This window comes from Drosophila arizonae, chromosome X, assembly GCF_054131065.1.
Source record: "Drosophila arizonae isolate 15081-1271.41 chromosome X, UAZ_ARI_1.0, whole genome shotgun sequence".
Classification (NCBI taxonomy): Eukaryota; Metazoa; Arthropoda; class Insecta; order Diptera; family Drosophilidae; genus Drosophila; species Drosophila arizonae.
The window spans coordinates 21087370-21374181 of record NC_142927.1 but is presented as its reverse complement, the minus strand read 5'-3'; the positions used below and the strand labels follow the sequence as shown (position 1 = coordinate 21374181).

At 39.7% G+C, this 286812-nt stretch overlaps 31 protein-coding genes and 1 pseudogene across 77 annotated transcripts in view; 15 read left to right on the top strand and 17 right to left on the bottom strand.

Moving 5' to 3' along the window:
* Nucleotides 1-42676, bottom strand: part of shakB (Innexin family member shaking B) — a 202736-nt gene extending 160060 nt beyond the window's left edge. For 5 of the 27 annotated variants that reach the window (XM_089475081.1, XM_089475082.1, XM_089475083.1 and 2 more), the window contains exons 1-3: nt 42404-42672; nt 38997-39218; nt 29738-30616 (exon numbers count right to left, since the gene is read on the bottom strand). The gene's annotated coding sequence lies outside the window, so the exon portion shown is untranslated. The other 22 variants (XM_089475059.1, XM_089475073.1, XM_089475060.1 and 19 more) reach the window with 22 other exon arrangements.
* Nucleotides 42677-44623: 1947 nt separating this feature from the next.
* LOC108620251 (uncharacterized) lies at nt 44624-47674 on the bottom strand. 2 transcript variants are annotated; one of them, XM_018017160.2, is made up of 2 exons: nt 47367-47674; nt 44624-47290 (listed from the first exon to the last, which is right to left on the bottom strand). In XM_018017160.2, exons 1-2 carry the CDS (start codon nt 47578-47580, stop codon nt 44931-44933), a joined length of 2574 nt encoding a protein of 857 aa, XP_017872649.2. In that variant the 5' UTR covers nt 47581-47674; the 3' UTR covers nt 44624-44930. The 2 variants fall into 2 exon arrangements, with proteins under 2 accessions (XP_017872649.2, XP_089330521.1); XM_089474395.1 differs by having other exon boundaries at nt 44624-47304; nt 47367-47508.
* A 3387-nt stretch (nt 47675-51061) lies between these two features.
* Npc1b (Niemann-Pick type C-1b) lies at nt 51062-57594 on the top strand. The gene is made up of 6 exons (XM_018016980.2): nt 51062-52432; nt 52529-52830; nt 53255-54184; nt 54269-54678; nt 54749-54903; nt 55846-57594. Exons 1-6 carry the CDS (start codon nt 51251-51253, stop codon nt 56572-56574), a joined length of 3708 nt encoding a protein of 1235 aa, XP_017872469.1. The 5' UTR covers nt 51062-51250; the 3' UTR covers nt 56575-57594.
* Nucleotides 57595-81649: 24055 nt separating this feature from the next.
* LOC108618426 (serine protease SP24D pseudogene) lies at nt 81650-82585 on the top strand (annotated as a pseudogene).
* A 74256-nt stretch (nt 82586-156841) lies between these two features.
* r-cup (ryder cup) lies at nt 156842-160311 on the bottom strand. Its single transcript, XM_018016555.2, has 3 exons — nt 159109-160311; nt 157649-157947; nt 156842-157586 (listed from the first exon to the last, which is right to left on the bottom strand). Exons 1-3 carry the CDS (start codon nt 160108-160110, stop codon nt 157154-157156), a joined length of 1734 nt encoding a protein of 577 aa, XP_017872044.1. The 5' UTR covers nt 160111-160311; the 3' UTR covers nt 156842-157153.
* A 2160-nt stretch (nt 160312-162471) lies between these two features.
* Nucleotides 162472-164086, bottom strand: LOC108619788 (glyoxalase domain-containing protein 4). Its single transcript, XM_018016557.2, has 4 exons — nt 163789-164086; nt 163497-163546; nt 163321-163427; nt 162472-163250 (listed from the first exon to the last, which is right to left on the bottom strand). Exons 1-4 carry the CDS (start codon nt 163882-163884, stop codon nt 162646-162648), a joined length of 858 nt encoding a protein of 285 aa, XP_017872046.1. The 5' UTR covers nt 163885-164086; the 3' UTR covers nt 162472-162645.
* Nucleotides 164087-164227: 141 nt separating this feature from the next.
* NdufA3 (NADH:ubiquinone oxidoreductase subunit A3) lies at nt 164228-164823 on the top strand. Its single transcript, XM_018016560.2, has 2 exons — nt 164228-164383; nt 164443-164823. The coding sequence occupies exon 2, from the start codon at nt 164452-164454 to the stop codon at nt 164683-164685; it is 234 nt and encodes a 77-aa protein (XP_017872049.1). The 5' UTR covers nt 164228-164383; nt 164443-164451; the 3' UTR covers nt 164686-164823.
* Nucleotides 164773-165732, bottom strand: Dlip1 (Dorsal interacting protein 1). The gene is made up of 2 exons (XM_018016559.2): nt 165101-165732; nt 164773-165037 (listed from the first exon to the last, which is right to left on the bottom strand). The coding sequence occupies exons 1-2, from the start codon at nt 165549-165551 to the stop codon at nt 164838-164840; spliced, it is 651 nt and encodes a 216-aa protein (XP_017872048.1). The 5' UTR covers nt 165552-165732; the 3' UTR covers nt 164773-164837.
* A 74-nt stretch (nt 165733-165806) lies between these two features.
* Nucleotides 165807-166584, top strand: amrt (TM2 domain-containing protein 2 amaretto). Its single transcript, XM_018016558.2, has one exon. The coding sequence runs from the start codon at nt 165807-165809 to the stop codon at nt 166518-166520; it is 714 nt and encodes a 237-aa protein (XP_017872047.2). The 3' UTR covers nt 166521-166584.
* A 255-nt stretch (nt 166585-166839) lies between these two features.
* Nucleotides 166840-168669, top strand: CtsB (Cathepsin B). Its single transcript, XM_018016556.2, has 4 exons — nt 166840-167241; nt 167306-167566; nt 167803-167970; nt 168034-168669. Exons 1-4 carry the CDS (start codon nt 167113-167115, stop codon nt 168502-168504), a joined length of 1029 nt encoding a protein of 342 aa, XP_017872045.1. The 5' UTR covers nt 166840-167112; the 3' UTR covers nt 168505-168669.
* A 743-nt stretch (nt 168670-169412) lies between these two features.
* rdgB (retinal degeneration B) lies at nt 169413-187457 on the bottom strand. 17 transcript variants are annotated; one of them, XM_089475860.1, is made up of 15 exons: nt 187133-187454; nt 186896-187022; nt 180577-180959; nt 179791-179935; nt 179235-179426; nt 178741-179151; nt 178346-178665; nt 177691-177729; nt 177492-177567; nt 176212-177420; nt 175947-176087; nt 174913-175880; nt 174667-174839; nt 172101-174091; nt 169413-171435 (listed from the first exon to the last, which is right to left on the bottom strand). In XM_089475860.1, the coding sequence occupies exons 3-14, from the start codon at nt 180652-180654 to the stop codon at nt 173974-173976; spliced, it is 3870 nt and encodes a 1289-aa protein (XP_089331986.1). In that variant the 5' UTR covers nt 180655-180959; nt 186896-187022; nt 187133-187454; the 3' UTR covers nt 169413-171435; nt 172101-173973. The 17 variants fall into 17 exon arrangements, with proteins under 17 accessions (XP_089331986.1, XP_089331987.1, XP_089331993.1 ...); XM_089475861.1 differs by having other exon boundaries at nt 186983-187022; XM_089475867.1 differs by lacking the exon at nt 186896-187022 and having other exon boundaries at nt 169413-169671; nt 170992-171435.
* Nucleotides 187458-189667: 2210 nt separating this feature from the next.
* ttm50 (tiny tim 50) lies at nt 189668-191775 on the bottom strand. Its single transcript, XM_018017042.2, has 5 exons — nt 191402-191775; nt 191159-191324; nt 190560-191088; nt 190372-190495; nt 189668-190297 (listed from the first exon to the last, which is right to left on the bottom strand). The coding sequence occupies exons 1-5, from the start codon at nt 191631-191633 to the stop codon at nt 190107-190109; spliced, it is 1242 nt and encodes a 413-aa protein (XP_017872531.1). The 5' UTR covers nt 191634-191775; the 3' UTR covers nt 189668-190106.
* A 48-nt stretch (nt 191776-191823) lies between these two features.
* LOC108620248 (uncharacterized) lies at nt 191824-193358 on the top strand. Its single transcript, XM_018017156.2, has 2 exons — nt 191824-192651; nt 192732-193358. The coding sequence occupies exons 1-2, from the start codon at nt 191962-191964 to the stop codon at nt 193197-193199; spliced, it is 1158 nt and encodes a 385-aa protein (XP_017872645.1). The 5' UTR covers nt 191824-191961; the 3' UTR covers nt 193200-193358.
* Nucleotides 193359-193920: 562 nt separating this feature from the next.
* dwg (deformed wings) lies at nt 193921-196483 on the bottom strand. Of its 2 annotated transcripts, XM_018016741.2 has the most exons (3): nt 195774-196483; nt 195489-195671; nt 193921-195433 (listed from the first exon to the last, which is right to left on the bottom strand). In XM_018016741.2, exons 1-3 carry the CDS (start codon nt 196257-196259, stop codon nt 194519-194521), a joined length of 1584 nt encoding a protein of 527 aa, XP_017872230.1. In that variant the 5' UTR covers nt 196260-196483; the 3' UTR covers nt 193921-194518. The 2 variants fall into 2 exon arrangements, with proteins under 2 accessions (XP_017872230.1, XP_017872229.1); XM_018016740.2 differs by having other exon boundaries at nt 195489-196483.
* Nucleotides 196484-196605: 122 nt separating this feature from the next.
* Nucleotides 196606-197601, bottom strand: vilya (Ring finger protein vilya). The gene is made up of 3 exons (XM_018016743.2): nt 197079-197601; nt 196843-197012; nt 196606-196765 (listed from the first exon to the last, which is right to left on the bottom strand). Exons 1-3 carry the CDS (start codon nt 197451-197453, stop codon nt 196633-196635), a joined length of 678 nt encoding a protein of 225 aa, XP_017872232.1. The 5' UTR covers nt 197454-197601; the 3' UTR covers nt 196606-196632.
* A 285-nt stretch (nt 197602-197886) lies between these two features.
* LOC108619912 (neuferricin homolog) lies at nt 197887-198925 on the top strand. The gene has a single exon (XM_018016742.2). The coding sequence runs from the start codon at nt 197887-197889 to the stop codon at nt 198718-198720; it is 834 nt and encodes a 277-aa protein (XP_017872231.1). The 3' UTR covers nt 198721-198925.
* A 551-nt stretch (nt 198926-199476) lies between these two features.
* On the top strand, nt 199477-200869 carry LOC108619915 (cobalamin trafficking protein CblD). Its single transcript, XM_018016745.2, has 3 exons — nt 199477-199696; nt 199761-200089; nt 200164-200869. Exons 1-3 carry the CDS (start codon nt 199477-199479, stop codon nt 200479-200481), a joined length of 867 nt encoding a protein of 288 aa, XP_017872234.1. The 3' UTR covers nt 200482-200869.
* LOC108619916 (COMM domain-containing protein 3) lies at nt 200741-201654 on the bottom strand. The gene is made up of 2 exons (XM_018016748.2): nt 201392-201654; nt 200741-201329 (listed from the first exon to the last, which is right to left on the bottom strand). Exons 1-2 carry the CDS (start codon nt 201564-201566, stop codon nt 200866-200868), a joined length of 639 nt encoding a protein of 212 aa, XP_017872237.1. The 5' UTR covers nt 201567-201654; the 3' UTR covers nt 200741-200865.
* Nucleotides 201655-202292: 638 nt separating this feature from the next.
* su(r) (dihydropyrimidine dehydrogenase su(r)) lies at nt 202293-209951 on the bottom strand. Of its 2 annotated transcripts, none has more exons than XM_089476115.1 (6): nt 209856-209951; nt 207023-207128; nt 206201-206956; nt 202811-204865; nt 202586-202743; nt 202293-202508 (listed from the first exon to the last, which is right to left on the bottom strand). In XM_089476115.1, the coding sequence occupies exons 2-6, from the start codon at nt 207065-207067 to the stop codon at nt 202415-202417; spliced, it is 3108 nt and encodes a 1035-aa protein (XP_089332241.1). In that variant the 5' UTR covers nt 207068-207128; nt 209856-209951; the 3' UTR covers nt 202293-202414. The 2 variants fall into 2 exon arrangements, with proteins under 2 accessions (XP_089332241.1, XP_017872233.1); XM_018016744.2 differs by lacking the exon at nt 209856-209951 and adding an exon at nt 208660-208981.
* A 4150-nt stretch (nt 209952-214101) lies between these two features.
* Nucleotides 214102-223332, bottom strand: SmydA-9 (SET and MYND domain containing, arthropod-specific, member 9). Its single transcript, XM_018016205.2, has 2 exons — nt 222140-223332; nt 214102-214958 (listed from the first exon to the last, which is right to left on the bottom strand). The coding sequence occupies exons 1-2, from the start codon at nt 222989-222991 to the stop codon at nt 214332-214334; spliced, it is 1479 nt and encodes a 492-aa protein (XP_017871694.1). The 5' UTR covers nt 222992-223332; the 3' UTR covers nt 214102-214331.
* Nucleotides 223333-226440: 3108 nt separating this feature from the next.
* Nucleotides 226441-226974, top strand: LOC108619566 (sarcocystatin-A-like). Its single transcript, XM_018016218.2, has 2 exons — nt 226441-226660; nt 226732-226974. The coding sequence occupies exons 1-2, from the start codon at nt 226491-226493 to the stop codon at nt 226928-226930; spliced, it is 369 nt and encodes a 122-aa protein (XP_017871707.1). The 5' UTR covers nt 226441-226490; the 3' UTR covers nt 226931-226974.
* A 1762-nt stretch (nt 226975-228736) lies between these two features.
* Pvf1 (PDGF- and VEGF-related factor 1) lies at nt 228737-253707 on the bottom strand. 2 transcript variants are annotated; one of them, XM_089475132.1, is made up of 7 exons: nt 253375-253707; nt 248356-248419; nt 248238-248264; nt 247660-248165; nt 245739-246599; nt 245383-245680; nt 228737-230832 (listed from the first exon to the last, which is right to left on the bottom strand). In XM_089475132.1, the coding sequence occupies exons 1-5, from the start codon at nt 253705-253707 to the stop codon at nt 246504-246506; spliced, it is 1026 nt and encodes a 341-aa protein (XP_089331258.1). In that variant the 3' UTR covers nt 228737-230832; nt 245383-245680; nt 245739-246503. The 2 variants fall into 2 exon arrangements, with proteins under 2 accessions (XP_089331258.1, XP_089331259.1); XM_089475133.1 differs by lacking the exons at nt 228737-230832; nt 245383-245680 and adding an exon at nt 246841-247312 and having other exon boundaries at nt 245978-246599.
* Nucleotides 228757-229251, top strand: LOC108619565 (sarcocystatin-A-like). Its single transcript, XM_018016217.2, has 2 exons — nt 228757-228926; nt 229000-229251. The coding sequence occupies exons 1-2, from the start codon at nt 228757-228759 to the stop codon at nt 229196-229198; spliced, it is 369 nt and encodes a 122-aa protein (XP_017871706.1). The 3' UTR covers nt 229199-229251.
* Obp8a (Odorant-binding protein 8a) lies at nt 238229-239517 on the top strand. Its single transcript, XM_018016214.2, has 2 exons — nt 238229-238400; nt 238951-239517. Exons 1-2 carry the CDS (start codon nt 238362-238364, stop codon nt 239410-239412), a joined length of 501 nt encoding a protein of 166 aa, XP_017871703.1. The 5' UTR covers nt 238229-238361; the 3' UTR covers nt 239413-239517.
* Nucleotides 239703-240799, top strand: LOC108619561 (uncharacterized). The gene has a single exon (XM_018016213.2). It carries the CDS (start codon nt 239704-239706, stop codon nt 240328-240330), a length of 627 nt encoding a protein of 208 aa, XP_017871702.1. The 5' UTR covers nt 239703; the 3' UTR covers nt 240331-240799.
* Nucleotides 241027-245794, top strand: Flacc (Fl(2)d-associated complex component). Its single transcript, XM_018016201.2, has 3 exons — nt 241027-242613; nt 242794-244346; nt 244471-245794. Exons 1-3 carry the CDS (start codon nt 241253-241255, stop codon nt 245055-245057), a joined length of 3501 nt encoding a protein of 1166 aa, XP_017871690.1. The 5' UTR covers nt 241027-241252; the 3' UTR covers nt 245058-245794.
* A 6501-nt stretch (nt 253708-260208) lies between the features above and the next one.
* On the bottom strand, nt 260209-261370 carry LOC108619556 (uncharacterized). The gene has a single exon (XM_018016206.2). The coding sequence runs from the start codon at nt 261268-261270 to the stop codon at nt 260209-260211; it is 1062 nt and encodes a 353-aa protein (XP_017871695.1). The 5' UTR covers nt 261271-261370.
* A 221-nt stretch (nt 261371-261591) lies between these two features.
* Nucleotides 261592-264544, top strand: LOC108619553 (ubiquitin carboxyl-terminal hydrolase MINDY-3 homolog). Its single transcript, XM_018016203.2, has 6 exons — nt 261592-262232; nt 262390-262523; nt 262629-263337; nt 263409-263568; nt 263642-263801; nt 264270-264544. The coding sequence occupies exons 1-6, from the start codon at nt 261854-261856 to the stop codon at nt 264414-264416; spliced, it is 1689 nt and encodes a 562-aa protein (XP_017871692.1). The 5' UTR covers nt 261592-261853; the 3' UTR covers nt 264417-264544.
* Nucleotides 264545-266191: 1647 nt separating this feature from the next.
* Nucleotides 266192-267874, bottom strand: LOC108619563 (S-phase kinase-associated protein 1-like). Its single transcript, XM_018016216.2, has 2 exons — nt 267646-267874; nt 266192-267282 (listed from the first exon to the last, which is right to left on the bottom strand). Exon 2 carries the CDS (start codon nt 267274-267276, stop codon nt 266788-266790), a length of 489 nt encoding a protein of 162 aa, XP_017871705.1. The 5' UTR covers nt 267277-267282; nt 267646-267874; the 3' UTR covers nt 266192-266787.
* A 5181-nt stretch (nt 267875-273055) lies between these two features.
* Ppt1 (Palmitoyl-protein thioesterase 1) lies at nt 273056-276290 on the bottom strand. The gene is made up of 5 exons (XM_018016210.2): nt 275754-276290; nt 275535-275693; nt 275329-275478; nt 275143-275269; nt 273056-275082 (listed from the first exon to the last, which is right to left on the bottom strand). Exons 1-5 carry the CDS (start codon nt 276125-276127, stop codon nt 274957-274959), a joined length of 936 nt encoding a protein of 311 aa, XP_017871699.1. The 5' UTR covers nt 276128-276290; the 3' UTR covers nt 273056-274956.
* CAH3 (Carbonic anhydrase 3) lies at nt 273414-275693 on the top strand. The gene is made up of 3 exons (XM_018016212.2): nt 273414-273888; nt 273963-274099; nt 274167-275693. Exons 1-3 carry the CDS (start codon nt 273414-273416, stop codon nt 274305-274307), a joined length of 753 nt encoding a protein of 250 aa, XP_017871701.1. The 3' UTR covers nt 274308-275693.
* Nucleotides 276291-276521: 231 nt separating the features above from the next.
* On the bottom strand, nt 276522-279379 carry Hexo2 (beta-hexosaminidase 2). Its single transcript, XM_018016202.2, has 3 exons — nt 279111-279379; nt 276823-278372; nt 276522-276770 (listed from the first exon to the last, which is right to left on the bottom strand). The coding sequence occupies exons 1-3, from the start codon at nt 279221-279223 to the stop codon at nt 276589-276591; spliced, it is 1845 nt and encodes a 614-aa protein (XP_017871691.1). The 5' UTR covers nt 279224-279379; the 3' UTR covers nt 276522-276588.
* Between the last annotated feature and the right edge of the window lie 7433 nt (nt 279380-286812).

Sequence of the window (286812 nt, the reverse complement as noted above, 5' to 3'; positions counted from 1 at the left end):
CTATAGGGCCGCTGTACTAGGATAACGCATTGCGATAGAGTCGGCCGGGTCTCTTGTCGCAAGCTGCAACGTGATGTAATTAATAAATCCACTTGACAACGTTCACTTATTAATTCTTTAGGGCTAAATCAAAAGCCAAAAGTGCAAGAGGCAACTTTTGCCAGGCGTACGTGACCAATAACAAGAAATTTCTTATTTACAAGGCTGCACGAGCTGCGCTGGCGCTGGAGCTGGCTTACTGTCTGACTGTCTGTCTGTCTCACTGGCTGCCTGCATGTCTCTCTCTCTCTCTCTCTCTCTCTCTTATATATATGCAGCCTAGCTGCCTTTGTCCGTCGTCATATGCGAGTGAGTCCTTGCCTGCCGCCACGTCGCCATCTCAGTCATTGTAAAGTCAGTGGCCTAAAAAAAAATTATGAAGTTGCTCACTTGATCGTGCAACGTACCTTTTGATTTTGTTGCCCAGCACTTGGCACGTTTCAGGCAACAGGAATTTCGGAGAATGGGAAAGTCCAACTCCCTCTCGCCGCACTCTCTCCCACTCACTCGCACTCTCTCCCACTCACTCTCTGGAATTAGCACAGCTGCTGACTAAATCAAGAAATGGGCAACGCCTGTCTACGGATTCATCTGTCTGTCAGTCCTTCAGCATGTGCGTCTGTCTGTCTGTCTGTCTGTCTGTCTGTCTGTCTGACTGTCTGTCTGTCTAACTGTCTGCCTTGCGGCCGTATCTGCGCTCAAATGGCATTGATTGTTTCTCCTGATGATGTGTGAAAAGTTTATTTGGCCAGTAAACATCATGAAATGCTAGACAAATACACAAAGCCAAATGCGAAATTGTTGCAACAGCAACAAACGTATTTATATATATGTACATCTATTTGGACATGGCATCCACCAGTCGAGAGTGATATGGTGGCAACTGCATTAAGACCAGACACCAGCCAACAGCCAACAGCCATCAGCCATCAACCATCAACCATCAGAGATCAGCCGCATCAAAACAACACCAACTGGGGCAGTGCATCCGATGCAGAGGCCATTAAATGCCCAGATGCATTGGCACATTGGCAGCCGCAACAGCAGAATGCATTTAGCAAATGCAAATCAAATTTATAGACACAGTTCGAGGCGAAACTAACAAATCGCACAGCAAATAAGTGAGAGTTCACTGGGCCGAATATGAACTATCAAATACCCTGGGACAGCATGAAAAAAAAAAATAAAATCTTGTTTAATTAAAACTTTGACTGAGTACATAAATTGAGATTCCTAAATCTTAATAATTTTTATTTAATAATTTTAGTTTAAATATTTTTTTTAAATAATTTTTTTAATACAATTTTTTAATCATTTTTAAAAAATTTAAATTTTAAATAAATCTTAATAATTTTTATTTAATAATTTTAGTTTAAATAATTTTTTTTAATAATTTTTTTAATACAATTTTTAATCATTTTTACAAAATTTTAATTTTAAATAATTTTTTTTTAAATAATTTCTTTTTTTTAATAATTTTTTAAAATAATAAATAAAATAATTTGTTTAAATAATTTAAAAAAAATTGTTTTTAGATAATTTTTAACGGTGATATCACTTTTAAATATTCAAAAATTTTATTTGAATTGCTTTTGTAATTACTAAATTTAATTATATTATTTTTTAACCTTATGCAACTAAAAATTATAAATCGGGCTAAAATGGCTTTGATAAAATGTATACAACGGGCAGCAGGAGGCGTGGCAGACACCGTAAAGTATGTATGTATAACGCATTGTATATGCCTGATAGATGCAACGAGCTGAGTCGATTTAGCTCTCCGTCCGTCTGTCTGTCTCAGAAGCTAGAGACTTGCGGCGTGGACTTTATTTTATTTTATTTATTTCTTTTCAAAAACTTTTTATTTAATGGGTAATATTACTACATTAAGGCAAGAACCCCAGTTACCACTGCTTAAGCTTTAAGCTTGTTTCAATAATTATTAATTATTAATTAATTATTAATTTTAAATTCTAGTAATTTCATCAATTTTAACTAACACAAATATTTCAACTATTTTTATTTTAATTCCTAGAAATATAAGTAACTTAAATATTTGCATTACTTTAATTGCTGTGACTATATAAATTATTGAAATTATAGTTTTAATTATTCAAAATAATTTCATTAGTTTTATTACTTGAATAATTTGACGCATTTGCATTTGCACATTCAGCAAATGCTTATGAATAATTAGCTTTAAGGTTCAATGACCTCCGGCTGGCAGTAAATTTCAACACTTTGCTGTGTTTGCTTCAGCAGCAAGTCACCCACACACACCCACACACACACGCTGGCAAACAAAATGGCGGCCCAGCTGTGGGAAAGTTGGCGCGTTCCTAATTTATTTACATTTTGTGTGCGCGCCGCTGCAAAGCCATTTCCGCTGCACAACATAATAATATTAATTAAGCTACAAATAATAATACAAAAAAAAAAAAAAACATGGAAATAAAAATAAATACCAATTTAAAATTAATTTATGAATTTCCAGCACTCGCTAGACTCCTTTTGCATTCACTCACTCGATCCCTAAGCCTCGCCCAGGGCCTGGCCTAAGGAGACCAATTTTTGGCTGTCAGCATTTAATTTTGACCTGCTGTAATCCCAGCTTTGAGCAGTTGCCCGTTGCCCGTTTCCCGCCTTCCGCCTCCCGCCTCCTGACTCCTGCCAATGGCTAGTCTAGCATTCCATGGGCGCCGGCGGCATTTTTGAGATTGTCTCAGTTTCTATTCATTCAGAAATTTGATTTATTTTGATTTAGTTACATTTTTATTTGCTTTCTCTCTCTCTCTCTCTCTTTCTCTCTGACTGGACTTGCTCTTTCTCTCTTTATTGCCATTTTTCTTTTACTTGTTGGGCAACAAGTTTAATTAACTTTGCAGCGTGAGTGCGTGTGTGTGTGTGTATGTGTGTGGGATCATGTATGTATGTATTCATGTATATTGCAATTCGGCTTGCTCGGCTATTTATTTATTTATTAAATTTTATACAATTTCACGAGCACGCTTAGCCATCATATTCTTTTTCGCTTTGGTATTTTTTGAAGGCATTTTTAATTATTTATTTTGTGTAAATAAATCCAGCTGTGTGCGTGTGTGTGCGTGTGTGTGTGTGTGTGTGTGGGCGCAGCCATAAAAATGGCGCACATAATAATGAAAGCTTCAACACACACAGCACAAGATACCGAAACACTCACAAACTTATTAAATATAAATAGCATTATGTCGGCACTTCTCTTTACGCCACCCCGTCTCCCCTTCCCTGCTCTACCGTCATCACCTCCGTTGTCTAAACCGCAAGCAGCACACCATTAGCAACATTTAAAACCGTTAGCGCCCTCCACAGACCATCGACTGCCCACAAATTTGCCACACAAATTTCCACTCCATATGACACAATTTTTTATACAAATTATCTTAAAAAAAAAAAAAAAAAAAAAAAAAAAAAAAAACATTTTTTTTGCTAAACTGAAACAATTTGAAATAATTTTTAATGTAAAACAAAATTAATTTGTTATATGAAATTAAAATATTTAAATACGTATTAACTGTCAAAATCTCTTATTTGCGGAGCTTCATAGCAAATTTTTTACTAAAAAAAATTAATTCCATTTAAAATTTAATTAACAGTCGAACAGCAAGCAAACAAACAAAAAAAAAAAAAAAAAAAAAAAAAGAATAAAAATTTACAAATATTAATATTAATAAATCAATAACAATAACAATGGACAAAAGAGCCTTTGCTTCATAAAACTCCACCAAAAGTTCTGGAAGGAAAGAAACAAGAAAATGTTTCTGTCCAATCATAAAGTCGTTGAAGAACCGACGCAATTAGTTGCTCTCTAATTTTCATCAAGAACACATCGAAGACTTGTATAATAAGGACATGAGCAAAGCCCACAGAGAGATTAGAGGGAGACAGAGTAAAAGAGGGAGAAAGATGGAAGCAACATTCACAATATTTCACTCACCTCCCAGAGTGTCGATTCTATCACTTGATCACATTATCAATATGAATTGCACACATTTATTCCAACAAATATTTATGTTTTTTATTTTATTTTATATCAAGTTGTATTACAAATCATCCAAGTTTGAAATTCATGTCTCCATTGAAATGCTAAGCTGGTTGCAGCGAAGAACCAGATCTCTTTTACCGCGAGTCGAAACCGTGATCGACCTAAAATCCACGCCCCATTGCCGCCCAAGCAGGCGGATAAAAAGGCACCCATTGCCATGGGAATGCATTGGAAGACCTTCTCTTCCGCTAATTTTTTCCAAATGTAAGTCTAAATTAGTAAATTAGTATATAATCTAGATCTGGCTATGGTAATAAGACACTAAGGAGATTAAAGGGCATAGAAAATATTTAATGCTGTCTAACAAATAAATAAGTAAATAAATTTTTAAATAAAAAATTTTAAAACACAAAAAACAAAATATAAAAAAAAAATAAATAAATACACAAAAAATATTCCTATAAATCAAAATGAGTTGTGCAATCCCTAAAATCCCAAATTCCTATGCATAATATAAATAAATGATCTTCAAGCTTTCATTACGATCTTAATGAAAATGCAGAGGTTTTAATGACATCGTCTTAATGTTTGAGCCATAGAAACAGTTGAATACCAGCTGGAAGAGGCTTGAGTCTGGCTGTAAACTCGGGATTTTTTTTCCTTTTTTTTTTTATAACTATTTCTTTTATGCTACGGCATTCCTCTTCTTACTTTTTTATTTAATTTTTTTTTTTTTTTTTCGTTTTTTTTGTATTCTGGCTGGGTTGGAAACCTTTGTCAAATTGAATGAGCTATCCGCAAGCATAATCGTGGACCCACAGTGCTGCGAGTCCAAATGGATTTTGGTTACTGGGGCATTTCACTAAAAAGACAGCTTCTGTCTGACAGGTGGAAAAAGGTCGCGCGTACACGACACGGCACAGCCGTTGCCACTGCTGCTTGTGTGTGTGTCTGTGTGTGTGTGTGTGTGTGTCACTGTGTCCATCCGTGTCCTGTTCACACCCGCACCGCCCCTCCCTCCCCCCACCCATGGCCACATACTTTAGGCCAGGCGGTTTGCTGGGTGAGTGCGGCGCGTTTGTCCATGTTCATTACTGCGGTTAATTTGTTTGCTCTGTCCGCTGCTCTGTTTGGGGTTCACTTGAAAAGCTGTACCTAACAATTTTTGCGCTCGCTTGAGTTGTTGTTGTTGTTGTTGCTTTTTTTTCACTTGGATTTTGCTATAGCTGTTGTTGTTGTTGTTGTTGTGTTATGTTTTTTAATAAGCTTCGTTGTGGACAGGTGCAAAAATAAAGTAAAAAGTGTTGGACGAGCGCGAGAGCTGACATCGAAGGCGGAAGAGGAGGTGGAGTAGCAATAGGAGGTGGGTGGAGGAGGCAGAGGCGGGCGGCACAGGCAATCATCTGGCTGGCACGTTGTTGACATCAAAATAATGACTGTCGGTCTGGGGATTGGGGCTGCTGTCAGCAAGAGGCGGGGCTGGTTGAGCAGGGCAGGGGGGGTACGTCGATGCGGATGTGGCTGGAGCTGAGGATTGTGCCGGGCAGCGCGGCCCAAAATGCCACAGTAGCAACAAGAAGCGCGTTTATGGTGGCGCCAAAGCAAACATATGCACAAGATATATATAATACACACACACACACACACACTAGCACACCCGCATAGCAACACACACACACACACACAAGTACAAGTGGCACATAAAACAGAAGCCAAGCAGTTTGCCCCACTCATCAGTCGGCTTCATCTTGCTAAAGCATATAATGCGCCCAACAGCCACCTCCAACAGCCTCTCGCTCCCTCTCTCTCCTGATGTCTCTCTCTCTCTCTCATTCGCGCTTGGGATCATCATCATTACACGCTCATGTTTCTGTACTCGTTGTTGTTGTTGCTGTTGTTGTTAATTACAAAAAAAATGCAAAAGCACGAAAATGTTGCTGTTTACCAAATTAAATGCTACTAATTGGACGAGTTTAGCGGCGCTCAAGTATATGGTCTGCGACTGTTGAGCTGCTTAGGCCCCGTTCTAAGGGGTTGTGGTTGGAGAGACTGTCTCTCTCTCTCTCTCTGTGTTTGTGTATGTGTGGTGGATAATGATGGGTGTGTTTGTATGTGTGTGTGTGTATAATGCGATGCGCGGCAAAGCGTGGCTAAGTATACTGATGCCATGGAATTTTTAATGAAAGAAGTTATTAGCATGTATCTGCATCGTTAGCATCAAAAATGAAGTCGCATCCAAGCAGTTGAATATTTAAAGATCTGCTCGCTACTCGCTACTCGCTTGACAGCCCGTTAAACTCGAACATTTCCTATGGCACCAACAACCAACACTAAAGTGCAAGAGCCAGACATCGATTGAGATAATGTGCATAGTGACAGCTGAATCTAATGGAAAGCAAAGGGCAGGAAATCCATAGTTGAGACTTCGACTAAAACTAATAAGTGATAGAAAGTGAGTTAACAGTGAAGACTCAAGAGTTAACATCAGAAGCGTATATAAAGGATTCAATCAGCTGTAAACACAATTTTACAATTCAAACTCTGATAAGCAGTCTCAGTTAACATTATTTAGAAATCTCATAAGATTTACTAATCAGAATGTATTCTAAATTGATGATGTACAAGATGACCACCGGGTATTCGCATTTTTAAAGAGAATATTTGCCAAGCTGTCGACAAAAAAATATCCGCATTAGGCGAAAGACAGTTTGTCTCGCTTTATGCTCAAGAAAACGAAGTGAGGAAGACAATGCAAGAGAGAGAGATAGAGCGAACAAGCTTATAATATGAGAGCATAGCTCGCAAATAACTGTTAACCGCTTTTATACTGACGCTCTGTTCGCACATATAAGCAAAAAGTCATACTCTCTCGCTCTAGCTCAGAGCAGAAGACTTTCGTTCTTTTCGTTTTTGCTTTGTGTTGAGCGCATTGAGTGAAACTATTCGTGTGACGCTCTTTCAACAAACTGCGTTTAGGTAGCGACAAGATTGACGTTCGCATAATGAGGCTCAGTGGGTGAGCAAATACAACAATAACTCAAAGAGACTATGCAATCGGTCTTCACAGGCACATACACATGCATACACACTCAACACATCTACGCAACTGCTATGTTTAGTCAGCCCTTGCACGCATACCAATGCATACACACAATGAGCTTTTGCTGCATTCCACTCAACCAGAGCGAAACAGATAAATAACAAAGCACGATTTCTTGCCGATCGCTAACAAACTCATTGAAGAGCTGAGGCAATCGGACAATCTGAGTGTTTTTTCTTAGAGTGTGAGTGTAAGCTGAGTGTTTGCGAAGAGACTTAAACTATCGCTCAAATGTAGGAGAAGCCCCTTCCATACAATCTGCAAACATCGAGAGTTACGTTCGAGCTTTGTATGATTGTGTAATAATAATTAACAAGTAAGAAGGCTCCAGTCGAGACTGCTCGACTAGGAGATACCCTGAACCCTCTAAGCTGATATTCTAATTATTCTGCACCTCTTTTATGCACACATACATACACATGCATCCACACGCACGCATAAGCCTGCGCTCTGCTAACTGCGCAGTAAGCAGCGACTGCGCTTGGGCTGCACTGCAGTGTGGGCAATAATTTGAGAATTTATTTGTCAAATAATTTCTTTCGTAGACGTACGATCTTCATAAAACTTTCAGAGTGTAATCATATGGTGAATATGTGTGTACATTCCAAAGCACAAGTCTCTAGTATTTGAAATGCGTTTTTTACAAATTGGGGAAGAAGGGGGCGTGGCATCCCAAATCTGTAAATTACAAAATCTTTATATCGATTAACTTTATATACAACACATATTTGAAGACTCCAGGTCTAAAAATGCTCAAATTAGGCTAAAAAAACAAAATCAATTTTTCGATTATTCTCGATAAAAAAGTTATCGGACAATTTATCGAAAAAATAAAGCAAACTCGTACTGCGTATGGTACACACGAGTATGCATGCCAAATTTCACCTCTCTAGCTCTTATAACTTCTGAGATCGACGCACTCATACGGACGGACGGACGGACGGACGGACGGACGGACGGACGGACGGACGGACGGACGGACGGACGGACGGACGGACGGACGGACAGACGGACAGGGCTATATCGACTCAGCTCGTCACGCTGATCAAGAATATATATACTTTGTGGGGTCTGCCACGCCTCCTTCTGCCCGTTACATACTTTTTCACAAAACCATTATACCCTGATTTCCCATTTTCAATGGGTTCAGGGTATAAAAAGGTCATTTTAAATTTGTAATTTCAGTTTGTTGATAAGAACTCTTTCTCTCTCCCTCTCTCTATCTTCATTGTAAATCGATTCAATTCAGCTGTAAAACTGTCATAAATTTGTTTAAAATAATTTATAAAAATATAAACCTTTTACAAGACTTTTTCTGGCATTCAAATAAAAGGTATTCCATGGCCGTATTACAATGGAAATAATGTGCAATTACAACGCACTAAACGCACAGATGAATGTGCCGTATCATGTTTTTTTATGAGCAAACACTTTAAAATTGTGCGAAAATGATGTGGCAAAAAGCTGGCTTAGATAACGTTTAATCAATAGCATTTAGCGGCGGCATCGAGTGCCGGCCGACAAGAGCTGCAAAAGCGCATTGCATACTTTGTGGCGCAGCGAAGGCAAACCAAAGCGAATTGATTGGGGAGCGTACGTATATAGTGTGTACGATATACATATATAAATATATAATTAGATATATATATATACACATATATAGGTAGCACTAAGGCAGAAACCGCTTTGCGGTTAGTCAAAGCCAATGCAGCCTTAAGTCCACGGCAAAGACTAGACTAGCTGGAGAGGCGCTCGCTTCATCTCCCTCTCTCTCGCTCACTATCTATCTCTCTCTCTTTTCCCCGCTGGTCAACTGCGGCTATTGTGACTCTCGCAACTCTGGCAAAATGGCGAGCGTATGTAAACATTTAAATCTGTTTGCAAATTATGCGCGACGGCTACAAAGGCGAATGGGTCAAAAGCAAAGCAATATGTGAATAGCAAAAAAAAAAAAAAAAAAAAAAAAAACAGTGGAAAAAAGCGACACAAAAAACAAAAGCAGAAAAGAGCAGAGCAGAGCGAAAAAAAACGTGTGAGTCAAGCAAACAAGCAACTCGACCAGGCAGTTGCAGCCACACACACATACGCACACAGACAGAAAAGTCGGGCGTTACCAACCGCAGAATGCTCATTAGCAGCCCAGAGGCTGCCATATGCATTTACCGATGCATTTACGTCCACAATTGCAATAATTTATAGGGGCAGCCCTATATATATATTTAATGAACCCATCTGGTAGCTCTATAAGGTTTGCCCAAATTCGAGGAACTCGTGTTTTTTTTTTTTTTTTTTAATCAAAGCAAAACATAAATTCATGTTGACATTATATTATAATATCATATATCATAATATCATATATCATATATATATATTATAATATCATATATCATTATATTATAATATATATATCATATTATAATATCATGTTGACATTAATTTTGTTCATTCAATCAATTTCTTTGCTTCAAGTAGATTTGTTGACATCAATCTTTGAATCTATCTATCCCTTAAATGCCCGCCTTGAGCCTGTACGGCATCTCTATCAAGAGATATAGGGTTTCCAGATGGTTCCGCCCTATAGTCGTTCAGTTTGGAGTTCCTAGCTCTAAGACTGCAAAAGATATAGCTGTAGCCGAATGACCATGCCCCCAATGGGCGTAGATATATGCGCCATATCTAATTAATTCCTTAGATACTGACTGTGAGATACTCCAAAATGGATTTCGGCACTCGCCACGCCCCTTGGAAATGCATCGGGAGCAACTCGACCCTTCATATTTTCAGGAGAATATAAATTTCTCTAGTTTCAATGGAGACGGACAGAAGAACGTTGTTGCACAAAACCAATATACCCATTTCACTTCACGTGAATGAGTATAGCGGGTGGCAAGAAGCAGCGTATAGAGCAAAGCCAGCGACAGCAAACGGTCGTAGATGAAAGGCAAAAGCGTTCCGGCCACGTCAACGCAACGTTCCGGCCCCAACTGGACTGAGGCGGTGGTGGTGGTGGTGCCACATTTTGCGGACACGTCGAGCGACGCCGATTAATAAACTCAACTTGCTGGCATAAAAATATCCATGCAAATTAATTAAATATTTACAGTTTGGCAAAGAAAAAAAGAGGAAACGCTGAAGATTTGCAGAGAAAAAAATGAGAGAGAGAGTGAGAGAGAGGAAGAGAGAGAAACGTGCTGCACGCTTGCAAAAGCAAAGCCAAAGGCAAAGGCAAAGGCAAAGTCAAGTAAGCTTTGCGCTAAATTGCAAAAATATGCAAAGGTAAGCGCCAGCAGCCGGAAAAGCGTATGGTTGACTGACTGACGGACTGACGGACTGTCGGACTAACTGAGTGGCTGGCCAGTGTGGCTGGGTGGTTAGTGTAAGGCCGTTACGGTGGTTTACCTAGGCTACCCCGGCTGAGCCGTGCGAAGCTCACCAAACAGATGAGATTGGCCGCAGCAGAGACAGCAGGAGGCGCAGCAGGAGGCGTGGCCCAGCTAGCCAGCAGCTTGTCTGATTGAAGTGCCACAAAAACAGCTCGAGAGTGCGCCCAACTACAGCCAGAACGTGAGCCAGAGCCAGAACCAACTCCATTTGGATGCGTTCGGTGTGCTAACTAAGCCCATAGTTGCCACGGCCAGGAAATGAAATTAGTGCTAAGCTGGCCGGGACAGACAGAGACTCTGACTCTGACTCTGACTCGGACTCGGACTGAACAAACAAAATACAAATAAACTTTTATGTCGGTAATCATATTTGCGCCACTTTTGCTGACTCGACGTCGAGCGTAATAAATTTAAATCAATTTAAAGGCATAAATTACGCCACTGTCAAAGCCAAAGCCAAAAATTGCACTCGGCGTCAAGCTGGGCGGGCAGCGGCAGGAGGCGGCAGATTAAGTGCGAAGCTCAAGGATGAAAAAACTTATTGTCTAATTAACTTATTTAGTTTGGCCTTCTAATGAGCAGTTAATTCAATAATGAAACTTTAATGAAATTTACTTAATTTGTTCTTATTTCTGTTATATAACATTATTATTTTTAATTTAAAATTTTTTTGGTATACAAATTTTTGAATTACATTTTTTTTTAGTTCTATTATATAATATTTGTTTATTTAAAATCTATTCAATATACATATATTTCATTAGATTTTTTTAATTTATTAATTTTTATAAATTTTTTGTTTTAGGTACATGCATTTTTTTTTAATTTAAAATTTATTATATATTGCTGTAATTTGATTGATTTTATTATTATTATTTTTTTTTTTTTTTGTAAATTTCTTTTTATTATATTTTTTTATTTAAAAATGTTTATTAAATAAATAAAAATTTAAGAATAGTAATAATAATATGTAATCTAAGTATAGATATAAGATTTTTTGTTATTAGTTTTTTAATGTAGAGCTCGATTAAGCTACCACGAAAAGTAACCGTATGTTGTTAATAAAATATAAAAAAAAATAAATAAATAAATAAATAAATAAATATTATATGCTGCATTTGTTTGTTTGTTTGTTTTTTTTTTTACATATTTGTTTATTGTTTTAAATTTTATTTATTTTACAAATGTTCTTTTTTAATTTAGATGTTATACATTATATTTAATTTATTTTTTTTTCTAATTTTTTTTTTTTTTTTTTTTTTTTTTAATGTCAAAATAATAAATTTATTATATGTATAAACATTTTTTGGGCTAAGAATTTGTATTATATATATTTTTTTTTTATTTATTTTGTTTTTTTTTTATAGATAATTCTATTTATATTTTATTTCTGTTGTATATGAATTATCAATTTAAAGTTTATTTACTATATGTTTGATTAAATTTTTATTTTTATTTATTAAATATTTTTAATTTTAATAATATATATATATATATATATATATATATATTTTGTTTAAGCCGTATGTACTATATTTTTTATTATATACTTGAGTTATTATTATAGTGTTTATTTATTTTTTATTTTATTTTTATGATTTATTTATTTTGTATATTATTTCTATGATTTATTATATTTTATATTATTATATTTTTTATAATTTGTTCATTTCAAAGTTTATTATTTATTATTTACAGGTATTTAGATATATTATTTTCATATTCATTTGCATTTTACTTAAAACAAATACTGACTGACAATTAACCCATTGAGTAACTAATTTAAAAAAAAAAAAAAAAAAGGAAAGAGACTTACTTTGCTTCTCGCGTTTGCCGGGCCTCTGCATATTTCACTTAGAGCAAACGAAACGAACTGCATTAAAAAGTTCCCCGAGAAATATGGAAATGTGTGTTAAAAGCACAATAAAAATGACTTTAATATAACCGTCGTAACTTTTCAGTTCGAAATATTGCCAGCGCTATGCAAATTCTTTGACAATGGCAAAGAAGAAAATAAATTTTAAAAAAGAAAAAAAAAACGAAGAAGAAGGAGACGAGGAGATAGAAGAAAAAGCGGAAGATCTTAACTTTAAATTGCGCCATAATATATTATCCATTTGGAACCGCAAACAATTTGGAAACTCTTTTGACACACACACACAGAGAGAGAGAGAGAGAGAGAGAGAGAGAGAGAGAGAGAGAGAGAGGGGAGATTCCCCCTATCCCTTGTGGTGCATAAGTGTGATCGCCTATCGACTATTACACACACATTATTCACATGCTGTCCCCAGCTGGCAGCCCCAACTGCCGGCCCCCGGGGCCCTCGGGGGAGTAGCTAAATTGTTGCACTTGTGAATGCCGAAAAATAAATAAAAAGCGTAACGAAATGAAACCAAACTCGAAATGCCAAAGTAAAATACCAACTGCAAAAGTACTGAACAAGAGCTCGGGCACAATGAATGGGCCTCCACAGATACCGACAGAGATAGACATAGAGAAAGAGAGCGAGAGACTGAGAGAGTAAGCGAGGGCGAGCCCTAAAGGTCCAACTTTTAATGGCAAGAGCAAAGAGACAAGCGAATGTGCATGGAACACATGTCGTGGCTGCGGGCCATACGGAAGCGAGGGAACAGCAAAGGGTGCACTGTGCGCCGGAGTCGGCGTGGACTGGGGGGCGGCAGGGGCGTGGCAGCACAGTTAAGTGCATGTTACCCAACAATTTAGCAGCGTAAGTTGGGAAAATTTCAAATGGCCGCCGCAGCAGCAGCAGCAGCACAGAGAAGCCAAAAGACGCCCAAATGAAAAGTGCTAGAAAATAAATAAGAAGAAGAAGAAGAAGCAGCAGCAGCAGGAGTGGGAGTAGGAGCAGGAGCAGGAAAATGAGATGAAATGCTAAAAGCGAATGCAGCATGCAGCCTGCAGAAGGTACGAGCAAACTTAAAGACAGCCCGCAAAAAGTTGAAATGAAGATTTATTTGCCTATTTGTTTATTTATCTTTAGCCAAACTAGCTAAAAGAAGAAGAAGCAGAAAAAGCAGAAGCAGAGGAGAAGAACAGAGGCAGAGCGCGCCATTTGATGAGCTGCTTGAGCAACTTGCAGCAACTTGAAACAGCTGAAATGCGGCCAGTGTCGGCGTCGGCGTCGACGTCAGCGTCGCGGCGCCCCTGATGAGCTGCAATGCATTTAGTGTCTTTGCATTGCGTATCTGGCGCCCTGTTGCGGGTAAATTATTGTAGGTAGTTAGCACGAGTCTTATATGGCACTCACAGAGTGTGTGTGAGAGAGAGAGAGAGGGGGAGAGAGAGAGAGTGAGAGCGTGTAAGATATATAGCCAGCCACACTCTTTATATCCGTCCAAGTGCAAAACTTTGTGTTTAGTTATCCTTCCATTTCTTTTTATTTTTTATTTTCTTTTTTTTTTTTTTTTTTTTGTCACTTCCGGCTTGGGTTGAGCCAAATAGCAACTACAGCCAGCTAATGGGCCATTTAATTATACGGAAATCATACAAAATGCATCTAATTAGTTTAGCTTTTTAATTGCCAGGACACTTGAGCCGGCTCAGCCGACAGCTCAGCCATGAGGCAGCGCCGAGTGAAGCTTACCCTAATTTCTGTCAACCAGAGACACACACACACACAAATATATATACATACACATACACATACACATATATTTTTAAAGAAATGTATATATACATATATATAAAGTAGATCTGTAGCAACTGTTCCTTTGCCTTTTATATCGGTTGCCATGCAGTTTACCTTGTAAATACTTCAATTTTCGCTCTCTGTCTCTCTGTCTCTCTCTCCCTCCCTCTCTCTTGCTCTGCCTTTGTCATGACAGCTGCAATTGCTTCTGCATTGCTTGTGCTGGTGCAACAGAAACAATCGCCGACAATTGTCACGCGAATTGACTCTCGAGCCGCTGAGTCGCGTCCTTTGCCTTTATCCACGATAATTGGTCCGTGCATAAAGCATTGAGCATGGCCACATGGAAGAGTCCACGTGACTCGCAGATACCCTCGACACGAGCAGCAGCATTTAAATGAGCGATGCCTCGAGAGCGAGAGAGAGAGTGTCACGCCTACTTTTGCCCATTGCAGGCACTCAAGTCTCTTGGTACAGGGCATAAGGAGAGCAATGGCTCGTGATAAGCCCAATATGGCGAGAAAAATCATTAAAACGAGTCCAATTATTAACGAACTCAGGAAATGAAACTCCCAAGGAGAGGCAATCCGGCTATATATATACATATATATATATATATATATATATATATATATATATATATATATATATATATATATATATATATATATATATATGTATATAGCAGACGAGCTGCACAGGCTCAGCGACTTTGTGAGTCTACCCAAGGGCGAGTTAACTCTATAGGACTTGGAGCACATGTAGTGCAACTTCAAAGAGAACTTTACACAAAGCTGAAGAGAATTGCGTATAAAAAATAAATAGATATAAAAACAGCTGTGCGACTGTACTCGAAATTTACTGTACTTTAAATTTTATATATCTTTAATTTTTATAAAAAAAAAAAAAAACAAAAACAAAAACGAAAAATAATAATAATAATATTAATAATAAGTAATACAAAATATATATATTTTTTTTAAGCTGAACCATTTAGAAAAGGTCTAAGTTGATGAAGTATGATTATTAAAAAGTGATAAAAAAAAAAAAAAAAAAAAAAAAAAACAAGTAATTTTTAAATTTGATGTAGTGTGATTATTAAAAATAAAATATGTCTGCAAAAGTGAAAAAAAAAAATAAAATAAAAAATAATAAATCCAATTTAATAATGCATATAAAAGTCTATTTTCGAAGCGTTCGAAGCCCCTCGTTTTATATTTATTTTATTTTATTTTTTTTTTTTTAATTATCCTGTAAATTTGTTTTTTTTTTATATTTTCAAAAATTCAAACCTATTCAAATAAGCGGCACTGTGTATCATTAATTTATATTCTGATTTATACACAAACAATTTTATATTGGTATATTACAATATATGTAATATTAAAAACAATTAAGCTGAAATAATTGTTTGAGCTTTCTATAAATTTCTAAAATATTTTCTAAGCCTTAAAAACTAAAAAAAAAAAAAAAAAAAAAAATCAAAATCAAAAACAATGCCTTAACTTTCTTTTTGAGAAGCAAGAAAAGCCAGTTTAGTACCAAAGATTCAAAGGATATTTTCCTAATGGGCTCGCCCACATATTTCAGTCAACCTATGCACTCCATAGTAATAAATCCATTGCTATCGCTATGCAGATTTGCTCACATATCGATAAGAATTTGAACGTTTCGGCAGAGCTTTCATAATTCATAATATACATATATGTGTATAACTCTCTATGTAATAGGTACTCAGATATGTTTATATGCCTGTACATATACATATGTGTATGCACTACACAGTTTTATGTGCTGAGGGCATAAAGGCAGCGCCATCAAATTGGGATACGACGCGACGTTAAAGGCCAAAGTGAAGCAGCGAACGCACAAAAGCACGCAGCGATGGGAGTTGAGCATTTTTCCATTTGATGTGTGTTAAGTAAAAGGTGCTTTTAATATTTTAGGCGCCCACATAGGTGGAGAGAGAGAAGGGTAGAGTGAGAGAGCGAAAGAGAAAGAGCGATGATAGTGAGTGAATCGAGTGTGAAGAATGGAAGGATGTAGCCACTTGAAAGTGCTGATGCCCAGCCAAGGTTAGTTAAAAGTTAGGCATTCGCCACTTGACGTGCCAAATTTCACGCCACTTGAAGCGCTGTGGAGTAAGCAGCAAGCAGGAGGCGAATAACAGGAGGCGAATAACAGGAGGCGGCAAGAAGCAAGCAGCAAGCAGCATGCAGCAGCAGCAGCAGCAGCAGCAACATCCGTTTCAGCCATCAGACGAAGCACCTGGAAAGTTTTGTAGCTGCCATCTGGCACCTGCCAGCTGCCACCTGCCACCTGCCAGCTGCCATCAGGCGAAGGAACGTTACGTTTTAATCCTTTTGCATATCGCATGCAGCGTAAAAAGCATCGTTAAATAAACATAAGAATATGAATGCAGGATTGCGCGCTGCGAGTGCTGCTAACCGCTTTCAAACTCTCATCCCCAACATAAATTGGCCATAAACTTGATGGCTAAAACCAGCAGCTGACTCCATGTCTCAGCCTCATTCATATTCGAACATTTCTCCTCTTTGGATTCGCGATTTCGAAGTGAACCAGAAAACTTTCAATTAATTAAAATCACATTGGCCTATACATTTTTTCTCTTTGCATTTTAATTTGTGTTTTTCTCTTATTCTGCTTCTTCTTCTTCTTCTTCTTGTGGAAAAATTGATTTATAGCTGAGCCACTCGCCGCCCATTCCCAAACGCCGTCCGAGTGAAACGAATGGCACAGCGATCAAATTAACATATTTTTACAATAATTCCTAGTGGCTGCTCCCAATTTATGCTCTTTGCATTTCCGTTTATAACTCGGATGCGGCACAAAACATATCGAATCCCTTTGTAGCACCATCGATAAGGGTTAGAGCCAGCAAATTTATGTGCCCAGAGAGAAAAATCGTTAAACAAATATCAGCAATCACTTTTTAGGCGGAACAAAGAGAAAAAGAAGGAGATAAGCTTAAAAGTTGAAACTTAAATAAAAAAACAGTTGAGAGTGAAGTTTCAAGAAAAATTCAGAATTACGGAAAAGAAAGAAATTAGAATTGCAGAATTAACTAATGTCATCAATGTAAAACGATCCCAAAAAAAAAAAAAAAAAAAAAAAAAAAACAGAAAACAGAAAACAAATTCTTTTTTTTTGTCTAAAAAAAAAAAAAAAAAAAAAAAAAAAAAACAATCCCCGAACAACCAGAAATTATAAAATCATATATATATAAATATTAAAAATTCATTTAAATCAAAAGCGTTATATGATTTAAAATATAAAAAATATTTAAAAAAAACAATAAGAAATAAAAAATATTAAAAACAATTTTTAAAAATTGATAAATTATATATGATAACTAACAACAATGAACAAAAATCCAGCTGATTAAAAATATACAGAAAAATGATAATAGTAATAATAATTAAAAAAATACAAAATATTAGAGACAATAAAAAAAATCATAAATTATATATGATAATTATAATCAAAAAAAATCTCTCAAGTTTATGATCCATGTAAAATGTTCTGAATTCAAAATCTTATAGAAATCAAATAAAAATAAAATAAATATAAATAAATAAATTCTATATGATAACCAACAATAATTAGAAAAGATATCTATAATTTATCATTTATGATATATATATGTAAGATATATATATATATATAAATATATATTTAAAAAAAAAATAAATAAATAAAATAAAAAAAATAAAAAACTCATTAAATTCAAAGTCCTGTCGAAAGATAATTCAAATTGCAAATTATAAATATATTAAAATCTAAATAAACATAAATTATTTATGATAACTAAGAATATATTAATAACAAAAAATATCATTCTAATTTATAATTTATGATCTATATAAAATATTCCTAGTCCCCTAGAGCTCTAAGACAAATGCCATGCGAAATCTGAAGCGGCGCTGCTCAACTAGAGTTTCTCTGCACTCCATTTGCAGTGTATTAAGCAAATTGAGGCAAGCAGAAGATAAGAAGAAGAAGAAAAAGAGGAAGAAGAAGCAGCGGCAGCAGGAACTGTGTGGCAGCTACACATATTCCTATATGCGCCGCAGCTTCCATATGCGTTGCGCCGCTTAAATGTCCCATCAATGTTGCCCAACTACTTTGTCTTTGTCTCTGTCTCTGTCTCTGTCTTTGTCTCTGTCTTGGTCTTTGTTTTTGCAGTTCCCAGTCTCAATTTTTTGTATTTTTTATTTTACTACAGCAACACCACTCAAGTTGGTGCGAGTCTAAGTGTGCTTGTGTGTGTGTTATTTATGGTCTAAGACTTTGAAGCTAAAATTTCGCAGCTCCATTCACTGTTCAGCTGCGGCTGCTATATTAAATCGCAGGCCATAGTTTTCAATAAGATGCCATCGCTCCGGCTAGAAACTCTGGAACGACGCCTTCCATTTATTTTGCCAGCTCCTGCTCCTGCTTCTGCTCCTGCTCCTACTTCTGCTTCTGCACTTTTCTAGTTTTTCTCTTTTATTTTCTGCTTTTTTTTTTTTTTTTTGAGTGCGAGGGGCGTGCCTCTAATTTATGTACTTGGGGGTAAGTTCGCAATAGTTTTGAACATGAATGAGAACGAAGAAAAAAAATCGGAATTCGGCGAATACCTTCGCCTAAGCCGAGGCCCACAATTAGCGGCGCGGGACGAGCGGAGCGGGGCGCTTAGCCATGTCTGGCGTCTAGGCGGCGGCTAGCACGAGTCGAGTCATTTACTATGTGTACTGTTGTTGTTGTTGTTGTTGTAGGCGCGACAATTTCAAACCATTTGCCAAGCAATGCCTTTTCCATGTCCTTGTCGACTGCCAGCTGCCGGCTGAAGCTGCGGCTGCGGCTGCGGCTGCGGCTGCGACTGCGGCGGCGACTGCGGCTGTAACTCGAGCCATCGCAATGTCTTATATTATTTTGTGCGGCCCTGCGGTGTCTAGCAATGTCGCTGCGACGTCTCTGCGATGTCTCTGTGTGTTGGCCTCCTTGGGCCGCCTGCTGGCCGATATTTTATTTTTATTTTTATTTTTATTTGCAAAAATCAATTTATGGCTTCTTTGGCAATAAACGATTTCTCTTTTAGTTGCCTTTTTCTTTTCTTTATGGCCGCATATCTTAGTAATATTTTCTATCATTGTCATCGCTTGAGTTGTGCCCTACACAATTCCCAACTCGCTCGCTCTACCCATCCTCCCTATCTCTCTCTCTCTCTCTCTCCCTCTCTCCCTCTCTCTCTCTGTGTGTGTGTGGCGACGTCATCTCCCTTGTGCTTCTTCCTTATTTTTATTGTATTGTTAGCAGTTCGTTGTCGCACCGCCCCCACCCAGCCCCAATTTGACCAACCGCACGCCCATTATTCATTGTACACTTTGGACCTGCTTCCCTTTTGGCCTCACAATGTGTCTGTGCCTGCGTGTGTAAGTGTGTGTGTGTGTGCGTGTGATTGTGTCTTGGCTCAATAATGCTGCGATAATAATGCTCGCCAAGAATTTCAGCCAAACACCAGGCCATTGCAGGCGCCACTCGAACGAAAGGATGCACGTATGTATATGGCCATGCCCATATATGGCCATGGAGTCAACTCAAGTCCAAGTCAAGTCGGAGTTAAGTCATTTCCTTGAGCGGCAAATGAGCGTTGCTCACGCATTGCATTCAAGTTGTGCAACAGGGCGTATGATGGACGTGAAAGTCGTGAATGGGCAGCTTAAGTGCTTGAATGCAGTCAAAATGATCTTCAGAGAGCGAGAGAGAGAGAGAGAGAGAGAGAGAGAGAAAGAAAGAGAGAGAGAATAGGCCAAATAACTGAAAAAGTTATTTAAATCTAGTTGCACAACTATCGATTGTGATGATAGTGATATGAGTGCAATCGATAGTCGATAATAGTGCAGTAGAGGATAGTCTGATGCGTAAAACGCACGTAATGATACAACAAATCGTTGCTATTCTATCTTTTTTAAATTACTAGAAATTGAACATTTGATAGAACTTTTTACTTGAATAATATTTAATAAAAAGCTGCTCATATTATATATGATTCATAATAAATAATATTCAAGTAAAAAGTTCTATCAAATGTTCAATTTCTGATCGCAGATCACTGAAGTTTTAGACTAGAAAAGAAGGAGTAAGAGACAGAGAGAGAAGGAGAAAGGGAGTCAGAGAGAGAGAGATAGAGAAAGGGAGAGATATATACAGAGACAGAGAGAGAGTGAGAGAGAGAGAGAGAGAGAGAGCGACAGCGAGATAGAGACAGGCAAAGAGAGGACAGAAAGAAAGGTAGAAAGACAGAGAGAGACAACAAGAGAGAGAGAGAGGGACAAAGAGACAGACATGGAGAGAGATAGACATAGAGAGAGACAGACATAGAGAGAGGGACAAAAGGCAGAAATAGGCAGAGAGAGAGAGAGAGAGAGAGCCAGAAAGACAGAGAAAGAGCGAGATAGAGAGAGGGATATGGTGAAAGCAGATATGGAACAAATGAGTCGCAAAGCAGAAAATATATGAAAAACAAACAAGCGATACTTGAATTCAGTTTTATGCCACGCCCCTATGGGCTTGTTCCCTATATTATTTTCATCAAGAGCTGTCCACATCAATATACTGTATATATTCAAAATTTCAAGAGTTCATAGTTTAAAGTCTCACATTAATTTTTTCATTATACACCAAAACCTTATACAAACACAAAAAAATAAATAAATAAATTTTAAATACAACAAGACGAGCATTGCGCAACCAATATACTCTTTTTCAGTTGGTGAACGAGCATAATCAAAGGGAAAATCGAATGGCGGCAGCTGAAAGCGGATGCAAAGCGAAACGTTTTAAACGAATGTCAATTGCAAAATAATATTATAAATAAAAAGCAATTTTAATAGTTTTTCTTTTGACACACACACACACACTCACACATTTTATGCAATTCAATTGAAATGAGCAGCAAAGCATAAAAAAAATTGCAATTTCGACTCAGATTGCGGCTGCAGCCTGCTGATTGCAAATATTTGCTGCAGCTGGAAATCGGAATTCCAATTGGAATCCGAATTGGATACGAAATCGGTCAGCTATAATGCTTCATATTAACCTTTTGGCGGAGCAATAAAAATGCAAAATTAATTAAGCGGCCATTGATGACAAATCAAACATGCACACACACACACGCACAGTCTTTATGGCAGATAGGTTGGCTTTTCCTTTGACCAATATGTAGCAAACGAGTTTTTTTTTTTTCAACTTTTCTGCCACACACACACACACACACATAAATACTTGCTCTTTTTTTATAAATAACAAATAGAAAGAGCATGCGTTGTGCAGCAGGGCGTGAGGGAATGAGGGGGTGTGGCACGCCTTTGTGGAGCTCGTTCGTCCCGCCATCCATAAAGTTCAGTTTTTTGCAGTTGATTCAGTTTTTTTTTTTTTTTTTGCTGTTCATACAATAAATAAAGCTGTTTTATTATTGTATTTTGCTGCAACGACGCATGAATAAATTTCGTCTGGCCAAATAAAAGATGCGCACATGGTCGAGCGACGCATTTGACAAGTTTATAAATTATCGACTCGGAAAGCCAAAGAAAAACGTGAAATGTGAATGTGCAACTGATTGTTAAATCACATTGAATGCCAAAAAAAAAAAAAATATATATATATATATATATATATATAAAGGAATGACAGATGGTCAAGCTTTAGAAATATTAGATAGTTGGGGATGTATGGGTAAATTCTAGAAGAGAAGATGATGAAAGATACTCAAAGATCTTGGCAGAGTTAATATCTTAAAAGAGCTGGAATGAAAAGGTCCAATCTCTCAATTCTACTGATAATTCATTCGGGTTGAAAAAATTCAGATTCAATGAGTGAGACAACATAATATTCATTAATATAATTTTATTACCAAGTCCCTAATGCACAGCACGATGTCAAGATTGAGGCGACATGCTAAAGGTCTTAAGAGACAATCGCTATAAAATTATTATGAATATCATTTTATTACCAAATGTCTAATGCATAAGAACTATCTTGGATCGTAAAGTGTTTTCGTTTTTTATTGCTGCTCAAACATAACATGAACATGAACATGATCATGAAATTTACGACCATCCCCAAGGACACAACGATCGAGAGACAAACACTTGTGCACTCATTCATTCAGAATGCATGACGTGAAAAGTCATGTCAATGGGACATATAATAAAGCATAATAATATAAGTCTTATACTATGAATATAACAATGTAAGTAATGTGATAATATAATTTTTATACTATAAATATAATAATGTAAGTACGACGATCAGTTTAGAACAGTTCGCATGGATCGCTGTAGCTTCTCTTATAGAGTTACCCTCAAGCTGGCAAAGCTGCCTCTCTCTACAATTACATTGAAACACACTTTGAGTTTGAAGCAACAGAGCAGAGCAGCTGCAAGTTCGATTCAAAAAAGATTGCTCAAACAGACAGTTCAAGTTGCTTCTGTTCCACAGATCAATATAAGCTAAGCTGATATTAGTTTTGTGCTATAGCATCTTCAGCTCTGCTGCTGTATTCTCTTTTTTCGTCTACATTTTGCCCTAACTCGACTCAAATAAATCAAACTGAATCAAAGAGCTCAGAAGGGATTAGCTGTAGTTGATACAAAGTAAACTATTTATTTAATTTTTTATTAATATTGCCATTTATATAATTAAAAGTTTTATATTAATATAACAAATATGCGTATCAAAATATTTATTTTTTGTTATTTACATAATTTAAATATTTTCTTTGTTATTAAAAATATATATTATAATATATAATAAATATATAAATATATAATATAATAAAACAAATACTTTTAATAAAACATTTATAATTTTGTTATTCATCTAATTCAAATATTTAGAAAAAGATTTTTTTTAACTTTATTGTTGCTCTAAATAATATTTAAAGTGTATAATATACATTAAAACACAAAAAGTGATATAAATAACTTTTTTTTCCTTAAATTAAGTAAAAAATAAAAAAACAAAACTTTAGAATTTTATATTTTGTATATGGTGATAATTTATATATAATAATATATAAAAATATAAATATAATAATATATAAAATTTATATAAAATATTTATATCTATATATATTTTTAAATATTATTGTAGCTTTTTATGCAATTAAAAATATAATTACAATATATAACAAAAGATATGTACACATAAATATATACTTTTAAAGCAATAGTTATTTTCATGTACTTGTACATAATAAAAAAAAAAAGTTATATTATATATATTTTTTTAAATTGTATATATTATTTTTTCAACAATAATAAAACAAAAACTGTTTTATTTTAAATTTTTACTGTTTTTAAATACCTCTCAAATAATATTTAATGGAACAACAATTGAGTTTTTGAGAACACAATTTTGAGTGAGAGCAATTCTTTTTAAAACTTCTGCGTATAATTGAAAACTGTATCTCTAAATACCCTAAGCCAAGGCAAGGCAACAGCAAGACCTGGCCTGATATTTAATTCATGTATTTCATATATTATTAGAGCTCCATTCAATTATCAGCCATAAATACATGAGAATTCCAATCATATTTGATTCACAGATATTTACTTTATAATTAATATTAAATATAATATTTATGTGCGATGCCTTCATGCACTTCAATTTCCAGCTTTGCCCACAAATTCTAATTAACTAAATCTCAGCTTGACTAATCTGAAGGGCGTTCAACTGATTGCAAATAAATATAAATATATATACATAAATATATATATATTATATATGCGCTACCTAAGATCCACATGAACCATGTAACAAATTTCTTTGGCTGTTTCCCCCAGAGCTCATGCTCATGCTTATCTCTCAGCAGGCAATCTTTATACAAATCTATTTTGCCTACACATCCGGTCAATCCCTTGTTTCACGCTGCTTTGATCTGCAATTATTTATTATATTCCCCAGTGTTTCAGTTTCAGCGAGAACTAGCTGCTGCCGCTGATTCTCTTTAGTTTTGCAGTTTGGTTCAGGCTAAGCTGGCGCCCATGGCAACAATGAAAAGGCAATTCTATCAACGCCCGGGCCGGTTGGACGGCATTTTATTGGCATTTATGCATCCAGGCATTCATTCATCAATCAATCCAGCATTCATTATGCCAGCTACCAAATTAGCAGAAAGCAGCCACAGTGCCTGGACCAAGTCAAATAACAAGCCCATTGGGCCTATTGTTCGATTCGTGCAGCCGCCATGCCACAGTCGCAGCCGCAGCCGCAATTCGAATTAAAATTAATTGGTAAAATAATACACTCGGCACACACACACACCCACACACACACCCACACACACTCACACGCACACGCCCAGGCATATGAATAACAATGGCCACATTGTATAATGGGCACCCAAAATGCGTAACATGAGAAATATGTTATGCATACGCCCGATAGCCAAAGGTCTATGGGGCGTATACGCAATGGCCAGCCAGAGCTGAATTTTGACTCTTTGGCCTATTGTCATTAAACATGTATAGAGATATGCTGTTTGTGTGGCAGATAAATATCTGTGAATGAATATGAATCAGATATACACACACATATGTATATGTGTATATATATTTGTATGTGTAAGAAATATCTCTCATTTCAAACACCTCAAAGATCTCTTCGTCTCTCTCTCTCTCTCTGCAAAATAAATTTCAACAATTCATGTCTAAATTCTAGCTGTGATATGTTATATTATTTGATTTGTTTCATTTCGTTTCGTGCCGTTCCGTTCCGTTTCGTCTCGATTTGATTTCATTTGGCTTGATTTGATTTGATTTGATTTCAGTTTTACTTGGCCCATTCATGGTTTCTGTGGCCATAAGTAACTACATATTTTCGCAACGCAAACGCTTGTTGGAGCCGACATGGCGCTGACTGACATCCAGCAACAATAACAATAATACAAAAATAAGAAGAACAACCAGCCAACCAACCAACCAACAACAACAACAACAACAACAGCACACGTGTATATATAAATAAGAGCCAACAACACATCTCTAGACATGTTTGCTTGTTTATAAACGAACTTTTTATTGCTACAAAGTGGCAGGCGACAAGCCAGAAATGTTCGACGCACGCACACACACACACACACACACTCACAGCGATTGCCGGGTGGGTGGATGATCTATATATATATATATATATATTGCTGTTGTGGTGGCTGAAAGTTTTATGTGCGGCACGACCGAAATTCGAATGCATTTCTTGTGCTCCCAAACAAATTCAATTGACAAGTTAAAAACTTCGATTCACTTCAAGTGCAGTGGCAAATATTTTACTTTAGCTCTTCCACTCACCTTCGTCTCTCTCGCTCTTTCTATTAAAAATTGTTTTCATAATATCTCTAATTCGTATTGAGGCATATGAGTTTACTAGATTTCTTATTTATGCAAATTAAACAGTTTTATCTGATTTTTACTGATTGATTGGACTTGAAGTTAGATTTCTAGCTGAACATCAAAATATAGCTCTGGAAACTTGAAACTGAACATATACAACTTTAAGGAAACAAATATATCAATACATTCACATACTCGCATTATATGAAGTCTTGGCTTATCTAGAAGTCAGGACAAACTAATCTGCAGCTCAAATCTAACAAGAATTTTTCGTAATATGACCCATCTCTAGCCATCTCTCTTTCTGTAAGTCTAACTGTATGCATGATCAATCCAGCTTATTCAACAACAAACCTCAGTTCTCTGTGCTATTGCTCAACTTCTTCAACCAATTCAAATTGATAAAAATCCGTTCCAATAATTTCCGTCTTCACTGTTCTCTTTTGAACTAGCTACCTTAAAACCAACCTATAACTATCCTAAAGCTCTATGTATATTTTACTTAAGCTTTTTTTCTTTCCCTCTCTTTAGCTACCTTCTACCAGAAGCTAAAAAAATCAATTCAAATCTACAACATTTCTATATTCTCTCTTAAGCTGACAGAAATCGATTCAAATCTATAGCTAACTTCAACTTTCCATACTCTCTCCTAAGCTACCTTCTACTCATATTTCAAACCAATTTTAATCGACTTTAATCAATGAAAGACTTCAGTCTAATTAGTCTGCCAACTTTTCCGAACTTGATTTTCAAGTGCTTCTCTTGATGAACTGATTCAAAACTTCAGTCTACTGTGATCTAGTCTAAAATATATTCATTCAAATCGATAAAAATCGAAGCTTTTCTGTGCTCTCTTTTATACTATATTCTAGATTTGCTTATTACTTTTTTTTAAATGTGAAGTTTTTTTATTGAAATGAAAGCCCAAAATTAAAAGTTTATGTCGAAAAAAGTGAAGTCGATAAAAATCGATAACTAATTTAGATTTTTTATAGAGCATACCCAACATCAAACTATCGAACCAAAAAAAAAAAAGTTACTTATTCAGCAATTCACTCAAAGAGTTTGACAAGGAAAAGAGGCATATGCCTAAAGATATCAATTACTTAGGGTCTTGAAACAGCTAGATCCAAACACAACTTCTAAATAACGCCAAAAATAACTCAGAGCTTACTAAGCCAGGATTTCAGATAGTTCACAAGTTAGAAAAAGAGATTTGATTTAATTATTAAATACTTTCAACAAATTCAATAGACTTTCTAGTTGATTTAATATAATCAAAATTTTAATATTTGCTTAGGCTTATCAGTTTTTCCTTTCCAATAAAAACTAAAGTTCGCTATCTTGTCAACAATTCAGTGCTTAAATAGCTCCAAGATTCTGAGATATGACTAAGAACTTGGATAGAAATCAATAAATTTGACGTGTTTGTTGTTGTTATTCAGTTTGGCTGATTTAAGAGCTAATTACCTAAAAAGAAAAATGAATTTGGAAATGGAAATAGAAACAAGTCGATGGCATTGTGTTTTCTTAAAATTAGATACGGGCAATGCCGGGTAATTTCTGTTACTGTGTAAATAAACATGCTTCTGTTTCTGTCTCTCTCTCTCTCTCTCTCTCTCTCTTTCTCCCTCTCTCACTCACGATGTGTGTGCGTGTTGTTTACACAATTTATGTATAATTAATTTAATTTTGAAACTGTTTGGCAATGGCCACGCCCATGCCATCCGACGCCCTCGCCTGACCAATCGTCAGCATTTCCGGCTGACAGTCCGTAGTTCGTTTGCCCTGTTTCGGTTAACATATTGAAGCGGAAGTGTTTGTGACTTTTATGATTTGGCAAGTCTTTGATTTGATTAAGCCTCAAAGTGACACACATACACACACACAGAGCCAATCATATGTGTGTGTGTGTGTGACTGATTGGCTTTGCCCGGGACTAGCTGCTCGATTGCTCAATGAATGAATCCCATGAATGGCCAATGAATTTTCCCCTTCCCGATTTTCACACAGCTCCATAATGTCTTTGGGTTTTTCCCCTTCCCTTTCCCTTTCCCTTTCCCTTTCCCTTCTGTTTTCCTATTTTTTTTCTTCTTCTTCTTTTTTATTTCGTTCTTCATTTCAATGCAATTGATTTGCTTTAGCATGAAATGATACTTGCTTAGAAATTAACTCTCGTTTTCAGATGGGCAAAATAATGTTTTTCATTCTATTTGATGTGGCTCCATTTGATTTAAGTCGACTTAACTAATCAATATGCCGCCTCCGGGTGCAAAGGACTCTCACAACTCTCAAAGTAAACATGCGTGATATGAGGCATACGATGACAGGGGATCGACTTGGCGGCGAGCAAATCAGGAAGTTCATTATCGTGAATCGATTTCACTTCTGTATTTCGCGATGTCCTTCATGAGTCATAAAGCTATTTAGGAAACTGTATTCTGAATTGAATATTCATAATTGAAGTTTTGTTTTTCTGTATATGAATTTCAATAGTTCAAACTATTTTATGTCTATTATGCAAATTCTGTTCTATTATTATAAAAAAAAAAAAACCTATAAAAAAAAAAATAAATGTATTTTGCGAAAATGTGCACAGCTCAGTTGTATGATAAAGTGAATATGAATATTAATATGAATACTGAACATGTATAATAAAATTATGAATATAGAATATAAATACTGAACATAAATACAGAGTATGAAATTCAGTATTCATATTCATTATCTATATTCAATATTCATATTCAGTATTCATATTTAATATTCATATGCAGCATTCATATTCTACTGCATATGTATATGAATATGATAAAGTAAAGTGAAATGAAAAATTGAATACTCAGTACAAATATTGAATATGAATACTGAATATACATACAGAGTATGAAAACTTCATTTAATATTCATATTCAATATTTACAATCCATATTTATATTCATTATTTATATTCGATATTCATGCTCATTATTCATATGCAGTATTCATATTCAATATTCATATTCACTATTCATTTGCAGAATATATATTCTACTGTATATGAATATGATAAAGTGAATATAAATATTGAATACGAATGATGAAAATGAATAATTAAATCGAGTACTAGGTAAAAATATTGAACATGAATACTGAATATACATAGAGAGCATGAAAACTTTATTCAATCTTCATATGTAGTATTCATACTGCAGTATTCATAAACAATATTCATATTCAGTATTCATATGCAGTATTCATATTCTACCGCATGTGAATAGTGGGTATTCATACTCCACTGCATTTGAATACTGGGTATTGATATTCCACTGCATGTGAATACTGAGTATTCATATTCTACTGCATGTGAATACTGAGTATTCATATTCTACTGCATGTGAATACTGAGTATTCATATTCTAATGCATGTGAATACTGAGTATTCATATTCTACTGCATTTGAATACTGGGTATTCATATTCCACTGCATGTGAATACTGAGTATTCATATTCTACTGCATGTGAATACTGAGTATTCATATTCTATTGCATGTGAATACTGAGTATTCATATTCTACTGCATGTGAATACTGAGTATTCATATTCTACTACATTTGAATTCTGAATATCATATTTTGAATATCATAATAATGATTATTAGTATTGAATATGAAATCGGAAGATGAATATTAAATATGATTAATCATACTCATTAATACCAAATACTGAGTACTGAGTACTCAGTGGTGAAAAGTTCAATGATAATGAGCATATGCATTATATATCATCTATATATGTATATGAATTGCGATTCACACAATTTGTGTTCTCGAGAAAATTACATGAATATTAAATGAGTATTTTATGAGATTCCAATTGATGGAAGGAATAGCTCAAATGCTTTAGCTGCAATACAATTTCCTCTCACACAGAACCGAGCCACCCAAGCGCCCAACCACTCAACCACCCAAGCACCCACCCACTCACTCACACAGACAAGTTCCCTTGCTGTCGATGAGCGTGAAAAAAAGATTTTTTTTTTTTTTTTTTTTTTTTTGAAGGCACATTTTTTGCTTTTTTCTCTCTTTTTTTTCTTGTTCAGCTCTCAAATATTGTAGAATATCAATCAACGGCAGTTTGTTGCCTTTTCCCCCTCACTCCCACCACACTTACCTGGCTGATGTTTGCTTTGATTTCTTCTTGTTGTTCTTTAAATTATTATTGTCGTCGTTGTTGTTGTTGTTGCTGCTACTGCTGGCGCATTTGTTGTTGTTGTTGTTGTTGTTGTAAAGTTTTGTTTTGCATTTTCTTGAACGAATCAAATATTGTTTGCTTGGCGCCGCATTTCGCCTGCCTAATGCTGCATTGTTGTTGTTGTTGTTGTTGTAAACATATTTTAATTGTTGTTTTAGTGGAGTCACATGACGCCCGTGCGCCACTGGTAACAGTAAAAACAAACTCCGTTATTTTCTTTTCGCACTTTTCTTATGTCACTTTTGTGTATCGCGTGTTGTTGCAGTTGCTGTTTTTTGTTGTTGTTGTTTGTTGCAGTTGCAATTGGCTTTTGGCTATTGGATTTGCTTGGTTTTGTTATTGTTGTTGTTGTTGTTGTTGTTGTTTGCTATTTGTTTATATTAAATAACTTAAATGCAATTGCTAATTATTTTATGATATGTATAATTAATTGCATTTACTTTCGTAATATATTTGGACTCTATTTCAGTCTATTTGAGCTTCATGTATTTATTATGTATTTAATTAAATAATTTAATAATTTTATTTATTTATTTATTGATTTTTTTTATGAATTTAGTTTATGTTAAATAAGTTAATGATTAAATATTTCGAGTACTTAATGCATTCTGTTTATTTAATTTAATTTCATGTAATTTTTATTTTTTGTATATTTAGTTTTGTTTATTTTATGTTTGTTTCTTGTCTGTTTTGTCTTTGATCTGTTTATATCTTTTCTTGCAAGTCTTTAACTGTTCTTGTTTGTTTTATTTAATACTTCATCTTTTCATATTCGCTTCACTCCGACATCTTTGCGTGCTACAATGAGAGAAGAATTTGAAAATCTTTTAGAATCGTGCATGGAAAAATTTCAATTTATTAAAAAATTAGATTTTCTTATATTTTATATTGCATATATATTTATTTATTTATCAATTTATTTTTTATGATATTCGTATAAGGTTTTATATTCGATTTCTATTTATTATATATTTTTATATATATTTATTTTTTACATTATATTTTACACATTCTTTAAAGCATTTAATTACATTTTCAAGCCTAATCAGCTTTCTCTTATTATAGTATAAGTTCTCATTTAACAACTTTTGCAACATGTCGACCCGGAAACACTAAAAACTTTACCCCAAGACTGAGGAGTGCAGACAGAAAGTGTGAGAGAGACAGAGACAGAGAGACAGAAAGAGAGAGAGAGGCGAATGGAGAAGGGAGCCCAGGCAGTGAGAGACGTACAGAGTTATGCTGCAATAAATTTCACCTCATAAGCCAATAATAACGAAACTTTTGTGTTGCACATTTTATGCCCCAAACTGTGGCACAGCAAATTGCCTACCTGCAGCAGAGTGTCCTACTTTGGCAACAAATACAAGTGCAGCAATAAGAATGCTATTTAACAGCAACACACACACACACACACAGCGATACACAGACAATGAAAATGAGAAAATTGCATACGAAAATGTAACGAAAAGAAGAAGCCGAAAAAATTGATTGAGTCTTGGCAAGAGCGAGGCGAACGGGCGAATGAGCGAGGGGGCGTTGGGGGCGAGGGGGCGAGGGGGCGAGCCAACGAGCGAAATGAGGTAACAAATGGAAAACACTTTAATGAGGCAACGGCCACGAGGTGAAACTCTCAGACAAACCTAGTTACAGCACATACACACACACACACACACACACCTTTGTGGATTCAGTTGGGGCCAAAGAGCTTATATGCATAATGAGGCACACCTCGCGCTCATAGAAACCGAGCCATACCAATATGGGGCAATACACGGAGCCAGCATTTCCGGGCTGCTTTCGTTTTCGCGACAAACACAAAGACGATGGATGGCTGATGGGGCTGGAGAAGGGGCTGGGGCTGGCGATGGGCATGGTGAGGACGATGACGAAGTTGTAGTCAATGGAAATGTCGGTCAGCATGCTGTTGGCCCCGACTCGACTTTGGCTATAGCAAATTCATGTCTTTCTATGAAAAACTTATATAAAGCACATCAGGCACCGAGGAGAGCCGAGCAGAACTTCGATTTCTCATTAGGCGCCCGACTTGGCAGCCATCGAACTGAGGAGACTATAAGCTAGAAAATGGGATTTTTGCATCTTGATGGGAGTTGGATATGTTTTTTACTCAAAAGGAAATGTTAATCAAAAACATGCAATTAAAAATCTCATTAATTTCGCAATTTAATAGTAATCATAATTCTAAAAAAAAAAAAAAAAAAAAAAAAAAAATGAAAAAAAAAATTAATAAAAAAATAAAATTAATTTTTTATTTTTGAGCACTAATACTGTAAAAAATACAGATAATAATAATTCTAATATTTATAATTCTACTAAAAAAAAAAAAATAATAAAATAATAATTGTAAATAAAAAAAAACTAAAAAATATAATAAGGCTTCTGTTGGTCATTTTCAATGGCATAATACTCATTCAAAGCTCAAGCGTTGCCAGATCCATTTACCGAATTGACACACCCCGAATTGAAGTTTATATTATTCATTCTTGAGTTTCGAGCTCCAAAACTATAGAAAATACAGGTGAAAAACTGCCATGGCATGCCTCCGATGGGCGTAGAGCGATGAGCATTATAATGGTTTCTGAGATACCATTTTACGATTTGCCACGCCCCTAGTGGCCAGAAATGGTTTTGATTTATACGTATAGACAAAGGTAGGAAAGCCAATATACTCATTTTGCATTTGTAAATGAGTATTTAAAAGCAAAAAAAAAAAAAAAAAAAATTAAATAATGAAATAAAGTTTTTCTATTTGCCTTTAGCACAGTCTCATTAAAGTTTTCTTTCTTCACCTTCGCTCGATATCAAAACAGCTAACGATAATTTCAGTTCACAGTGGACAGGCCCAGCGCCTTCGAGTCAAGCGCATTGTGAACCCAAGCGGCACAAATTATTATTATTGCGTGTTGCGCCATTGGGGCAACGCCTCTAAGCGAGAGAGAGAGAGAGTGTGAGTGATAGAGAGAGAGAGAGAGAGGGTGGGGGAGCGGGAGCGGGAGTTGGAGCAAGAGTCGCAGGGGCACAGACTCCGCCACATTCATGTTGCAACATGCCACGGCTCGGCGCAACATCTGCAACATGGCTGCGACAAACAAACGGCAAACGGCAAACGGCAATCGCCTGTTCCCATTGGCCTCGTGACTAGACAACTTTTGTTTGCTTGTGCTCCACCAAGCCCCAGCTCCGGCCCCGGCCCCTGTCTCCGCTCCGCGAACTGCTCGTACGCCCCTCGCACGCGCTGCCAATGCCTTGCCATGCTCCAAGTGCATAGAATGCATTTTAAGTAAGTTCACGCGGCGCTATTAAGCACAGTCGAACACGCCCCACCGCCCCGCTGCCCCGCTGCTCCTAGCCAAACGCCTCCTGCTCCGTGTCACTCGCCTCCTGCTCTGTGCAACCAGCAGATTTTCGCAGCACACTCGCAAGCGCATCTTGTTTGTTTGTTTGTCTCTTGTTGTTGTAGTTGTTGTTGTTGTCCTGCATCTTTTATTTTATCATAATTTTTTTATAGACCATTCTTTTTTCTTTAGTTTTTGTTTTTGGTTCATTTCCGATGCGCTGGCAAAGGCGACGCTTCTTAATCACACACATGACAAGAGCAGGAGAGAGAGAGAGAGAGAGAGAGAGACGCACACAGACTGAGCTAGAGCGAGACAGAGCATGTGTAATTGCTATTTAGACTGGCTGCATGCAATATTGTTTGTGTGCGAGCGTGAAAGAGAGGCAGAGAGGGAGAGAGGGAGAGAGGGAGAATGCCTGAATGAGTGAGCGAACGGCACGTCTCTGTCTGATTTAATGGCAATAGCTGCGGCAAGCAAGCAAAGCCTCGCTAACAAACACAAACACAAGCACACATGCACAACAATGCAAATAACGAAGTGAGTGAGCGAGAGAGTGGATATAGGCATAGGCATAGGCATAGGCTGGCGGCATGCATGAAGTGCAAGTGTATTAAAGAGAGTTTAATGCGTGCGCTCTCCTTGCCTGGGGCGACCCAAAGACCATTTAAAGTAGGACAACGGGGCCAAACAAACAGCGAAACAACCGAAACAGCGAAACAACCGAAATACCAACACAATGAAAGGATGTGTCGCAGATAATAAAGGAAGCCGTGTCACTTTTGTTTTAAGCCCGCATTATATGCCGACTAGGCCGGGCCTACATACAGCAACTACAACAACAGCAGCAGCAGCAGCTGCAGCCATGCTATGTGATTGCACACACACACACATGTATATATACATATATAAACTATAGCATACATATTAGGTCAAAAAATGTACGTATATATGCAGATATACATACATATATACATATACACATACATATATGTATTTGCATAATAATTTATGCTCGTATAGAAGTGAAAGTGGGAGTGGCCGCAGCTAATATACCCTTGTTCTTCACACCCTGAACCTATGGAGAATGAGAAATTAGGCTAAAATATAGAAGAAATGCTTCTAACATGCAGCAGGATGCAGCAGGCCTCAGGGACTCAGCTCGAGTCGATTTATGAACGCGTCGATCTCATAACCTACAAGAGCTAAAGAATCGAAAGTTTTTTTAGGTTACGCAGAACGCGCCTATCTCTATCATTAGAAATTTCTTATATCAGGCTTATCGATTTAAAGCCTAAATTATATCTCCTATTTCATTCGACTTAGAATCAGTGCTAATTTGATATATATAGCAATACCCAAAATTATATATCCTATATATTTGGACGTAGAGCTAGAGCAAATTTGGGAATATCTTGTAAGAATTCCTAGAAAAGACTAACAGAACTTATAGAACTCTCCCGTTCTTCAGGTATAAATATACATATCTTTATATATGTATACCTATAACTATGTTCCATGCTCTCAGCCACACCCCATCCCTTTGGCTACATCAATTTCATCTGGAACTTTATACGCTCAGTTCTCATTTCCAATTTGTTCAGGGTATTAATTGAAAATAAAAAAAGAGGGAAACAAAACCGTTTGCAGCTGTTGTCCGCTCGGAATATGAGATATCAATTTAATGTCACGTTTTATAATTTATTTTTGTTGTAATTGCAATTTTTTTCACTCTCCATTTTTTGCGCACACAGAAAATATTCAGTTTATGGTTATGATTTCCTCTCATCTATCGCTATCGCTATCTCTGCCCACACTCTATCTATATCTATATATATCTGTCTCTGTCTATATATATATATATATCTGTCTCTCACTCCACCTATACACAAATTAAAATAAAATTGAAATTAAATTTCATATGTCATGTTATTTATTTTATGTTTTTTTTTTTAAATTTATTTTTTATTACATGGTGTTAAAATGGAGCTAAAATACTCGAGGATATGTATATATATATATGTAAATAAAGTATATATAAAATATATATGTATATGTGCATGTTAATGTCAGCAATTGCCACTTTTTCATTTAAGCGCATAAAACAGAATATTTAAAACCTGAAAGGTTTCACATTTTCAATTCTTTTTCAGCTTCATCGACATTCAAATGAAAAAAAAATCCTTTAAATAAATAAATATAATAAAAAAAGCACTACTAATATATCATGTTAAATATATCAAACAGATGCTCAAATAATATTATATCAAAGAAGTAAAAACGTTGCAGTCGGGCGTTACCCACTGCAGAATACACATTCTTTCATTTGACACGCCTCCCAAGCAATGTACAGCACCACTATACTCATTTTACTGAGTATAAAGACATGATTTCATAACACTGAGAGATTAATGAACACATTAAAAAAATACTAAAAAATACTAAGTGATGCACTTTACTCTGAAATAATTTAAGTTAATTTTGTTATATATAAAGAAATAATAGAAGAAATATTATTTAAATTGATCTTAATACCAAATCTTTTTACTGGACAAAGGAAAAGTATTAGTTTTTTTCTGATTTTATATGGGACTAAGTAAAAGCCGACTTCTCATATTATCTTTATAGAAACATCAGTTAAAACTACTAAAAATTTGATGTATCGACAGCCCTTTTAAAAGGACAAGAATAAGTCGAAACAGTTTTATATTCTGCTCTTTTAAATGAGTAATAATATATGAATAATATGAATAATGTGAATTTAGAATGAATCAGTCTTAAATATGAATACCCAAAAATACTTTCAACAAAATATAGCTCTAAAGTAGAGCCGAAAATATATTGCATTTTATTGCTATTTCTTGGAGCTCATATTTTGTTTATTTCGGAGAAAATTTTCAGTTTCGTGAATTGTTTTGAATTAGGATGGAAATCTGAAGTTGACTCATTTATTAACTATGCTTAACATATCAACTACAATATTTAGTTTAACTAATTTTCGTGCTTCAACTATCATATAGATTTATATCGAAAGCATACAAAAATGGGCTAAAATATAGGAAAACAAAAGAAGAACTTAAAATTTACTTGCAAAATGTTTTATATTCAAAACTGAGAGCTTTATGTGAGAAACTGAGATACTGAAACGCAAGGTCATGTCTATATGGATATATATCGCAGCATTCACACTCAATCACGCTGAGAAACAAAACACATAAGCTTTCACCTAATTCTATATAATCTCTCATCAACTAAAATTCGTCAAATAGGTTAAGGTTTACACGGATTATTCAGATTATTTAGCCCCATTTGGAATGTGAATGTGAATTTGAATTTGTCTAAAGCGATTCGAGAGAGTTTGTCAGAAGATGAAAGAGATTTCTAATTAGCTCGAAGATGGCACACTAAACACAAATGAGAACTCATATGGGCCGTTTATTCAATGAACAAAGACACCGACCACACTGACCGGAGATGACGATGAGGGCAATGCATCAAATTATTAATAGATCCATGTGAAAGCCAAAACGAATCCCCCCCAGATGCTGTGAGCAATGGAATGGCCGGAATTTCAAATACCAAAAAAAAAAAAAACTAAAAACAAAAAACAAAGTACAAGCGGAAGTATACGACTCGAAGATACTCATGCGATATTTTCAAATAAATTAGGGGTATTCAAGAGAGAGATAAAGATAATATTTATGGTTCGTGTGTATTTAGAAGAAAATTAATGAGTAAAGTTTTGCTTAAGAGTATATCAATTAGAAATCGATAAATGGCTATCGATTATTCGCAAAAAACTTCAGTTGCAAAAAGTCCAGAGACTCTATAAGTCGAACTCTCTAGGTAAACAGGCAGACGGAAATTTCTAGATGGACTCCAATGCCCTACACATTTGATATACCCCACATCTATTTGATATACCCCATTTAAAAACACCTTGCGTGGTATTTAAATACAATAGAACGTGAAGCAAATCGAAATGCTTGCCGGGAGAGACGTGAAAAATCATTTCAAACTCAAGATTTATTTGATTTCGACAAGTTGAGCGAAATGAGCGCAAGAGCAACAATAATTATAGAGAAAAGTAGTTTCACTCTCTTTATCTCTCCCTCTCCGCCTCTCTTTCTCTCTCTCTGTCTGTCTTTTTAGTTGTTCTAATTTTTTCGCCTATTTTCATTGTTTATAATTTGCAGCGCAGCTGACGCCATAATTTTTGTCCAAAACGTGTTTAAATAAATAACAGGAAGAAGAATGCAATCGACTACGTAATACTCGCTCGCACAGCACAAATAATAGGGCATATATATATATATATATATATATATATATATATATATATATATATATATATATTTACATAAATTTATGTAGATATATAGACATATATCTAGATGCGAGTACTCGAGTTCTTTAACTTTGGCATATTTAGTTTTTCACACATTGTCTAAACACCTGCAATACACCTGGCTAAACACGTGGCTATAAATGCTCAAATATATTCTCAAACAAAATGATATACTCTTCTTTCACTTTGTGAGCGGGCATTAAAACCAAAAACACAAAAATCTAGCACAATTATTTATTTTGATTAATAATATTTTCGTCGCCTTTGGTTGCCCTTTGAAGTGTGCAGAAATTAAATGGGTTTATTCTATCGAATCATTGCGGGAATCTGAATGTTTATTTGAGAAATCAGATTGAATGAATCTATATAAATTCAATTGATTTATTCTGCAAATATTTCTTTTTACATTTGTATACATTAATTTAGTTGTTGAATTTTGTGTTTCTAGCTCTAAAACTGTAGAGAATACATTTTTTTTTTTTTTTCTGATTGGTGCTCCCTATGGGAATAGATATAGCCGCCATATCATATCAACTGGAATATATATAATCCAAATTTCAACTCTCTAGCACTTCAACTATGTTGGTTTCTGAGAGATTGGAAAATGTGGCTGGATCGGAAAAATCTGGACTAAATCCCAATAATATATGGTATATGTTCCAAATTTTACATCTCTAACTTCAATAGAGTCTGTCCTTTCAGACCAACAAATGGACGGCCGCACGGATGGACGGCGAGACGGACATTGCACAAATCCAATTTCACACTAAACATTTCATTTTCGTGAATAAGTATATAAATTATTATTAATTTTGTTCCTAGCAGATTTTCAAATTTGCAGTTAAAAAATTCACATTAAATATTTTCTAGTAATTACTCAACAAAATTTAAGAAGAGATATTAAAACTGTAAAAAACAGTTATTTTTTACACATTTCTTTCAATTATCAGCATAAAATTATATTAAATATTTTAGTACACTTCAATTGAAATTGAATTTTAAGATTTGTAATACAAAAAAAATATATATATCTTTTTAATAAATTGTATATATAAAAGTATGAGAAATATATCTCTTACTCAAAATATTATATATATGTATTTTTTATGCAAATATATATTTTTAACATTTTCAGCTATATTTACAAAAAGTTCCAAATATTTTGTTAATAATATTAAATATAGTAAATAGTTCACTTCAAAAAAAGTTTGCCACGTTTTTGTTGCTGATCGCAAAAACACATACACGCACATATACACAGAGAGGAGTAGAGATATATATATGTTTAGACAGAGAGAAACTGAGAGAGAGAGAGAGAGAGAGAGAGAGAGAGAGAGAGAAGCAAACACAAACATTTCATAGACTAAATATTCTGTTCAATTTATGCTTAAACAAACAATTGTGAATCGCATTATTGTTTTTGTTATTCGATTTGCTTGTTCTTTTTCGTTTGTTTCTTAGTTGGATTAATTACACTTTTTTACAGCTTGAGAGTTGTTGTTGTTGTTGCTGTGGCTGCAGTTGTTGTTGTGGCCATTGCGGCGCATTGTCGTTGTTGTTGTTGTTGTTATAGCTGCCTCTGCTGCTGGCATTGTTGTATTGCTTGTATTTCATTTGTTTTAAACACTGCATTTTTGTTTCAACATTTTTTCGAACGTTTGCTAGCTGGACAACATCGCGAATTGTTGCAGCTGCTCTTTGATTTCAGTGTGGATCACATGAAAAAAAATTGTGAAAAAAAATTGTACGAGATTGAAAAATCAAAACGATACAAGAGGAAAAAAATGCCAGAAAGTAAAGTCGTACAAGTATTGTGTGTGTGTGTGTGTGTGTGTAAATTTGGTGTTCAGTCAAGTCCTGCGTCTGTGCGTTTGCGCACAGCTGTTCCTAATTTACTAAGCATCGATGGACGACTGTGCGTATGGAAAGCAGTGTGTGTGCTTGTTAACAGTTCTTTGAGCTTCCGTTTCCGCAGCCGCTTTTAACACTGCACTTCCGCGCGGGACTCCGATCTCGACACGACTCACGACGCGCTGTCCATGGCGCTCAGCGTTAAGCTGCAACTCCACCTTCGCTGCTGACGGCAGCTTCGGCCGCACGAGCGCACGAGCACGGCCAGCCGAAGCCGAGCTGCAGCAGTCGAACTTCAAATCAAAAAAAAAAAAAAAAAATAAATAAATAAATAAAAATAAAAATAACAGAAAAACATAATTCGAAATCAAAAATGAAAACAAAAATAAATATTAACTAAAGTTTTTGAATAACTTGTTTAGATACACATATAAATATATCTATATAGACGGCAGAAATGGGGCTCTGAATGGGGCTTACTGGTTGTCGTGGTGTTGCCGTTAGCTGATCTAATGCAAATGTGGCTCTGGCTGTTGCAGTTGCAGTTGCAGCGAACGGACCAGGCCACTAACTGGAGCAAGCTCGAGTGCTTTTAGTTCGGCCATGCAACTCCGGTCAGTCTGTGGCAACTCCGGGTCGGCACTCCGGTCACACAAACACGGACACACATATGTATATATCAAATATATATTTATATATACATATATTTATGTTTATATATATATATATGTATATGTATTTACAAAAAAAAACACTCACACACACACAGACAGACAGACAGACAGACAAAGCTCGCTCGCTGAGTCGCAGACCGTGTCAGTCAACGTGTGCGAGCACGCGGAAAAACAAATGTAAACTGTTTTTGCTGCATGGCCTGCGAACGTTTGGAAGCAGCCGCAGCAGCAGCAGCAGCAAGCATTAGCAGCCGCTACCGCAGCAGCAGCAGCAGCAGAGGCAGCCAACAGCAGCAGCGACGACCCCAAACGAATCGTACGAAACGAACGAGCGTGCGAACGAACGAATTGCCGAACAATAACGACGCGCACGAGCACGAGCAAGCCGAAGGCAACCAAAACGATACTCAGACGCAGACACACACACGCACGCACACACACACACACACAGAGTCAGTCAGTCTGGCACACATACATACGCTTTGTATAGACGTCGTGAAGCAGCAGCAGTGTAGGCAGCGAAATATATTTCAGACGTCGCTTAGCGGTGAAGCGCCGCACACGAATAAGACCGAGATGCGACTGCGACTGCGATGAGACCCAACTACACTTTTAGTCAAACAACAAGAACAAGAACAACAGTAACAGCAACATCAGCAGCGAGCTCTGCTAACGCTAACGCCGACGCCGGCTGTTGCGCTGCTCTTTGTCGTCGGTGTTTGTGCTTTTGTCTTTTGGCCATTGCCAATTTGGCAGGCCAAACAACATTTGCATTCGGCTGGCGTTGGCTCCTGCTCTCAGCCAACTGTTAACAGGGCCAGAGAACTAAGAGCCGAAAGCTTTTGTGCACTTCGTGCAACTTCCGGCAACTAACGGAAGCAGCAAGCGCAAGCAACAACCACAACAACTACAACAACAATAACACTTTATTTTTTATTGCAAGTGAGCTGAGAACAGAGGCACAGCCGGAGCCGGAGCCGGCGTTGCCGGCCAAAGAGAACAGAAACATTTTACAGTTGCAGTTGCAATTGTTGTTCCATGTTGTTTGTTGTTGTTGTTGTTGTTATTGCATGTTGTGTGCTGTCTGTTGGTTTTCATATTTTGTTTGTTTCCATGCAGTTGCTATGCATAAACTCAAGAAAATTGTGAAAAATAAAGTGGGGTAATAGAACTACAAAAAGTTATGCCTGGCGTATGAGTAATATTTACTAAAAATTAAAAAAAAAAAATTAATTGATTATTGTTTTCTCTAAGTAAAACTCAATACATTCTTTCATAGAGAAATTACTCTATGAGATAATGTATGATAATTTAACATTTCCAAAATAAAACCTTCATGTATAAAATATAGCTAAATCATTTTCGCATCATTACTCAGCGCTGCGCAGCGATCTCACATAACAGTTTTTCGATTGTGCCTCAGCATATGCAACAAAAACAAAAATGCGCTTACAGTGCGGCGGCTGTTAGCTAACAGCGACGCGCCATTGAACTGTTAGCGGGCATCTGTGCAGCTGTTAGAAACTGCTTAACAGTTACGAGCGCGAATCGAAATTGCAACAATCAAAAGAGGAATAACAAAAAGACAACAAGAAAAAAAATAGAAACGCAGCAGCGTTAGCGCTGACGCCGACTACGACTGCGACGGCGACGTCAACTGCAACGCTGACAGCCGAAAAACCACGTTTTTGTGCAGAAGGCATTCACACCGAAAAAGTTCTTGTTGTCGCCTGCGCCCGTTCGTCTGCATGCTGCACGTGTGCACGTTTTTCGAGTTCGGCATTTGTCGCTTCGGCAATCGGCGGGATTCGGCAGCGACTGCGTCAGCGGCATCCGCATCGCTCTCCCTATCCCACACACACACACACACGCAGCGTAAGCTGACCTGCTCGCTCTCCTGAGTTTGTTTGTGTGTGTGTGTTTATGTGTGTGTAGCCGGTTTAGTCGGTTTTTAGGTTTTTCGGCTGTTTTTGCCGCAACCAAATGAGAAACGCGAATTGCGAATTGCGAAATGAAACGCAACGGAACATCAATGGGGATCTACTACGTCATTCGTTTGCTCATTTTAAGGCTGCAAAATGCAAAAAATTGATGACACACACACACACACACATAGCAAAAACACGCACGCACACACACACAGTCGCCCACAAGCGACGTCATAGATGACGTCGAAGTCACGTCGCTGCTTGTGCCTAATCCGTTAGGTTAAAAGTTAAGACTGCAGCTGACTATTTTGGTGATGCAATCGGAGGGAGTTGCGCGAATTCAAAAACCAAGTCACACACACACATACACATATATATATACATCTATATATTTATATATAATAATAATGCAATAAAAAAATACACACTTAGGACTCGCGCACTTTTCGTTAAACTTCTCCTGAATTGATTCGTTTTTGTTTTTATTTCTTTTGTTTTATTTTTATTTTTATTTTATTCTTTTTTTTAAATATTTATTGCCAATTTTTGTTGTTATTGTTACTATTATTATTATCAATTTGAATGACGCGCTCTTTTGGGGCCCGGGCCAGTTGAAGTTTTGGGCGACGTCGTCGTCATCAGCTGCGGTGCGTGTTAATGCACCACTTCCTGTTACGCTACTGTACCGGAGCGATATACCTTTGCCGTTATTAGTGCAACGCCAGCTTACGATGCCAGCTTATTTGGACGCTCTCGCACTCGCACTCTCTCTTGCTCTCTGTCTGTCTGTCTTTCTGTTTTGGGCTGTCTGTCCCTCTGCCATGCATCGCGCTCGCGCTCGCATTCACACACACATACACACACACACACTCTCTCTCTCTCTCTCACTCTGGCGCTCTTGCTCTCTTCATACTCTTACTCTGTTTCTTCTTCTCGTTTTCTTCTTTTTTTGTTGTTATTGTTTTTGGGAAGCCAACTGCAACTCCGGGCATGCGATTTGAAAATTGTGTCGTCAGCTTGACACAATTTTCCAGAATGCGCCTGGAACGCACGAAGCTAGTTCTCTGGAACGGGAACGGGAACAGATTTTCGGGAACATTGCGTTGCTGGGCTTAAGGGGGCCGCTTTGCAGATGCGTTCAAACTGCTGCTGCCGCTGCCTCTGCCACTGCCTCTGCTTCTGTCTCTGCCTCGGCCACTGCCGCTGCATCGGATTGTTCATGTAGGTCTGGATTTTCGGAACACGTGTCTTACACTTTGCACTTTGAATGCATTTATTCAGGGTTTCGCAATTAAATAATCTGACAGTGTATCACTTAGCCACTCGCTGTTAACTGTCGATGTTGGCATTTGATTTATTTTCTGTATTTGATTTGCATTCACATTTTATGTTTTCCTAAGATGACAGCCAACTGAAGCTAATCAAATTAGCTGCCTCCCGAATGCCGGCAACAATTTCATGCATTATGCATTTTGCAGCAACAGCAGCAGTTGCCAAAATGCTAAGCACTCGCCGCTAACACATATACGTATGTATATATGTTTGTATGTGTGTGTGTGCGTGTGTGTGTGTGTGTGTGCGAGTTCAATAGCATTCTGCCCGGCATTAAAAAATAAATAAAGCCGCCGCTTGCTGCATTTCGCTGTTGAGAGCGACAGCAGCGACGCTAGCAGCAGCCACAGCAGAGAGCCAGCCAAAGAGAACACAAGCTTAACATTCTCTTAACAGTAAGCGTTTAGCAGTAACCGAACGAAAGCTTTTGCACTGTTAACGTGCAGTCCACAACAAAGTCCAGAGAGATAGCAGCTGAAAGTGTTTGCAGCAAGATCACCTTTTAAGTAGGCAGTGCTTAATTTTTATTCTTTTAAATAGTTTTATTATTTATACTAATTATTAATTTAAAGGAAAATGACATTGATTATGATTTAGGTGGGAAGAGAATAATATATAAATAAAAATAAATACTATATATAAATATGAGAAGACTATAATATATAATATATACACCAAACTCAAATGAGTTAGTTAATTGTTTCATATATAATTTTAGATGACGATTTATATTGATATAAATTCATATTTATATTCCTTGTACATTCCTTGCACTATATTTAAAATCTTCATTTTGGACCCAACTAAGTAATATTTTTTGTTCTATTTACCAACTTTAAGCTTCATCTAAAATATCGAATCGAATCGAATCAACAGGAGTTTTACCTATCTATAACAAATTAAGATTTTGTGAGCCCCTGGTCGGTCGGACCAAAGAGCCGACGAAGGGATAAGAAAAGATCAGTACGGGGGATGGTTAAAGAATGAATGGAAGAGTGAAAGCAGAAAAGTACTAAAAGACGATCGGGAAAAATGAAAGAGGGTTTGGTACAAGTACTTGAGGAATGATGGCAAAAGAAATGTCCGGCAGAGCAGATGAAAAAAATAGAGGATTCTAAAGGCGGAAAAAAGAATAGACGAGCGAAAGAACGAAGGGATGGACTCTGCATAGGAAGTCTGACAAAATGGAGAGGAGAATGGATGAACAAGTGAACGGTGACGACAAATGGGCGGATCAATAGGAACTCAAAACAGACTCAATTTTCCGCTGGTTTTCCTTTCTCTCGAAAAAAAATATGCAAATAAAAAAAAATCGATTACAAAATTAAACAGAAATTTATCGATCATTTTATTCCAATTGAAATAATTTTGATTTGTTTTTTTTTTTTTTTTTTTTTTTTCTTATTGTTGTTTGCCATGGACCAAACCGCTTGTTGGTCGGAAATTTTGTGTGTCGTATCTCTTGAAAACTCACTTAAGCGTAATTTTACGTAAGCTCGATCATAATTGACTCTCGGTGATTGCCAAACATGAGTAAAAGCATTGCAGTAGCTAAATATTCAATTAAAATTTGGTAAAAGAAAACTTCGGACATGGATCAGAACGAAAGCGTCAAATCTCGGGCTATGGCATGTAGGAGCGGCGCAGTTTCATCAGTCGTTCGAGAGCAGCGGGATGGGCATAGTCCTGCACGGAGATCTCCATGTAGACGGGCTCCGTATAGTTGTTGGTCAGCACGCGCAGGTCCTGTGAGGTGAGACGCAAATAGTTTTTGCTTTTGGCCATGAACTTGTCGCAGTCGTGGCACTTGTTCAGGCCGCGCACCTGCATGATCGAGCTGCGGCTGATGTCGACGCGACGATTGAAGACGGTCATTTGCACATGGATGGGCCGTGTCAGCTCGACGCTGACCAGCCAGAGGGCCATCACGCTCTCGCCCACGCACTGCCTGTCCGGCAGCGAGAGACTCGAGCTGGATGAGTCACAGCCCAGGGACTGTTTCTCCGTGCTGCGCTCCCTGAAGCGTCGACGGGTGCGACAGGCCATCACAAAGATGGGCATGTGGCCGGTGAACTTGCTGTATCGGCCGGGCAGGCCGACGTTGTAGTCGGGCATGTAGTGCGTGATGGGCAGAGCGTTGGACTTGTCCTTGGCGCCGGCATAGACGATCATCGAGAGGCAGACGTTGTGGGCGCGCTTGAAGGAGCGCGGCTTGAACATGATCAGCACCTGGTCGCGCTCGAACAGCTCGTTGAGGGCCAGGCCGGGCTCACTGAAGTGCACGTGCAGGAAGTGGGCCAGCATCGATTCGTTGAGCAGCCGCACACAGTTCGGCTTGTTCAGTGGACAGTCGAAGAGGCGTGGGATCGTTTGGTTGTAGCTGTGACGATGGCCATCGCGCGACTCGTTCGCGTGGATGCAGCAGACGTAGTCCCAGCTGGCCTTCTCCTGGAAGTGGCGCAGCTGCTGCAGCCGCAGGGCGATGTCCTTTGTGCGCTGCTCTCGGCTGAGGCTGTCGAACTCACGGGACAGATACGCGCACTTCTCGAGAGCCGCACGGGCCGCCTGCTCGCCGAGCACCGGGGCGCCCAAATAGCCAACGGTGAGGGCATCGACGGTCAGCTGCTTCCGGCGCTCTCGCAGGCTCTGGGGCACCGGTGGCGTACGGGCGGCCAGAAAGATGCCCGGATCACACCACACCTCGTTGAGGGTGTCCGTGGAGCCGTGCCGCAAGTCGCCCGCCTCGAAGGACAGTCGAGCCGCATTCGCAATGCCCAGCATCGAGTCCACCTGAGACGAGCTCTCCGTGAGCGTAATGCTCTTCGACTGCATCATGCCGGACATCTCCGTTTCGTTGAGCACCAGTCGGGGCGTGTCCGGTGCCAGCAGCACCTCCACCTTGCTCGACTCGTTCGAGGCGCGCTCATCGTAGGACTCGTCCTCGACGCTTGGCTCCGCCCCCATCTGCATGGGCAGGTGGAGGTTCTTCGGCGAGCGACGCAGCAGATAGCTCAGCTCGGCTTTATCCTTGAGATCCACGCACTGGGCGCGCTGCTTGACCTGCTCCTTGGGCTTATTCTTGTACTTAACGGGAAACTGATAGGTGCCCCTTTGCGAGGACTGCATCTTGGACTCCTCGTCCCGCCTCTTGCGCCAGCGGCGCAGCTCCCGGCTCTTGCGATGCTCCAAGTGAGTGGAGCGCAGCGGCGGCAGCGGCGATGGGGGCAGCAGTATGCGCACCGAGGTGGGTCGAGCCGGTGCACCTGCCGCAGCCGGCTGGGGCTTACGATGCCGCTTGTGCAGGCGCATGGCCTGACAGCCACAGCAGACGTAGCCGGGCGGCTCCGCTCGCGTTAGATAGATGTTTCGCATGCGCTCGTCCGCGCCAATGGGCTGGCACGAGACCGCCTCAAAGTACTGACTCGACACCGTCAGCAGATGCTCGTTCATATTGCCCGGCATACCCAGTCCCCTGGTCTCGCGCAGCTCCGAGTTCAGCATGGATTTTCCCGGCTCGACCTCGATGAAGCCGCAAATGCAGCCATTGCCGCCATGCAAGCGATGAGCCCGGCGGCCCAGCATTTTGCTATCTGTTTGGGTACCGCTGTTGCGGCACCGGCGCTCGCGGTAGCGATGCTGCTCCTGCCCCTGCCCCTGCTGCTGCTGATGCTGCTGCTGCTGCTGCCGGTACTCCCGCTCTCGCCTACGGTGCTGCCGCAGCCACTCACGCTCACTGTCACCCATGTAGAGTAGCTCGAGTGATGTCAACGGAATGCCAAGTCGGTCGTAGTGCATGCGCTGACGAAACAGCTCCACAAACCCGATCCGGTAGCTCTTAGGCTCCTCCTGCCAGTACTCCGGCACGTCGGACTGCAATGGACACCTTCTATGCTCCGACAAATGCAACTGGATGTCTTGCACCAGTTCTTGGTAGTTGCCGGCTAGGGCGTGGCCGTTGGGAATGCAGCGTCCTTCGTTGTCAGCTAGAAGGAGGGATCTATTGATAATTAAGCCGCTTCGCATCTACATCTACCGTCTCGACGCTGCTGAGCTACTCACTTGGGGATTTTGGCGCTGAGCTGCGGATTATTAGATTGGGCGGTATGAGCTCAAATTCGTCCGGCGTATAAAAGCGTTCCGAGTCGGTTTCTGTCGTGTCCTCCTGCTGTTTGTTTGTTGTGCTTGTTCGCTCATGCCACACTGCCGATGCTTTTGTTGTTGCTGCCACGTGTATAAAATGTTTTTCTTCCGAGTGGTTGAACTTATTTTCCATATCTTACTGAACTATTTGATTTACTATACTTTCGTCACCTTAGATGACGTGAGCCTCACTTGAGTTGTGACTTGAAATCCAGCACCTGCTGCGACTAACGAAAATATCAATAGAAAATATCGAAGTAGGGTTCTAAGTACCTTTAGATTTAAATTTTAATGAAATAGTTTATTCAATATCTCGATTAGTGAAAGTTGTCATTTGAAGTGTAAGTACAAGTAGGAAAGGTATGGATTAACTAAAAGTTTATAAATAAATTGGATTGTTCTATCCTCCTTACCTTTTCTGTTTTAAGCAATAGAGACGTTAGAAGATAGAAGAAAATGAAATGCTCAATACTTTTAGATAGTTCGCAAAGATACCAAGGAAGATCAGTTGAAAGACACGGGAAATAAATTTTCCGTAAAGTATCGCCAGTAACTATTGTAACCCACTGAAAATGGAAGATCTGTTGTTCATAATAACTATAAAAAAATAAATTTAAAAAAAAAAAAAAAAAAAAAAAAAAAACATTTTACCCCGATTTTATAAATTTTGATATAAAGTACTTAAAAGAGCAAAAGTCTTGAATTGACTTGACTGTTTTGTAGGTTCCACACGCAGATGGAATTTGTTTTTTGAAAAATCGATAACTATTCCCGATTTCAAGCTATCGATGAGCAATCATATATCGTTCATCTTGAGAGCGAGAGCCTTAAAATTTGGCAATTCGCTAAATCTAAATCTTAAGCTACATCTAATCAAATCAAAACTTTTTTTTCTATTTTGACAAGCCCTGCCCAGCAATACACATATGGATGTCATCATCGTATGCTGAAAGTCTGATACAGAAAGTCCATCCACAAGAGAATTTACTGAAGCTCTCATAATGTAGTGTATGCAGAACTATGGGAATATCAAATGAAATTAAAATTGATATTTAATAAATATTGAGCTATTTATTATTAAAGGCCGATAAGGTATGATAAGGTGGCAGCTGGGGGAGCCATAATGCGATTAACATCGACAGTGTAAAGCACCTTGCACGAAATTTAGATAAGAACTTGCTTAGATATAATCATTTCGCTCTTGAGCTTCCGCTGGTAATGCTGGTAAATGGTTAATTTTCGTGGAATATTTGGGATTGGGATATCGAGAGCTTATCGGCGAGCTTCGGACACACACCTGGTAGACGGTATTGAGGTATGCATCGGCAGCGATCTGTCGATGAGTGGGTTAGCAGCTGCTTGCGATAAGTGCAAATCGCTATAAAATGATTTGGCTTTCAGCTGAAACGTCGTTAGCTGTCGATTTCTCAAGTGAACACCTGTTCGACCCATTGCCGATAAGCCAGCGACAGTGGCCAGAGTCTTAAAGCTATTGAAACACTTGCCCATCATAAAAACTATAAAGCGCCCAGAGGCAGCTCGACAAGGTAACAAAAGGCCGTCTAAACATGAATAAAAAAAAATGTAAAAAAAAAAAATAAAAAAAAAAAAATTGAACAGATAAAAACTAAACCAAGTGACTCACACAACAAACACCAAATGGAAGCATTTAATGCCTGAACCTCGTCTATTGATCTATTGCATAGCATATAGAAGTACCCAAGCTGTCTGACTGCCTGACTGGGAGCCAAATGCTCCATTGTGGCTGCCCATTGTAATTGGCAGTTGAGCAACGACTTTATGATACATTCGCAGAATGAATGGAAGTTCCCATCTATGATTTATTTATTTGCCCATATCAACTAAATATAGTATATATAAATAGCATAAATTACGCGCAAATCGACACAAATCAAGCACAAATTGTGCTGGCTTCCCGTCTAATGAAAGCCTCTTCGAATTGGCGATTCTTCTGATTCACGTATTTTAAATGATTCCCTTCTATGCGATTCTCACGAGTTCAAGTGGGACTCACATCTCTAATCATCTTACATCCCTAGCTCAATTTTGGTAATTTCTCTTTTCGTCCTCCTCCACCTCGCATTTTCATATCTCTCCCTCCCTCCCACCCTCTCTCTCTCTCTCTCTCTCTCTCTCATGTCATATTATATTTTTCTATCTCTCTATCCTGATTTCTTTCTCTCTTTCCTCAAGACTTTATGGCTATATGCCTCTAACTCTCTCTCTCTCTTTCTCTCTCTCACTCGCTCTATCTCTCTCTCTCTCTCTCTGCCCCATTACACCTCTATCTACCCCTTTACTTCCATCTCAGCCACTATCTGTTTTCCTCGCTCTCTCTCTCTCTCTCGCTCGCTTTCACTTCTCCGTCTTTCTTTGTTTCTCTCTCTCTATCAAAAACCCTCCTCTATTTCTATTTCCATTTCTATTTCTAGTTCTATTTCTATTTCTATTTCTATTTCTATTTCTATTTCTATTTCTAGTTCTATTTCTCTCTATCTCTATCTCTATCTCTATCTCTATCTCTATCTCTATCTCTATCTCTATCTCTATCTCTATCTCTATCTCTATCTCTATCTCTATCTCTATCTCTATCTCTATCTCTATCTCTATCTCTATCTCTATCTCTATCTCTATCTCTATCTCTATCTCTATCTCTATCTCTATCTCTATCTCTATCTCTATCTCTATCTCTATCTCTATCTCTATCTCTATCTCTATCTCTATCTCTATCTCTATCTCTATCTCTATCTCTATCTCTATCTCTATCTCTATCTCTCTCTCTCTCTATCTCTATCTCTATCTCTATCTCTATCTCTATCTCTATCTCTATCTCTATCTCTATCTCTATCTCTATCTCTATGTCTATCGCTATCTCTACCTCTACCTCTACCTCTATCTCTATCTCTCTCTATTTCTTTCACTATCTCTCTCTTTCTATCTGTCTTCCTTCTCGCTCTCTCCCTCGCACTCTTTTCCCCTCTCTTTCTTCATCCTTTCCCTTTTTTATTTGTTCACATATTATTCTTTCGATCTCATCTCATTTTTTCGATCGCACTTTTTTTTCTGTTTCTTCTTCTTTCCCTTTCTCGATCTCCGCCACTACTCGATTCATTCATGTTTTCTTTTTCTCACTTAACCTTTATCTTCATCTAAATATAGCTTCGTCACTTCCCTTTCTCACTCATTCTCTCTCCCCATCATCTACTATATGTTTATTCCAAATCCATTTCAATATTTGCTAAGGGTTCAACAATAAAATTAAATATTTATGCATGATTATTTTTAATCCCATCCAATTCTCGCAATTACCATAATTGGCATTGTTGCTAATCCAATAAAAATAGTGTATATATCTATATATATTTATATATGTATGTATATGGGCCCCACACAATAGCTGTGGAACTGGAATCGATTGGCAACGGAATGGTTTATCTGCCGCTGGGCAGATAAGCCGCGGCTAGTTGTTAATGGAGCTCGGTGTTCGGGGCTAATCGCCAAATCGGTCCCCAAAATCTTATCAACGGCACGCCGAGAGCACTTTAGTCTGATAATGGTAATGCCCACACACACGCTGGCTTCAATTTCAATTTCAATTTCAATTGATTAAACAGTTGTTAACGAGCTAACGAGCTGGTCGGCTGGAGCGCTTCAAGTGGCTCCTGGTCAACTGTGTGTGGCGAATCAAATTATTAAGCCTTTACGCTTTTCGCATTGTTTGGGCTCTTTTCTCTTCAATCTTTTTTTTTTCTGTTCTGTGTGTGTGTTGTGTGTTTGCTGAAATGGAAATGAAATTTCAGTTGGTTGCCCTGCTATTGTTGAGGGCTGTGCAGCAAATGGTGGCAGAGCCCCATTGCATTTGGTATGGCGAAAGCCATAGGATTGGAGAGCACTGGCTGAACAAGGAGTACCATGGACCGGCACTGCCGCTGAATGATCCAGAGGCTGAGGCCATCTTCGCCAGGCGCTGTCCCGTCCTCTATGCGGAATACAAGGGGCCCAATGGCGATAACGAGCTGGAGCTCTGCTGCGATGGCAATCAACTGTTGAGCATGGACGCGGGCTTGAATCAAGCGGACGGTGTGTTCAGCCGCTGTCCCACATGCACGCTGAACATGGCCCAAACCGTCTGCTTGATGACCTGCGCCAAAAATCATTCGCTCTTCCTGACGCCCTACATCGAAACGAATTCCGATAATGTGGACTTTGTGGAGCACATCGACTATTACATAGACGACGAGTCCGTGCAGAAGATCTACAACAGCTGCAGCGGCATCCAGCATCCGCAGACCGGCCGGCCGGCCATGGATCTCGGCTGCGGTGCTTACAATGCCAAAACGTGCAACTATCGCCGTTGGTATTTCTTCATGGGCGATGGCGACAACAACGACTATGTGCCGTTCGTCATCAACTATACGTGGAGTGAGGATGCTGCGCCGGGCTCTACGGATGTCTATTTGAGCGTATTTCCACTGGAGTGCGGCGAGAGCTATGAGGGCAACTATGCCTGCGCCTGCATCGATTGCGAAGACTCCTGTCCGCTCACCGATCCGCCGGCTGGCTACGAGGATCCCTGGCAGATAGCCGGACTGTACGGCATTACCTTCATAGTTGCCCTGGTGATCGCCCTGCTGATCGCTTGCCTCATTTGCTATGGCGCCATCAGCGACCGTCCGGGTCCCAACATCCGCATGCCGACAGTGTACGGGGAATTTCTGTATCAGGGCTGCCGCATCTGGGGCACCTTCTGTGCCAAGCATCCGGTGCTCGTGCTGGCCATCTGCTCCTGGGTGATTGGGGGGCTGGCCTATGGCATACGCTACATGAACGTGACCACCGATCCCGTCGAGCTCTGGGCCAGTGAGGAGAGCAACACGCGCATCGAGAAGAACTATTTCGATCAGCACTTCGGACCCTTCTATCGCACCAATCAGCTGTTCGTGAAGCCGGTGAAGAAAGACACTGTAAGCATTCGCCGATGGCCTTCATGGATAACCCTTGCTCTACTCCACTCTCTCTCTCTCTCTCTCTCTTCCTCTCTCTCTCTCTCTCCCCCTCAGTTTACTCACGAGGCCCCCAGCGGAACTCTCACCTTCGGCCCAGCCTATGAGCAAAAGTTCGTGCAGGAGGTTTTCGAGCTGCAGGAGCAAATCATGAAGCTGGGCGTGTCGGAGGGCGTAAGCTTGGAAGAAATTTGCTATGCACCCGTCTTATATCCCGGCCGCACGCCCACCGTGAACGACTGTCTCATCCAGTCCATCTTCGGCTACTTCCAGAATGACATGGACAAATTCCAGAGCTCCTATGTGGACAGCAACAACTTTACTATCAACTATCTCAACCAGCTGGAGGATTGCTTGCGGTAAGTCCAAGATGGAATTATGACAGCAATGTGACAAGTCGAAGAGTGGCGTAGGGAAAACCCACTATATAGCTCTACTTTATAGCAATAAGTGAATCACTGCATAAACTTTCATAATCTCTTATATCACGATAAGAGCAACGGAATATATGTATGTATATATATAGAGCTGCCCATATTCGCTGAACCCATCTGGCAGCCCCACGAGGTTGCCCACATTCGACCGACCCAAAGATCAACACAATTTATTAGATGTTGTCTTCCTCGCTCTTTGAATATAATATCTCTCGAATGATCGTCTTAACCCTGTACGGCGTATTGTGCACGCCGTACAGAGTTGCCAGATAGGTTGCCCTATATATAACTGTTATGTTATACTTGATATACCACAACTAAAAACATTTACCAATTTCTCATGAAATAGCGTTCCGATGATGGAGGACTGCTTCAGCAGTTACGGCGGACCCATCGAGCCGGGCATCGCTGTGGGCGGCTTGCCGCCAACCGAGAATGGCGAAGATCCCGACTATATGCTGGCCACGGCCTTGGTGTTCACATTTCTGGGCAAGAATCATCTGGACGAATCGAAGGTGGAGATCAGCCGGAAGTGGGAGAAACTGTTCGTGGACTTTTTGAAGGACTACAAGAGCGAATATCTGGACATTGCCTTCTCGGCGGAGCGCTCCATACAGGACGCCATTGTCGAGCTGTCCGAGGGCGAGGTCAGCACCGTCGTCATCAGCTACGTGGTGATGTTCATCTACGTGGCGATCTCGCTCGGACGCATACGCAGCTGTGTGGGCTTTTTGCGTGAGTCACGCATCATGCTGGCTGTGAGCGGAATTCTGATCGTGATGGCCTCGGTGGTGTGCAGCTTGGGCTTTTGGGGCTATGTGGGCGTGACAACCACCATGCTGGCCATTGAGGTAATACCGTTCCTGGTGCTGGCCGTGGGCGTGGACAACATCTTCATCATGGTGCACACCTATGAGCGGCTCGATCACACTCAATTTGCCAGCACCCATGAGGCGATCGGCGAGGCCATCGGCCAGGTGGGGCCCTCCATTCTCCAGACGGCCTGCAGCGAGTTCGCCTGCTTCGCGATTGGCGCCATCTCCGAGATGCCGGCGGTGAAGACGTTCGCCATGTACGCAGCGATCGCCATTCTGCTCGACTTCCTGCTGCAGATCACAGCGTTCGTCGCACTGATGGCCATCGATGAGAAGCGCCGCAAGAGCGGACGCCTTGATCTGTTCTGCTGTGTGCGCAGCAAGGTGAAGCCGGGCGCCACACATGACATTGGCGTGCTCGAGAAGCTCTTCACCAACTTCTATGCGCCGTTCCTGCTCTCCAAGTGAGTCGCAACGCTCGGCCAGAGATCGTCCAGAGATCGTCCAGTCCATTTCAATGCATTCATTCCATTCGCTTTGCGTTTCAGGTCCGTCAAGATAATTGTGATGCTGGTGTTCACTGTGGTCACGGCGCTCTCGCTGATGGTCATGCCCTCGATCGAGCCGGGCCTGGACCAGGAGACGTCCATGCCGCAGGACTCGCACGTGGTCAAGTACTTCCGCTACATGGACGAGCTGCTGTCCATGGGCGCGCCCGTCTATTGGGTGCTCAAGCCGGGCCTCAACTACAGCAATCCGACGCATCAGAACTTCATTTGCGGCGGCGTTGAGTGCAACGACGACTCGCTCTCCGTCCAGCTGTACATACAGTCACGCTATCCGCAGATCACATCGCTGGCACGACCGGCCTCGTCGTGGATCGACGATTACATCGATTGGCTCAACATTCCTGATTGCTGCAAGATCAATGCCACGACGGGAAGCTTCTGTCCGAGCAGTAAGTCCCAGAAGTACGCCCGAGATATGCAAATACTCTAATAGCTCTTTCCACTCCCTCCCACCCCCAGACTCCAAGAGCGACGATTGCTATCCATGCGAGCGGGAGTTCACCGAAGATGGTCTCCGACCCACGCCCGGGACCTTCGACAAGTATGTGCCGCTGTTTCTCTCCGATCTGCCCGATGCTGAGTGCGCGAAGGCGGGTCGACCTTCCTATGCGGACGTAAGTAGAGCCCGATCAACCAAAGTTTATCCCTATATACTCCAAACCCATTGAAAATGACAGATCAGGATATAAGTATTTAGCTTAAATGTAGGCAGCGGAGAGCAGGCGACGATAAGTATTTATAGGGTTGATAAGGCTAACGAGTTGAGTCGATAGAGCATGGTACGACCAGCTGTTCGTACATCTGTTGTTGCGAACTCAACGATCTCAGAATCTCCAAGAGCTAGAAACTGGAATTTTCATTATATTTTGTTTCCTGTATGGGATCTATATAATATTTACCCAAAAAATTCTTAGCTATATCCATTTGAATTATATCGATTAATATCGTTTTCATAAGTCAGTGACTTAATTACGTTCCTATATAGTACATTTGTTTCCTATATGGGATCTATATAATATTTACCCAACAAATTCTAAGCTATATCCGTTTTAATGCTATCGATTAATATCGTTTCATAAGTCTGTGACTAAATTAGGTTCCTATACAGTACATTTGCATTGGTGTTTCCTATATGGGATCTGCATCATATTTACCCAAAAAATTCTTAGCTATATCCATTTTAATGATATCGATTAATATCGTTTTAAAAGTCGGTATATTCGGACTTTAACGTATAGTTAAATTCTTCATTTTTTAGTTTTCAATGGAATTTTTCTTCTTGTAATACTTTGAAACAAGCTCCACAAAATATCGAAAATTTACATCGATTTTCGAACTTAAGAGACTTAAAACCTCATATGCAGAAGAGAGAGAAAGAAAACAAAGTATTTTAATTGAGATGTGGAATACCCAATTTCCCCTTCTCTCCTCTAAAATATTAGAGATTATTGATTTGGCTAATGAGCTCATATAGAAATGTCGGCTAGAGCACTCATACTACAAAAGTTCTTATAGAGGTATCTAAAATTTCTCTTCTTCTTCTACTCTGTTTGCAGGCCGTCATTTATACGCTGAATGACGAGGGTATGGCTACCATTCTGGACACGCACTTCATGCAGTACTCGACGACGTCGACCACATCGAACAAGTTTGTGGCGGCGCTGCGTGAGGCGCGTCGCGTTCAGTCCGACATCAATGGGATGTTCGCCAGCAACGGCATCGACACGGAGGTCTTTCCCTACTGTGTGTTCTTCATATTTTACGAACAGTATTTAACCATTTGGGATGACGCCCTCCTCTCTCTGGGCGTCTCGCTGGCGGCGATATTCGTGGTGACGCTGCTGCTGACCGGGCTGGACATCACGTCGGCTCTCATCGTGCTGTTCATGGTGCTGTGCATTGTGATTAATATGGGCGGAATGATGTGGGCCTGGGACATATCGCTCAACGCCATCTCGCTGGTCAATCTGGTCGTCTGTGTGGGCATCGGCGTGGAGTTCGTATCGCACATTGTGCGCTCGTTCAAGCAGGCCAACGGCAATGCCCAGCAGCGCTCGCTCCACGCGCTCAGCGTCACCGGCAGCAGTGTCCTGTCCGGCATTACGCTAACCAAATTCGCCGGCATCGTGGTGCTGGCCTTCTCCAAGTCGCAGGTCTTTCAGATCTTCTATTTTCGCATGTACCTGGGCATCGTGCTCATCGGTGCGGCCCATGGCCTGATTCTGTTGCCGGTGCTGCTCAGTCTGCTCGGTCCGCTCAAAAGCCTCAGCCGGGACTCCAGCTGAGAGTCGCTAACGATTCTAAATAGTCACTAAGACCCTAGCTGTTGTTACCTACCCCCCCCCCCCTCTTCCCACCCCTCTCCTCATCCAGTAAGACTGTGTGCTAAATGCTATATATGTATATTTATATTCTGTTTCGTTTATTATGTATATAGATGTTTTTATTTGGCTTCAAGTGCAAAACACTTGCTATTTTACACTAATAATAAAATACATATAAAAACCAAAAAATTAAATAAAATAAAGAAAAAAATTTGTGTTTAAGCCATAAATTTGCATAAAATGTTTGGCAGCGACCCCCATCTGTATCCTCTTTATTGTTTATCGCCATGGCACCTTTGTTTTTTATGGCATTAAGCGGCCAACTGCCGCGCACCGCCAAAACAATAAATAAGAAGCTCGCAGTGGCGACCCCAACTTTCAACCAAAGCCCCCGGCCCCAGCCCCAGCCCCAGCCCCAGCCCCAGCCGCGACCCCCTTCAACTCGCCCAACGATCCCTCGCCTTGAGCTGTTAGTCATCAGCCGTTGTGCCGTGGCCAGCCGAATGAAGCTCAACCCACACCTCAATCCTCCCCTAAACGTCTTACGCCTTTTCAGCGAAAACTTTGGCCAGATTTTTCTGTTGCAGCTTCTTCATTATGATACACTAATTAATCGGGGCATGCCACATGCCATAGCTAAACATGGCCAACATACGAAAAAGAAATATCAATTGTATATATATTTAATTTTTTAATTTTTGCATAAAAATAAAGCTATGAAAAAAGCTTTAAATAAGTATAAATAAAATAAAATTAAATATTATGAATTTTAGTTCAGATGTTCCTACATTTTATGCCCACATTCCAAGCCATCGACATGAACAATAAGGCGACATGACAGACATCTGACAGATCGGATGAAAACTAGCTTGCTGAATTTTAAATGAAATCTGAAGGCAAATTATTGGGCTTCAAAACGGGTTTAAGCACACTTAATTAAGAGCTTGGTAATATAATTTTTAAGCTTTCAATAAATATATTCATAAAAATTTTAAATAAAATAAATGTATAATATATATTACAATAAAACAAAAAAAAATATAAACGTACTATTAAATAAAAATATTTAGAGCTCTGGCAATTTTTTTAATAGATAAAAATATTTTAATACTTAAGTATATTAAACAAAATAAATTTATTTAAAAAAAATAAAATAAATTAAATTATGAAAAATATGAAAGTGAAAAATTATTAAAATTTTTTAATAAATAAAATAATTGGTGTAATAATTAGTAAAATTGAAAAACAATTTTAAATCAAATAATTTATAATCACAAAATTAAACAAAAAAATATTAATAGAATAAAATAATAATGAAAAATATTTTTTTAAAATTAAAATTAAAAAATAATTTAAAGCCATATGCTATATAAACATATCATTTTTTTATAATGTATAATTCATGAATAATCTCAATTGTTCATTGAGTCCAGACAGATGCTAATATGACTTTATAAAATGCTAATAAATATGTAAATATTTTTTTTTAACTAGCAACAAAATCAATAAATAAGCAAGTCAGCATTTATTTTAAAAAAATTCATAAATACAAAAAAATTCTTGTACATATAATTTGTATTTTAATTTTTTGTGCTTATATAATTTATGATCAATTTGAAGTGTTCTCAGTTCAAGCAACTTTTAATAGTTTTATTTATACTATATATTATGTTTAATATGCATAATGTTAAGATCAATTTCAAAAATGCTCCCCGTGTATAGCAGGTCTTCCGTCCGTACTCTAATTAATGCCAGCGGACGAGAGCATTCAAAGTTCATCTGGCTGCACGCAGGCATTTAAGAGGGGGGCTTTCCTGTTTTTAACTGCTCACCGCCTGCTGGCCAAAGGACGCGTTCTGCGGCTTACAACACGCAGCGCGACGCCAGCAGCAAGGAAAACAACAAAACAGCAAAGCAACCAACAAAAACAAAAAAAACAAAAAAATGCGCAGAGCAGTGAACAGTGAACAGAAACATTACCCAATGGTCACGCACACAGGCAAGAGATGTGCACGGGAATTTAACTCTCAGAATGAGTGTAGTGTTTTTAATTAAAATTAATAAAGTTTATAGTGGTTTTTATGTGCCTTCTTCTCGCCGTCGCCGTCGTCGTCGTCGTCGTTGTAGCTCGCAGCTACTTGAGTGCCTCGTGCGGCTTGTCTGTGTGGCAGCAACGCTTATTTTCGGTGCTTAGCTGCTTGGCTGCTGTTGCTGCTGTTGTTGTTGTTGGTGGTGGTGCGTTAAGCGTCTTGACGCTAACACAACTCAAACAGCCAACCCACCCACAGTTGGCAAAACAGATTCTCTTCTTGGCCAATTTCTGACTGGGCCGCAATTGAAAAGCATAATTATAAATGTATCAACTAATGCATATGGCCAAATCAATTTCCAATTAACAGCTGCCTGTGTGTGTGCGTGTGTGTGTGTGTGTGTGTGTTTGTGTGCGTAGTGCCCACCACAAACAGATGAAGTGAAAAGTGAAGTGGCCGTTTATCGAGTGGCTGCGTTTTTGTGGCCCAAATGTTTTTCCAGCCAACACTTAATTGCCATTTCCAAGTACTTAGCTCTGACAGTGCCAAGTGCTAATGTTATATATCTAAAAAATTTTAATTAAAAAAAAAAAAAAAAACGAAACGAAAGAGATGATGATGATGAAGCAGCAGCAGACAAAGCAAAACAAAGCCGACATTTGCATACACTTCAAGAAATTGCGGGGCAAAAATTCACAAAAAAGAAAAAAAAATAACTGAAGAGCATTCATATTGAGCATATACCGTATATAAAACTCTGCTGACATCCATTGAGTAACAATACACTCTTGGATATCTATTCATAATCAGGTTGAGTAACCGCTCAGTCCACTCGTAAATCTCTCCTTCGCTCATTAATGTGGAATATTTTCGTTTCATTTCGTGAATTAAAACAATTTCATTTGGCCTGTGTCATATTTAAATTTCAATTAAATCTGACAGCCCATTTGGCATGGTGTCGGAGGCATATAAAGATAAAAAAAGTTTTAAAAATAGAGGAATAGAGAGAAAAGAAGCAAAAAATAGTTTGAGAACTGGATAAAGGGCAGCAATGAACTACTCCATGCGTAACTGAGGTAAAAATTGAATGGAAATTGAAGAGGAATAAAAGAAACTCATTGAAGACTCCTTGCCTGAAAAGCGACGACGAGGGATTAGGGGAAGCGATAGAGCTGAGTAATACCTTAAGGCCAAATACTTAGGCAAATTCTTGGGCTTCAGAGCGGTTTTCAGCACACTTAATTAAGAACTTGGTAATATAATTTTTAAACACTCAATAATTATATACATAAAATTTTAAATTAAATAAATATATATTATAATATAATAGATATTATAATTAAACATAAAAATAAATGTACTTTTAAATAAAAATGTATGGAACTCAAGATATTTTAAAATATTTAAAAATATTTTAATTAATTAAACAAAAATAAAATTATTTAAAAATAATAATTAAATTATTTAAAAATATGAAGGAGTAGAATTATTAAAACTATTGAATAAATAAAATAATTAGTCCAATAATTATAAAACTTGAAAAACAATTGCAAATGAAATATAATCACAAAAATTAAAAAAATAATACTGAAAAATATTTTTTTAAATGTAATCATATTTATTAAAATTTAAAAAGTATTTTAAATCATATGATATATAATCGTAACATTTTTTAGTATATAGTGAGGCCAGACAGATGTTATTATGATTCAAGAAAAAGGTCATTTTAAATGATATGCATATATAATGTTAAGATCAATTTCAAATATGGGGAGCATAGCTAGAGCAGGTCTTCCGTCCGTACTCTGATTAATACTAGCGGTTACTTAGGTTTGTCAAAAGGAAAAAAAGACTGAGTGTATATAAATAGCCTCATTCACTTAGTAGTTAAAGTAAGTTAAGTTGATGATTACGATAGAAATACCTATAGAGCAATCTAGAGAAATCTAATCATCCATCCAATAATCTCACCTTATAAGACATTCGAATTCACAGAGTAAACATTTAAATATGCTACTCAATTACTTAGACAATTCTATTTTAAATAAAACAAAGACTCAGCCGCAAGAACTCTAAAAGCAACAACAACAACAACAACAAGTATTTATGAAATATTGCGTGAATGAGCAATAAATATAGAAATTAATTGCGAAAATTTCAGCATAGAAATTTAAGTGAAATTAAGAAGTGTGTGTAGCACAAGGTATTTGTGCTTCTTCTTATCATTTTTGTTTTTGCTTTTTGTATACCCATTCACAAGAGTGCAGTGGGTATATAGGCTTTGAGCAATATCCGTCCGTCTTGCTGCTTGTCCGTATTAACTTCGTAGCCATTGAAGGCAGGCAACATATAGTCAAATTATAACGCGCCAAGATTTTCCCGAACCACCCACAGGAGGCGTGGCAAATCGAAAAAAACTTTTTCTGATAGCTCCGAAATTTTGGCTAGAGAGTTGAAAATGGAAATATATTTGGAATATTTACTTCACAAGCACACATGGCGTATAATGTGCCAAGATTTTCCCGAACCGCCCATAGGGGGGGTGGCAGCTCAGAAATTTTGGTAATGAACGTTCTAGAGAGTTGAAAACGGAAATATATTTTCAACATTGACTACACAAGCTCAAAAACATATGGAATATATAATATATTTACGCCCATAGGGGGCGTGGCAAATCGGGAAAAACAGCATATTGTACAGTTATTGATCCAGATTAACATACAAGTAATGCATATATACCTGTTAGTATATACATATACCTATACCAAATCGGATCAAATGGATTTAGATTATGAATGGGTATTCGGCAGTCGATAATGCTTGACTTCAGCATTAATTTTTTTTTTTTTTTTTTTTTTTTCATTTTGGCAATTTCGCGCACGATTTGTGGCCAATTTCGCACACTCGCCGCGCGGCCATAAAAGATTCTGGACGGAATTACCCGGTAATACATGGCGCTTATAGCGCATAGACCGGCATTTAAATTATATGTTAAGTGTCTATATATAGCATATACATATGTGTGCTCATATGTATGTATTCTATATGTATATGTGTGTATTTATTAATCGGTTATTCGGTTTGCCCAAATGCCCATTTACAATACACAACTGTCTCTGTCTCTGTGTGTTTGTATCTTTATCTGCTTGTCTGCTATAGCCATAAATGCATCTCTTCCTCTGCCTCCCTCTCTCTTGCGGGCTACCTCTCTATCTATGTATATCGCTCTCTGTCTCTCTTAAATCGCCATTGCTATTTAATTTCATTTCCATTTTATGCCAGTTTTAATTTGAAAATGTTATGATTTCTCATTTAAATTTGCATTAAAATCATTTTTGCATACCCTGCATGCATTGCCGATAGCCAATGGGGTATATTAATTAGAGTAGGTGCTCAATAGTTATTATTGTTGTATAGAGAAAGAGATTCTCTCTTTCACTCTTGTCATTCTCTCTCTCTCCCCTATCATTCTCTCTTTCTATATAGCACACAAATGCTCTTATAATTTCACTTATTTTTCAGGGCTCTCTTTCATTTATTTTACATATCATATACATATATAGTCATATATATTAAAACTCCAGCAAACAGTTGCCTTTGAGTTCATTAAGCACTCTCAAATGGTAATGCAGGGTATACAGCCACACGAAACTATCTAATGGGTATTTAATAAAGCTGCAAATTCTATATATTTTAATGGATGAACTTCCTACACTCTTTGAATATTCCATATCGCATATCCCTTTCTCTTGCCAACTCTATTACAGGGTATCCCTTGACTGATTATCTACATATGGATTTCCAACCTGCTTTACCAAATACTTTCACGCTCATCTATATACATATGTATGTCCATTTTCCTGCATATACTACATGTTTTTAATCACCAACATATACCCTGTATTAGGTATACCATTTACAGCAAGTGCATGCTCTAGATATCCTCTATATTTTGATATACTCTTCTGATTCATCTCTCAATTCAGATTTTTATAGAATTTCAATCCACATCCACAGCCACATCCAAGCCATATTTAAGCCGAGCCACTGCCATTTCAGCCATGTTGAACAAGTTCGCCAATAACATGCACTAAGCCGCCATAATAAGCTCTGCTTGATCAACTGAATTGGCCAATTGGTCAATTGCTTGTTGTTTCTGTTGTTGGCGGCCAATTGGCCAATTGGTCAGTTGGTCAGTTGGTTAGTTGGTCAAGGGCGCCAAATTACACTACTTAATTCACTTAATGCAACTCATTAAAGCGCCACCAAATTGTATTGACAACAATTTGTAGACCCGCACTCTTCTACCCTTGAGCTGATAAACAAATATTTTTAAACAGGTTGAATTTAATAAGTTAATAAAAACAATATCCGACATATATACATATATAAACGGGCTATTAGCACTAGGACTACTCGAAAATACCGCTAAAGATCTGGAAATATTCCATACTCTGGAACTATCAAATAGTTAGTAGAGTACAGGATTCGATGGAACTATCTGGCGGCTCTATATACATATATCTTTTGCCAGAGACGCGCTCAGTACAGGCTCAAGGCGGCCATTTCAGAGATAATCTATTCAAAATGTAAGGTCAACAAATCTTTAAAAGAAAAAATTAAATAAATAAATAAAAATAAAACATCGGTTTATTCATCAGCTACTTCGTATATATTTCAACTTCGTGCATTAGTAAATTTAAAAAAAAAAAAAAAAAAAAAAAAAAAAAAGCAAGGAAAGGCCAAGCATAGAGTTTATTATACCTGGCAGCAGCTTTCTCTCTCACTCTCACTCTATCTCTACCCCCTCTACCTCTCTCGCAGCGAGAATTTATGTTTTAATTAATTTATTTACCCACGAAACTCGTCGCGTACAGTTGTGACCATGGACCAGAAATGAATCAGTTATTTATAAATGTGCTTAGAAACCGTAAATCCAAAATTACAATTTCAAAACATTTTCGCTGTGCAATTTTCAGCTAACTGCCAAACGGACGGACAGGGGAGAGTCTGACGGACGGACAAGTTGGCAGACGGACAAGTTGACGCACGGACAAGTTGACGGACGGACAGGTAGGCGAGCGACCAGAGTACACTTTGGTAGTTGGCCCGCAACGTTATTAGATCCAACGCTTGGGAATTTTGCAACGAGCTCTCAAATTGGATGTCTATACAAAAATAAGTTAAACAACCAAAAAGGAAGCTAGAGACCAGGCGAAAGCGCGTAAGCGAATTTATATGGTCTATGCAATAAAAACATAATTGAGAACGTACATATGTATATGGCTTTTAACCCGTCGAGGCTCATATGGTCTGAGCATAGCAACTCAACTGGCTTGAGTTAACATTAACATTATGCCGTTAACACTGCTGTTTTCATCTGATAGTTAACAGCTGTTAAATGTTTAAACTGTTTATATCACCTTTTTAGGTGAAATTAATTTGTTTTACATTTTTGATCCACTTAGATTAGATTTGTGAGTATGGAAAACAAAAAATTTATTTGAATATATTTTCAAATGCCGAATGATTTTCAATTGCATATTTATTCCTACATTTTTGTTTTGGCTATAATAAAATATATTACTTTACATGTATATATGGTAATAAAAATAATAATAACAATATTATTAATTAAAAATTAAGATAAATTAATTCGATTGCTTCAAGGTTAAATCTCAATTAATTTGTTTAGTATTAGTAATTTATACATTATTATTAGATCTATAGTACATATGTATAAGATAATATAGACATAAGCATATGTACATAAATATGTAATACAATCATAGCTCACAATTATCTCTTAACAGTTTCGGACCTTAACAGAATAGACAAACACTCATACTTACTCTCTATATCTCTCACTCAGGCTCACAGCAAGAGATTACGGTTCTTATCGTTTATGCTTTCTGCTGAGCGCCTTGAGTGAAACTATTAGCGTGACGCTCTTTCAGTGAACTTCGTTGACGTTCAAAAATGGCTCAAAATTTCAATGCAATCGGGCTTCACATTCACATACGCACGCACACACTCAATTCACCTACTCAATTGATATGCTCAGCGAGCACAGCTCTCGCATACATACCAATACATGCACAAAAAACTTTTTGCTTCTCTTCACTCACTGCTTCACTTCACTGCGCTGTCCGTTTACAGCGCAACAACCAGAGCGAGACAAACGACAGCCGATCGCGAACGAAGCTGTTAACGAACCGATGCATTCGGCTGCTCTCTGAGTTTTTTTGTTTACTCAGAGTGTGAGTGTAAACTGAGTGTTCGTTAACAGACTCAGAATATCACTCGATTGTGTTACAAGACATTGCTTATGTACATATGTATGTGCATACATATGTGCAAAGGAGAGAGCAAATTAATTTTTAAAAAACTATATTATTTATTATTTATATTTAGTTACTATTGTAAATATGCTACTAATATAAATATATGCTTTTTGCATTAATAATATTAGCTTGCAAGCTTGCGATAAGTGTTGGAGCATATAGGGCATATAGAGTTGGACATTCAATGCCAATGGGTTAATTGGCTCAACGATGCGATATCCCCATTTCCTGTATGCATTGGTAGGTGTGCGCGTGAGTGTGTGCGTGAGTGCGTGGGTGCATGCAACAACAATTTTCAACTAAATTATAACAGCAACCTCAACGAATGTACACACACACACACACACACACACACGTACAATTTAGAGGAATGTCATGCAAAATACAAATGCAAAAGCCAGCCACCGCAGAGTCGCAGTAGCCCCAAACAACAACAACAACAACAACAGTAGCAGCAGCAGCAGCAGCAAAAATAGCTGAAGTATTAAATGGCGCACGTATCCTAGGCGCAAAAACATATAACGAAAATGTCAAACACACATTTGACCAGGCAGCATAGGCGAGTCCAGCGTGAAATGAACAGTGCTAACCAAAATTGTGTGTACGTCAGTGCAGTGCGTGTCCGTCCATCTGTCTGGCTATTGTCCATTCATTTGTCCATACAAATGCATTTGGACTGTTTTTGCAGAAGGCGTGAGCGCATAATGTGACTAGCGGTGGGCGTGGCGCTGCACTGTAAACTATTGCGTAGAAGCAGCCAAGATGTCGGACATTGATCGATGGACGGCCTGATTGATGCTCGCTCACAATTTTAAATTATTCATTAATGCGTTTTTCCATTTACATTTACGTGTTGCTGCTCCTTTACCCGCACCGCCAGCCGCACCACCACCGCCACCCACATCATCATCATTGGCAATAACAGCAACAGCAGCAGCTGCATTTAGTCATGCAACAGCACCTGCAACAGCGAAAATGAACTAAGTGCACATAAGCCATTGAAAAGTTGCCTCACGAGCAGACACCCTAGAATTTATTTTATCTCATATTTATTTGTTATTTAGTTAGTATATATAGCGCAAGTTAATGATGTTCGAATAGTTCTTAGTCTTGATTAATGTCAGCTATCGGGCGAGGCCTCAAGAAAGGGCGAGAAGGAGAGGGAGAGAATCGAATTTTATCTAGGTTTTTTTGGAGATTTTTATTCTTATGACTTTTTTGCTCGAATCATAATACAATATGCTATTCATATAAAAATAAATATATATATATTTTTAAAAAATTCTTATTTATATTTATTTATTTAAAGCATATGTTTATTTATATATACAAAAAATACACCTTATATTATTATTTAAATTTCTTCTCAAACACATTTCGAAATACTGTCAATTCTCAATATTTTGTACCCTGCTAAATTAAAAATCGCGCTAAATTAAAAAAAAAAAAAAATGGTATGCCCTTGAACAAAATTCATTCTTGAAAATTTGAATTTCTATGTAAATCGTAAGAAAGCTCTAGTCGAGACTGCACGACTACGAGATCCCCTGCATGTATTTGCCAAAGCATAAGTCTCTAGTATCTGAAATACTCTTTTTACAAACATAGGGGTGAAGGGGTGGATATAGACTTGGAAGTAAATTTTAACAAAATTAACAAAATTGTATGAATTGCATATAAGCATACATAAGAGAGAGATGGAGACTCTAGATTTAAAGTTGTGAGATACAATTTTATAACTGATTTTCGATAAGGTTTTTATCGATAAAAATAAAGGGATGAGTTATCGATTTTTAGTGTTAAACTCGTTATCCGCGCTATGTATACGGACATTTAAAAAGTGAAGTCTCTAGCTCTTATATCTTCTGAAATCGACGCGTTCATACATACATACGGACGGACGGACGGACAGACGGACAGGACCAAATCGACTCAGCTCGTCGCCCTGATCAAGAATATATATATACTTTGTGGGGTCTGCCACGCCTCCTTCTGCCTGTTACATACATTTATACTCTGATATCCCATTTTCTATGGGCTCAGGGTATAAAAATAAGTGCAGTCATCATAAGCTGTCAAGTCACATTCAAGTCACATTCATACGAGTATACTACTACACAATATATCTGGTTATATCGCCGCTCAAGGCACAGTCGTTATACCCGTAAGACGCTACACCAATATAATTTTGTCTGGAATTTTCGTCGCTATAAACGTACAGATGCTTTAAACGAATTCATCATAGCCGGAATCTACTGTATTATAAAATTGATCTGGATTTGATTAAGTTTTTTCATTGGAGTCTAGTCGATATAATCTTCACCTAAAACTGATTTCCTAGTAATAACTATGCTAGACTTGACTCTTATATTTTAACTATTTTATCTAGTACATCTCAGTTATATTGAATCTCCCAAGGACTGCTTAGCAGTCATTAAAGTCTCCCTCTCATTGAATCCCATACACTGTGTACATATTATAGTTATTTTATTTTTTTGTATTTTTTTTTTAGATTTTTCATTCTTTTCTTTTCTTTGCTATGTTAGTTATAGGATATTTAACTCTGACATTCGTTTCTCCCTCATCTCAGTTCATCTACACTCCTCTGAGCAGTCTATGATACCCACTCAAGTCACATTTCACAGAGTATATTTTATTATGATTATATTTCTTTCATTTTTTTTTTTTTTCGCTGTCGCTGCTGCAGAGCTGTATTCATAAAATATTATTTTCAGTGTACTGATTACTAGATAATCCAATTAATGGCTCGGTCAACACGCAATACACTCGCGCGCGCCCACGTGCATAAATTGTGGATGCGAATAATAATAGTGAAAATAATAGCAATAATAATAATAACAATAATGAGCGAAGCGAAATGTAAGCAAACATCGCTCAAAATACACTGCACTGGATGGACAGCGCCTATTGATTGCGGGCCAAAGAGATTGAGTTTATATAAATTGCATTTAATTTCATCATATTTAACTCAAGCTGAGATGAATTATTATATTTAAACATGTGTGGCAACTGCGTTATTTACCCACATTTTTTCTTTGGTTTTATTCTTATTTATTTTGTATTATTTATTCTGCTGTTGTTGTTGTTGTTGTTGTTGTTTGTCCGCCTGTCGCTTGGTCACTTTAATAGCGCAATTGTGTTGGATTGGGTTTTGTGGAACACATGCGTTAATTGTGCTGGTTTATTACCAGCCCGAGTTTAATTTAAACAATGCGCCAGCAATATTAATTAAAATCGCAGCATCCTGATTGATCCAGCCCACTGGCATGACCAAACCCAGTTCCAGCTCCAACCCGAGCTCCAACTCAACCCATACGCAATACTCTGTTTGCGCTCTCTTTTGCTCGTTCTCATAACATTCCGATTTATTTGCCGAGTGGCAGCTGCAACCGCAGCTTGAGTCGACTATCCAATGCACTTGAAAGTTGAGTGGAGATGACTTAAGTTGGCCACTATGATAGGCTATTCTATGATCCTCAAAGTGAGTGAGTGAGGCAAGTGGCTAATGGAAGCGGCTATGTGAGTCTATGCCTGTTTGTATACCTGCAGCCTGCTGCTGCCACGAGCATTCATTATGGTCTACTTAATATGCGTTTATAGCTAGCATGCAGCATGCCTTAAATTACAGACAGAGAGGGCGAGATAGACAGAGAGAGAGAGAGAGAGCGAGAGGCAGAGGAGACTAACATGGACGTACTTTGAAAAACAGCATTTCGCATCTAATGTAATCAGAGGCAACGCACACACACAACACACACACACAGACACACACATTCGCACACATATAAAAAATCTTAAAACTGTTGGTAGAATCCCAAAGCTCAAGGCTTATCACGAGCGAGAGCCAAAAGCCTTAATAACTTTCTGTTGCATACTTTGCGGCGCATCACAGCGCATTGATAGCTCTGCTCCTGCTGCCGCTCCAGCTGCTGCTCCTGCTGCTGCTGTTGATGTTACTGTTGATGTTGATACTGCTGCTGATGCTGCTGCTGATGATGTTGTCAGAGCAACATAGCTGGAAATTTTCATTTCACAATTTTGCAACTAATATAAGCAGAACTGCACAAAGACAGCTGCCGGACTGGAAGATAGTGCATAGTGCAGGAGCACATACTATATATAGAGAAGAATAATATAATAATACCAACATCAATGGGCTCAACACATTCTCTATATTAGTTCAATGTTATTCCCAGCATTATAATTTCAAGCAATCAGAGTTCAAAAAGTGTGAAAAACAAACTGAACTAGCGAGTCCAAATGGAAGCCGAAATATACAACAAAGAAAGATAATGATGATGATGAGAATGAAGAAGGGCAACAACAGCTGCATAAAATGCTTGCCTGCTTAAGAGTGTGAGGTGTGTGGGTGTGTGTGTTGGCTGAAGCAAGCGTCTATGACAATTTAGAGACAGGCACAGCAAAACTTAGAGTGAAGCACTTTTAATGTAATTTTTTATTTATTTTTTTTTTTTTTTTGCCTTCTCTGCGCTTCTCATAATTAATTTTTAATCAGTCTTATTTTTCCCTATTTGGATATTTTCACTTATTATATAGCTCATTTAGTTTAAGTTGACAGTTTCTCTATATATACATATGTATATCACTCTCTGCTCTTATTAGTTTTCTGTCACACTCTCTGTCTCTCTTTCCATAACTCTATATCTCACTCTCTATCTATCTCTCTTACCCTCAATCCTTCTCCGTCTCCCTTCCGTCTCTCGCTCTCTCCAGCTCTGTGTCTGCTGTCATTTCATCTCTCTCTCTCTCTCTCTCTCTCTCTCTCTCTTTCTTTCTCTTTATATATCAATCTGTCTGTCTCCTTTTCCATCCCTTTGCATCCCTCGCACACACACTCTTGCTCTGGTTATTTTCATTTCTCTCTCTTTCCTTCTCTCTCTCTCTCTCTCTCTTTCTCTCTCTCTCTCTCTCTCTCTGTTCTTATTAACTTTCTGTCACACTCTCTTGCTCTTTCCCTTGCTCTCTCTTTCTCTCTAGCACTCTATCTGTCTCTCTGGCTCTCTCTCTTTCTGTCTCTCAAGCGCCTCTATCTTTCCTCCATTCTCTCTCCCAACTGCCCTATCTTCTCTGTCCTCCTTCTGCCTCTCCCTTTCCCTATTTCTGTGCTATTGTCTCTTTCCCCATCTCTGTGGCGCTTACTCGCCCCCTCAATCAATTTCTCGTTTTCTCACTATCTGCCTGTGCCTCTTCTATCTCCTTTTCCTTTCTTCGTCTCTATATACTCCTTCTATCTTTATTTTTCGCACTAATGGATATTTTACTGCAAATGCCCATTAGCACTTCAGTCAGCAGTCATACCCACAAATCATGTACATATATTACAGGGTATATAGCACACTATTCCACCTCAGACTCTTAAGTCCACAATGCAACACACTCTCATTATCTTTTCAGCCTAACTCTCAACTCATCAACATTTTACGACTTTAAGTCGCAGCTGCCTCTCTGGCCATGGCCCAGAATGCTATCAAGAGAGTGAGCGAGAGAGGTAGAGGGAGAGGGAGAGGGAGTCGACTGACAGCTTGTCTCTGTGATGGTTATCGCCGTAATGAAGTTTCGTGCAACATATTTACGCAGCGAGATACCAAGCGATGTTATCGCCGATCGTCAACGGCAAAGGAATTTTGTGCCAAACTTCGCGCTGCCCGCCTGCCGCCCACCACCCACCGCCCCCCCAGCTGTGCAGCGTAGGCGACAAGCTGTTATGGTAGGTATTTGCGGCGCTATTGATGCGCGCCTCTTCACTCTATTACTATCAGCACTTTTTTACACTTTTCACTTTGGCACATTTTGCTTTCAGTTTTTCTTTATATTTTTATTTTGATTTTCCATATATTCTGTCGTTGTTGTCATTTTCAGTTAACAGTTTATTGACTCTCAACACAACTTGTCGCCGTTATAATGTCAGCAAATTGTTAAAATGCTTTGTTTGGAATTTCAAACAATTTTTTGGCGGCTGCGATGCAGCGCATAAAATCCATCTACAGCTCTAGCTAGGCGACTTCTGGGGCGAATAGCGGAATGGAGCGAGAGCAACAACTGCAGGCGCTGAGCTACTACGATAGATATATGTGTAAGTTGGTGTTGTGCGTGTGTGTGTGTGTGTTTGCTGTTGCTCACAAAATAGTTGGCTGCTCGCTTCCTTTGGCTTGTGGGTAATTTACCAGTAAAAATAACAACAGCATCAACAACAACAACAACAACAACAACAGTAGCAGCATGTTTGGGTCACATTTGAGCGCTTGAACTACATCGTCATAAAATATTTGTTAAACATTTTGCACTCGGTTCGCCCTTTTTAACCATTTTGGCTAGAGGTCCCGAGCTGCTCAGCTCCGTCTTCGCCCCCCTTGCACTCACTTGCTCCAGATATTATAAGCAATTCGAAAACGCACGATAAATTTGCAACAGCAACAGTCGAGGGCATTTTGCAGCCACATTTTTCGGGCTGAGCTGTGCTCGGCTCTAATCAGGATGACCAACTAAGAGCCATATACATACATATACGTATATACAGTCGAGTCTCGATAATTTGAAAATCTCGATAAATCGAAAATCGCGATAAATCGAAAAATACAATAGTTCTATAAATAGTTTGCTCTCAATATTTCTCGATAATTTGAATTTCTGAGTAAATCGAAAAAACAAAACTGATCCCTTTGCCATTTCGAATTATCGAAATTCTACTGTATATATACATAGCTATACAGATATATCACATTATTTCAGTCTATATTTTGGGAATGCATTCATAAGAGTTTGTATGGCATATGAAATCATTCAAATAAACAACTCAGCTTTATTATTTATTTATTATATCATTATTTTATATTTACAGTCGAGTGCCGATAATTCGAAATCGCAAAGAGATCAGTTTTTTTATTTATTTATTTTATTATTGTTTATTCTATTTTATTTTATTTTTATTTATTTACACAGTAGTTCAATTTATCGAGAAAGCATTTTTTTTCAAGGAGATAAAATTTTTGTTACAAATTATCGATGCTCGACTGTAATTTTAAATTTTCAGCAAACTTTGGATAACTGTAATCATTATTTTATATTTACATTCGAGTGCCGATAATTCGAAATTGCAAGGGGATCAGTTTTTTTTTATTTATTTATTTTATTTTTATTATTTTTTAATTTTATTTTTTTAATTATTTATTTTTTTTTTTTTTATTATTTACACAATAGTTCAATTTATCGAGAATGAATTTCTTTAAGGAGAAACAATTTTTTCGATTTATCGTGATTTTTGTTTTAGTGGTATACAAATTATCAAGGCTCGACTGTAATTTGAAATTTTTAGCAAGCTTTGGATAACTTTTATTTAAATGAGAAATCTTATAAAATATTTAAAGCTCCTGTTGCAATCGATTACTTAAATGAAAGTTAAAAGAGAGATATCTAAAATAGTTTTATTCAATTTGGCTCACGCTATTCTATATTTATTTATTTATTATTTTTTTTTTTTTTTACTCTGTTTTACCCCATACAAAAGTCCATTTTATTTTTATCTAATGCCAATTGACAATGAAAATTTGTATAAAATTTAGTTTCGGATATTCTTGAATTTGAAATTTTTAAAGTACATCAAGTTTTTAAATACTCTAGACTCTTGATTGCATAAATATTTGAGCTTGTGTTTTTTTCTTCTCTCTCAATTCAATTTTGCTGTTGTTGTTGTTTTTGTTGTTGTTGTTGTTCTTGTTGTTTCACCACAAATGACAAGCAAACCAATTATGTTTTTGTTTGCTTAGCGTCGGTTCAGCCAAAACAACAATAACAACAACAACAATAACATCAATAGCAACATCAAGAGCAACAGCATCAGCTCGAAGCTGCTTGGCAAATGTTTGTCGCCAAACACCTAGCCAGGTGTTTTTGGTGACAAACCATCTTATAATAAACACGCCGCAGCTAACATTTCCATTGAAAGCAATTCGAGTCCAGCTGCCAAGAGAGTTTTAAGCAGAGCACTAGACTAAGGAATTAGATTCAAAATTTAATTGCTTTGTTGGGAAAACGATTTTTGTGCACTATTTATGGAATGAAAACATTTTTAGCTATGCCAAAAGAAAACGGGTAAAACATTTATTTTAGTTTGAAGACAGTTAGATGCTTTTAAAAAATTTTGTTTTCACTGAATTTTTGCATTGATATAAATATTTTAAGTAACAAGTTAAGGCTCGAGTCAAGATTGTTCGACCAGGTGAACCCTTGAACCCTGCAAAGAGCTGAAATACGTTTTTCGAACTACTGGCGAAAGGGGCGTGGCATTCAAAATTTGTAAGCTATAAAATTTTTGAGTTCATCAAATGTCTATACACAGTAAATCTGAAGTCTCTAGGTCTAATAATATTCAAATAACGTTTAAAAAGCGAAATACATTTATCGATTATTCTTGATAAAAAAAAAAAGAGTTATCGAAAAATTATGATAAGCTTGTGCTGCTTATGGTATACACGAGTGTACGTGTTAAATTTCAAGTTTCTAGCTCTGATAACTTTCGAGATCTCAGCGTGTATACGGACTGCCGGACGGACGGGCGGATAGGGGGACAGGCTTAAATCGACTTATCTCGTCGTCCTAGATCAAGAACATATATACTTTATAGGTTCTGCCACGCCTCCTTCTGCCTGTTATACCTTGATTTCTCATTTGGGCTCACATGGGCTCTAGGTATAATAATATCATAATGATATTATCTACTCAATTCACTCTTAACTTTTTATTTTGTAATTTAACGAAAGTTATGGAAACTTTTTCCATTTGTTTCATATCGTTCAATTGATATATATCTGCATATATACTTATTTCCTTCCTAGGAATAAAAATACTGTAGATCCTGGTTATAATGACTCCTCTACGTACGTTTATTGCGACAAAAAAAAATGCTGGTCCCCGGATAAACTTTTATGAGCTAACTTATATGACTATAGCGTTTTCCGAGTACAAATCGTATTCTACTGTTTATGATATATGAGAATTATTGAAGTACTTTAGCTCAGTTCTTAGCGGGTGCTTTCAGAGCTCTAAGTAAAAAATATAATTGACTAGAGTCGCTTGGAGATCCTTCTGTTTCAATTGAATTATGTATGATAAAAAAAATCTACAAATATATTTCACTACAATTGCTTAGTCTATATCTTCTCCCACTTTGTTAGCAATTTTTTTGTTAAGTGAATAAATTGTGATGCCTGTGTGGGGGTGTGTGAGTGTGTCTTTGTGTTTGTGGGTGGGTGGGGCAGGTCTCAATGCCTATTTGCAGCTCAAGCTCAACTCCAAAGGCGATAAAGATCTCCAACTCAACAGTCAACAAGGCTGCTGCTACTATATATATATATATATAGTATGTATGTATAATATATATGTATTATATATATATATATGTATATATATATTCGTATTGCTTATCTGACCGCAGCAAGCGTCGCTGTTGCGTTGGCTGTTAAGTTGTTTGGTTTTTGCTTTAGTTTACTTTCGAGCCTGCCAAAATGGAAACGGCAAAAAACTGACAGAGTGGCAAAAAAGGCAGCAGAGGCAGCAACAGCAACGGCAGCAGCAGCAGCAGCAGCAGCAACAACAAAGTTTTAGCTGAAAACCAAACAAAAAGTAAACAATGCAAAGTTGCAAAAGCAGCGGCGGCGACACCGCAATGCAAATATGCCAACAACAACAACAACAGCAACAACTACAACAATAACAATCCGAGGAGCGCTGAAACAAAACGTGGATAACGCAAAGTGACAAGCCGCATACAGCGCCAACGCCTGAGGCACTTCCTAGAAAGATGGGACGTTGCGAACGGCAGCTGGACGCTTCATCCAGGACAACACACAGAACAACATAGGACAGACGGTGAGACGGACAGCTGGACAGAGGGACAGAGGGACAGGGGGACAGGGTGATAGGGGGACATGGGGCGTACGGGATTTGCACAGAAGTTGCTGCCAGGGCATGCCCGGCCAGTGCCAGGCGGCTGCCACAGAGGCCACCGAGCCGCGCCCATTTACGTGTGACCCAAAAAATGGCAGCCATAACAAATTAAGAAGGTTACCTTTATAGACATGGCCAGCATAGACAGGCATTGTGGCTGCTGCAGCAGCACACAGAGGCGGGATAGAAGTTCGTGTATTTTAATGAAGCATTTTATGCACCTTCACATCCTGTTGGCTCCGCAGTTAATTAAACATGCCAAACATAGGGACTCAAGTCTACAGATAATATCTGATCAGCAGATCTCTACGGTAGACCATCAACTAGGGGCAGTTAAAACAGTTAAGAGTGTAATCGATTACGGTTCTATATTGCAATATATAATTTCATCTATGTCTGTCCATCGACAGGGTATCGCGCAATCGTGCACACCTGACTGCAATCATTTAATTACTAATGACTATAACACTTTTTAGACTTCTCGCAAGCCACTGTTGCACATAGTTTAATAAGTCTGCAAAGAAGGAGCAACTTTTTAGATGAAGTTTGAAACTAACTGGGCTAGGAAGAGAGCTCGAGCTGGGAGCGCATGGCTTGAAGATGTACGAGCCGAGCGAAGAGCTGCTATTCCAATTATCCTTTGCTGCTTATGTGCAAGTAGGCAACAGCTCATTCAATGTCCTTGTTATCGATAATAATCGAAATTTTAGTTTGAATACCAGGAAAAATTCAAATCGAAATATCGATTATTACTTGAGTGCCACAAAGACTCAAATTAAATATCGATTATTATTGATAGCAAGGAAATTGGAAGAGCTATCGAAAAGAATGATACGATTCATGGATTGACTCTCCCCCTAGCAAAATATCGATTATTACTTAAGTGCCACAAAGACTTAAATTAAATATCGATTATTATTGATAGCAAGGAAATTGGAAGAGCCATCGAAAGAATGATACGATTTATGGATTGACTCTCCCCTAGCAATGGCAATACAAGCATTGCTAAATATCGATATATGTCATTATCCTTTACTGCTTATAATTACAATTGAGTAACACAGCAACTCAAAAAAATATCGATTATTATCGAGTACTGCAAAAGCTCAACGGAAAATGTCGATTATTATTGAGAGCAGAAAATTTGATTAGATATTGAAAAATGGTACGACTTGTGGATTAGCTCTTTGCCTTGCGATTGTAACACAAGCAGTGCCGATTATCGATATATACCAATTATACTATGCTGATTATTTATAAATATGGCTACAGCTCATCCAATTTCCTTGTTATCGATAATAATCGATATGTTTATTTGTGTACTCCAATATCAAAACATCCATTATTATTTGAGTACTAGGAAAATTCAAATCAAAATCTCGATTATAATCGATAGCAAGGAAATTGGAGAAGTTATCGAAATAGCTTATACCGAGCTAGGTGTATAGAAATATTAACCCAAGATTCTTCTAAGGTCTTATGGCTGACAGACAAACGGATAAATGTCTAGACCATCTTTTGTTTTATGGATTGACTCCCTGTCTGGGAGCGAGCGATGCTTACTATCGATATACTTTTTTGAAGCAGAAGAGAATAATAGAATAGAAATATTAATAAAATATACAATTTTTTTAAATTATATATTATCTAACGTGCACAGAAATTCTCTATAAACTATGATTTTAGTCGTACCTTTCTCACTAGATCATTCATTAAAGCTATTCTCTGTCAATAGCTTAAGTATAATATATAAAACACACACACACACACACACACACATATACACACACACAGCTTTAATTGATTATAATTTATAGAAATATCAGTTTTGCAATTCAAGAAAACTGTCTACAGCTCACAGTTATCAAATATTTGAGAGTAATTTGAAATAATTCATAATTCAATTGTGAATCGAAAAGTGCAACGATAAATATGCCAGCTGAATGCTAGCCTAGCCGACACAAGCATAAAGAAACATGATGGGGCGGCACTGCCGGGGGGGAGGAGGAGGTGCTCTGAGGGTCAGGTGCTTTAAGCTATTCCAATTGCATTGGCTACTTGGGGGCGGGGCAGGGATTGGTCATGGCATTGCCGCTTGTTTAATTTGTAGCCGCAACGGCTCTGTGGGTACGGGTTACGGCTACGGCTACGGCTACGGGTGTGGGTGCGGGTGCGTGTGCGGGTGTGTTTCGGTTGCACTCGACAGCAGGGAAAACATTGTCTGAGCCACGCCCACAGCATGCCAGACATTTATTGAATTTTTGACTTGAAGCATTTAAAATTTAAACGTAAAAGTGTCGCACGCATCCGTAATAATACCCGTTAGCTGCAAAACCGTAGACTGCGTAGTAGCTGCGTGCCCATGGCTACGGATACGGCTACGGCTATGGCTACGGCTCTGACTACGGCGACTGCAACGCATCTTCCGCTGCCCCCGACTTGTCGCCCCTTTCGATATTTTCGGCACATAAATTGCCGGGATGCCCCAGGCCTGCTGTTTGTTGTTATAGTTCTGCTTGTTTTATATGCGTTGTCGTTGTTGTTGTTGTCGTTGTTGTTGGTGTTGTTGCTACCGCTGTTGTCTTCCATTTAGGCGCAGACTGTTGTTTTTTTTTTTTTTTTTGTATTCATGCACATACATACACACCGATATATATCTCTATACATATCTATATTTGACATGTGTATATATACATCTACATACATGCTTATATATACATATATATAATAGCATGTTGGTGCGTGCGTGTGTGCTGTAAAGTGTTGGTTGGAGGCGAGTGCGTATGCACAACGGAAATGAATTGAAATTTTAAAACCCACAGCTGCGACCGCTTCCTGCGGCAAAAGTAGCATCCCACACTTCAGTGCGAGTGCGAATGTGAATGCGAGTACGCTCATGCATACGTATGAGTAAGTGAATATACATGCCAATCTGCACATGTGTGAGTGTGCGTGTCCATGTGCGTGTGTCCGATTGTGATTGCTCTAGCTGCATGTTCTCCAAAAAAAATTCAACGGCGAAATAATAAATACGACAAATTGAAAGCTAGACAAATGTATAAAGTCGAAAGCAAGCCATTTACCTTTTTCCCCTCCTCTTTCTCTCTCTCTCTCTCTCTTTTAGCCAGACGAACATAACTTGTTTAACATATTACATAGTTCGAGCATTTTAGAGAGCAAAAATTGGAGGAAACTCCATAGAGTGGCTTTGGCTCAAATGGGAAAGAAAATATAGCTCGAAATTGCTTTAATTTGGTTAAACTCAATTTTTGATCGTTCTTATATGGATGTACCTGCATAAGATCACAAACAATTCTCTGTTAAGGGCGCACTGTTAAATTTAACATGCTAATAATTTATTGCTGCTGTTAGCTAATGATGTACTGTACTGTTCATTTACAGCAACTGTAGCTTTATCACGTTCCACCATTCAGTTTATCACGTTAATCAATAACAGCAGCTGTTAACCATATGTAATTGATACTGTATGCTAATTCATGTTTATTGACTCAACTAAACTGTTTAATTTCTCATGTTCTTCATTTACATCAACTTTTATACTTATATTGAATTTTGCTAATTTTGTCCTGTTGCAGCTGTAATCCTATATACATACTGATATTTTTTCATTCATTCAGTTCATGTGATCGAATTATTTGCATCGCTCTGTTAAAAACGCACTGTTAATGCTCTCCTGTTACTGCTATTGTTGGCTGCAATGTTGTTGCATGAAGTATGTATGAAGCTTGAATTAAGATGTCATTCTGTCTCAATTATTGGCAAGACTCTAGCGGGCACTTCTAATGGCAGACTGTTAATAGCTTACAGCTACTGTTAACTATGCATAATTTATGTTATATCTGCATAATTTATGTTATATCTATACAATATCATTGCACCCATTGAAATTGGAAAATCAAAGTATAATGGCTTTGTAAAATGTAACAGGCAAATAAAGGCGTGGCCGATACCATACAGTTTACAGGTTCTGAGTCGATTTAGCCCTGTACGACTGTCTGAACACGTCGATCTCAGAAAGTATATATATTAAAATTGATACCAATTGTATAAAGTTTCATAGTAGAACAAAATTGTAATTAATAATAAGAGAAATTGATTTGTGGAATGTCCCACAGATGGTTTGATATACAGAAGTGAAAATTTCGAGCGTATTTATTTATGTGTATTTACATCTACATACAGAACGAGAGTTAATATCATCTATACACTTGGACGCATTCTTTTGCTGCGTGTGTGTGTGTATGTGTGTGCTTCTGTGTAAACAGACACGCTCAACTTTATTTAACATATATGTGTGATCCTTCAAATTGTAAACACCTTATCTCAACAACTGAAAAATGTTTGCTAAATGTTTGTTATTTAAACTAGCCAAGTTTAATTGGAAATTGTTCAGCAAAAAATTGAGGAATAACTTTTGATGGACACTAAAAATAAAACTTTAATTTGAAATTGGTTTATTTAAAACATCAACTATATATTCAGTTCGTGCCTCAAATTAATTTGCCATATCCCAGCAAGCATTTTTGCGTTTAACAGAGCATAAGTTAGTCTTAAAAGACTCGCGCGATGATTGAAAACAGTCATATGTGCGCTCATTTTCTGATCATAAAAGACTGTTCTGTCGGGAGAAAATGGTACCCTACCCGCGACTCTTCTTGATGAGTCGCTTATGACTCTTGTTTTTAATCATAAAAGAGTCTTCCACGAGTCAACTTTTAATCATAAAAGTGTCTTCCACGAATCATCTTTTAATCATAAAAGAGTCATAATTTAATCATTTTTTGACTCATATTCGATTGAAATTTTCAATAATTTGCAATGAAAAGAATTTTTTTCTTGATATCAATTTCATTTAATATATATATATATATATTTTCTTAAAAAATAATAGCAAAAAAAAGTAAATTGATACAAAACAAAATATAGAAATTCAAAACAAAAAATAACAAAAATAGTAACAGAAATAGAAAGTATGTTTTATATTATTCTAAGCGCCTACGCTTTGCCAGCCTGTCATTGGCATGGACAAAATGCTTTTGTAGCACCGTATTTAAATCCTTATCCGTGCATGTAAATTTTTCATTAGCAATATCTAAAAGGGCAAATATTAATTAATAAAAAATATTATAAATATTTTCCTAAATAATACATACTTTTTATTACGGCTATAATGTAACACCTTTCTGCTGATGGTTTATTTTTTGTCCCCTTTTTATTTGTATTTGATATAATTGATATAATTTATTTGTATGCACTTCGCACTTGCACTTCACTTGCACTTTCACGCTCGAATGACAAAATTTGCACATCTCGGCTTGTGCTTAAGAAAAAGTACCGTTTAACTTAGATAAGAATAGCTTTTCGATCAGCCAAGCGAGCAGAATATGATTGCATAGGAACAAAGCAAAACCAAGCAATGATCATATATTAATCACCTGCATGCTCATTTGGCGATTGCTTTGCATTTCGTTTTTGTATTTTAAAGTAATCATACTTTGAGCATATGGAAGGGTCATTTATGAGTCTTCTTTCGATCGCCCGGGAGATTCGTCGTTTTTTAATCGTCAAGGGGACTCAAAGAAGACTCATCAAGACGATTTCTGTTAAAACAGTCTTCCAAATGCTTGCTGGGATGACAGCCAAGCCAACCAGACATGACGGGACGTGCACTTTATCAAATTATATAATATGTTATACTACGAATATCAATAATATAAATGAGTGTATAAATTATTGATAATGTAAGTAAAGAGCGATATCAAGAAACGCTGCTGTGATTAGAGGCAAAGTAACTGATAAGATAGCATTGAGAAAGATATTACCTTTTCAGGCTATTTGATTTCTAAGAGGTGCCTTGAATTCTAGTTTTGAATTTTAGCTTTTAATCAAATAAAAGCATATGCGTAGAGTACCTTAAAATCTCGTCTGTGCATTAACAGCAGCAGAATTATTGCTCTGCACAATTCTAATTGGAAATTGCAATGAGTTTTTCATATGGGCTCTGAGTGTACCAAATACTCAGAGCTAATAGCAGAGCTAATAGCTCTGTCAATTCGTCATTGGTTGCTACTTTTTTACTTGTATTAGTGCGAGGCTGAGGGTTGGTGTATAAATATTATCCGAGTGAGTTTGCGCCTTGGCTAAACGCTGCTTATTTCTGATTCCTTCTCAGCGAGAGCGAGCGAGACACAAATAGCTGTTGCTGAGTGAAGTGCCGGGCGCTACCTAGTGAGAGCGAAACAGCTATTGTGTCCAGCTTGTTATGATCATCAATGGACGAAGCGAAGCCAACTGAAAATTGACATTGAAAGTTTTTGGTGGAAAGTGAGAAATTTGACATAGCTGTGACAGACTTATATGTATATACATAGTTGTTTACATTAAGTACCTGCACGTTAATTGCTTGGAATTCGCTTGTAAGATACTTTAGTTATAATGAAAAACAAACAAAAATCTGCAATTACTATCAATGCCATTACTTGGAAAAGACAACTAACGATTTTATGAACAGATAATGATAAGAAGAACATTCGACAATCGATCATCGTAAATCTTGTAGTTGTAGCAGATAGCTTATCTACGCGAAATACTGATAAGCTCTGGCGTAATTATAAATAATCATGGCTTACAGATGTTGGCCACAACTATAAATGGCTTGTGTTGGCTTTCGCAGCGACTCAGTTGTGCTTTAAGATGTTTACCCATTTGCTGCACGTTGTTGGCTCAGTGCTGCTGTTGGCTGCCGCGTGTCAGGCGGCCGCAGTGCCCGACGGACGTGTGGTAGGCGGCCAGGATGCGGCCAAGGGACAATTTCCGTATCAGGTGTCGCTGCGTCTTCGCGGCTCCCATAACTGCGGCGGCTCGATTATCTCACGCAACTATGTGCTTACGGCGACTCACTGCGTCGTCTACTTGGATAGCAACGGGGAGCAACAGGTGTATCCGGCCAGCCAGATTACCGTACGCGTTGGCACCAACGATCGCTTTAGCGGCGGTGCCCTGCACCACATCGCTCAGATCATAGTGCACGAGAACTATGGCGATTTCTTGAACGATGTGGCTCTGTTGCGTGTCGAGTCGCCGTTCATCTACTCGGAGAACGTGCAGCCCATTCCGCTGGCCAGCAAGGATACGCCTGGAGGCGTCGATGTCGTCATCTCGGGCTGGGGTCGTCTCTGGCATCAGGGTGATCTTCCCCGCTACTTGCAATGGAACACGCTCCGAACTCTGACGGTGGACGAATGCGAGAAGTCGATAGCCTGGGGTGTGCCGGCTGGCCTCTGTCTGATTCACGAAGCGAACAATGGCGCCTGCAACGGCGACTCTGGCGGCCCGGCGATCTACAATGGCGAGGTGGTGGGCGTGGCTGGTTTCGTTGTGGGCGGCTGTGGCAACATCTATGCAGATGGCTATGCCCGTGTCTACTATCACGTGGATTGGATCAAGAACCATACGGATGTGGAGTAGACTCGAAATATTCAGTTCGCATTTAATTGTTTTAAAAACAATTTTTTTTTTTTTCATCTTTATTTTTTACCCTTTTTTTATTTTCAATAAAATTGTATAAAACATGTATTTAATTTTCAGTTTAAATATTATTTGTTTTATTTATTATGTAAGTGCTTATATTGATGCGCCAATATCTGCGGGCTATTGAAGGGGTTTTTTATTGGAGGGATGCTAGTGGAGTGTGAGCTACGCCAGGGTCTCGCCTCGTATTTTGCATATTTATCAGGCAATTTCACTCTAAATTTGCCAATTATGCGCATTTTTTTTAACAGCATGACCCGAATAGACACCAATACATATTCACACACATACGTAGGCATGTGTATGTGTATGCAGAATTGCTTTTTATGGATTCGCTACATTGTCTCATAGCCATTATTGTTGTGTTTATGTTTATCAAATGGCGAGAGTTGTTCATAGCTTCAATATATTAAAACTATACAATTTTATTTTAGGCATACAAATTATGAATATAAATATTGTATTTGGTTTTAATGTATTTATTAATTTTTTTTTTAATCAATAAATTGATTAACATTATTTATTTAAATGTAATAATGGGCAATGAATGATTTTCAATTTATTTATTTATTTATTTAAATATTGTATATTTAATATATTGCCTTTATGATTTATAATATATAAATATATTAATAATGTTTAAATTGATTTTTCTGTATATTTTACTTAATTTGTATGTTATTTATTCATTTATTTTTATTTTTTTTAATATGATTGGAGAATTATTAATATTAAATTTTTAATTTATAATATATAATTTATATTTGTATAATATATAAATATATTAATAATTTTTCAATTTATTTTTTAATTTCTGTTTATTTTATTAAATTTGTATTTTATTTATTTTTTTAATATGATTGGAAAACTATTCAATATTATTTAATATTTAATATATTTTTTTTAAATCTTATTATTAGCCAACATTAAATTTTATTGAATTCCACTGTTGTTTTATTTTCTTATTAATTTATTTGTATTTTGTCAGCCTTTTCAAATGTTTTCTTCGCAGCAACCCTCGCTGTCTGTCCATGATTTTTTCTGTGTTTCGGCTTTTCATATTGGCATAATTTATACTTTAGCAGCATTTTTATCGCTGCGCTCGGCACGAAAAATACAAAATACAAAATACAAAAAAAAAAAAAAACAATGAGCCCTGAACAACAATCGAGCACACAGCACAGTTGAGTTCAATGTTAGTCAACAACACGCCCTTACCAGCACCCTCCCCTTCCCTATCGGTCTCACCACAGCAAACCCTAACGCCGCACAGTCCGTCCACATGCCAGGGATGGGCCTCTGCCTGGCTTCATTGCATTTCTGTGTCGCACTTTGTGTCACTTTTCGGCTCTGCATTATTTTATATATACATACATATATATTTTTTTTCTTTTTTTTTTATTGTTTTTTTTCCTTATTTCGTTGAGTGCGCTGCGTATTTTTTATGATTTAATTTTTATTTCTATTTTTTATTTATCCATATATAATAATGCAAAGCGGCAGCCGCGGCGTATACATAATGCCAATTGCATGAGCTGCTGCTGCTGCTGCGCTTGATCTTTGCCTGGCGTTGAGTAGGTTTTGCTCTTCTTTTTTTGTTTTTTCTGTTTGTTTTTTTTTTTTTTTTTTTTTTTTTTTTTTTTTTTTTTTTTTTGTTTTTTTGCTCTAGATGACGGGTAATACGACCGCTCGTCCGCTCGCCGCACCTTCGACCCTGTGTTCAGCTCGCCAATGTCATCATTCATTTTCAGACACATTGTTCATTGTCAGCGAGTAATTAAAATAGAAAGTAATCATCGGCAATGATTTTTATCGCCATTTGATGCAGCATTTTTAGCTTGCTTCAAATATGGCAAAAAAAAAAATTAAATAGTTCTCAAATTTTGCTGCATTTTAATTTATATATATACATATATATATATATATATTTTTTTTTTTTTAATTTTTTTTTTTTTAGTTTTTTTTTTTTTTGCAGCTCTATGCCTCTGTCTGTTCAACTGTTAAATTTACTTTACTTTAATATTATATTGTTATTGTCAATGAACATTTTCAGTTTTATAATGGTATAGCTTGATTTTTAACCTTATTTAAATTGATTCGACTATAAATTTTCTGAGCTAGTTTAGTCTTGTACGCATTATGCAATTTCAGGACTGACATAGATCACTATGATTCTATTGAGCTAAGCAGCTGGCACTCATAAGAAACTAAACTAACTCAGCTGATCTATATGTATCGTTCATATTTGGAGAGTTATTTTGTGAACGTGTTTATGACTGGAACTAGTTCATGCAGTTATGCAGCTCTTTTGACTACAATTTATAGGTTCGCAAATATTATTATTATTATTATTATTATTTTTTTTTTTTTTATGTGCGCAAATCAAATGATATTCATTTTATTATATTGCCAAAAACATTACCTTTCTATGCGATTCTCATTACTTACGCTTCTTTACGACAAATACACTATTATTTATTTTCATAAGCCTTAGCGAGGAAATAAAGTTTATTTATTTTTTTTATTTTTTTATTTTTTTACTTTCTTAAATGTTTGCAGCACATAAAAAAAAATGTCAAAAATATTTGCGCAACTTGAAGAAAATTTCGCATGCAAGCGTTCCTCGGGTTAAACGCTTTTAAATTTCGTTAGACTTAAAGTTTTTATTTGTTTGTGTGAGATGAATGTGTATACATGCATATGCATGTTAACGCATCTGTATGTGTGTAGCTGTAGTAGTACATGCAAAAATGGCGCCTGACGTGAACGTGAACGTGGACGTCTCCATTGCTGCCGTTGCCGTTGCCGTTGCCGTTGCCTGTGTGGTTTATCTTTCATCTTTGGCAAAGTGTTTCACAACTATTTCAGTGCACTTGAGTGCGGTCCGTTGGCCGGAGTGGGAGTGGGAGTGGAGTGGGTTCGATGCGGGAGACGGCGAGGCGGGCGGGTGGGCGTGGCTGCGATTCACTCGCGTAGCAAAAATCTTGGAGAGCAACGCTTACCCGTTGCCCCCGTATCGAATTAAATACAAATAGGATGTAATGTAGAAGCGTATACCGATGCCGATGCCGATGCCGATGACGATGACGTTGGAGTTGGTGTTGGTGTTGGCGCTGGCGTTGCTTTTGCCATTGCCATTGCCGATCCCGAGAACATGGCGACCCGGTCGCCCGCCTCCACCTGCTGCTAGCTGAGGACGAGGGCGACTCAATGTGCAAATTTATGAAGCGGACGACGACCGGCCGAGCCGACTGGAGGCTGCCAACAATTTTGGCAGCCAAGCACGTGAATTGAGTCCAAAATTTTGCGCACTTGTGCAATGATAGCGGCACAGAGCTCCAGCTCGAAATCAGCCAGCCAGCCAGCCAGGTATCTATGTACACACACACACACACACACACACACATATTGCATATATGTCGTACTATATGCATTGGGATTACACATAAATATGTGCATAAATATGTGTGTGTGTGTGTGTGTGCATAAAGTGGCCAGAGAAGGAGCTGAGGAAGGCTAACGGATGCAGCAGTCGGGGGCGTTGGCCATTTGGCACCGGTGATAGCCAAAAATATTAGTCATTGCCTTTAAGTTTGACTTTTGATGCATGTGCCCAGAATTTGCTCAAGCTTCAAGTCTATTGAACTCTTTAAAGTGCAGCATCCACATAAACCATACATATGTATATATATATACAGTTTGCCTAAATGTTCATTCATGATGCACATCTTGAGCGAGTCGCTTCTGGGTAGACTTTAATTTTTGATTAACTTACATTCGATCTGCTGACTGTAGAGTTTTGTATCTTTATAGATGTACGATATATGTATACATATATACGATGTATCGAATAGCCGTATACACAGCAGAAATAAATAATATATATATATGAATGTAGCTAGTATTGATTTGCATACATATGTAAATATTTCAATTTTTTTATTAAAAATTTGTATACTAATTCACAAAAGTCAAATGAGTATATTGGTTTTGCCTGTGTATATTTTTTTGTCTGTTCGTTCCGTGTATATGAATGCTAGCCATTTCAAATATAATAATAAAAATTTAGCTTATATACTCGTGTATACCCTCGAATTATAAAGGATCAAGATTTTCCCAATCCGCTCACTAGATGCATGGTAAATTGGATAATTCAGTTTCCTGTATCTCAGAGACCAAGAATTCAAATTTCAAATATTAAATCACGTTGACAAGTTCATAAACATATGGCGACTATATCTATGTATATTGAGAACGTAATAAATTCGGTAAAACTGTATTTTTGATAGGTTTGTTCTCTATTGCTTTAATTATTGATATATACTAATTGGGGGCGTTGTAAATCGAAATTTAAAACTGACAGCATTTGGGCCCCGAATGAGTATGCTGCAGTCGGTGACGCCCGATTACAACGATCTGGCTTGTTTTTCCCCGCACCTCCTATGATTTAGTATAAGTATTAATTGAATAACTAACATAGACACAGCATCTAGCGATAGTTAAATTCATCGTCGCCGCTAATTGATTCGAATTGATTCAAATTGATTCATTTGTACTAATTAATAAATAAAAAAATCGAAATTAAATTTTTGACCTGCCCGGAGGGTGCTTTTATTTGTTGCCTTATTAACAGAGCTTAGTGCATTAGTATTAAAATACCGACTTTGACACCCTTTCCCACAGATAGCTCTTAATTGAGTAATTAACTTACTTTGTAAAAGTAGAGAATAATATTTTGTATACTACCGTTTTTCTCTCGATAATTAGATTTAGTATAAGGCATACATAGTCAAATCAAAATGAATTTCAATTGAACAAATAGATTCAGTTCAATTCAAGTAATTAGCTAGTGATATCATGCTCATCCAGTTCTCTTAGCGAACATCGTATCGGGAGAGCTTGGTAGGACGAGTGGCGTTTAATTGAGCCAACATCGCATTGTGTGTACTTGGCGTGGTTCTAATAATTATATTTCGATCTCACATAGATAAGGAGCAGGCATCAAGAATCGCCTGAATAGCAATGCCAAAAAGTTATTGAACTGTTGCCCATTACGCTTCAATTGGCCAAAGTTGGTTGACTCTGCCAGGCCAATTACGAGCGGAGCAGAGCCGAGACGTACGGGGCAACGAGGCAACGGGCGGGGCTAGGCAGAGTAAAGGAGCGTAAAGCGAAGCGGAGAGCATGCCATTGCCGCCGCACTCTCTTATCGCCATTGCACATTGCTCACGTCCATGTCATGCCCAAAGTGCGATAGCGAAGGAGCAACCGCCAGACTGGGCCGAGACGGAGCGCATCTGCCACGTGCAGCGCCTGATTTAGTCGCGCGACAGCCGGCAACCGACAGTCGACAGTCGACAGTCGACAGTCGAGTGGAGTCAACGACCAGGCCAGCACAGCTAGTCAGCTAGCCACCGCGCTGGCCACCGAGAATTGAAATTAACATCGTTGGGGGAGTCAACTCGACCGGACTCGGGCTCTGCTTCTGGCTCTGCTTCAGGCTCTGACTGAGTCCGAGGCTGAGGCTGAGGCTGAGGCTGGCCAGGCCACTGACACAGATGTCACTCGTCAGCCGTTGACAAACAGCTCATTTCACTTTCTCAAACTGATCGAATGCACACACACACACACACACACCCACACACACACACTCGCAGACACACACTAATGAAGTGAGAGAACTGGCCACGTCTGGCATTTTGCGTCCAATTGGGATTTCCTGTTTGCAGTTTGTCCAAAAATTAATTTCCATTTCGTAAGTTTAATGGATTTAACTTGTAGCGCATCAAGGAGCAGCACTCTGCAATTGTCCTGCCAAAAACAGGACTCGCGATGTCAATCAACGGCCATGTTGGCGCGAATACAGTGAGCACTGCGCTTTTTACAACAAACTATCAAAGTGCACTTAAAGCCCAACTAGCAGATACACATATATCTCTTATATATATGTATATATGTTTATATATGACCCATAAACGCAAACAGTATGCGCGGAGGAAAGCCAATTTAGGCTGTTACTTCTGACTTCCCTAATGAAGAAAAGGTTAAGAGCGGAAGTGAAAGGAATCTAGAAAGTGAGTAAAGGAATTATACATAACTCTTGAAGTCTATGTGAAATCTATGTGAACTCAATCTTACTTTGTTGTGCTGAATACATGTACAATCTAAGCAGTCCATGTAGAGTCTATGTAGAGTCTTTATAGAACCAATGTAAAGTCTGTGTAGAGTATATGTAGAGTCTGTGTAGAGTCTATGTAGAGTCTATGTAGAGTCTATGCAGAGTCTATGCCGAGTCTATGTAGAGTCTGTGTAGAGTCTATGTAGAGTCTGTGTAGAGTCTATGCAGAGTCTATGTAGAGTCTATGTAGAGTCTGTGTAGAGTCTATGTAGAGTCTGTGTAGAGTCTATGTAGAGTCTGTGTAGAGTCTATGTAGAGTCTGTGTAGAGTCTATGTAGAGTCTGTGTAGAGTCTATGTAGAGTCTATGTAGAGTCTATGCAGAGTCTATGCCGAGTCTATGTAGAGTCTGTGTAGAGTCTATGTAGAGTCTGTGTAGAGTCTATGCAGAGTCTATGTAGAGTCTATGTAGAGTCTATGTAGAGTCTGTGTAGAGTCTATGTAGAGTCTGTGTAGAGTCTATGTAGAGTCTGTGTAGAGTCTATGTAGAGTCTGTGTAGAGTCTATGTAGAGTCTGTGTAGAGTCTATGTAGAGTCTGTGTAGAGTCTATGTAGAGTCTGTGTAGAGTCTATGTAGAGTCTGTGTAGAGTCTATGTAGAGTCTGTGTAGAGTCTATGTAGAGTCTGTGTAGAGTCTATTCTGGTGTAGAGTCTATGTAGAGTCTATGTAGAGTCTATGCAGAGTCTATGTAGAGTCTATGCTGAGTCTATGTAGAGTCCATGCAGAGTCTACGTAGAGTCCATGCAGAGTCTACGTAGAGTCTATGCAGAGTCTATATTGTAGAGTCTATGTAGAGTCTCTATAGAGCCAATGTAGAGTCTATGTAGAGTCTGTGACAAATAGACAGACAGAGTCTATGTTGTAGAGTCTATGTAGAGTCTTTATAGAGCCAATGTCGAGTCTATGCAGAGTCTATGTAGAGTCTGTGACAAATAGACAGACAGACGGACGAGCAGACAGACAGAGAGAGAGAAGTAGAAATGAAGAAGTATAAATGAAGGATAAAAGAGATAAGCAGATAGACAGAAAGTTGGATACACGAATGGACAAATAGACAGTTAGACGAATGAGCAGACAAATAGACGAAACATACAAATAGACTGGCAGACGAACGGACAGACAGTCAGATGAATCAAGCGGAATATACCATTAAATATGATTTAAAAAAAAAATAAATAAATAAAATAAAATCATATGATTCGCTTTAAAGAAAACTCCAATTGCCAATGCTTAATTCTTAACTCATAATTTTATAATAATTCGAATCTCTATCAAATAAATAAATAAATAAATTCTAAAAACAATTAAGACATATATATAAGCCGAACAAGCCGATATTGTGCGCTGTCGATGGCATTTTATAAGTTATTAAATGGCTCACTTCCGAAAGTATTTGAATATCCCCTGAGTAAACTGCAGGACTAAATGAAGCATTGGCCTTAGCAAGCAGCTAAGATCTCACAGTTCTAAAATGGAATTGAATTAATTCAGCAAAAAAATAAATACACAATTTATGGGCGCAATAAATTTTATTTGCTGGACACACACGCACAGGGAGTGCGGGTGAGAAAGCGAGAGGGAGAGACAGAGGGAGAAAGAAGTACGCACAGCCAAAGTGCTCACAAAACTTCAAATTCAGATTGTGTATACGCCTCCTACTCTCTCTCTCTTTCTCTCTCGCTCTCTCTCTCTCTCTCTCGCTCTGTCTCTCTCTTTCAAGTGCACAATCGACTTGCACATATGCCCATGCATAATTTATGTTTTACTTTTTAATAAATATGCTCAAGTTTTGTGCTCGTGCAACTGAGCTTCTTCATAAATTAGCATCCGATGCCACATGCGTTGTGCGTTGAAAGCCTTTTGTCTGCCATTGTGTATGTAAATGTGTGTGTGAGTGTTTTTTTTTTTTTTTTTTTTTTTTTTTTTTTTTTTTTTTTTTTTTTTTTATATTCATTTATTGACAAAATTATACAAATTGCAAGATGCGTGGTGGCTAGGATAGCGCGCGGTGCTTGCGGGACGGCCGTAAAGCATTGCTTCGCAAGCACTATGCGCTACCTTAGCCTGGGACAGCTCGTCTTCTCGATCGCTCGACTCTGCGGAGCTCCATCATCACCGTGGCCGCGAAGGTGCTTGTTAGTTCCCAAGCTTCCTCCGATTCCAGCATGGCGTTGACTAAGTTGTCCGCTCTGATGGAGCGGCCCACTGCCTCTTCCAGACGACGCCTCTCCTCCAGAAACCGTCCACATTCGAAAAGAATGTGGTTGGCGTCTTCCACATGCCCTCGCTCGCACCAGGGGCACTCGTCAGATTCCTCGTGGCCAAAGCGCTTCAAATAGCTCCGAAAGCATCCATGACCCGAGAGGATCTGCGTAAGGTAGAAGTTAACCTCGCCATGTTTGCGGTTAACCCATGGTTCAAGCTCCGGGATGAGCTTGTGCGTCCACCGCCCTTTAGCTGAGCTATTCCACCTTCTTTGCCATCGTGCGATGCTGTTCGCCCTGACAGCGTTGAGTCGCGTAGGCCCGTGCGAATTCCGCTCCACGGCTTCGGCGACCAAATACTCCAGTGGCACCATACCGGCTATGACGAGCGCCGCGTCATCGGAGATAGTCCTGAAAGCGCAGCTGACTCTGATTGCGCTCAGCCTGTAGATCGCGCAAATGCCTCGGCTGTAGCTCGGCGTTGCCATCGCTCTTGCCCATATTGGCGCAGCATAGAGGATGACAGACCTAATGACGCTCATTAGGAGGAGACGTCGTTGCTGTTTAGGTCCCCGCGTGTTAAGCATGATTCTCGAGAGAGCTCTACAAGAATCAGCTGCCTTTTTATGCACATATTCTAAGTGCTCGCGGAAAGTTAATCTTGTGTCTATCATGACACCAAGATATTTTATCGCCCTCTTTGACGCAATGGTGACGCTGCCGATCTTTATATTGGCAGTTTCCACTCTTTTGCGACTGCTGACTAGTACAACTTCGGTCTTGTGTGCCGCAAGCTCGAGCCCAGCTCCTGTCAACCAGCTTCGTATGCGATTGATACTTTCGCTGCACATATCCTCTGTATCTTTGAGCTCCTTTCCTATGGCTACGACAGCTACATCATCAGCAAAGCCAATGGTGTGCGCGCCTGCTGGTAGTTCCAAGCGCAGTACGCCGTCGTACATGATGTTCCATAGGAGAGGCCCCAGCACTGAGCCTTGGGGTACTCCAGCTGACACTGTATGAGTTTGGGGACCCTCACTCGTGTTGTATACCAGTGTTCTTCCTCTGAAGTAGCTCTTTATTATCTCTCTTAGATATTTAGGGATATTATATTGTGACAGCGCATTCAGTATCATATCCCAACTAGCTGTGTTGAAGGCATTCCTTACATCCAGGGTCGCGATGATACAGTATTCCTTCGTCCCGTGCCTCCATCTGGTGCCTTGAATAGCGGAAGTGGCCAGACCAACAACTTTGTTAAGCGCGTCCGTTGTTGACCGGGCCTTCCGGAATCCAAATTGGTTTGGTGACAGGCCTCCGGCGCTTGCAATCGCAGTCTCCAGCCTAGAGCAGATCAGTTTCTCAAACACCTTTCCCATGGTGTCTAAGAGACAGATCGGTCTGTACGAAGATGGCTCATCTGGTGGTTTGCCAGCCTTGGGTAGCAATACCAGATTCTGGGCTTTCCATTTTGCCGGGAACGTCTCTTGGATCAGGCATTCGTTAAATAATTCGGCGAACTTACTTGGGTGCAAGGCGAGGGCTAGCTTTAGCGCACGATTTGGGATCCCGTCCGGCCCTGGAGCTGTGTTGGTTCTAAGACCTCGGAGAACTACTGATATTTCTTCCTCTGTAACTAAAACAATTTCAGTGCTCGTTGAGCCCTGATCAGCAGACTCGGACTCAGGGGCGTGAATGGAGCTTAAACTTTCTGGAAAGAGTGTTTCCACAATCGATTTAAGCTCCAGACGATCCGTAGGCTGCACCTGTCTACCTGCGTATAGTCTTTTAACTACTATCTTATATGCCCTGCCCCAAGGGTCATATTCGGCTGAGTCGCACAACTGTAAAAAACATTCTCTTTTGCTTGCCCGAATGGCCTTCTTCAGCTGTCTTCTAGCTGCCTGGTAAGCTAACTGTTTCTCAAAAAACGTTGACCTACCGCGAGCCCGTTGGTAGCTTCTTCTCGCCTGGATGCATTTGCGACGAATGTCACCTATTTGCGTATTCCACCAATACGTAGGATCATGTTGTCGCGTGAACTGCTTGCGACGTAACATGCTGCTATTGCAGGCACACTGTATTTGGGCTACCATTTGGCATGCTCTGGCTTCAGCATTACCAATTGTACCTAGAGACTGAATGGCCTCTGAAAAGACCGCGGGATCAAAAGTATCTAGCCGATACGACTCCCTCCACAATGTTGACGCCCTGGCAGGTGGCTCACCTATTGTGAACAAAAGTGCCGTATGATCGCTGCCTGTATAGCTATCGCAATGGCTCCATGTTGCTCCCCGAAAGAGGGATGAAGTGACAAAAGTAATGTCGATAACAGACCCGTATCCCGCCCGACTGAAGGTGTACTCATGGCCAGTGTTGAGCAGTGCAACATCTAGTGTCGCGAAGATCTCCAGTAGGATACGACCTCTGGCATTTGTTGTTGGGCTACCCCATTCTAGCGCCCAGGAGTTAAAATCTCCAGCTATAATGGCCTTCCGACCCCTGGCATCCTCGGCAAGCTCGTCGAGCACCGTCGTGAATTCACTGAGCTGCATGCTGGGGGCCAGATAGCAACTGTAAAGCCACAAGCTACCATATCGGCCACGTACGAACCCATTGAATGACTTAACATTCGAAAGTACGTTCGTTGAGTTGCCGCATACCCACAACGCAGCTTTGCCATTAACGTCTGTTGACCATGTCCTAGGGCAGCTGGTTCTACAGTGGTGAGGCTCACTGAGAAAAGCTACATCTATACATTTTTCCCTAATGGTCTGCTCTAGAAGATCTTGGGCAGCAACACAATGATTTAAGTTAAGCTGCAAAAACCTTAACATTTCATTTTACGAGCAGCTTCACGGTAAGATGGGCACTTGAAGCTGCCTGCTGAATGGTCCGTCTGCTTTTCACCTTTCCGGATGCAGAGGCTACATTTTGGTGGCTTGGTGCATGCTTTGGCACTGTGACCCATCTCTCCACACCTGAAACAGGCGCCCTTTAAGTCACAGTCGCTGCCGCAGTTTGCTGCCATATGACCGTAATCGAGGCACTTGAAACAGCGTTTAGGCTGCTCCACGGCTCGGATACGGCAAACTACCCATCCTATTCTAATTTTGGACAGCTCGAGCAGAGTTTTAGCTTTCCCAATTGGAAGAGCAACCGTAGCTCTTTGCTGTCCACCGAAAGCTGGCCGAAGCGATTTGATAGCCTCAATGGGGAGTGAGCTATCCTTCAACTCCACCCTAACTGCCTCCAAGATCTCCTCTTTGGTCGCTAACTCATCTAGATCGCGAATCTCAACTTGCGCCGATTCGGTAAGTGTTTTAACTACCGCTCGGTCTCCCAAGGCCTTGCCTACAGCTTCGTGCAGAGCCTCAGCGCTATGCTCCGGCTTCCTACTCAGTTGCAGTAAAAGGTCCCCCTTAGCTGTCTTCCTAATGCCTTGAACGTCGTTGCTCAGATGCTTCAAATTTGGGTCGTTTTTAACTACACGAAGCATGTCCGCATAGCTGCAACCCCCTACGCCTGAAATCGCAATCGCGTCAGTCCTGGGACGTTTTTGCATAGGCTTTCGCCCTTTGACGACTGTCCAGCTGCTCTGGTTTGTCTGTCGGGCGGCCTGGTTTGAAGTTTTAGATTCAGCTGTAGCCCGTAGAGCCATTGGTTCTTTTGGGTTCGCTGCACTTCTATTGGGCCTCGGCTTTTTTTGTGTGAGTGTGTGTGTGTGTGTGTGTGTGTGCCTATTGAGTGTGGACAATTTTACTACTATCTGCACAGTTAAATACTTAGTTTTTCAAGCACAAATACAACGAATAGATATTCATATACATATACATATACATATACATATACATATACATATATATATTTACATTGCTATATACATACATTGAAATGAAATTTGTGTAAACGAATGTATAGAGAGCTAGAGAGCAATTGGCAATTTATTTAGCATTGTTGTTCATTAATATATGAATGACATCTGACAAACTGAAACTAGTCAGACTTGAATAATCAGCGTCGCACAAGAGTCTTGCATATCGTTAGCAACTGTCAGACCCGTTGGGGATTTGAGCTGCACTCGCTCAGCTGCAGTTGGCTAATTGGCTGGCGTCGCCTGGACAACGGCTCAGACGAGCCGAGTCAATTAACATAATTTGTTTAACCTGCAGCCGTCTCTCACTCACTCTCTCCCTCTCTCTCTGTCTCTCTCTCTGTCTCTATTATTTTGTCATATTCTCTAATAAGAACTAGGCGAGATTTTAAGCAGCTTTCGAAAATGCATGGCATGGCATTGCTGCGGCTCTGGCTGCCATCGTCGCCTGGCGACCCGAATCCAATTCAACTTTTCAATTCAATTTGGCTCTGGTGTTGGGCGAGGATCAGGCTTAATGGGGGCGTTGGGTGTGGCGGCTGTGGCAACTGTGGCGACTGTGGCGGTGTTGTGCCACACACTTCGAGCAATATGTACGCGCGGAATGTAACTACAATGCATGCCGTGGAGTGGCATACAAAAAAAAAGGAATACAAATATTTACTCCAATACACTAAACAAAATTGTGGCCACTAACCGAAATTGCATTGCGTGGAGGTGAATGCTGGAGCTGCAGCTGTGCATAGGTGGTGCTGCGGATGCTGTTGGTGCTCTGGCTGCTCCAATTCCAGCTGGCGGCGATGGCAAGCACTTTAATGCTACATAGTAGCATAGTAGCTGTAGCTCGTCGGGCTGCCGCTCTGGCCGGGCATCTTCATTGCTGCTGTTATTGTTGAACGTCATAAATGATGTTGCTAAAAGACTCGGCCATAATCCGCTTTTGTGCGCATATTACAATCAACTGCCGCCGCTGCTGCTGCTGCCGCTGCTGCTGCCGCCGCTGCTGCTGCTGCTGCTGCGGTGGCTTCATTCACAGCCCACTTCCCAGTTCCTACGCGACACCAAACATCTAATGGCAACCAAGCAACTGCAGCAGCAGCACCTGCCACAACAATCCACAATCCACAATGCCCAGCAACAACAACAACAACCACAACAACAGCAACAAAATGTTAATCTGGACATGAAAGTTTTGCTCGGAATATATTCCGAGCCCACTCAAACAGTTCTCTCGCTTTTTTCAGAAGATATATTTTAATTGTTAATGCATTTTTTATGACAGTCGCAAGAAAATCCAGCAGCTGAACAGGGCGAATTAACAAAATAAATGCAAATAACTAAAAAATAACAAAGTCAGCCGTCAACGACTGCACAATACTCGCTCCTGGCATACCTCAAGAGCGAGATCTGCTATAAGATTTCGTTTTATCCAAGTCGCCCAAATAACATGGATATTATCCAGCAGATGTTTATGATCTTGGATAAGCATGGTGAGTATATACATACATTCGTATTGCATATTAAAATTTTTCTCCAAATAATGACTTTTCGGCATGGGGAATACTTGAGAGGACGAGGATATCTTAGCTTCTATTCCATATATCAAGTTTCTACAAGTCTCTTGAGCTGCACTTGTGGCGCAATACAAAGAAAGACAAGTCAATATACCCCTTTCCACTTCATGAACGTGCGTTTAACTATATATATGGATTATGAAGTACTTTATTTGAGAATATAAGTACTGAGACGAATATACTTATAAGCGATTATATATCCATATGCTCTATACAGTATCAATATCAATATACTGTATATCTATCGGTATATCTATATACTATACATCTATTTATAAATCTAAAACTATATTCATACAATATATGCATTACTATACCAAAGAATATTGTTTCCATTTAACAAATTTCAAATCTTTAGCTTTAGTGCATGTTCATAAACGAGTTTAAGAATTGATACGCAATTAATTGGTAATTAGTTAAGATATATAATTACCAACCCTCGACTTCAAGTATATAAATCGATAGACAGACAAACCAATATACCCTTTTCACCTCATTAACGAGTACTCACTGAACTCCATAATGAATTGTAAATTTCTCTGCTGGCGAATATAATCTTTAGCTTCGAAATTGATGGACAGACAAACTAATATACCCCTTCTCATCTGTTGCACAGGCATTAACCCTACTCCATAATGAATTACAAAGTACTTTACTTGCGAATATAATCTTTAGCAACTGATTTTCAAGCACTTAGCTGCAATAACTTCGAAATTGATGGCCAGATAAACCCATATACCCTGCCCCACTTCATGTATAATGTGCTTTCCCTTGGACTATAATCTATAATTCTCTTACGCCACTCTCTAAGCATTATTGTTAAGCTTAAAGTCAGCTTGGAAAGTTTTGTGTTTTTCTGAAACAAATAATGGATTTGCATATTTTCTTTTTTTATTTTGTGGCTAAAGCTAAGTACACGTGGCAGAGATTGACTTTCATATTTTCACATTATCCATTTTTCGTGTTTCAATTTTTTTTTTATTATTATTATAATTTTTGTAGTTTTGTTTTGTTAGCCAATCGATAAGTTTGCTGCTTTGGCTCAATCATTTGGCTGTTCGTTCAGCTTTAACAACAACGAAAGCTGAGAGCTCCGAGCTCCGAGCTCTGAGCTCCGAGGACTCTTTGATTGCAGCCCGTTGCCTGAGTATGTCTTGGCTGGAGTGCACCTCGTTTGTATCAAGCACAAGGGATTAGGCATTTACGGCTTCCAGCAGCAGCTGCAGAGTCGAATTCAAATCTCTCACACAACTTGGGGCGAAACAAAAACAACGAACGCCATTAAAGGGTTGACTAACTTCTAACTAAAGCCTTCAATAGACGCAGCTATGCATATGTGTGTGTGTGTGTGTGTATGTTTGTGTATGCATGCTTGCCTGCTTCCTCATTTGGCCAATAGGCGTTGCTGTGTCGTTATTGAGCTGCAGCTATGCCAATAAGAAACATGAAAATCACCTTAAGGACATTGAAGACAAAACTAAATATTCCGAATCCGTATCAGATTTTTAATTTCAGCTCTACAATGTTGCATGCGTCTGTACGCACACCTATGCAGCAGGCAGCAAAAAAAAAAAAAAAAAAAAAAAAAGATGAAGAAGAAGATGGAGAAAAACAGAAATAAAATTTTAAATGCAGAATTATATTGCAAAGAGCTGGAAATGTTGGAGCTGCTGCTGCTGCTGCTGCTGTGATTACTCCTGCTGCTCCAGCAGTTGCTGCTGCTGCTGTTGTTGTTTGTGTTGCTGTTGCTGTTGCTGTTGCCATTGTAACCGCTGCTGCAATAGTCATAATCCTCGTGCTCGTCATCGTCATCGTTATTGCCGCTGCCAGCTCACATACGTCTCCAACTGTTACTGATCTTTTTCTTTTCAGAAATGCCATCAAAATTGCAGAGAAAAAGCAGCAGCAGCAACAGCAGCAGCAGCAGCAGCAAACAGTCTGTAAAATATTGTAGCCAGCAGCTGCACAGCAGTTGACACACAGGAGCTAGGTGCTGGGTCTGTGGAGGCGGCAGGAATAGGGCCGGTGTAGTGGGTGGTGGGTGGTAGGAGGGAGGGGGGGGAGTGTAGGCATTCAAGTGGTTTGTGCGTAACATGATATTGGGGCATGTACGCCCTGTACGGCCTGGCAGGGAGGCTGGTAAATAAGTGAGCCTCATAGAACAATGAAAACATCGTCGTCACAATCATCGCCATGCGGCATATTCTTGCCATTTGTTTCTCTGCCCGAAAAAAACAACAGCAACAGCAACAACAACAACAACAACAGCAAAATATGAAAACAGAGCACAAAACAACTCCCCAGCATGCATAAAGCACAAGAAATGTCCCTAGCTTCAGCAGCAACAGCTACAGCCACAATAACAACACCAACACTAAAAACGTGGCCAACAAAACAAAATAATAGAAAAAAAAAAACAACTAAAAAGGACTCCAGTTGAGCGTGCCCGACTAGCCTGTATCCTGCAGGCGTTGATTGTTCACTTCTTGCTAAAACAACTCTATGATAAGTATAATATGAAGATGATCTCTTGGTATGATCTCATAGTGTGACCTACAGCAACAGCCACGTCTGATCATCAAGAGTTATCTTAAAGTGTGCATGAATATGATCTCTTAGTATGATCTCTTTGTATGATCTCTTTGTATGATCTCTTTGTATGATCTCTTTGTATGATCACTTTGTATGATGATGATCAAGTATGATCAAAAGGGAAATTCTGATCAAGTATAAACAGAAGGGAACTTACGATCGTCATGTATTGGATGATCATACTCCTGATCTAGACTTCTGATCTTAAAGTATGATCTGAATCTTGATCAAGTATGATCGTCAAGTATGAACTTTGCAACTCTGATCGTCAAGTATGATCTCTACGTATGATAGCCATGTATGATCTCTTTATGCGAATTCCACTTCTGATCATCAAGTATGATCTTGACTTCTGATTGTCAAGTTTGATTCACAAAAAGGGAGGTAAGCAGTGAATACGATCTCCAGGTATGATGTTGAAGTACAATCTCCAAGTTTGAGTTTCGAGTATGCTTTTCATATAAATCTTAAAGGCATTAAGATCATACTTGATGCGTATGAATAGGTGATATTTTGGTATTCAGGAATATATGAGCCCCAAGCATGATGTAATGTATGATCATTTAGTTGGATTTTCAAGTATGATCTCCTAGGATGTTTTACAAGTATGGCCTGAATAAGAATGTTGCTCGAGCAATGCTTCAAGCTTAATCAAAATAAAAAACTGTTATCATTATTAACAACAGAGTGTAGATTATAAAAAAAATATATCATATATGTATGAATATTTAGGTATAGATATACATACATACATCTACATAAAGACATTTACAAATATATATAAACATACCCATATGTGAAATACTATTTACAGGGAACCTATATACCCAGATAACATTCAATGCTCAGTTCCAGTGCATAAAAAGCAAGGAGACAAACAACAAACTCGCAGACAAATAGCACACATAGGACCAGCCCTAAAGACTCTGCATGCCCTGCTCGAAACCATTTCAGTTAGAGTATATTGAAAATTCTTTTGCTTTTCGCTTGACAAGGCAGCTAAGCAGAGCTGCAGATATAGAATACCATGAATACCAATAAATTCCATATTGAAATCAATCAAAAGCTTACTTGAATTTGTGTAAAATTCAGTTTTAATCATGTCAAAAATTAATGAAATTAATTTTGATATTAAAGTAAAAGTAGCAATTAGGCCGAAATAGATTATTTAATATATTTATTGAATAGCATTATATATTTTATTTAAAAAAAAATCTAAATTTAATTTAATAAATGTTGTTATTTGGTATTTTCCATTTCTTTATTCCACATGAACTTCATATAGAAGTATAAAATATCCAATTTGTTGACAATCCAAAATGCCGATACGTGAGCTTTGTCTGCAGATTCGAGTCTCTGCAGTTGCCTGCCCGTTGACATGCATCTTACGGACTCAGGCCGCACATGTGTATTGTCTTTGATGTTGTTGTTGCAGTTGTTGTTGGTGTAGCACATCTTTTGGCATGTAGCAAGTGAAATGTTTCAGGCGTCAGCGGCAGCCGCTACATCCTGCTCGGATCCATCTACCGTTCAGCGATGCACAGTGTAAACACAAAAGCGTTGGCCAGACAATTAACCAACCATCAGTCATTTGATGCCCTGGAATACACACACATACAGTCAGACACACACACACACACCAGGCGGGCATCATTCTCATGCTCGACTCTGCCCTATTGTTCCCCTTTTGGGGTCACAAATAATTGTTAGGCCTCCCGCCAGGCAACGCTGCCACATACAGAGAAAGAGCTAGAGAGAGAGAGAGAGTCAAAGAAGGAGACAGAGTTGGAGACAGCGACAGAGAGACAAAGACACATGAGCAGCGCTCCAGTTGGACGCCATTTCGCTGCAAGAAAACCAAACTAATTATAAAACAAAGTTGTCTAGGCAACGGTGCAGCAATTGATACCTAAGCAGCCCATGCGATGCAGTGCAGATAATTCTAATTAATTGTATTGATTAACTAATTATGTAATTAGCTGGCAATTAGGTAGCCAATCGGCTGCCCCAGAGCATTCGTGGTTCGCTTCGACAGCCCTGGTTGCAGCTACATTTAAGGGTCTTTCAGTGGGTGTGAGAGAGACAGGGGAGGAGAGGGTGTGAGTGTCTGTGTGTGTGTGGCTGTAATTAACTTTACTTTGTAGAATAAAGTAGCAAAATTTAAGTTATTTACATGCGACAAATAGCTAAAGAGCTGAGAATTCAATTTGCTAAAATTTCGATATTAAATATTATTGATAGTTTATTTATTGAATTATTATATACATTACATTTTTAAAAAATCATTTTAAAATTTTGTATATACGTATATTAATAAGTGATTTAATAATTTAAATTTAAATTTTGATTATTGCGCAAATATTAATTGTTTTTTTTTGTTTATATTCAAATTTTATTTAAAATATTAAATTTGAATTATTTTATTGTTTTGTCTTTTTTTTTATTTAAATTTGTTTACAAAATTTATTAATACTTATAGAAACAGATTTTTTTCTTTGCTTAAATTTCAATATTAATATACATAATAATTATTATTACATTTTTAAATTATTAGTTATACTATTTGTCAATTTTTATATTTTATAAATTGTGCAAAGAGCGTCAAGAAAAATGAAAAGAAAATTTATTCAAAAAAGGTTGACAAACTGTTTATACCTTTTTCGCACATTCCAATGTAGGCCTATTCTATATGTGTTTGCGTATGCTCATAGATATTTGGGCAAGTGTTGAGGCCAGCTGCAACGTCATCGTCATCGTCGTCGTCATCGTTGTTGTCGTTGTCGTTGTCGTCATCTGTGTCAGCAGCATCGTTAAGGCGTATCCATCATATAATCTATCAAGCAGGCAGTGCCACTAGAATAATTCATTTATATTAATACTACATCCTGCGTAAGAGAGAGAGAGAAAGAGGGAGAGAGAGAGAGAAGAACAAGCGAGATACTTATATCTAACTATATAAATTTGCAAGTATCTCTAGCTGTGTCTGCATCTTAAGCCCTGTATCTGGTATCTGTATCTTGATACTGTGCATCTGCAACTGTTAGTGCAACTGTAGCCGTTCGCCGTTGCAGCTTTCGACATGAGCAACGACAGCTTAAAGTTTGAATTGCTCTACAGTCATCAGAGGCGCAGCAGCGGGCAGGAGGCGGCAGGCAGGAGGCAGGGGACAGGAGGCTCTCAGCATCGGAAAGAATGGCAGGCAGCAAGTGGAGCGCACCTTTGGCTTCTGCAGCTGCTTTCATGTGTTCATGGCGCAAATAATCGCCGTCATCAACAACACAACACAACGACACGGAGACAGACACAGAGGCAGAGACAGAGACAGAGGCAGAGACAGACACACACACATACACGCACACACATACGCACACAGGACACACACAGGACACAGAGACGGCCATGATGAGTCGACGCTGACGCCATTAGCACTGAGTTTTGCAGCATCCGCGACAAACTTTAAATTGTTGTGTCATTACAATCCGAGTTGGGAGCAGAGCTCCGCAGCGCTGCGTCGCAGCATAGCGCACAAAGCGGCCCGCCTTTACGGGGTGCAGAGGTCCTGCCACAGCCAAAAGAAAAGGCCACATGTGCACATTTCAGTCCGGCCCAACAGCAACTGAAACAGCAACAGCAACAGCAGCAGCAGCAGCAGAAGCAGCAGCATCAGCTCCAGCTTCAGCTTCCAGCATCAGCGTCAGCGTCTTGTCCTCGTTACTGTCATGATTGATGTTGACTTCAAAGTAATGCCGGCCAAGCCTTGCCAGTCATTTTTAGTCACAGCAAAAACACACACACACACATGAACACACATACACACACTCGCACACATGTGCACAGAGAACGAGTGAGCAGCGTAAATTCATGTACCTGCACTTAAAAAATATAAAAAGAACAACATCAAGAACTGAGCTGTGAAGTCAAAACTGGAGAGCCATACGACACGCCCACTTAAAACTATCTGCCATCGAAGTTAAAGCCAATGCTAGACAGGTGACAGGTAACTAGTATGGCAAAAAAATCAAACTGAAGGAAAATTTAAGTTTTTTAATAATATATATGCATTATGCTCTGTGAACACCATGTACAGCATTTTCTTATTAGATGTCCAATTAGTCTTATAATGTTAAATGAATTTACTAACAGTTTACTTACTGTACGAGTAGAAGAGCATAAAGCTTACTCTTATTCTCTTTTACAGATATTCCCCAGGCGGCGAAATGCCATGCAAAAATGGATGAAATTCTCTTAATCGTGGGGAATTTATTTGGGAACAGTTTGTGCTGGACGAACTGCTGAAGAGGTATATTTTGCTTTCTGTAACTAATTTTAGAGTCTAATTAGACAACTCAGGTAATCTTATATAGATCTAAAATAAAATTGCGAGCAGTTAACTGGCTCAGTCTAAAAGCAAAAAATTCCCTCTTTATTACGTTTGGTTGATCCTCCCCAGGAGACGAAAAGCCGAAACAAGCAAGGAAGGGCAGAAAGTCTCTTAAGGGATTTTTTGGCTGCCGAATAGGTATATTTTCTCTACGCATAAAAGCCGATTATTTGAGCTATGAGCTTCAGATGAGCTTCATTAAAAGAGATTTATTAAACGATTTTTTTTAAATTGTTTGATTCTGTTCATTAATAATGTCTTGACATTAAACTTTAACCATATACATAGCTTTAATTATTTATTATTAATTCTCGTATTAGAATCACAATTTAAGTCACGCTTCTAATTTAGATCACTTCACTTTTTAGTAGTAGTAGGAACTCAACGAGCTCAAGTCATAAATTCAGTGAAAAAAGTCCAAATGGTGAGTAATGTTTGCTTTCGTGGGATTTATTATATCTCTCTTTCTTTCTCTCTCTGCTGCTTCTAGTTTGCCAAGAAACGAGTTTAAATTCGGTATCAAATTGAGAGAAATGTGTCTGTTGCGAAATTTTTTTTTTTCGTTCTTGAATGGTTCTATTGTCTTTGCTTGTATGGACTCCATTGCTGTTTAGGATTTTGGCTGTTTTTAGCTCTAACAGATATCTTGCTTTAAATTTTTGTTTGCTTTGCATGCATATTTCTTGCCGTTGTTAACTTTTCCAAAAATCGAGCGAAAAAGTTCCGAATGAACAGGCATATATGTATGTATGTATGAACTTTAAAAAATTCTTTCTTTTTATTTTTCTTTTTTTAATGTTTAGCCCGTGTCCGCTAGAATTAAGTATGAAATTTAGAAAACTATTTTCCTATTTTACTACATTTTTGTATTTATTTGACTGAATATTAATTGAGTATTTCCACCTCTCATTGTTTGCTAGATAATAGATTCAGCAGCTGTTAATTTTTTGCTTCCTTTACCCAAAAGCGAGTGTAAATAAATCCCACATTTCAAGAAATATACCTTTTGCGGGACTTTATTTGTATATATTTCCCCTTCTCTCTACTTCGCTAATGAGTGAATCGCATTGCAGTTAAAAATATTGTCCCTCGCGCCAATACAGGGGCAGAGCAACTGTATGTGTGTGTGTGTGTGGACAATGAGCAAGAGCGATATGTGTTAAGGGCATTGGTGGTCGCTAACTGGAACTCGAATGCCTTGCACTGTTTTACTTTGGCCGTACTTTGTGGCTTTTTGCAATTAGGCAAAAAATTCAAATCAATAGCCCAGAAAAGTTTTGCTGCAGCACGTTACGATGATGCTGCAGCAGCAGGAGCAGGAGCACGAGCAGGAGCTGAAGCAGAGGACAGTTGGTGGGGTCGTTGGTTGAGGTCGATGGCAACAGCCAAATTGGCCAATGCCAGCGGCTGAGTACGTGTTCGGCCAAATAAGCCAGCAGCCGGGATCTTTGGTCCGTGTCGCAATCGGGGACAGCCGGGGCAGCCGGGCGGCCGCTGCAACAAGCGAAGATGTTGCACAATGAGTGAGGTCAAAATGAGCCAAGACTGCGGCCGGCGCAGGGGGAGCAGCATGGGACTGCAGCTGAAGTCGAAGCTGGAACTGAGGCTGGGCCTGGAGCTGGGGCTAATGTGATTTCGTACGTTCAATTTGTGAATTGCCTGTGCACACACGTACGCAGGGGTCGCACACCCAGCGCACAACGACATATGCATAAATACGTGGCATCTGAATTTCCCCACTCCCATTGCCATTCACATTCCCAGTGCCAATCCCGATTCCAATGCATTTTTTGGCAGCCACTCATTGTCGTGCAACAATTTAGCATACAACGCGACACGACTGTAACTGAGGCAACAATGCTGTCAACAACATGATTACTTGCGCAAGAAGACAGACGGCAAAAGAAAGAGAGGGACGCGGAAAGGGCACACACACACATACACGTAGAAAAGAGCGAGAGCGAGAGCGAGTTACTTTATCTCTATGAAAACGCGACTTGCACTTGCTCCAGCTCCAGCTCCAGCTCCAGCTCCAACTCCAACTCCAACTCCAGTAGCTCCCAGCATAAGCCAGTTGAGGCAGATGGACGACGGCGATGACGACGACGGCTGTGTGGATAATGTGTGTGCATTATATGTAAGGCACTGTGCCAGAGACAGGCACAATACACATGCACACACATACAGAGACACATAGCCAGCGCTTGGCGACAGAATATTTTGAATTAATATTAAGGAAATTTATAATGAACCGAAATTGTCGCTCGTTCCGATGCAAGCAACGTATTGTATGCTACACACACACACACTAGCGCACACATATGCATAAGTACATAATGTATCTATTAAATATATGCATGCACATATTTCATATACATATATATACTATTTACCCACACACACACACACACACACACACACACATCTATATGTATATATGCACGTGCACAATGGCATCCATGGCTACAGATTCCCGGCAGCTTGTCCAGCCTCTGCCACGCAGCCCCATTATGGGTAATTTATAATTTGTACATTTCAATGATTACAATGCGAGGCAGTCAACTGTCGACAACATGCTCTTAAGAGCTGTGCATACCATCTCCAACATATCGTTCAACTATCGTACACTCAGCCCAGCCTCCATACAGTGAGCGAATTAACCAACAACAACAGCAACAACAATAATACAATACAAATAAAAATGAAATAAATAAAACATTTGTATTGAAAGCCAATTAACTGAAATGGAATTTAAGAGCCAACCAGCAAATGCTTAAAGTTTATGAGAATGGCAGAGAGAAGTAGCTCAGCTAATGTGAATGTGATAATGTGAAAGCAAAACTAAAATAAAATCCATTATAGGGAATAAGTTAACAGAGCTCAACTGTGAAACACTAAGAGCTTAAAGAGTAAGTAATACAGGGAAATTTGTATACGCAGTGAAGTTCTATTAGGTTTTACTTAAGCATAGTGCACAAGAGCAGCATCAGGAGGCAGCTTGGGCATAACATAGACAATTGTCTGTACCTATGAGAATTTCCTTCGTTTTCTCTAACACGAATACAGTGCCCAAAACACAGTAAATGTCCCAAATTAAGTGGAACAGAAACTTCCAATTTGAAACACACATTCCATTGCACACATTCCAAATACGATGCTTTAGTCCCTATACATACGAGCCATATGTACGTGTATGTGTTTCATGGGATTATCTATCAGCGAATAGAATATGTTTAGCGAATCTCACTCAACTGCACTCTGAGACGTAAAAATCGGTCACTTTGAGCGGTTATTCTTTCCATTTGTTGATCTATTTATTTTTTATCTATTTATTTGTATTTATTTACTTATTTGTTCATTTATTTATTTAATTAATTACTTTTTTATTTATTTATTTGTTTATATATTTACTCTCTTAGTTATTTACTAGACATTTGAGTTAGTAGAAAATTAAAACTCATTTAAAAATCGTTCTTAAATTTCGTTTCTTATACGAACGTCAATCGTGCATAATTATTTACGCTTACTTTCTGCTCTCTTTTCTCTCAAATGAATATACATATATATATACCTATGCATATGTGTGCTGTCTTGCAAGTTTCTGCAGATGACTTATTGACAGAAAATAAAAGCTCCAAAAGGAGAAAAATATCCCACCTCTAGGCCAACAGTCTGGAGGACACACGACTTTTGATCAGGCATAAAAAGTAAAATTCCAAGTTCTCAAGCTTTTGAGCAAAAGTCCCGAAATGAGTGAGCAAAAATGTACCAAATTGAAATGGAACGCAGGAAATTATGTGTCTGCATCTCCAGTTCCAGCTACAGCTACAGTTGAGGCCATTGGCTTAACATTGGCTCAACAGACTCCAATAAGATTTTTCTTGGCTCTCTAACTATATATATCTATATTTTAATTAAAGTTCTTACTGTGTAAATAATATACCAAATTGTGAGAATCGTTTCAAATTAAATTAAAGATATTAGATCATGAGACACCAAAAGTGTTATGCTACAGATTTCCAACAAGAATAAGTAAAATGTCCTTCATTGAGTGTATACAACAATAAAAATAAAAAATTAAAATACCGCAAATGGTTACAAAAGGCCCATAGACAGAGTGACTCCCAGTTAGCAGCTACAGCTCCAGCTTAGACATAGATTGGATATACTATGTGGCCAAGACAGCTTAAACTCCAATCAGAACTTGACTCACACTCAGAATTAAAATCAATATATTATTGAAAGATATACCAAATGGAGAGAGAGAAATATCAAATGCTAATTGAACATGGGAAATTAATTTCTGAAAATTATTTTTAAAAATTTATATTTTAAAATATTTTTAGCTTAATTTCAATTTTAATATTTGTTTTTTTTTTTTTATTTATTATTTTTAGTCAATCACATCACATTGGCTTTAATTAAGTTAAAATTTATATTTTTGATGAATCAAATAATAATTCATTCAGCTAGCAGAAATTTTTTGCAAATTCAGCTTGGACAGTTGTAATAACTAGATATATACAAATATATATGTATATGTGCATATGCATGTATGTATGCATGTATATAAAGCACAAATAAATTCGATAAATTGGAAAGCCTTTAGCTTGGCCTAAAATGAATATTTGCAATTATATTATTTTTGTTTTGTCTTTTATTTTAGAAACAACTAACGGCAAATGGGTATACAAAGCGTTTCAAATTGGGCCTAAATAGAAAAGCCAAACTCTCTCATTTTGTGAACAGTAAAAATACGTTCAGCTCAGCTCAGCCTTTTTACCAGGATATTTGTTAGTCGTGAGCCATTGACAATTTTCAACTGTTATCTGCTCTCCATGTGCGATAATTGCGAATGAGTTTTCTCATTTTTATTTTCATATATTTTTGTTATTCATTTTGTATATTTATTTGGGACAAACATTTGATATTGTTTCCAAATGTTTTTGTGCTCATTTTTGTTTCGAATTTGCATTGAAAATATTTGCAATTGTTATTGCTCTGGTTGCGGCCGAGATGGCCGTGCGATATGGCCAAATGTTCGATTGTTTGCATTTTGTTGCCCTGTGTCCATTAGTCGAGCATCGAGCATGGAGCATGGAGCATTTAGCATGGAGCACGCATTATGCAATGCACTCGTCTAATAAGAATGAAATGATGAAATATGTCAACACAAATTGTATTTCACCTCGGCTCAAATAGTTTTCAAATTGATTTTACAAGTGGTTGCCAAACAACCAGCAGCTGTCGGCTAACTGGGTGTCTGAATGGGATGGCGTGGGTTGGCATGGGTTGGCGGGGGTTGGCGTGGGTTGGTGGGGGTTGGCGGGAGTGCCGGGTGCAATAGGTTCAGCTAGCTGCAACTTTATTGAAATGCTGCCGATGTTGATGATAACAGACAGATAGAGAGCGAGAAAGAGAGAGAGAGACTGACGAACAGACAGACAGACAGACAGACGAAGGCAAGCGTTGGCTGAGCTGCGTTCAAGCCGACGCAACAAGGTAATCAAATGCAATTGAAAAGCAGCACAGAAAGTTGATCCTTGCATTTGACGACGCTGCTTGCTGCATGCTGCATGCTGCACGTTGCCAGCGCTGCCACGTTGCACACTGCCTGCTGCATGCTGCACGCCGTCCGATTTGCTGTTGCCATTGCAACGAATTTAATCAAAAGTTACAATTCCAATTGTCCGCAAGCGGGTCACTCGTGTTGCGTATTAAAAAAGTTGCGCTGCGGTAGATGGAGCTAGAGATGGAGATGGAGACGGAGACGGAGATGGGGTGGGGCACGGCTGCAGTGCGATTCGGTACGATGCCACTTGGCATGCCTCGACTATGTGGGTCATCAACTTTCTCTATTTCGAGAATGTAACGAGCTTAAAGTAAAGATACGGCTAAATATAGGCGCACATTTCCAGTGGGCCAGGCCAGATAGATCCACACACACACACGTACATAGATAGTATATATATGGACTCTCATATATCAGATCCGAGCATATCTGCTGCTCTGATTAATCCGATTCACGCGCCCATATCTTTGCATATGCGTAGCTATGGCAGCAGCAGCAGCAGCAGCAGCAGCAGCGTTGGCTGCTGTTGGCCAAACAATTACTGTGAGCCATCAATACGCTCAATTGTCCTGGTCTGGGCCAGGTCCGGGCTGGCTGTTGCCGCGGCCACAGGCAGCAGCTAGACACGACCAACGGCTGCTGGTTGGCAATTGCTGCAGCTGGTTGCTGCTGCCCCAACTACTGCCCCAGCTCCTGCTCTTCTCTATTCACTCACTTCTTTTCTACGCATGTGTGTGTGTGTCCTGCTGCTGCTGCTGCTGCTGCTGTTGACAGAGTTTTGGTTTTCGGTTTACCACTTGATTGCGCGACCACACGCAAACACGATTTGCCGTGTAGCCGCCTGTGGCCTGCGCAGCTCAAGCCCCAAAAAAGTCCTTTAATGCCGAAAAGTTTTTACTAACTTGGCCAAACACACATCCTGTCGCAGCTCGCGCTATTATTTTTGACCCGGCCCCTGCCCAAGAGCGAGCCAGCCCGGCCTGATATAATCATTTTAGAATGTGCCGCACAGCATCGTATAGCATCCATCCATCCATCTCGATAGCTCCACGCTTTAAAGCGCTTTTGATAAATGTTTCTGCTTTTACCAGGGGCAACTACTAGACCAATTAATTGGGCTGATTGAGTAGTGATTGACCAAGTGAGTAACTAAGTGACTGACTCTGATTCATATTCTGACTCTGACTCAGACTCTGATTCTGATTCTGATTCTGATTCTGATTCTGACTCTAACTCTTACTCCAACTCTAGCTCTAACTCTAACTCTAACTCTAACTCTAACTCTAACTCTAACTCTAACTCTAACTCTAACTCTAACTCTAACTCTAACTCTAACTCTAACTCTAACTCTAACTCTAAATCTGACTCTAACTCTAACACTAGCTCTGACTCTGACTTTGATTCCGAATCCGACTCTGACTCTGACTCTGACTCAGACTCAGACTCTGAACTGACTCTGACTCTGAATCTGATTCTGACTCTGACTCTGACTCTGACTCTGACTGGTTCTGACTGATTCTGATTCCGACTCCGACTCCGAGTCTGACCCTGACTCTGACTCTGACTCTAACTCCGACTCTGACTCTGACTCCGAATTGACTCTGACTCTGACTCAGAATTGACTCTGACTCTGACTCTGACTCTGATTCTGATTCTGACTCTGACTCTAACTCCGACTCTGACTCTGACTCCGAATTGACTCTGACTCTGACTCAGAATTGACTCTGACTCTGACTCTGACTGATTCTGATTCCGACTCCGAATCTGACCCTGACTTTGACTCTGACTCTAACTCCGACTCTGACTCAGACTCAGAATTGACTCTGACTCTGGCGCTGATTCTGATTCCGACTCCGACTCTGACTCTAACTCCGACTCTGACTCTGACTCTGACTCTGACTCTGACTCTGACTCTGATTCCGACTCTGAATCCGAATCCGACTCTGACTCTGACTCTGGTTCCGACTCTGACTCTGATTCTGATTCCGACACCGACTCTGACTTTGACTCTGACTGCTAACCTCTTTACCTCAAATTCTACATTGTCTTACCCATTAAATTCATGTTCAGCATATTTGTCAAAATGCTGTTGGCTTAAAATCATTACAGTAGAACAGATATTGCGTCTTATTTAGCTTCCGGGTATTAGATGCAGCTCTAAATTCTGTTCATGAGAGCTAATCGCAGGCGTATTCATGCTGCCTTGTCTTAATAGATACGATAAAAGTGCACTTTATGAAGTCCAACTGACATCATCATCATTATCATCATCATCATCATCATCATCATCATCATCATCATCATCGTGCTTATCATTGTTAATGGCAGCTCCTTTTGACAATTGCAAGTTAATTAAGTTTCACTGAGCACTTGGCATATTATTTGCTCAGCTTCCTTTGCTCGTTGCTGCCCAAAAATTGCCATTTACAAACAATTTTGCATACATTTTTATGCGGCAACTGTTGACATACTACTATAAATTTTCCTTCTCACGCAGCGTTGAACCTGCAGTTACAGCAAACCCATTCCCTAAACCCCCGCCTGCCACGCCTGCCACCCCTCCTCGCCACTCGCCCCTCACCACTCATTCGAATGCCAAACATGAATGCGCCTCAGTATGGTGTTTCAGTCCATGCAAAAACTGCCTGACTGATGACTGACTAGATGGATGGCTGGATGGCTGGCTGGTTGGCTGGACGCTTATTGTTAGATGGACGGATGGATGATGTGTAGCTGTTGTTGCTTTGAGACAGCACTAGCAGCAGCACCAGCACCAGCAGCAGCACCAGCAGCAGCAACAGCCTCGCTGCAGTTGTTGTAATCTATCTCCACACACTCAACGCACACAGCCGGCAAGAGTCACCGAGTCCAGGGCCGATAGAGTTGATGATTTGTGGCGCAAAATACGAAGCTGACAGCACGCTTCCGCTTAAAGGAAATTGAAATTCTTCTTTGCACAAAATTGTTGACGTATTTACACGCTTTCCACAATCCATTTTGTTGTTGTTGTTGTTTTTTGCCTCTTTTTTATTTTTGTAACCTTCACAATTGATACCATAATATTGCCACACAATATGAAAGGCAATAATAAATAACACTGCAATCAGGCTTTTTGCTACTCTTGAAGAGGGATAAAGGGCAATTGAGAGTATTTAGTTAATCGACATTTACTATTAACATGCAAGACAAATGCTGAACAGTCAAATTCCATATGATAAAATAGAATGTCTTCTCTATATATAGTCTGTCTTTACATAGGCGAGAGACCTCACCTTCTCACCTTCTGTGTTAACGTGGAATTTTTTTTTTAACGTAATATGCTTACGTAATGCATAATACATAATACGTATACGTAATACAGAATGTAGTTGCGTAATGGGCTTACGTAATATGCTTACGTAATAGGCTAGGTGTTGCGATTACGTGTACACAAATTGGATAGGTTATACGTATGTATATGCTTGTGTAATCCGTATACGTTATACGAAATGCGTATACGTCATACGTTTTACATGATGCATAATGCGAATACGTAATACGTAATGTATAATGCGTATACGTAATACGTAATACGTAATGCGTATACGTAATACGTAATGCATAATGCGTATACGTAATGCATAATGCGTAATACGTAATGCATAATGCGTAATACGTAATGCATAATGCGTATACGTAATACGTAATACGTAATACGTAATGCGTATACGTAATACGTAATGCGTATACGTAATACGTAATACGTAATGCGTATACGTAATACGTAATACGTAATGCGTATACGTAATACGTAATACGTATACGTAATACGTAATGCGTAATGCGTATACGTAATACGTAATACGTAATGCGTATACGTAATACGTAATGCTTAATGCGTATACGTAATGCGTATTTGAAATACGTAATATTATTTTATTACATAGTATAAATAATTAATTAAATAAATTAAAAATATATATATGTATATGTATCTTAAGCTAAGTTTTATAGTTGTCTAGTCTAGGCTAATACATACATGAATATGATGGCTTATGCTGATACTAAATGTAGATTTATAAGTAATACCTTTTATGTAATATTTTGATGATTGATATGCTTATCAATATATGAAGCACTATCCGTTCAATATAGCAATTTACTGCTGCTGCTATTTAGTTACATTTAGTTAGATTTGCTTTGACCAGTAGCATATCGATTCGATTGGTAAATGTGTGTGGCCAAGTTGGAGGCATCCGAATTATGCCTTTTGGTACAGGGAGTCAATTGATTAGCTGTAAGCTCTGGGCACTCTTCGGCATGCTGATAATGTGACTGCATTCATTAGCTGTCAAATGTTTGGTGGGCAAATGGTGAAACAACTAAAGCACCTGGCGGCTGTGGCTGGTGCTGTTGTTGGTTAGTTCAAGTGCAAGATAACAATGATAATGATGATGATGCTGATGGTGATGGTGATGGTGATGGTGATGATGATGATGATTATAATGTCAGCACACGTTACATGAGTCAGCTATGTATGTAAAAATGTGCGTACAGCGACAGCCAGCGAGATGTAAAGCAAACGATGCGAAAAAATGGTATTTGCCATGGCATTTTAAGCTAAACGCAAACAGTAGCGAGTTGTGGCACACGAACACAGTCGTATACATATCTACATATACATATGTATGTGTGTATATCTAACACACACACACACACACCGACGCTCACAGGTGGAGGGGCGCCCAGCGTGGCACACGGTCGCTGACATGCAGGTCATCTAATTGGTTGCATTGCACGCTAGACAGCATATGGCAATCAACAAATGTCCAGCGGCTTATGTGTCGTATTCCTCGTAGTTGTCGTGTCCATTTCCAATTGTGGTATTTCACTGTATGGCTGTGTGCGTGTGTGTATAAAGCCATACCTATACGTGTACGTGTATTTGTTAAAATTTTGCCTGTTTGGATGGAGATACACACACATGTGTCCGGCTGCTGCATCTTCAACACAATTCGTGCACTTTTTATTTGACACTTTAAGACCGCACTTCAACTTGTTGTTTCATTGTTTATTTCTTTTCTTTTTCGTGTAAATTAAATGATAATTCAATTCATTAAAATTTTAATTACAATTACATCAGAAGGTCAAACAGACAGGCGGACAGAAGGTCAGGAGTAACTCAACTCAGCTCGTCAGCTTAGTCAGGAATATATAAGCCTTATGTGAGGAGCCCTGTCTGCTTTTGACCGTCATATACATACATTTCAACAGAACCATTATACCCTGCTTTCCCCTAATAAGACCTTTTACTGTTTAATTTGACACCTGTTTAATGACTAAAATTGACAATAATATTGTGAGTTTGAATGATGTAAAAAAAATATATACATATATATCAAATGGTAAGAGCTGGATGAAAATATTTATTTGAAACGAGACTATGAACTATGGACTATGGACGAGTACGAGGATTGAGCGAGCGAGAAAATGCTTTCTGGCAGGACGCGTATATGATATTTTACGTATTATTTTTTTAAATCTATTATTATTTTTATACCCTGAACCCATTGAAAATGGGAAATCAGGGTATAATGGTTTTGTTGAAATGTATGTAACAGGCAGAAGGAGGCGTGGCAGACCCCACAAAGTATATATATTCTTGATCAGGGCGACGAGCTGAGTCGATTTAGCCCTGTCCGTCTGTCTGTCTGTCCGTCTGTCCGTCTGTCCGTCTGTCCGTATGTTTGAACGCGTCGATTTCCGAAGATATAAGAGCTAGAGACTTGAATTTTTTTTTAAAATGACCGTATATACAGCGCGGACGTCGAGTTTGCTTTTAAAATTCGATAAATCATCCCGTTATGTTTTTATCGAGTAAAAACATTCAAGTTCAAATCAGGTGCCTCTATAGCTAATTGTGAATGATTTTTCTTTTTTCAAATTTCTCAAATATTCAATATAATATGTAGATCATATGCTGAAAGTTTCATTAAATTCCGTTCAGTCAAAAATTAATAAAAAATAATCAAATATTTGGCCAATTAACAAACGCACGTGCAGCAGCTACAACAAATACATCACATCAGCTGTTAGTTTCGTTTAGTTTTGGTAGATGGCGCTGCAGCAGTGAATCTATTTGAGTTTTGCCAGCGCCACCAGCAGGAGTGGGGTGGCCTAGTGTGTTAGGTGCATGACGCTCGATCAAGAAGTCGCGGTTCGAATCCCGATCGGTGCAACACTGATGTTTTTTTTTTTTAATTGTTTCAAAATATTTTTATATTTTCATAAATACGTTTTCTATTTAATTTATATTTTTAAATACACCGAAATTGAAATTTTAACTATACTTTATGTGCGTTTTTAATAGTTTGGTTATTCTAGCAGATTCTTAGAATCACATCAGCAGTTAGTTTCATTTAGTTTTGGTAGATGGCGCTGCAGCAGTGAATCTATTTGAGTTTTGCCAGCGCCACCAGCAGGAGTGGGGTGGCCTAGTGTGTTAGGTGCATGACGCTCGATCAAGAAGTCGCGGTTCGAATCCCGATCGGTGCAACACTGATGTTTTTTTTTTTTAATTGTTTCAAAATATTTTTATATTTTCATAAATACGTTTTCTATTTAATTTATATTTTTAAATACACCGAAATTGAAATTTTAACTATACTTTATGTGCGTTTTTAATAGTTTGGTTATTCTAGCAGATTCTTAGAATCACATCAGCAGTTAGTTTCATTTAGTTTTGGTAGATGGCGCTGCAGCAGTGAATCTATTTGAGTTTTGCCAGCGCCACTAGCAGGAGTGAGGTGGCCTAGTGTGTTAGCAGCATGACTCTCGACCGAGGAGTCGCGGTTCGAATCCCGGTCGATGCAACTGATGTTAATTTTTTTTTAATTATTTCAAAATATTTTTATATTTTATTAAATGAGTTTGGTATTTTATTTATATTTTTAAATACATCGAAATTGAAATTTCAGCCATACTAAATGAGCATTTTTATTTGTTGGGTTCAGGGTAGTATCTAGTCGAGCACTCTCGACTAGAGTTTTCTTACTTGTTATTTATTTTATTTTGTTTTTATATTTTTTATGTATTATTTACGTATATACTTTACGTATTATTTTTTAAATCTATTATTATTTTTATTTATTTTATTTTGTTTTTATATTTTTTATATATTATTTATGTATATATTTTTTATATATTTATGACTAGTCCAATCTGTATACATACATATACAGAAAGATACATTCTATATTCTAAATACTCTTACATTGTAAGTTGCTTTAATTTATCTTTTATAATTCGTGAACAATTTTATTTGCACTAAAGAAGCGCAGAACCTTCAAAGGGTTCAGGAGATCTCGTAGTCGGACAGTCTCGACTAGAGCACTCCTACTTATTTTAATTAAAATTTCCAACTATTGTCTGCCAGCAACTCTATAATTTGCGCTGAAATATTTACCTACTCTGCTAATTGTTACCTCTTTTTTTTTTTTTAATTTAAATTCATGTTCATTAACAATTGCATTGTTTAAATGCAGAGACATCAAATTCCGTTTCTCGAGCTCAGCAAACTTTGATGTTGTTTTCCCTTTGAACAAGTTGATTGTCATTCATTTGGCTTAATGCAGTCACGGACTCGGTCAGCGGGCAATGGCAACCGTCTAAATCCTCTTTGCTGAATATATCTACATACATATATACATACATACACACATACAGATAAATCCGTGAATATTGAGCAGCTGAGAGATGCGTTGACAGTCAAAGGGGGCCGGGACTGAGGCTGAGGCTGAACTTAAAACATGAAATGTTGGCCAACAAAGAGAGCTGCATTAGCCAAGGCAGCCCTGGTCAGCCACTGATGTGGAGCAGAGTGAAACGTTTCAAGTATCGCGATGTCATTGGCGACTTTCGTATCGGGTTATCAAGCCATCGCGCTATCATGGCAGCTGCCAGCATATCGATTTGATGCGATTTTCATTAAAAACTCAGCGCAGGTACCAAACAAGCCATAAAAAAGGGCAAGACGCGTTACGAACAGAACTGACAGCCTCGCATTGTACTAACCACATGAGTGGTTCGGTTACGGTTACGGCATTGGTTTTGGTTTTGGTGTGGGTTAGAGTTAGGGTTAGGGGATTGCCTTTGCTTCGTTTTGGTGTCGCTCGAGCGCAGTCGGAAGCTGTGCAGCCAAAGGGATTTATGGCAAATCGCTGTAAAATCAGCTTTGCGCTCATCTAAAACAGAACAACAACAAAACTGACCAGCTAGCAGAACTTTGGTTTGGCATTGAAACAAACGTCATATTGGACAGCAGCAGCCGGGGGCAGAGCCAAAGCTCAAGGAAATTAAAAAGAAGCAAACAAATCGATTATTAGCACGCTCAAGCCGAACTGAACGGGTTGCCCTCTCGAATATAAAAGAAAAAGACCAACGAAAGAAAAAGGAAATCAATAAAAAAAAAAAAATATATTATGTTAATATGAAAATATATTTCACAACACTTGAATACCCTTGTTGGAATGCCATATCTGAAATTCAGCTAATAATTAAAATTCCTTGATGAACACAGGGGAACTCAAAAAAAAAAAATATATATATATAAAATTAATATTAATATTATTTCAAATAAAAATTCACTAAAAATCATATAAGAAGTACCTGTCATGAATTTCTCATGTTCGTTCATAAGATATAAACTGTTTTGAAAAACTAAAAAAAAAAAGTAAATAAAAAATATATTTAAAAATATTCACAATACAAATAACAATAATAATTAGTAATAGTAATAATAGGAATTAAAAATAAATAAAAAATATAAATAAATTCCAAATGTTTTTCTAAGTAATTAATAATAAGAAATCTAATTGGAAAACATGCTTAGAATACTTAGAAATATTTCAAGTACCTCTAAAATAAATATTGAATAATTTTCAGTTCAAATGAAAACATCTGCAAAAATGCTCTTCTCTCCTGCCTTGCTATCGCACAAGTTGTCTGATCTGATCTACTCACGTTTGCGTATACTTAATATATCATGATAATATTAGATTGACCACAGGGTATAAATGGACATGAGCAACAAAAAAAACAAGCTGAAAAAAGAGACAGACAGAGACAGAATGAAAAAAAAATAGAAATACTGTCGCTGCATCTGGTTGTCGTTGGTGTTGCCTGTTGGCCATTGTTGTTGTGCTGGCTGCTGCTTGGAAATCTGTTTTCTGTTTTCCGTTCGATAAATTTACGCATGATTTATGACCCCGTTAACAAGTAAAAGTCTCAACGTGCGCCGCCCGCCAGCCGCCCAAGAAGATGAAAAATGAATTTCTCGTTTTAGCCCTGTCCCGAACCCCATCCAGCAGAACAAAAACAAAAATGAAGTGGCCGTCCAGCACGTAAGCCCACGCAGGCCCTAGACTCGTGTTAGGGTTCAGCCTTTAGATTTCAGGTTCGAGCCTTCCATTTAGAGGCGTTTCACATAAAGTTGCCGAAATCACGTCTAATTTAAAGGCAAACATTTGTGCAAACCACCATAAACAAACACAGGGGCCACGTTCCCAAACAGGCCCCTGCCACGCCTCTGCCCCCAACAGCACATTATCATTTTGACCCTCAGATTCCAGTTAAATCTAAGATAACGAAACATATAATTTGATAACGAGTCTTTAAAATCTAGTCAATTAACCATTAATTATATCTCGGCTATTGTAAAGAGTTAAAAAATGAATGAATAAATGAATTATTTCTGGATTATAATATTATTAGTATTAAGTATACGTAGCCCGGAAAGATATGCAACACTTTTACAATTTCGAATATTAGAATATAGAATATAGAATATAAAATATAGAATATAGAATATAGAATATAGAATATAGGATATAGAATATAAAATATAGAATATAGAATATAGCCTATAGAATATAGAATATCGCTATCGAATCTAGCCTCTCGCCTCTCGCCTCTCGCCTATAGCCTCTAGCTATCGAATCTCGCCTCTCGCTCTGCCTCTCGCCTCTCGCCTCTCGCCTCTCGCCTCTCGCCTCTCGCCTCTCGCCTCTCGCCTCTCGCCTTCGCCTCTCGCCTCTCGCCTCTCGCCTCTCGCCTCTCGCCTCTCGCCTCTCGCCTCTCGCCTCTCGCCTCTCGCCTCTCGCCTCTCGCCTCTCGCCTCTCGCCTCTCGCCTCTCTCCTCTCGCCTCTCGCCTCTCGCCTCTCGCCTCTCGCCTCTCGCCTCTCGCCTCTCGCCTCTCGCCTCTCGCCTCTCGCCTCTCGCCTCTCGCCTCTCGCCTCTCGCCTCTCGCCTCTCGCCTCTCGCCTCTCGCCCCTCGCCTCTCGCCCCTCGCCTCTCGCCTCTCGCCTCTCGCTCTCGCCTCTCGCCTCTCGCCTCTCGCCTCTCGCCTCTCGCCTCTCGCTCTCGCCTCTCGCCTCTCGCCTCTCGCCTCTCGCCTCTCGCCTCTCGCCTCTCGCCTCTCGCCTCTCGCCTCTCGCCTCTCGCCTCTCGCCTCTCGCCTCTCGCCTCTCGCCTCTCGCCTCTCGCCTCTCGCCTCTCGCCTCTCGCCTCTCGCCTCTCGCCTCTCGCCTCTCGCCTCTCGCCTCTCCCTCTCGCCTCTCGCCTCTCGCCTCTCGCCTCTCGCCTCTCGCCTCTCGCCTCTCGCCTCTCGCCTCTCGCCTCTCGCCTCTCGCCTCTCGCCTCTCGCCTCTCGCCTCTCGCCTCTCGCCTCTCGCCTCTCGCCTCTCGCCTCTCGCCTCTCGCCTCTCGCCTCTCGCCTCTCGCCTCTCGCCCCTCGCCTCTCGCCTCTCGCCTCTCGCCTCTGGCCTCTCGCCTCTCGCCTCTCGCCTCTCGCCTCTCGCCTCTCGCCTATCGCCTTAGATTTAGATCTGGCTTCGGCATATGGATATGTAGAATTGCCTATAGATTAATATTTTAATATAGAATGGGGAATTGAGGATATAGAGTAAATATTTACTCCCTTCAGCCATTTGTTACACCGGGCATTCGTATTTGAAGGCCCAGCCTGTAACAGCGGCGACTGATGCCACCGGTGGCTGGCATTGGCGCCGCATCAATCATCTTAACGCATAACGGTAACAGTAACGGTAACGGCAGCGGCAACAGCCGGACGGCACGCACAGAAGCTGGAAGCGGCTATGAGACAGATACAAATTCGGGCGGAACGCGTCGCCCCGTATAGTTTAGTGGTTTAGTGTTGGCAACTGTTTTTTTGGTCGTTCCATCTTTGTAACAGTTTTCGAAAATGTTGCCACTGCGATGAGGCGCAACGGGGGCAGGAACCAGACCAGTTGCCACGGGATGATGCTGCACGCGTGCTGTTGATGGGCCTCGGGTCTCAACGGCGCACTCGACTCCCATGCCGCCTACTTTTGCACCTGTTCTCGCTCCCGCGGCTGCTGATCTAACTGCTGCTGATGCTGCTGATGCTGCTGCCGCCATCATGTTTTGTTTGCGCGGTGTGAGCGGTGGGAGCGGGCGTGTGGGCACTCAACCGTGTCAGTTACCTGTGGCAAGCTGTTAACTAAGCGTATGGCAAATGTTTGCCAGCAGGAAGACGTTTAACCATGCTTATTAAAACAACAGCAACAGTCTGAACACCAGAGCCATCCAACCAGCTGGCAGCCGAAGGCCACAGGGGGCATGCCATACTTTTGCTTTCGCTCTCAGCGGCGATTTGGCATCGTTAGCGATAGCATTGGCCCAGCCCGCAACACAGCCACCACCACTCCACCACTCCAGGCCTCCTCTCCCCTATAAATATTTATGATGTTAGTTTTAAATTAGCAAAACCAAACAGCGTTACCATTAACGTTCCCATTTTGATTCCCTGTCGCGCCCTTTCCATTTGTCAAACATACAAATGTGTTCCGAATGTGTATTCCGCTGAGCTCTGTCCATTCTCTCTATTCTGTACAACTAATTCCCCAATTGGCTCAGTTACATGCCCACATATATGTTGGTATGTGCATTACGTTTAGAAAGTGATTAAGCGGATCTTTTCATTTGCATAAAAGGGAAAATTCTAAATAATTTAGAAAATATATATGTATGTAAATATATATCGCTACATATATATTTTCTAAATTATTTAGAATTTCTCTTAGAATTATGAATATAAAATGTAAAAATAATATATAAATAAATGTATGTAAAATACATGTATATATAGAAAAAAAAACGAGTTTAAAATAACTTATTAAATAATTATAAAAAAAAAATAAATAAATAAAAAAAATCCTTTTTTTATTTTTATAGTAAATAATCGAAAATTAAAAAAAAAAGGATTTTTTAAAATCTTTTTGTTACATATTTTTCGTATAATAAATATGCGTATGAGTCTATTTAAAATTCAAATAATACTTTCAACAATCCAAACATTCACACACACACACACATTCAATAATCTATATGGATATGGATAGATGGCAAGATTATACGATATAGGCAAACGTTCGCAATATTCTCAATAGATGCTCATCGATAACGTTGCTCTGTGGCATCCGCTCGCTGTTAAGCCGTCGGAAGCAAATTCGATACGATTTCATATTTTCCATTAAGCTGCAACAATGTTAAAGCTTGTCTTAACCTGTATCTGTCTGTGGCAGTCTGTTCCGGCAGCTGCCAACGGATGCTACCACAGCTCTGTTTCTGTTTTGGGCTTGCAACGGACAAAAAGCATTTTGCGGCTGCTGTGGTCACACGTCACATAGGCTGACCACACAACTAAGCTGGAAAAAAAAAAATAAAAAACAACAACAACAACAAATCCTACACACACACATAAAAACCAAACAAGTTCACTTTAACGACTCGACTGTTCAAATAATATTTAGCTTTTACAACGGTATAGAGCTGCCCACCTGCCCACCTGCCCACCTGCCCAATTGGCCATCACTATGCCAGCTATCAATACGTTAGCATTGTGCACCACAAATCACAGCCAATTAAATGAGCAGCCGTGCTTTAATTAAAGCTGCAGCAACAGCAACAGCAACATCATCTGGCCCGGTCAAGGCCCGGCTCAGTCAACAGAAGTGACCAAGACTTTTTGGTTAAACTTTGGCTTTCAACGTCTCTTTGTTAAACGACAGACACTGAATCGAGCTGTGCTTATTCTTTATTCAGTTCATCGCAGCAGCAGCAGCAGCTCCCAATGCAAAGTTCATTTTATCGGCAAAATAAATATATAAACATTTGCATACAACAAAATTGATATATTGACATGGGTAAATAAAGATTCCTTGCTGTGCTTAGATATATGTGTGCTTAAATATACATATCTATGTGTATATCAAATCAGAAAAAAAAAGAACATTTATTGCTTTTTGCAATTTTGTATGAATTTAAATTTATCTTCAATTATATTTATATATATAAATATATGTACTATGAATATTGCTCAATTTTGGTAGTATAACATGTCAATTCAAATTATGTTAATACATACTTCATACATATGTTATAGATTATTTTCTCTTTGAAAAAATTCGTAAATTCGTACAAATTCAATACATTTTGGTTGCCTCATTTGTTTATTTAATTAAAATCAACTTATAAAATAAAGCATTTGCCACAAAAGCTTTCAGCTTGCCTTTATAAATATTTTATCTATATAAATTAAAATTGTAGCATCGAAAACTCATGCAATGCGAGCAGAGTCAAATTTCTAAGTTTGCGAGGCTCTGATTGGCTCCTACTGTTGTAATAGCATTAGTGTGCGACGGATGGTTGTTGCATAAATATTATCCGAGTGGGTTTGCGTCTTAGCTACACGCTGATCATTTCTAGTTTGCATCCTCCAATTAGCACTCTGCAAGAAAGAGTGAGAGAGACAAATATAGCTGCTGTTGAGTGCAGTTTCAGGCTGTCTTGGCTACTGAGTGAGAGCGGCTACTGAGTGGTCAGACGGCATGTTCGGTATGATTATAAGTGAACGAAGAGTGGACGACTACAAATTTATTGTAACAAAGAATTAATATAATTATTAATTAAGCATATACATAAAATGCAAAATTAAAAAAGAATAGCTGCACAAGTGTTAGAAATTAAACTGGAAAGCTATGGATATATGTATATGTGTGTATGTATGCATATGAATATATGTATGTATGTATCGATATACACAGGTATATACATATGTACAGCTATGCTAATCATAATAGCTAATAGTAGTAGTGCGACTGTTGTATCAAAAATGTAAAGACTAAGAAATCAACATGGACATCTAAATTAATAACAATATATAATGTGATTAAAATTATTATTATTATATATTATATAATATTATTATATATACATATATATTAATCTTAATGTTAATTTCAACGTAGATTATCTTTATTTGTTTTACTATATTTTTATGTACATACGTACAGTATATAGACAACCAACTTATATGTAATTATACCATGGCTAGATATAATCAAGCAACTCATGAACTGAACTCAAGTTTAATATTGATTTTGGCTAATCTCACGATTTACCAATTGAGCTGCAAGACAACTTCTGCAATTTACAGATATTGATAAAATTGGGTCAGCTGAGAAGCGAAGCAATTATTAATGTTAAATAAGCTGCTTGAAATATTGCACTCTCTGGCTGCCACTGTCTATCTCTCTCTCTCTCTCTCCTTCTCCCTGCTGCTGCCGCTGTTACTGCTCCAATTTGAAGCAGTGCAAAAGTCGATGAGGCGAATGGCAATGGCAACGGCGACAGCCCAGTTGATGCTGCCATTTAAAAGAGTAAAAGTAAAATACGTGGAGTTTATATAAAGTTTGTTGTAACATAAAATGCTGGAACTTTTTGATGTTTTATTAATTAACTTTTTGCAGTGCACACAGAAGGAGGGCGTCCTCAGTGCACGCTGAAGTGGTTTGGCGGTGCTGGCGGTGCTGCCGGGTGGTGTGAACCGAGTGGCTGGGCAAGCGTGTGGTTAAAACTTTGATGCCTTTTTAGTGACGTACAGGCGCAGGCGTTTCACACTCGCACTCCCATACACACACACACACACACACACACACACTAACGTACTTGGAGCGCATATTTAAATATTTATAATGATGTCCGGGACGTGAGGGACGCGTGTGGGAGGGGGAGGGCGAACAGGGGTGTACGCGTGGAGGCGTGGTTGTGCAACTTTTTGCAGCTTTTAGGTACACAAATGTTTCGCAAGTACTGTATAGCCATCTTTCACCTAATTGCTCGTAAAATGTTGCAGATGCCAAACAAATAAAACAAAGTAACCAAAAGAAACTAAAAAAAAAAAAACAAATGAATGAAAAAATTTTAAAGAAAAAATCTGCTCACAAATTGCACAAAACTTTTCCATAGTCAAAATCAAACGAAAAAAAATGACTAAAAGCGAAAAAGGGACGTGTGTGTGTGCGTGTGTATGCGTGTATATATGTATGCGTGTTTGACCATTGACATCGTGAAGGCGAGGGCCACGCGCTCTTATTAATATATTATTGAGTTGAATGCAGATGAAACTAGAAAATGGGACAAAGCACAGCCCGAGACTTCATTATAAATCTTCGAAAATATGCTATAAATAATGCAAACAATTTGCGAACGCAACAAAAAAATAAATATAAAGGACCCATTCAAAGGGCAGGCTAAGAAAAACACACACAGAGACAGAGAGAGAGAGAGAGAGAGAGAGAGAGAGAGAGACAGAGAGAGACAAGCATAAGCCAACACATACAAAGCAATGCCAAAAACGAAAGTGCACAACACACAACAAGAGCAACAAAACGGCAAACAACAAACGCAGAAATTGGGCTATTGGCTAACAGAAACAAAGAAAACCAACAAGCCAGCAGAGGCAGCAGCAGCAGCAGCAGCAGAACGACAGAACGGCAGAGGCAGCAGCAGCAGCAGCAGTGAAGCAGCTCCGGTAACAACAAAGGCACAAAGCCGATTTCAAGAAAAGAGCACGGACCACTGCATACCCTCTCCTACACACGCTAGCCCCCCTATGAGATCAACGAAAGCCTTCAATATGTAGTCTTTAGATATTGGTAATATCTTTCGAAGAGGTAAGAGAAAGGAAAAGCTTTACGAAACAATTAATGAAATTAAACTTGAAATTAAAAAAAAAAAAAAAAAAAAAAAATATGTGTATATACAGTGTTTTACTAATTACTATTATTTTTGTTAACTTCATATTTAAAATATATTTATTATTTTTTTTTTATTATATATTATTATATTATTATATATTTATATGAATATATATATGTATTATATGTATTATTAAAAGTTTATATATTATTTTTTATTTATTATATATTATAATATTATATATTTATACGAATATATGTATATATATGTATTTATTATTTTTATTCTCCCAATTTTGTATTGAAATTTCGAATTTTCTCCAACATTTTTTATTTCGTCATGTATTTTTGTTTTAATATCTTTTATTTAGTATTAGATTATTTAATGGCATTTGTTTTAATTTTTTTTTTTTAGTTTTTTTTTTATCAGTTTTTTATAATTATAATTTGTTTCATAGTTTCTTTGATAATTTTTTTTTTTTATAATTATACTTTACTTAATTTTTTTTTTTTTTTTGTAATATTTTTCTTTTATGTATTTTGTATATTTATTTGTAAATAATTTTTTTACATTTATTTAATATTGTTTATTTTTTTTTTCGCCCTCCAAATTTTGGTACAACATGTTTTGATGAAAATTCTATGGACTGCCATAAATTCTAAACAGTTGTGTGCCCATAATTTAAATACTATATTTAATGCAGTTCCATTTGTTTTATTTCACAAACTGAAATCATAATATAGCAACTGTTTGATAGATATTAAAAATAGAAATGCAATAGCTACATTCAATCAAATGGCTTAAATAATAATAATAATAATAAGAATAATGCCTATGCCAGTGTATGCCTTTAATTTATGCTCGGCCTAGGGTATACACAGCTACAACATGAACAATAACAACTGACAGCTGGCGAAGCAGGCAAACTTGAATTTGGCGCGGCAATAAAAAAAATTGTGTGCTCCTTGCGTTGAATTAACAGACACCGAGAAGCACCGCCGAACAACAACAACAACAGCAGTAGGGGCAAAGGGCAGGGGGCAGGGGGCACGGGGCACGGGGCAGGGGCGGCTGTGCTGTTAGGGGCGAGTGGGATAACGACACAACAATGCGCACCAGGCACGAGTACAAAAGTACAATAAAATTGCATACGAAATCAGTTTACTGCAGACGAAAAAATTAAATTAATGAAGAGAAATGGTAATAAAGCGTTAGTCACGTGTGTCTCACCGACATGCTATCTTCCTGCCATTGCCATCCCCCCCTATATCCGCCATCCGCCAGCCCGCCTCTCCTCTACTTTCTGGCCTGTGTGTGTGCCCTTGCCTGTGTGTGTGTGTGTGTGTTTGCTTAAGTAAAAGCAAAATGAGCAGCAAAGCGAGCGGGCAAAAACTAGAATTCTGCTCATAGCTAGCAGCAGCAGCGGCAGCAATGTCAAATGGTTGTTTGTGCAGGCTGATTGAGTGATTGACTGATTGACTGACTGACAGCCTGACTGACTGGCTGACTGACTGATTACACAAGTCAACAGAATCTATTGAAACTGAGTAATCAAGAATGTCAGCTAAATACTAAGAGATACTAAGCTGAGGTCTTATATAGCATACACAAGAAACAACCCATGCACACACACACACACACACATAGCAGGCGCACTGCTAACTGCGCAGTTGCCGCTGCAGCTGCACTCGAGCTGCATTTTGCACAATATTATGAGAAGCTGTTTGCTGAATAACTTTTATTGCTGAGGGACTGTACGAATCAAACTTTAAGTGTGTGATAAAAACAAACAAATTTGTGCATTTGTCAAAGCACAAGCCTATAGTACTTGAATTTATTTCAAATCAATTTGGGGCTAGTATTCTACATATAACGAAAATCAAAATTGTATAAAGTCATTCACAAGAATCTATGTGACAAATGTAGAGACTCTAGCCTAAAAGCAGCTCTCTTGAGCATCTAGCTATAACTCTATGGCTCTAATCAGATTTGTTTATATCGTTTTTAGACGATGACATTAAGAAAAACCAAATAGTTATCGATTATTTTAAACAAGCTCGATCTGCGCCTGCTTGACAGGGACTCATGAAACTATTTTAAGTTCTCTAGCTCATATAGGTTCTGAGATCAGCACGTTCAAGTATAGAAATGTACGGAAAAGACTAAACCGACTCAAATCGTCGACTTAATTTCCCATTCTCAATAGGTTCAAAGTAAAATTTCCCATAGAAAATATCTGAATAGTATATTTCACATCTGTTTCTAAAGCATAAATTATTTTCATATGTCAACTATTCACATATATTTTAATGTTTATTAAATATAAATTTAACTATTGCATGGAGTACCACTCTCACTTCATCTCCTCTAACTGTCACTCTTTAAGGTCCCAAATGAAATTATCTATTGCCTTGGGTCAATTTACGGCTTAACTAACACATAATGGAAACTGTAAGCGTTAATAAACTTAACGGCACTGCATCATTAAATATAATTAACATCATTTTGACAAATATCTATATTTAATTAAATTAAATTTTTTTTCTGCATATTTATTCATCTATTAGAAATGCGAAAAAAATGAGTTTATTGAAAGCTGATAATTGGACTCAAAATGAAGAATAAATATGTATATAAACAGAGAAAGTTCATTTAAATTATGCTTATTCACGAAAGTGAAATGAGTATATTGGTTTCGTGCTAGTCTATCGTGTATATATATACATATATATATATATATATATATACCAATTAGGGGCGTGGCTAATCTGAAAATGGATCTGACAGCGTTTGGGTCGTAAATAAGTATTCTGCAGTCGGTAACGCCCAACTAAATTATGTACATATGTACATATTCATAATAATGTAATATTAGATAATCTCTTAATTATAATATGTTTAAATATTTATTTAATTTGCACTCAAAGTAGCCAAATAGAAACTGAAATATTAATTACATTTTTTTTATATATTGCGTGAAATCAAATGTGAATTTTTGTATATTCCTCAACAGCATAATAATAATGTGATTTTATGGATATTTATTGAATTTAATCCCAATTATCATATTTAAACATTGAAGTGCTGCAATTATTAATTAAGATATAGAAATGAGATATTTGAACATTATTTACCTAATGCCGAAATGTAAATATAAATATATAAGACTAATTGAAAACATTATTTGGTTATTCACGCCTGAATAAATCTGAATTTGAATTTGAATTGGAATTTGAATTGGATTTGGAATTTATATTTGAATTGGTATTTATGCTTTTTTGACATCTGCACTGTTCACAGATAGAGTTCACAGCAATGGCCATCAATCAGCTAGATAAACAGCTAAGTAACGGTATCGATGAACTGAATGTGCGCAAACTTAAATCCAATTTCGCTGATTAAAAGTTAATTAATGATTGAGCTTTAAATGCTACTATATAAGTCAATGTTTTCCTTCCTCTTTTTTTATTTCCCCTGGATTCTTTGCTGTTTATCGTGTACACATGTGTATGTGTGCGTGTATCTGTTTGCTTTGTGTACGTGTGTGTGTGTGTGTGTTTGTATGGTACATTCCACTATTTACACCACAAATATGGCTCAAAAGCAAATCAAGCATAATCAAATTATTTCCACCCGATTGGTGTTTATTGATAAATTATACCACATACAATATTTTGATAACATCAATTATAGTCTCCAATAGCAGCTGCAGCGATAACCCCAACACGAGAAAGAGTCGCCGAGTCCCAGTCTCCACACACACACACACACACACACACCCTTAGGCAATATTGTCATTGATTTAACTGAAACCCGATGCGGACTCATACAAATTTCTTTGAGTTGTCATCAATTTCTTTCAAATTGACTGACTTGTTCTACACCCTATACAGAGAGCGGATAGTGAAATAACAAATGTTCTCCATAAATATTTCGATTATATAGTTAAAAATGTTTCACAAAGTATTCTACATTCTATAGTGTCTACACTCCCTATCTGAGTGACTGACTTCTACATACCCTGTACAGATTGTATGTGAAAAAAGAATGTTTACTCAAATTATATGCATTAGATAATATAATTCAAATCGAAATGTTTCACAGACCAGTTATAGAGTCTGCCATAATCTATAGTGTCTATACTCTCTATCTTAGTGACTGACTTGTGTATACCCTGTATAGAGTGCATAATGAAATATGCACATAAACTGTACCAAGAATAATTATTTATAGAGTATTCCATATTCTATAATATCTACTCTCAGTAAACACATGCCATTGTGTGTGTGTGTGTGTGTGTATGGGGACAGTTCTCTGTCTCTCTTTGGGTGTGTGTGTGTGTGTGTATGCACATACACGCACCATGTCCTGCATGGTTAGTTTGACTTAATATCGCGAACAATGGGCTGAACCTCATTTGTGTGTATTTTTCTATCTCTCTCTCTCTCTCTCTCTCTTTATCTCTCTGTCTCTCTGTTTACCCCTCTGGCTGTAGTTTTAAGGCATCAAATATTTATCAGATGGCTCGCACGATATATGCAGATGTGCTGAATTTTCATTATTTTAATCAGTGCCATATTACATGCTGGCCCATGCTCAGTTAATACCTTAATAAACATAGATATCCCTATACTCTTATCAAAAAAAATCACATTTTTTCTATCACACTTAGTTGCGCCCCTTTCATTTTTTCCTTACTCCCCAGCCCTGCAGCAGTCGAGCGTTAAAAGCATTTTCAACACATTGCATATATACAAAAACATATGTACATATACACATACACATACATGTATATATGTTGTATGTACACATGTGTATCAATATGAAAAACTCTCATTTTTTGTGCATAAGCAATTTTTGACGAGTTAAGCTCAAGCGTTGAACAACAAAAATAATCAAAGTAAAACTACAAATTTATTTATATGTATACCATATGTGATATATGTGTATGTATGTATGTATAACCTGCCTGAACCCATTGAAAATCCAATTCTGTGTATAAAGAACTTGTTAAAATGTATAAAGCAAGCAGGGGAGGCATGACCGACCGACCCAACAGCCGTATCGATATAAGTTTATACGATATGCAATCCATGCAAGCTTACATAGTTTGCCGTATCTCTGCTCATTTTCATACTATCGATAAAAATCGAGCAATGTCGATGGCAGACCCTATGGGGCGTGCTAACAGCCATATATAGCTGTTCTCTAGTTTGTATTATCGATAAATATCGATGGGCCAACAAGCCATATATATATATATGCATTCTTTAGTTTATTTATCGATAGATAACGATGGGCGAACTTATGAGGTATGTAAATAGCTACATTGATACATAACATTGATATTCGTATTTTTATTTATTTTCAACTTCATATTCAATCGCCTATAAAACATATAAAATTAATTGAAATTAAAAAAGTGTGAATGCTGATTGAAAAATAACCTTTCCGATGAGGTATATATCAATATATATACCTGTTGTCTATCGACCCGCAAGTTAATACGTACCCTATCTAAGCCTATTTATCATTTTATTTGTCCATTATATATATATTTATTCATTATTATCTATTATATTATATTTTGTAAATATGCCTTGACTTAGTATCGATAAAAATCGATACACTAAATGTACTAAACACAATCAGGTTAACCAAAAGTATTTAATTAATAACGAATATTCCTTAAATCAGCTGGAAATACAAGCATAGCCTGCCGTTCAGATCTCGTAGCATGCGAATTTCGAACCAGCAACCAAATACTCATCACACCAGGATACTTCGAGACGCCATTTGAGGGAGTGGAGCGTAGGTCAGCTCTCGATTAGGCCTAGTATCATCTGTTGCAAACTATGGTAAATATTGAAAGCCCGTGGCTCTGAGCTGACTTAGTATCGACAAACAAAATTGAACTTCAAGTAAATATTTTATGGGTCCAACTTGGCACATACTCAAGCTCAAATGGATATTCTAATTTCAAACACATCCAGCTCTATAAGTGTCTATATATTCACGCTAAAGTACATATTTAGTATAGGGCAATCTACAATTAGTTAGTTTATTGGCGTACGTGCTTCAAACTTTGGATAGATGTGGCTGAGGGCCGAAACAAGGGCCCGATACAATTGGATGTGGACACGGGTCGAAGATAAGGGATGGGGCTGTTGGCTGTTGGTGGGGGCGGGTGTGGGCGGTTTGGTGGAACGGTGTTTGGTCACATGTGTTTTTATGTCTGGCCGCAATTGATTTGTAATCTTGGTAAACAGGATTTAACAGATTAGACGTGTAACAAGCGAACGATAATCACAGGACACGCACCCAAATCGTACGCACACACAGACAAATAAACAAACGCACGCACACACGCACACATAGGATACATGTGTCAGTGTAGCTCTTCAATTTTGGCTGCCTTCATTTTGTTTGTGTGTGAGTGTTTTTTTTTCTGTTTCCTTTATATGTGCATTGTTCGATACACACACACACACACACACACATACTTACACATTGTATGATTGATACTTAATGCAGCTTTTAACATCGTTAGGATATCGTCATCCTGCTTCAATCGTTGGCTTCATTGGTATTTTCTCTGGCTTTTGTTTGACTTTCAGCTGGCTGCCAATTAGCCGCCTAACGAGTGAGAACTGTGCTATGCCCCACTGCCACAGCTAAATATATACATATATAAATAAATATAGATATATGTATATACTATATGTGTATATATATATAAGTAGATACTATGTATTCTTACATTTGTCAACGTTAATTGATGATGAGCACTCATTTAGTGGCCATGGGTCAGCAGGTGAATCACCTGAATCAGTAGTCAGTGGGTCCATCAGTCCATCAGTCCGTCCCTCTGTCCGTCCGTCATTTAATTTATGCGTTTGCCTCATTTTAATAACTAGCCCAATGGCAGGCGGCCACATTTGGGCTCTAATGAAGCGACAATCTGGGCATATGTGTGTGTAGCCATGTGCATGCATTCAGTTCTGGCCATTAAGGACCATTTGCAATTTAGATTATGGCCGTGAGCTACAAAATGTGCGCTGCTGAGGTAAATTCGCCAAATTGCTATTCAGATTCGCACGGTCGCAGCTCGCAGTTCGCACGGTCACAGTCGCTGTGCAATCGATAATATATCGCTCAGGCTATCGATAGTAAATGTCGAAATGTCTCGACCAGCCCCATGCCAAAACCATTCGAAATTGGCCAATAAGCCAGCTATAACTTGATTATTCGCCATCGAGAATGGATAATGGATATTTTCAACACTCTGCGGTAAACGAATTTCATACGCAATTCCAATTCTGATTGACAGCTTAAGTGAATGATTAGCTAACAATTTGTGTATGGGTTTGCCAGCACATACATATATCGACTGTCTCATTGATAGGCCTAACAGTCTGATAGATTAGCTAATATCTTGATTGATTGAGCATTTGGCTGACTTATATATTCAGTCATTGCTTATTTGCGCTATTAAATGATTGTATGATTGACTGATTGATTAACTGATGGGCAGATGGACTGACTAAGTGAATGACAGATTGACTGACTGATTTACTGTATACATATATTGATTGAGTAATTAAATCTCTGAGTGATTGAGTGAATGTATGGTAATCGAGTGATTGATTGATTGACTAGTTGAATAGCCGATTGACTTGTTGACTTATCAACTGATAGAATAATTATCTAATTGAATAAATGTAGCATTGACTGAATAGATATCTAAGTAACCAACTGATTGGCAGTGATTGACTTATTTGCTTAAGTGATTGATTACCGATTTAGCACGAGGGATTAATTGATTGCACAGATTAAGTGATTAGCTACTAGATGATAGGTCAAAAAATTAATCAACTGATTGGCTGGCTAGCTTGTCAAATGATTAACTGATTGAAAGATTGAGCGATGGAGTAATTGAGTAATTGATTGGCAGATTTTATATATGATTGACTAATGGAGAAGCAGATGAATTTAGCGATGGATTGAATTGATGAAATGCTTGACGAAAAGACTGATCGAATGACCAATCGCTCAATCAATCAATTTATCAGACACTAACTAAATTATCTAAACTATTGCTATATTGGTCAACCACTCACTTCTACTTATTGATCTATGAAAGGATTAAATGATTATTTGATTGAACGATTGACTAGTTGACTAAAAAAGACTGACTAGATGATTGATAAGATTATTATACGGTCCGATTGACTGAATTAGGTTAGGGTATAGAAGAAAGTATTTACTGTCTTTAAAAATCGCATCGCAGCGCAATAGCTCGCTCACATGCCGAGAGAAGTATTTCAAACTTGCATAGCGCCCAATGGAACTAATTGAATAGCTGACAAAGTGCTGGCTCAATCGTTTCTGCAACATTTACAGGCGCCGTTATACGCAGCGTGGCTTTGTGCCATCCATAAAAATTGCAGGCAATTATCCGACTCTGTAGCTCCTGTGCGTGCGGCAGTGCCGATTCCGATTCCGATTCCGACTTGTTACTGAGAGCGAATGTGCACGCTCCCAACTACGCGGACAAAATATATCGAAGCCAATTTTGGCTGGAAACCGTGCGGCTAGTAATCAGACGCTTAATTAATATGACACATCAGCACGCACTAAAGCGCCAGGGATAGGCCGCAGCATTAGGGACTGCATTTGTGGGGAGAGACAGAGTGAGAGCGAGTGGGGGAGGGAGAGGGAGGAAGGCTGCTGACCAGAACGAAGCAAGGAAAGAACCATTGGCAATTTTCAATGTCTGGCGATTTTTGGTGGCGATGCGGCTGCCCGGCAATGTTATTCGGTTTGGCATATATCTGATAACAGTCCCGGTAATGGACGACACAACTGCAGCAGCAGCAGCAGCAGCAGCAGCAGCAGCAATAGCAATGGCCAACAACAGCAACAACAATAGTAACTGGCTCGAAGGCTCGGATTGCCGTAATTGCTTCATAATTGAACAATTATGCAAACGTGATTGAAGTGATTATTGGACCACTTAGGCGCCAATGTTTATGTCCTCGTCACTGATTTCTGATTTCTGATTTCTAATTCCTAATTCCTAATTCCCCGATTCCTGCTCACATTTCCGTTTTCAGTTGCTACTTAATGGTCAGTAATTGCCTCATAGTTTTTGCCACTTCTTCGTACAATCGTTATCAACGAACTTTTTATTTCCGATTACGAGCTGTGCGAGCTAATTCGATTCCCCATGTCTGCATGGCATTGAAATCGTACAGAATTACGGAATCAAAGCGATACGAAACCTAAGGATAGAGAGTGAGAAAGAGAGAGTGAAAGAGAGAGAAAATGGAAGAGGGGTAAACGTATAGATCGAATAAGAAGAATGAGAGAGAAAGAAAAAGAGAGAGATTGGGGATACACAGAGAAGAAAGTAAGACCTAACATAAAAGAGTATGAGAGTGAATGAGAAAATGAATAAGAAAGAGAAAGTGATAGAAAGAGAGAGCGAGAAAAACAGATAGAGTGAGATTGAGAAGAGGTCAATGGAGAATAAGTGAAAGACAGAGATAGAGAGAGAGAGAGAGAGAGAGAGAGAGAGAGAGAGTGAGAGCGTAAGAGAGGGAGAGTGAACGTAAGAAAAAGAAAGAAAGAACGAGAGAGACATATAGCCAGGCAGTCAAACAGAAACGGACTGCCACAGAGTAATGGGAAGAGACACAGGGCAGAACGATATAAGCGGATAAAATACAAGATCACACAAAGATATAGAGTGAGAAAATGCGAAAGCAAGAAGAAGAATGAAGGAGTAAGCGATCAAGAATGAAATCTTAGAGGAGGAAGGAGAGGGACACTCACGGAGACACGAAAAAGAAAAACACGACAAAGCAAAGAAAACTAAAGATATCGATATATAGAAATAAGCAGAGAGCTAAATATGAGTAAAGGAGAAAGGAGAAAGAAAAAGATACAGACTGAGAGAAAGAGAAATGACCGAGCAGCGGAGATACATGAAAAAGACTAAGGCGAGAGAGAGAGAGAGAGACAGAGAGAGTTAGTGCCAGATTGAGAGCGAGAAAGATAATAATAAGCGAGGAAGACTGCGAGCGAGAGAACTTGAGCGGATGCTTTGCTGAGTATATAAAGCGCAGCTCAATCATGGGTAAAACTATTCTTCATTCTTGACTTTAGCATATTACCAACACGATAATGATCAAAGAGGCATATACTATATAATCCTCTAAGTGGGAAACTCCATATGAAAGATAGGCGATTTTATATAAGGCAATATGTTTTTGGAATGGATATAAATTACATCATTATAAATATGGGCTGGGAAATTATATTAAATTGAATTCTAATAATGAACTTTTATTATTCATCATCAATTAAAACATGAATATTAATAAAGCGTATTTAATACACTGAATCTATTGCATTTAATGAAATGCGCATAAGAATTAAAGAAAATAGAGAAAATAGAAAACAGGGACTTTAAACTATATATATATATATATAAGTAAATTATAATAAATTGTTAATTTGTAAACACACTCGACTCGACTCGCCTCGCCTCGACTCGCCTCGCCTCGCCTCGCCTCGCCTCGCCTCTGACGTTTTGAATTGAGTGCCAAAGCGATAATGGGCAATAGACAAATCAGAACGGGAATCAGAGCCAGAATAAGAATCTGAATGAGAGTTCTGAATCGGAAGCAGAAAACTACATACTGTGGGCAAATTTGTAAGCTTTGAGCCTTGGCAACTTGTGAATCGAGGCAATTGTTGTTGTTGTTGTTGTTGTTGTGATAAAGCGAACTTAAGCGATTTGTGCAGCTTACAAAGTCGTAAAGTCGTAAAGTCAGAGAGCCAAAAAACGACAAGAGCTGAGCTGGCAGGAACAATTGCCGAACTCAAGAGCGAATGACTTGACTTATGAAAGGATACTTGTTGTGTGCCGAAAAAAAAAAAAATCTTGGCAAAAACAAAACAAAAAAAAAACAAACATACAGAAAAAACATAAAAAGGGAAAACGCCAAAAGCAAATCAAAGCGCGTTGAGAGGCGACAAACACGCCCAACATTCTAAACGCATACGAAACACAAGCAACCAAAACAAAAAAGAAAAGAAAAAAGATATATATATCTATGGGAATGGGAATAGGGCTAAGACGGGGATTTAGATGGCGGCACTTGTAAACTGAAACTGGGCGTTGCAGCCCAAATAATAATAAAACAGAAGGAAGTAGGATTGTTGCAGTCGGGCATTACCGACTGAAGAATACCCATTCACCTTTCAAACGCTGCCAGCTCCATTTTACGATTTGCCACGCCCCCGATCGCTATATACACATATATGTGTTTGTTAATAATAATTTCGTAATTTGAAGTGCGCAAATCGGCAACAGCTTGACATCTTATAAATCAAGGGTATTATAGGTTATATGTTCCAAATTCCAGGTAGTAATAGCTCGCATTCAGATGGACGGACGGAAGGAGGAACGAATGGAGGAACGCACAGATCAACAGTTGCGCATAGCACAAAACCAATACACCCATTTCACATTCATGACTGAGTATAGAAATAATACTGACGAAGAGCAGAAAGCATTTGAAGCCAAAAACCAAGTGGATCTTTATGTTGTGGCATGCTTATTTTTTATTATTTTTACTATTATTACTGATACTTGCGTCGCTTTATTGCATAAATTGTTTATGAATTGGAAAATTAAATTTCTAACTGCGACTCTATATATACATACATATATATGCAGATATGTATGTGAGTGTGTGTGAGTATGAAAGTTTATTCGCTAGCGGAAAGTTCAATTCAAATTGCATGCTTCGCAGCACAGCACAATCAGAAGTGCCTTACACCCCCCCCCTCCCCCCCCACACACACACACCCACATACACTCACTCATGTTTCACATGCCTGACTTCAACTCCGCCCCAGCTTCACTTCAATTTGACTATTGTTTTAATCGACTCGCAAAAAAAAAAAATAAATATAAAAAACTTTTTCTTTCATTTTCTTTTTGCTCAACTACAAATCAAGTTGTCAAATTTTTTACAAATATAAAACTTAAGTGCTAGAAATATTGTTTTAAAATTGAGTTATTATTAATTTAGTGGGTGCAGGCCGTAGAGCTAAAATTTGGCATGAATACACGCCTTATATATATGTATATCTAATATCTGGTAAGGCTGAATCTAGAAACTACAAATTAAATGATTTGATTACTGTGTGAATCCTCTATGTATAACCATTCGGGGCGTGGCAAATCGAAAAATGAATCCTGAAATGAAACCTGAATGTGTATGTTGCAGTCGGTAACGCCCAACTGCAATTTTCCTACTTGCTTTCATTCGGCAGAATATTTATATATATAATATATTTATATTTATATATATATATATTTGTATATTTTATCTAAATACACATTAATTGAATATTCTCTTGGCTATTCAAACAATTTGCCTGCTTAAACTAATCTTGAAATTTCTCTAAATTCAAAGCCAATTCCCAATTGTTTGTATATTTATTTAAGCAGGGGAATACAAAATGTACAAAAAAGCTGTCCACGGCATCTAAACTTGTTAATGGAAAAACGCATTCAAACACTTTGGCAGCAGCAACAGCTCCATTGTCCTTCAGCTGCAATCCTTGGCATCGCTGATTGACCGACAACGAACAAACAATTCCAGTAGAATAACAACAACAACAACAACAAGCAGATGGAGAAGAGCGACAAAAGCGACAAATTAGTTTTGTTTCATTGCTGCCTGAGGGGGAGGGAGGGGGAGTGGCGTAGCCAGACGACAACAATCTAATGCCAAATGCATATATATACATAGAGAGAGAGAGGGGAAAAGAGAGACAGAGAGAAAGTATATATATATATATATATATATATATATATATATATATATATATATATTGTATATATGTGTGTGTGTGTTTATATAGGTAGTTTCTTACCTGAGCATTTAGCCAAGTTGATTTTGCTGCCTCACATTTTACACCTGATTTTAGCTAGAATTTTAAATTGTGAAAATAATAAGCTTTTTAATAGGATTTAGCTATTAAATTCAAAATATACCGTAAACAAGAACTGAGCTTCTTTTGTAACTAAATATAAGTAAAAACAAAAAGGTTTGATAGTTTGATAAGCTTTGACATATTTTTTTTTTTTTGTTTAAGTTTTGATTCATAGTAAAAAAAAATTTAAGTGGGATCTAAGATTTTTGTCGTTTGTTTTTTTTTTTTTTTTTTTTTTTTTTGGCAGTTTTTGTTGAACTTCAGTTAACTTTTGATGAGAGGATTCAATTCGAATGGCTTGGACTGTGCATTGACCAATCAGTCAGACTGTTTTCACACACATACATATACACATTTATATGTATGTAGTGATACATATCTATCCGGACATCTATCTGCTATGCGAGGCAGCCATTCAGCTGTCATTTCATTATTTATACTGCTGATTAAATTTCCGCTTATACTCATTAAGTTCCATTGTGAAACCACTTCCGTTGCCATCGTCATCAACACCATCATCAGCAGGAGCAGGAGCAGGAGTGGGAGTGGTAGCAGGAGCAGGAGCAGGAGCAGCAGGAGCAGGAGCAACCAAAGGACACATATAAGCTAAGGCCATGGCCACAGTCACAGAGTCAGTGTCAGAGCTAAAGACAGAGCCAGGGCCAGGACTAGGAGCAGAGTCAGCTGGTGGGAGTGGGGGCTCACAGTCCAAGTGCTAGTCCAGAGTTGATATTAGACATCCGTGTCGGGGATAACAAACTAATTAAGTCGACGGTAGCTGCAATTGCGAAATGTTTTGTAGGTGCGAAACTTACAAAGCACTTCAAAATTACAATTGAGCCGACGATTAACAAGATAACAGAGAGCAGAAAGCAGACGAAGAAGAAGAGGAAGAACAAGAAGAAGAAGAAGAAGATCATCTAACCAACTGCAGGCAAAAGACAATCAAACTTTAGCAATGATTCCTGCAGATAACGCCGAATCGCGCTGCTCAAATTAATTGAATAAACTAAAACTAAAAAGGGAGCAAGAAAATATAATCAAGTGACAAATGAAATCAACATTCCTAAGTAGAAAAACTTTCAAATGCTCTAAAGCCAAGAAAGTTCAAAATTCTCAGCTCTAACTAAACTTGTTCAGTGTCATCTGTAGTGACTCAATGAATGGAAACTTAGAAATCAGAGGAAGCATTTGAATAATTTTGTTTTATTGTTTGAAAAAAATTATAAGAGAAACAGAAAATTTTGTCTCGTCTTAATAATCCTTTCCTTGAAAAAGAGTATTAGTATTAGTATATTATTTTATTACTTTTAAAATTTTTTTTTAATATCTAACAAACGAAATTGGCTTTGATCTATAAACAATTCTAGATATGATATATGTATCTTATTATTTATTATTTATATTTAAACCCGTTTTTGAATAAAATCGTGCTAATTTAAAAAACAGTTTTAAGTAATATTTTTTAATTATTTATTTTTGAACTTTAGAACATTCAACATAGTTTTTGTAAGTTTTTTTAGATAGCAACTTTAAAGCAGTTTTTCTTAAAAGGTAAATAAAATAAATTTAAAAAATTAAGATCATTTTAAGTAATATTTTCTTATTTTTAATTCTTATACATTTCAAAGATAAACATTTTTAAGCTATAAAATAACATATATGTATATTGACTACAACAAAATTTTTGCAAATTTTTTATTTATTTTAGACGCTTTTCTTTTCTCTATTATATATTGACAAAAAATATGAAATAAATTACTAATAATTCTAAGAAATAAAAAAAAAAACACTTTTTTTTATAATATATTGTATATCATATATATAGTTTTTTTTTTATTATTATTGTCTATGACTGTACAGCAGATTTTGCTCAAAGCCTTAACTAATTAATCGGTTAGTATGCCGGTATTATGGCAGTCTATATATAACACAACTGTAATTATAGATCTATTTGCAAAATGCAAAGTTTAGCCTGACCAAAAAATATCAAATTTCAGGTTGCAACCTTTAGCAAAGGAAGTGGCATATCAATATTAATTGCTTGCAATTTGATTGTGTTTAGCTAACATAAAAGCACGCACGCACAGGCATGCATACGCACGCACGCACACCCACAGAGAGGGCGAGAGAAAGAGAGAGAAACCCGGAAGTTATGTTGTATAGCTACAGAGCTCTCTGCTGCTAGCGGTAAATACCAAAAACAGTTTTGACTTCTCCCACTAACAGCCGCTGCTAGGTTGGGCAGGTTAATATGTGGCATGCACTCACACACACACACACACATGTATACATATACATATATATATACAGACACCGGGAGCACGTGCCTCTGGTCAAAAAAAAAAAAAAAAAAAAAGGTTTGTTACAAAATGTATTTTTACAAAAATTTATCTCGTATTTACTTAGCAAATCTAAAAGTCAACATAAACAGAACTAATAAAACTTTAGCTCCGCTTTGTTATGGTTGTTGTTGCTTTTTATTTTTTAGCTTATTAACTTGGAACAGATTCGTGACTCTTGACATGGTCGTGTCACGTCGTCGAGGACAAGGCACGCGCGTCTCTAGACGCTCTCGTCTAATTTTTCTGTTTGTGCTGCCTTCTTCTTCTTATCCGCGCCTGGTTGTCAATATACACATACATACATACATATATAATATGGATGTTTTTTTTTTTTTTTATTTAGTTTTGTTTTGATTTGCTGCCTTATTCATTGCGACAGCATTGCAGTAGTCGTCGTCCTGGCGGCTGCTGCTGCTGCTGCTGGTGCTGCCGCTGCTTACGTAATTTCCAGGATAAGCTGCAAAGTTACAACATTTTGCAGCAGCAGCGGCAGAGCCAACTGCAACATACATATGCTGCAACCGGAAGACACGAAACTGTGCAGCGACGTCGACGACGACGACGACTGCGGCAGCGACAGCGACAGCATCCAGCCAGCAGCTCCTGTAGAGAAATGCAAAAGCAGCCGGGAACCGACTAACTGCACTGCAACAGCAGCGAAGCAGAGAGTACAATAAACATATAGAGAGACAGAGGGAGCAAGTGAACGAGAGAGCGAGATTCAGAGAGAGAAACGGCCTAATGCCCAAGCTTTCAGAAGCTTTTATGCCGTCTGTCTGCAACTGCACAATAAACAAGAAAAAACTCTGCACTCATGCAGCTCAGCGCTCAGTTCGCTCTCTGCCACTGTTAATGTTAAGATGCATTAACCGGCTATGTTATGTTATGTTTGACTGTTAACAGACAGCTGCTGTTAGCATGCGTCTAAAACTAAGAAGAAATAAAATTAAATTACTTCGATTTGCTATGAGAATATTTACATTGGGTAAAATACTTTAATCCATTATATAGGTATATTATTTGCAAAATGCTATTAGAGGTTGTCCGTATATAATTATAAATATGTTCTTGTAATTTATTAAATACTAAATGTTGCATGAATATATATGTTTGTATATGTACAAATGTATGTGTGTATACATGTATGTGATTATTTTCAAGTCCAGTCAAAATTATTTATACTACTTTTAAAATATTTAGTTTTGGATAACATATCATAGAGCATTTATGGTGTGGTCATCGAAAACTGAAAGAAATATTGTAAGTTTTATTAATTACAAATAAATGTTTTTGTAAATATAAAAATGTTAAATTTGATGCATATCAGTTGCTAAAATTATTTATGTACATTTTTCTTTTCATTTCGACTTTTGTCACAGCAAATCGAAGGGATAACTATTTAAATATACATGTATGTCTGTAATGATGAGAAGACAATTGTGTAATTTTTAAAATCAGATTTAGAATAAGATAATCATAATCATGGACATGTTTTATATGACTGCCAAACTATATTTCACAAATCTCTACAAACTTTAAGTAAATAGGGAGAAGCACTTCTGAGTAGGGGCTGTGCGTATACTTACATGTATGTGTGTATGTATTTACTCAATTGCGTCTTCATGATTGATATGAATTCCAAAAGAGTTTTCCAAACAGATTTTCAAACTTCAAAAGCACTTTAATGCTCCACACGATAATGCTCCAATTCACACCACTCTGCGGTCCTTGAAATTGACCCAAATTATTGTAGGGAGTCTTTCGTGATTGTATATATATATGCTCCAAATTTCAAGTCTCTAGTTTCGATAACTGTGAAATTGTGGCACTTAAACGAACTGACGGACAAAACCAATATGCTCATTTCACTTTCATGAATGAGTATAAAATGAAGAAACTAAAATCAATTGAACAAAACTATTTCTACTCTTAAGTCAGTTGAAAATTTGTTTTAATTTTTACATATTTTGTATTATTTTATTTAGATTATTGTTTTATTGCACATATATGTCTCTGTATTCGTATCAAAGTATTACAGTTAGCAGTTTCGCAAATTCGATTAAATGCGATCGCCTGGAAATAGTTTGGTCCAAGCAAATAATGAAAAGAAAAAAAGATGCTATATAAAAACTATTGGCGCATGCAAAAGAGGACAAGCTTCTTAAAAATAAAAGTATAAAATAAAAAACCGAAATAAGAGCCACTTTAAAATAAGAAAACGGCAAATTTATGAAACTATAGAAACTTAGGCAGTCACCAAAAAAAAAAAAAATAAAATAAAATAACTAGATGTACATATATATGTACATAGTATAATGATACATATATAAAGAAGTGATTTATTTGATGTCACAGAAAAGCAGTCATGCATAAATATTTAGCATAGCCCTCAGCTCGCCAAAGATATTTAAATCAGCACAGTACACATACACACACACACACACACATGCACACAGATACTTAGATATGCCAATAGATGAGAATGGAAGAAGGCACTACAAATACATCGATGGCAGGGCAAAAGTATAAAGATATGCTTTATAACTTTGTAAGCTGTAGGCGGAATGAAGGTGGACGACGGAGGACGGACGATGGACGGCGACTGCGATGGAACGGTTATCTAAATGTAGATGACTCCCTTCCTCTCTCCCACTCTCTATCTCTTTCTCGCTCTCAGCGATTCACTGTCTGCGTTTGTCTAATGTCGCTGTATGTGTGATAGTTTTTTATTGGTAGAGCAAATGTGGTTGCCGTAGCAGTGGGACGAGGAGAAGGGGGCAAGGCGGTGCGGTAGTCCCTAGTCCGTTCGCAGCGACGCCTACTTCTTCAATATGTTCCACGAGGCGAGCTAAACAAGACATATAAAAAGCCATAAGCTTCGTGGACCAATGGCTCATGTGGCATCAACAGGACTCTTGCCTCCCCTACACCCCCCCCCCCACGCCGCCTCCCTCCCATCCCCTACGTCCCCACAGGAGGCAAATCAAATATGCGCAAATAAATAAAAATGAAAATTCAAAGCGAAGTGCAAGGAGCACTGCAAAATACAACGGGAAAAAAGAATCTTTAACTGTTGATACATTACGGCAGGCCAAAAAAAGAAAAAAACGAAAAAGGGATGCACACACACACACACACACACATATTGGCACACGCACACACACACAGAGTCGCTGGTGTGCAGCTTAAGGTGAGCATTGGCCATGTTTGAAAAACACTTTATGGTATTTTTATAGTTTTGATATATTCATTGAAAGTGGTTCGGTTTATTTATTTTTATATTTTTTTTCTTTCTCTCTTTCTTCTTCTGCTGCTTCTTTTTCTTTATGTGTCTAGAAATGCTTTGAAATATTTATGAATCAATAAGAACGACAACAAATAAAAACCTGCTTGCCTGTCTCCCGCCTGTCTGCCCATTAAGTATTGCCCAAAGCGTGCGTGTGTGTGTGTTGTGTGTGTCTTTGCTTGCATGCACATACATATGTATGCGTGTGTGTGCGCGCTTTGTTGCTTCTGGCAGCTGCTCAGCTGCACACATACACACATATGTATGTATCTGTAATTTGGAGTGCGAGCAGAGTGTTTGGTTAAGCAATTGTTTATGTAAAACTTTACCGATTGGGATAGCCGGATAGCTGCATTGCATTGTAGCCAGGGCAGCCGAAAACTTTTGACAGTCAATGTACTTTGGTCTTGGTCACATCCGGACTTCTGATTGCCTTAAGCGCAAGTTTCCTGAATATTTATATCGCACATAAGCAGCTGGAGATAAAAACAATCACAAAGATTATCAAGTAGCATTCAATTGAAATTTACAAATTGAGAGGACACTGGGAGGTGACACTGCTCGACTAGCAGATACCGTGCACACACGTGCTTTGGATGTATAATTTTTCTGAGTTAGCTTTGCGATATTGATATGATATAAGGCTAGATATACGTAAATAAATTCAGTTCTATTCCAATAATAATTGCTTTCGTAGAAATAGAAAAATATATTAACAAGTTGCTCAGCAAAACTATATAAGAATAAATAATCCTAATAATTAGCTCTCCAAACAAATTTTAAATTGCTGTTTGAAAAAAGCTGTGACCCAGTGTAGATCATAGAAACAATTATACTACGCAGGCATAGGCTCAACTTAATACTGCCTCAGTACTCTCTTTCAAATCCAACACATACGCATATATTCATGCATATACATATGTACGCATAACCATAGGGCCCAAATAACGGTTGACCGTTTCTCAATGCTGCAAATGAGTGACTTTTGCTCTTACTTTGAGAGAAAGCTCAGAGAGCAGCCGATTGCATCGTTTCTTTAACGACTTCGTTCGCGATCGACTAGGAGCCGCTTGTTTGTTTTTGTTTTTCTTCTCTCTGCTCGTTCCGCAGGCCGTTTGTTTGAGTGGAATGTAGTGATTTGTGTATGTGTTGGTAAGTGTTGTGCTCACTTCACACATTAATTGCGTAGGTGAACTGAGTGTGTGCGTGTGAATGTGAAAGTTTTTTGTATGTGAAGCTTCACACGAACAGCTTCATTCAAGGCTGAAGACAAAAACGAAAACAAACGAAGTCTTTTGCTCTAATCGAGAGCGAGAGCGAGAGAGAATGATTTTTTCGGTTGATTTCGCGAACAGAGTGTGAGGAATCAGATGGTCAGCTGTTATTTGCAAGCTATGGAAATATGTATCTACATAAAACATACACACATACATACATACATACAGACATATACATAAGATCATTAAACAATTTATGCTTTAATTAGCATTCATTCAGCATATCTGATAGGCTCAGTCCCTGTAACAATTCCAATCAAAACATTACAACATACATATGTATGTCTATAAAGCCATTTATATATTCATACATGTATACACAATACTGTCTCACCTCTAAGTATATGTCATGAAATCGCCTATTTGTCCACGCACACACACACACACCTGCTGTCAAAAGAAATCGAAATGAAAGAAAAATTCATCGTTTATCAATCAACGCATTAATTGACAGAGTATCGAACACGACGAATACCCGGGATACATTTCCAGCAGTCGGGCGCTGCCAAAGACAGGAAATTAAAATGAAATGCATCAATTATCCAGCCAACAGAGTTCAGCTGTCAATGTTAAAGATGAGCTTAAGAGAGGAACGATTCCATGGAAATGCCATAGGCTCTAATCTGGCTGCTCTATCTGGCGCTGTAATTGCTTACAGCAGCGCCGACTTTAACTTCAACTCCCATAGCTCCTGCCGCTGCTGCTGCTGCTGCTGCTGTTGCTCCACCTCCTCCACATCTTTTACCACAAGAGTGAGCCCACAAAATTTAAATCATTTACGAAATATGCAGTAAGAAGAAGAAAATGGAAGCCAAAGAGTAAAATAATACAACAACAACAGCAATTCAGCAACTACAACAGCTCCAACAATGCCGCATGGTATCTCCGTATGTGTGTGTGTGTGTGTGTGTGGCAGGGCATAATATGCAGACAAGAAAAACAAGTACTACGATAATGCACTATATTGCAATACGAACTCTTAAATGCTCTTTAAAAAAGTAAATATAAAGGAAATCTTGTGTATGATTCGATATCCTATTAGAACAGACTTGAAATTCAATTCGATATGTTCGATAGGCTAGATTACGATCTCTTCGGTTCGATTTCCCTCAAAAGTATGCTAAATACTTATAAAGTATAAAAGCACAGTATAATAATTAAGCAGAAAAAGTCAATAGTCGATAACATAGCTGCAACACACTATCGATAACTATTTATAGTTGCATCAGCAACTATGTTGAACCATTTAATATTATTTTAGGCTGTTCACATCTTGTCAAAGCAAACTTTCATATTAAAAATGATCACTAAGAATATTCATAGTAATCGATAAATAATCGATAAGTTCAAATGCAAATTACTGAGCTTAAGAATAGTAGCATTACATGCTTCTCTCAAAATTCGACTCTATGCGCGAAGTTCAAGCGTTATCGAATGGGTAACATCTGGTTAACAGGGTCTGGAAAGTAAGAGGACATAAGGCCACGACATCTAAGGACTAAAAAGGCACAAGACAGCGTGTGCATGGGTATGTGCATGTGTGTGTGTGTGTGTGTGTGTGCTGAGGCCGGTGCACTGCCTGACGGTGACTGTCATGTGCCACAAACCCACTAAACTAATGAAAAATGTGAAGCGACGGCACAAAAGGAAGCGCAATTTTTGCACACAAACACACACACACACAGAGAGAGAGAGAGAGAGAGAGAGGGAGAGTAAGAAGTGGGGGTGGTAGACGGACTAACGGGCCCAGCGGCAGTGACAGAGTTCGTCGCCCATATGCAAAAAGCGGCACAACGAAATGTTAATTCCGTAATACTTTAAATGCGGCAGGCATCGAATGACATTTGCACTTTTGCTGCCACACGGTGCGCACAGTGGGGCCACTGAAACGAATACTAGCTATAATACATACATATATGTATGTCAGTGTGTGTGTGTGTGTAAGTGAAAGCGTTGTCCTAGTATGCCTGTGTGTGTGTGTGTGTATTTTGTACTAATATATATTTGTTGGCTGAAATATATAGAACACTAGGTACAAAAACAAGCACAGGAATTACACGTGAATGCAAAGCGAGCTAAAGTGAAAAACTGCGAGAGACAAAGGGAGAGGGAGAGGGAGAGGGAGGGGAGTGTGTACAAGAGAGTGAGAGTGACAGAGATGGGCGTTAAGATAGGGATAGCTATAGAACAAGCTGACCGCAACACAGCACACACAATACAAAGGCAGCAAAAGGACTAACAAAATACATACACACACGCACACATACATGCACATACGTATACAAACACACAGAGAGCACGCAGTAATATTTATAACAAAAGAACTGGGGCCCAGGCCATGAGGCCCTGGGTCAGTTCGCACCTTCATTTGTGCGCTCGTTTGGCCTTTAACAAATGTGTGGCGCTGCTTTACATTACAATGACAGCGAATGCTACAATAGAATATGACATGCAGGCGATAAAATTATGCTTGGGGCTGAAGGCGCCTCCAAGTCAAACACACATAGACAGTGAGAAAGAGCGAGAGAGAGAGAGGGAGAGAGAGAGAGAGAGGGGCGGAGATGTCGTAGCAACACCAAAACCTGACTTTAGAGAGGCAACGCCAACTCTGAACTCAGGCATCGACTGCGTCATGCACACAGTTGGAATCCAGCTAAGAGCTGAGCAATTGGTGTTAGTTTTGGTCGCACGCACACATGCACAAGCAAAAGCACACATGCACACACACACACACACACACACACACATACACATCTTGGCGCAAACACTGAGTGCCACAAATGCCGTTGCGGCAGTTGTGCTAATTTGTTTGTTTGCCGTTATCATTCCTTGTGTGCCCTGGACCTGAAGCTGAAGCTGGGTCACCATTGTCACAATGGCACAAAAGCAGCTCAGCAAAAGGCAGAGGAGACAGAGACGGAGGCAGAGGCAGAGAAAGAGACGGAAATAGGAGCGGAAGGGAACGATCAGGGAAGAGAGACAGAGAGAGGGAGAGAGCGAGCAAGAGAGAGAGAGAGAGAGAGACTGAGCAAGTGAAGAGGTCAACTGGGAATAGTCGTTCGACGCTTTGAGTGCTTTAAGCCATCTCGCGATTTATGTAGCTAACTGACTAGGAGAATGCTACAAATACTAGAGCAATGAGAAAATCTAATGAAAATTGAAAAAAAAAAAATAAATAAATAAAATAAAAAATAGAAATACAGAAACTGCTATAAAGTACAATTAATATTAGAAATACTTGAAATAGTCCAAATATAGCATTGTGAAAAATACATAAACAAATACCAGAAATACTAGAAAAAGAACATCTTAAATCTATATCTAATATAATATATAATACTGAAAATATTCAAATGGAGGAAATACAGGAAATACTATAAATATTGAAAATATTGAAAATTAAAAAAAAATAATAATAATAATAATAATTATAATAAAAGAAATATTTAAAAAAAACTGCTGGAAGCACTAGAGCCACTAGACATATTAAAAATACTAAAAATACTAAATACTAAAAATACTACATAGTAAATTTTTATATTATTATACTATACCATTGTACTTCTGGAGAAACCGATTTTAACGTCTTCCAGGTATAATGGCGGTCCCTTAAGCGTCGTCATAGTCGGATTTGACTGTCGATTGGGAATATTAGAAATACTACAAGTACGAAAAATACTATACATGAATAAATGTATTGCTATACTAGCTATACTAACAAGCTTATTAACTTTAATAACTCATAAAATTTAGTTAGGCTAAAAGTATAAATAATACTAAATATACTAGACTCACTAGAAGAGCAGTGAATATACATGTAAATAATACCAAGAATATGAGAAGCACTCGATTACCAGAGAATGCCTAGAATCCTCATTCAAATGACTCGTGGGTTACTGCCCAAGCCTCTGGGTACTATGTGGGCAGAGGGAAAAAATCATTGCCTACTTATGAGCGCAGCGTAGTGGGCATCAAGCGAGACAGCGTCTGTGCCTTGTCTTCATCTTTCATCTGGCATTCCGGCAACTGTGCGTCAGTTACGCCAGCTCCCACTCCCAGCGCAGCAGCGATTCCTGCTTATTTATCGTGTATTTTGTGTTGTAGCGCATATTAATCATAAAGCGGACACGCGTCGCTTTACGCACGTTTGGCGGTTGGCGGATACGGACACGACAGCGCCAAGAAGACAAGCCAGGACGAGGACAGCGAGCAGGGACCACGGCCAGGACCAGGGCGAGAACCAGAGCAGCGACAACGACAACGACAACGACAACGTCGACAACGACGACGACACTGCGAGACAGCGAGACAGTGTGTAACCCGACTACCCGCCATTGCGTCCGACTTCTCGCATGAGAACTGAGCGTATTAGATTTAAGCGCGTTATAAATGAGCAGCGCATATTTTGGTTTTGCTACTCCAACTCATAAATCAAAATTTTCGTTTTTTGGCATTTTTTAAAGGCAGCGCAAGAACTTACTTACTTACATACTTGCCCCGGGCGAACAACCGACCGCACTCTGGCCGAGAGCAGAAACAAGAAAAACTGCTGCAGTCGCAGGTACGTGACGATTAGATACCCTGTAAAGTGAGTAAGTCGAGCATACACTAGGCAAGGCATTGCAGCGCATAGTCAATTATGGTAAAGGCATGCATAAAGGCTTTAGAGCTATTCATGCTTTAAATAGACATTCCTATATGGGAAATGGAGAAGTTTTGACCGGATTCTGCTGTAATGTAAATATAACTGTGTCAATAGAAGGCCCTAATAGCCAGTGCTTTATTTTAAGTTAGTTTTAATTCTATATAAACTCGAACGTCTAATAAACAAATAACTTTGCCATAGAAAAACAAGACATTACAACAACCACAATTATAGAAGAAACTTGTATCGAAATCGATATGAAATCGATTTTTCCTTAATATAAATGAATTAACACAGATCTTCAATAGAACAATCATGGCTCTCAAAGACCGCACCAACCTCCCCTTAAGTTACCCAAACAAGCTGATAAAGATAACAAAGATAATAAACCAAATCGCAGCAACAATCAATTGCCACCCTAGTCGTTCATGGCCCATTGTCACTCGATACAAGGTATGAAAATCCGTTTAGCCACCCACAATATCTGCGCCCAGCCCCGCCTAACGTCTGTTGGCCGCTGTCCATGACGGATGATTGGATTTTATGTTGATTACAAAAATGTGCAAGTCGAATTTGGTTTTTAGTTTTTTTTTTTTTTTTTTTTCCCCTTCCACTTTCAGGCGCGCTTCAGGAGTATATTGGCTTTGTTGCACTGCAAATCGGAGTTTCAGTACGTTTCAGCTGGCAAATAATCAATAACTGCAATGGATATGCTCCATTCATTTAATTGACAATTGCTCTCTGTGAACAGAGTATTGCGCAGTCAGTAATAAAAAGACTGCAAGATTTGATTTTATTCTCTGCGTCTCTTATTACCAAGCATTTACCCATGGTCAGCCAACATCGTCATAATCGCCATCATCATCCTCGTCATCATCATAATCGTCATCACCGCATCATGGATATTTGGTTGTTATTGGCCATATTTTAATGTGCTGGCCAACCGAGATTTGTCGTGGCCCATGTTTGATTTATTTATGTGTTTATTTGGCTTGTTTTTCTTCTTCTTTTTATAGAGCTCGATAGGGTACAGGGTATATGAACAGTTACATATGTTAAGGCAGCTCTAATGTGTCACTTTCATTGTCATTGTCATTGTGATTGTCATTGTCATTGTCATTGGCATTGGCATTGGCATTGGCATTGGCATTGGCATTGGCATTGGCATTGGCATTGGCATTGGCATTGGCATTGGCATTGGCATTGGCATTGGCATTGGCATTGTCATTGTCATTGTCATTGTATGTCATTGTCATTGTCATTGTCATTGTCATTGTCATTGTCTTGTCATTGTCATTGTCATTGTCATTGTCATTGTCATTGTCATTGTCATTGTCATTGTCATTGTCATTGTCATTGTCATTGTCATTGTCATTGTCATTGTCATTGTCATTGTCATTGGCATTGGCATTGGCATTGGCATTGGCATTGGCATTGGCATTGTCATTGTCATTGTCATTGTCATTGTCATTGTCATTGTCATTGTCATTGTCATTGTCATTGTCATTGTCATTGTCATTGTCATTGTCATTGTCATTGTCATTGTTATTGTCATTGTCAATGTCATTGTCATTGTCATTGTCATTGTCATTGTCATTGTCATTGTCATTGTCATTGTCATTGTCATTATCATTGCCATTATTCTAGACTTGAATATTCATAATAAATATTCACATTCACATTCATTACGGACTCTTTTTACGGCATTACCTAAGGTCTGCTCCAATGAATACGTTTGTTAGGGCATTCCATGTGCGACACTGTGCAAATGATGCTCATGCTTGTTTCTGTTATTGTCAGCTATGCGTCTGTGATTACTCATAACGTTTTATGACTGGCCCAATCTTGGCCTATGTCTATGTCCGTGTCTCTGTTTCTCTCTGGCTCCGTCTCTGTGCGTCTCGTCTCGATTTGTTATTCGATTTGCATAGTAAGTACTAGAGTTTTATTTGCAATCGACATTATATTTTAATTTTATTTGTTTAGCTGCATCCACATCGCTCAAGCCAGCTGCTATTATTGTTTGTTTTGGCTAATGGCACCTTGGTGGGGTCCATTGATTGTACTGAGGGCGTTAGCGTACCAACTAGGCCTAATGCATTGCATGTGCCTATTGGGGACACTAAATGCCACTAGCCACGCCTATGCGCCCACTAGCCATCATATCAACATATGTCTATATGTGTATGTGTATGTATGTGTTTTACTTTAGTTTTGGACATTTTTCGCATTTGTCCAAATGGTTTACTTACAATATTTATATATACATATATACGTATATATACCCTGCATCTTCTGTCAATAGAAGGCATATTCCGTTCAGTATATTTATTCATATCTGTATGAAATAAAATTTGTGTTACTTCCCATCTAGCAATATTAGGAAGATTTTTCTAGTCATTTAATCTTCTTGACATTGAACCTTGTCCTTATCATTATTCTGATCATTAGCGTTATCGTTATCCTTATCACTATCCTTATCCTTATCCTTATCTTTATCTCTACCCTTATCCTTATCCTCTTCTTTATCCTTATCCTTATCCCTATCCTTATCGTTATCATTATCATTATCCTTATCCTTATCTTTATCCCTATTCTTATCCTCATCATTATTCTTATCCCTATGCTTATCCTTAAAGCTTTACACTAAATAGAAAAACATATTTCTATTGATTCAAAACTTCCTACATAGCATGAATAGTTTCTTCTATTCATTTGTATTTCAATATTCTATCCCACAAATTGGTATTCCATAGTCGCACAAATAACTGGGAGTTCATGTTTGTTATTTTGTTAATGCTTTTGGTGGTTCGCTTTCATTTAACTGCGCTGAGCGAACCACAAGAGGGTCGACAATTGCTGCAATCTTTGGAGAGTCTTCCCAGGAAGCCAGCCAACCAGTCGTAAATTAGTAGTTGCCACCAACCACAGCAAACACACACATACATAACAGATATACACTGAGAGAAACAAAATATAAATCAATAAAAAGCAAAAAGTTCACGTTTTTTTTAATATTCCTAAAGTGAAATTTCTCAATCCTTCTAAATATCCACAAGCACAATGTTAGCTTTAAATTGTTTATGATTTTATGGATTAATAAAAAAATTAAATTAAATAAATAAAAAAAATCGATTATTATCGATAATGGGAATACAGAGAACAAATGAGCTGTCTAGCAAAAGTCCAACATTTTCAGTGCAGTGTATACAGGAATGTGCATAGATAATTTTTTTAATGCTATCTTTTGTGGTACACAATATCACTGTGATTATACGAAACGATAGATGAACAAAAGGAGAGACAGAGACGGACAAAAAAAGAAATGGAAACAGAGAGTTGGCCAAGCGAACAGACTGAGAGAAAAACGTTCAGATAAACAGACAGAGAGGCGGAGAGACGAAAAGACAATGAGACGTAGAGTCTACATACTTTATATAAACTTTGCAATAGTTCTTGCCTTTCCAGACAGATCTAGCTTTTTGTACTCTGGAAAAAATGGCAGCACTGATGTAGAGGCGAACAGAACCAAGAGCCGGATAGAAGGCCTAGCGGACAGGCAAAGCAATGTAGAGCCGACCAAGCAGTCCAACGGAGATACGGCTCTGCCTCTACCAGTCGCCTTGTTAATCAAGAAATTCTCACAAAGCCATAAAGACAGGAATTCTCACTTTCAATGGTAAATGTAACTTAATTAAGGTCCATTAAAAATATTTAAGAAAACATACATACATATATTGATACATATATTCCCAAATATAATCAATAAGAATTGGAGTAAGCTCAACCGCAATTTCAACTTGAAAACTTCAACTTGCTTAACTTTAACTTAATTAAAGTTTTAAGTGAGCTACGGAGAAATTTGTTGATTTAAAGAAACTTTCATGGTCTCAAGTGGATTAAATTTGCACATAAACTCTTGAGTATTGTTGAATTTAAGCCAACTTGCTTAGCCACAAGGAGATTTTTGGTTTTGTGGCTAATGGAAGTAATCAAAGTTTTTTTTTTAATGTGAATTCGAATCGGGGCGGGGTCACGCAATGCAATTTGCAACGAGCTGCAAGGCAATAATATGAATGCATTTAATTAATATTATATTATATTATTGATAAAAAATAATAATAATAATTTTTAATACATACATTAAATAAAATGAAATATGAAATAATTAAAATAAAATTTAAAAAAACAAAAATTGTTTATAAAAACATTCCCTAGCCCGAAAAAAAAATAATTAATTACAATATTAAATAAAAATATGCAGTATAATTTGTTTTTTTTTTTTTTTTTTTTTTTTAATAAAAACAAATTCCGTTGCCCAAAAAATAAATAAAAAAAAAACAAACATAAAAAACCAATAATTAATACAAATAAAAAAGTTTTTTAATACAAACAAATAATTAAACAAAAAAAATAATTAAACAATTGAATATATTAAATAAAATATGCAGTATATAAACATATTTTTAAATACAAAAAAAATACATTCCCTAATCCAAACAAAAATTTGAATAATAAAAAATAAATAAAAATAAAAATAAAAAAAAAAAATAAAATAAAATTTAAAATTAAAATAATAAAAAAGATTATATATTTTTTATTTTAAACACAAACAAATACATTTCCTAACCTAAAAAAAAAATTTAGTAATAAAAAAAACAAAACAAAACAAATAAATAAAATAATAATAAAAAAAAAAATGTATATATTTTTTTAAAACAAAAAAATACATTCCCTAACCCGAATAGTCAACACTTAAAGATTATTCTTTATTTAGCTTATACACAGATATGTATATGTATATAGGTATATGTATGTGTATATGTGTTCGTGTATAATTGTATATATGTGTGTATGTATATGCTACCATTTGGAAGTTGCCAGCCGTGTGGCACACAAATGGCAACTTAACGTTCAATGCAATTTGGTTCTTTGGTTGCCGTGGCCAATTATTTGTGCTGTTATCGTGGCCGTCGCCGTTGCCGTCAGACCCACAGAGAGAGAGAGAGAGAGAGAGAGAGAGAGAGAGAGATGGAGAGGGAGAGGGAGAGGGAGAGAGTTGTGCCAGCCGACGTCGCGACGTTGACGTTGGGAATCGTCTTGCGAGTCTTGCAAAACTTGCAAACTAACAGCGGCAGAGTTGCGGCGACCTTCTTCTGTTGACCTCAATTTTGGCCAATAAGGTTGCCGCTTTTTGCACATGCCATGGCAGGTGGCATGCCTTTTGCTGCTACTACTTATTGTTGTTGTCGTTGTTGTTACAGATTTTCTTTTATTTTTTTATTTTTTGGCAACAGATTGAAGTGCAAGGCACGAAGCCCAGTGGACTGAAGTGGACGGACAGCGAGTGCTAACAGCGCTCAATGCATTGGGCCAAGTCGAACTGACAATTTCGCTCAGTGTACTTGCGTATTTTTCGTCTATTTTCATTTTTAATGGCAATGCCGGGCATAATGAGCCGCAAGTACATATACATATATGCATCAATGTATGTGTGTGTGTGTGTGTTTGTATTGGAAGCAAAGCATGTTTTGTATGTGTGTATGTGTGTGTGTGTGTGTGAGTGTTTGGCCCATTAGGACTTGCCAACTCAGCGCGCTTTCTCCCTCTCTCTCCCCCCCCCCTCACTCTCTCTCTCTCTCTCTCCCTCTCTCTCTCTGTGTGTGTCTCGGCCAGCATTGACACAATAAAACTTTTTCAGCACATTTTTCATTCGTGCCGCTTGTGTTGCAAGTGTAGCATTCTGCATTTATTGACGCATTTTGCTCTTTTGCATATTTGCGGCAGCCGCGTTGCATGCGACAAATGAAACAGTTCAGTTCGCCTCGTCGTTCGTTTGGATTCGTTCGCTTGGTTCGTCACTCGATTTTTGTTTGCTTTTTGCATTTTGCATTTTGCCTTTCAGTCTGCTCTTCTTCTTCTGTTTTTTCAATTTTTTTTTTTTTTTTTTGTTTTTTTTTCTGTTGGCCATTTTATGTCGTTTGGGGCAGCAAACATGCGACAATTCATCGATGGAAAACAAGTGCCACCCCCCATTCCCCCTCCCCACTGCCAACCCACAACTGCTGCACCCCACTTAGATCCAAATTGAATGGAGTCAAGTGCATTGCATTTGGCATACTAATAAATATATGTGTGCAGATGCATTTTGCAAAAAACGTGCCAAAAGCTTCAAATAAAATATTAAATGGTATTTAAAACTGACAATGGACGCCGACGAGCTGCATACGTGCTCAATGCAACTGCAAATTGACACCATAAACAATGAGGAAATGAAATTACAAATGAACGGATTTCCTACAAGTGTTCATCAATTTATGTTTTATGCACATGGCTCATTTGAATTCGCTCATATACCCTGTAAATAACCATAAATTGACGAGAAATATTAATTAATGTATGGGCAGTCAGATATTCGATAGGGATAGATATACTTAGAGGGAATACCCTTTATCTTGGGATGATGACTCATTTCATCTACCCTGTAATAATCATAAATTAACGAGAAATATTGATAAATCAGCAATTAAATAGGTAGAGCCAAATGTAGAGGGAATACCCCTTATAATTTAATATTTATGCACATTCGGAATTATAGCTCATTTCATCTACCCTGTAAATTATCATAAATTAACGAGAATTATTAATTAATCTAAGAGCTGTTAAATATTAAATAGGTAAAGTCATATGTAGAGGGAATACCCTTTATAAAATCTTATTTTATGTACATTTACACTCATATACCTGGTAAATGGTTTTTAATTAACCAGTAATATTAATTAATGTATGGATTGTTACATATTTTATAGGGATAGATATACTTAGAGGGAATACCCTTTATCTTGGGATGATGGGCCATTTCATATACCCTGTAAATAATCATAAATTAACGAGAAATATTTATTAATCTAAGAGTTGTAAGATATTAAAAGGTAGAGCCATGTGTAGAGGGAATACCTTATATTTATATTTTAAGCAAATTCGGCATGATGGCCCATTTTAAGTCACTCATATACCCTGTAAGTAGTCATAAATTAAGGAAAAATATTGGTAAATCCAAGTGCTTTTAGATATTAAATAGGTATAGATATACTTAGAGGGAATATCCTTTATTAATTTATATTTTATGTATACTGGGAATGATGGCTCACTCAAATGCAGTACTAAGGGGGATAGTTGAGTTGCACCTATTGTTGTAAGAGAGATTTCCAAGAGAAAAGAATTTTCTGTAATTGAATCAATAAATTAAAATTCTTTGCTCTGAATTGCCCTTCTATGCCATTCTCATGTACTCACGAAGATAAAAAATCCGAAATTCTTAGTTGAAAATAAAGTTAATTTTATTAACAGTGCAATACAAAATTGCATTTGATAATTTTTTTTTTTAGATTTTTGTGTGCTCCTTATGAATTACAGAATTTTGTAATGTCAATTTATGTCGATTGTTAAACTTATCATAAAATTTGAAATAGCTTTGTTGATTTGATCGCTTGAAATAAATACAATATCTACTACCTACGCTAAAAGCGGGTCTCAGCTCGAGTCGTAATCGAGCCAGTGAAGCGGGTGCTGTGCAACGGAATGCGGGAAAGTCCCACATTGTGACGGTTGTACGGTACTCGCTTCACTAGCGCGATACAGACAGTGCGGTGCTGGATCGATTGGAGACCCTGTAGCGTAGTCGTCTGGTGGAAGCCGGTACGGCCATCTTTCGCAGCATCATGTAGTCCTTGTTGAGCATGCGGCACAGCTCGATGAAGGTGCAGAGTTTGGGCGATTTGAGTTCCTTGGCCAGCACATAGGCGGAGTTGAGCACCTCCGCCTGCCGCTCGTACTTGCAGAGTATCGCGTGCGCCTTCGCCTGCATCATGGTGGCCAGGAATTCCCAGATCTTGCTATTCGCCCGCCTGGCCTCATCGATGGCGCGCTTCGCATAGAGCAGGCACTGCACCAGATGATTCTGCATCAGCAAACAGTCGGCAATCTCGAACAGCAAATAGCTACGCTCGATGGGCAGCTTGGAGAAGTAGAGGCGTCTATCCAGCGCCGCTTTGGCCATCCTAGATAATTCATATTCATATTTAATATCAATTATCTCCATGCTCATCTCAACTCAACTCACCTGAACGCCCTGACGTGCTCGTTGACAGGCATGCTCTCGTCATACACATACGACGGTCGCCTGCCAAACACAACTTGGTGCACCTCGGAGGGCTTGAATGGATTGACGCCAAGCAGGCGGCACATGGAATCGTTATCGTACGGCGACACCTTGTAGTTCGGTATATTATATGCCTCGCACAGGCTCAGCGCCAAGTGATTGTACACCTCGTTCATGAACTCTATTTTCCACGGCATTACCGCCTTCGTCTTCACCACAACAAACTCGCCCATTACCTTTGCCACAAACTTACGCAGGCGCTATTCAAATGATTATTAATTTCTACATTAATTTGGATAATCGACTTCAAGATAGAGTTGCAGAAAGTGCAACACCAGTAATTCTACGAGCTTACGAAGTCAAATTTTTGGGTATTTTATGTTTGTCTTACTGTCCCTGTGACTGTCCGTCCGATTACTATACATAACGGTATATACGACTGCTTATTGGACAGTCCCAAATGGTCGTCTGACTGTCCGTATGACTCTCCGTCGTATTGATTCCCGTACTATCTTTCCTACCGTCCATTTGAGTGATCAACTGTCCGTCCGACTGCTTGCTCGACTGTCCTAAATATTCGACTGACTGTCTGTCCGACTCTACGTCTCACTGCGTCCTTGATTAACTTTCCGATTGTCCGCTTGATTGCTTAACTGTCCGTCCGACTGCTCATTTAACTGTCCGACTAGCTGCCCGACTGTCTACCCGTCCGACTCTCCGTTCTACGACCCGCCTGTCAGTCTGATTGTCCGTCCACCTCCTCGTCTAACTGTCCTTCTGGCCGTCCGTCTACCTGTCTGAATGACTACACATCCGACTCTCTGTTCTACTACCCGCCTGATGATCTTTCCGACATTCCATCTGATTGACCGACTATCCGTCTGATTAACCGTCCGTCTAGCTATCCGTCTAACTGTCCGCTTAGCTGCCCGTCTGACTGTCCGCCTAGCTCTCCGTCTAGCTGCCCGACTGACTACCCGTCCGACTCTCCGTTCTACGACCCGCCTGTCAGTCTGATTGTCCGTCCGCCTCCTCGTCTAACTGTCCTTCTGGCCGTCCGTCTACCTGTCTGAATAACTACACATCCGACTCTCTGTTCTACTACCCGCCTGATGATCTTTCGGACACTCCATCTGATTGATCGACTATCCGTCTGATAAACCGTCCGTCTAGCTATCCGTCTCGCTGTCCGCTTAGCTGTCCATCTGACTGTCTGCCTAGCTATCCGTCAAGCTGCCCGACTGACTACACGTCTGACTCTCCGTTCTACGACCCGCCTGTTGATCTTTCCGGCTGTCCGCCTGATTGACCGATTGTCCTTATTATTGACCGTCCGTCTGCTCGTCTAACTGACCGTCTAACTATCTGTCTAGCTGTTCATCGGACTATCCGTCTAGCTGTCCGGCCATCCGTTGACTCACCTGCACGTCCTTCTGTTCGCGTATTTCGCGTATAGTGCGCAGTATCGATAGCATATGCCGACGCGCCTGATACTGTATGCGAAACATATTGGCCTGGTGGAGGCGATCCATGACCTTTGGGTTGGACAAGCGTTGGTATTGCTCGTTGTACATGGGACTGCGACAGTGCAGCATTTTGATGAACCTTTTCGTAGTCGTATAGGAATTATTTAAATACTCTCGCCGTTCCCTGGCGGACTTGTAGTACCTCTCCAAGAGCACAATCGGATTATTTCGAAGGTTCTTGAGGAAGGCAACATCTATCCAGGAGCCACTTAAATAGTTCTGATTGTAGATTTTCATCTTACGCTTCCGTCGTGCCATCTCCATCGGCGATATCCGGATATTTTTCCTTTCCTTATGGCTGTTCACGTCGCACTCATTGAGATCCTTGAGCGCCTTCCAGCGCGTGGCTGCTGGCATCATCTTTTCCGGCCTCAACGCCCCATCATGGATGCTGGCCATTCGCGCCATGTTCTTCAGAAGGAACGGACCCAGACTCTCACCCACATTGTCCTGAAAGTTGCTGTTCACAACCAGCATCCGACGACTGAACGGCATCCGTTTGGTGCCCTTGAGCAGGAGCGAATTGTTGTGCAGCGTCAACTTGTTCTCCTCGAACCTATTCAGATCGTAGAGCGCATCGGCCACCTGCAGATTGACGTAGGGATTGCACGGCGCCGCCTCAGACGCCCGTTGGCTGTCCCTCAATGCCTGCTCCGTATTGGCGATGCTCCGATTGAAATTGCTACGCATGCACAGCGCCACGTAACGATTCGCATCCTGGTCATCGATGCTCTTCTCAAAGTAATACATCGCCGCCGCATTGCGACGAACTCTGGCCAGGCTCTGGGCCCAGCTGCGCCACATCGAGCGATTCTGTTCGTCCGTCCATGGACTCACCTCCCACGGATTCAGAGGTGGTGCCATAGCGGCAGGCGGTACTGGCCAAAACTCTGACATGATGCCCCAAATTTTACTCAAATAAATTATATATTATAAAAAAAAAAAAAACTGCGCTTTTTGGTTAAGAAAATAAATGAAAAACAAAAACTCTTAAAAAAAGAAAAGAATTTCTAACAAAAATTATTTAAATTGAAAACAAATTTAAACGAAACTAAAATCCAAAGGTTTATATAAATGTATTAAAAAATAAAAATAAAAACGAAGCTATAATGACATTTATATACGGTATGCTTTGACTTTTTATTTACAATTTTTAACAAATTTTCTTATTGTAATTAAAAATAATTTTTTTTTTAAATTACTCAAAAAATAATTCTTTTTTAATTTTTTGCTATAAAAGTTATAATCGTTACGGTCCCTGCTTTTATATATTGTATAACATTTTAGTAATCTGTTTATTTATTTTGTAATAAAAGCTTTAACAATTTTTATAATATTTTTTAGAAATTTTTATACCCTGAACCCATTTTCAATGGGAAATCAGGGTATAATGGTTTTGTTGAAATGTATGTAACAGGCAGAAGGAGGCGTGGCAGACCCCTCAAAGTATATATATATTCTTGATCAGGGCGACGAGCTGAGTCGATTTGGCCCTGTCCGTCTGTCTGTCCGTCCGTCTGTCCGCCCGTCTGTCCGTATGCTTGAACGCGTAGATTTCAGAAGATGTAAGAGTTAGAGACTTAAATTTTTTTTAAATGTCCTTGTTTACAGCGCGGATATCGAGTTTATCACTAAAAATCGATAATTCATCCCGATCTTTTTATCGAAAAAAAACTTTATCGAAAACCAGTTATAAAATTATATCTCCTATAACTTTATTGCTAGAGGTTCCAAATTTTTTATGTATATGCAATTTATACAATTTCGGTTTTTGTTCAAATTTACCCTTATATCCACCCCCTCACCACCATGTTTGTAAAAAGCGTATTTCAAATACTAGAGACTTGTGCTTTGGTAAATACATGCATATCCATGTTATAATCATAATCTGAAAGTTTCATGAAGATCGTAAAAAAATATTAAACAATTATGTTCTCATAGTAAGCGCACAATGCAGCCCATGCGTGTTTATGCGTGGGTGTTGTGTATGTGTATGTGTGTGTATGTGTGTGTGTGTGTATGTGCTTGTGTATGTGTTTGTGTATGTGTGTGTATGTGTGCGTGTGTGTGTGTGTATGCGTTTGTGTGTGCTGAAAGACGCGAAAAATTATTGAAATAGCTACTGCTCCAAGTGTTCCGGGGATCTCGTAGTCGAGCAGTCTCGACTTGTTTATTTATAATACTGCTTTACATTTGTTTCAGAATTTTTGCCTGCTGAAGGAAAAAAGATGAAAAATCAGAAAAATACAAAGTAAACTTGACCAATATTAGTTAAATAATAACACAATAATAATAAGAGTACATACATAATAAATTTATTGAAAATAAGCATGGAATGGAATATGGGACTATAGAACAGAAGAAACAGCTGTCTATGTCATATAATAATAATATATTACATGCTTATTATTATTATAAATAAGCTATTTATCATATCAACATTTCGCCCTATCAACCAACCATATGTATATATTCCTCGCCCGATTTACATACATACATACATATATATGTACATATGTATGTCTAACTGTCTCTCTATCCATCTCACTGTCTAACTAAGAGTCTGTCTCTCCGTCTGTCTCTCCGTCTGACTCTCTGTCTGCCTGCCTAGCAAAGGCCAGGAACGAAGAAGAATTACAAAAGATCTCTAAGACTGTCTATATGTATGCAACAGTATTCATTTGGTATTTATGTATATTTAAGTGGAACGAAGTCAGAATGCTCACAGCAGCAGAGAGTGTTCCTTCCCATTGGTCCATTGAAGCTCGACTGCAACGAGCTCTACCTGGCACTGGGCTCAACATCTGAGAGCGACCTAGTGTCTGAGTGAAAGTGGCTCTATATAAAGAGCAGCAGCTGCAGCATTTCTTCAGTCGTCGACGCCTGGTGGGACAGAGCAGTCTTGGAGGAATTACTTGGAGGAAATATTTAGAGGAAATACTTACTTATAGAAAATACTTGGGCAATACTGGGAAGACACAAAACTTTTAGCAGAAATACAGGGCCCCGAAGAAATATTTTGAGAACATACTTGCAGAACACATAGAAGAAATACATAGAGGAATAACTAGCATAGCCAACTTTTATTAAATTATTCCGGATCTCAGCAGCTGGCAAGACCCTCTGCCTTTTCCCGACTAGCTCTTCAACGAGCTCGTTTATGATCGGCTTGAAATCGAATTGGTTCATAGAGCGTGATATATAGTTATATAAAGCCGCACAAACCCTTTGTAAACGAAAAAAAGCGATTTTTAACAATTTTACCACTTAAATAAATTTATGCATTTTCTCAAAATGTGTGTAAATAACATTAAAAAAAAAAAGAATAATAATATGTATATCATAAGTGCCCGATCTGTTTACATTGATTACGATTAAGAATGCGGCCTAATTGATGTTGGTTGATTTACTGCTGCGCTTGCCCTGCCCCTGCTACTTCTCCTGGAATGGATCTTTGTGTATATACTTGTCCAGTTGCGCCGCAGCATTTTCCTCCACTTGGGAGAGCTCCGAGAAGCCCTCCTCATCGACAAAGCATATCTCGTGACCATCGGGATCGGCCAGAATTAGAACCGTGACGGTCGCCTTGCCGGGTGTGTCCAGTGTTATCAATGGCTTCAATATGGTGCCGCCCGCCTTCTGGACCTCATCGAACAATGGCTTCTGGATGGCTGCAGGCACCGCAAAGGCAATGCGACCATATGCCTTGGCCCGATCCAGGGGCTCTTTCAGAGCCGTTAGACGTAGAGCTGTCTGTTTCGCGTCATATGCGAGCAGAATGGAGTCCTCGCTGGCACTCAACACGTTCATCTTGAGCAGCTCAGTCCAGTACTTGCGTGACGCATCCAATTTGGTTACATGGAGCTCAACCTGTTGCATCGGATCACTGCCGGGCGCTGTGTCCACAATGTAGAACTTATAGCCATCTGGCGAGGTTAAAACACTTTTATCGCCCTGCTTGGCAATGGGATATGAGTGCTCGGCGGCACGCTTTAAGATATCCTTGGAGTTGATGGTGATGCCGCCAAAGTCGTTGCCTAAATGATGTGGGAAGATGTGAAAAATGTGAAGAATGTGAAGAGGCAACTAGAGTGGAGCCAAAGTTACCCAGGTCATAGCTCTTCACGCCATAATTGTACGTTAGCTCAATGACAAAATGCGACTTCTCTGGCCCATAGCCGACCATGGTCTTGCTCCAGCGATTATCATAGGGTCTGCGCATGAAAATCAGAGATTAGAGAATTTCTAGAGTCTTGAGAATGCACATCCGGCTTATGGCATACCCGTTGCATTCGGCATCGCAGCCTTCTTTGAATTCCTCGTGCCTCAAAACCTATTGTGAAAGAGAGAAGCTTCAAATCAGTTTCTTCTTATCTAATATCTATTATTAGCACATAATAAACAATTCTTGACGAAATTGCCAAGTCACATTACTCAGATAAAATATACAGCCATTCACAATTCTAATTGCCACCCATACATGCATGCAAACTGATACACATTTACAAGCCGTGTGTATAGCCATGTTTATAACCGGGTTTTGCAACTTGGCAATTAAGGTGAGCTCCATCTCACCTGCATTCCCAGAATCGTGCGGAAGAAGAAGGAATTCTTGCTGCGATCACCAATTTTGAATACATAGTGCAGAGCTCGTCCTGGTACGGCCGTCATATTGCCGCTACAAACAATTTTGAGATATTTTCAGCAGCGTATAAGCACAAATAGAGGCAAGTGAAACTGAGACACTTGTTACTTGGGGAAGTAATAAATTGTGTTGTCTGTAAAGTGTGGAGCAAGCTCTGTTATGTTGACACCCATACTGTTAATCATAGAGCAATCGATAGATTTTAGAGCTTGGCGGGCAACCATTTTCAATTTATCGTTGTAGTTGATTTTTCTACAATTTATTCACTGCCTAAGACACTAAACAAATAATCAAATTCTACTACCTACAAAATGGCATTCTAGGCAATGCTTTTCAAATTTCTTCAAAGAAACAAAAACTTGACATTTAGAAAAAGCAGAACTGCCAACCTGCATGAATAACTGTGCGCTGCTTTGAGTTTGTTGTGTTCAGCTATCGATAACACTAATAAATATTTCTGTCAAACCACATCGCTAAACAACGGGACTGCTCTTGTTGTGTAACTGAAACGCGTAGATTTAATAAGTATAATGATATTTTATAGCTAATATACGAATAATTTAACATATAAACTCTACTTGCAGGCGCCCACAATGTCAGCATCCGCCGCCCGAGGTTCAACATCGCTGCTGAAACGCGCCTGGAACGAGATTCCCGACATCGTCGGCGGCTCGGCCATGGCCATTGCAGGCCTCATCATGGCAGGCATTGGCCTGACCAACTACTACGCTAAGGATGGTGACAATCGTCGCTACAAAATGGGATATGTGGTGTTCCGGCACGATGATCCACGCGCCCAGAAAGTGCGCGACGATGACGACGAATAATCATATAATTGTGTACCCTTTGTTTTCATTCTTTCGCGCTGCCGCAATACAAAAAAAAAATAGCTATGTAAAACAAATGTATACAAATAGTTTCGGTATATATATATTAATATAGATATATAAGTCTGTTAAAAGAGAGACGTGACCGGAGTCTATTGTCTTGGCGTAAAGAACATGAACTGAGAGTTCCGATGATTGACTTTATGATGCTTTTGGTAGGCCGCCAGTGTGTGATAACATTCATTACACAAAGCGCACTGATAATTTGTTGCCGATCTGATTGATATGCTGGTCCTTGGCGTCATATCCTGGACCAACTCAGCCTCTTCGATTAGGTCTCCAATCTCGGTACCTAATAAGTAAATTTTGTTATAAATGCATTAATATGTTCTAAGTGAAAAACTTAAGAACTTACCCTCACTTGGCTCATGCTTGAACACAATTGTTTCTGCCTTAATGCCAGTAGCATGGGCTGGCGCTATAGATTCCAGATTTGTCTCGATCGCTTTTCCAATGCATTTGAGTGGTAACTGATCGTCAGGAGATGATATTGACTGCGTGAGGCGGGATCGATTGCGACGTTGCTCGAATTTTAAGGCCACAGTGAATTCATTAGTTGCCGTTATCCACTTATTATTGAATTCATAAATCATAATCAGTTTCTTGATGCAGACCCGGCATATCTGCTTGGGATAGTCATCGTCCTCGCTCAACGCTGGTAATGATGCCGAGCTGGGCAAGCACGACGACAATATCTCCGAGATCAGAATATTTTTATCCAGCACCATAACGCTATCGTCGAATATGTCCAGTGCATCCAAACAGTCGTTGCCGCAAGTGCGGCAAATATTTTCGAAAATATCCATTTCGAATGTTAATGTTACCAATTTACAATGTATATTAAATTTGAATGAATGGCATTGTATTTCTTCGTTGTTGACAATTTGTGCTTATTTATACGAGATGTGTACTTTAAAAACTCGCGATCTGGCAAATGCAACGGCGGCTTTTAATAACACAACTATTTTAGAGACGCCAGCAGCATAAAATGATAAACAATGTTTAGTAAATATCGATGAATTGCAATTCATCGTGATAGATTGCTTAAGCGATGGTTTCTTATGCACACAGCTCGGTATATCTTGCTCATCTCTAGTTTTGGTGCAAGCAAAACAACAATGCAGCGAAAACTAATTTTATTCAGCGTTGTCATCCCGTTTCTAGTTATTAGTCCGGTCAGCCATGCCATTCAGGCGCGCAGTGACAAAGAACAGACCCAAACTGTTGTTTCCGGCACAGCTGTACAATCGGTTGTACCCGTCCAGGCCCAATCACAGGTTGGTTCCAATTCGCAAGCAGCTTCCACGTCCAACTCAGCGTTTAATCCGTTGGGGCCGACTGTGATGTGCTCGTTTCTGCCACGAGATTTTCTGGAATGCAAGGAGCCTATTGATCATCGGAATAACGATTCGGCACGCAATGAGAAGGGCTACGGCTGTCTGCGTTTTGGTGGCTCCAACTATGAGGATGTTGAGCACACCAAAGTCCAATGCACCGTCTACACGGACATCGACTGTTACGGCGCACGCACATTTTTCCGGGATGGTGTGCCATGTGTTCGCTACACGGATCACTATTTCGTAACCACATTGATATACAGCATGCTGCTGGGCTTCCTGGGCATGGATCGCTTCTGTTTGGGACAAACGGGAACTGCTGTGGGCAAACTCTTGACAATGGGCGGCGTTGGAGTCTGGTGGATTATAGACGTGATATTGCTAATAACTAATAATCTGTTGCCAGAAGATGGCAGCAACTGGAATCCATATGTATAAGCTAAATAATATGTTCTTGTGATAATAGTTCAATCATTGTAAATAAAATAAATGTTAAGATTTACGATTTGTTTGTTTTCTTGATTGTTAGTTTAGTTTTACTTTTCACATGCATATCTAATTGGCCCCTTATCCATGTATCCATAACTTGTTGATGTGTACAATGATAAAATGAAATAATCTTAAATTACATTATTTTATTAATGCAATCAATTATTTTTAAATTTGCCAAAATCTTTCAATTGTAAAATATCAATATGACCAACTCTTCGCAGATATCGTTGCTCACAAATATCGATAAGAGACTCACGTTATTTTTGTCATCACTGCAATGGCCGCTTATCAGCTACTTTGAAAAGAAAAGAAACAACGCATATAAATTGAGTGTAACTAAACTATACAACAGTTTGCCATTGCAACTGGTGCTTGCCAGTCAACCAAATAAAATTCGAAAAGCCTACTCTTTTATCTATATTGACAAATTGTATACATATATAAATTATTATATATACACATACACGATTAGCTGAGCTCTGACAATTTTTTTTCAATTGCGCTGTCAACGCCATTTTGACGAATACGCAGCTGTAAAATGAAATATTTTGCAGCAACTTTGGCGCTGCTGGCTCTGGTGGCCGTAGTCGCTGCCGGAGAGGATGATCCCCATATGCTAAGTGATGAATTCATAGAGCTGGTGCGCAGCAAAGCAAAGACATGGACGGTAAGTATTAATATTATTATTATGATTATGATGACGTGACATTTCCATTGTTTATTTCCATTAGCCTGGTCGCAACTTTGATGCATCTGTATCAGAGGGACATATACGCGGCCTAATGGGTGTCCATCCCGATGCGCATAAGTTTACGCTGCCCGAAAAGAGCCAAGTGCTCGGCAATCTGGTGGGAGATGACGGTGACGATCTGCCCGAATCGTTTGATGCGCGTACTGCCTGGCCCAACTGCCCCACCATTGGGGAGATCCGTGATCAGGGCTCATGCGGCTCCTGTTGGGCCTTTGGTGCCGTCGAGGCGATGTCCGATCGTGTAAGTAGCGATGCCCCACTGACCTGAAGCCTCGCGCAACACACACAGACAAAATACAAAGCAGATGACGCAGCTGACTTTGTGCTTATCACTATTTAGATTATCGATTTCACACAATTGCGTTGAATTGCTGTGTTTGTGTACGGTTTTGTAGACACATACACAGACGTGTATGCGTGTGTGTGTGCATGTTCTTTGTTTAGGCTGAACGATTTGTTGACTTATTTTATTTGTAGGTGTGCATACATTCCAATGGCACTGTAAACTTCCATTTCTCAGCTGATGATTTGGTCTCGTGTTGCCACACTTGCGGCTTTGGCTGCAATGGCGGATTCCCTGGCGCCGCCTGGAGTTACTGGACCCACAAGGGCATTGTGAGCGGTGGCTCCTATAACTCCAATGAGGTAAGTCCATTCAACACTGAATTGTAGCTCAGAGTTATTCAATGGTCGTTTGGCCTGTTATAGGGTTGCCGTCCCTATGAGATCGAGCCATGTGAGCATCACGTGAATGGTACACGCCCACCCTGCAAAAATGGCAGAACCCCTTCCTGCAAACATCAATGCGAGTCGAGCTACTCCGTTGATTATGCTAAAGACAAACACTTTGGCTCCAAGTCCTACTCGATCAGTCGCAATCCGCGTGAAATTCAACGCGAAATCATGACCAACGGACCGGTGGAAGGCGCATTCACAGTCTATGAGGATTTGATATTGTACAAGTCGGGCGTCTACAAGCATGTCCATGGCAAAGAACTGGGCGGCCATGCCATACGCATACTCGGCTGGGGCGTTTGGGGCGATAGCAAAGTGCCCTACTGGCTAATTGGCAACTCATGGAACACCGACTGGGGAGACAACGGATTCTTCCGCATTGTGCGTGGCGAGGATCATTGCGGCATCGAGAGCGCCATCTCTGCTGGCCTGCCCAAGCTGTAAGCCACCTTCCCCAGCCCAACTAACTGCATAATATTGCTTAATTAATGCCTTCAAATAATCTTAATACGATATTACAGACGTTTTCAATACCAATATACCGTATGTAAAAAACAAACAATTAATTAGCTGCGACTTTAGAAAATAAATAAATTGTATAAAACTTTACACATCTATGTACACATCTGGGATGTCGCCAAACTAATGCACCCATCATCAGACAGACTATGATTTATAATATATTTGTTCTGCACTGACTGCAGCTGCTGCTCATTCGCACCCATATGGATTTATCAGCAATTCAGCGACACCAGCTTTCAATTAGTCAGCCACGGAACGAGCTCAATTATACGTTTCGCTGAACGCCCCTTATTTGCAGCTCTTGTCTGTTTTGCTTTACGGTTCAAGAACCCCCACGCTTTGTAGTATGTATAGCTATATATGTATATAGAAAATCAGTTGTTTGTTTGTTTTTTTTTTTCACATCAGTTTTTATTGGTTTTTCTCATTTCATAACATCAAATAGAACATTTTGGTTTTTTTTTTATGAACATTTTTTTTTTTTTTTGTTTTTTGTTTTTTTTTTTCATATAATTTTGTTCTTTGCACATTATTTACTTGAACTGCATATGGCCTTCTCGCTCTGGTGTAACAAACAGCTAACATAGATCGAAAAATATTTGGACAGCAATTTGGAGTTGAAGCAACTTCGTCGAATTCGAATTTTGGATAACAGCTTGTCCAGTTGTTCAACAATAACTCGTCCTGTCTCTCTACAAAGTTTACTTTGTGAAAAATGTGTAGATATATAGATACACACATACATATATATATGTGTCTTTTTCTTCGCACTTACATATGTATGTATATGTTTCTCGTACTGTATGCAGATTAAGTTTTTCTCATTCTAGTTTTCTTGTTTTCTTTATTTAATTAATTTTTTTTTTTTTTTTTTTTTTTTTTTTTTTGTAAATAGATATTGCATCTGGAATTACTCCAATTTCGTTTTGTATTTAGATTTCGATTATCTCTCCTTTTTTTTTTTTGTATTATTCATTTATAATTCATATTGGACTTTTGGACAACATATACATATATAGTATATATGTATATATATTTTGTTTTTTCTCCTTTTTTTTTTTATTGGAACGTCAGCTGGGTTCTTATCAGCTAAATGGTGGGTTATTAAATTATTTATTTAATTCGAATTCTTTTAAGCTATATAAAGCACAATTAGAATAGAAAATGAAGCATAAGAGTCTATAAAAAAGTTAGAAAAAAATAGGGGAAACTTTGGAAGGAAACTCGTCAGGAAACTGGGCAAAATTTGATTGCTCAAAAAATCATATTTGTTTACTTTGCTTCATTTTTTTTTTGTTGCTGTTCATTTGTGAACTGAGAGTCTCTATTACTAGATAATATCAATATGGATGAACTTATTCGATATATATATATATATATATATATATATGTATATATACTTTTTTTAGATTTTAGAGGAACGTATTTAATTGTGTTTTGTTTTTAATGTTTATGTTTTGAAACACCTGGCTTTTCAATAATATCGTGTTATTTTTTTTTTTTTTTTTTTTTAATATAGGTATAGGTGTAACGTTACATATATGTATTTATATATGTACATATATATTTATATTTGGATCCTTTGTGTTCCGGTTGTCTTGCATATATATATATATATATATATATATATATATATATATATATATATTGCATACATAAGTATATATGTGCTATATACATATATATATATATATATGGTTCGCTTTTCATCAGGTAGCATTGAGTGTAGGAGAACTTGAAGATTCTGTCATCAATATCAACGTATACTATATACTCAATTATTGTTTATCACAAATGAGTGTCGGTTGTTTGTTTGTTTGTCTGTTTCTTGTTGCTTCCGGCCTAAAGGTGGATAATGTCACATAAATATATGCATTACTCTCAACTATTTATATATATGTATATATATACATATATGTATGGTTCACGATATAACACTAACAGCTACTGAACTTTTAACGAATTCGCATTCCCAAATAGTTTTTTACATTTTTAATTTTGTTTTTTTTTATAAATATATATTATTTTTATATTATATATTCGTGTTTTTTGTTTTGTTTTTAATGTTGCATAGTTGTTAAATAATTTTTTTTTTAATCTGCAGTAGAGAAAAACTATCACAATTATAGAGAGATTTCTAATGTGTTTCCTCAAGGAGTCGAATTAGAAACAGATTGTTTTCCTTTGCATTTTGGAACAATTTCAATATATTTTTCATCTTTTTTCTTTAGATTTACACACACACATATATATTTATTTATATATAATTATTTATAGAAATAGAATCTTTGTTGAGTAATTAATAATTGTTTCAGAAGCAATTTCAATATATATTTTATGTATTTATACTGTTTTGTTTGGTTTTGGAAATGCATTGAATTTGTTATTTGATTTTGCAACGCTTTTTACCTCTGCGAGCTACATAGAGCCGTTCTCTGAGCGAGATCTCCTTGTATTACCAACTGCAAGTTGTACTTAGCTTCAATTGTTATCAACATTCATGTTTTTATACCACATTTATTGAACTTTGTTCGCTTTGTTTTGTTTTCTCTTTTTTTTATTATTATTATTATTTTCATATGTATGTTAAACGGTTTAAATATATATGTATATATGTATGGGTTGACTTTGTTTTTTGTTATACAATTATAGCATATAAGCTCACATACTACATACATATACATAGGTGCCCACACATACATATTTATTTGTATATATATATAAGCTGCTCATTAATTATTTTCTTTTCTTTTTTGTTTCATTAATTTTGTGTGATTTGTTTTTGTTTTTACTCTTTATGTGGTTTGAAAAACCATCAAACAACAGGAGGAAACAGTCTTTCTTTCCAGGTACCTGAGAAATAGATATGAAAGGAAATTACAATTACTATATATTTTCAATTATATACAATATGAGTACATTTTTTCTGGTAAAGCAAACAAAACTGTTTGACCTAAATTTGTAATATAAAGCTCCAATTATTTGCCATACTAGTATCAGTATTTATATAATGTCATAAGATGTTCTGTCCAAAGTCCGTTTCATTTACAAATATTATTCCCTTGAGTTCATATTTATAATTCTAAAAAAAAAAAAAAAAAAAAAAAAAAAAAAAAAAAAAAAAAACAATCCTCATTTCTAATTGATCATCCGTATTCATCTATCTCTATAGGAATTCAATTTTCAGTTGATTTACGACTAAAAAATTTCGTTATTTCTACTATGGCATATATCTCCCTGAATTGATCTTAAAATAAGCATCAGTCGAAAAATTAGATCTTCAATTTTCGATTCGTTCGATAACTAATATTTTTTCTTAGTTATTTTCCAAATATCTTGAACTAAGCTAGCGGTGAATAATAAACGATTTCGAGACTCTATCCCAGCTATGCTAATACTCTAATATTGATTAAATCTTAACTCATTTGAATAAACAAGCTAGAAAGTTTTCTCCTATTGATTGACTTCATACTATAAATAACGGTAATTGCAGCTAGCTGCAATCGATATTTACTTACCGCGTGACACATTTGACTTTTGTTATATGTTGTACAATTGATTTAGTTTTTTTTTTATAATTTTTGGAATTTTTCATGTATATATATATATTTTTTTTGTATCTTGTATATTGTATATACACCATATACTATGTAGTTGGCTATATATTGCGCATAATATAACGGGCTTTATGTATATACACAGATGTTGCAGATGCTGAGATGTTGTTGTTGCTATTGTTGTTGTTGTTGTTAAACTGCAACTAATGCTGATCCAATAGTATGTTTAGATGTCATCTAAACATGTACGAAGCGTTTTGTTTGATAGGTATATGCTGGTTTATTTATTATTATAAATATAGTTGATTGCTAGTTGCATGGCTTGTATTTGTGGGAGTTGCTGGTTGCGTTATATTAATCGATAGTTTTGCACATCGATATGCTATAAACTAAAATGCATTACTCATCACGCACACATTTGTCTCTAAGCTCACGCTCTCGCTATCTCTCTCTATCGCTTGTCTATTATGACGCTCTCTGTTAGGTTGCTCCTCTGCTGGGATCGATCTAGTGATGGCTCAGGTAGGTTTTGCGTTTAAGATAGCCGCTGCGTATCGGCGATGATAGGCCCGTCTCATTGCTGCACATTTGAAACGATGTCAAGTTGACGATGCATTTGTGGCATGTTCGTGTGTGTGTATGTGTGTGTGTTGGGGTTTTGTGTAGATTCAATGCGAAAATGTTTGTAAAATAAAGTTTCATAAGGAGGGATTTTTTTTTTTTTTTTTGTGAAAAAAGAGACAGAGGAAAAGTTGAGAAAGATTTCAGTTGATGGCGTTTTTTCCAATTTTAGGCATAAATACTATATTTTTTCTTTTCCTTTTCATTTCTGTTTGCAGCCAGAGCACAGAATAACACAATGCTCCTCTAAAATGCATTAAAAGCATATCAAACAGATCAACTCAACTAAATATATTAATTTACGAACGCTATACACCAAATTTGCATTTAATATTTGCCTTTGATTTTTTCTTCTTTCTTGTCTCTGTTTAATTTTTTGTGTTTGGTTTTATAACGCTTTATCTAATGCATCACGGTGTTGCATATCTACAGTGTTGGTAAACGTTTTTAAACTTCATTGGTAGCTTGTTCATGCAGCCTGTATTGATATACACACATTCACAATATATATATATATTATAATCGGATTGGGTATGTGGGTGAATGTGTGCGAGACAGCGAGTGTGTGGTATGTGTGTGGATTGGTATACGTGTGTTGTGTGTGTGTGTTTATGTGTGCAGATCGCATCAACGGCGAGGGGGTGGGCGTGACGTGTGACGGTAAGCGGTTTAAGCGTTGATTATCACAAATCAAGAAACAATCAAAGAAAAGATACAATTCGAAATTATATTCTATGAAATATACATATGTATGTATACAAATACTAAATGGGTAGTTAAGCATTTTTATTGTACATATATATATTTGCGATATATATAATTTGTGTCTAAATACACGTATACGTATGTGTGCTTGTTGCTTTTTGGCTAGATTTCGTCCCTGGTTTATTTTTTTCTTCAACAGATTTTTTCAGTTTTGTTCGCATTAATTACAATAACAATAATATCAATCCAAATCATATAATATAAAAAGCACTAATAAATACATATATATACATATATATATAAAGATATTCATACACATTTATCAAAATAAGAACAATATAATACTAGAACTTAGCATATATGATAATACGGCATTTCAACTATCAAATAACTTAATAACAAAATAAAATATAATTTTCACTTTTCATTTTCTTTTGGTCGACTAGGCAAAGTTTTGTGTCTAGGACGGTTGGTCAGGGGCAGCGGGGCAGCGGGGTGATGTCAAGTATCAGGTATCGGGTGTTACAGCTGCAGAGTCACTCCAGTCCCACTCTTTGCCCTCGTTCAGCTGGCCAAGGCTGTTGCTGATGGGCGTGCCAGGGAGCTGTGGCACCTCGAACGCATTGCTGATCATTCAAATCATCGATGGATATTGGGTGGATGGTTGAAGGCATTTGGAAGGAGATATGAGGTATGATTAAGTGACTCCGCGGTGTGTGTGAGAGAGAGACAGATAGAGCTTGGCTCGAATATAGTTAGCTGAGTTACAAACGACTTTTCACATGGCCAGGACAAAGGCGTTATTGTTGTACAGGACACAGACTTAGAAATATGTATACGGTTAGGTCAGCACCGGACGGATGACGGGCTGAGCATGCGCCGTCTCGGCGGCTCAAACATAAGACAACATTTAAAGTAAACAATCAAACATAGGCGTAAGCAAATAAAGTAGTTAACAAACAACTTAAAATTATAATAATACACAAATAATAAATAAAGATGCACAAAACACCAAATACTTAGAATACAATTAGAGTTTCTAGAATGATTTTCGCCGATTAGGACTAACACATACACATACACATACATATGTACAATTTACATTGAGAGATGACACAAGACTCGGCCAGTGCAGCAGGGAGTCTCGTCTCACCCGCCATCGAGGGCCTGCAGCGCGGAGCAACAGGGAGGGAGCACCTACCTTCTGCGTCGCGGATTTGCCGACTGTCCCGGCAGATTGAAGCAGCCGCGCGGAATGACCATACGCGCATTGCCCTTAGCCGGACGGGAGCCACCGACGGCCTGCAGGCCAGCCAAGTGGGCGGCATAGCCCTCGCTGAGCACCGTGGCATTCGATTGCAGTTTCTTGCCCACCTGTTGGGCAGATGGGATATTATTAGTATCTTACTATATAGGTAGGAAGAGAGATCGGTAGGAGTTCGGATACCTTGCCCACAATGAAGATCTGTTCCGGCCGCATGCCCACATTGGTGTACACGCTAATATCCTTGCTGCTGCCGTAAGCGGCGGTAATTGAGATTCCATGGTTCTGCACGAGATTATTGAGATAGGCGGTCTTGTGGCCCAACGGATCGGTGGATAGGCCATCGGCGAACGAAATCAGGCCGTGGGGAAAATTGTGCTGGCTGAGCCAGGAGACGACGCGCTGCTGCTGCATGTCCGGCCGTCCGGTAATGTAGATTAGCAGATAGCCCAGCTCCTGCCAATGGCGGCAGACATCGACGGCGCCAGCGCGCACCTTCGGATCACGCCCAGTCACCGACATGGATGCCGTGAAGGAGCCGTCAATGCTAAACACAACACACTCGGTCAACGGCGGCACCACAGCCATATAGCAGTCCACAGACGTGTGATCGCCGCGCACCACCATCTTGACCGGATAGATGCCATAGCCGAGAGACAAATGGTCGGGAATGGTGTACGAGATGCGGCCATTTTTATCGGTCACTTCGGTGCTGAGGAATGTCCATTCGCCCGCCGGCGGGTCCTTCATAATGTGCACGTCCACCTTCTCGCCGTGCAGCGTGATCATGTCCAGCGGTCCGTACATGAATCGTGCATTCAATCGCTGCTCCCGTCCCTCCTGCACGATGACATCGTTGGCCCGATGATTGGCCGCCACATTCTTGAGCTTGACGGACGTGCGCTTCTTGATCCACTTCTCACGCGGCTGCCCCGGATGGAACGAAGCGTTGTCCTTGTCATCGTGGGAGCCCACAAACGGTATGCCCTCGAATTTGCCAATTTGCCGCAATATGAAGGCAATCACATCGGGACTCTCCCAATAGCTGGCATGGAATAGATGCGGCAGGGCATGTGCCGGGAAATTGCTCAGCCCCTCGGGACAATAAAGAGCGTAATCCAAACGCTTTGTGCCCCACCATTTGTTCTGAACTGCAATGTGAAAGTGGTTGAAGTCAGTTGAAGAGATTGGAGGATCATTAAAGAGCTTGGACTTACGCGAGTGTATGGTGCTGAGCGAGACATTCTCAATGAGGCCCGAGATGGTGCTCTGCATGGATGCATCGGAGAGTCGTCGGCCCGCAGAGAGCAAATTATTGCCGTCGTTAAAGTGCTGCGGATGCGATTGTATTACCTCCACTGCATCAAAAGGAACGAGAGAGTGATGTTAGATAAAGAGAGAGAGAGAGAGAGACACATCATGTGTTACTGTAATTCATGTGACAAAGAGAGAGAGAGGGAGGGAGAGGGAGAGTCTACTCACATAAATGCAACGGCTGTCCATTGCCCAGCGGATATTTAGCATAGCGCGGCACATTCACCGGCGACAAAATGGAGAAGCGTGCACTCAGCAGGGGCTCCAAGCGTGAGGCAATCGGGTCGGTTGGATGGAACAGATTGTACACCTGATGGCAATTGGGGCGGGCCAGGGCGGTCTTTGAGTCGTGCAGCTTCCGTGCGGCCAGGACCACCGACAGCGGTGAGCCGAACATAAAAAAGTCGCTGACCTCAAAGTCCAGCTTGGTGGCACGCGAATCGCTGGAGGAGCTGGAGCGACGACGTCGCGGCGATGGTGCCACCAGCAAACGTTTCGCATCCAAGTCGGAGTCAATGAAGCGCTCATCGTCATCCATGCGCGACATGCGACTACAATCGCCAGCGCCAGCGCCGCCGGCTTGGCTGTGGCCGGCGGCCTGCGACGGATTGCCGGCATTCGGCTGGCTGCCGTTGGAGCGACAGAGTGCCTCATAGGCCAGCAGCGAGCCCATGGAGTCGCCCAGCATGACCACCTGGCCCGAGAAGCCGTGGCCCTCCTCCGACTTAAGGAACTCATGATAGACAATATTGGCAGCGGCCACCGTCTTGTTCACCGTCTCCTGGAATTCGGGCGAGGCCACGGCCAGCAGCGGTATGGCTCCGATGGGCACATCCGCTATATTGGGTATGTCCGCGGCCGAGGGCGACGCGTCAAACGAGTACGGACTGAGGCTCGACAGTATGCCCAGGGCATCCGTGCAAATCGAAGGGCATGGCACCATCTTAATGGTCAAGTGCGTCAAGAGGCTGGGATAGTGCTGGCGCATGACGGCCTCGAAGGAGCCCTTGAAGGTGGTCACGTCCGACTTCTTGGCGGTCAGCTCACTGGCCGCATCCAAAACACTGCCGGCGTGCACCACCAGCATCAGTATGGTTGTGGGGCAAGAGGGCGTGCTCGGCGAGCCCGGCGGCGATGAGTCGTGACTGCGATCGATGCTGGCCGAGGAGCGCAGCTGGCGCTTATTGCCACGCTCCGATGCGACGCGCATCAGAAAGTCCTGATTGAATATGCTGTCATCCTGCTTGTGGCGCCCGGCCACGCTGCCAGCACCACCGCTGCCACTGGAGCTGCCGCCATGCGGTGGCGGACTGTCGTCGCCCTCGCCCAACAGCTCCAGTGAGCTCCACTTGGCCAGCGAGTTGGTCTCATTTGTGTCTGCAAAGTGCGAGCATTAATCGAAGCTGCATAGAGAGCCGGAAGATCGAGATCGAGATCGAGCGACTCACCCAAGCAATCGAAGAACTCTTCATCCGAGTTCGATTTGGAGTCCACTTCCAGACGTTCCATGCGCCAGTTGGCCACCTAGGAAAGCACAAAAGGTAATCATTAATAATTGCCCAACTGGAAACTCTGGAGTTGAGCTGCTCTCATACGGTAATTGTGGTCAACTAGGGTCCTAAATGCTGGAGCTGGATCGCAACTTACATGACGGCGTACTGCTGGCTTGGCATGCGCTTTTTTCGACTGCTCAATATCGGGTCGGTTACGTTTCATATATCATTTAATCGGTATTCGGTATTCGGTATTCGGTGTTGAGTGTTTTGTGGTGGTTGTTGATTGGATTTGATTTTGTATGACAAGAGCAAATCAAAGATTATTTATATGGTGAATCACACACACACACACATACACGCACACACAGAGAGTTAGAGGAAACAAAGAAACACACATATACATACATATGTAGATCGAATTTGCATTTCAATATTTGCACTAATCATAAAGCCAATAAACTCAAAATTTGAATTCAATGCAAATTCCATTTGTTTATCAGTTTAATAAGCAACGAAACAGGTGATAAAATAACTGATAATTGTGCTTCATTATGAAAATATATATATATATATATAGAGTATTTCAACTGCAGACTTGGCATTGGGTGGACAATGTCTATAGACAAATGAGATGTTTGGGCACAACAAAAATCTGTTGCCATGCAATCGAGGATGGGCATAGATCCCAAAACAAATGTGAGAGGACAATGGAGTATACACTGGATGGGACAATGAACAGTAGCTCTGCTCTGCGAGTGCAGCATCAGTTGAACAGGTGTAGACAGCTGCGATGGCGCCTTGCTCACCTGCAGGTCAAAGCTGTGCGCAGATCCCACGGGCGAATGCAGGGCGCCCTTCGAGCCGAACTTGGCCTTGTTGGCCAATTGAATGCTTTGGGAGCGGGAACGTTGATTGGCACTGGTTTGGGCACCCAGCTCCACATTGGTGCCGACGCCATCCTCATCCTCGTCATCGTCGTCCTCATCGTCTTCATCCGAACTGGCCTCGGCGCTCGGCGGCTGCTGGGTGACAATGGGCGGCACAGCCGGCGCTGATTTTTTGCGCTCACTCGTGCCCGATGCGGGGGCTGCGGTGGCGCTGCTCATATATGGCTCCGAGGTGCTGTCTGTGGGTCGTGAATATGGAATAATCGAGGGATTAGCACGACTTGTCGATATTGTTATCAAAGGTCTCTGCTTACCATCGCTGCACTCCTCCCCTCCGCCCATTTTCTTAGCTAGAGCCAGCTGCGTCTGGCGCTCCAGCTCGCGTATGTCCTCAATGGTGAGGCCGTGCCATTCGTCTTGCCACGCCCAGGCCTGGCGATGGGCCCGGAGCATTGTCTTCCGCAGCGCCACATCGTGTATGAACTTCTCCAGCTTGGTCTGCATGCCCCAATAGCGGAATTCGACGCGACAGATCTTATAGGCCGTCATCAGGGACATGTTGCGGGACGTCGGCTGCTTCTTGCCCTTCACCTCGCGCCAGTACTCCTCCAGCCAATCATCGCCCAGCGGGCCACGGCCCGTCTTCTCTGATACAAAATACTTGGGATCTTCCTCCTTCACGTAATCGCCGCCCCACAGCTGATCCTTGACAATATCAATCACATCTTTCCGGAATACAGGAAGAAGAAGAAACAGTAATGTCAATCAATCAAAATTTCTCAATCACAATTCGATTTGAGAGACTCACCCACAACGCGATTGCGCAGATCGCTACCCGATAGCTGGAATACATTATCCTGGTACCCATTGTCCGGATGGTAATAGGTCTCGATATCCAGTGAGAATTTCTCCACAAAGGGACAGGTGTAGCGTGTGCGCGTATACGGATAGGCATTCCATGCCTCCTCCTCAACGGTCAACGCGCTCTTTGGTAATAAGCCTAGGGAAATTATAAGAAATATTATTCCACAACTGGTCCTATATAAAAATTACTTAATTTCTATTATATTTCTTGACTTTTCAAATAGTAAACAGATATAATTAGACATGGTCTAGGGGGTAACTTGCAAATCAATAAGGATTATCGATTATCGATTGATTAGCTGACAACGATTCAAGCTCTATTAGTTCCTGAGACAGGGCACAGCACAGGGTTCTATTTACAGATATTATAGAATATATATACATATATGATCTAGACTATATTATATTTTTAGTCGATATATATATACTCTCAAATATACATATATAGCTATCTCTGTCTACTCGTTCACTCCAGGAAGTCTCTCTCTAAACCCACTCACTTTTTATCCAGCCCGGCAAGTGACTGCCCACGTGATAAATCTTTTTCGTGTACTGCCCATTGCCTCCGGGTCCATCTTTGTAGGGCTCATTGATTATGATTTCAACTCCGCTGCCTTCGCCATGGCTTTCCTCTCGGCTCTTTTTCTGTAAGATGGAAATACAGGAAATTAATAATGTCAATCCGAAATCGTAAAATTGATATAAATATTATACTAATCACTTTAATACTGTTTGAATAGGTACTAATGATACTTTTAGTATAGGGAAATGCTAGTGCTAATTCTATTGGAAATATCTTTACTAAGACTAATAATAATACTAACTAATATATTTAATAATTATGCTAACATTAAGAATTTTAAACAATAATAATAAAAATAATAATTCTAATATATATACCTACAATAATAAGAATACTAATGCATATTATATATTTTATTTTATTATAATAATACTCATTGAAATGGATTCTTTTCCGCATCTAAGATAGATCAATATATTGACTATGCTAATACTAATATATTTAATACTAAAAATGCTAACAATAATATAAATTCCGAAATACGAATAAATATCATAAGAAAACTAATACTAATATTAATAATATTAATATATATGTATACCCATAATGATAATACTAATATCATATACAGTTGATTAGTGTTAATATCAATAATAGGACTAATTATATTGGATTTTCTTCCGCATCTAGGATAGATCAAATTATCAGCTATCATCAATCTTCATATTGCTCTCTATAGATAGAGTTAAGCCTATCAACTTACCGCTATCATATACAGCTGGGCAATCCGGTACTCCTCGACGGTGAGGGGCAGTGGTATACGGTACTCTTTGATCAACATGTTTGCAGGTTATATATATTTTTGTGGCCTATATAATTTGTTTTTATTTATTTAGGTTTTTATGCTTTTTGGTCAGCGTCTTTGGTGTATTACGGCGGGTTTGAATTCTTCTGAACTTCTCTCGCCTAAGCAGGCTTTCTGTCGCTTTCTGATGGATTTTTGTTCGCTTCAGGCAATCATCGGTCGCTGTTGTTGTTGTTGTTGTTGTTGTTAAAGCTGCTGTTGCTATTATTATTATGTTGGCTATTGTTGTTGCCAGTGGTGTTTGTGCTGCGCATGGCTGAGGCGTTGCTGGCGTCTATGACCTGAAAATGTGGCAAGGTTGGATTACAATTTTGGCCTGGGGGCTGCGAGGGGTTGCGGCCCTAGGGGTCCATGTTGTGTATGTGTGGCCATTGCCTTAGCTAATTGCTATGGCTTCCGTGTAATGTGCAGCAATATGTGCGCTCTAAAATGCAAACTACCATTCATTTCGCCCCAATGTACCACCGGCCGTCGCCCAAGGAGAGCAAGCTAAATGTCCCAGCACTCGGACAATCTCTGGCTGTCAGACGGAACACTTTGCGCTGTCTATCAGAGCTAACGAAGCACAATGAAAATGGGAATTGAAAATCTATGAAAAGGTCACCTCGTGGCTCAGCTCACAGTGTATTATGGAAAGCCAAAAGAAAATGTGTGAAAGCTGCTCGACTTGCAGATATGCTGTACGACCATATCGACTCAATAAATATCTCGGGCTTAGCAAGTCTTATATTTATATTTTATTTATTATTTTTGCTCTAATTATAAATGTAAATTTGACAAATTTTTTAAATCCATAAACAACTTCTACATTAATTAGTTATCAATTCCATTTCACTTCATTATAACTAATTGCTAGAACCTTTCATTAATCTACAGGGCATACACAAAGTAGTTCAAACTGCTGCAGATATGCTGTATTAGCAAAACAGTTAAATTTTAATTCTCTTTAAATTTTAAACATTTTTCTTCATTATTTATACGTGTATAAATTATATTCTTGAAATATTTATGAGCAACTTCTATATAAATAATATTTTATTAAATATATGCAAATTCCTTCTCAGCTCATTACACCCATTGGCCTGAAAATATAATTTCCATACAGGGTATAGCAAGAGCATCACTTGAAGTGAATTTGGTTTATCGTGCATAATTTTTGTATTTCTTTTTTTTTCTGTTACCTTGAACCGCTTTGCTAATTGGATTTATTGTTGACTACCGACAACAGTACAAAAACAAAGAGAACCGAGAACCGAGCCCCATAAGCTGCCCTGGCCTCTCCCCCTCCACCTGCCCGTGGTTGTGGCTGTCACCGCTTGACCTACTCGATAAACAAAGAAAGCCAGTAAGAGTACTCGAAATGGGGAGTGGCCGATTAGCAGATACCCTATATGCTTAATGCCCCAAATGCCCAAGGGCCACAATGAGCATGCTCAAGTCGTTTCGATGCTTGCAGGTTATCGATAACTTATCGATGTACGCATGAATATACAAATAGACAGGCATTGAATGAGTTTCTCTCTGACTAATTAAATCCATCTATTATATGCTTGTTGTGTTTTTACCCATATGCAGTAACTGTCACAGTTATTGCCATGACTGATCCATGTCTAAGCCACTTGTTGCACATATGTTTTGCTTCGCTTTAATAATGTAATCGATCCGCTGACGAGTACGACATCATTACATGTTGATCGCCGTGATAATTCACAATTTGAGCCAAATGCTTAGCTATGCAATTAATGGTTCCGCTGAGTGCGGGGCAATAAAGATAAAACTGTAAACAACGATTGCGATTTATGGGATGGCTTACGGTCTAGACAATTGAAATACCTGAAATATTAGTGAAATAAGTGTTTCGAGACTGCAAACTGGAAACTGGAAACGGTTAAAGTGAACTTAACCTTTGATACCGTAAGGTCGTAGCCCTAATACGCGTTTGTCGCTTTTTATTATATTCCATTTTTCGGTCAATGTCTAAGCAAAGTTTGCACTTGACTCATTTCTCAATACCAAGTACGAGGTAAAGTCTAATGCGATTCCCATTGACGGCGCTATAAAGATTACGAAGTACCAAGAGATTAACGATATACGATCTATTTTTAGATTATACACATATCTAGTCACTACATGAACTAGTTTAGCTATAGCTAAATAGATAATAAATTATTCATTGTCAGCTATACCCAGAGTCTGAGGCGTGGCATCATGCCTGTGAATGTAATATGAAACCGTTGGCTTTGGGGACGTGCTCATGGGCCCCACCTTTCCACTGCTCCACAGCTCCTTTGTGAGCGTACATATAGAAAGTTGTAATATACTCTTTATCGCTTCATTGTATTATGCCTGATAATTTCTGCACTTGAAATGGAAATATTGGATGGACTTTCAACTGGAAATTCATAAGGTATTGCATTTAGAATGCTCTTGTCATGTCTTCCAGAGGCGATATCAGACATTAGAAACTTATAATAAACCCAGCAGAGCTTAAATCGATAGAATCAGATTATAACTTCCAAAGGGAACTCTATATGCTGCTACCATTAAAATACTCTAAAATTTAAATAAACCCATCTCATTACATTTTCATATATCATTTGAATCGATAGAGCCAGAGTATACATTTTTAAATGTTTTTGACATGCTAAGCCCGATTTAAAAAAGAAAAAAAAAAAAAAAAAAACAGAAATTTGCATAAATCCATTATGTTGTCTCTTTTTATATCATTTCAATTTATAGAATCAGAGTATTTATTGTATATTTTCAATGTGCATATTTTCATGGGTTATTGACATATTAAATCCAATAATTAATCAGAAATTCGAGCAAACCCATCACAATATTTTTTATTTCAATCAACAGAGTTAGACTATAAATTTCCGAGGGTTTCGACATGTTGAGCCCGGATTAAGTAATCCGAAATTGGCATAAATTGTATTATCTTTTATTATTAATAGAATGAGCAACAAATTCTGAAGGTTTTTGTTCAGCAGATCAATTAATCGATTATATCATTCTATAAAAAGTATCAAAACAATTCTGAGTGTCTTCAAGTTCAAATCTCTTCCAAACTGATCTGAATATAGCGGAATGGTATAGTGTAATGCTTGAATAACTGGATTATGTTATTCTCAAGGCCTAAGGTATTGCTGGCATATCTGCACTATGTTATTTATTATTGACATTGTGATTTGCTCAGCATTTAAAATGTTTACAGAGCCTTGCTATGATACACTTCATATATGAACATATAAACGTATCGATATTCAGGCCTAGTCACCTAATGGACTTGGCCTTGCCTGCAGGCCACTTTACGGCTGTCTCTGCCAATTGGAACTTAATTAATGGACATTTCATGATTGACAATGTTGCCTTGCTTTGCATTTCCCTTTGCCATTGCCATTGCTTTTGCGGCTGCCTTTGCCTTTACCACTGGCTTTCGAGCACCCACATAATATAACTGTCCATCATGCCCACGCCCATGCCGAAGCCCGCCCCCGTTGCAAACATCATGTGTTGGACGTGTGCCCACTGAAAGGAGGCACAAAAGCAGTAATCAATAATTATGAGGGACAACGAAAGCGACAGCGTTGGAATGGTAGAAGGCATTAGGGAGGAAAATAGATACACAGAACCTATATATACACGCATTCATATAGAATATGTATATACATACATATAGAGCATTTCGTAATAGATCTCAAGATTCATGGGAATCGAACATGGATGACAACTTAATATAAGTTCTTTACAGTTCTTAAACTGATATGTGATCTAAGTTAGATACAATATCTCAGCTAGGCATATTTTCAGTAATTTTTGTTAACTAAATGTCAATATTTAATTAGTGAGTTTCATTTATACAATAAACTTTAAAGTCTCTGTTATAAAATGTTATAAAAATGCGAGTATGATTAGATGATGAAGAGGTTTTTCTGTACATTAAGAAGTCAGTCTATTCTTTTCATTTTGTTTACTGAATTGCCCTTCAATAAGAGTGCATAAATCTTCCATAGTCATATAGACGATTTATATAGTGTAATTGATATACATGAGAGATAAGAAATCTTATTTTCGTGCTATAAAGAGAGAGAAATCAAAAATTCGCCGAATTATCTTAACAGATATCAGAACAGATGTTTGTCTGCTTATGCCCCGTTATAAAGGAGAATAACAAAATTGAGTAAATAAATATGTGCACAGATAGACAGACAGGCAGACATACAGACGGACGGACAAATAGGCATACGTACATATGTATAAATATACTAGTTATTTTTGCCGTGTATAAATCTGTGCACTTTGCACGTAACATGAGAGCGGGTCGTGTTTATAGCCTGTCTGTCATTCTACAGTTTGTTTTATGACGATCAAGTGTGTGTCAAGCGGGTTGGAAGAGTTCGCAGCAGGAAATTTGGGAGGCAGCAGCAGTAACAGCAAAAACAGCAACAGCAGCAAATAAAACTGCGAATATTATAAGGTGTGTGACAGCAACAAAGTGTGCATAGCAACGGTGAAACGAAACAAACAACAATATGAAAATGCACGTAGTGCGCTTACACACACAAACACACGCACACAGAGAGTCGCAGGACAGAATGGAAAAGCAGAAGTGGTAAAAGCGCAAAAAATTACAAACTTGATGCTGGGCCCCGTTTTTAATGCCTGATTATGTTATTGTTTGCACGCTTTGCTGCTTGATGAATAAATTGCCACAGTAATTGGACGCAAGCAAATGTAAAAAATACATAACAACAACAGAAATGAAGAAAACCCCAAAAAGCGCAAACGGTATTAAGCGTTGAGTTGCCGCTATGCCGACTATTCAGGCAGAAATAATTGAATGTGAAAGGCCCGGAAGTAAAATAATGAATGAGAGTGTGTGTCACAGAGAGAGACGGCGCCAAAGAGCGAGAGTGCTGGAGCATCAGTAACTCAGCTCACTGTCAATAAGGAGGAAGACGAAGAAGCAGCAGAAAGAGAGTTGTCTTATATGTATGGGTGATCATTAGCTGTGCTCTTCGCTGTTGCATTTCGCATTCCTTGCATAAGTGTGCGTATATGCAAGAGCGAAGCCGAATTTGCACACATATACACACAAGCACAGCCATAACGACGGTGGTGGTAAAGGCAATGCCAAATCCAAAGGTTAACGGCGCATGCAGCAGCAACGAAAACCAACAGAAAGTGGACAAGCTTTGACACTCTCACACACACACCTACACACGTGCTCAGAGACGCACAGTCACTAATAAAAGATAGAGGAGGCAAAGGCACACAAATACAATTACGTATAAGAGTGTTACTCGCAGAGGTCGAGCGCTCGCTCTCTGTGCACACCTGTGGCGCGCTTTATGTTTATTAATAATTTATAAATATACCAACAACAGAAGCAGCAGCAGAAGCGGCCAACAACAACAACCATGGTGATGGTCCAAGCGTACGCACTCAATATACATAATTTAGCCCTAGGCTTAAAGCAGCCAACCACAACAAGACAAAAACAAAAATCAAGTATAGAACGCTTTAGTCAGGCGCAATTTGCTGCAAAGCAGTTGCTCAGTTGTGGCGAAACAGATAAATTATTTTCTAATTGAGCTAAAGCATTCTTTAATGGAGCTTGAAAGCTGTATATAGTAATAGCTGTATAAATAATGACGGCTAAGTGGATGCACCAATATACTCTCCTATTCGTTTCGTGAGCGAGTATGACTGTCAACAACGGACGAAAAGAAATTAAAAAGAATAAAAAAATCACAAGCGCAAGAGAACATTTCAATGATACAACTGGGAGCCGCAAAACATTAAATTTCAGCTGTGCCTCGTTTTGGGAGCTTAAATCAAATCACACGAAAATGTGTGAGGTCGTCTAGTCACGCAAAGAAAACCGTGGAAAACCATATTGGACTTGAAAAGCTAAGCCGAAAGCAGAAAATTTAAATGCCATAATCTAGTAGAAAATTCTTATCACACACACACACATTGCATGTATGTATGTATGTATGTATTTATGCATGTACGTGTACGCGCGCACGCATACATACGCATGAGTAGTGCATATGTACGCACGTGTATTGCATATACATATTTACGCACGACACAAGTTTGTGTGTGTGTGTGTGTGTGTGTGCTGGTGTTGCTTGCATGCCTTTTAGTAGTTTGTTGCTGGTGTTGTTGTTGTTGTTGTTGGTGTTGGTGTTGGTGCTGAGATAGAAACCTTGGGAGCTGGAGAGAGCAAAGCTCGAGTCCAGGGTCTGAGCTTACGCATTTACGTTTACGTGCTCACAGCCAAACAACCACCCACCCATCAGCACACTGCATCACACATTATTCCGTTATCCTTACTGTTTTGCGTATTTCGTTAATTTGATTACAACAATTTTACAATTATAACACACATCACAGGAAAAACAAAACAAAAAACATACTACTGATGCATATTTAGAGAACTCACATATATATTGCCAGCAGCTGTGCGCGATTAAAAACAATATATGTATACCATCGATATCAACAAAATAAATAGAAGACAAGAAAATGAAATGAAAATGACAACAACTTGTTTACAACAAAACTGTTTTAAACGCGCTGCTTAGCAAAAATCCACACACGCGAGAAGAAAATTTGTTTTTATTAAGTTTTCTTGCCTCTTGCTGCTGCTGCTTTTTGCAATCACAAAACGCACACAGGGAACGAAAGCGTAGGCGTTGCGAGCGACGGCTGCGACGACCGACTCACGTCCGCGTTCGCTTTTGAACTAAAAACGAAAACGAAACACAACCAGCTGAAAAGCTGCAGCAGCAGCAGAAGCGCCAACAAGCTGATGTACAGAAAGAAGAGAGAGAGAGAGAGTGAGAGAATGAAGGAACGCATGGGGTATTCCAGAAAATACAGATATCACGTTAGCAATATACATAATTCGTACGTTAAATATTAATGAACTTATTTGTTTCTTTTTAATAAATTAAATAATGAAATGTATAAAACTCAAAATACTAAGTTTAGTTTTAACATATTTCCAGAAAAGATTTTTATTTTATATATAAAATAGATATACATACATATATTCCGTAAATAGATAATATATATATATGTATATAACTATACTGGGGTTAGTGATATATACATATGTATATACATGTATATATATTTAATTATTTTTTATTCTCAGAATGCATTTATCTGTTATGTGTTTCTACATATGTACATATTGATAACGAATGTTGGCTAATGTTTCGCAGAACGCCCGAAACGTTTGATCAAAACAAAAAAAACGTGCGAGAAGGTATCTGAACGTAAGCAAAACGCTCTCACTCGTATTTGAATTATAGCCGACATATACATACATACATACAGACATCGAGAAATGACTTCTTCAGCACTTGAAATATGTGCGTCAGGACCGCACTCAATTCAAGTCTCTTATTTTCAGGCTTGATCAACAGTCTAATAATCATTACGCGATGCATTTACTTTTACATACATACATAGATACACATGTATTTAATTCTTCTATGAAATACAATATTATGAAATAAATAAAATCTGCAGATGCATATACATACATTCATATGTATACATATTGTTGACATTATTACAAATACATATGTATATATTTATGTATGTATGTATGTATGTATCTACTTAAATCTATTCCCATCAGATAAGTTACCATTGAAAGATTAAAATGTTTTATGAGCGTGCCAAACGCTTTCATGGTTTTACTATACTCTTCTCTTTGAAGAGAAGCAACGGGACCTGTCAGTGCAAAAATTTAAATTTTTGTACACCACTACTTGTGCGCACATTCACATACGTGCAGACATGCATATGTTCCTGTTTGAGAGAGCAGAGCAGAGAGCAGCAGAGAGAGCTCGAAAATTGTGCACAGCGGCTCTTCATTTCACAATCAACCATGTTGGTCGAGCGCTCGACGCGTTGTGAAGGACCTCATGTCCTTCTTGGCTTGTTGTTGATCGAGGCTAACAGTAAGGAGCACGAGCAAGCACGAAGCTGAGTTGGTGCTGCCATAGATGCTTGTCTCAATGTTGGATGGTTGGTGTCCGTAGGCAATAGAAATTCACGAAAGAGGTTTGCAAATTAGAATTTGCTATTAAATGTCATTCACGCTTACACAGGTGTCGGCGTCCTTGTTTATGGTAAGGCAGAGAAACAGAGCGAGATACATACAATATACACGGAAGGAGAACAAATCATTCCCGATGGCGTCTATTTCAAAAGGGGGGTTGTTGATGGCTTGGGGCAAACAACTGACGTAAAGGTCGCGCTGGACTGCCAAGCATCCCACTTAGAAATGTGCATACATACATACAAACATAGATGCTTATGTATGTGCTTGTGCAAAAACTGACTAGATAATGAATTATTTGTATTGCTATCTACATACATACATATGTACGTGAATACATACATACACACACGCATTTGTATTAAGTCTTATACAATGAGAAGCAGCGGGAACTCTATCAGATCAAATATAAGTTGATGGCGTTGTTGCGTCGTTTCTGCGGTAACAACAAGTCTATAAACAAACGCGCATACTTGTGCTTTCCCCTGTCTATGTTGCCTGTAATCTGTTGTATCCTGCAATATAGAGTTCAACTTTGACATTTACAGAAGGAAAATACACATAGCGCATGCTCCTCCACTCTGGAGTGGAGTACAGACCACACATACTTAAATGTAAACATATACATTTATGCATATAGACACTTATAGAACGCTCAAAGGACGCTAAACAAAGAACCCGCCAAAATTCAAATACTTTCTTTGGTTCAGGAAAATTATCGATAAAAATAAACCCATATCTGCTTTTCATTCGTATAGAACGAAATTGCGCGCCAAGTTTGAAATATTTTAAAAGCAAACGCAAATTATCTGTTAAATGCGCAATAATAATAATTATAATAAATGTCTTATGAAATAACGTGAAAGCTTTCTAGAATTACACAGAATTAGGAATGACGGATGTATTTTAATTAATTTTATTAATATAAGAATTTTAAGATAGTTACATTGCCAAAACAAAAAGTAAAAATAAAATAAAACTAGCGGAGGCAAAAAAAAAAAAAAAAAAAAAACGAAAAAAACAACAGCCAATTACTTTTTGTGTTGTTTTTTTTTTTGTTTTTTTTTTTTTTTTCTATAAAAGAATATAGTGCATTTTGCTTACACAGAACAATTTTCACATTTTATATTGTTCGAGCAGCTCTGGGATTGGGATTTTCGTTGATGCCTCCCTTATATTATGGCCATGCCCTTCACTAAAACATAAGATGTGGGATTTTGGGTGTATGTATATGTAGTTTGTAACTGGTAAAGCTGCTTCAGAAATAAAGGCTATGGCTCTTGTGTGGGTTAGCGTGGTGCGATCAGCGACGGAAATAGCAGCATCAATGGAACATCAGCTAGCGGCCCAGAATGCTGCGTGACCATTGTTTGACAATCGGCTTAGTCTTCGCCTGTTCGATGCGCTCAGCTTCCTGCAACTGTTCTGCCAATTTACGCTGATTTTCCCTGAACTGACTAATAGGATCCGCAAACTGACGATAATAATGTAGAACTTCTCGCACGTCGTCCACCTCATTTTGCGCAATGGCTGCAAGACAGAAAGTTGATTTTCGGATCAATTAAGTCTGCAATTAAATATTAATGTATTCATATGTGACTCACTCTTCAGAAAGGATATCAAATCAAATAGTTGGGAATCATCGTCATTTCCATGCCAGCGCGCAATGCCAAAAGTATTGTCGGGATGCATTTGGGTGGCATTTCTATCCCAGTCAACAACAATCACCTGAAACGCATCCAAATCTGTTGAGGATTTGAATAATCTTTAAGTAATCAATGGCGAGACTTACGCGTTTCAGGTCACGATTTAAATTGTCCAGATTTTTGACATGATGCCCATCGATGAAGTGAGTGGCATCGCGCACCAGACGGTACATAATGTAGCCATTGGGGTCGAGGGCATCCAATATCGGAAATACTGTCATACCCTGTTCGGCAGTGAAAACGACAATCTCAAAGTCTTTGGCGCACTCCTGCAAGAAACTATCGACGCCGGGACGCTTCTTGAAGCGCCATCCAGTCTTATATGTCCAATCTGGATGCACGAGCACATCCTTCATCTCCAGCACGAGTGTATAGCGCGGCTGTACATACGGATGCTTGAGCGGATCTGGCAAGAGCTTAGCACGCGACGGTTCCTGAATCATCTTCTGATAGTAGTGCAATGATTTCCACATGCGCTGCAAATACTGCTGCACCAGCGGCTTGTCTATGAACTCATCCTCAATGATCTGACCCTCAGAATCCACTTCGGGCTGTCCAAACTTATAAACGCCCCACAGTATAGTGGCAATGCCGCCTCCGCCAAAAATGGCAAAGCTAATGGACAGAGAATATGCAAATTGTTGCCTTAGGCTTCAGCAGGTTTAAATGTGTTGGTGATTCTTACCCCAGTTTCATGCGCTTCCACGCGCGCTCATTCTCCTTGGCCTCATCCTCCTCACGTTTCTTACGCTCCTGTTCGGCTGTGCTGTCGACATCGGGCGAAGTTTGTGGAAAGAGTTTGGAGAGCAATGGCGACGCTGCCTCTGTCGCTGCTCCAGTCGGTGGCTCTTCTGCGTAAAAGTGTTGAGTAATCAATTGGGTCAGGGCGCAAAAAAAAAAAGAAAAAAAGACAAGAAAAACTACTTACTGGCATTACTATAGCATCTCTTGCCTGCGCTAGCAGTCTGCACTTTATTTGTGTGGATCCCAGCAGCCGTAGTAAGCGAACGGACATGTAGAGGCGACGACGTCGGCGACAATGGCAGCGACTGATTACCCAATGCAAATGTGCGCCGCAATCGGTTGGCCAGTGTGTTGAGGGAAGCACGTGGTGTATTTAAGCGAATTAATTGTATGACTGGAACTGGCGCCATGCTCATTTTTATGTTTTTGAAGTGCTGCGCACAAATTCCTTTGCTTTCTCACTGACAAAATGCAGTTTTCCTTAATTGCTTCAGTTGGCCAGGTTGAACCCCCTAGGACTTGACCGGCATGGCAGCGAAAATTCTTGCATATGCTGTCTACCGTACGGTCACACTGGCCCAAATCAGCTGACTTTTGTCTATCGAGACGATCTGGCAGCGCCACCAATTAGAACTGGCAAACAAAATTGTGTATAAACAATAGCCAAACAAGCGCAGCCATAACGGCAACGGGATCGAATACGAGAAGAGCAAAGAAGATTCATTTTAATTTAAAATAAATAAAATGTCCACTTCTGAGGACAAGTCATCCCTTGAGGTAGCTGAGCTACAGCCCTGCCGCGTTTGCAATGTGCCATCCACACAGTCCTATTCGCTCTACAAGCCGCACATCATCGCCGGCGAACTGACAACGCTCGGTGCGCTGCTCAGCTACTGCGCTAACTTGCAGGTGCTCGAGGAGGAGCAATTCCTGCCCACACACATATGCAAGCGGTGCGTGGAATCGCTCACCCAGGTGTACGATTTCAAGCGTACTGCTCTGCGCACGGACCACGTGCTTAGGAAGCGTAATGCTCGACTATCTAGAGCGACCATATCCCGATCTCCATCGCCGGCGAATCTTGTCGATGTTGAGGCTGAGCCTGTGTCTGAGCCTGAAGCTGAGGCGAATGCTGCCATGGAAGCGGCGAGTGCGGATGAATATGTCTATGTGCTTGAAGAACCACAATCACCCGTGAACAGCGTCGCATCCCATCAACCGGATGACGATCACGAGCCTGCGCCCGACGAAATGCTGGAGAGCGAAGTGCACTTTGAGGTTAGCGATCCCACTGTTGAGTTCTTTGAGGTGAACTACAATCTGCCCGTGGAATGTGAAAACGACTCGTCATTGAGTATCATACATGCGGATATCGAGCTCAAGCTGCGTCCGCAACAGCGCCGTAAGTCCCACAATCCCGCCCTTCAATGTCCGGTGAGCACCAAATAACCAAAGGCCCGAGACTTTAGCATGATCTCGATATAGTTGCTAATCGATCGTTCTATCTCTTACAGATTTGTGGCAAACAGCTGAGCACCAGTAATTCATTCAAATATCACATGCAACTGCACGGCGACAATCGACCCTTTGTCTGCAGCATTTGCGGCGAATCGTTTAAGACACGCAACGCCTATGATGGCCACATAACACTACACAATCCGAACAATCCCAACAAGTGTACATTCTGTGGAAAGATCTACAGGCAGGCCTCATCGTTGCGCTCGCACCTGTTCAGCCACAGCGGCGTCAAGCCCTTCACTTGCGACATCTGCGGCAAGGGATTGACCCAAAAGTCTGGCTACAAAAAACACATGCTCACCCATACGGGTGAGAAGCCGCATACCTGCGACACCTGCGGACGCAATTTCCGCTACTCAAGCAACCTGATCGCGCACAAGCGCTCCCACACACGAAAAAACCCCACCAATCCGAAGCCAGCGGGCAACAAAAAGACAAAAAGTCAAAAGGCGACCCAAACGTGAACCGACCCAAACGGTTCGCCTGGCCACACCCCACACACACACACACACACACGCACACGCACACACATACACACACACACACACACAACACCCAGAGAGTAGAACCTGATAACACGGCAAATAAAAGAGCCATTTGGCATTTGAAATACAACTATGGAATTAACGATTTTATAATCAATGAATCTTTGGCTGGTTATGATTATCCCTTGCCCTGACTATGACCTTCCGGTGGTCAGGAAATTATGGCTCACTCACGGATAATTGCTTTCTTCAACGGCTCGACCGTATTGACTCCTGTTGCAATGAAAGCGATTGGAGAATGTCCATGTGCAGTTACAGCTGCCGCTTCCTGGCAAACCTGGACTTGGAGCTGCCTCCAGAATATATTGCCGATAATATGTTCCATTTACTTTGAGCCCAGGTCGAATGGAAGCGATTGAAGAATGTGCATGCCTACCAGGCGATGGATGGAATGTTCCGCCGGTAAAGTAAATTCCATTTTTGTGGTATATATAATGATCTATTTGATTCCTATATGCACATATCGATTTGTTAACCTAGTTGAAAACCAGAACATTCCCTTAGTTCCCATATGTATATATCAAATATAAGCTATGTGTAATCATAGCAGTTTGTCACCTGGTTGAAATCCGATTATTACAACCTTAGTCTTATATTCACATCGGATCGATGCTATACATATAATAATTTATTTGATATGTGGATTTTATAAAATTTTTATTTTAATATTAATTTTGTGTTTTTTTTGCTTATATATACATACACGTTCTGTTCGAGTACAAGTAATTACAGCCTTTTGAATATAGGTATATATATGTATATATACATATATTTACATACATTATGTACATATACATATATATGAATATGTGATTGTGTCGGAAATATACAAAATTTATTATTTAGCTGCGGAACGGCCGACAAATCACATATGTATTTACAATTTTGTTAACAATTCGAAATTTACAATAAAAATTTTACAATAGAAAAAAAAAACCCTAATTGGCATCTATTTTTTATAAATATAGCTTTACGTTAAAAATATCAATGTTTGTTTGAAATAATATATATCAGCATTTGTGGATCCCGAACGATAATTATCCTCAAGTATGCGATTCGTTGTAATGCAAATTTACAGTGTTTCAGTATCGTTGACCAATTGTGATACCAGATGAACAAGTCCGTGTAGTATACGTGTACGTGTACATAGTAAAATTAACTGTTGCTATATACATAGGATAGGTGTGGGTAGGTTTCTATATTCTAAGTGTAAAAACTAGGCTTAGTCCTAACTGCATTTACAGCACGACAACCACTTTGGAGGTGGACACCTGCTGGTCAGTTACATCGGGCATATTCGCGGCTGTGCGACGGCCCGCCGCCACGGCATTGGCACGATCGGGGCTGGTGTTTGTGCCGGTGGTAGTGCTAGTGGTGGTCACTGGCGTCTCCTTGTTGTGGACACGCAAATGGCTGTTAAGGCGCTTTTTGGTTGGGAATGCCTTCATGCATTTGTCGCACTTGAACGGCTTCTCGCCGGAGTGTAGGCGCACGTGGGCATTCAGGTTACTGGTGAAGGTAAAGGCGCGTCCACAGATTGGACATTTGTGCGGCTTTTCGCCGGAATGCACCAGCATGTGCTTCTTATAGCCGGACTTCTGGGACAACCCAACGCCGCAGATTTCGCAGGTGAACGCCTTCTCGCCCGTATGGCTGACCTTGTGCTGCCGTAGGGAGGATGAATCATAGTACGCCTTATCACACAGATCACACGCATACGGACGTTCGCCGGTGTGCGTCAGCTTGTGCCGGCGCAGGTGATCGAAGGCCGCATAGCTGCGTCCGCACTGATCGCACTTATATGGCTTGTCCTCGGCGTGCGTGCGCATGTGGGCCGCCAGGCTGGATGTGGTGCGATAGAAGCGTGCACAGACCAAACATTGATGCGGTTTGGCATTCGTGTGGGTTAGCATGTGCTCCTTGTGGTTGCGCAAGTGCTTCAGCTTCTTGCCGCACATCTCGCATGTGTAGAGCTTCTCATCCACATGGGAGCGCATATGTTGGTTGAGGCGGCATTGCTGGCGAAATGCTTTGTTGCACACATGACAAACGTGAGGTAGCACCTCGACTGGGGGTCCAGTAACAACCGGAATGGAGAGTCGAGAATCGGAGTCTTCCATATATTCTTCTCCCTCCTCGCTATCAGCAGCAATCTAGAAGTTATTAATATGGTTACATTTAATATAAATATTATGAGTGTTTGATTACCAAATGCTCCTCACGCTCGATATCCAGAATATCCTCAGCTTCGACTTCGCCAATTACCTCATCGATGGGCTCCTCACCTGACATCATGACCATTTGATCGTCTAGCATTTGGATTTGCATTTGCTCACTGACCGTTTCCATGGGCGGGGAGTCTATAATCTCGATTTCATCTTCGTCCTCCACCTGCGAGTCGTATTCGGTTTTAATTGTCACATATTCTATGTCAGCCGCATGGAACTCATTGATTGGCTCTATAGCATCTTCCGTTTCTGTTTCGGCACCAACCTCTTCTTCGGCATCCACGCAAACATCATCAACGACAAATTCCTCATGTTCCGGCTCCTGCTCACTGTACGTTTCGACAAGCGCTGCAACTTCGTGCAAACTGGAGTCCTGTTTGCCTGCATCCGGTTCAGCATCCTCGCTCAACACTTCGATCATCACATACTCCTGGTTGCTACCGCTGGTATTGGCATTGTTGTCCACCTCCTCGAGACCCAGGCGCAGCAGTTCATCGGAGTCAATTACCATGCGCTTGAAGTTGAACGCCTGCTCCAGCAGCTGCAGGCAATGCATGCAAATGTGTTGGGGCATTGCAGCTCCGTCTTGCGGCTCGAACGACAGACTGGAGCAGAATTGCAGCATATTGGCCAGTGTAGTGCTGCCCTCCGGTCCGATTTCAATTTCATCTTGCAGCGATTTGTATTGTTTACATGCACGGGTGCATGTGCGACAATTGAGAACCACGCCTGGCTTGGTGCCGTTCATCATTTTCGCTTGGCACCGCACAAGTTTCGTTCGCTTTAAAAAACTAATTTCGACTGGTGTTGTCACCGTTTACAAATGCAATGTAAAGCGCCGATTTTAATGCGCAACTTCTTTTCAATTTGCCATTCGCGTGTTCTATTCGCTCGACTTTAATAAAAACATACAGTCAAATTGTATTGGCATATGCACAGTCAGTCACACAGTATCGTTTGATTCAAAATGGCGTCCACAGCAGACGATTGTTGCAAGCGCAAGCCAAGAAGAAGAAGAAGAACATGACAAACAGTGCTGGTAAACGGCGCGTAACATTTACAAATATACCTTGCTCAAATGATTCTCTTGTACTATCTACTTGGCAATTGGTATTTATTGATATTTACAAGTCAAATGAATAATTATTGTGATGTACAAAGCTGGTTATGGGCATACTCTTTACTTCTGGCAGTGAATGTTTAGTGATTTGCTTTTCGGCTTTTTTTGCAGAAACTGAAATGGAACGCTGCGCCCGCCTGCAAGCAGAAGCAAAACGATTTGCAATGGAAAATTTCGTTATTTTTGTTCAAATCAGATGGCGGTTTAAACTCACCGAGATTGCGCAAGTTTTCTTTTTTTAATTTTCACTTGTTGACTTATCTTACGCACTCGAAACTTGAGCTCTCTCAGCATTCGTCGAAGGCGGTGCTGTTCCAAATATTGCTTCTGACACACTCCGCGGGCCAGCAATAGGTCCTTATCCAACTTCTGCTCTTCCTTTTCCTGAATCATATTCATACAAATATTAAGTTGTTGCCTAAAGCAATTATGTATATTATGCTTTCCCACCTTTTTCAATATGAATTTTTCCAAATTCTTAAAGTTTGCTCTCTGGAACGAGTCGATGAGATCGTGCGGCAGGCCGTCGTGCCATGGCGCTGGGTGAAACATGCCCTTGAGATTTGATGGCAACGCATTGTTTACCTGGCGGCCACGTACCATCTTTTGACAAATCGGGCACACATAGGTGGGTGCATCACCGGGAATACGACCCAAGCTGGCCGTGACGCATTTCTCGCATATAACGTGCTGGCATGCCAGCAAGAATATAACAGTTTTTTCATTAACATAATGCTCAAAACAAGAATTGCAGTGAATCCATATTTTTTTCGCCTTGGTCGCATCAATGCTGACTGTGGATTTTGTGGAATGGTCTGCTATCATATTTTAAATTTTATTAATACATTTGTACTTGCATCAACCGATCAAAACTGCATCTCTTTAGTAACGGGTCTTTATATTTGCCACTCACACTTCAGCGTTAACTTTGAATGGTAAAAATCAGCTGTGCGGAGAACCATAACATAACAACAGTAACTTCACTTGCGCTTGGTATGCAGCTTATCGTTCTCAATTGCGATTTAATTTTGCAGTCAAGCATAAACTTCTATGTACACATATATTTGAAACCATAAATATCTGATTTGTTAGAAAAGAAAATAATCAATCTCTCACTGGTGCAGTCTGAAATGAGCCGTTGCTTATGCTGAGCTTTCACTTTCGGCGTCCAGTTTCAAGTGATCAGCTTACTAAGCATTCGTGGTTGAATTTGATACGCACGTACACGGACAGACACACACACGCATAAGTAGACAGAATGTTTGGCTTTGTAAAGTGCTGTTCAAGTTACCGCCTTGCATTCTTTCTAATAATTATAGCCGTTCTGGGAAAAGTTTACAAAAATGATATCGTGCAGCTCCTGCAAATAGGGGCTGCGCGTTATTTGAATAGAGCCACCAACGAGCGGACCGAAAGTGTTCCCGTTAAGTTCACGGAGACACGCGACAGTGTCTTCACGGCGGAGCAGCTGTCCACGTACAACGGGGAGAATGGTGCACCCATCTATTTGGCACTGCTCGGTGCCGTGTTTGATGTCAGTCGCGGCATAAAGCATTATGGACCCGGCTGCAGTTACAATTTTTTTGTTGGCCGCGATGCATCCGTCTCTTTTGTGAGCGGTGAGTTCGAGCACTACGATCCGACTACGGCAGATGATGTGCTCAGCCTAAAGGGCAACGACTTGATTGAGCTAGCCAAGTGGCAGCAATTCTACGAGAAGGAGTATACCTATAAGGGCAAGCTAATTGGGCGCTTCTATGATGAAACGGGTCAGCCGACGGTCTACCATAAAAAATTCCTGGCGCTGCTGGACGAGGCAAAGATAGCCAAGGCGCAAGTTGACGAGCTACGTAATCGATATCCAGGCTGCAACATCGAGTGGTCCGAAGCGAAGGGCACTCGCGTCTGGTGTACCACAACGAGCGGCGATGGCAAAGAGCGTGAGTGGTCTGGCTATCCCCGCAAGCTATATAACAGGGACAACAAGAACTTCCACTGCGCCTGCGTACCCGAGGCGGAACTAAACGATCCCATGTTCAAGCCCTACGACAATTGTGCAGATCGGGCGACTGAATGTTTCTATCGGGTCTAAACCTGAATACAACCTTAACTGATATGCTGAAGAAGCTAATGTATGTTTGATTTACATTGATTCCAATTGTCAGTCGTCATATATGTATATCACTGTAGTGAGAGCGATGTTGGGCTTTTATTCTATTTGGAAACCGAATCGAAATCTGTAATAGTCATATAGCCTTTTGTATATACGTAATAAATAAACCTTTTTTTTATAAAAACAGTTTTCCCATTCATTTAGAATAGATCTTTATAATTTATTGCTTTTGTTATTGTATAGAATGCCGATTCGCTAAAAAATTTGAAATTGTGTTTGATCTTTGAGCTTGTAAATTCAGTGTTTATATGAATCTATATATCTATATACAAAAGAAAAATTCCATCAGAATTTTGCACTAGTGTTACAAAGAGGAAAGAAAACAATATTTACATTTGTGCATATTTTTTTTTTGTGATATGGCAGCTTGGGCGTAAAATTTCCGTTTCGATTGGAACAATCGACAATCAACGCAACACGTAAAAAAAAAAACCAACAAAAACAAAAAATTTCTTGAAAAATCTGACGATAGTTTAACTTTCGACATTCTGATGAGGATTTTCAAATAAAATACAAAATTTTACGTGAAATTATAAGAACAAACCAATTTTCGGGAATTTTGTCCGTCATTCAACAGCTGCCAGTGGAGTGCACGCAGTGTGACCGTTCACTGGTCCGATCAAAGTCGTTCTACTGCAAATAAATTGCGCGTTTGCTTGCAGAGCTTATGATATAATGTCGCGTACGTTGAGCCAATTATTTGGACGATGCCTTTTGGGCCAGTCCTACGTGAAGCCCATGCAGGCGAATAGTATGTTGAGAAATCTGCTTAGTCCGCAGCCAATGCAATCGGCGTGCGGTGGACGCATTGCATCCTATTCGAAACGAAACGGCCCACCACCGGATGCAGGCGAACCCTTCAAAACCGTGTCCAAATCACGCGGCGTTGACGATGGTAAGTGGACCTGATGAAAGTTGTGTGTCCAGCAATTGAGATTTGCATTAAATACATTCAACAGACGATCTCAACAGTCTGGAGGAGGAACCCAATTGGGAACTAACTTCCCAACGCCACAATCGCTTCTATTTACCGAATGCCACAGGTCCCGCCTGGCAGGGCGATACATCTACAGTTGGCCTATTGGAGCCGCTGGCAAATCTAGTCAATTTCTTCAAGGATGTGAACGTAGACAAGTCACGCTTAGAGTTCTCATGCTGCCAGTGTCCGGTGTTGATACGTGATTCAATTTTCGAGCTCTTCCCAGTGCGTGCCATCGGCCAAAAAGACTATGCCATAACACTTCTAACACTGAGCTACGAAGGCGACATTGAAAAAGGTGCAGCAAAGGTGAGCAACTGTCGCAGCCGCAGCCGCAGCCACAGCCATAGCCTTAGTCTATAATAATAATGGTCTTCTTACAGTTTGTGCTCGCTGCCAGGGAAATCAGTGACCGTTTACTCTCGTTGGGCTATTGGGCAGACTTCCTAAACCCATTCAGTGGCAGGCCATACTTTTTACCTAGAGACGCCTCAGTATTGTACAAACAAGACTATCGCTTTCGTGGCCTCAATATGCGACTATCCAATCACAATGACTGCGTCCTCATAGCTGCCGAGGAGAACGACAGCGTTTACTTCTCGGGCACCATATTCTGCACGGCGCCCAACAACTACAGTCTGCTCGTGGAGCTGCTTGCGCCAGCAGAGTTTAAAATTCGATTCGAAGATGTGCCCCAATGACGCAGTGGAAAGCGACATATAAAAATATCAGTTTTGTAGTACAATTTCAGTTTAGCCGACAAACTATGGCCCGCCCCCAAACAGCTCAGCTGAGGCTGGCCAGCGACAGATAGCAACGCAGGATGACACAAGTCCGTAGCCGTTCTCAGTGGTGACGATGTCTTTAAATGTCAAGTTTTTGTTCCTTGTCACAAATATTTGTGTACAAACTATTTACACCCTCATAAGTTTGTAATACACGAAATGAAATACATATATGTACATGCGTATATATGTATATGTATATGTATATATGAAATATATATGTATATGTATACATGTATATATATAGACAGCATAAGATACATATATATATGACAATATACGAATGAGCTAATTATTTCTCTAAGTGATGGCCACTTGATTACAGTGTCGTTCGATGTCCTTCAGTCGATTGACCAGCGACTGCAGCTCCTCGGCATTGCACACGAACTCCACGTCGGTGACCCGCTCACCGCTACTCTGGCGATAGTGACCCAAATTGATGTTGAAATGTGGCGCACCGCTGCTGCGGTCCGACGTCGAGGACTTCACGTCGCATACAATGCGCCACTGCACGTCGGTGATGTGCGGGAAATTGTGGCCCAACTGCAATTGGCGCAGTACGAGATCCTTTCGATTGTCCTCGTAGACCCGGGTTAGTTCATCAACGGCACTGGCATTCAGGTCCAGTGCTTCCAGCTGCTGCCGCAGCGTAATGCTGCTCCAGCCGTGCTTGGTGGCGACGGAGTAGAGCGTGACCACGGCATATTCGCTCTGTTTGGCGCTGGCTGCGTTCGTTGCGTAAATTTCGGGCACTGGTGCTATAACTGTTACCATTTGAATTGTTTATGTGATATTTTTTAGATTTTAGCAATATTTAGCTGCATACTTGCATCTGGATGGAGCGTCAATTTCAGAGAGTTGGCAATTAGTGTTTTACTGATGACCGCTGTTAGTGTGGTGCCCAGGTTCTTGAGGCCGGCAATCACGGTCGCCGATAGCAATCCATTGTTGTCATCTATGGGAGCATTTGTCGGGCTTGAACACTGTGTTTCGGTGGCCATTAACAACAATTTGTGAGCTGATGCACAGAGGCCAAACAAATATCAAACAGCTGTGAATATGCCATTCACAGCGAACTGCCGCTTGATGCATGTGTGTATGTAGGTGAAGGTTATATTAAACGAGGCTACCAAGCTATTGCTTGGTGATGCCGCACACTCTCTGAATGTGTGACGTCACAGTGAGAAGTTAGCAAACCGTTTGCTTAACCTTGTATCGTGATGCGAGGGTCAATCAAAATATTTCGGTCTGACCTTGTCAAACAATTTAAGCTTAATTTGACCTAATTATTCTTAATATATTATATATTGTTGTTAATTCAACTATAATAAATAAGAGCAGACGGATTAAAAGAAACTAGTTAGATTATAATAATTTTTTTTCTTAACTTACTGAATGCGAGTCTATAGATGGCACCATTTTCAAATTTAAAATTTGTTAACGAAAAAGAGCGAGAGAGAAGGAGAGATAGAGCAAGAACGAAAGAATGAGATTGAGGGGATGAGAGTTGTGGATATAAAGAAGGAATGAGAATTGAGTGCGAGGGAGAGAGAGAGAATGAAAGAGACAGAGATTGAGAGATGAAGAGCATAAGTGAGGGAGAGAAATTCCCATATGATTTTACGAATAGCTTGAATATTTCATTATTTATTGATTATTTTATTTATTTGATTTTATAGATTGTTTTCACTATTAAATAAAAAATATAAATTGTTTAATTTAATAAATTTAATTTTTATATTTTGCTAATTTTCTTTACTTTATTGACATACGTATCGAATTCTTCAGTTGACAAAAATAATGATTGGAATATTCTATTACAATAAAGGAATATTCTTATTTTGTATAATTATTGGCATTGGCTTAGCGCATGGGTGTAGAACGTTTTGTCCTTATCCTCGATTCCTCGCTTGATAACGTGCGGTATTTTCTTGGGCACCATGCTAGCAAAAGGAAGAATTCGGAAATCGTAAATCATAGGTAATACATGGGGGTCTTATCGCTAAGTGCGTCCACTTACCTGATGCAGTCGATGATGGGACAGACGGAGACACAGAGGGTGCAGCCGGTGCAGTCGTCGTTGACATGCGGCAAGTGGGTGTCCTTATCGAATTCAATTGCCTGGTAGCCGGAGTCGGCACACGTCATATAGCACTTGCCACAGTTGATGCACATGTCCTAATGCACAGGAATACACATATATTTATATTATTAGGTCAACATGCAGATATAGCGAAGCACTCACATCATTGATAAGGGCCACTTTCTGCTGTTTGTTGTCGAGGCTCTTGTAGGGGCCGATGCGCGGCAGGGCCGCACCAATGACGTCTGTTATCTTGGGCGCCGGCTTGATGACAGCGCCAGGGTTGGAGGTATCAACGGCGGTCCGCTCGGCATCCCACAGGGCGCCCTTCTCCTTGCGCAGTTCGGCCAATTTGATGTCGCGCTGCTGCTGGTAGGGGCCAAAGAAGCCCAGCGTCTGGTTGCCACTGCCGGTCAGGTGGACCACCGGCTTGCCCTTCTGGTGCACGGGCGTTGGCGGCGACTGTCCGTCCCAGAAGGCGCCGTTATTTGGCGGCGGATTGGCCTTCAGGTAGAGCAGCGCCTTCAAGCTGGTGCAATAGTCTTCGATGAGCGTAAAGTCCTGGTTCTGTACGGACGAGCAAACCTGCAGAACCGTAGCGCCCGCCTGGATAAACTGCAGCGCCACCTCGCCGGAATCAATGCCGCCGATGCCCAGTATAACGAAGTCCTTTGGCAACGCCCTCGCTATCTCCGAAATGGCGCGCAGTGCCATGGGACGCGTGGCATTGCCGGAGACGCCGCCGTACGTGGTGCGCTGCTCCTTGCCAATCGCCGGCCAGGCCGTCCCATCCGCCTTCAGGCTCATCAGACCCTGCACCGTATTGATGGCCGAGCCACCGTTGGCACCACCGCGATGCGCTGCCTTGGCAATGGACACAATGTCCGTAATGTTTGGCGTCAGCTTGATGAAGAAGGGAATTTTGACGGCCTTGCGCACCCAGCGCGAGATATCCTCCACCAGTCGGGGCTCCTGGCCACAGGCCAGGCCCATGCCGCTCTCGCCCATGCCATGCGGACAGGATAGATTCAGCTCGAGAGCATCGGCGCCCGACTGCTCGGCCCTGGTGGCCAGCTCCGTCCAATCCGCCTCGTTGTAGCCGCACATGATGCTCGCTATGATGATCTTCTCGGGAAAATCGCGCTTCAGCTCGCCAATGGAGCGCAGCCAGTACTCGGCTCGCTTCTCCGAGATTAGCTCGATGTTGAGGAAGCAGCCCTGCTGCGGCCCGTACCTGTAGCCGGACGTGGTGCCGCGCACAATGCGCGGCGACACATTTGTGACCATGTCCTTGTCGAGGCCAAACGTCTTCGTCACCACGAAACCCCAGCCCTGCTCGAAGCTGCGGCGTATCATCGCTGCGCTGGTGGTGGGCGGTGCCGAGGCCAGGCCGAAGGGATTCTCGAACTTCAGGCCGCACATCTCGACGGAAATGTCCACGCTGTCGATGTCCGTATAGAAGAGCGGCAGGGCGGCGGGTGTGTCCAGGGGCAGACCCTGCAGCTGGCAGTGAATGCTCCAGGCGGCGACTTTGCCATCGTTGACCGACTCCACAGTGGTATTGGCCACGCCGGCCAGATCACCGCCCAGGAAGACCTGCGGCACGCTGCTCTGCATGGTTTGGCGATCCACCACGGGCAAGCCACCGCGGAATTCGAGCGGCGACAGCGCCTCTTTGACGTCCGCATCCTGCAGACCCGAGCCGAAGGCGGAGATGACAAAGTTGGCCTTGAGGCGCACGGTCTGCTCCTCATCCTCCACCCATTCATCCTGCTCGTTCTGCTCGGTGCGACAGAATTCCATGCCCGTGATCTGGCCATCCTTCACAATGACCTTGCGCGGACTCAGGTACGGCATCAGCTCACAGCGTTCCTCACGCGCCAGCTCCACCTCCTCGGGCACGGCCCGAATACCGGTCGAGCCCTTCCGGAAGACAACGAACACACGCCGCGCCCCACAGCGCAGCGCCGAGGTAGCGCAATCGAACGCCGTGTCGCCGGCACCCAGGACGATCACATTGCCGTAGAGCTTGGGCAGCGCCTGGGCCGATTTGCAGGCGCACAGACCTGGCTTCGAGCCGTCCGAGACCAAGGGCAAAAAGTTCTTAGACGTGAAGAAGCCCGACTGAGTGCTCAAACCCTTGAAAATCGGATCGATCTTTGGCTCTGGCAGTCCAATGCCCACGAATACGGCATCATGGCCGGAAGAGAGCAGGCCCTGTTCAAAACAGGAGTTTATTATATTAATATATATATATTATTATATATATTATATACATTATAGTTCTATGTTTAGTTTATTAATTAATTTGATAAAATTTTCTAAATTCGCTCTATTGGGTTTTGAGATAAGGATGTGTGGGAGAATTAAGGGATCTGCAGATATTCATTACGTGTTTTGTTGTCAAGGTGTCGCAAGTGCAAAATGGGCAAATAGCAGCAGGTGTTTTGTTGAAAAACAGAAGTTCATTTGAATGCAATTAGCTGAAATTAGGTATTAGCTAGTCCAATTTAAGTTTTAAGTATGAGTAGTTTACATGGCCAGATGTTTCAAATAGTAGAATAGTAAAATAGTTCAATAGCAATAATAAACAGCCGTTAAAATGCATTCTGCTTCAGTACTTCTAGCTCCTGTTGCATAGTCAGCGAAAGCTTTCGCATATTTGAAGCTACTTTTTGCATACAGCTTTTGGCGAGTAGCTTTTTGGCAGCAAAAGCTTAGTTCTCCAGGGCAAAGCACGAGCAGGTCTCATCACATCACAGCAAAAGCGAACAAACTCACACACACACACACATATATATATATATACAAAATGCAGCACTTGCAATTTATACGTGTGCTTGATTCACCTACGACACTTCCTCACACACACACACACACATAGAGATACGCCGCGTCTGCCTCCTACTTTGAGCAGCGTATTTGTTGTTAGTCGTGATTAGATTCGAGGAACTAGGCTTTTCGTAATCCCTTTATTTATGAGCCATATATCAATTTGTTGTCTACAGCCTTTATGCAATGTTTGTAGTTAGGTCACTTAAACTATCGATACTTATATGAAGTATAATTATGATTATAATTATGATGCAACCGATGCTAATATATACTTATACATATATATTCGTGAATGCATTCATGCAAGGATATTTCCATGTTTATATGCCTTGATATCAAACTGATCTGGCGCCTAAAATAGCCAAGATCAGAATATAGATAGTGTAGTGTATAGGAGTGTACCCATGAAATGGTTTTCATTTTACAAAACTAATATACATGTATGTATAGCACATAAGAAATTTCGTTTTCATTTTCCTTTATCTCTATACTACTCTTTATACTAACTTAATCTTTGTTCTCCACATACTAGGAGGATGGAGGATCAATTTGTGAGAGAGAAGACTTGCTCATAGCTGATAAGACTTACATTAACAAAGCTAAACGCCTCTACCTCAAGAGGAAAGCTTCATTTGCCTTTTATGCTAGTGTCTATGTATCTGTGATTGATGTATCTAGGACATATGTATATGTATCTGCATTGTAAATGCGACTCACCTGAATGGTCAAGTCCTTGGTGCTGAGGGCACGCTGCATTTCGAACTTGACGCCCAAATCCTTGACCAGATCAATCTCGAAATTGACCACATCGATGGGCAGACGGTACTGTGGTATCTCGGCAGCACTGAGGCCGCCCAGATAGCTGCGACGCTCATAGATGGTGACATCGTCGTAGCCCAGTCGGGCCAGGAATGTGGCGCACGATAGCGAGGCAGGTCCGCCGCCGATCAGGGCAATCTTCTTGTTCGGCTGCGGCAGCGGCTTCAGATTTGGCGCTCGACGCTGATGCACGCCCATCTGCTTGAACACCTCCGTGGCGAACTGCTGCAGGCCGCCAATGTTGATGGGGCCCGCCTCGGAGGCCTGCAGATTGCAGCCGCCGACGCACAGATCGCTGGTGGGACAGACCATGCCGCAGGTCAGGCCCAGCGGATTGTCCGAGAAGATGGCCTTGGCGGCGCCATAGAAATTCTTGTTGGCAATGGACGTGATGAAGCTCTTGATGTCCAGCTGCGTGGGACAGGACTTCTGGCAGGGCGCATCGGCGCACTTGAGGCAGCGAGCTGCCTCCTCCAGGGCGCCACGCTCCGACAGCGTCGTGTGCTTGATATCCTCAAAGTTGTTGGCCAATGTGGTGCAGGGCACCGCCATGTGGTCGGCATTGCGCTTCCAATGCTTCTTGTTCTCCTTGGTCTGCTTGGTGGGCACCACGCTGCACTGCGTCTTCACGCGCGGATTCAGCGCCAACAGATCCTGCACACACAAGTCTCAAGAGTCTCAAACAAAGTACACCCCAATAGGGAAATTCTAGCGACCTACCTCAATGTCGGGCGTGTCTTTGCTTAGCAATGCCGGCGGACTCATCTTGATTGAAGATTGCCTGCTTCGTTTCCTTCCTTTTCTGGCTTAACCGAGCAATGCTTGACTGCGAATATATATTTTCAGAGATACATACATATTTATATATATATATATGATATAGAGCTATGTTCATATACTTCTTGTTTGGTCTTGAAACTGAAACTGATCTAATCGCAACGCAGGGGTCTTATACTTGATATGTTATATTCAAGCGCACACACACATACGTCAGTATATAGCAAATTATTATATATTATGTATGTATGTGTATATACGCATATTGCTTGGGCCCTTCTTATCAAGCGGGCATGGTTCGATGCCGCACACTCGAAAGATTAGGTTAGTTAACAGCTTCGAGTTGCCGAACGGGTCGCTTGCCAACCAATTGTTGTATCTATGTGTATATATAGCCACAGCTACGGCTAGTGCGTGCTATTACAATCTACACAAGACCCATATATAATGCTACGGATACCCAGCATAACATATACATACATATGTGTGTGTGTCTCTATACTATATATTGTTTTTAATCATACATGTTTTCTACGTATTACATTATCATCTTTTAAGGGAGGCAACACGTCATTGGAAATGCGAGTTCAGGGTATAGGAAATCTTTCTTAAAAGACCAACAAAAATTTTTTATAATTTCCTCTTGTTTAAATGGTAGAAATTAATCAAATTAAATATAAATCAATTATAAATAATAAATTGTAATTATGGTCAGTATTTTATATAACTTTTTTATCTTAAATATATTTTACTGATTTAGATTATGAGTATGTTCAATGCATTGCATATTTTCTTTCCAATACTTAATTTTTTATTTTCTTAACTTCCACGCGCCCAAGCACTTTAAATTATCATCATTGATTACTTTTGATTAATAACTAGACATTTATAGCACACATCAATGGCAATTGATAGCTACAACATCTATTACAAGAGAAATGTCAATTACGAAAGTCTATGTAGAAACTACTCTGATACCCTACCAAATAAGATCGGCATGAAAAAACAAATATGGAACTAGTCCGGCGACAGGTTTAAGTTCCTAAAGCGAAAACTTAAGTCACATTTGATAACCTTTATATAGTTTTTATTTTTTTTTCCACATACTATGTATATAAATAGAAGTTTATAAATCAAAACAATTTGTATATTCAAGTTGAACTATTCGCGTGTTCATTATAGTATCAGTTGACTGTATGGACATCACAAATATACTAAGACCTGTTATGAGCGCACACGCCCCCCTTCGTCGTCGCAGCGCCTAGTATGCGGAATCTTATAAAAAAAAAAGTTCCCATTATCAGCTGACATCTATTATTATTTGAAATTCCAGTTTCATTTTCGTCGTTTATAAATCTCCAATAGATTGCGCACACACAAAAATCACATATGCAAATGCGAAAATTATTCTAATATGCTTCATACACCGGTCGAAATTTAACTCTAACTATTCTGGTTTATATCGCATATTAATTGAGCTGGTTATTTCTTGATTTCTTCAGTTTTTGTTTAAGTTTTAATTTTTTGTATTTTTTCTTCTTTTGGGCGGTGTCATTTAATTGAATTAAATTAGAACAAACCTATTTCGCGCTGTTGAACAACTCGCTCCGCTGATAGCTTCTGTTGATTTTGATCCGCTGATTACAACACGGCGCTCGCTCATTCACTCACTCGTTGTGAATGAAAGACGAAAACAAAAAAAATTGTGCTTGATTTGGGTTTGGCGCGAGTGGGAATCCAAAAAAAAAAAACAAAAAACAGAAATCGGTCTTCACACTGGAAACGCACAATTCCAAATGGTTTTTTGCTTGTGAAAATATTTGCTTAAAAACAAACAGAACGCGGCGGTCATCGGCGTCGACGTCGACTTCGGCGTTGACCGAACGAAGCCCACATTGCAGCTACACACACACATACACTTGCATTGCACTCACATACAGAATTTGCTTTGGAGCCGACGTCGGCGTGTTGTTTGTTTTTGTGATCTTTTGCGTTGTAAAAGCTTTTATAAAGCTTCCAGTGATATGCGGTTTAACAGAGTAAAAGCTTACGCGAAATTCTTGAAGATTGTAGGCTATAAACTTTACAAATATATGCATATTCAACTGTACATATGTGCATATATCTTAGTATATCTTAGGCATGATAAAATAATAGTGTATATAAGTAGCCAGTTAAGATTACAGATAAAAGTCGAAACCTACAGTTATCTTTCATTAAAAAAAGGCTAAATTTGCAGCACTGATTAATGAGAAGACAGTCAGATTCTTCGCGCCGATTGTACAGGCCAGTCGATATATCGATACCGATAATTACACTGGACGCAAGAGTGGTCAAGAAGTGGTGCGAGGAGAGAGAGAGAGAGAGAGAGAGTATTAAGAGAACAGTTTCCCGTCTATTAGAAATAAAGTTCATTAAAAAATTTTAAAAGGGGGAATGAGAAAATGAGTATCTTAAAAGTGTAGTTTGATTTATTTATTAGTGTGTGATAAGTTTCAATTCGATTATATGCATATGCATACTTAGCATACTAAATACTCCAGAGCAACTGATAAATCCCAGTTTTATTAAACACTGCCCTACTGTAATTCTGTCTTATCAGTATCTGTAATTCTGCTCAACACTATTTATCATTTTAATTCCCTGCGCTTCTTTAGATACACTTGTTTCTCTTTGAAGAGATTATAGATATTATAGATTAGATTATATCCAACGGCTTAACGAAATAATTATACATCACAATCAAGTTTCTCCTAATTTCCACTTTTACACCTACGTGTTTTGGGGTAGCGCCGCTCTACACATCCACAGAGTAATTGCACTTCACCGCCTGCACTGTGATTTTCAGCCAGAGAGAATAGCGAATGTACACACGCACTCTAGCGGTCGTAGTGAAAAGCTCGCAAACGACTTACTGCTGGCTGCTATAAAACATTTATTTGCTAGCGGAAAAAAGCAGTCTGATACGTCACTTGAGCTTAATAACTGACAGCTTAAGAGTTTTGCAAGTCTACAAGTCTTTTTTTTTGGCAAATGATTTTATCTGCTTTTTGAAAATTTGTTCATTATGTTAACGATAGATGGCGCCATCAGTTGAGTGACACTTTATTGAATCAACTTCTCAGAGGCGTTTGCAAAAAGAAAATGATGGGCATATATTTATAGTATGGTATATTATTTATAGTACATATCGATTGAATGCAGCTGTTGGTATCGCCATCTGGCGGTGTAATTGCACAATTTATGAGCACAATAATTTTGGCTCTTGCGGGTTTATTAAAAATACATAAATTACTTTGGAGGTCGGGGTGGATGCTGAGATTTTGGCCATGGGCGGCGGTAATTCGAACCATAAAATGCATGCTTAAATATTGTACAAAACAGACGATAATAAATTGCAACGAAATTGGTAAGAAAAATAAGCAATATCCCCACTTGCCTAATGACCATTTCATCAATTTCGCCAGCCATTTGCCCAAACCAAAAATTTCAGATTGATGGCGAAACGTCAAACGTAAAAATGAATGAGACCGATCAATGGCCATCAATTGGATGGGTAGTGACAGCCCTAGCAAATGTTAATGTCTCAGCTAATATAGGTATTATGTGTCCATTGACAGTGACTAAATTTCTATTCATTTATTTTCATCTGTTATTCGTTATCAAAGCTGACAACAAAATTAGCTTCGACTTCTGAGTACCCCTAACTAATTAGCCTTGATGGCAGAGCTGAATCCTCGCTGTCAATTGGCGATAGACCAATCATCTATCTATTAATGAAGAAGAAGAAGAAGCAGAAGAAGAATCAGACAGACACCTGATCACTTATATCAAGCGAACTTGGGCAAGATCTTAATAGATTTTCAACAATAAAATAAATAAATTGTCACTTAAAATTATGCTCAAATGGGTATTTAGTATATATGTATAGATAGATAGATATCTGTCATATATATATATGATGAATATCTTCAGCCTCACATCTGAAGATCGTGTTAGCTAATGCTAAAAGCAATTTGTGATTAGGCAGAATGTGCGACAAGTGATGCCAGTGGGCGGGGGAGGGAGTCGGCTAGATACTCGTACTACTTTTAGATATTCTAGATACATACATATATGAATATATAGATGTATATACTGATGGCCACTCGTGAGCTGCCTGCTTCATTAATCTATATGTGGCGTAATTTATTGATATTTTTATTACAGTTTTATTTACGATTTTGCAGCTCTCAAAATTTGCTCAGCTTCGACAATTTGTTGTTGGTTTTGCTATAGCAAATATTTATGACAGTTTATTGTTTTTTTTTTTTTTTTTTCTTTTCTTTTCATTTCTATTTTTTATGTTATTAGACAGATATAGTTGATATATGTACATATATACATTTACTATATACGCTATGCATCTAAGTATTATTATAATACTTCAAACATGATTTGTTTCAATTGAATTCAAAGAAGTTGAGCTCGAGCAGAGAATTGGGCTACTTTCATTGTTTCTAACTGGTTTACTAAGATCTAGCATCAAATTTAACTAGATTTATTTTTAAGCTTTGCAAATAGAATATTTCAAATATTCTAAATATTTAAAAAATATATATATATTAGGCTCAGAATTGATATTTGTCCAGTCAGATAGCAAAAGGCACGAACGAAGACACTAAGACGCTCGGACGGACGGCTAAAGAAACGGACGCTGACAGAAGGTCTGTCTGTCCGTCCGTCCGTCCGTATGTATGAACGCTTCGATCTCAGAAGATATAAGAGGTAGAGACTTGAAATTTTGTTTCCTAGGTCCGTGTATATCACGCGCATATCGAGTTTTTCTCTATATGTCGATAACTACTTCCAATATTTTATTATCGATCAAAAACTTTATTGAAAGCTAGTTATTTAATTCAATCTCCTATACCTTTTGAGCTAGAGCTTGCAAATTTTAAATGTAGACTTGTATGTGTTTTATATAATTTCGATTTTTTTTTTTGTAATTTACCCCCCACCCCTATATCCACCTCTCACCTTTGTAAAAGGCGTATTTCAAGTACTAGAGACTTGTGCTTTGGAATGTACATACATTAAAAAAAAAAAAAAATAACAAAAAACATGCAAGAGCGTTGAATGCTGCTACTGACTGCAGAAAATGCATTCTATCAGATGTTCTGAATTCTCACACCCCCAATCGCAAATCAATATGTGAATCAATAGCCAACGGACGTAGATATCTGCTTGAACTTGTGTTGTTAACGCGGATATACCTTCTATATATGAACTCTCCGGCACTACAATGATTGAATGTTGTTTCCCATTTTCAGAATCGAGATCGGGTCGAAAAAAGCTTCATAGTTTAGCACCCGAGACTATCATATACATATTTCATGTCTCTACTTGTACGGAAAGACGGACGGACAGATGGGCAGACGGACGGCAATATATACTATATTATGCTATATACTACAATGCCAATATACTCATTTCACTTTCATGAAGGAGTACAATGATATTCGAAAAATGCAAATTTAATATACGTAATTATAGTAAATATTATGTAAATATTTAATTATATGCTTTATTTGCAGCTTTAGTAGATTATTAAGTTGTACCCGTTGGCTTTACGTCTGGCCATGAAAATACATACTTGCACACTTATCCAACATAAGCAATTCTGTGAATTTTTGCGAATTTTAGCGAATTTAAGCCAATTTTCTTTTGGCAAATTTCTTTTTAATGAGCAATTTAGTCGCAGTCAGATTTATTTAAGAAGGCGAAACAAACATTTATTACAAGCATCTAGAATGTAAGTAGCGAGAGAATGTAAGTGTATATACATATATATAGCATACAAGTGTGTGTGTGTGTGTGTATGTGTGTCGCCGAGGTATAAAAATATATAAAGGAGGCCGCAAGCGTCGCGTCGCGTCGCATTTGCCGTAACCAAAATAGATGCGGCCCCCAAAACTTTAACGGCCTCTGCAACTTTTTATGGCAAATAAAACAAATGTTAACAAATCAAATGAAAATCTTCAAATGTATATAAAAAGAGCAAACAATCAAATGGAAAATGAGATTTGCGCAAAAGCCAGCGTAAACTCAGTGCAGTCCAGTCCATAACAAAAGCCAACTGCATAAAGTCCGCTCAAAGGCGAAGCCAAATTATGTTTACACCTGCTTGATTTATTGTCTGTAAAGGATATAAATGTTCAACTATATTTGGCATATAATTGTATAGCTAATATATTCAGCTGTAAAAATAACAAAGCAACTAAGCCAGAGTGCGTGAATAGGGTGTGCCTGACTGGAAGATACCCTGAAAAAGAAAGATCAAGGAATGAATTTAAATTTTGTACCCAAGGAAGGAAAGTGGTATCCAAAATCCGAAGCGACTAGATCTTAGCATGTAATATAGGGTAAATCTAAATCTGAAATCTGTAGCTATTAAGGTATGCCAGTTATATATTAAAGACTAGATTTAATTATCGATTTTGATCGATAGAGATTATCGTTTATCTGATATGCATGAATATACATCTATGATTTCCAGTGTCTGGTATATAGGGTCGAGTCCCGACAGTTCGAAATGGCAAGGGGATAAATTTTTTACTTTTCGATTTACACAGAAATTCAAATTATCGAGAATTATTGAGAACGATTTTTTTAAGGGAATATTGTCGATCTATCGCGATTTTCGATTTATCGGGGTACAAATTATCGAGACTCGACTCCGTTTTTTGCCCGTTACATACATTTTACCAAAACCATCATACCCCAATCTCCCGTTTTCAATTCGCTTAGGCCATAAAAATAAACTGAAAAAAATGTTTTAGCATAGAAAAAAAAAAAATAATAATAATATAATAAAAAACATTTGCTGACATTGGGATTAGAAAGCGTTTTGATAAATCGATGCTAAAGCCTCGGAAAATGTGCTTTTGGCATTTAACCGATGCGTCATTTATTTCGGGATCGTTTCAGACCTCTGATCTTTAGAGCGAACAACAAAAGACAACATGAAAGAAAAAAAGTGCTTCCATTGTAAGTACATATATGCATATACATATATATATATTTTTTTAAATGATTATAAATAAATAAATACAAATACATTTATGCTCGATGCGATACGATACGATACAATATGATAAAAAAAACATATATATATATATATATTTATAAATATATATATATAGAGTAGTATATATATATATAGAATAGACGATAAACGAACGTCAACGCAATGGGCTCCCTCTCTTCCTCCCTAGGCCTGCTCAGCAGCAGGAGCTGGCGGTGGTGCCGCTGCCCCGTCTCCTGCGCCTGCAGCGGATTCGTCGGCCACGGCTAGCGTGGCTAGCAGCTTGTCCGCCTCGGCCGCCTTCTGCTCCAGCTCGGCCAGCTGGCGCTGCTTTTCGGCCAGCTCCTTCTGTTTCTTGGCGCGTCGCTCCTCCTCCTTGTGCAGCTGCTGCTCCAGCTGGGTGCGCAGCACCGAATCGCCCAGGCCGAGCTTGTCCATGATCTGTGTGATGTCGCGACAGTAGCGCAGGCGCGTGCTCGACACCAGCTCCTCGTTGCAGTCCTCGCGCCCCTGCGCCAGGCGCGCCAATACCGACAGCTTGGCATCGATCACCACATAGTTGCTGCTCGGTATAAAGCTGTCACTCTTCTCGTTCAGATAGTGGACCAGGGTGCGCAGCGAATTCGAATTGACCTTGGCATTGATGGCGCCACTGGCGAAGTCCTGCGACTTCATCATCTGCGCATGCGTCGACTTCTGCTTGCACACCAGACAATTCCAATTGGGATGCGGCAGCCCAGTGATCTCCGGCACCACCAGTCCGCTGCAGTTGGTATCGCGACAGTAGAGCCCCGATATGAACGAGCCCTTCTCCTGCAAATCAGATCAAAGAGACAAGACAAAGAAAATGAAAGAAATGCAGATCAGTTCAAGCATTATCTCAGTTATTCATATACGCAAATATTTGGCATTCCTTTTCAGCAGATGTGCTAAAAATACGCAACAGATATAGGCAGATATGTCTCTCTGTCTATATATGTATATATTTATATATATATATCTGTATTCGACTAGATACATCACATCACACACATCTGTTTCTATGTGTATGTGTGTGTGTGTGTGTGTGTGAGTATATGCACGTCTCTATGCAGATCGTAAATATTGTGACACATAAAAAACATGATGCTTAATAACAGATTTGGTATGGAAGAGATCGTCGCCAGATTGACAAAGATCCGTCCGTACGCGATCATCACAGATCTATAGTCTGATCGTGCTCCTTGCGCCAAGGTTAGCCACGTCATCGTTCCGTTCTGCAAATCCAATTTGTTCAGTTCGAGGTCTCCGAATATTTGCGCTAATTAGCCAACCATAAATTTCAGCGAAAAGTACGACAGTAATAAATTACGGAATAAGTCCCATTGAATTATGGACTACCAAAGAACCATAGAGCTATCATCAGATCAGTTCTATAGATATGGAGCAAGGAAGGGATCTGCTAATAGTTAATTAGTTAGTTAGTTCAGTCTAAGTCATATATGGAATTGATATTAGTTATATTCAGCCTATATGTATATCTTCTAGATTTCAAGGAACTCAAGAAGTATTATCAAATATAATTGCATAGATATAATCTTATAGCTGACATCCAATAGGTTATGGTAGCTATGATGAATTCGTTATATATCATAATCAGCTTAGCTCATTTGTATGGAACCAGAAAGTATGGTCAGTTATACAAAGATCAAGAACGTTTCGTAAAATAGTCGATATACAAAATGTTCGGTTAACTCTATAAATAATAATCCTTTTGCGTCACTTAACCACTTAAGTCTAAGAATTATAGACTTTAAGCATGGAAAATGTAGTGATTCTTATCATATGCATTAAGACCAAACCCCTAGCACTTTCTATAGATAATATCGAACAACTGATATTTTAAATCTAACTAACTTTACGTAAGTTTTACATCATTATCTGCTCAAACCATACAACAAATTATGAGCATTGAATTAGTCCAAGAAATGTAAATGATTGTAATATCTATATTTGTAGATCTGAGACATAAATCTAACAGATAATCTAATGTATACATGTCTATGGACTTCAAATACCCCTTAAAGAATTTCCATTTGAATATCTAGAGTTCAAAAATATATATCATAGCTAATATTAAAAATGTTGGATTACTAATGAAAACTTTTACTTAAATATTATAGAATTCATAAATTAAAGATTTATGAACTTAAAAAATACAATAAGTATGTCCAGTTATATATGTGTATATATTCATGTGAAATATATAAATTATACTATAAATAGGTCCAGTCATACAATATATACCTGCCAGTTATATTGATCAGCTAGATCTGATCTGATATTGATAATATTTAGCAGCTTGATTTGATGATTTGTAATATTCTAATATATTATAAATATTATTATCTATAATTTTCAGCATTTTAGATTCCCATAGAGACATTTTCAAAAATTAAAAGTTCTTCTCAATGATATCATTTGTGTATTCATTATTCATTATGCGTTATATGTATATCATTATACCAAGTTGTTTTAAGTGATTTAATTTATGTCTTCATTATACATAATTATAAAAAGTTTTTCTAAATGATTTCATTTATGCGGACATTTAGAAAAACTTTTTTTATTTGAAAAGTTTCCACTGAACATTTTCCAATATTTCTCAATCCATTCTTGATACAATTTATATAGAAATTGTATTTAGTTTTTGAAGAAAATTGCCAATAAAAACTATACTATATAATCGATATAATTAATTGTAACTAATTGTACTATGATTACGATTATATGGTATTCTTATATAATCGTAATCATAGTACAATTTTAAATGATTACGATTGTACGAGACCCATATAACTAGAAAATAATAACTTGCAAAAAGGAATCTCTTGGTTAATTTTACTACATTTATATATATTGTTTATTTATTTTTTAAGTTCTTCTATTACTCTAGAGAACAGTTTTAAATTGAAAGAGTATTATATGTACAATATGAATATAAATCAAAAATGATCTGAAATACCCAAAAATTTGTAACGAAAATTCAGCATTCATATTTGAAATTTTCGTAAAATATTTAGCAAAAATTGCAAAAATTTTTCAAGTTTTTTTTTCGATTTTTGGTAACAAATCTCTGAGTAGCCCTATATATAAGTGATAGATGGATGATATTGTTGTAGCTACATCGAGTGAGCTCCTAAAAAAAAAAAAAAGAAACAAACACCAAAAAAGTTCAGTGAACCAAATGAACTTGAGTGGCTGCCGCCCAGCGACGCCCCCAAGACAAATCCGGGCCATCTCAGAGGCTGTGGCGCCCGTTTCATTTGCCCGTGGAGACAGCTGATGGGTGCTTAAGCGTCAGGGCGAAAGACTTTAGCAACTATTTCGGGCCGTTGATGAGCTGCTCAAAGGCATTAAATTGCTGTTATAATTGCTCATCCCATTGTAAGTGAGTCTGGCGGGGCAGCCAGGCAGCCAGAGTGAGAGCGAGAGCCAGAGCGAGAGCGAGAGCGAGAGCGACAAAGTCTATAGTTGATTTCATGACTAGCGATATGTATGGGCTCTATGGCCGTGGCCAAGAAAATCTATTTATCCAATATACGAATCTAGCATATATATATATATATATACATATATGTGTATACAGTTAACATATATTGTGTGATATACATATGTATAGCTGCTCATGAGATATGCCAATAAAAAATTTAAAAGTCATAAAACGCGCGACAACCACCGTCCGGACAGCCGAGCGAAATTCGAGGGGGGGAATTGAATTCTTGGCGTGTATTTGTGTATGCAGTAGATCAGCGAGAAATCAAAATCAAATTCAGATTCGAAATCAAAGTCAAAACCAAAACCAAAACCAAATTCAAAATCATTTGCCAACGGATGCGGATATACGCACAGACGTTTCAGATACGCTGGGGAAACACAATCGCCAATCTATATAGATATAGATCTGTAGATCTATAGATATACAGATACAAATAGATGTGTGAAGGCATGCGAAACGCCTCAAATATTCATGCAAATTAAAAGCTTTTTGGAATTTACATATTTATTTGTGATTTAATTGAATTGCTTTGCTGTTAAAAATAAACACATCGAATTTCGTGCTGCTCTTGCTATTATTATTATTATTATTATTATCAATGATGTTTTTGTTGTTGTTGTTGTTGATGGTGTTCTCGCTGGTGTTCATGTTGTTGTTATTTTCATTTTGTTTTTCCTATACCCTATATTTATGGAAAGTAGGCAGAAGCGAGGGCATTTTAATTTTTAGACTGGGTTTGCTACAGGTCTTACTATATTTCATGTTTATTCCTTTGTTCAATAGGCAGAGTGCAGAGGGTAGCTCAGGTTAGTTCAGCTTGACTACCAATATCTGAACTTATCTCTGCAAGAGTCGAACTTGAACTGATGCTGACTCTGAAAAGTGAGCGAAGCGTCGGCACTTGTGGAGAGTCAAAGTCGAGCTGCGAGGCTTAGCTGGTGCTAGTCTAACAGCTTGAGCTCTACCTAGCATAGATGGATAGATTCAGTTAGACTGTGGGTTTAGCAGATGAGAGTATAGCACACCGACTCTATTGCCAGGACAACGCTTAAAAGAGAGAAGACACCTCTCATGCGATACTACGGCATGAAACTCTTTTACAGGCACATCTCATTCGAGCTGGGATGCCTTGGAAATGTTCAATGTAGTGCTGCCCATTCCATTAAGGTAGAATATACTCTCCGATAAATTCTCCTTCATTTTTGCACTTAAAGAAAAAAGAAAGGCGATTGCTGCCACCTTGTAGGGGTGTTGGTATAGGCCTAAAGAATTGACGAAAATGCTGCTATCCTGTAGGGGTATTGGTAAGTAGCTGGAAGTCCCAATGAGGTTCACTTCATGCAAAATAAAAACAGATGTAGGCATAAGCTAGAGTCTCTATGCAGCTGAACCTAATAGCAATTAGCTCTAATATAATGTAAAGTCAAAAGTCAGCATAAAGATGATCATGATTGAACAAGTTTACACAAATAGAATATATATCATATATAAATCAGCTGCTATTTCATTCAGCTCCATCAACATTCTTACGGAGCATCCGGCCCGTCGGGCATACCCACACAAATCATGCACACTCACTTATATTTTCATTCGTATATTCTGTTGCTTGTTTGCTGGCATTGTTTGCATTGCGTGGCGCGTTTTGCTGCTTGCCACTTGTTGCGCCTGGAAGCTGATCAAATTTATGGCCCAGTCAACAAAAACAAAAACAAAAACAAAATTGAAATACAAATAAAAAATACAAACAACAACAAGTGCACATCCCGAATGGCGCTGCTTGGCTGCAAAAGTGTGTGTGTTTAATTGCTTTCGGATGGATGTGGATGGGCACAGGAAATCCTTAATGTAAATTTCTCATTGTTTGCTTCGGGCGGCAAAAGAAAAAACAGAATTGAAAGGCGAAAAAGCGAAACATATCAACAATATTTGCATTCTCCTTGGACTTTTCTATTAGTACATACATACATAGATCATTCCACGCGACACGCCCTTCCGATGATCGCCTGACACCGCCTGTTTACACGTACCACTCTCGATTGCCGGAACTTCTTACAGGCAAGCGAAAAGAATGACTTGATTTATATATATAAATATATGCCTATATATATATGGTTACCTAGCCAATAGATATCGGAAGGCTCGAACTAGCTGATATGTGAAAAGTAATTGATAAATTTACATACTTAAAGATAGAGAGTTTATTGGGTTGAGGTGTTCCAATATTTTGAATAACACCATCAGAGAAATACTTCAATTAGTTCCAATATTTCTGATATTATATGTATTAAATAAAAGAGCCTAGTTTATTTGAATACCTTTTCTGATATATAAATTGTTATGCGGATAACAAGGAACAATCTTCTTGTTTAGTCTGGCAGCAAAACTTTGATCTGCTATTTATCAGTTTTTTGTCAATCATGTTTCTCTTTACCATATATGTATGTCTCACAAGTATTATTATCTGGTATTATCGGAATTAGAATAAAAAACAAAAATTCTATAACCTTTTTTAATTTTCCTGAAATTCTGTTAAGGTTTTGGTTTTTGTCTCTTTCCATTTTTATGATATCTGTGTCATACGAAATTCGTTGGTCTAGTATATTTTGAGTTATCCTGATATGTTTTATATTATCGAAATCTTTGGTAATTGGAAGACTTTTATTTTAGCTCTTTTTTGGCTATTTTTTTTTTTTTTTTTTTTTTTTTTTAAGCTTTGCTTAGTGAATTATAATGAAATAACTTAGGTAAACTTTTGATAATAAAAAAATATTGCTTTTATTATTTCATTATTATTTAAGAGAAGAAAAGAAGCAAATAAATTTTGCAGAATAACGTGATCAAATGTATATATAAAATTTTTAAATTTATAGAATCATTATTTCGTAAATATAATGATCACATTTAATGATCACATATATATATATATCATATATATATATATATATATATATATATATATATATATATATATATTTTTTTTTTTTTTTTTTTTTATATTCCATATCAAATATAAAATCTAGTTCATGTTATTGCAATTTTGTAGTTTTTATAGCAATGTTTTTGCCCAAGAGCAAGACACGACACGCGCCCAGAATTTATAGAATTTTCGAATAAATTCAAAACCATCATCAATTCAAAAATCAAATACACTGAGCGCAGCTGTGATCATATACATATATAGATATATATATATGTGTTGCATACCCTGTATCTTTAACTAACTCTAACTCAATGTTTCGATGTAAATTTCAAATTTGAAACATTTAAATAGAATCCAATATGAATATGATTATTAATAGTCTATTAATACAATAGATATTTGCATTATTTGGGTAAGAGTATAAAGGCAAACACCCGCACGTGTAGCTGTCTATATCCATGTGTGTGTGCGTGTGTGTGCCGTGTGTACTCTCATGTGGGTGAACAAGTAGTTTATACAGCTGCTCGATCAGTCAACACCTTCGACTGTAAATTGTGCCTGGTCGACGTTGTGTATTTCGGATTGGAATTGCAAATCGTTGGCCACTCAATCAAGTCGAATCACCAGCCGAACACAAATTGCAGCTGCAATTTCCATTCAACTAAAAAGCCCATGAATTAGTGGAAAATTAAAGAAAAGAAAATTGTCTGGAAAATTCAGGTAATTCTCAATGAATTTTTAAATTGATTCGTCTTATGCAGTTGATGTGACTGAAATTAAGAATTCTTTGAATTATATTTTAGGGAAAAATTAATTTAAGCTCCCAATTCGATAGTAAATTTGGTATTAAGCTTGATTTTTTTGAAAGGCCTAAAGACTTTTAGTTCCTTTGAATGAAAAACATAATTAAAAGTGAGCTGGTTTTTGCGATCATTAAGGGATTAAGTTTCTTTTATATGTTTGTTGTTATTTATGAAATTTTAAATATCTTTTCAATAGGTGTCTATGACAAATCAATCTATATGCATTGAATGATTTAGAGCTCAGAAACGCAGATGTTCACAATTTCTAATGCAGGTTATCTTTAGATAAAACCCAATAAGAACTATTCACATTGGAATGTAAAGGCTTTAATTTTTTTAAAGTACAAATTTCGCTTTCGTTGTAAAAATAGTAGTAAAAGATCAGCCAGCAGTCAGTCAATTAGTCGGTCGATCGAGCCACTCTTATATCGGTCAATCAGTCAGTCGGGGAGTCAATCGGGATCAGTCAATCGATCAGTCAGTCATTCAACCAATCTATTTATCAGTTATTAGTCAAACGATCAGTCAGTCCATCAGTCAATCCATCAGTCATTAAGCCACTCTATTAAACCGTCGATCAGTCAATTGATCAATCAGTTTGTACAATCAGTCAGCATAATCAACACAACCTCTCATAAAGACTTCCCTCAACTCTCGATCTGCTAGTCAGCATCATATTTATGTGTAGTACCACACTTACGATCCCCAATCTTCGATCCCAGTTTCCACTTACCGTTGGGTCCAAGCAACGTGGGCACTTGCACGTGAAGCCCTTCTTCATCTTGAGGAACAGATGTCGCGCTATGTTGCCCGTGAAGAGTTTCGTATAGGTGGTGGTTATCTCCTCGCCCTCGGCAATGTCGACAGCGGCACGCACGATCATATTGTTGGTCTTCTCCTCGAAGGTGTAATACGAGTTGGGAATGCAATCGTGATTCATGACAGCGAACAGCGGATAGAGGGCGCGATAGTTGAACTCCTGGTTGTCGGTGGTGCGATCTGTTGTCTTGTCGAAGCCGTTCGTCCTTAGCACGGCCACGGTGCGGTTCATGATCTCCACGATCTTCTTGTCGGTGGGGAAGTTCTTGAAGCACTTGGCCGCATTGCGCACCTCGGTGCGATGATTGTTGTCCAGATTCGCCTGCAGGCAGTAGATCAGATCGCGCTGATCTTTGCTCAAATTGATGGCGCGCGCCACGCACAGCAGGCGTATGATCACTGAATTGGCCACGTCCGGCTCGTTGGAGCCCCACGCTTTGAACATATCGCAATCGGTCTTGTGCTGCTTCTTTTTGGCGCACAGACTGCAGACGGGCAGGCCGCAGCCCTGGCGGCACATGAAGCGCGTGTCGGGCAGCATCTTGAAGCAGACGCTGCACGCGTTCAGCGTGTCCTCCTCGTGGGCAGCCAGGCCGATCAGGAGCGGGCTATCCTGGAAGATGATCTCGCCGCGCTTCAGGTTGCGCGTGGCCATCACGCCACGGCCGGCGATCTTTGAGACGCCCACCTCCCAGGCGGGATCCTTGTCCTTGAACGGCGCCAGATGCAGATCCAGCAGCTCCGACGTGCGTTTCGGGCAAATCATTGTCAATCGTCGATCGTCAAACACTTCAACACCTGCTTCAAATGCGTTCAACCACAATCTCACGAAAGGCCACCAAACAAAAATGAAAAAACGTTGCCAAAAGTCCAAACGCTTCGCTTTGCTCTCAATCTGAATTGGAATTCTCAATTCGCTTGATTTCAAATTTCCAATTGTGAAAATTTCTAATTTTCAAATTTTTAAATTTTGCAATTTCAATTTGTATTATTTTTTATTGAATTTTGATTTTGTTTTTAGATCCAACACTCGATAAAGTTTTTCGCTTTTGTGCCACTTGCCACGAGTTTCACGGCTGCCGTTCGCAAACTGTCGCCGTTTTCCAGCCTTACATGATTTTTATGTGAAAAGTCGGAAAATGTTTCGCGCAAAAATCCGAAAGTCCGAAAATCGAATAATTTCGTTTAGCATTTCGGCTTGCGGCACGAGGCGAGTGCCGAGTCGGGTCAGAGACGAGCCAAGCAGCCGCAGCTCATTATGATAAACAGTGGATAATGTTTGTGTTGATCATAATGACGATGATGATGTGGATGATGAAGATGACTTGATAGTATTGATAGACTCGATGTTACTACTAAAACTGATCAAGTGTAAAGCAATTTTGAATTTAACAAAGGAAATTAGCTACAGAGTGAGAGGGAGGGACAGAGAAGAAAGAAAAAAGAGTGAGAGAGAGAGGGAGAGCGTGAGAGAATGAGCATTATTGGAAAGAAGAGGAGAAAGATAGAGCAGAGTGAAGGAGACTTGGAGAAGGGGCGAAAGTTTGAGAGAGAGAGAGAGAGAGAGAGAGCGAGAACGAGAGAGCGAAAGCGAGTAAGCAGAAAGGGACAGAGAGAGAGAGATGACGAGTGATAGAGAGAAGTAAATAAGATAGAGATTACACATGACAGAGAGATAGAAGAGGAATCATATAAACGAGGGCGAGTGAGAAAGGGAATAGAAGAAAAGAGTGAGCGAAAAAAATAAAGATGAAATGGGGAAAATAAGAAGAGGCAGAGAAAGTAAATCTAACTGAGATAGAGAGAGAATGAGGAAGTGAGAGATACAGGCATACAGCGAGAGAGAAACTGAGATAGAATGAACGGGAATAGATAGGTAAAGAGTAACGAGTGAGAGATGGAGAGAGAGGGGGAAATAGAGAGATAGAGAGAGACAGAAAAGGAGAAATAATGACAAAGATATATAGAGAGAAGGACTGGGAGAGAGAGAGAGACAGAGAGAGAGAGAGAGAGAGAGAGAGAGAGAAAGTGTGACAAAGTGCTAGAGAAAGAGTGACAGGGAGAGAGAAAAAGAGAGTATCAGAGACTGTGAAAGAGGTAAAGCAAGCGGGAGAGATAGATAGATATGGGACGAAATAGAAAATGATTGAGAAGAGATAATGAGTGAGAGGGGGGAAATGTATAAGAGGGCAGCGAAAGATAGTGATATAGGGATAGAGAGAACGAAAAGCACCTTTGAAGCAGAAGTGGAACGACGCCAACGCCCACGACCAAGTCATTGCGCCCCCACCCCCAGCCCGCCCGCTATTGGGGGCATCGCCATTGGCGCCGTCACACTCAAGAGGTGAAACGGATTACAAGTGTTAAGCGCAAAAATCTGGTGGAAAAAAAAAATATATATACACATACATATATAATGAAAGAACGGGGCGACAAGTTCTAGCTGACAGCAACGGCTGCAGATGTCTATGGCTGGATGGATTGATGAATAAGCCACGGGCTCCCAGCAAAAGCGAGCAGAGCCCGGACCCCCGAACGGTCGAATGTCTCAAATGCGCCGCCAGTTGAATGGCTGTGTCTGTGGCTGTGGCTGTGCCCGTGGCATAGGGGCATAGATTTGTGCACCTCTGACAGTTTGCTGGAGGAGCGCCAAAAATGAATGGGCGATTGGAGTGGGGGGGAGTGCGAAAGAGAGACAGAGCGAGATAGAGAGATATGCAAAATACAAACTCGACAAGCTTAAATCATTTGACATTCTTGTTCAGATGTTTGTTGTGCCTGCACACTCGTGCCCGTACTTGATGCGATCCGCAATTAATCGTCTCCGTCGACTGATCTCTGTGCAATTACCCCGTATATTGGACATGACAGCCAGAGGAGGAAGCCGCTGCGTCTTCCAGCTGAACAATTTATGAGGTCTACGACTCCAACGGCTTGAAAGGGTGCACATTGATCCATGATGAATGTTTCTTATTAGCATGATTATTTCCATCTTTATTTATTTTGGACTTTAATTATATTTATAAATCTACCAATAAGTATTCCTATTCCATTATTATAAAAAATGATTTCGTTGAGATTTATTTTATTTTTTAAGTATAAAGATTTTAGTATATATTATATAACAATTAATATTATTATATATATATTTAATGTTTATATAAAATGTTGAACTTTAGGCACATCAATATTTTAATCAAAAGCTTCAAGTGTTGCCTTTGAATATTATATAAGCACAATAAACAATAAACCATAATTGCTTTTCCAAATCAAAACAATTAAGAGTTCTCTAGTCGAGCCTGCTCGACTAAGAAATCCCCAGCAAACAAAAATTTTAAGATTTTTGTATTTTTTTCCATGGACAAACCCAGGAAATCTGGTAGCTCCAGCTCTAACGGTATAGACTGATATGGCTAGAGCAACTCAGCTAGTGATCCTGATCAAGTATATATATATACTTTACCTGCCACGCCTCCTTCAGCCTGGTACATACATTTTCATAAAATCATTATGCTCTGATTTTACATTCTCAACGAGTTTAGGGTAAAAACCCATCTGAAGCCAGCGGCCTTTACGATTAGCTCAATATAATCTAATTATGTATACATAATGTTAGAATTGAGCTTAGGTTAGGTGCTTAATTAAAAGAAATAAATAAATAAATATGCATAGAATTATAGAATGCCATTAATTAGAATTGTCCAATTAGAATTCCCCATGAAACAAAGAGAAGCATAATAGTCAGATTAATGCGTTTTGTTATACTCGCTCATGTAGTGAAAGAGTATATTGGTTGTGTGCAATCCGAGCATGAGATATAAAATATATAGTGGATTTATGGAAGCTCTTAGAGGGCGTTGCATTTACCCTTCAATTATTTTTCTCATTGAAAACTCAGCTCCTTAATTCCAACTACATTACTCTAGACTTCTTCATAGGATTGATTAACAATTATATATACATTTCTACTGGGGGCGTGGCAATATGGAAATATTATAAATTTTATATAAATAGAGTTTGTAGAACTGTTGAACTGCTCTATTGTCTTTGGAACTTGACGGTGCAATGTGCAGTCGGTAGTGCCCGACTTCCTATTTATATTTATATATATGTAAGTATATATTTAAATGTCACTATACAAGTGGGTCAAGTGCGACCTAAATTATTTTTGGAGCATTGATAAGACACCGAACGACGCCATATAAAACGATTCCAGCTCGCCGTACTCATACTCAGTCTGGAACCGGCATTCAAAGTAACCAAAAATGTTTGTGGCAAAGATTTTATTGATCTGTGCAGCTGTTGCGCTGGTCAGCGGCAATCCCCAAATACTTGGCGCACCTCGCCAGCTAAGCGGAGCTGACTTGGAGCAATCGAAGCGGACGCTGCAGGAGTCTCTCACGAAGCTGGCAGCTGGCGAAGGACCCAACTACCGGTAGGCCGCCATCGCCTCAACGTGCTCTGAGTTCTCTAACGATTCCCTTGTTTTGCTTGGCTTTCCCATAGCATTTCGAAGATTCTATCGGCAAGCCACCAGGTGGTTGCTGGCTCCTTGGATAGGTACACTGTGGAGCTGATCGACAGCAACGGCCAGACGAAGGTGTGTGACGTCAAAATCTGGAGCAGGACATGGCTGCCCAATGGCATTGAGGTGACCTTTGAGTGCCCCAACGAGGAACCCTTGGTTAGGAAGCATAGCCCCTAAGCGCCAGTTATCCAAAATAAAGATTACAAATTGATGCAAGAAAATGGACTTTCATTTAACTGGATTGTTTTCTTTTTTCTCCTTTATCGATAATCGACTGTAAGTAATCGAAACACAAACAGCTGACGATGATATATTATATTGGCATTATGCCCATTGGGCAGATCTTTCATACTTTTATATATTATAGTATAATATTATAATATATGTATATAAAGGAAAACAACTACTTCTTGCAATCGTGTCAAGCGCTCAATAAATCTCGTGAGTGAAACGTCGAAAAGACACTGAAAGATGCCATATAAGTCGATTGCAATTTGCTGTGCTCTTTCTTATTCAGTTTGATATTTCAATTGGGATATGTTTGTGATCAAGATTTTATTAACGACAATGCCCAGGAACAATTCCCAGGAACATCTGACGAGCTAAGCGGAGCTCAATTGGAGGTATTTATCAATCGGACGTTGGAGGAGTGCCCCGCTGAGCAGACATCGCTTCAAAATGATTTGAGTTCTCTGAAGAGAGCACGCAACAACCAGACGAAGTTAGGATCTACTAAATCAGATGAGGTTAAGGTCTCTATCAGATCGTGGCTGCGCAAGGGCAATGAGGTGTTTTTTAAGTGCCTCAACGAACTTCCGTTGGTTAGGAAACTCAACAGATATGCAAAATAAGGATTACAAGTTGGGTTTTCAATAAACTCGCTTCGTTTTTTCGTCTCTCTGTTCGCAAAGCATTGATCATGGACTTCAGGACTTGGATTGAGTAGCAACCAACTACATGTGTAAGTGATCAAAAGCCAAATAATTGATTATGAATAGTGGATTGACTTGCACGAAGCGACTGGGAAATCTAAATGGTAGTCCAAGCAGTGATTTGGTTTTTGAATCTATTTGATCTTTAGAATTGTCTTTAGATTGAGACGTCTATAATGTTGCTAAATGTCTATAAATTTACTAAATTATTTATCATCAAAGTAAATAACATTTCTAAGACAACTTTCATATTTAAAGCAGTAAATACGCTATATACATGCTCAAGTCCAAGCTGCCAGTAATCAATGTTGAGTTGCTCTTCATTTTATATAAATTCTAATCTCTAATGATCAAATGTTTATTCGTGTTTATCAAATGAACATTAAACTTTTAAGCAACATTTGACATGCAATTACAAATTAAGTTTGGCTCAATAAAACCGAAGAAGATGGAAGAAGATCGATGGCATATCATTTGGCCAGATGATAACTAAATCAACTCCGGGACGTAGCGAGGCCATCGATAATGATAGGCGATGAATTGCCGACTTTTCTTCTGTTCATCTTTGACAACGACGTGAAGATCTTATAAATAAATGAATATACGATATTGGGCTTATCAATATTCCAATTTCCGAATGCACTGATGGCATATTACAGAATTAAATAAAATCGAATAAAGTCAACAAAACTGCTGTTGCTCCTCCAATTCATTTTAAACAGATTGCCGACTCTGAAAAACTTGGGCCGGGTGGCACGCTCCACTCACCTACCTCCCTTGCGGCATTAGGGATCAGACCATATCTTTTACAATCAGACAATCAGGGGATCTTTGCCAATTGGAATCTTCCCAGTTATATGCACTTTATTTATATATTGTATTATATATGTATTATTATATAATATATATGATAATATAATGTAGTTTCAAGAAATTAAGGTCAAGCGCTCATTAAGTTTCAGAGGTGAATCGCTGATAAGACAGCGACTGATGCCGATGACCGTTGCTCTATAAATCGATTGCAGTTCTCGGTTCTCGCGCTCAGTCTGGATTTGACATTTGAAGCGAGAAATGTTTGTGGCAAAGATTTTGTTGGTCTGTGCGGCTGTTGCGCTGGTCAGCGGCAATCCCCAGGGATTTGGTGCACCGCGCGAGCTGACCGGCGACGACCTGGAGCAATCGAGGGCGAATTTGGAGAGCTCGCTCACTAAGCTGGCAGCTGGCAGTGGACCCTACTATCGGTAAGCCTCTATTAACCCAATGTGCTTGAGTTCCCTAAAAAAAACCAAGTTTTGTTTTTCTTTTTACCTATAGTGTTTCAAGGATTCTATCGGCTAGTACCCAGGTCGTCACTGGCACTTTGAACAGATATAAGGTTGAGCTGATCGATACGAATAACGAGACGAAGGTGTGCGATGTGGAGATCTGGAGCAGAACCTGGCTGCCCAATGGCATTGAGGTGACCTTCGACTGTCCCAACGAAGCCAAGGAAGTCAGGAATCATAGCGCCTAAGCGTCAGTTATTATAAATAAAGATTGCAAAACATTGCAAGGCAATCAAATTCAGTTCACAAGGCTTTTAGACTTTGATCAAGTAACACTCTAGGTGGCACTATATTATTAGTTATTATTGAATTATTATTATTATAGATTCTATTATACTGATAGGGCTCTATCGCATCGAATACCTACACGGCACAGATTACTAGCGCATGATACCAAATATCAAATGAAGCACCTGAAATATCAACTGCAGCTATTAGGCAGCTATCTAGGGATGAGAGTCTGAATTTAGAGCATGAGAAACTATTTGCCACTTGCTGACAGCTCAAGTTGCCTTGGGTTGAATGAGACAGCAGCAGCAGGAGCTGACCTTATGGAATGGATTGGCGGAGCAGAAGAAGGTTGAATATAATTGCCTTTACCGGAACTGACATCAAGGAAACACTCATTGATATATGAAACACAGCTGCTGTCTAGACTCGAATGCTTCCGCTACAACGTAAAGCGAGTTGTTCAAGAAAGCATAGAAAAGCGTGTAGAAGGCAAGAGAGAAGCTCGGCAGAAACTAAAGAAAGCCGAGATCTGTGTAAGCTTGGAAAGCATCAGTTGGAGCAGAGCTACCTAGCATTGAGTAAAACTTGGCTAAAACTATATATATATGTATATATTAACAGACTCTCACAGACTAGAATAATAATTGTATAAAATATAGAAATAGGTCTACATGGGCTGCATCTGCATTTGCCATGGGTAATCAAGCGAAAAGACCCAAAATTTTGAATATTTTGGCAAATAATGGGAAATTGTTTTTAGATTTTGTGATCGAGAACAGCATGACAATTGACTAACAACACGCCCATGTTGACACCGTCTCATCATGCTTCGGCTCCGTTGCAGCTGTGCCCAGCCGCAGTCCCTGCCGCAGCCCCACCCCCAGCACTCCGCCCCAAGGCAGATGATGTCTGACGTTCACGTCATCAGGTTGGTCAGGTGGCGGCAGTGTAGACAGCCAATTGGCTGAATGTGTTGCCAATGCGCAAGATTTTCGTTGCCGGCTACTAGTGCCAGCAACAACAATAACAACAACAGCAACAACAACTTTAATTTAATAAAATTGAATTAAATGCCAAGCAAATCAAGCGAACGACTCGCTGCTGCTGCTGCTGCTGCTGCTGCTATTATTAATTGCTAGTCTACGGCCGAAATATGTGTATGCATCATAATAATATTATAATAATATGTAATCAAATTGAAAAACCTGGCAAATGCCTGGCACAGTTTCTGCCTTGCATTGCCTTGCCTTGCCTTGCCATGCTGAAAACAACAACAAGTGCAAATTGTTGGCGCTTTCACGCGTTCCGCGCTACGCGCCGTTGACCATTGAAAATTTGACGCCATCGAGATCGAGATCGAGATTGAGATCAGCATCGGCATCGGCATTGCCATCGCCATGTCAGCGGCCATGTCAAAAATTGTCGCCCTAATAACGGCAACAGCTCCTGGCCAGGCTCCGCTTCCGCTCTCCAGCTCGCCAAGCACTGAGCAGTCCACTCCACTTGCCATCCACTTGCCATCCACTTGGCATCCACTTGCATCCACTTGCAGCCTCTGCTCAGTGTCATGTGCTCAGCGCTGCTTCCGCTGCTGAAATGTAAAAAATAAATATAAATAAATATTTATATACATATACATATAACAAATACAAACATAGTCTCAATGCTCACACACGCACACACACATACACATCTAACCATTCATACGCCGCGTGGGACGACTGCAGCAAATTGCTGTAAATGCCTAGAGCAAAAAGTAGAATCCTTGATTTGCCAGCATTACCCAACTGCCAGATACCCTGTAAGTGCGGTTATATGCCAAACTGATTGACAAAATATAAATTGCAATCAATTTACATATATCTTTAAATAACACTAGCCTAACATTATTGTTTGAGCTCAACTACTAGATACTCTATAAGTGGGATTATATAGAAAATAGTTGGAATAAATATAAAATACATTCAACTTGCATATATAACTCTAAATAAGCATTAGGCACTAGCTGAACTACTTGATACCCTGTAAGAGCGAGCATAGATTATATAGGAAATATATTGATAGAAGATAAACTATAATAAATGTATTTAACTTTGACTATAGTACTAACTATAAGCTGTACTGCCAAAACAGAGAAATTTTTACCAGCTTGGACTTTCATTTCAATTGAAATTTAAAGCCTCTAAATAAATAAAAACCATATATGTATTTAAAATAATATGCAAAATTTGTATACCAGTTTAAGCATATGATTATTTATACACACATACATTTGCTTGTCTTAGCCATATCCCTCGGCCACTGTCACTTAGCTGCCTCATAAATCATCCGTATTTCGACTTTCCTGTAACAGTATTTTGCTTATTTTGAGGCTAGTTCATAAAGCCATTTTAGTGTTTAATTTCCTTGTTTTATTAGGGTATATAAAATCTAAAATAATATTTTGCAATTTATTGCACAAAATATCTATGAAAATTTGCTGAAAAAAGGCGCAAAATTTTGACTGCAGCTCTCGTCGTGTTGCTGTTTTAATTTTCAGACTCAATTAAAAATTGTTAATTTAACTTATAATTTTAAGGTAGGAAAATGCGATGCGGCCAACACGGCGGCCACTCGCAAAAAAAATTGCAATTAAAATATTTGCGCGACTTTGTCACGACGCCGACGGCGACGTCAGTTGATGGCGGCAAATTTGGCGTTGAGTTGACATCCACATATCACAAGCTGCCTCTCCTACTCCCCCCCACACACACCCCACGAAGACACTGCTCACACACAGTCAACCACTGTTTGTATGTGTGTGCGTGTGTGTAAGTACTCATACCTCATGTGAAGTGATAGAAATATTCTTTTCTCTCGTTGCTCCATTACATTTAAATACACTTAGAGCATATGACTTGCAACTAATAAATATTGTAAAAAAGATAAGTCAAGTCGAGTGAAAAGCGCGAATCGGCTATGCGTGACTAGTAAATACCGTGCACTCTCAGTCAGGAAGAGCCGTTATTTCACTCGCCGAAAGCTTCTTTTACACGCGCGCCCACACGCAGCTTACGCAGCGACTGCGACTGCGACTGCGACTGAGCGACTGAGACAGCGCTCAGGCTGCACTGACTCTCGGGCGACTCTCGGTCTCCATTTAGGATGCGCTCTGGCTGTATTTAGGCTGTGCTGAGGTTGCGCTCGGGCTTCGCTTGGACTGCGCTTGGGCTATGCTTGGGCTGCTCTTGGGCTGCTCTTGGGCTGCTCGTGGGGTGCTATTGGGCTATGCTTGGGCTGCTATTGGGCTGCTCTTGGGCTGCTCTTGGGCTGCTCTTGGGGTGCTCTTGGGGTGCTCGTGGGGTGCTATTGGGCTATGCTTGGGCTGCTCTTGGGCTGCTCTTGGGCTGCTCGTGGGGTGCTATTGGGCTATGCTTGGGCTGCTCTTGGGCTGCTCTTGGGCTGCTCTTGGGGTGCTCGTGGGGTGCTATTGGGCTGCTCTTGGGGTGCTCTGGGGCTGCTCTTGGGCTGCTCTTGGGGTGCTCTGGGGCTGCTCGTGGGGTGCTATTGGGCTATGCTTGGGCTGCTCTTGGGCTGCTCTTGGGGTGCTCGTGGGGTGCTATTGGGCTATGCTTGGGCTGCTCTTGGGCTGCTCTTGGGCTGCTCTTGGGCTGCTCTTGGGCTGCTCTTGGGCTGCTCGTGGGGTGCTATTGGGCTATGCTTGGGCTGCTCTTGGGCTGCTCTTGGGGTGCTCGTGGGGTGCTATTGGGCTATGCTTGGGCTGCTCTTGGGCTGCTCTTGGGCTGCTCTTGGGGTGCTCGTGGGGTGCTATTGGGCTATGCTTGGGCTGCTCTTGGGCTGCTCTTGGGGTGCTCGTGGGGTGCTATTGGGCTGCTCTTGGGGTGCTCTGGGGCTGCTCTTGGGCTGCTCTTGGGGTGCTCTGGGGCTGCTCTTGGGCTGCGCTTGGGCTATGCTTCGGCTGCTCTTGGGCTGCTCTTGGGGTGCTCTGGGGCTGCTCTTGGGCTGCTCTTGGGCTGCTCTTGGGCTGCGCTTGGGATACGCTTGGGGTGCTCGTGGGGTGCTCTGGGGCTGCTCTTGGGCTGCTCTTGGGGTGCTCTGGGGCTGCTCTTGGGCTGCGCTTGGGGTCCGCTTGGGCTATGCTTTGGCTGCTCTTGGGCTGCTCTTGGGGTGCTCTGGGGCTGCTCTTGGGCTGCGCTTGGGATACGCTTGGGGTGCTCGTGGGGTGCTCTGGGGCTGCTCTTGGGCTGCTCTTGGGGTGCTCGTGGGGTGCTCTGGGGCTGCTCTTGGGCTGCTCTTGGGGTACGCTTGGGGAACGCTTGGGCTATGCTTGGGCTATGCTTGGGCTATGCTTGGGCTGCTCTTGGGCTGCGCTTGGGTCCGCTTGGGCTATGCTTTGGCTGCTCTTGGGGTGCTCGTGGGGTGCTCTTGGGGTGCTCTTGGGGTGCTCTTGGGGTGCTCTGGGGCTGCGCTTGGGCTGCTCTTGGGCTGCTCTTGGGGTACGCTTGGGCTGCTCGTGGGCTGCTCTTGGGGTGCTCGTGGGGTGCTCTGGGGTGCTCGTGGGGTGCTCTTGGGGTGCTCTAGGGGTGCTCTGGGGCTGCTCTTGGGCTGCGCTTGGGTCCGCTTGGGCTATGCTTTGGCTGCTCTTGGGGTGCTCGTGGGGTGCTCTTGGGGTGCTCTTGGGGTGCTCTGGGGCTGCTCTTGGGCTGCGCTTGGGTCCGCTTGGGCTATGCTTTGGCTGCTCTTGGGGTGCTCGTGGGCTGCTCTTGGGGTGCTCGTGGGGTGCTCTGGGGCTGCTCTTGGGCTGCTCTTGGGGTGCTCTGGGGCTGCTCTTGGGCTGCTCTTGGGGTACGCTTGGGGAACGCTTGGGCTATGCTTGGGCTATGCTTGGGCTATGCTTGGGCTATGCTTTGGCTGCTCTTGGGGTGCTCGTGGGGTGCTCTTGGGGTGCTCTGGGGCTGCTCTTGGGCTGCGCTTGGGTCCGCTTGGGCTGCTCGTGGGCTGCTCTTGGGGTGCTCGTGGGGTGCTCTTGGGGTGCTCTTGGGCTGCTCTTGGGGTGCTCTGGGGCTGCTCTTGGGCTGCTCTTGGGGTACGCTTGGGCTGCTCGTGGGCTGCTCTTGGGGTGCTCGTGGGGTGCTCTGGGGCTGCTCTTGGGGTGCTCTGGGGCTGCTCTTGGGGTGCTCGTGGGGTGCTCTTGGGCTGCGCTTGGGGTATGCTTGGGCTATGCTTGGGCTGCTCTTGGGGTGCTCTTGGGCTGCTCTTGGGCTGCGCTTGGGCTGCTCTTGGGGTACGCTTGGGGTACGCTTGGGCTATGCTTGGGCTGCTCTTGGGGTGCTCGTGGGGTGCTCTGGGGCTGCTCTTGGGCTGCGCTTGGGGTGATTGTGGGGGGCTCGTGGGGTGCTCTTGGGCTGCGCTTGGGCTGCTCTTGAGCTGCTCTTGGGCTGCTCTTGGGCTGCGCTTGGGCTGCTCTTGGGGTACGCTTGGGGTACGCTTGGGCTATGCTTGGGCTGCTCTTGAGCTGCTCTTGGGCTGCTCTTGGGCTGCGCTTGGGCTGCTCTTGGGGTGCTCGTGGGGTGCTCTTGGGCTGCGCTTGGGGTATGCTTGGGCTATGCTTGGGCTGCTCTTGGGGTGCGCTTGGGGTGATTGTGGGGGACTCGTGGGGTGCTCTTGGGCTGCGCTTGGGCTGCTCTTGAGCTGCTCTTGGGCTGCTCTTGGGCTGCGCTTGGGCTGCTCTTGGGGTACGCTTGGGGTACGCTTGGGCTATGCTTGGGCTATGCTTGGGCTATGCTTGGGCTATGCTTGGGCTATGCTTGGGCTGCTCTTGGGCTGCGCTTGGGTCCGCTTGGGCTATGCTTGGGCTATGCTTGGGCTATGCTTGGGCTATGCTTGGGCTGCTCTTGGGCTGCGCTTGGGTCCGCTTGGGCTATGCTTTGGCTGCTCTTGGGGTGCTCGTGGGGTGATTGTGGGGGGCTCGTGGGGTGCTCTTGGGCTGCGCTTGGGCTGCTCTTGGGGTGCTCGTGGGGTGCTCTTGGGCTGCGCTTGGGGTATGCTTGGGCTATGCTTGGGCTGCTCTTGGGGTGCGCTTGGGGTGATTGTGGGGGGCTCGTGGGGTGCTCTTGGGCTGCGCTTGGGCTGCTCTTGGGGTGCTCGTGGGGTGCTCTTGGGCTGCGCTTGGGCTGCTCTTGGGCTGCTCTTGGGCTGCTCTTGGGCTGCTCTTGGGCTGCTCTTGGGGTACGCTTGGGCTGCTCGTGGGCTGCTCTTGGGGTGCTCGTGGGGTGCTCTGGGGCTGCTCTTGGGGTGCTCTGGGGCTGCTCTTGGGCTGCTCTTGGGGTGCTCTGGGGCTGCTCTTGGGCTGCTCTTGGGCTGCTCTTGGGCTGCTCTTGGGCTGCTCTTGGGCTGCGCTTGGGGTGATTGTGGGGGGCTCGTGGGGTGCTCTTGGGCTGCGCTTGGGCTGCTCTTGGGCTGCTCTTGGGCTGCTCTTGGGCTGCTCTTGGGCTGCTCTTGGGCTGCGCTTGGGGTATGCTTGGGCTATGCTTGGGCTGCTCTTGGGGTGCGCTTGGGGTGATTGTGGGGGGCTCGTGGGGTGCTCTTGGGCTGCGCTTGGGCTATGCTTGGGCTGCTCTTGGGCTGCTCTTGGGCTGCTCTTGGGCTGCTCTTGGGCTGCTCTTGGGCTGCTCTTGGGCTGCTCTTGGGCTGCGCTTGGGGTATGCTTGGGCTATGCTTGGGCTGCTCTTGGGGTGCGCTTGGGGTGATTGTGGGGGGCTCGTGGGGTGCTCTTGGGCTGCGCTTGGGCTATGCTTGGGCTGCTCTTGGGCTGCTCTTGGGCTGCTCTTGGGCTGCTCTTGGGCTGCTCTTGGGGTATGCTTGGGCTATGCTTGGGCTATGCTTGGGCTATGCTTGGGCTATGCTTGGGCTGCTCTTGGGCTGCTCTTGGGCTGCTCTTGGGCTGCGCTTGGGCTGCTCTTGGGCTGCTCTTGGGATATGCTTGGGCTATGCATGGGCTATGCTTGGGCTGCTCTTGGGCTGCTCTTGGGCTGCTCTTGGGCTGCTCTTGGGCTGCTCTTGGGGTATGCTTGGGCTATGCTTGGGCTATGCTTGGGCTATGCTTGGGCTGCTCTTGGGCTGCGCTTGGGCTGCTCTTGGGCTGCTCTTGGGCTATGCTTGGGCTGCTCTTGGGCTGCTCTTGGGCTGCTCTTGGGCTGCTCTTGGGCTGCTCGTGGGCTGCTCATGGGCTGCTCTTGGGGTGCTCTTGGGCTGCGCTTGGGCTGCTCTTGGGGTGCTCGTGGGGTGCTCGTGGGGTGCTCTTGGGCTGCGCTTGGGGTGCTCGTGGGATGCGCTTGGGCTATGCTTGGGCGGCTCGTGGGCTGCTCTTGGGCTGCTCTTAGGCTGCGCTTGGGCTGCAATCGGGCTGTGGTTAAGCTATGCTTAGGCTTCGCTCAGGCTGCTCTCGGAAAGTGCATGATAATGACAAAACGCTGCGTGTATTTAGCTATGCATTACTATTTAAATTTAAGGAAAGTACAGAGCTTTGCAGTATCCATTATAAAGACTACGTATTCATGATCGTAACCACCACATTTAATTTGTAATTTCCAAAATTTGTGGTGCTCAAGCCCGTCATGCTGCCCAAGAAAAAAATGCCTTATACTCTGCGATGTCGTCATCTACCTGTTGCATACCTTGCCACAATAGCATTATACCCAGAATGCCCATTTTCAAGGCGACATAGAGCATACAAAAGCTTCCCCTTTTTTATACATTTTTATCAACTGTTACCAGGTAAGTAAGTACTACCAAGTAAGTACTTCCATACATACTCGTAATTAGTTTTGAAACTCGAAATGGATGAACAGCCAGGCGGATGATGCATGTGCAATATCAGAGAAAGAAAGAAGTCCTAAAAATATTTGTTTTTGATCTACTAAAAATACATTTAAAGACACTAACTTTGGGATCCGCTTTATTAATAGATACATACATACATATACATGTGTATATCTGTTGGAGTTGAACAGATCACTTCTAGAGAAATTAAGGTAATATATGATATATTAATATATCTCATATAGATATAGAGTATAAATATATGCATGAATATTATGATGGATCCTATGATACATATGTGGATATAATATATTATATCATATATAGTATTTCCGCATTTGTAACTGACTGATCTTGCAATGCTAAATGCCACGGGCATTTCGAGAAAACATTGCAGCAAAATGTTAGCGATAATTGTAGACAGAGGGTAGGGAGGGGAGCACATGATGATCACGTCCAGATGGCAGGCAGGCAGGCAGGCAGGCGAGCAAGCAAGCAGTCCGGGCCCAGCAGCCTTGGAGATTTGCTCTAAAGTTCTATTAGATGTTAATATACTTAAACGCAATCAATTTTAATGCGCTCGTTTCGGTTGCCTGTCGAATCGAATTCAATTTGATTTGCTATTCGATGTGATGGGGGGGGGGGGGGGGGGGGGGGGAGGGGATTTCGATTTGGATATGGATTTTTAGCTTCTGCGCCATTTGCAAGATCACCCAAAAATATCAAATACAAAATATATATATTTATAGGTATATACATGTAAAGAGAAGAGGGCAGAGGAGAAGTGAAACGCAAATATTGTTTACAAGCGAATACAAGTGTGGAATCTTACAAAAATGTTGCCGCTGCGTTCCATATGCACATGATCTACATAAGTGATCATCTATCTACACACACACACACACCCACACACACAGCTAGAGAAAGATTGTGAATACTTATTATATGCCCGACTTATGTGTTAACATAAAACAGATGACGAACGGCAGCTGTGACTGCCAATCCAATTCGATTGCCTACCCAACTGGATACGGTTCTGGCTTCAACTACGTACGTAACGTGCCAAATGCCATTTTGCTGACGTCATTCCTGCTGCAGTCGATCATCTGGTGGGTGGTTGGGCGGCACGATTGTGGCTAGCAATAACAATCAGAGTGGCAATGGCAATGGCAATGGCTATCAACGCTGCGCCTGCCGCTCTAACGATCCGCTCAGCTTGATAAGCGCAATCAGCAATTCACAGATGCTGTACGCGATTATCCAGATGTCGCTCAGTGCTGCTCTATAGGTGAACCCAAGATGACATTCGTGCGAATGCTGATCTTGATGCCGCTGCTGGTGAGTCATTAGCTCAATTAAGCCTAGTCGGAGGCTACTTGAGGCGCTGCAACAAGTACATCAGGGCAGACCTAGTCAAAACTCAGCTCAGCTCAGCTTTACATATACATTTCAGTTTTGTTTTCTCATTAAATTGTACAAAATTTTAAATCAGTTTTCCATTCACAGTTCTCTTAATTTTGTGACAAATTTGCAGTTCATGTCCAATATCGAAATAGCTCGCTAAATTGTGAGACTTGGACAAAAACCGTCGCAAAGAATGGCAAAGAAAAAAAACTGTTGCGTCACTCACTGAACAAAGAACAATTACGTGGTGTGCAAAGACTTTTAACTGTGACTGTACGTATCTGAGTCTCGCAATTAGAAGTGGCTCATGTGCAATTTACAATTTAGCTTAACTTATTTAAATGCTCAGATTGTATGCTAAAAGAAAACCTGTTTAAGCGTAATTAACTTTGAAATTGCGCTTGCAATTCTTTTGAATTCGGTTCGCTCAACGGTCATGTTATCGATAACACGATAATTGCAATTGCCCATTGAACAATTACAGCTATCGCTACTGGCTAAATGCGGCCCGTTGGCTTTGCCGCCGCCGCCACCACCACCCACTCCTTCAGCCCGATCCGCCCAATCGCTGGCCATACTGCGTGCTCGAGATCAATGCTTCCGCAGCGAGCGGATCAGCCCGAATCAGCGCCTGGCCCTGGACAGACAGCAGTATAGCAATGTACCCTATGTGCATCGCTATGTCTATTGCTTCTGGACGCGCCTACAGCTGTGGCACGATGGCACCGGCTTCGATCCGATGCGCATTGTCGAAAGCTTTGGCGGCCCGAGGCGTCTGAATCTGGAGCAGACCGTGCCGGCCATCAATGGCTGCAATGCGCATGCGCGTCGCTCGGCCAGAACGGCGCTGGACTGGTGCTACGGCGCCTTTGTTTGTGTGCTGCGCACCACGGTGGGCGATTGGTATCGCCACCACATGCAGGACGTCATCAATGGCAACGCCTAGGCTGGCGATAATGCAAGCAATTAGGTGATTGGGACCACATACATACATACATACATACAGACATATGTATTTAGCTTGTGTAATTAATGATAAAAGATGTTTGGATTTTTGGTGTTGGTTAATCGCTTGGGCAGTCGAGCAGTCGAGCAGAACAAAAACATTTGAAAATCCAGTGTTATTTGATCTAACTAGAAATAAGTATAGTAAATTCGATAATCGATAGTTTGTTAGGGGCCGGGCTGGCAGCAGTTGTTCCATAACTAACTGATTTTTTGGCTTTGCGTAGCTTTAATGCACATTCATCTGCTGGTTGTTCAGACACTTGGAAGTCGTAGTAGACTTGGGCAGCAAAATTCACTAAAATTTATACTGAAGACTTTGACGATCGAATCTGAAGACCCGGTTAAGATGGATAATGGAAAAATCCGCGATTTTGCCAATGCGAATGAGGGCGCAATTGAGTCAATCTCGACTGATGGCAACACCGCGCGCACGTTTAAGTCAAAGAGCATGGATTCGAGGGCACCGTTAAATGTGACACCAGGCACCGGGACTGCACTGAGCCCTCTGTCCATATGCGTCGAAGATCTACCAGATGAGCACCAGCAAGTGGATGAGCAGGCCGAGGGCGGCAATCAGCAGCCGTCTGGTGGTGAGTCAGAGCAGGCAGCTGCTCCATCAGCTGCTGACAGCGGCCAGGGTCAGGCTCAGGAGCAGCCGAGCAAGAAGGGCTGCGACAAGTGTGGCAAGAAATTTGGTCTGACCGGCGGATTTCCTTGCCGTTGCGGTGGCACCTTTTGTGCATTCCATCGATATAGCGATCGCCATGATTGCACCTTCGACTATCGTGAAATGGGTGCCAACGAGATACGCCGCGATAACCCATTAATTGTGCCTGAGAAGCTCCGCAAGCTTTAGTGATAGAGCAACTGAACGCCGGCTTGGCCCTTCCGTAAATTGCAGTTGTTATTGTTCTATTATCATTAACACAGTCTTTGGCATGAGGCATTCACCACCTAAGAGCACACACAGAAGGAACCGAGTGAGGGCAACAACAAACACAGAACACTCATCGAAATGAAACATCGAAGGCATAATGCATATTCAATCTTCAAGCTGTAGCTATTATGTAAACCTTTTACTACGAATAATCCAAGTGCCTCAAGTTAAGTTTAAAGATATTCTTACTTACATTCTTATTTTGCAAATTACGGCCAACTGTTAGTTAGAAACCTCGGCCAAGTAGTATGTAAATTACTTAATCTTTAGAAACTAGAAATATATTATATAAGTCAATATATGAGTGACCAAAAGCTTGGCCTCAAAGATGTTCCTTCTATATCAATATTATATAAGTAAATATAAGAATAAAATGTCAATATATGAATGACCAAATGTTTCTTTATCTATGAATAACTTCTATATGAATATTGTAAAAGTAAATATAAGAACAAAGTATGTACGGCCTCGTGAGAGATAATATAATAATAAAATATGAGTTACCAAATGTTTGCGCTTTTATATGAATTTCAAATATGCCTACAATTTGGCGCCATTCATTGTGCTCACTAGGGCGACACCTGTTGGCAATCGCTCACAACATTGCCAACGCATCGACAGAGCTGTAAATATATCGATAACTTTAACACAATGCAATTCTAAATTAGAAAAATAAATAAGCTGACAAATTCTAGCCACAAAATTACAATAAAGACGACGCTAAGCAATAAACAAAAACATCAACAAAAGTGCAACCAAAAGAAAACTAAGCATTCGTAGCGGGGAAAGCGCGGGAATAGTGCAGTAAAGAAAGTGTGTTTTACTCTTGAAGTGCATTTCGATGGAGATGGAAAAAAAGGCCAAAGAGCAATTGCGTCGGTATAAAAAGTCACGGCACACACATTCGAGCAGCGACAGCTCCAGCACGGACACAGACAGTGGCAGTAGTTCGTACAGCAGCTCGGACAGCGAACGGGACCACCATGGTCATGCCCATCCGCATCAGCGTGCAGCTGAGCGTCATCACCGGAAAAAGAAGAGCTCGCGTCGCACGGGCAGCACATCGTCGGGCGACGAGCGACGGAAGCGCGACAAGCGGGACAGAGAGCGCGATCGTGACCGAGACCGAGATCATGTTCAGAAGAAACTGGTTGCAAAACGCAATCATATCAAGCGCAAGCTGAAGGAGGCGCGCCTCAAGAAGCGAGCAGCTGCTGCGCTGAGTGGACACGGGCATCGCGCCCTGTCCCCAGCCACACAGGCGAAACTCAAGAAGTTGGCGGAGCGCAAGCATTTGCGTGTGGCCAGCAAGGAGCAGCGAGAACGGGAGCGCGAAAAGCTGCGGAGTGTGCATAGAGAACGGGAGCGGGAGCGCGATCGGGATCACCATCGCTTAGGCAGCAGTCGATCGCCCACTGGCGCCTCCAGCACCACGACCACCACCAAAATACGCATACATCAGGATGTGCTGGGCAAGCGGCAAAAGAGTCCAGGTCCCGGCTCGGGCCTGGGGCCAAATGGCACGCCCACCGCCCGAATGCATCATCAGCTCATGTCACGCGAGAAGATCATCATCCAGACACGAACGCGTGGACGCACTCCGTCGCTAGAGCGTGAGCGAGAGAGAGAGCGCGAGCGCGAGCGCATAGAACGCGAAAGAGAGAGGGAGCGCGAACGCGTAGAGCGGGAGCACGAGAGGCAGCGGCACGAGCACAAGCTGCAGCGCCACGATGACCTATCGCTACGTGAGCGGGAACGGGATCGGCGCGATCGTGAACGAGAGCGTGCCGAGCGTGAGGCGGCTCGTGACAAGGAGCGAGCCGAGGCACTGGCGCGCTGCCAAGAACGGCAGCGGGAGCGAGAGCGCCTGGCACGCGAGAAGCTGCGCCGCCAGGAGGAGGAGGAGGGCAAGAAGCCGTATGGTGCGCCCGGTGTACGCGACATGGAAATGGCCATGCCATACGGCAGTCGCGAGCGTTCGCTGGAGACCGTGGATCGGGCTGGTCGTCATGTGCGCGACAAGCGCGACTTGGACGTCTACGAGCGCGAACAGGAGCTAATCGAGGCCGAGCGCCATGGCCTGATCAGCGAGATGCGACGATACGGTGATCAAAGGCGTCGCGAGCTCAGCCCCTTGCCCGATCACTATCCGCCACGTCTACGAGATCCGCGCGATCTCTACTCGGAGGAGGAGCGAGAGCGGTAACTATATATTGTATATGACGATTGCCCCTGCACAGAAATTGACCCTTGCTAATCAACTAGAGAATCTAGAATTTAGTTTGTTTAGTCTCTTCCTCCCAGTTCTCATTCACCCAAGATTAGCTGCTCGGAGAACCTTCGCATGTCAGAGCCTAATTTTACGCAATTCTTTTGTTGCAGGGCCTATAAGCGGGCGTATATGGATGCGCGCTACTCTAGGGATCGAGAGGCGTGGCTAGAGGCGCGCGACCTACGCGACTATCGGGAGCTGGACGCCGATGATGCACTCTATGCCGAGGAGCGGGAGCGCATGTTACGCGAACGTGAGCGGAACAGAGAGCGGGAGCGCGAGCGTTTGCCGTCACGCGGCGATTATCGTGCCGAATGGGAGCGCGACTGGGATGAGGATAACGGCGGTGGGGGCGGGAATAGCGGTGGCGGCGGCGGCGGTGGCGCCAATGGCAGCGGCACACCTGGACGTACCGCCGGTTTCGTGGGTGGCCCCAAGCGGCCGAAACCATCGAGCCAGCAGCCGGGCAAGCAGCAGCATCATTCCGCCTCGGAGCCCGACTGGGATGCCGATGAACGCGAGGAGTGCGGCGACGGCAACGTCGGTGTGGTCAAGAATGAGCCAGCCTGGCTCGAGCACGATCAGCGCGACAAGCCACGCCCCTGGCAGCAGCCCAACAATGACTGGCGCGACAACGATGAGCCGAGCTTCGGTCGCAGCAATGGCAACGGCGGCGAGGGGCAGCCGCCTCATCATCCGCCGTCATCCTCGCCGCATCATCATGTGCACGCACGCGGGGAGCGGGGTGGTGGGCGCGGTTTCCGGCGTGGTGGCGGTGCACCGTCGCACGGTCACGAGCATGGCGAGCGCGGCTACAGATCGCATCCACCGCCTCTAATGACACTGCCGGTGCAGCCGCCCGGTGGCTATCATGGCGGCGGCGGCGGCAGCACGCGTGGCTTTCCGCACAAGCGTCTGCCCTATGGCGGAGGCGCCGGCATGGGAGGCAACACATTTCTCAAGAAGCACCCACATCTACCGCCCACAGCAGCAGCTGCAACGGTGTCCACAGCCCAGGCACCGGCCCATGCCCAGCCCAAGCCAAGCAATGCCGCGGCACAGGCCAGCGCCGTAGCGGCGGCCACCACAGCAGTGGCCGCTGCCAAGGCAGCCGCACAGAGCGCAGCCAATGCCACCACCAATCCAGGAATCTTGGCACAGGTTAGCAAGTTGCCAAACATTAAGCAGGAGGATGCGTCCGAGGACTCCGTTGACATGCCAGAGCCCGGCCAAAGCACCGGAGCCACTGAGCCGGCAGCAGAGCAGGCCGCGGGCATGGAGACGTCCCTGCGTCAGCTGAAAGAGGAGCCAAAGCCCAACGGCGAACTGAGCGAGATCAGCGACAGTGACGACGATATACTGAACAAAACGGATAAGGTGAAGCCCAAGAGCGAGCTGCAACTGGAGGGCGCACTGGCTGGCACCCAGGAGCTGTCCGGTGACACGCTGTCCAACAGTGACGAGCACATCAAAGGCGAAATGCAGCCTCAGTCGCAGTCACAGGCACAGTCACAGTCACAGTCTCAGTCACAGAGTCAGTCACAGTCACAGTCACAGTCGCAGTGTCAGTCACAGACAAACATTAAGAACGAGGACGTGGACGAGGTGCTGGACTTTGAGGAGATATCCGATGGCGAATTGGAAGAGGACGCGAGGCACAAGGGTAAGAGACAAGAGCAACAGCAAGAACTCTAAGATAAAAATGGATGAATAAATCCTCTGCCTTCCAAGCAAATGTTGGATGCAGGATGACAGCACAAATTTAATTCATGCACTTCGCTTTACAGGCATTGGTGATGCTTTGGGCGTCGACTGGCAGGGCTTGATCGCGGAGACGCGTCAGCAGGCAACGGAGCACGCGGCACAGCAGGGCGCCGATCGCAACACATCGGCCAAACAGCGATGGCAGCCACATCGCGTGCTGCTCGATATGGGCATCAGCTTTGGCATGGCTGGCGCGAAATATGCACGGCAAGTAATTGAGGAATCGCGACAGCAGCTGCTGCTGGAGGAGCAAATGGCGCAGCAGAATCAGGCGCTAGTCAAGACAGAGCCCGAACACGACACGGTCGAGACGGGCAAGACGACGCCGGCGCACGACTATCGCGAATTGCTGGACACCGAGCATGTGGAGCCGCTGGCCTGCGTCCAGATGGGCCTGCGCAGCGCCGCCGCCGAGCGCCAGCGTCTGGTCGGCAACGTTTGCGGGCCGGGCAGTCGGGCGTTGAGCTCACGCCAGGATTTACGCCTGCGGCGCCAGCTATGCGGGCTGCCCGCTCGCGAATGTGATTTTCCACGCAACGTGCCCATTGTCAGCGAGGGATTGCGCTCCTTGGCCATGCACATGTTCCAGCGTACTCTCGATGTCAAATGAGATCCGATCGCTCGACGTCGGCTCGAGCAGCTCAGCTACAGACTGGATATACAAATCTATATGCAATGTCCGGATGATGTCCCAATCGACGATGACATTGGATAGCAATGATGTTAATAATAATAATAATGATAATGTTGATGATGATGATGATGATGAGAATATGATGCCTAATGGTAATGCCAGCGAGATCACTTGTGCTTTACCCCGTAAATTACCTTAACATAATGTCCGAGATTCCAATAATTGTAGCTATCAATCATGCAACATTAATGTATCTTAATGGATCACTTGAATTAAAAGCAAATCAATGTATCAATTGTACCTCTCTCGGCTGATCACAAGCTGATTTCTAATTGTATGGTCCCGCAGCGAGTGGACTCATTGTGCCCTTAATCGATGGATCCTGTTTGAAGTTACATGTCTGCTATCGTTCCGTCAGTTGGAGACATTCACTTTATTATTCACTTCAATCCTTACATAGCCACCGTAGCGGATCCGCCCGATCCTCCATTATAGACGCCGTTTACGCCTCGTGCTGAGAGCACAAGATATTCGGATATCTCCAAAAGCCCAAAACTATGATACCAACATTTTTGGTGGGGAGTTCGAAGCGATGCACTCTAAGCAGATAAAGGGTTGAGCAACTTAATCAATTTTCTACTATAACGCACTTATTACTTATCTACTTATAAAAATTTATCATATTAGATTAAAATTTTTTATTCCTTTAAAAAGACTATTTTTATTTTAATATCATTTTTTTTTTTTTGTCCTAAAATGTAAAAACTTATCTACAGAACCATGAATTATACCATATATCTGAACTCAAATCATGAATTGAAATGCCATTTTGATCAAAAAATTTAGGCTTTAGTAAAGTTTATTTCAGAGCTCGATAGATTCAAAGAAAACTCAAGTTTATTGGTTATAATTTTTTTGTATTTCTTTAAAAGTGTTTTATTTATTTTTTTTTTTTAATTTCATCTTTGAATGTAACGAAAATGTTCAATATAATATATACATATGTGTACATATATATATATGTATATATATGCATGTATAATATAGGAATTCTAGTAATATATCATTATGCAGTCTACAACTAATTCATACAAAGACAAAGACAATGTAACTGCGTTTGCTATTTAAGACTAAGAGCTAACTGGACAGAAATGTGATTTTAAAATGCGCAAAGATTAAAACTTAAATTGGCTATGGAAGATAGAACATATACTAGTAACGATTAAATGGAATGCACAATGTCGGGCAGCCAAGCAAACACACACAAAAGAACTACGAATTGAAAGAATTGGCAATACTGAAATAAATGAACGGCATATATATAGGTATATATACGTTGGTATATCGATGCATATAGCTACATATGTATGATAGTAAAGCTATAGGTTTTATATAAATAAGTATTGTAATTGGGTTGCCCTCCTAGACGCTGTATAGGGTGCTGTTGTCCGGCTCCACGGCCTCCACTGCCTGTACGATGAAGCGTCGACGGTCGGCCACATCGCTGGGCGCCGAGGGCTGCGATCAGATCAGAGAGAGAGAGAGAGAGAGAGATTATTATACTCATATATGGATATTCATATATATATATCAAGATAATAATGGTTAATAGCTGTGTTAACTGGAATGGGGAATACAAAGCACATAAACTGAATAATAATCAAGCTGGGTTGGGATGCAGGGGTATAGATACTGAAGCACATGCAAGATCTTAACATATGGATATAAATTACATACATAAATTATAACAAATACTCACACAATGCAACACAATTGACGTTGTGTGTTTCTCTTTCATATTTACTTTTGTAATTTCTTTCTTTTTTTTTTCATTTTCATTTTCATGGCCTCAACTCAGCTATAAGTTACACTTGCCTTACAAAAACAACAACAACCAAAAAAAAAAAAAAAAAACATTCGTCTAAATAAATTTGGAGTTTTTGATATGAATTTCCAATTTGGCAAAGTTTTAGGTAGTATCACATTGTAGTGCGATGTCGTCGATTTGTTGTTGCTGCCTTGATTGATCATGATTATGAATATGATTATTTTACGTGTATATAAACTGAATGATTTAGTTGAGAGCTGCCTTTGCAATCGAACCAAGCAGCAGCAACAACAACAACAACAGCTACAACTACTATTTAAGTCAGTTTTGTTTTTAAGGCTATTTCAGTATGTGTGAATGTATGTATGTGTGTAGTCTAGGAATAATACTCGAGACTCTTGATCTAAAATAAAGAATATAAAAGAGACAAAAACAGAGAAACACATTTAAATAAAGACAAATACAGAATTACAACAGAGTTACAGTTAAGATATTTAAGCCTAGGCAAACAACGACATAATTACATAACTATCTATATATATATATATATATATATGTATATACATGTATACAGATTCGGACTTAAAGACATCGACTAACCAGTAAACCATCAACCAGTCAGTGCTTAAATAGAACCTATAACCCACAAACCGAACCCGAACCGGAACCGGAACCAGAAACCAAGCCCAGGCTAACAATTTGGGCCAATCTAATCTATCAAGTTGGTAACATGTCGCGGTCGTCACTCACATCGGTGCATTTGCATTGGGCCTCGTCGAAGACGGTGCCGGTAGTGCAGCTCTGGTTGTAGCGGCACGCGCAGGTGCAGTTGGCGTCGTCCCAATACTTGTGATCCGATTGCTCCAGGCACTTGTCGCGCGCATCTGTGTTCTGGCACTCGCAGCGGCAGAGATCCTTGCGGTACTCCTGGTACGCATTGCAGTCCTCGGCCTTGATGCGGCAATCGCATTTGCATGCCAAATGCTGCTCCACATTGACAATGGCATAGCCCCGCTTGCTGCTCGCCCCGAAGCGCTCCACCTTGCGCACGCGCAGCTGCAGCGTCTCCGTCTCCGTCGGCTGGCACGAGATCAGCGTGGAGCCGCAGCATCCGTTGCAGCGATTGATGCGCGTGCACGCCGGCAAATAGTAGACATTCGAGGCCGTCTGCTCCCCGCCCTGCTCCGTCAGTGGCTTCAGCTCCACGATCGTCGGCTGTGGCGAGCAGCTCGCTGGCGTCGCGTTCCGAATGGCAGCTGAAACAGATTCGATCGTACATCAATTAGCAACCCGTGAATTTTTGAGTACTCATCCTCTCCTACACATACCACGTGCCACGCTGCGCTTGAAAGTCTCTGCGCCAATGACATAGAATAGAACGAAAACAAAGAGTAATGTGAAAATTAGTGATCTGCTCATTTGGTTCTTCCCACTCGGTATGCTTACCCTTCGAGGAGGTCTCGCCGGAGCCATCGTAGTCTGTTGTCACATTTCCCAGTTCCAGTGAAAGCTATATGAAATACAGAAAATACGCCAAGAAAACAAATTAAACTCTTGAAGTGGTCAATCCCTTACAATGAGATAAATGATGGAATCCATAGAGATATGGCAGCGAAATGATGCGGAATAAAGTCTACAGAGACGACGCAGCTTGGAGTAGAATATGTTGAGATGTCCATCCGAAAAATTCACTTTACTCCGAGTTAAATCAGAATTCCTAACCCTCTATATCATAATAATATGATATAACTTGGAGTAAAAGGCAATTTTCGGAGTAAAATGCACACGTCCACGGAAAGAGTAAGATAACTCCTTTATTATAAAGATCATATTTGGGAGTGGTATGCATATGTCGACAGCATAATTCGGAGTCAATTATACGCATGAACAGGCAAGTAAAGTGGGCATAATTCGGAGTGGATTGCATAAGACGACGGAAGAATTAAGAACAGGCCTATTTGGCCTCGGAGTAAAATATAAGAATGACATAATTCGTAGTAAATATAGGTTCATAATTAAATCCAGAGTAAAGCGCAATCCAAGACGGAATTCGTAGTAAAAATAATTTCTCTACCCTTTGGGATCGTGTTAATAAATAAAATACAGTTATCGCAAATGTGATTCACAATAACTTCATTTTATAGCCATAATTGAGTATATTTCCTATAACTATTGCAGAAGCACTTCTATAAAGCTCTAGAATGTTTCAAATAGTGAGACATCTCTTTTATGATTGATAGGCTGATAAAAGATAAGTTTGTCTTATCTGCTGAATGCATAGGACAACAACAATTTGGCCCATAGAAAGTGCATTCTGACTAATATATATAATACAACAATTATAGCTCTCTATAACGACATCCGGTATAATTGTCGTTTGGCTATCAGATGCCATAAAAAAAAAAAAAAAAAAAAAATTTAAAAAAAAAAAAGTCAATAGCAAATATTTAGTTTACAATTAATTCTTTTCTATTATGAATCATGCTGAGTGTGGGTTGAATGTTGGTTAGCTGATAACCGGAAAAATTTCAGATTGCGATCTCCGAAAATCCATTTTTAAATATTATGAGTAATACATTAGCGACAAAAACAAATTCAGAGCATGGAAAAATATATGAATTCCTATTAAGGAAGTTTCACATACGAATATTATATATATACGAAAAACAAGTTAGGACTGAAATAATATCAGAGAACAGTAAATTCCTTAAAAACAAGCTCATTAGCTAGTGAATAGTTATAGCAACTGTAAAGCAAGTGCAACAAATATTTACACGAACAGCAACTAAAAACTGACTTAATATCCGAGAACAAAAAATTCTTTAAAAAAAAAAAAAAAAAAAAAAAAAAAAAAAAAAAAAAAAAAAAAAAAAAAAAAAAAAAAAAAAAAAAACACACAGTACAACAGGGTCTAGTAAACGAGCTATACTTTTCTAAAGACCTTAAATTCTGAGCTGAATTCGAGAGTTCAGGCGTTCTCATGTCAGGCTTTCAGGCTGTAGGAAAAAGTAAAATCAGCTAAGCAGTCGAGATCCTGCATCATCAATACGTTATAATAGTATAATATAATAGTATTTGAGATAAATTAAATTGTCTATTCAATCTACTAATCAGCTATCTCACAGCTCCTCTCATTCCCCACTTACATTTCCTGACAATGCTTTTGGGTAGCTGATATCTCAATGACGAGAAATGATATCTCAGTGGAAAACTTTTAAGTTGTTTCCATAAGAGAGAAGCTGTACGACCCTGAAATTTTAGAAGACACAAGTATTATTCTAAATTTAACTCTTCACCTCACTTTAGACTGGAACAGAGCTTTAGAAACTGTACGTGATCGACACTGATCGATGCTTATCGACATTGATTGACATTGACATACATTAATCGGCATAAATGTTATTTTAATTTGAACAATCCCCTCAAGTACGCTCCACAAAAGAAGACTGGAATAGAAATACATAAACTGTACGTATACTGATCGACACCTTTCGTCAATCATTGACATTGATCGACAATTATCGAAATTGATCGACACTTATCGGTACAAAGCGAAGTCTTATCTTTAGACTAGATTAGCTGGTAGAACCCTTTGGCCAAGCGTTTTCTACTTCTTGTTTACAAGACATTCCAAAACGTTGTTAACTTGTGTATTAATATTTAACTTCCAGTTGCTATTTCAGCAGGCAAAAAAAGAAAATATACAAAAATAAAAAAATAGGAGAAAACAGCTGAACACATGCTTTGAGGGCTCTCAAGCTCAAGCTGTAGAAAACAATAGAGAAACAACTGTCTTAGTATATATATCGGATGCTATAATTCAATTTACAGTTGCACCCTCTCTGTCTCTCTCTCTCTCTCTCTCTCCCTCTCTCTCTCTCAGATTAGTCATCGGAATAGCACACTTTGCTGTCGCAAGCGATTTGCTAGCCATAAAATTGAATGAAAACACGCTCAGCATTTCGAAATTCCAGATAAGCAATATAGATATATATATATATATGTATATATATAAGTATTTGTATTGCCCACATCTTAGGCGACGGCTGAGTCAACTGGCCCGAAGGGTATGCCAGGCATTCGCTCTAGACCCCGCTAATAATGCGGCTAACCAATAGAGCTCAACTACACACGTCCCATTGTCGCCGTCACAAATATTGCCTGATTGACCAATTGACACGTCGCTAATATTGGCGTCTAACGACGTTTCAGCGTTCCTCGTTCCTGCATGCCCCATCCCGTGCCTCTACCACATGAATCACAGTGTCGTCAGAGCAGCTGGTGCTACGGCTCTCAACTGTTATTTTGCTGCCAACTTATTAGCACGTAAAGTTCAGGGGCAAAGGGAAAGATAGAGGGGGGGAGGGGTACAAAAGTATTTTCAGTCACTGAAAACTGCAAATTCCATTGACTCTGAAATATAAATATATATGCATTCCATTTTATTTCACACTTTTCAACTAGATGTGACATAAAATAAAAACAAACATATCAGACTATACAACTATACAAAATATATCCATATATTTGTATTCTATATATCACATCTATCATTATTTATATCAATGGGATAATTCGGAGTAAATTACTTGAATGGTATAATTAGAAATAAAGTTTATACATGGATGGCATAGTGGCTGGCATAGAAACAAATGCATAGTTCGGAGTAAGATGTATCAACGATAGAACAAGAAGCATGAATGCTATCATTCGGAGTCAAGTGCATAAACGCAGGGCAAAGTTCGGAGTAATGGCGAAGGCGTAATATAGCTCAGAGTGAAGTGCATAAATTGAGGCTTAATTCGGAGTAAAATTCATTTGACAATGGCATAATTCGCCAAAAATATATAGAGACAGCCTAATTCGGAGTAAACTGAATATCCGACAGCATATTTTGGTAATAATATTATATGTATATCCTTTAGTTTCGCAAAGAAGCCTAAAGCACAGAAGTTCGATATATATTCCTGTTATCGACGTCACGGACATTGCTATCGATTGCTTGAGACAAAGTCGAATCTCTAGCTCCAAGAGTTGTCCACTTCAACGAGTTTATATATTCGGACATTGGAACAGGGTTACATAGTACAGCAGTAATGCTGTAATAGTATATACTTTTGACATTTCTGTCACATCTGCATACTTAGTATATACTAATCAAACTAGACAAGCAGGCCTTGACTTCATAGGCTTTAGATGAATACGTGGCCTATTCATTTTCAGAGCGTACTTGCGTTTATTAAAAAAAAAATAAAATAAAATCATATTCAGTAGCAACGGTGCACAAAATATATTAACGAGTGAGAATAGAAGACCATATTCAATAGGGATCCGCTCATAAAAACTGAAGAATTTTCCTTAATGTGGAAGCACCCAAAGGTAAGTGAAAACGAAGAACTTTTACGTCAAACATAGACATATATATTCTACTAAGAATTTCAACATAGAATATATAATCAATGCCATCGGGAATTGATGGTATATTGTATAATTATAGCTACAAAGTCTTGCATATCTAATATCCCTGTAAAGCATTTTTTATTTGCTTAGAAAAGGCTTTTATAACCTCAAAACCATTTGTAGTTCTGTCAATAACTGGGACGGCGCTAAGTCCATAGGATTTGCTAACCAAGAGGCAAAGTAGACTTTTCCACGTCGGAAAGTACACGAATTTTCCAGTTATTCTATATACATATATATTATATATTAGGACAATACATTGAAAGTTCTAAAAATGTTCTTTTACTTTTATCGACGCGCGAGCTCTTAGAAATGTACGGAGGTGCGTAATACGATCCAATTGGTTCCGATAAGCGTATTTGTTTACGTTTATGTAATTGTATCCGTAGCTGTGTATCTACATATATCTGCGTATGTATCTCCAACTGTATCTGCAACTGTATCTAAGTAAATATTTAGAAAAAGCTTCGCCTTGCACAAATATGCCAAAATCCCACTCTCATTTCCGCTGCGTGGCGCAGGAGTATGGGAGAGGGGCAGAGGGGCAGAGGGGGAGTACAGCAGACGTAAAGAAATTTATCTTTTAATTGGTGCAAACACAATTGCTAAGCAAATAAAACGAGTGCGAGGTGGGAGCCCGAGTAACGCCCCACCCCCCCCCCCCCCTCCCTCCGGATTATTAAGGCGCAGTGCGAGCTATTTGAGTTTGGAGTCAAGGCGACCCCAGCCACTATCAATGCCAGGCCAGGGCAGCCTGCGGCTGGCAGTGAGGCGCCGCTGTCCATTTGCGTGGCAGCTTATCAGGCACAGCACCCAGACTGAATGGGTGAGCGTAAAAAAAAGCTGCTGCAACTGCAACGTCAACGGCAACGGCAAAGGCAACTGCAGCTGACCCAAATAATGCAACGTCTCGGTCTCGGTCTACGTCTTGGCTGAGGTGCGACGCATTGGCGCCGACTCCCAGCGAGCTTTGTATTGTATATGTGTGTATGTATGTGTACTTACCGTGACAGGCTCGACAGATGTGGCTGCTGCGCCCTGGCAGCAGCTTGTTGCCTCCGCAGCCTCGGCATCGGCGGCGGCTGCAGCAGCGGCAGCTGCGGCGCCGGCATCGTCCTCATATATCTCACGCGGCGGCCGTATTCTGCCCTGGGGTTGAGACAAGCGCGACTGCGCTGTCGCAGCGAAGGCAACGGAAATGCCACAGCTGATCACGAGCAACAGCAGCAGCAGCGTCGAACAATGCGTTGACATTTGGCGTCGACGTCGCTGTTGCGCATGCTGTAAATCGCTGCTGCTGCTGCTGCAGCTGCGCATTGTGTGCTGGGTTTGTGTCATGGCTAAACGCCTGTTCTTGCGCTGTTAACCAATGTACCGTTATTATCGTTGGCTGTCACTTTGTTGTCTGCAAATAGAGCAGCATGACGTGGATGAGTGAGTGAGAGAGACAGAGAGAGAGTAGAACAACAACACTTAATTAACATTTATGTAAATAGCGAAGCTTTTTTTAATACTTCTGTCTGCTTTACGCTAAGTTTATGATTTATGACTTGTTTTTTTATGAAGAGAGACAGAGGCGTCAGCCAAGATTTGGTCGCCCTTCTGACAGCTGATTTATTTATGTTTCAGTCAGCGCACTGGTTTATGTCAATGCAACAGGTGTACGCAGCACACCAACACTCTGGCAGCCGCCCACACGCCGATTGGCCGACAGACGTAACTTTAATTGGGGTCACTAAATGTTGCTGTTATTGTTGTCAACTGTGGATGACAAAACCTTTTCTTTTTTTTTTTTTTGTATGGTTAACTTGACATTGATACGCAAGCAACAAAATATGTAAAGAACAACAACAAATGCAGCGTTATCATAAAGAGACATACATACAAATCTATACATATATGCATGTGTGAATGTGTGTGTGCGGGTGTGTAAATGCAAGACTGTGTCTGTGTGTGTGTATGCAATTATGTGTTGGGCATATCAATAAGTAAATCATCAGCCCGCTGATTGCTACGAAGGTTCCCAGAAGCCAAGTTGATGAGCTTGAAAATACCCTATGTAATAAAAACTTAAAATCAATTGAACAATCTGAACTATCTGTAAATTCATAGAATTTTTATTGATATATATTGCTGACCAATAATCTATACACACTTACACATATGTATATATAAATATATATATAAATTTTATATTCTTTCATTTGTCAATGAAAATGATGTCTGCATGTATACCCTTTTTGCACTCAGTTTGATTAGAGGATATTTTGTATGCGTGACATAAATGCTTATTTTCCGCTTTTGGCCATGAATGGACAATGTTTGTTTTCTTGGCCTGGTTGATCCGACTCTTCAATCAGCTGACCATTTTGATAAGCTACCGATGGAGTGGGTTTCTTGTCCGGAAACAGTAAAAATAGTCGAAGCGCATTAAAGAAAAACATCTAGGAATGTTCATGCGAGTGGAGACGACTATCAAATGCTCTTTAACAGTCGCTCTACGAACTTATATTGATTTGCATTTGCACCAAGGTATAAGATATTCCATATGAATATACGATATATCGTATGCATATGTATACATATTTATATAAACATTCCAGTTTTAGTTTTTTTTTTTTTTTTATTATTAAAAGTAAATAGTAGAGTATGGAGTTTCCTTTGAATTTGTTTATTATAATATTAGTATTATATTGAAATCCTCTTAAAATAGTGAAGCTATGCTTTAAATAATTTAATATATAAATATCTCTACATATAGAATCATATATATAAACTGGATTTAGTTTTTAGTAGAGTATTTCTGACACATTACTTTGTTTTAATAGGAAAAATGAATTTTTTAATTAAAATTCTTGACAGAGGATTCTCTATAGATTTGTATTTACATTGCGTGGGCATGCTGATTTATGTAGGTACGTGCGTAAGGATATTTTGTATACTCTATACATATGTATATGCTCATACTCAGCTATATACATGCATGCATATGTATGTATGTATTTATGCATATATGCAAATACATACATATGTATGTATGTCCATTTGGCATGCATGAATATGAAAATGTTTATTATAGGTCAGTTAGCGCGTTTCACTTTCATTTGTTGCTGCTGTGTCGTCGTCGTTGTTGTTGTTGTTGTGGCGATAATGGTGCGCAGAATAAAAACAAAAACAAACAAAAATATACATACATATATGAAATATATGCAAACGCTGATAGCGAAACGCTCAAGGCAGTTTATCAACTAAGCAGCCATAATAATAATAACAATGCATCGCATTTCATTCATAAAAATGCAAAAAAAAAAAAAAAATGCGAAATGGCCCCCCACAAGCTGCAGGCGAATTCGAAAGCTCGCGCAAGCCAAAGAACGCACCATGCACGTCAAAGAAGGAAAAAAGAAGCAACAAGAAAAACAAACGGAATACCACAAGACGCGGGCGATAGTAAGCTAAGCAGAGGAATCACTGAATATGCATACATACGTGTGTGAGTGTGCGTGTTTGTGTGTGTGTATTTCGTGTGCCTGCAACTTGTTTAAAAATAGCTTTAACTCTGACTTTCAACTGCAGCGCAGCGTTTAAAGAAGTTTACTTGAAGATATTTAAAAAAAAAGCTCTGTATTACCGCATAGCCAATAACAACAAAAAGAGAAGAGCATAACTACTTATGTATGTATGTTTAAGCACACATGTTGTGTGCATACGCCCACAGTGGAGATGCCTGCGCACAAAGCACAGGCAGGGGCGCACGCGTAAAAGTGTTTATTTATGTAATCAGCAAGACAAAAACAACAATCGTGTGTGCGCTACTATCAATGCGACAGCATATTTTCTGCTGCTTCCTCTTCTTCTTTCTTTCTTTTCTTTGCCATTGAGTAAACAAATGCTGATTGATATGACAGCGATTCGGCGGTAGACTTCGTTATTGCTGCTGCTGCTGCTGTTGTTGTTGTTGCTGTTCACCTGCGTGATTCATGGGTGGCTGCAGGAAGCAACAGCGAAAATATATGAAACTTAGTCAGTCTACGTTAACAGTGCGCTGTTAGCATGACTCAAATTCTGTTAAATGCAAATTAATATCCGTTGTCTGTAGTTTTCGTCTATTTTCTTTTGTGCTACTACTATGGCAGAGTGTCGCCTAGATGAGTGTGCGTGTGTGTGTGTGCCGGCGTCGCTTATCACACAAATCGTGCAATATTTTAGTCATGTGTTGCGTTAACAGCAGCAATTGCAGCGCATGCCAATGCTGTTCTGTGAGTGTGAGTACGTTGCCTGCGTACAGATTATAAATTCAGCACGTTTTAATTAATAAGTTAATGCGTTTGCGTTTGTATTTGTATTCGTATTGATATTATCGTTGACCAATCAATGTTGTTGTTGCTGTCTCACTGCGTCGATGTCGGTTTAGCCCGTATTGGCTGAGACATTGCAGAACGGTGCGTCATGCCGTGCCGTGATCCCGCGTTACCTGGCTAAAGCTTCTCAGCCATTTTCGTCTGCATAGCTCTACCATTGCGCACGAGCGCCGATTTCAATTGCCAGCAAACAACAACAACAACAAACAGCAGCAACCGCGACAACGGCAGCGAAAGCAACAGAAAACAAAAGGGACACAGCGAGAGGCAGATAACAGCAACGTCTGCGCACGCAAAAAGGCAAATCAATTACAATTATAAAAAAAAAGTGCTGCACTGACGAAAGCACGACTAGCTAATACCCTAATCTAGTGTAGCTTGACAGATATTCAGAACTAAACGTAATATATGAATGCATATTTTTCACAATATCAGTTTAGATTGAATATTCCTATATTTCGCAAAATTCCAGACTATTCTAGTACCGTTAATATATGAGTGTATTACTGTGTGCGAACACATTTTCGATACAGTGTACAATATATGAATGTACTTTAACTACGATACACCCTCTGCATGGAGTTTATGCTAAGCCAAGGGGCCTCTCATCGTAGGATTCCTACAACATCGTGGGGCAACTGAGGGCTGATGTTTTGCATGCTGAATAACTAACATGTCTGCAACAGTTGAGGTACAGAGGGCAGCATAAATTATGGATTTAATGGTTCCCCAGCGGATCGGTAAAGTGATCGTTGAGCGTTCAGCTCCGTTCAGTTCAGCTCAGTTCAGTGGCGATCGTTGGTCGAGGGCAAAAAACCCAAGTATGATAAGCAGTTCGATTTTGGCTTTGATAAGCTGTTGGATAATATTTGCTGGCGCCCTTCCATCTATTCGAATTGAATTCGTACTACAACAACTATTTGCAGTTATTGATCGTTATGATAATTCTTAAATGGCTTTCAACCTGTTGATCGACCGGCTCGCAAATGCTTGATTCACCTGCAGGTCCAGTTTAAAGCGGGTTTTTGCTTTATTAAGAAGTTGAATTTGTTTAAAATGAAATGAAAACCAAACACAAAATTTGATATGCAATCCAATTGGGGTGTGCTATGAAGTTCAGGTGTGCTCAGGTAAATTAAACATATTCGCTTTTCTTATGATATTCACATATCAAAATTATTGTTTATAGATAAGAGTTTATTTCATTGTATTTATATATGTATGTATATCAAATATTTATTATTGCTATTATTTATTTAACTCGCTGATGACTGGACTTGAGCGGTTAATAATACGTTTATTCAACTTTACGTCTACAACAGGTTCAAAAAAAAAAAAAAAAAAAACAAAAACAAATTTCAACGTGCGTTAAGTCGAGCGTAACAATTTCCACGGGGTTTTTTTTATTGCATTCTTTTTTTTTTTTAATTTGTGTGTGGTTTTTTTTATGATTTTATTTATTCAACATCAGAAATTAGAATTCGTTTCTATGAGTGATCAAATGTTGTTCTAATTCGAGTTTAGTTTTCAAAGCGACATTAGCAACAATTAACAAAGCCAACTCGTCAAATGCAACACAAAAGCTTTTGAGCCCGATTAGTACAAACAATAACAAAAACAACACACACAAAATAAATAGAATAAAACAATAACAAAACAAACAAAAAAATAGTTGTTGGCGGCTGAGGGTCGCGTTGCTTGATCGCCAGTTTTAATGGATTATTTTGACATTTAGTTTTTCATTTTTATTTGTTTATTTTTTTATATGCACTTACACGTTATTGTCTGCTCTCTAAGTCAACACAACAATTCTTTAATTTATCAAACGCTTTTTAGCGAAGCGATAAAGTAACTAAAAACAAAAACAAGAATATATTTTGTTAACTTTTTTAACGACGACGACGAGGGCGACGGCGACGCACAATCCAAACACAAGCACGATTCGTTCAAAACTGTCGCCTGTGTGGGCCAACAGCGAGACTTTTAATGACAATAACGTTTATTTCGCCGTTGGCTTAGCTGCCACTGCTGCTGCTGCTGCGCTGCTGCTGTTACTGTTGCTGTTGTTGCGCTCCGACGCTCTCAGTTTGTAACGGACGCGACGCTCTTATGTCGGCTGCTGCGATCGAATCGTCGTCGTCGCTGTGAGTATTGCCGACGTCTCTTGGGCTAGCGCTTAAAACTTTTAACTGTTAAGGCTGGCGTGCGTGACCGATTTACGTATGTGTGTGTGTGCAAACGCAGGGTGCAGCAGGTGCGCTGTTAATTAACAGAGCGCTTGCAGGAGCTTTTAGTGCCAATGGAAACATCTTTGCACATCGAATTTTCGTCGACATAACCGGTTGGATGCTTTAAGCGGAGTCGTTATAACCGGATTCTACTGTATATATATCCATTTGTATAAGCTTTATTATTTATCCGATGTATTTTGTGCATAGATTTAAATAATTCTCTGCTCATTTTATGTATAGATATCTCACATATTTATAATAAATATTAATTTAAACTCATTGAAAAACGGAAACCATCACGTTTGTATTTTTTTTAATTATCTATTAAATAATAAGTAATATATTATTCCAAATCGTTCATCTCATTATTAAAAAATCGATCATTTTATTTCGTTTCTTAGGCTTAATTGGAATATCAGTAGAACTAAGATTTGTGTGTTAAATAGATTAAACACACTAAACTTAGTTCTATATACATAAGTATGTACAAACATTAGAATTTTACAATATCACTCTACCTTCGCCTTAACTGTCAAAGCATAAACTTCAAATACTAGAGGCTGGTGCTTTACTAAATAAACTCGTAGCTCGGTTTGAGAATTTCTTTAAAAAAAATCAATCTAAAAGAAAAGTTTCCTTCAGACTTCAGGCGAAGCGCTGCCGCCGCGTAAACTTGTGCTAAATCGTTTAGCGCGTGTGTATGTGTGTGTTCGTGTAAAAAAGGTATTGGATATAAAAGTAAGTAAAGAGAAGCACATACATGTATTGGATTCCTCTCTTTGCAAGGTTAAGATTATCCAAGTCGAACAGCCATAGCCATATACCACTTGTCCCTTTGATTATTATTATTATTATTCGACCCAATATGAAACCCCAATTAAATAGATGGATAGCATATGCAACATTTTGATAAATATAGAAATTTTATATGGAATATAGACAAAACTACGATATATATGAAATCTAATATAAATTGGACTATAACGTTATTTTATAACCTTTTCGTACGCATTTTTGCTTGCTCTTCTGGGAGCAGCTAGAGCGCTCCACCAGAGATCAATTAGCTAGCAAATTGAGATTAATAGTTTCTTGTAAACACTGACATTGAAAGATGTTCTCTCTGGTGTTGCTAAAGAAATACATGAATACATCCAGATATGCATTATACATTTATAAGCGCTGTCTCTTTTTTTTCAAACTGCTAAGTGAGAGTAGTCAAGCAATATGTGTGCTTGTAACCTACCTTGTTAGGGATGCAGTGAGTGTTGGACTTGAGTGTGGCGCATGAGATCGATGGAGCGAAAGAACTGCGTGTTGCATAGAGCACATATATGTTTGATATGACCTCGCTCGGACAACATGTGCTGAGTTAGATGACCAATTTGGGCAAAGGACTTGCCGCATTCGGGACAGACAAAGGCACGCTCCAGATGCTGGCTTCTTCGGTGCTTCAACAGATGATCGGCGGTGGTAAAGTCTGCCTTGCACACTCTACAGATGTGAGCGCGCAGTAGGACATGCTGGCGCTGAAAATGTGCTCTGACTGCCTCGCGGTTTTTGTGCAATTTGCCACAGAAGATGCAGATCAGGGGATTGCGCTGATGCGACTTTTCGATATGCTTTAACAGGCTGATGCTGCCGGTAAATCCATTAGCACAAATTGGACAGACGTAAGCGCTGGGCTTTGGCTTCGGATCGGCAATGCATGACTCTTTGTCCAAATCCATGGGCCAGCCAAATGTTAAATCATCGTCCCAGTCAACCGTTGGCAGCAGCTCGTCAATGTTCTCCTCAAGCATCTCCAGGTCCTCCGTCTCGTCCACAACGCTGCCATCGCCGTGCAGACTGTGCTCGCTCTCGGCATGAGCAATCAGATCACGCATACAGCTAAATGCTTTCGCGTCGTTGCAGTTGTCCGCACACATGGCGCAGTAGAAGAGCGACTGCTCGCCATGCCACGATACGACATGCTTGAAGAGGAATATCGAGGAGCTGTAGCGCTTGCCAAACGTACCACACTGCAAACACATATACCGGCGATCCATGTGCTTGCGCTGGATGTGACGCTTATGCAGTTGCTCATCCCCATACAGCGTCAGGCAATATTTGCATATGTGCAGCCGGGCTAAACGCGCGTCGCACAGCTGCTCGTGTAGCTTGCAGGCGAGAAACCGGGGAAAGGCCACCAGGCAGGAGCGACAGTAGTAGAGGCGTGCCGTTTCGGGCTTCCTCATGTTCGGTGCGACTGTAGGCGAGGTGCATTGATTAGTTGCGTTTGAAGTTTTTGGCAATATGCTTCTAAGTTCCATGGGGCGCCAATAACTTTATTATGTTTATAAACAGAGGTCCAGTTAGATACCAAATTGATGACTACTTACTATCGATATATCGATATTTAATTCGTGTTTATTGTAGACACTAATCACTGGTCAGTGCACTAATCTAGTCGGTTCGATAAACTTGTCAGATTTCTAGACTCTTAAAAAAAGACTTCAACATATTATTTATATTTTACAAAAGAAAGTCTGGCTATTGTCAAATAGATTTTACTTGTAATAATACTACTTTGTTGTTTAATTTAACAATAACAATACGATATATTTGCTTAAAAACACTCGATTGATTTCACGAATGAATCTTTGTCGCTAAGTGACATCACTAGCCTGCAGTGGGCAGCACTTGCATTTGTGATATCGTGCAATCGTATCGATAGCAATTGATGCACCCATATTTTGTACATCCCTACACTGTTGCATTTGCATAGCCAAAAAATGCCAACCTAAATAGTTGACTTTGCGTTTATTGTATTTCGATTTCGATAAAGACGAATACATTTTGTGATTTCATACCCGTACACCCCTTCCCCCCCTACAGCAAAGAAAACGACGCGAGATGAGCGACGCATGCGAACGGGAGCAGCGCAGCGAAAAGTGCGCCTCGCCGAAAACTGCATCAGCCACGGCGTCGATGACGTTGGCGTCAACAGCCTTGGAATCACAGTCTCACAACACAGTAGGACAGCAACAGCAGCAGCAGCAGCAACAGCAGCAACAACAGCAGCAACAGCAACAACAGCAGCTGCAGCAGCAACAAGACCTATCTATGGCCAGTGGCAGTACACCGTCATCAATAGCAGCAGCAGCTGCTGCTGCTGGACGAAAACAACCGCAAGTGCGTTCCAGTGAGAGCGACATGCGAGAGCTGCGCGAGATTAAGCAGTTGCTGTGGGGCGACAGTGTGCGCGAAGATGTATTCAAGCGTTGGTCTCAAGGTAAGTTGCTGTTGCACCGCACCACCCACACACACGAACCCCAACCCCAACCCACCCAAACAGATAGTGCCAGCGGTTAACAAGCGCGCGCGCTTTTTGTGTGTGTATCTCTCTGTACACTATATATATGTATAATACATACAATATGCATTTGCAGGCTTTGAGTTTAGTGATGTGGAGCCCTCGGCTTTGGTGCAAAAACAGGGCGGTCCTTGTGCTGTGATAGCGCCCGTACAGGCGTACTTGCTTAAGATAGTTATCATGGACATGCCAGGCTTTCAATTAAAACAGGTAAGCACCCTCATTCCTTTATTCCCCTCCTTATTTGTTTCCTCGCCCCGCCCACACGCTCGAAATGCCAATAGAAATTTAATTTCAATTTAATCTCATTACCAGCTGACCAGTGAAAAATGCCAGACTCTGCTCATTCAGGCACTATGCAACATATTGAAGAATTGTCGAGCGCCGCGCTATAAAATTGTCTCACTGCATCGGCGTGCAACCAAAGAGCGTCGACTGACGCCGCCCACTGATTCGATTGAAAATGCTGTGGAAGCGGAGGAGTCAACTGGTATTGATGCCGCCGATGCGACTGCAGCTGCAGGTGCCACTGCTCTTGCAGCCAAAAACGATGCAACAGCTATTGTCGCACGTTTCAATTTGGAATTGACACCGGACCAATTTCATGAGCGTCTCCACACGCTTCACTTTGATCACATTGGCGAGGTGGCTCGCTACTATGTGGACAACTATAGTCAGCTATCGAATACGTACGGCGTGCTGTTGTTTATGTATTCGGTATTCCTAACCAAGGGCACGGAGCAGGTGACATCTGATATATCGGACACATCGGAGCCGCTGATACACAGCACATATGGCTATGGTGCACAGTCGTTGATTAACCTAATGCTAACTGGACGTGCTGTGGCTCATGTCTGGGACAATGAGCAGGATGTGGGAGGCCTGAAGCTGCGTGGCATTTGTGAGCAGAGCGATATTGGATTTATAACACTAATGGAACAGATGCGCTACTGCACAGTGGGCTCGTTTTTCAAGAATCCACGCTACCCAGTTTGGGTAATGGGCTCGGATACGCATTTAACAGGTATTTATTTATTATCTCCGTATTTGCATATTGATTCACTATTAATATGGATTCACTGTACTCTGTTGCAGTTTTGTTTAGCAACGAAAAGAGGCTGGTCTCTCCAGAGACACCATCGGAGACAGGACGTCGTATCTTCAAGTCATACGATCCGGAGGGCAATAATTTCATATCGAGCACCTTGCTGCGTGATGTGCTAGCCGCATTGAATCTGGTCAGCGAGCCGGGATAGTGAGTTGCTTCTTAATATCGTTTGCCGTTAGTTAAATAACATGATTCCTTCCATTTTCATGTCATCGTCCAGTGTAAGTCTCATGCAAAAGCGTTTGGACCCTGAGAATCTCGGTATTATTCTCTTGAATGCATTCATGGATGAATTTTTCCCACTGGAGCGCCGCTCAACTCCCGACACTTTCGAGCTTATGCATTACAATGGCATACCCGGCTCCAACGAAAACAACAAGGTGAACAAACACTCGAGTTGCTTAACATTTCATAGCACAGCAATGCGCATCATAGTCAATGGGTAGAGTTTGAGGCTTTCCTAGTTGGAAAGCCGTGTTTATAAAATTTGAATAGGTTAGAATTATGCCCACTTAAGATACATCAGTCATTTAATTTATAACTTTAATTGACATTAGCTGTACGCATTCAGTTAATTAGCAAAAACTTTAGTCTAATGAAAGCAAATCGAAGTGTTTACATATATATATGTTACCTTGTGCTATTCATATTAGAGTTATTTATTACAACTGTAATTGTATTCAGATGTCAGTCCGTTGATTTATAGCGTATAGCAATACGAATCGAAATTGAAGCAACTTTAGATATGATTCACAACACAAATAGAACCTTATCATGTTTTACAAAAATATAAAACATTTTGCAACTGTATTACATTAACCCTAACTGTTTTCCCCTTTATCTTACAGGTGCGCTATTACTGTGGCTCGGCAATATTGCTAGAGGGCGATCTCAAGTCGATTTGCACCTCAAATCCGATGGTCACATGTCTGCAGACCAAATGGCCCAATATTGAAATAAATTGGCACGGTGGACATCTGCCCTCATTAAATTGACGTCCTAAATAAAAAAAAATAAAAATAAAATAAAAAAAAAAAAACAAAAAACATAAAAAAAAATAAGAAAAAAAAGGAAAAACTATTGCAAAGGCAGCAACAGCTAAAAAAAAAAAAAAAAAGAAAAACGACAACTAGAGCAAGATTAGCGGCAAAATGTTGCCAATGCACATCTTTATTTCAAACACCTTTCAATTGTTTAATATGATAATTTATTGAAAATCGTTTAAAAAACAACCAAAAAAATGCAAACCAACAAAACAAATATAAAAAAAACACACAAATATATAAAAAAAAAAACAAAAACAAAAAAACAAAACGGCATAACAAGGATGAGAAGCAACTCCCCTCCCTCTCCCAACACACACACACACACATACACATACAGACACACACACACGCGCGCATAGGCATGCACTCAAGAGCGATACGCACGCACACAAATACACAAACACAGGGACAGCAACAGGAACAAGCCTAATGGAACGAACACGCATAATTTGTAATTTTGCAACAATAAAAATAACGATTGATGTTTGGTGCATAAATATGCATATAAAAAAGTAAAATGTATTGAAATGTAATTATTGTTTGCCATTGTAACTATAAGAGCCAGGAAATTATTATACATATTATAACCCAAACACAAAAGCGCCCCAAATGCAACAACAGCAAAATTAGCAAAGAAACACACACTCACACACACAAAGACAGAGACACTCATGCACGAGCACGCACCTACACTCACACACACACACACACACACAGACAAGCAAGCCCCACACACACTCTTACATAAAGAACAAAAATTTTTTGTTTATGGCCTTTTAACAAATTAATTGTAGTGTTTAAAACAATTTAATAAAATTAAAAACCAACTAAATGTGTAAAAACTGGAAATGCAAGTGAATCAATTAGAAAGGGAGAGCTGGAGCTGGAGTAAAAGAGAAATAAAAAAGAAATTTACCTACAGACATACATATGTACATATGTATGTGGACTTCATACTTATGCATTTATGTACATACATTTGTATGTATGCATGTAGTATATGGTTAGGCAGGCAAATGACATGTTTGAAGACGGATGGAATTAGCAAACATATGTATGTATGTACATAAATGCATACACATACATAGGTATTTGTATGTAGAAAGCTAACTGGCGATATCTTTTCGGTTCGAAGTTTTCAGACGTCCTTAGATTTCGAGCAAATTCTTGAAGCTACTTACATATATGTATACATATGTACGTAAGGTGATGTATGTATGTACATACATATTCGCTATATTCTTTTCAGATTTTCAATCCTCAGCTGATGACAAAAACAAATGAGAATACATAATTACAGACTTTTTTCGCATCCATGAAATTCGAATTTTGGTTCTGATCTGGATCGATCAAATATTTATTTATTTACATTTTCAGATTTCAAATAGAAAAATTCTACATGAGCTCCAATTTACCAACATCCATAGAAATATTACCAATAAAATATTATCACACCACGAGGGGGGGGGGGGGGGGGGAACAATGACGAATGCAGCAAAACTCGAGATTATTTTTTTGGAATTCACGACTTCCCCTGAAAAGACTTCATTAGCGACAGATATGTGATCCATATTGAAACATCGAACGCACACCACTCGACTTCAGATATCCCATATACCATTTCTGTTAAGGCGAGTTTATTTATATATTTATATAGTATATATTGCTTGATGGCTGCAAGTCTACAAAAAAACTACAAAATGATTAATTAATAGATCATTAAGTTCTAATCTAGATTATGTTTTATTCATTTGATTTCCGTTAAATGATACAGATTAGTAAATAAGAAACAAAATTAAGGATGATTGAAATGAAGTTTGTATGTTTAAAAAAAAAGAAATATAGTTCTTTCTCCTATTTTATATACTTCAATAAACTGTGTTGAGATATATTTGGTCAAGATAAAGTTCGAACCGATAATACTTAATCGTGAAAGGACTGTTTTAAGGTATGCCAATCTTATTATGATTCACTAGGATTATAAATATCCTGTGTGTATACATATATGTGTGTGTATATTATGTATATGTCTGATCATTTACGCATGTTTAACCGCTGTTTACATTTTATTGCTATTTTCTTCTGCTCATGTTCGTATATAATTAAATTTGGTTTTTAAGAAAAAATATTTCATGGGTGTATTCAACCTTATACATAAACTAGATAAAAAGTTATATTAATACGCAATTGTTCAAGCAATTTTTGAGTTGCTTGAGATTTTAACGTATCTCATCCTTTTGAATTTGCAAATTTTTGTTATGGGATCTCAGATTAATAACGAAGCCATATACCATTTCGCGACAAGCTGGGCAAGCTAAAATTACTTCTCTTCGCACCATTCGTTCTCCTTGCGCACCTGCTCCTCCTCGGCCGGAGTGAAATCCTTCTTAATGTTAAACGTTTTTCGGATGTCCTCAGGTGTCTTGCCCTTAATCATATTGGCCACGGTCTTGCAGGTTAGTTCCAGCAAGCCCTTGATATCCAAATAGTTGGCGGCTAAGATCAGTTCGAATAGTGTGCCCTGGTCCACTTTGAGAAAATCTGCATCCCAGGATGTGATGTCATCGGTGCGCTTCTCTTTGCTCTCATCATCCTCGGTGGGCTGTGGATCATCCTTGTGATAGGTGGCCCAAGTCAACACCTTTCTCAATATTGTTGAATTCACATTCGGCAGCGGCACGATCGCATTCTCATCATCCTCCATGCCACAATCCTCTAACATGGTGCGAATAGTGCCGGAGCACTTCGCTATTTCAATATTGGTATCGAAAATTTCATCATCAGACGATTGCAATTTGATACTAGGCATGTTGATCTGCAAACAAAGAAAATCAGCCATTGTTACAAACGCTATACATATATACATGCTTTACTTTTTATGCTAAAAACTTAGCGGGATGTATTTAAATATGTGCAAGCAAGCATGCGTATGTTGTGTGTGTGTGTGTGTGCGTGCGTGTGTGTTCGTTGCGTTTACTGTAAATAAAGCATCCGTCCTATTACACAAAACCTACTCACACGCACACACACACAGACACGCACTCATGAAAACTTTGAATTGTGAAATAACAAAATAACCAAAAATCCTTTTAAATTTGTAAAATCATAATGCTATTGGAGTATAATTTGTTTTCCCCCCAGAAAGTTCGTGTATATTCCCTTTGTCATGCTTACTTACCACAGCTACAAATAAAATGTAAGATTTGAACAAATTTGGAAAAGTTTGAAGTTCCTTTTAAAGCAAGATTTACTTGATTTGAATTTATGGTGTCTTTGTTAAGAAAAAAGACGCAATGAACTCGACTCTAAGAAATAGAAATTAAAATTTACTCTATTGAAAAAGATACACGTCCGAAAGTACTCTGCGTTCTGCGACTTGTGTGTAATCGATATTAGATATCAGTATTAAAGACAGAGGTGCAATTTCATGAAATAGATGCGATTAAATTTCAACGTCACATATATCGTATTTTTATACGCATACACAAAATGTCGATATTCTTGAAAAAGCCGCGATAATAATAATTACTATTAAGAAATAATTTATTACAGCTTAAAAAAAGCAAAACCAATTTAAGAATATGAGCTTTAACTGCCGACATAATTTTTAAATAAATTTGTATTCAAAGCATTTATTTAAACATATGAAAATTATTATATTTTTAATAAAGTCGTGCTTGAAGTAAGATATCGATAAATAGTTATCGCTATATTTTAGGCTGGTCACATTTCAAATATCAATAAAAACTACTAGAATTATTTTACATATATATATGCCAGCGAACAGCTTGTTAACAGAATTTATTTTCAGCTTTCAACGGATTCTGGAAGTGTTATTGAAACTGTTAATTAACATCCGATTTCTGTTGCGCTTAGTTTTTGTCAACACTGCGTTGTTTCTTGTCCTCGTTCGGTGCTTTATTTTTTCTAACGCAATATTAAACGCATTGACAATGCGTTATTTGTTGTTGGCACTCAATAATATATACAAATAAATATTAATCAACAATAACGAGCAAAAAAAAAAAAAAAAACAAAAAAAACAAAACTCTTAAAAAAACAAAAGCAATTGGGTGCGCGTGTGTCAACATATTTCCTTGTATTTACATACATTATTTGTCTCCGTTATTTTATTTTTTTTTTAATTGAACGGAAGACGACAGCAACGGCGGCTACAAAGTGCAAAAGCAAAAGCAAGGCAAAATCAACAGGTAAATATACTAATACAAATCGGACATACAATTACATATATGTATATATGTACGTGCAATACATATTGTTATGCATACATTGTGTTATGTATCGCTGTGTGTGTGATTAGTCAGTTATCTACATGGCATGAATACATTGGCACGTCTATATACACATGCATTTATCTAGATGTGTGCGTAAGTACACACACATAGATATGTAAATGTATTATGTCGAGTACTTCGGAGCATCTCTGTTATTAAAAATGTCTGTCTGCTCAGCGAAATGTCAAAAAAGCAACAACAGTAACACTATGCCGGCAGAGTGAGAGCGACTGTTGGTGTTATTGTGACAGTGAGCATTTTAATTGCGTTTCAAAAATAATAACATTGTAGCTAAAGGTGTAAAATGGCTAGTCGATTGGGAAATATAATTTCTCTCTCCACTTCGCTAATAACATTTTCCAGCCCGGCATCACATTTGCCGCTAGCCGCTTGCCCCCCAAATGCCAGTACGAAGGTCAGCTACACACGCGCACACAAATACATTCGTGTAAGTGTGTGAGTGTATATGGGTGGGTGACACTGCACTTGCCGCTCAATTATTGATTTGCTTAGGGAGCAGCAGCTACAATAACAGCTGTCCAACATCAACATTGGGCATACCCTGTTGTAAATAAATTATATATATTTATTAAATTAAATTATATATATTTATTAATTATATAATTATACAACAAGTATAATGCTAGTCAATTTGAGCTTTTGGCTTGTATTTTGCTTTATTATCTTTCTTTTTTTATGACTGACATTCAAGTATTTGCAGAGGATTCGCATAGTTTCCAGTGGTTTCTAGAGGGGCGAGGGAGTGCTGTTATTTGGTCGATGTTGATGGTGATGTTGCTGTTGCTGTTGTTGCTCCTGCTGCTATCGCCGATGTTACTCCTGTTGCTTTCCTTCCCACAAAACGCATGCCAACTGGATGAGGTCATTGCGTAGCTAACCTGAGCTACATTTGCATGCTACCTGGATGTTTGAGGTTCTATTTACTCTCGACTGCTTTGGAAGCGTATTCGATTGCCGTTCCACTGTTATTACTTAATTGTTTCTCTCTCACTCTCATTTGTATCCGATATCTGTATATTTGTTTTTCCTTGCAAGTGCGACTCTTTCATCGTTGATCCAGCTGATAAGGTTTATCACAGCTGTAGCCTTACTTAAGTAATTATTCAATACAATCAGGTGTGACTGTGTGTGTGTGTGTGTGTATGTATGTGTGTGTGGATATACTCACTCATCTGACATACATAGCTGAACATGTTTGTGTAAAATGATATGTCAGGGCTTACCAATTAACTACACTTTCTTTCCGAAGTTGCTCGGCTGATCCATCAATCCGTCAGATAACTGCCGTCACATGACCTTAACTAATGTATCTAAACGCCACTTGACTATTGTCCGTACATTTTCCACATCGTTTCAAGCTACTTCTCTCTATCTCTATTTCTATCTCTATAGATTATATGTATATTTATATACATATATAACAGTACTTCAATCAGAGTTCCATTCGACAGCATTGAGAACGTGCCTTTCGCTTATCTCAATGTCCATTTTTTTGGTTTTTTGCTGTTTTATTTGTGCATAATAATAGATAATACTGAATAAAATATCGTAGATAGATAAATATATTGGGCCCTGCTTATTTAACCATTAACTGTGTAAGTTCATTTAGATAAGCATTTCCATGAAGGATGTCTGAGTCGTGGGCGGTACAGGGTCAGGTATGTGTTTCTATATACCGTATCTTTATCTTGTTGACAAAGCGACTTACAAATGATATATCTTTCAGGAGTACGTCAATCGATTCACATCCAAAATGGACAATTCAATTGCGCGAATTGAACATAATTCTAATCAAATCAGGAATATTCGTTTGAAAGAAACAAAGAAAAGCAAATAAACGGGAATATAATTTGGGAACCTTGGTAAAGCGTACAGATAAGCTTATGATCCGAATGTAAGATATGAATCTCTTGAGCTCTTGAACCAATTGAAGCGAATATGGAATTTGGCACAAGCCGCATACAAATCGCGCGTTGGTTATATAACACTCATTCATGTATAACGTTGATATTGGATTAATATGTTTGTCTTGGGTGTCTGATGACGCATGTAGCCACAGCCACAGGCCCAGGCATGGCCATATACTGCATTCGCTCTAGATGCATGATAAGATATCAAATCGAGTTCCATTCTGTTCTCAGTTCTGTTCAAATCTCCAATTTCGAGTCCAAAGACCAAGAGAGAATACTTGACACTCCCACAGCGAGCGGAAAGTTTGAAATTCTTGTCAGGGTTACCTTGCGAATGGTTCGCTCATAATTAATTGACTGTGACCAGGCGAAACATCTGAGCAAATAATTACCGCTGATTCGGCGACCTCCTTGGCTTATCAGTGACTGCCTCTGATATGAGCACATGCCACACAAAAACACACATACATATACAGATATATATGTTCCTATAATAGCCATATAAGCTTAAAGTATCTGCCATAAATTCAGTCTACAAGCCGTCGAACCACCAATCAGCAGGTAGTGTTACCACCTCCCCCGCCACTTGTGGGCGGTCTGTCGAGTAGCCCCGATTAGGCTTAGCGGGCAATATTGAGTGCATTGTATAAACGTCAAATTAAAACCATATTTGATTTAATCAATTCATGTATGCATATCTGTGCTAAAAACTCTTAAAGCACTCTTTAATGCCTTCAGCATTATTTATGACCAGCTCTTAAGCTCCTGATCTCTGATAACCTGATTATATGGTTAGAATATTAAAATGAATACTATTAAGTGTGCCAGCAAGTGGATATCATATTTTACCTATGTTGGCAATTAATTCCTTACATGGGTAGATCCCAATTGCGTCTCTGGGACAACATAAAATCTTCTTTATTACTTTGTACAGCAACGACTCCGCTTATAGCGTCTCTACGGTCTGGTCCCCAGACAAATTTTATGAGCTAACTTATCCGGCTATAGCGTCTGCCTGGTATAACGACAGATTCTTGAGCGTCGTAAAAATTGGATTCTACTAAGTTATAATTTGAGATTTGTTTAGAAGTTAAATTCTGGCTTAACTGAAAAATTTACAGATTTCTGAATATTATATAAATTTTATTATAAGATCTTTTATAAGCTCTACAAAATTTATCCACTTTCATATATGTATAATATTGTACTGAATAATATGTAACAAAAAACGTTATATTCTTTCTTACTTCCGATAACTATATAGACAATATGATATTACGATAATTGCCCTCAGCCTTAGGTTTCAAGTTGTTCAAATGGCACTAATTCGTTACAGTTTCTTCTGAAAAAGTCGTATATGTATTATCGACATTTATCTATATGTATAATATTGTACAGGAACTTATGATATATATAACTTTCCCTGATATCTGTGTAAGCTATATGATAATTATTTCTTATATACATATATAGTATGAGTCTTATATACATACATATGTAGTATGAGTTGGCCAAAGCAGATCATTCCTTTGTAATTTCTTAAACATAGACAATGTTATAGACGATTAGCAATAGAAATTGAATTGAACTCAGTTATACAGCCGAAAATTTGGATATACTACATATGAGGAGATGCATAATTCTATAAATCGATTTGTTATTCCAGAAACTTTCTATTGTCTGCTGCTTGCGCTGTCCTAATACCATTCGGCCTTTTCATTTCTGTTGTCAGCCCGGTTTCAATGGGTATACAAATAGGGGCAATTGGTCGCTTCAATTGATACACTGAAAATGCAGAACACGCAATTTCGAAAGCGTCGTCTGTACAACGCGTTTTGTGGCCTATCAGTTGTCACTTATGAAATATGCAACAGCTGTCGATTAGCTAACGAATCCAACGAGTCGACGCTGCGAAAGGTGCAAACAAGACAAACGAAGGCTAAAGCCAGCGGGAGGGAGGCGCGTAAATATTTAAAGCGGCGGGAAGGGGGGAATGGCAGTTGGTTTGTTGATTTGCCGGATTGTCCATTGTCGGCTAATGAAGACATTTACACAAACCATTTCAATTTCTCAAATGGCTCATCAAATACGGATGCGAAGCGGGGGGCATTGAGGGGCCTTGGGGGCATTGGGGGCGGTTGGATGCACTGTCTCAGGTGTCGATTACAATTGCTGCTAATAAAGGGATAAAGCCACGGCTTCGTCTGTTGCCGGGCTGCTCCTGGCCAGCTGGTGGGCAGCTGGTCACGGAAGCACTGAATCATTTAATTGCTTTTATTGTGCGGCACGAGTTGACAGTTTTTCAATTAATAGACTTTTCTTATTTTCATTTACAGTTTTAGTTTTAGTTTTTTTCAATTACTGACTGACATTTGCATGTTGATTTTTGTTATTATTATTATTTCATTTCCATTTCAGGCAGTTAGGGCCGGCGCGGAGATCTAATCGAATTGGACGGGCGGGCTCGATTTAGAGCCGTCACACTTCTTCCTTCCACACGCCGGCGTCGAGGATAACAATCGCCATCACGACGTCGCCGCCGGAAGCGCCACCTCTGTCAGCCGAGCACTTGGACGACGCCAGCGCTGCCGATCGCGGGCGTGTCTACAAGCTGAGGAAGAAGAAATACTTGAACGCCGCGAATATTACATAGATAGGTAGCGGGTCGGAGCAGCCAGAGCAGCCAGACCAGCCAGATCAGAGCCGATAGACTACACAGTATGCCCGTGCAGTCGCCCATTGAGATTAGCAATCGTGCTATCGAGCATATTGATGACGTTGATCCGCTCGAGTATCATGGCCATTGGGAGCCGGTCGGCGTGGCCCGTGTTCAAAACACTGGCACCTCGGCCATGGTCACATTTAGCAAGCGCAAGCAACAGCCATATATCATCGGGGGCGGACTCGGCTCGGATAAGTATGTGTTCGAGCAGCTGCACTTTCACTGGTCGGACTCGGATGAGTCTGGGTGCGAGCACACGCTGGAGGGCATGAAGTATTCGATGGAGGCGCACGCCGTGCACTACAATGCCAAGTACAAGGACTTCTCGGAAGCTAAAAACAAACCGGACGGACTGGCGGTTGTCGCATTCTTCATTCAGGCCTGCGGCGACAAGGATTGCCCCGAATTCAAGAAGATCACCGAAGGCATACGCATCGTCCAAAAGATACACACAAGCGCATCTCTCGATTCGGGTAAGACATCCTCGCCATGCAATTACCAATGGACTCTGCTGATTTAATCTGTTTCTGGTTTCGTCCATTTGCAGATTGCCTTTCCTGGATAGGTCTGCAGGAGCTAAGCAAACACTATTACACATATAAAGGCTCGTTGACAACGGCGCCGTACTTTGAGAGTGTCACGTGGATAATTTACCGCACGCCCATTTACGTTTCGCGAGGACAGGTGAGTAGCCAGCGCACCTGAGAATCCATGCCCGAGCCGAGTAACACATAGTCCATCTATTACATAGGTGAGCGTATTCCGGAACCTGCAATCATGCCCCAAAGATGAGTCCAAGAAAATAGTCAGCAATTATCGCGAGATTCAGCGTCCTCTCAAGGATCCCGAAATCTTCTTCGCACGCAATACGAATACAAAGTCCAAATTATGATGTGCTTGCTGCTAATGTCGCTGTCCCCCAATGCTTTGTGGATGTGGACCATCTAGCAATAAGGCAAGAGCATGAAGTCCTACTCTGAAGCACCGTCACCATAATCACACCCATACTACGCCATGCACAACGATTTCTGTGCTACACTGGATCTGTGCTGGTTTTGGATATCCATTTGTTTTGCTTTAATCTATTAAATTTCAAATGTAAATCCTATAATTCTATGGTTGTCAATAAGCTTTTGTTAATTGCTAATTGTACATAGCTATATAATATATATATATATATATACCTATATATGTGCGTATATATATGTATACACTATATATACTCTTTACATATAAATACACAGTATGTATGTAGATATCAAGAACGTTATTAATATGATTACGATACGCGTATGAATCATAGTCGGATCACGCGACTGCCTTGAATTAAATATTTCCCGTAAATATTTATTAATATTAACTACCAGCTTAACACATCTAATAAATATATATATACATATACATATTTGTAGAATATTGTAGCAACGTACTCTATTTATATGTCATATCGTACGTCATTCAGCTTATATATGCTATTAAAACGTTTCTTTGTTTGAGCTCGTGAGACGACACAGCTGTGGTAGAGGGCGGGGCTGATATTCTTAGTATGTTTCGAGTAGCAGCGGCACAAGCTCCTTGACAAACCACTCCTTGGATACGGCCAGATGATCACCCTCAACGCTGAGGAGGTGCAGCTTCTTGCATTTATGCATTAGCTCCAAGCCAACCTGTAGGCAAATTAGCAATTTGATAATGCACTTTATATGCGGGTTAATAATATAGCTTACATTTTTGAAGACTTTGCTCTCGTTGAGCGGCAGTATGTGCTTGTCCTGGCCAGGTGCATAGAACTCGAACCACTGCGACTCCTTGGGCTGCACAATGGTGTCATTGAGGAACTTGACCATTACAAACCTGCAATGCAGTTATTCGAGTCAGCAAAAGTCCAATAGAAACTCGATCTCTGTGCTTACTTCTTTAGCTTGTTTAGATTCTCTGCGTAGCGTTCATTTATGTACAGTTCATTGTTGATGTCCGCCAGGAAGCTGCTCTTCAGTCGATAGCTGTTCTCGTGAAGCGGATCATGCCAGTATGTGGCCTGCACCAGTTCGTTCTGGACCCAGCTGAGAAAAGAGCCTACATCAGAGTCAATGCAATAATGGCTACTCATAGCACTTACTCCTCGTAGGCCGCATAGTTGAGCAGTTTGGTAATATATTCGCAGCTGCTGACGCTAAGCGTGGGACACTTTGGCAATCCGTAGATGCCCTGATGCTGGCCGCCCAGGCTGATGAGCACCCGCATTGGCGGATTGGGACAACGCTGGGCTACCGCTCGTCTGTGAAGAACTATTTGTTAGCATATTTCTGTCAACGGAATTAAATTCAATTCAACATACAAAAATTGGCCGCCCTGGGAAAAGCCAATGGCATTGTAGCCATTGGCCAGCTTTTTATCCTCAGCCAGCTGTTTGCATACGTAGTCCACCTGCTTGTTCGGATGTATAAAGAAGCCACTCTCATAGTCCAAAACAATGTTTGCACCTATTTCCAAGGATCGCACATAGGTGCCGTTGGTATGCTCCTCGATTAGTTTCTTAATAGAGCCCATACTGAATGGAAAACAACAAGTGTCACCCATTCCGTGCCATAGTACGACGGGTAGAACAGTGCCATTGCTGCTCCTGTTGTCACTGTCGTGGCAATCTGGATGGGTAGCTTGGCCCAACTGCAGAAAGCTTACAAAGTAAGCTGCATAAAGCAGTAAAAACATTTTGCTATTAAAACTGGTGATATTTTACTTTGGAATTCACCGGCTGTGTACAAATTACAAATTTGGAATTCGCGGGGCTGCCAGACTGACGGACAAACCGCTGTTGGAGACAAATAACCTGTCTGCACTTTGTATACAAACACTAATTAATAGGCAGGGCTGCCAGATCATACTCAAAACAGCTGACCCAGATAAATAGTTTGTCATCTGGGCTGCCAGAGTAAATAAAAACAGCTGGCTCACGTTACCATGTTTACTACGTCAACAGCTGATTGCGCTGAAAATGGCCGTTAGGGATTTAAATAGATTTAAAATCATGCCGAAGCTTATGTGGAAATGTACATATGTACATGCATATATGTATGTGGATTTCTACTTGATAAAACTAGCAAAATATGTAATAAAAATGTTTTTAATATTGTTGCTTTTTTTCCAAAATGGTACAAATAACAAGATTTTATTTAAAGGCATTGTCCTTCGTGAAGAACACACCAGTGTGGCAAGACAGCATCTGGATGGATGCCGCGTGCTATAAGTCGCTCCCGATACCTATAGAATCGACGCTCAGCCAAGTAGGCCGATGACTTGGGATTCGACCAAAGGCGTTCAGCGGCGCCACCCGCTCTTGGCCAGATGCGAGCCTCTGCAAATGGAAATTGTTAGTTGAGGTAGAGCACATTTTAACTAAAACTTACCCAAAGAATTTTGATCCACATACTCGCTCCACATGCACACCTCACCACCCAGCACTTGCCGCTTCTGATTGTTGGGTGCGTCAATTGGTAGCGCATTGTCGTAAACCTTGCGCCAGTTATAGTATTGTGTATTGCCCCAGAAACCGTGATCCAAATACCAAGCATCTTTCGTGGAGATTAGGATGCGATAGCCCTTTCGGAGCAGCTCCCTATTGAGCGGGCTCTGAGCAGCCACCCAGGTTTGTATGATGAAACGCTCCTTGGGCAGCATCTGTTCAATGTTCTCGGGATCGGTCAGTTTACTGGACCAGAGTATGACTGGTTTTGGTTCCCTGACGCTGGGATACATCTGGAGATTAATATCGTCCCAGGCCTTTACGTTGCGCTGATGGAACTGCGACCAGAGGCGCAAGAAGCTCTCCTGGCTTAGATCGTAGCCCCTGGCCTTCATTTGGGTGGTAATCTCTTCGGTTCGGTTCCAGCAGGGTATGAACACTTCGTCGCCGCCCATGTGTATGGTCTCTTCGGGTGCACCCAGCTCGGCGATATCTGCAAATATTTCTTTAAGCACCGCATACATGTGATCGTTGATTGGATTCAGCTGGCCACATGGCGGCTGGACACAGTAGTTGCGCCAGGGCGATTGGTTCAGGCAGACGGACATGTTGCCCAGCCCGGCTGCGGGACCCCACTGCCAGCCGCTGCCGGCGTGCGAGGGTCCGTCAATCTCCATGATGATGCGAATGCCTCGCAAACGGGCATACTTCACCAGATTAAGGGCATCCGTATGGGAGTATGTCTGAGCTTTCGAGTATGCGCCATAGCGTTGCATTTCCGGCACGCGTGTTATTTCCAGCGGAAAGCTGTGCGTGTCCACCACATGCCAGTGCAGCACATTCATCTTGGAGGCAGCCATTGCATCCAGGGTGTTGCGAATATAGCGCAAGGGCAAAAAGTTGCGGGAGGTGTCCAGCAGCAGGCCCCGATGTGGATAGACGGGCTGATCGGTGACCCGAGCGGAGCTCACCAATAGCAGTCCGTTCGTCACACTTCCCGTTACTAGATTGCTGAGCGTCTCGAATGCGAACCGCGCGCCGTAGACTGTCGCCGCCTTGATGTCCACAAAGCTGACTTTATCGGTGGTGCGCACCACTATCATATAGCTCTCGTCTGTTTTCCAATCCAGCACCAGGCTGCTGTCGGTCACCGTCGCCTTGACCAGCACCTCCTTGCTGGCGGCCAGCGTGCAGTTGCGGATGCACTCCTTGAGCAGGTTGCTCACAAACAAGCGATTCGTCTCGCGCAGAAACTGCGTGGTCACCTCGTTGGGGGCCACCACATTGAAGCGCACCTTCCACGGATCGAAGGGCACACGGTCATGCGACAGGCTGCATTCACCGGTCGGCATTGGCCAAATGGCTCCGTATTTGCCACAGGACAGACGGCAATCCAGCTGACTCTCATACCGATGTCTGGGCTGTTCATGCCCTTCGCCCGGCAGCAGGCGCTCCTCTGGCAGACAAAGATCTGTCGAGTCGCAGAACCATTTGCTGTAATCATTTGAAATCATCAGTAGGACGAGCCAAGTGCTGAGTGCTTGACATGGAGATGCCCTAGTCCCCCCATCAAATACCTAGTCCGCATGCATTATGCATCTATTTCATACTTCCGCTTCTTTATAGCTCATAGATCTCACACATTTGCTTTGTTAAATATGCGAGCTTTAGCTTTAGGTTTGTCAATTGTTTGTACTCTGGACTACAAAAATCAAGAGTCAAAAGTCTTATACGGTAAAGCGTCCATATGTACATGAATATATCTACATATAGATTGATTATATCATTTAAGTTTCTATGTGAAGCAGAGCACACGCAATGCTTGTGATTTCGAAATCTATTAGCAATATTTTCCTATTAATCTTCTCCTAATCATAATATTCTGGGTTAAAGGTAGGCAAGTTTCATATATTTTAACTGTCAATTTATAATTTTTTTTTGTTTGAGTGTGCCTATATTAAGCTAAATGTTTCTTTTTTCAGTTCGCTCAGATAATAAGTGCGATAGATATTTTGTTGATACATATTTTTCTCTGTATTGTTGTTGTTTTTTTTTTCTTTAATATGACAATTATTATTATTAATAAATATTTGTACAATGCATATGCATTCACTACAGAACTTGCTTCGGCTTTTAACATGATCATGTATCATACATACGCACATGTCTGTTAATCATTTCAAATTTCAAATTGGCAGCACTGTTTTTTTTTTTTTTTTTTTTTTTGCAAACCTTCTAGTGGTGGGACCGCTTTCGCCGCTGTCATCGGGCACTGAGCCTGCTGCAGCTGCTGCCACACAAAGTAACAGCGTCAGATAACAGCGATTGCAGCTGTTAAGAATCATGTTGTGCCGCCTTTCTTTTGCACTAAGGATAAGAACACAGAAAACAAAACAAAACAAAACAAAAAATTGAAATGCAAAAAATTAATTCACAGCGCCAATGAGCAAACCATGCAAATGGGCGCAATGCCAAAACCGAACTGAAACTAAATTAAATGCTGAAAAGACTTGGTTATCAGCGGAGCTTATTGTTGTCCCATTGATTCTGGCAGCGGACGCTGGCGTCGGAGTCGGCGTCGGCGTCGGCGTCGCCGCTCAAGCGTTGCGCTGCGCTTTGCTTTGCTTGGCTTTGCTTTGCCATAGGCAGAGCCAAAGGGCGATGTTGTGTTGTTGCTGTTATTGCTATTGTCATTTTCACTGTTATGCTTTGCACTTCAGTGCGGCGAAATGGGGCTTAGAGTGTGGGCGGCAGGGGTTGGGCATGGTCAGGGGCAGGGGCAGGGGCAGGGGCATGAACATGAGCATGGGTATGCGAGGTGTGTATATTGGCGTTTGAGCAACGCTTCTGCAGCTGCAGCTGTCCCGCTGTCATATGGGGCAAACACAAATGGGGCCGACCTGATAAAAATAAAAACAAAAACAAGAGAATGACAGCGACCCGCGGGCTGAATAAAGAATAAAAATCAAATCAAATAATGTAAAGTTTTTCAAACCTACAACGAGATACGAATGCTCTTTTTTTCCTAGTTTGTATTATAGATTTTATGATATTAACACAAGAAATTGAGTTAGAAAATCTTGAGAAATGTGAAAAAGACATGTTATGAAGTTATTGGAAGTTTTAACTATTTCAATTGGAGGTCTTCAAAAGTGAATGTTAACACACAGATATCGAATATGCACATAGAACATGATATCATATAAGATGATATTTGATATACATACATATACTATATAGAATAAATCTTAGAAGACTTGCCATCCAACTCAACTCTTCTCTAATAAATCTAACATTTTTAGTATTTTGAAATAATAATTGATTAAATTTATATATAGAATATTATACTTTTCTATACTATAGTACTCAACTCTTACCCAACGTCTTGTTTATGTTGTTATGCCTTCTAAATGCACATGTTGGAAAGCAATAAAACAATGTAAATGTAAAATGTATTTCGATTCGCTAAAAGAAAAAACCGATTCGCATGCCAAAAAGTCACTGGACAAGTTGGTCGATCCCAAAGTCAAAAGAGAAATTTTGCACTTGTATGCAAATCAGCAAATTGACGAGCTGACAGAGAAAAACAAATCAGTTGCAATCGAGTACTTTCGGTCTAGTGATACTCTGTTCACTGCACAATGCCAGAGAGAAGCATTAATCATGTATATGTATGTGTTATGATTTGAAAAGCAGGCAGCAGAATTTTCCAATTGGAGTATTCAGTATATGTAATAGCAATCCCATTGGAATATTCGATTCCAACTCAAATTGCAGACTTAGAATTTAGTCTTATATAGAGAATTGTTTGTCAGAAAAAATATATATATATGTATATACATATATGTATTGATTCAAGTTTTGAGTATTCCAATTGGGATTCACTGAAGAAAAAGTACCTCAAAGCGAATAAGAACGCTTTTGTGATTAATTAGTGAACTTTGGGTTGTTTTTATTAAAATACACCAGTTCAGGGTATACACGTTTTGTGCGTACGTACGTAACAGTCAAGCAAAAAAAGTTGACCATATAGAATATATATTCCTTTATTTTATTTTGACTAAATAGGAATTTTCAATCCATGACATCATAAAATTAAGAAACTAAAATATTATACATTAAATGAATCTATATAAATACATATATAATATGTCTAGGTTTTTAGACGTTTTTTTTTCTAGTGGCTTTCATTTACATTCATTGATTAGGGGATATCTTACGGTCGAGTTTTGCGCTCTCAATAATTTGACTTGATTTTGATTTTATTTTAGAAAATCACCCGCATTTTTTACACCCTCGTCCATTATGCATGTAAGTATTTTTTTTTTTTCTTTGCACATTCAAACGGGCTGCAAAAGAATAAGTCCAGACTAAATTAAAAAGCACAAATCCATGAAAACTGAATTGTGAACTCACATGTGTTTCACTCTAAGTGTGTGTGTGTGTGTGTGTGTGTGTGAGGGCATTGTTGATTATTATTTTTATTGTATTCGGCATTTACATCTGCATACACACACACACACATACACAGTCTCACACACACTCGCATAGTTCATTTCTCATTATTATTTCTTTTTATTATTATATGTATTTCAATTTCATTTCAATTTCATGTGCGCTTTTGTGCGCTCTCAAATGAATTATGAGAAAGCACCGCCTTGGCTCATTGTTGTTTAGTCCCAGTGTGAGTGTGAGTGTGTGAGTGAGTGTGTATGAGCGTGTGCGTGAGTGTGGGTGCCTGGCTGGCATGTAGTTATAATAATTAAAATATAAAAACTCAGTGCAGATCTAAGCTTTAAAGGGCGTAGAAACAGTTTGTGATGATATTTTAGAACGGAGTAAAAAGTAATTAAAAAAATAATGAGCTATAGTTTTTTACCTGTTTATAGTTATTTTATGACAAGTATTTTTGCATATTTAAAATGCATATATATTATATTATATATTATATTATATTATATTATATTATATTATATTACTCAATATTGTATATATAGTATAAGAGTAAATTAAATCAATATATAAAATAAAGAATTTGAAAAATAAATAAATAAAAATTAAAGTTCAATAATACAAATCATGATTAATATCATATCATATTATATATTATATGTGCCTCTAAAATAATTTGAAAAAAAAAAGTAAATAAATAAATAAAATAAAAAATAAAGTGTTTTCCATATATCAAAGTCAAAATTTAAACTAATTGCGACAGTTATTTGTTTCCTTTCTTGATCGGCAACAGGTATATGAAGGTAGCAAAAGATAGGTGCCTGAGACTCGCATTAGATAAGATTTCATCAAAATGATAGAATCAACTGCAAGTGTGACGTCACATGATCAATGAACTGTTAGCTCAAGATCAACTATTAAATAAATAATGCGATGACACTGTTAAGATGACAGAGCTCTGTTATGCAGTTGCGTGACTTATGCATGTATGTATGTATGTAGTTCATCCAAGTGCCCATCTCTAGAAACACACACATGTGTGCGCAAAATGAGTTTTACAACTGTTGCTGGGACGTGGCTGGGCGGGGGAGGGAGAGTTGGGGAGTGGAACTACTGCAGAGCTGTGACTCCGGCAGGACAATGCAGATGCAGCCGTAGCCATAGCCATAGCCTGTGTTGGGCCACTGATTATGATGTTGATTAAATTGTGACCGCGCCTCCATCACTGCTGCTGTCGTCCGCCCACTGGCCGTGTCCAAAACATGTCCATCCGTCCGTCCAGGCGTCCGGGCGTCAGTCCGTCAGTTTGTCAGTCAACGGATGCTTAGAACAATGCGAGATTAAAAAGGCTGTAACAAATTACAAGCAAAACGGCAAACAAATTACTAAATAAAAAGCCAGCTGGAAAAAAGAATGGATAAAAAGGGAAAAACTAAAGGAAGGAAATAAAATGAGCAAAAACAAAAAGCAAGCGCAAAAACTCTGCATTGAGGAATGGCATCGGGACGGCCGGACGTCGAGTTCAGCGCCCGGAATAGATGTGATTCCATCCGCCACCTTACACCTTCCCTCCTTCCACAAAAGCCCCTAACAATGCCCGACACATGTGTGTGATGAAGCTAATTACAGTTAATTAGCAACTGTTGCAGGATAAAGCTATATTCTTCTTCAGATTGAATACTAGGATCTGAATTTGCTGTCACATAGAGCATAATATATGTAGGATGGTACCACATATGATTGATACCTACAGCTTAACTCGTTTTGAAAGATATCTTCAATATCCCAAGTACAGATTTAGCTATAAATCCTTTCAGAACCATTAGATACATATATAATAATAGATAGTTGTTTCTACTTCTCAGCTTGACTTTTTGCTCTGTTAATTTGGTATTTATATTTATTTGAATTTCTAAGAAACTTGGTTGATCAGTGTGAATTCGGACTTTATTACAGCATTTTAAAAATATTTTCCCTTTTCAAATACAGCTTTTGCACCTTGTTACGCAATTACAAATAATTTACATTTTACACAAGGTTTATACTCTATTTTCTGAACAATTGTTTATGAATATATAATTGAATTTCAGTACATGAATGATTTCCTATTTTTAACGGATTCAGGGCATAATAAAAGTATAAATTCTTTTTAAATTAAAAAATATATTAGGTTGCTGTATTTATTTTTATTTATTTATTTTCTTTTTTAATATTGTATTTGTTTTTATACTGAATGTATACTATGTATATATGTATATACGTAAATAAGAAAAGCCTAAATTGAATCAAGTCATTTGCGTCCCTATCGGTCGCTACTATCACATATAATCAGATCTAAAGTCTCAATAAACACAGATTATATACAGATTATATATGTATATATAGAAATTGGATTTTTGTTATAGTTCAAAATATACGTTTCTCGATGGGTTCAGGGAATCAGGTTGTAGTCTAGTCTAGATTTTTCTAACTTTTAAAGTAAATAAATAAATATTTTTTAAATAGTTAGAAATACAATAATAATAAAATTATTGATTGTTTATTTTTTTTTTATTTATAATTTTATTATTATTATTATTATTATTTTTTTTTTTAATAAACTTTATTGCAGATCTTGTCCTTAACTCTACAGCGCATTTTTCAATAAACCTTAACTATTAGAGAGGTTAAATGCCTTTATTGCTACTGTCTAGTCTTTTCATTTCAGTCTCTTCTGAGATTCAACGGGTGAAATCTTTTCAGTTTTCTAGTGGCTAAATTGCAAGCTGGCTTGGGTGGGCGGATATTCAGTTCGTATACCTTGTGCTGTGTCTGATAGAAATACAATAATAATAAAATCATTATCTTTTTTTTAAAATATATTTTTATTTATAATTGTCGAAACATTTACAGGAATCGCTTTTGTGATCTCCTTCATCTGGTGTCTAGTTGCCGCCTTTATGTACTCCATTGAAGCATAGCTCTCATAGCATGCATCGGGGTTCTCAAGTTTCAGAAAGAGAAAGTCATCGAGAGTGAGGTCTGGTGTGGCTGCGGCATTCTTGTTCTTTGGTCGAGCTAGTCGTTATATTAACATATATGTATATAACATAACATATGTATATTAACATATGTATATAATGGTAATGTAACCAGTGAGTTTTATTAGCTAATTTGCTGTTATGCAAAGTTTCTCTAGCTCTCTCACTCACTCTCTCTCTATATGATTGTTTAAAGGACCTGCAGTCCTGTTGCCGTTGTGATACTTGTTTCTACTTGTTTTTTTGTTTCATTTTTTCTTTTTTTTTTTTGTAGTTAGTTAGTTGGTCTTTTGTGTCAACCACACACATGGACTAACTACGGCTCTGGCCAGCAAATGAAATCAAAATTAACTCTTGTCAAATCGTTGCAGTGTGTGCTTTAGGATTGCTTTTAGTCCGTGTGATGGTGGCAGGTGGCAGAATAAATGACAATTGAGGCATGGATATGGGCATAGCCAGCCCCCCCCCCACCACTCCACCACCCCACACTCTCTCCCACTGCCGCTGCCAGCTCGAGCTCTGCGGCTACTGAGGCTGCCACTGCACATGGTGTCCTCGTCGTTCGTTCCACATGAAACAATGCAAATTGCATGAATGAATGCCATTTAGCAATTGATTTGAATGACTCGTTCGGTTGTTGTTGTCTTTGCTGTTGTTGTTGTTGTTGCTGTTGTTGTTGTCTTTGCGCAGTGCATTCGCATTCGCATCGCAGTCGCATTCGCATTCAATTCCTCTCTTTTGATCAAATCAAATGCATAAAATGTTTTCAATTCAATCAGAAGAACGAGCACACATACAGTATGTCTGTGTGTGTGAGAGAGGGAGTGAGAGGGGAACAGGAGAATCGAAATCTGAATCTGAATCGGCATCAGATTCAGTCACAGCTACCACGCTTAACATTCTTCTATTTCTTTTCTTTGTTATTATTTGCAATTGTAGAATATCAAATATACCCTGTAAATTTCGCCATTTTCAACACATAGAAGAAGTGTATATAATATAAACTTATTTGTAAGCAGATAAAAATAATTGAGCTGGGTTATGATATACCTTATATTATATGGAAAATATATATTTTAAAAATTGAAAGATTTTACTTTTTTTCTGAGTGGCTAAAATTCAATTTGTATCTCATGCTATTTAGGCTCTACGTTGATCATCAATCAGCCAGGCAGTCAAACAATCAAATTGTCCTTGAGTTTACTTTCCTATACACATCGTCAATCAGTTGATCAATCAATCCTCAATCAATTAACTCATTATGACACAGAATAACTTAAAGTGGATTTTGGTCCATAGTTTTAACTATATTTACATCATCAATCATTCAATAATTAGTCAATCAATCAAAAATGTTGTAAAGCATTCGATTCATTTGGGACAGGGTATTTCTGAGTCGATTTCTGTGAATACTTTGAACTTGATTTGCTTTCCTATACACACACACACACACACACATGCCCGCTCCAGCACGTGTGTATGTGTGTAGGTGAGGGTACCTAGTTTTTTTTAATTAATTGCACTTACTTTTACCCCTCGGCATTGCCTTTGTCGACCATTTGACTTTGTTTAAAATTAATTTTTGCTTTTTCTGCATTTTTTTTATTTTTTGTAATTCTTGTTTTTGTCGATCTTGAATGTGTTTTGATTTCATTATACGACAATTGTTGTTCAAGTTCAAGGCCCCGCATGAGCCATTTGAAGCTCTACGCCAAATGTTAAAGCTGTCCATTAAGCGAACAATTAATTACACGGATGCTGCCTGCCAGACGATGATGCCAGAGATGCTGCAGCCACTGTAGAGGAAGCATCTCTGCTCATGCAACAATTAAATAATAATTCCTGAAGTGTTTTTAGTTTATTTTTAGTGAGTTCATTTCGGTAGAGTGTGTAGCGGAGTTGTTGGACAACTATTTATGTATAGAATTATTATGAAAATATGGCCTAAGTTGTATTAAGTTTTGCTTCTATTAATAATGAAATTCAAAATTCAATCAAAGTTTCAATCCGTGAAAATCTCATAGAAAATTATTAAAGAGAGATTATCATTATCTTTCTCTCTCTCTCTCTATTTCTGATTCTAATTTACCATCTCATCTCATGCTTGATTGCTCTCTCGCTTTCTATCAGTATCCCACTCTCTTTGCCATTCTTCCATTCTTCGTTGCTCTATACCAATCCCACTCTCTGCCTAGCCTATCTATCCTATCTGACTTACTTTCTGTCTCTTGCTCTTTCTTCGCTTCGCTTTCTCTTTCTCTTCCTCTTCCTCTCTCCTTTCCTTTCTCTTTTGCTCTCTCTCTCTCTCACTCTCTCTATTTATCTCTGTCTATTTCTTGTTTTCGCTTTTGGTCTCTGTCTCCAAGCAGTTATCTCTTTCTCTCTTTCTCTGGATAGCACTCGCCATTTCACCCTCGATGTATCTCTCTCTAATTTTCTTCTAATCGTCTCTTTCTCTCTCT

Coding starts and splice junctions, on each gene's coding strand:
- LOC108619565 (XM_018016217.2), top strand. CDS start 228,757: ATGTTTGTGGCAAAGATTTTGTTGGTCTGTGCGGCTGTTGCGCTGGTC. Junction 228,927..228,999: donor GGCAGTGGACCCTACTATCG/GTAAGCCTCTAT, acceptor TTTTACCTATAG/TGTTTCAAGGATTCTATCGG.
- amrt (XM_018016558.2), top strand. CDS start 165,807: ATGCACACAGCTCGGTATATCTTGCTCATCTCTAGTTTTGGTGCAAGC.
- ttm50 (XM_018017042.2), bottom strand. CDS start 191,633: ATGAGCATGGCGCCAGTTCCAGTCATACAATTAATTCGCTTAAATACA. Junction 190,496..190,559: donor TAAATCGTGACCTGAAACGC/GTAAGTCTCGCC, acceptor GATGCGTTTCAG/GTGATTGTTGTTGACTGGGA. Junction 190,298..190,371: donor TTTGATATCCTTTCTGAAGA/GTGAGTCACATA, acceptor TCTGTCTTGCAG/CCATTGCGCAAAATGAGGTG.
- LOC108619561 (XM_018016213.2), top strand. CDS start 239,704: ATGCACATTCATCTGCTGGTTGTTCAGACACTTGGAAGTCGTAGTAGA.
- LOC108620251 (XM_018017160.2), bottom strand. CDS start 47,580: ATGGAAAATAAGTTCAACCACTCGGAAGAAAAACATTTTATACACGTG. Junction 47,291..47,366: donor CTCAGCGCCAAAATCCCCAA/GTGAGTAGCTCA, acceptor CCCTCCTTCTAG/CTGACAACGAAGGACGCTGC.
- LOC108619563 (XM_018016216.2), bottom strand. CDS start 267,276: ATGCCTAGTATCAAATTGCAATCGTCTGATGATGAAATTTTCGATACC.
- dwg (XM_018016740.2), bottom strand. CDS start 196,259: ATGATGAACGGCACCAAGCCAGGCGTGGTTCTCAATTGTCGCACATGC. Junction 195,434..195,488: donor TCGAGCGTGAGGAGCATTTG/GTAATCAAACAC, acceptor AATAACTTCTAG/ATTGCTGCTGATAGCGAGGA.
- LOC108619553 (XM_018016203.2), top strand. CDS start 261,854: ATGAGCGACGCATGCGAACGGGAGCAGCGCAGCGAAAAGTGCGCCTCG. Junction 262,524..262,628: donor CAGGCTTTCAATTAAAACAG/GTAAGCACCCTC, acceptor TCTCATTACCAG/CTGACCAGTGAAAAATGCCA. Junction 263,802..264,269: donor GCTCCAACGAAAACAACAAG/GTGAACAAACAC, acceptor TTTATCTTACAG/GTGCGCTATTACTGTGGCTC.
- LOC108619556 (XM_018016206.2), bottom strand. CDS start 261,270: ATGGAACTTAGAAGCATATTGCCAAAAACTTCAAACGCAACTAATCAA.
- LOC108619566 (XM_018016218.2), top strand. CDS start 226,491: ATGTTTGTGGCAAAGATTTTATTGATCTGTGCAGCTGTTGCGCTGGTC. Junction 226,661..226,731: donor GGCGAAGGACCCAACTACCG/GTAGGCCGCCAT, acceptor GCTTTCCCATAG/CATTTCGAAGATTCTATCGG.
- Npc1b (XM_018016980.2), top strand. CDS start 51,251: ATGGAAATGAAATTTCAGTTGGTTGCCCTGCTATTGTTGAGGGCTGTG. Junction 54,185..54,268: donor GCGCCGTTCCTGCTCTCCAA/GTGAGTCGCAAC, acceptor TTTGCGTTTCAG/GTCCGTCAAGATAATTGTGA. Junction 54,904..55,845: donor GTCGACCTTCCTATGCGGAC/GTAAGTAGAGCC, acceptor CTCTGTTTGCAG/GCCGTCATTTATACGCTGAA.
- Dlip1 (XM_018016559.2), bottom strand. CDS start 165,551: ATGGATATTTTCGAAAATATTTGCCGCACTTGCGGCAACGACTGTTTG. Junction 165,038..165,100: donor CAAGCATGAGCCAAGTGAGG/GTAAGTTCTTAA, acceptor TTTACTTATTAG/GTACCGAGATTGGAGACCTA.
- LOC108619915 (XM_018016745.2), top strand. CDS start 199,477: ATGTCGCGTACGTTGAGCCAATTATTTGGACGATGCCTTTTGGGCCAG. Junction 199,697..199,760: donor ATCACGCGGCGTTGACGATG/GTAAGTGGACCT, acceptor TACATTCAACAG/ACGATCTCAACAGTCTGGAG. Junction 200,090..200,163: donor TTGAAAAAGGTGCAGCAAAG/GTGAGCAACTGT, acceptor GTCTTCTTACAG/TTTGTGCTCGCTGCCAGGGA.
- LOC108620248 (XM_018017156.2), top strand. CDS start 191,962: ATGTCCACTTCTGAGGACAAGTCATCCCTTGAGGTAGCTGAGCTACAG. Junction 192,652..192,731: donor ATCCCGCCCTTCAATGTCCG/GTGAGCACCAAA, acceptor TATCTCTTACAG/ATTTGTGGCAAACAGCTGAG.
- Hexo2 (XM_018016202.2), bottom strand. CDS start 279,223: ATGATTCTTAACAGCTGCAATCGCTGTTATCTGACGCTGTTACTTTGT. Junction 278,373..279,110: donor AGCGGTCCCACCACTAGAAG/GTTTGCAAAAAA, acceptor AAATGATTACAG/CAAATGGTTCTGCGACTCGA. Junction 276,771..276,822: donor TGTGGATCAAAATTCTTTGG/GTAAGTTTTAGT, acceptor TTCCATTTGCAG/AGGCTCGCATCTGGCCAAGA.
- LOC108619912 (XM_018016742.2), top strand. CDS start 197,887: ATGTTTGGCTTTGTAAAGTGCTGTTCAAGTTACCGCCTTGCATTCTTT.
- NdufA3 (XM_018016560.2), top strand. CDS start 164,452: ATGTCAGCATCCGCCGCCCGAGGTTCAACATCGCTGCTGAAACGCGCC.
- Obp8a (XM_018016214.2), top strand. CDS start 238,362: ATGACATTCGTGCGAATGCTGATCTTGATGCCGCTGCTG. Junction 238,401..238,950: donor TGATCTTGATGCCGCTGCTG/GTGAGTCATTAG, acceptor GAACAATTACAG/CTATCGCTACTGGCTAAATG.
- LOC108619916 (XM_018016748.2), bottom strand. CDS start 201,566: ATGGCCACCGAAACACAGTGTTCAAGCCCGACAAATGCTCCCATAGAT. Junction 201,330..201,391: donor GACGCTCCATCCAGATGCAA/GTATGCAGCTAA, acceptor AAATGGTAACAG/TTATAGCACCAGTGCCCGAA.
- rdgB (XM_089475858.1), bottom strand. CDS start 180,654: ATGTTGATCAAAGAGTACCGTATACCACTGCCCCTCACCGTCGAGGAG. Junction 179,152..179,234: donor TCTGCGCAATCGCGTTGTGG/GTGAGTCTCTCA, acceptor TATTCCGGAAAG/ATGTGATTGATATTGTCAAG. Junction 176,088..176,211: donor TGGACAGCCGTTGCATTTAT/GTGAGTAGACTC, acceptor CTTTTGATGCAG/TGGAGGTAATACAATCGCAT.
- vilya (XM_018016743.2), bottom strand. CDS start 197,453: ATGATAGCAGACCATTCCACAAAATCCACAGTCAGCATTGATGCGACC. Junction 197,013..197,078: donor AAAAATTCATATTGAAAAAG/GTGGGAAAGCAT, acceptor AATATGATTCAG/GAAAAGGAAGAGCAGAAGTT. Junction 196,766..196,842: donor AGAAAACTTGCGCAATCTCG/GTGAGTTTAAAC, acceptor TTCTGCTTGCAG/GCGGGCGCAGCGTTCCATTT.
- Ppt1 (XM_018016210.2), bottom strand. CDS start 276,127: ATGTTTTTACTGCTTTATGCAGCTTACTTTGTAAGCTTTCTGCAGTTG. Junction 275,270..275,328: donor AATCTAAACAAGCTAAAGAA/GTAAGCACAGAG, acceptor ACTGCATTGCAG/GTTTGTAATGGTCAAGTTCC. Junction 275,083..275,142: donor AGAGCAAAGTCTTCAAAAAT/GTAAGCTATATT, acceptor ATTTGCCTACAG/GTTGGCTTGGAGCTAATGCA.
- r-cup (XM_018016555.2), bottom strand. CDS start 160,110: ATGTCAGAGTTTTGGCCAGTACCGCCTGCCGCTATGGCACCACCTCTG. Junction 157,948..159,108: donor GCGAACAGAAGGACGTGCAG/GTGAGTCAACGG, acceptor TCATTTGAATAG/CGCCTGCGTAAGTTTGTGGC. Junction 157,587..157,648: donor GAGCACGTCAGGGCGTTCAG/GTGAGTTGAGTT, acceptor TGAATTATCTAG/GATGGCCAAAGCGGCGCTGG.
- LOC108619788 (XM_018016557.2), bottom strand. CDS start 163,884: ATGACGGCCGTACCAGGACGAGCTCTGCACTATGTATTCAAAATTGGT. Junction 163,547..163,788: donor GCACGATTCTGGGAATGCAG/GTGAGATGGAGC, acceptor CTTTCACAATAG/GTTTTGAGGCACGAGGAATT. Junction 163,428..163,496: donor TGCGATGCCGAATGCAACGG/GTATGCCATAAG, acceptor TTTCATGCGCAG/ACCCTATGATAATCGCTGGA.
- SmydA-9 (XM_018016205.2), bottom strand. CDS start 222,991: ATGATTTGCCCGAAACGCACGTCGGAGCTGCTGGATCTGCATCTGGCG. Junction 214,959..222,139: donor CACGTTGCTTGGACCCAACG/GTAAGTGGAAAC, acceptor TCTGATTTGCAG/GAGAAGGGCTCGTTCATATC.
- Flacc (XM_018016201.2), top strand. CDS start 241,253: ATGGAGATGGAAAAAAAGGCCAAAGAGCAATTGCGTCGGTATAAAAAG. Junction 242,614..242,793: donor TCGGAGGAGGAGCGAGAGCG/GTAACTATATAT, acceptor CTTTTGTTGCAG/GGCCTATAAGCGGGCGTATA. Junction 244,347..244,470: donor AGAGGACGCGAGGCACAAGG/GTAAGAGACAAG, acceptor TTCGCTTTACAG/GCATTGGTGATGCTTTGGGC.
- Pvf1 (XM_089475132.1), bottom strand. CDS start 253,707: ATGACACAAACCCAGCACACAATGCGCAGCTGCAGCAGCAGCAGCAGC. Junction 248,265..248,355: donor CGGCGAGACCTCCTCGAAGG/GTAAGCATACCG, acceptor TCATTGGCGCAG/AGACTTTCAAGCGCAGCGTG. Junction 246,600..247,659: donor CCCAATGCAAATGCACCGAT/GTGAGTGACGAC, acceptor ATCTGATCGCAG/CCCTCGGCGCCCAGCGATGT.
- CtsB (XM_018016556.2), top strand. CDS start 167,113: ATGAAATATTTTGCAGCAACTTTGGCGCTGCTGGCTCTGGTGGCCGTA. Junction 167,242..167,305: donor GCAAAGCAAAGACATGGACG/GTAAGTATTAAT, acceptor TATTTCCATTAG/CCTGGTCGCAACTTTGATGC. Junction 167,567..167,802: donor TCGAGGCGATGTCCGATCGT/GTAAGTAGCGAT, acceptor TTTTATTTGTAG/GTGTGCATACATTCCAATGG.
- CAH3 (XM_018016212.2), top strand. CDS start 273,414: ATGCCCGTGCAGTCGCCCATTGAGATTAGCAATCGTGCTATCGAGCAT. Junction 273,889..273,962: donor AAGCGCATCTCTCGATTCGG/GTAAGACATCCT, acceptor GTCCATTTGCAG/ATTGCCTTTCCTGGATAGGT. Junction 274,100..274,166: donor TTTACGTTTCGCGAGGACAG/GTGAGTAGCCAG, acceptor TCTATTACATAG/GTGAGCGTATTCCGGAACCT.